We start from the raw sequence: 288,358 nt of genomic DNA on the forward strand, positions 1-288,358 counted from the left end.
ACTTCATGCATCATGGAATGCACCCCATGTTCTCAATTAAGTCTAAAATATACTGTGGGTTTAGCTGCCAGCTGTTTCTTATTTGTTGCATTTGTGTTCTTGTATTAATCTGTCTTGTCACATTATAGATAAACAAAACAGTAGCAAAGTAAATCTTTCTCTTCCTGTTTTTCCTAAATATTTATTGAAGTAGTCAGTCCCAAGAGGCTTACTTAAGTACGTTATTGTTATTATTACTTTTATAATCATGAATATTGAATTAGGCACTAATATCTGCTGTGCTCTATTAATCTCAGCAAAGTTTAAGAGGGAATGGAGCCATCCATTTCTCTTCTATGCTGCTTTTTCTTTCATATTGTGTCAGTATATACCAGATATGTGTATGTGTTTTGATACTAATAATCAACATTAACGCTAAATGGATGTCAGTGTTTTGACCCAGTCGTAAATACTTCATGCATCATGGAATGCACCCCATGTTCTCAATTAAGTCTAAAATATACTGTGGGCTTCATTTTGTGATTATAGTCCCCACCAACCTCTTGCGATTGGATGCTCCTGGTTGAACAGAAGAATGTAAGAACACTCTTTTTGGTCATATTTCTGTCAAAGAACCAAGAAATGTAGCATTATTTCAAAGAACACAACAAATGATCACAGAATTGGTAGTGCGTCTTTTCTCCCAGCTTGTCTCTTTGCATGCTCCTTGATGCTTTCCCAGTGACAAAGATGAATGAGCAGCAGGGATGAATTGTTTCCTCCTGTAGCTCAGTGTGAGTGTTTTCTCTGGCAGATAAATGTCCGAGTTACAACCATGGATGCTGAGCTGGAGTTTGCCATCCTGCCCAGCACGACTGGCAAACAGCTCTTTGACCAGGTACCCTGTGCATTACAATTAAAACAGGAGCTTCGACGTACATGTGTGTGATGGTGTTACTTATGTGTTTAGATAGTGAAGACCATCGGGCTGAGGGAAACCTGGTTCTTTGGCCTCCAGTATCAGGACAGCAAAGGCTTCTCCACCTGGCTCAAACTGAACAAGAGGGTAAGGACAATGTTTGTGTTTAACTTTACATCCCCAGACGGCATTAGTTAGTTAGAGTTGGTAATGCTACTGTGTCACTCCATTAAGGCTCATTAGCATGTATATTTCTTCATTCCGGCATCCCTCTGTTGTGTGGTTTGATCCCAGGTGACCGCGCAAGATGTGAAGAGGGACAACCCTTTGTTGATCAAGTTCAGGGCAAAGTTTTACCCTGAGGATGTCACGGAGGAACTGATCCAGGAAGCAACTCAGCGCCTCTTCTTTCTGCAGGTTGGAAGGACATTGTTTTTAAAGAGAATCCTGCTATAAAATATAACCCCAAACGATATTTGTATGCAATGAGATCGATCCAGATAAAAGGAAAGTCAAATTCGTATTCAATACTCAACTCCACAACAATAGAAATCATAACAATAGGAATCATAAGAAAATATATCATTAATGCTGTCTTGAGGTTCTATACCAGGGGTCGGCAACCTTTTTGATATGAAGTGCCATTCTAAAAAAAAAAATGTATCAGCGTGCCGACGATCGTGAATTATTAACGGGGGGGGGGGGGGGTGTTGAAGAGCTCGACGAAAACACTCGTGAAAAGTGATGTTTAAAACTCAGTTAATGGGGCTCATTCACTGGCGCTTCCACAAACAACAACCAACATAATTGTTACATTCAAATGAAGTAGCCTATATTATTCAAGTTTACATTAACTTTGGATAATAACACGGGAGAAATGAGCGGAAGCGATCTCTTTTCCTCTCTCCCCCTCTCTCTCTCTGACAGCCTGTCAGTATCTCATGCAGCTCACTGATCCAGTAATGAGTGACAGTGAAGAATAAATATATTTATAACTAGTTCCAAAGGTAGATCAAATAGCTAAGTGTGTTAGGTCTAACTCTTGTGTGTTCTGCTCCGCTCACCGGTCCGTCACAGCGGGTGGAGCTGCAGGATTTCTGCTTCACACACGTTGCATACCGCTATTTTATTGTCTTTTTCGGACACCTTAAAATACTGCCAGACTGGTGAAGCGATTTTGGCGAGCTTGTTTTGCCGCACACAGAGAAAAGTGTCATGTATGTTACGTCTCGCGATCGGCCTTTTTGAGTGGGGCTGCGTTGCGCATGGCTTCCTTCTGCAGGTAACGGGGAGACGCGCTCTGGCGGCGGTCTCGTTCAGGATCCGAAAATAAAATAAATATTTTGTACACTTATTCCACTTATTCCTAGTGTGCCACTGGTTACGGTGCCGCGTGCCATTGGTGGCACGCGTGCCAGGGGTTGCCGACCCCTGTTCTATACAGATGCAATAGGCGCGTTCACACCAAGTACTTTTCCCACAATAGTTCATGAGAACTTTAGTTCATGAGAGCTCTTTTAGTTCTGATGAACTAAAGCAGATCGCGTTCACACCAAAATGAGTTCCTGGGGGTGGATTAGGCAAATGAACCGCTGACATCACTTCTTCTTCTTCTGCTTTGGGTTTACTGGCAGGCCGCAAACAACTTCACGGCGAGTACAGTAGGTGGCGGTATGCACCTTAAAGTTGCAATCCGCCAAAAAACCGAGAGAAAAAGAAGAAGAAAAACCTCCCGCGCCCACTTGCTGTAAATGAGGCGTCTGTTTACGAAATCAAAAGTTAGCAAATCCCCATGTCATGTTCATAAAAACATTTCGTTTTAGGTCAAATAATTATTACACTGCTCTGAAACTCACTACACTAACTCCTAAGATGTTCCCTTACTATAATTAATTAAAAATATTGAACTCACAACACTGGTAATAACAAACTTAACCATTTCTCTTTCTATAAATAAATAGTGCTTGTGTTGGACGCCATTTTGAAATACAATGAAATTATCTTTTTGAAAGCCACAATAAATAAAGCTTCGCCAGTTTATAACCGATGAAACATGATGGTATCAGAATAATCACTTACATGTGATGTATAGGATGCTACACAGGTCACTGTAAAGATAAAGTGTCAGAGTAGAAATAAGCAAGCTTAGTTACATGAAATGTAAAGAAAAATGTAAGATACAGGCTCCGTTTAATCGCCATGTAGGTTCTCTTTTATTGCACACTCAAGACAATATCAATAACAGCATCACGCTGTCCCAGGTGTGTCGTATGCATGTAAATAGAAGTTAACATTTTCAATATCAAATAAAGTGTCAGTAGTATCAAAACATATATATATATATATATATAATAACAATAGATAGGCTCAGCAGCAGACACACCTTAGTGCAAAGTGAAGTGTCAGTATTAATAACAGTGGCATATATATAATCACAATAATACAAAATTAACTGTCCCAGGTGTAGGCAATTTGGGGTGAAGTGTCTTGCCCAGGGACACAACGACATGCTGACTGCAGTGGGGTTTGAACCTGTGCTCCCCTGATCCGAACACCAATGCACCACACGCCTCCCAACAAGTCATTGTACAGTTTATCAACGACGACAAGTATTTCTTTATTTTTTTATTGAAGGCCTGTTGGATTTAATCAGCTCGCTTTGCACTGCCAGAAGCCCAGCCTGAAAGGTATTTTGTTGCTCCACCTGGCGCGCCGACACCTCCACCTGGCGCGCCGCCGAGTCAGCATGGCGCTGCATCACCATGAGCAGCTGGTCGTCCGATTCCTGGGCCTTGTGTGAATGTGTTCGTCGTGCATCTCCTTGGCACGCAGGTCCTCATTCTCCTTGCTGACCATGGCACGGCAGTCCATTGCCATGATGGTGTCAAGGAAGCTGTCATCCCGTGCCCGCTTTCCTAAGCAGAAATAAGCAAGATACAAGATCAGTTTAAAGACAACATTGGACATGGTGCAGGCAGGGACAGTGTACAAAATGCAGGTGTAAAGTAGAAGATGAGATAGGATCAAATAATATCAAATAAAAAATAAATATCAAAGTGCCCTTATTTATTGTTTTGTGCTTAATGTATGCTTGAACTTTGTTTTATAGGGATTAGTGGACATCAGTTAGATGTGTAACCTTCTTTCAAGGCCAGAGTAGTTACAGTGTAAGTGGATTGACATCTAACATAACATGGCTGAGTACAATTATAACAATCAATAAAAAAAAGGAAAAATAAATATGTGCAAAAATATTAGAACATCAGTCTTTGTGGCATGCAGGTAATCAACTGTTTAAGCTTTTACCATTAACATGTAGAATGAATGTTGCAAATGACTTGAAATTATAGCAACTACAATGTATTGTTAGAGGTAGCATTATGTCCAGCTAGCATGCTAATTGCTAACGTTATATTATCGTTTTATCCCGGAGGGGAAAACTAGTTTCTAATCCAGAGAGAAACACCTCGCCTGAAACACAAGATTAGTGCCATGAGTTAGTGAAGCAAATTACAGAACATTGCACACTTATTCACAAGTCAAAACGTGTTCATAGCGGGCACGGCTGAGAATAGCTAGCTAGCTAGATGTTGTTAGCCAGCTTGGACCTATGATAGCAAGTTCTAGCATGGCTAGCTCGATCTACTGAGCAAATAAAAGTACATCTAAGACCAGTATTGTGCAGATTAAAACAGTGCAGTGCATGTATTTTATTTTACCTTCGTAGTCGTCCCGATATGACTTTGCCAGGTCTGCTAACTTTGCTGAGCCACGGAAACTGCATTCAGTAGAAGCTTCTGAATGCGGTGCTTCGCGTCCTCCGAGTAAATAGCCAGAAGCGCCGACACATCCTCATCACTCCACCGCTCCAATGATTTATTTAGTGTTGCTATAATAACTGCTTTCACAAAAGTAATCTCTTCGGGTGCGCTGCCAAAAAAAAAATCAGAGTCAAACGAGCGTGGTTGGAATTCCGCACAGCCAATCAGACGTATGAACTATTTTCTCCCACAACAGTCCCTGCTCTCTAGCAGGGACTGAAAAGCGGGTCAGATGAACTAATTTGAACTACTTTAGTTCCTGGGGCTTTTTGGTGTGAACGCAAATATATCGTAGTTCTGATGAACTATTGTGGGAAAAGTACTCCGGTGTGAACGCGCCTATGATACAAAATGAATCGCACTCAAAACAAAGTCTGCAACGTTTTAACGACCGGTGGGGGTTCCATGATGACTCACGCAGTTTCTTGTTTTCCCTCACGGAAGATCCATGAGGGAGTCCTTGCCTACAAAAAATGAATCCCGGTGCACTAAATAAACACCATAACACATAGGGTTTTTTTCTCTTTGAGTCACACCAACAATTACAACGTTGTTTACATCTTTACACAAATCCTCATAACACATAAGGGACAATGTGTTAAATCTCAATCTCAATCTTTATTTATTTATATAGCACATTTAAAACAACCTTCAGTTGACCAAAGTGCTGTACAGGCAATAACTACAATATTAAATAACACAATGGGAGTACAATAATAAAACAATAATTAAAAACATGATAAAAAGCACAATAACTAGAAACATATAAAAAACACATACAAATGTAAAAATGTAATGTTCAACTAGTATTAAACGCCAGTGCAAAGAGGTGAGTTTTTAGCTGAGATTTAAAAAGTTCAATAGACTCAGCAGTCCGGATATGTACTGGGAGGCTGTTCCACAGTCTGGGAGCTGCAACACTGAAAGCCCTGTCACCTCGGGTTTTTTTCCTGCACTGAGGAACCACCAACATATTTTGCTGAGCTGATCGCAATGCCCTAGCTCAGGGGTGCCCAACCTTTTTTTAACCGAGAGCTACTTTTTAAGTTGCCAGTCTGCCGAGATCTACCAGTCCAAATAGAGAGGCGTAGCCATTACTGACAGCCTACTACCAGGTAAATACACACTTCTACTTGTATAAAACTGACCTTTGTACGATTAATACTTCATAAAATACTGCAGATCCTTTCTCTTACCTCTTTCTAATCTACACACATACAAGTATTTAACTGAAGTTACACAACAGTGTTGTTGATACAGAGTTGGAGTTTATTCACACGTCACATACTGGTAATGTTTTCAAGAAACATTGAACAGTGCTGCCACATATGACACAGGAAAAAAAGAAAAGACACTTATATAAAAATAGTGTTGCTACAAAAGTATAAATTAGGCTTACTAATACGACAACTCAGATCTGAAGCTACACAGGAATCTGCTGCCAAAGTGCAATAAAAAAGACAAAATTAATAGAATCAAACCCTTTTTATTTTTTGCATTTTAGTAGAGCATAAAAAGAAATGCCTTTAAAATAGGATGCAAGCAACACTAGTTTCTTAACCTGAATTGATAATAGACTATAATCAATTTAAACATAACAGATCTTAATGTTTGCATTCTTATACCATTTTGTACAATAATTAGGCCTATAATGAATAAGTTCAAACAAACTAAAACTTACAGCTGATTAATAACGGTATCTAACTTGAGTTTTTATTATATCAAAAACCTGTTGAAATGCTACTGTTATTTTTACTGTCCCCAAAAAGCGCGTCAGCAGCCTCCAGGAATGCTTCTTTCACAACTTCGCCGTCTTTGAAATACTTCATGTGTTTCGCAAGAACGTGACTGACACGATAAGATGCTATGGTAGCAGCCTTGCTCTTGTTGTTGGGCTTGGTGAAAATTGACTGCTGTGCATTTAGCTGTCCTTTCAGGTCCCTCACCTTTTGGGAGCGTAGGGCAGAATTAGGAGGGAATTCCGTCTCGTAGCGTTTGTGCACTGTTTTGAAATGCCGCTCCTAAATTACCCTTCTTTGATAAAGCCACTATTGCAGATGAGACAGATGGACTTTGTATTGGAATAGATAAAAAAAAGAATCATCCTCCCACTCGGAGTGAAAATTATATATTTTGGGCTTTTTTGCTTCTGTCATAATTGTGGTCTTGTGTGTGTGCGGACTGTCACTCCTGTTGCCACGGACAACGTCAGCAAACTAGTGCCCAGTGCCACTGCCCACCAGCCACACCCCGACACATGGGGTCACGCCAATCACAAAGCTTTGATGCGTTCAAGTGCATTATTCTGGCACAGGAAGATTATGTTATAGGACATTAACGATAAAACAGAATATTGTTGTTCTATTTTTAGACACATCTCGCGATCGACCGGTCGATCACGATCGACCGGTTGGGCACCCCTGCTCTAGACAACTCAGACAGGTAATGTGGTGCCAGTCCATGCAATGATTTAAAAACAACAAGTAAGTACTTGAACTGGATCCTGTAACTGACAGGAAGCCAATGAAGATCTGCCAAAACGGGTGTGATGTGGTCATAACGTCTCTTCCCAGTAAGAAGGTGTGCAGCCGCATTTTGGACCAGCTGCAGGCGACGAATCAAACACTTATCAAGACCAATATACAGGGAGTTACAATAGTCTAAACGAGACGATATAAATAGGTGGATTAGCTGTTCAAATTCCTTACTAGGAAGATAGGCTTGTACCTTCCCCAGAAGCCGCAGCTGGAAGAAGCTTGTCTTGACAACTGAGCTTATTTGTTTGTCAAATTGAAAACAGTTGTCAACTAAGCAAGGCAATCCTAGATTCCTTATTTGCTTTTATAGGCAGGTATACCTGCAAATCATCTGCAAAGCAATGGTAAGAAATGTTATGCTTTTAAAAAATTGACCCCAGAGGTAGTAAATACAGACTGAACAAAATGGGGCCTAAGATAGAACCTTGAGGGACCCCATATGCTAGTGGGGCTGCAGCTGAAGAATACTGGCCAAGATGCACAGAAAAGGTCCTTTCTGACAGATAGGATTTAAACCATTTTAGGACATTACCTTTAATTCCAACACACAGTTTAAGGCGTGATAAAATAATTTGGTGGTCAATGGTGTCAAAAGCAGCAGACAAATCTAAAAGCACAAGCACAGCAGAATTCCCAGAATCGGCAGTTAAAATAAGATCATTAAAAACTCTTAGGAGAGCAGTTTCTGTAAAACCAGACTGAAACTTCTCTATGAGAATATGCAGTTTAAAGCAAGGTGCGACTGCAGTTGCGCTAACACTACTTTCTCTAGGACTTTAGCTTAGAAATAGGTCTAAAGTTGGAGAGAACAGAATGATCAAGGTTCTGTTTTTTTATAAGAGGCTGCACTACAGCGTGTTTAAAAAAGGCTGGAACGCAGCCTGAGGTGAGAGAGATATTTATCAAAGTTTGACGGCAGTTAAAGCTGGATTTAAAGACCGACGCCAGCCCTCCACCTCTACCGGTGGTCCGCGGGGTGCTGATGAATGAACAGTCAGGTGGTAGAAGTTCAGAAAAAGCTGTTAACTCACCAGCACGAATCCACGTCTCCGTAAAACATAAACATAAAGTCCAAATCCCGGGATTTAAAAAAGTCATTAGGCGCATTCACACCGCAGTACTTTTCCCACAAAGGTTCATCAGAACTTAGTTCATGAGAACTCTTTAGTTCTCATGAACTAAGTACAGATTGTGTTCACACCGGAATAAGTCCCTGGGGGAGGATTAGGCCAATAAAGCCGCTGACGTCACTTCTTCTTCTTCTGCTTTGGGTTTACTGGCAGGCCGCAAACAACTTCACCGCGTATACTGCTGCCCAAAGTCCCCGGTCGGAAGTCCCCGGAGTTGGGGACTGGCTTCAGTAGAAGCTGCTGGGACTCTCTGCGTTTGTGGGCTGGGCTAATGCTAATGCTAATAATGCTAATGCGAGGATAATAAAATGGCGGCTTCACAAAACGTTTTGGGAGTTTTACGGGGCGTGGTTTGCATTCCGCCCAGCCAATCAGACATAGGAACCTTTTTCTCCCACGAAAGTACCTGCTCTCTAGCAGGGATGGAAAAGGGGGTAAAAAAGGTTCTGATGAACTCATTTTAGTTCCGGCTCTTTTTGGTGTGAACGCGACATTTCGGAACTATATCGGAACTAAAGTGGGAAAAGTACTGCGGTGTGAACGCGCCTATTAAGCAGGAAAGACTTGTTAGCTAGCGATCTAGCATTGATGAGTGCCAGGCGGAGAGTAAGCTCCTCTCTTCCCGGTTTTTGAGTACAATCCAGTGGGCGAAGGTGTCTGTGATCCACGCCACCCCTGCGTATGCGCCTGGGGAAATTAGCCTGCTCCGGTAGGCTCACTGAGCGGCCATCCGGTAGACGCGGAGGAGCCATCTCTGCCTAGTCATCGGGGCAGCGTAGCATCCACTACTATTGAGGCCAGGGGCCTATCCATGTAGAGATAGCAGGTAAGCCCTGATCCTTACGGCTTCTCCGCCCCGCTTTCGTCTTGGGCGCTTCCTCTGGGGGATGGCATATACCTGGCGGCGCAGGTATGCCGGTATGCTTGAAAGAAGTGGAGGAGGAGGATTCGAGGTTGGCTCTCCTAAACATTGCTCTAATACCCCCTCCTGAAACGCTTTGATTTCCATAAGCGACTGGCGGTCGTAAACTAGTAGAGCAGAGACATTTTGACAAAAAACACAAAACAATAAAACTACTAGAACTAATAAAAGGCTAAACAGGCCTGGGAGACGTCTCGCCGTGCACACTGCTGGCGCCATCATTCCCTCTCTGGGCAGATCTGTCAGTCTTTTTTCTGTTTTAGGTCAAAGAATGCATCCTAAATGATGACATATACTGTCCACCTGAGACTGCAGTGCTCTTGGCCTCGTATGCGGTTCAGGTCAAACAAGGAGACTACAGGAAAGACTATCACGCGCCGGGATACCTTGCAAGAGAGAAGCTGCTGCCACAGAGGTGCCTATGGTTATGTTAGCCAAGGTTCATCTTAATTCCAGTTTCAGTCATTTGAATTCTAACTGGTGTGTCCTCTTTACTGATAAATCAGGGTTTTGGAGCAGCACAAGCTGAATAAGAATCAGTGGGAGGAGAGAATCCAGGTGTGGCATGAAGAGCACAAGGGATTGCTGAGGTACTGCAGTCTTACTACAACAAAAAGTTGCTAATGCATTCGCGATGACTGTTGCTCATTAATCTGCTCTGCACCACAGGGAAGACGCCATGGTGGAGTACCTCAAGATAGCCCAGGATCTGGAGATGTACGGGGTCAACTACTTTAACATCAAGAACAAGAAAGGGTCAGAGCTGTGGTTGGGAGTGGATGCCCTGGGGCTGAACATCTACGACAAAAAGGATAAGTATGTCGCACTTAAAAAATGTCCCCTGAAATGTCTTGTTGTAAATGAATGTATGCTTCCTTTGATGCTACCTTTGTATGACATTCATAATCCCCAGTGGATAAACTACTGAGTTGAATTATCCCCTGACCTTACATCTAACATTACAACAAGGTTAATCTCGGAATACATTGCCATTTAGGCGACGAGTCAGCCTCTAGGGGCAATATTTAGGGGGGTAAAAGCAAAAAAAGAGATGTATATTTGTGTATGTTTCCGGTCTATCCTCCAGATAATGGTTTCATATCACACATGGCAGGCAGTCACTTTCTCGTGGTTGTTTACAGTCTGATTTGCAATTAGAGATGCGAGAATGGAGTTGAGAGGTAACGCCTAAGGCTCATCTCTTTAGAGAAATTAGCAAATTAATGTAGATAAATAAATTAAATATGTTCCGAGACTGCATTGTGGCCAACACAATCAGCCTATTCAGCTATCCACACTGACTGTTTACCTGAATGCCCCCAAAGAACACTCAATGGACACCAGAGCACTTCCAATACCAATATCCTGTCTACTTGCCTACATATTCTACTTTGAAATGATCTGTTGAAAGAGATTACAATTAGGTTGACAGTTTTATTTGTAAAATGTCAACAATCGTAGGTCAAAAAATGTGTTACAGATATTCATGGTCCCGTGAGGATGAATCTTAATGACTTTGGAAATCACAGGACTTTTCCCTTGGTACCACAATTAGGTAGACAACTGTATTGTAATTACATTTTGCAGAGAAAGTCATGGTGCCCACAGAATGAAAAGCTCATCTACATTTACAATGATTACATACTAAACTAAAGGTGAACCAGCAGAGAGTGAATGCAAAGTCGCTGTGAGTATGTTAGGCTTCAGCTCACAGTAGTTCTGTACCTAACTACACAGAGTTGCTAGCTTGGCTGTTTTAAGCTTGTTTAAACTTTGTAAAGAACATGATAACCTCTGTTTAATATACCACAGTGGTAAACCCTGAACATATTTTACAGGATGACCCCAAAGATTGGCTTCCCCTGGAGTGAGATCAGAAATATTTCCTTCAACGACAAGAAGTTTGTCATCAAACCGATGGACAAGAAATCTCCGGTATGCAAAACATTATTATTAGTGATTTATCTGCAGCAGCTATAAATCATACGAAGCATGTTATTAAATGGAATTCAACACAGCTAACATTAGCTGGCAGACTATTTTGTGGAAATTGCAGTTTTTCCAACAAACCTTAATTTAGCATTCTTGTGCAATTTGATAGTATGTTATTTGCAAGTTAATCTTAGTTAATTTATTTATGTTTTTCGAAAGTATTAAATACGAGCTCTTTCTCCTGTACTTAAATATTTAGTACTCTTATCTTAGTATTTTTTCATGATACATTTTAAAATCTACAAGATCCTATAAGTACTTCTTCAGATATATGCCCATTCTTATCTATTCACTGTGGCTAAAAACATGAGATGCGAGAGAATCTCTTGTACTTAATGACAAAATAACCAATTTTGCAAATGCAGCTGCTACTTCGTCTTACTCACAAACATGAAATGTGCATCCCATTACAATCTGCCTGCATACACAGACTTGAGGAAATCATCCAAGAGTTTAGGAAATAAAATATAACTAAACTATCCCTTCAGGTTTTGAACCCGTTCTTGACTGTGAAACAGATGTGAGATGATAATGAAATGGAATAAATAACAGATTTTTGCATTTAAGGATTTTGTTTTCTACGTGCCTCGTCTCCGCATCAACAAACGTATCCTGGCATTGTGTATGGGGAATCATGACCTGTACATGCGTAGACGTAAACCCGACACTATCGAGGTGCAGCAGATGAAGGCCCAGGCCAGGGAGGAGAAGAACAAGAGGCAGAAGGAGAGGTAAGGAAGGGAGACATAATAATGAAGGCTTATTTTCCTCTTACAGTTTACAGTGTGTTCTCTCTGCTTTAAGAAAGAACTGTCAGGAGAGTCTTTTTTTCAGATATGTATTTATGCACAATTCTCCTGTCAGGGCTCTGCTGGAGAGTGAGAAAAAAAAGCGAGAAAATGCTGAGAAGGAAACAGAGAAGATTGCTCGTGAGACCATGGAGCTGATGGAGAGATTGAGACAGATTGAAGAGCAGACAAAGAGAGCTCAAGATGGTCTGACAACTTTCTGAATTAAAATGTTTCTCAAATTTTCTGTTAAAGAACATGAAATGAATGACTCAGGATATTTTAATCTTTGTGATTTTAGGTTGTCTACAAAGCCTATGTTACAGGAGCACGTCTGGGTATAACGATTCTTCTGCGGACGTGTGTTTTTCAGAGCTGGAGGAGCAGACTCGCAGGGCTCTTGAATTAGAGAAGGAGAGGGCAATCGCTCAGGAGGAGGCTGAGCGACTGGACAAGGAGCGCAGAGCTGCAGTGGAAGCTAAAGCAGCCCTGCTCTACCAGTCTGAACACCAGATCAAGAGCCAGGAAAGCCTGGTACTCACAAACACAAAACACACCTGCATGCTGGGTGTAAATCAATTCCAATTGTATCGAGTCATTAAAGGTCCCATGTCATGGCCATTTCTACTGATCATAATTCCATTGTTGAGGTCTACTAGAATAGATTTACATTGTTCAATATTCCAAAATCACATTGGTTTCTCATACAGCATCTCTGTATAGTATGTGTATTCACTCTCTGTCCTAAACGGCTTGTTAGGACAAGCTTGCTAAAAATAAAAATGAGGCGTTCTGGGGCAGCATAGACAGGTCTTTTCTGTGTTAGAGTTTTACTCGCTACAGGGTGTACTTTGAGGGTTTGTGACTTTGCAGACCGTTTACATGCATAAAAAGCTACATAACACACAAGGGGACGGGTAATAACCAGAAAAGCATGACATGGGACCTTTAAAAGGTGGCTTCACTCCAAATCTGCAAAAACTGAAAAACTGGTAGCTGTAAAGTAATTAACTCTGAGACCTATTTACATTATTCCCACGGTCAAGGACTCATTCAGTGATATCTACATATATTGATCACCTCTTAGATAGAAACTGGAAATGTATTGATTCCCTCAAGTGATTTACAAATTCAGTTTGAATGTGTATTTGAAATTATTCACATTTTTAGCTGATTGAACAGAAAGGAAATTAAGCAGAGCCGTGATGCTGCATAACATGATTTTGCCCGCTCAGACACACACACTTTCTCTCCGATACACACATTCAGACAGAACACGATGACCTGAGATCAGGAGCACTCTTAACTCTCTTCCCATTTGTGTGCGTGTGCCTATAGGCCACTGAGCTGGCAGAGCTTACTTCTAAGATCTCCCAGCTGGAAGACGCCAAGAAGAAAAAGGATGAGGAGGCGAATAGTTGGCAGAAAAGGGTGAGAATTAATCAAAGAACCGTGAGAGAGATAAAGGCTGAATCAAACATGAGCAAAGTGGGATGTCTGACACCTCTGAGTGTTAGGCCAGGGCGAAGAAGCAGAAGCAAGGCATCGACTGCGGACAAATATAACTGTCAACTTGCAAATTGTGATTCTTTTTATGGGTTCCACTGCATGTCACAGGTAGCAAACCTCAGACCTGTTACGCCATAGTTGGCAAAATGAAATCATTAAATGTACATTACATATCTTAATACAAATATGTAGAAATGTATTGAAGTTACGTCTGCAACATTATATGGTAATACTACAGTTTTACTTTCCTATTTTTAAGCACCAAAAGAGCCAATTACATGCAATGCTGAGAGACCACTTTAAACAATTATTCAGAGAAAAGGTGTATTCTTTCAAACTGAGACTTCTTTCAATAGTGCTTTAAGGTGCTTTAAGGTAAAGGCAAAAAGGCACGATGTCAGATGTCACCAAACACTATCCAGTTGTCTTTTTGTTCCCAATACAGAGCTTAATTTATTTCAGTGTTGTAGTCAGGGACGGATTTAGTGATTTGGGGGCCTAAGCCATCTCTTCACCCTTTTTCTAACTGGAAATGTTGGTATTGACAGTGGTAGAAGAAGAACTCTAAACTTTTTTTTCTGAAACAAAATGTACGTTTCTCAATGTCTTTTCAAGGTGGAGCTTTCGATTAATAATAATGCATTCTTTTTGTGTTGTTATATCTTGTGTGTAAATCTGATTCTGCTTCGTAACCCATAACGTTTCCATAGTCTCCATAGACATAGTCGGATAAATATAGTAATAAAATGTTTTACTTTAAAGCAAAAGAAGGCTTACACAGTGAGAAGTGTGTTTAGTTGCATTTTGTAAGTGCATTGGGAGCCTTTTGTAAGAATAATAGATCTATAGCTTCTTAGGGCCTGAGTCAGTTTTCTACCTTAAAGGGGACCTATTGTGCAAAATCCACTTTTTCATGTCTTTTATACATAAACATGTGTTCCCTCTATGTAAAGAGATTCTGAAAGTTTCAGGAAAAAAGATTCACTCACTTTTTGTCCTGATCCATTTATATAAAAACCTGTCTGAAAATGAGCTGATCAGATTTTGGCCACTTTATGATGTCATAACCAGGGGTGCACATAACTTTTTGAGTGAGTTACTCAGATGAGTACCAGGAGACAGCGTTTGGTACTCACCCCACACGAAGCGTGGTCCTCCTCAGTGTCTCCTTCACTGTCCTCTATTTACACTTCTTGCATGATAGATGATGAAGATGATGAAGATGCACCTCCCTGTCTCTTTTTAAGCCTCTGATTTGCTTTCTCCAAAACTTGTTGCCAAAACTGTGAAGTCCTTGCATTTCCTGAGGCCAAGTTGAAGGATCACATACTAAGAAATTATCACATGACTTGAAGTCGTATCTGATTTCAGATGTGGGAAGTTACTAAGTACACTTATTCAAGTACTGTACTTAAGTACAATTTTGAGATATTTGTACTTTACTTGACTTTGATCTAATTTGTAAAACTAGCTGCACCTTTATCAGCTTTGATAACACTTTAATGATCAATCATTACAAAACATATCATATATATTATTCTGAAATGGACCAATCTGCACAATGACTACTTTTACTTTTGGTACTTTAACTATATTTTGATGATAATACTTTTCTAATTTTACTTGAGTAACATTTTGAATGCAGGACTTTTATTGTAACAGAGTAACACTCTGGTACTTCTACTGTTACTCAAGTACAAGATCTGAGTACTTCTTCCACCTCTGTCTGATTTCAAACTCTTCCATATCACCCTGAGTAAGTTTGCAACTGTGTGTTTCACTCCACTTTGGTGTAAATAAAACTGCAGCAGCTTGACCACAGAGCGTGAACGTTGTGATCAGCTGATTTTGCGCAGTTCTCCAGTGTGTGCGCGGGGCACAGAATGTGCACAGGGGAGTCTCCCACTGCAGCCAGTTGGCTGAGTTTTGGCACAATTCTGTTGTTCATACCGACGTTAACCCTGTCTGTGCACACGGCGACCAACTCTGTTGTCCGGTGATCTAAGCCTCTGCCTCCTGCAAAGCTTCACAGGTCCGTCGGTTATGTCCTGCGCGGCTCGGCCAGCACCACGTTCAGTCAGTCACAGAAAGTCCGAAGATTTTTTGCAGGGAGCGAAACGGCAACGTAGCTGCTTAATGTCTTTGGGTTTTTTGACATGTCTCGTATTTTACTCCATTGAGTGTTGACAAGAAACACGTGTAGACGAAATATGTGTTTTTGTTTTGATGTACGCAAAGGCGCGTAGTGACACAAGTGACGTTACGCAATTCAGATTTTTGCCGCGCATGCGTACCTGCGTACCAGTTATGTGCACCCCTGGTCATAACAATTATTTGGCTTGTGTAACCATTAGCCAATAACCAACTAAGGTTACCCCCCCCCCCCACCTTATCACCTGAACATCTTCCTAGAGCACCATTGGGCTCTTTTTAACCAAATATCTCTCAGAGGGGCGTGGGGAGTGGCTCCTTATTTTCATCTAAAGTAACAGACAGAGAATCAGCACTTTTGAAACAGGGCTGAAACAGAGGGGATTATGGGATGCTGCAATGGGTGATCTGTTTTCTATTTGGAGCCAAACACTTCAGAGACATGTTTTGTATATATCTGAGACCTATAATATATTGATGAAAAACAGTATAATAGGGGACCTTTAATGGAAATTCTGCCCCTGGTTGTAGTACAAATCAAATTTCCTAGAATACATGCCCACGTGAATATCACATTTTGAAACAAATCTAGTGCACTTTAACATCTAAACACATCACTTCACTGCAAGTGGTCTGTTTTGACAGGCGATGGTGGTAGAAGCTGATTTGGAGCGAACCAAAGAGGAGCTGAAGACTAAACTCATGGGTGTCCAAATCCAGGATTCTGTCCAGCCTCCCATGCACGAGCACGACGAGACGGACGAGAGCAGCGCAGAGGCGAGCGCTGAGCTGACCTCTCCGGGCACGGTTCGAGATCGCAGCGAAGAGGAGCGAGTAACAGAGGCGCAGAAGAATGAGAGGCTGCAGAAAAACCTCAAGGTAAGGTTAAGCAAATTCTAATCAAATTACCTATTTAATGGATTTGCTATACTCTTACTTCCCTTCAGGGCAGAGGTCATGTTCAGATACAGATTAGCCGTCCCTTGGCTGTCTTAAAGCTTCTAAACCTGCGTTCTATTGCATTGTCTTACTGTCAGTTGGACTGCAATATCTCAATGACAATAGGATGGATTGCCATGAAATTGTGTACAGGCATTCATGGTCCCAAGAGGATGACCCCCTCTGACTTTGGTGATGTTATGACTTGTCTTCTAACGCCAGCAGCACATTAAAAGTTTACATTTATTGTGAAATAAATTATAATAAGCACACATTTTGTGTACTGACGTTCATAGTCCCCAAAATGAATGGCATACCACTTTTGTGATCCCCTGACCAAAAAGAAAATATTCTCTTTTGTCATCATGAGGTTGACAATTTGACAAAAATATCTGAAATATTTGATGGATTGCTTTTAATTCTCTGACTTTTCATCTAGCCGGTCTAAACTACTGTAGTTCTCATCGTCCTAATGTGTGAAATCCTGATTACAAAATGTCAGCATTCTAACAGACCAACTGAAGATTGTGTGCCTGATAAATATAAACTGGCAAACATCAATATGATATCATTGTCCGTGTGAGCGTGTCAGTATGCTGACAGTGTAGCATTGAGCCCTGATGTGCCTAAATGCAGCCTCACATATCTGCTGGTTTGCCAAAACAAGATATGATGTTGCATAAAGGACTCAACACAAAACTGGACTTAATAACTGTGCACAAAAGGGTGTTTCCAGACGGGGATTGAGGGGGGCACAGGGTTGAGGGAAAGGGGCAAGGCTCCTGAATAGTCTCCGAAAGAGTTTCAGGAAACAGGATCTCATTCACTCTGTTTTTGTGTTTTCCTTCAGTGCCTGAGCATCGAGCTGGCTGGAGCTGTAGACGAGAGCAAAAAGACCCCAAATGACCTGATTCATGCTGAGAATGTGAAGGCGGGTCGCGACAAATACAAGACCCTACGTCAGATACGTCAGGGCAACACCAAACAACGCATTGATGAATTTGAGTGCATGTGAGAGGGCCCGATTGAAGACAAGATAAGGATAGATTAAGAAATTGGACACATTGACAGATTTTAGAAGTAGGTCCAATATATTGCGTAGATAGAATATTAACCTGACATGACAGATCAAACATAACAGCAAATTATATTGTCCTTGATTTCAATGCTGTTTCATCTAGAAATAAGTCAGAAGTGACAACTGTTGAAAATGCATTATTAATGACATGGGAATAAAAAACACATCATGGTCCATTTCAGCGTTGCAAAACTAACATTATCTATGCTGTCATTTATGAAAAGCTCTGCTGTTGTCCTTGTCAATTGTACTACACACATTTTGAAATGCCAACTAATGAAAACTTTAATAAAATTGATTATTAAAAAACAATGGCATAAAAGCCACATCCATCTAAATGTTAAATTATGTATTCTTCATCACGTAAGTAAAATGCACAGAAACAATTTCAGTGTGTTGTTTGTGCAAAACGGAATTACACTATCAATTACTTTGCTGTGTCAAATGAGACGATCTTTTCAAAAGCTTATGAGAGAATGTGACATGCATCCCAAATCTGGATTTGTTTGCTAGTAACTAAGCGAACAACCACATGCTGTAGCCTAACTAAGAAAAGCTCTACTATAGAGCTTAACAGTGAGGTACTGTTATTGGAAATCCCATTACATTCTGAATGAAAGATTTTCATTATGAGCAATGTTGTAACCATCCAATGGTGATTACTGTTTTAACCTCAATGTCAAGTCTCAATGTAATCAGTCTATCTAATGTAAATAAACATAGAATAAAATATGATTGATTATGTGAAAATAATCTTTCTCTTGCAGTATGTTGTGCTTTGAAGGCTTATTTAATCCATTTCTTGTTCCTGACATCCTCATCCATCACATGCAGACTATTAGACCTTTCATTGACCAACGGTATATACAATTATATTTATTTTGACGTCTTTCAGAAAAGTCAGTGATTGTGCAGGATAAGTTGTATTATATCGAACAACATTCACCGTGTAAATAAGGCAACCGAATACAAACAAGCTCATGTTTAATTCCCACAACATACTGAGAAAGAGAATATTACAATTTAGAAAATCCAATTCTGAACAAACATGTCAGCTTTAGGTGAGAATGTTTCTAAAGAAGCCTGTCATGATGTGGCGATAATTTATCCTTGCTATTCTCACTCACGAGACCTAAACATGCCAGAGTTCAAAGACAAGTTACAAAGTTTTAATCGTTACTTATGGAGCGAGTTTCTGCTCTGCCCCCGAGGAAATACAACGGAGCTTTGTAAACAAAGAAAAAAGGCGATAGGAAACAAGTATCCAGCCCTGCTTTCATTCGCGGAACAGCTCGGCGGGACGTCCCTTCCCAACACCCTACGTCGACAGACCGCTGCTCTGTATTATTTCCCTTTCCGCCGACACATATGACCGGAGTCTCGCAGGGTAGGCGTTTTCTCGCCTGAAGTGCGTTGTTTTATTTTGTTTCCCAGTGTAACCAGCACACTGCTCACACAGTAGGCTACTGTCTTGACGGGAGCGGAAGATGGCCTTTCGCTCGAGCTTAGAAGAAATATCAAACTCTTTAATAAACAAGCGCGTGGACACTGCGGACACCTGTGCTTCTTGCCCAACTACCGCTGAGCTAAGTAAGGCAGTATCGGTGTCACTGGGTTTAGACTCAGTGTCCTCTCCGCTTAGCAACATGAATCAGTGCTCCGGCAGCAGCAGCAGCATATTCGCAGACTTCCACCACACCATGGAGAGTAGTAGTAGTAGAGTTCAGGAGTTACAAACGGCTCCTAATGTCAACTCAGACAGGCTTCTATTACGTGACACTGCCCTTAAAGACGACTTTGGAGAAGCGTGCCACGGCATTCAGCAGGTGAGCTGCATGGATCTGCTCACATCGGGGGACATGGACAGCGCGCAGAACAGGGCGCGTGACCCTGTGTTATCTGGGTATGTCTGCAGGGAGTCTAACCTGTTCATGAACCCGCAGGAAGAGCTGCCCGCGCCCTCTCAGGTGGAAGAGATGTTGCCTTTGATACCATACTCTGCGTACTCCGCAAATCCGAACCTACACAGGGACACTCCGGGAGCGTGGTGCGCCCGAAGCAACCGATCCGAGCCGGAGAGGGGCGGTTTAAGCGGACGTAATTTGTTGTGCAAATACTGTAACTGTGGGCCAGCATCTCTCGGATCCATGCAGGAATGCCACTGTCTCTGGTACAACAAGGAGGACAAAGGTGGCATGCGAGCAGCGATGGCACACGGCTATGGCCAAATGGAAAGTTACCAAAGTGCAATTCCTCAAGGACACGGCACTCTTTCCACTATCAAGACTGAACCATCTGTTTGGCTGGATTGCTCTGATCGCACTTTTAGGTAAGTACGTTTCAATGATTTGCTTTGACTTGGTTTTTGTTGGCATAATATCGAGAGTGCAATTATACTGAGGGCTTCATTCTGTCCACCCAAGTTCATCTTTTTTTTGTCAGAAATAAAAGGACAAATGCACCGTGAACATTGTGTAGTGACCATGCTTTAATCTGCCCAGTTGTTGCATGTTGCTTTGTTTGATTTTTAAATAAGGGTTATGAACTTGATCCTTTATTAAATCCATTGTCTATAGCTACAATCTCCTCCTGTTCTTCTTGATATTTATATATAGAGCTGCAGAGGATTTTTGGACATGGCTGCACAAATAAATAAAATCCACCCAACATTGCATTATCCTCTGCTATGCCTTATGCTGGTACCCAGTTGTGCTGCAGAGACAGCTGTGTAATCAGCATTACATTATTTGGGCTCTAACAGCCACATGTGCTCATCTCGGCCTTGGTCAAGTTGTGTTTTAGTGTTTAGCTAGACTGAATCAAAGTTGACCTTATCCCTAACTTGGACTGTGCTGTGACTAACTACATAAAATACCACTTAATATACCACTGTCACTGTAAACAAGAGATACAGCACCTGTTGCTGCATCTGGCTTTGAATAGAAGAGAATGTCCTGATTTTACTGCCCGTAAAAAAAAAATCATCGAACTTTGCTGGTTAATCACAGATGTGCCTCACTTGTTATGTAATCAATCATGGAATAGGGAAATGTTTTATAACTGGATTGGATTTAGGGAATTAGTGCCCTGAATGTCATAACAGGGAGCCATCTCTGAGACAAAACCTAGTGACCTAAATTAACTGCTAATACGCCTAGTTTGACTGTCTGCCTTTGTTCATGCTATTTGCAACTGTTAATGATGAAACCATTTAAAAAATGCAGAATCTGTGCCCACTGGTGAATCCTTTCTCTTTCATATGTTTTTTTATGTTTTATGTGTCCAGGCATGAGGATTTGTTCCCAGGTGTGTATCTGTCGGACAGGAGAGTGTGTCAGGTTTGCAGCGACGAAGCCTCAGGTTGTCACTACGGAGCCGTCACCTGCGGCAGCTGCAAAGTATTCTTCAAGAGAGCCGCTGCAGGTGGGTGCGACACCAATTTAAACATACACGAGTGCACACAAAGACACCCACAATCACTCGAGCGCTGATTTAATTTCTTACGCCCACTCGTTGGTGCATTCAGGCAGGGCACAGTGACCTTACATTATGAGGGCGAGTTATTTCATGTTATCAGTAAACACCCACATATCAGCACTATGAGTGGAAGCCGAATCATTGTTGGAAACACTCCCTCATCCCCCCGAAACTTTTCTGTACCACCAGGTAAGCAGAACCATCTGTGTGCCAGCCGGAACGACTGCACCATCGACAAGCTGCGGAGGAAAAACTGCGCCTCATGCCGTTTAAAGAGGTGCTTCATGTCAGGAATGAGCCTCAAAGGTGAGGGACTAAATATAAAATCCCAAAAGAGAGACTGAGCATGGAAAGTATGAGGGATTTTCATTTGAAAAGAGGGTCAGGGTGGTTAGATAGCTTGCATGCATTGGATCAGAGCTGACTAATCAAATGTCCCTGCTTAAATACAGTGTAACAAATTTGTTTCAGAAGAGCTTTTTCCTGGCCTTGCCCCTCTGCAGTGATAAGGAACAGAATCTGGCTTATACTCGTTTCGTCTTTTTTCCCTGATTTGCTTTTATTTATTGTGTAATAAATCAGACAAAACAACGTATAAATGGAGACTTGTTATCTCCTTTCGTCCCTGTTTTCTTCTCCTTGTCTAGGTCGTAGGCTTAAGGGAGCCGGACAGCCGAGGAGCGGAGAGGAGGAGCTTCCTCCGGCTCCCTGGGGAAACAGAGATGCCATCTTGAAGCCTGGAAGTGCAGCTGTAGCGGCTCAAAGTGAGGATAAGTGTCTCATCAACTCCACTTAACATAGTTTTACTTGTAATGTTACTTTAATACTCTTCTTCTGTATGTCTTCAGTAGCTTGCCTGGCTTCAGGGATTCCCCCAAGCGTGCGCTCCTGCCGCTCCCTGCTCAGCGTCTTGCAGGCCATCGAGCCGGCTGTGGTCAATGCCGGGCATGATCACGCACAGCCAGACAGCCCCGCGTCCTTGCTCACCAGCCTCAATGAGCTGGGGGAGAGACAGCTGGTAACTGTGGTGCGCTGGGCCAAGGCAATACCAGGTAAATCACTCTGGGCCAAGGTTGACTTGTACACGAGTCAACACCACATGTAGGTGTTTTTAGTTGGTGTGTCCAGACAGATTGTATTGTTTTAGGCTTAGCAAAACCAGCGAGGTCACGCTTTCTGAGCAAGATAGGGGGATAACACTGAGAGGTACATTCAATTTCCCAGTAATTTACATCGTCAGGAAATGTCTGATATCCGATCTTATATTTGTAATCTTGGGGCAAGGCCACGACATCACCAGATGGCAAGCCTCGCCAGGATTTGATGCACATTGAACACGTTTGATGAGCCAATCCCTTCCAAACCTGTTCATAAATAGACCACTAGAGGGGGATACGCTCATATCTATGGCAGGGTGGAAAAGGCAAACACTGTATCCACACTGCTGTGATTCTTCTTTTAATTAGTATGAAGTGTTGATATCTATTCAACTGAACTGGGTAGTGTGATTTCATGATGTGCAGTTAATAAAAAATGTGTTTTTTACAGGTTTCCGTGACATGCACGTGGATGATCAGATGTCTGTGATTCAGTTGTCATGGATGGGGGTGATGGTGTTTGCGTTGGGATGGAGGTCCTACACACTCACCAACAGCTCCCTGCTCTACTTTGCTCCAGACCTGGTGTTCAATGAGTAAGTAGTGAAGAAATACTTCAACCAAAGTTCTGATATTGTTTTCAAAGAATGGAAGTTAGAAGAAGTTTGTCATGTCGCAGTTTCTTTAGCAGACAAATAAAGTTTGTGGCGGCCCTTAACCGCTGTAGTAATCACTGTGACATTTGGCTTTGTTGGAATACGAAGAGTTTTCACTTGTCACCGTGATGGGAAAGAAAAGCCACTTAGGAATACAAGCTTCAGAGAAAGATGTATAACAAATAACACGATGAACGGCGTCTTTTTCTAAGCGAGACAGTAAACAAGTCTGTTGTGTTCCTACATTTCCCTTTGCGTCTGATTTACGTGGCCGCAGAGGGATCACCTCAGATGAATTATTCGGTTTCATCTCCACGAAACCATCAGTCCCCAAGAACTTCAGCGGTGTCGCGTTTTTTTTTTTCTTTTTTCAATTTGACAAGTTCTGATTCGCGCCGCAACCTCCTCCAGCCTTTATCAAAAAAATAATTCCTGACACCTCAACTCCTGCTTGTTGTCCTTTCTCTGTACTTTCAGCAAACTTCACGCAGAGTTTTGAAATTAAACGTTGCACTTAATAAAACAGAAGTAAATTACCACCCTGCCATTTCTTATCAGTAAATAGCTTTCCGTTTTTGAACGAGCGTGTCGCTGAGTAAAACCAGCCTCGGGCCCTCAGAGCAGCTTTCACTTCGTGCGACATTAGCAAAACACTCATTCCGCCTGCATTAGACCTCTGTCACTCTCTAGGGCTGCTTCTGAACTGCATGGAAATTGATACGCCTGCCCTTGTTGCTGACCCTCATTTTCCTCAGGCTCTACGTCGTTCCCTTTTCCATTATCCAACTCACTCATTTTATTCTCACCTCTGCTGCTTTTTCCACCTCGGTGTCAATTAATTGTCTTCCGTCTTTTCTTCCTTGTCTGACGCTCTCTTTGCCTCCTCCTTATGTCGCACCCGGTGCTCCTTCTCCTTCCTCTCACTCACATCGTCCATTTTTTGTATTCCCCCTGCAGCCAGCGGATGCAAGTGTCCAGTATGTATGAACACTGTGTGAGGATGAAGGTGCTCTCCCAAAGGTTCTGCATGCTGAAGGTCACCCAGGAGGAGTTCCTCTGCATGAAAGCCCTGGTCCTCTTCAGCATCAGTGAGTCCGCTGGGAAAAAGGAAATAATACGTTGAATGTCATGTCGAGCAAGTGAAATAAGAGTATAATTGAGTTCAGCCATTCTTCTGGGAATTGATGGGATGGATAATGTCCGTGAGATTTATTGTTGTGTTCTGGGTTTGTGGTCACAGTGCCAGTGGAGGGCCTGAAGAACCAGCGTTGTTTTGATGAACTGCGGACCTCCTACATAAAGGAGCTGGACCGCTTGGCGAGCCACCGCGGAGAGACCACCCGCACACAGAGGCTGTTCCAGCTCACTCAGCTGCTGGACTACCTCCAGTCGGTAATACACACTATTCTACACGTATATGACGAGGGAAAAGTCAACAGCCATTGCGAAATCGAACAAAATTAAAAACAGTTCAATCCCAGAATAAGAGTCAGGTTTATTGCCGTCATAAACATAGCGTGAGAAAAGTGTTATAAATAAAAGAGAAAATAGAACTATTACAAAAACGACTATAAAATATAAAGACATGTTAATAAGAAAACTACAAGAGAAGCACAACAACAATGAGACGCATTACTAAGAAACATTTCATATTTGCTCACTTAAAATATTATGACTGGTCTTTTATAGTTCTATATCTACTCTGTCGAGGTCTGGGGAAATACATAAAAATCACAAATGTAGTTCTTATACTTCAGAAGGTCATAACATTTGTTAAGAGAGCTGATGATCATGAACTAACCAAGACTGTAAATTATAAGCTTACCTGCTTTAAATGTATGGATGGACTTTCAAACTTGCACAATTAATGTATAAAGCAACAAACTGCAACATGCTTCCAGACTGCATCCAAAAGTGGTTCCAACTTAGAGTCAGTCACCAGTAACTAAGGGGAATTTGCAAGTTAAACAAATTAAAGATTGGACGAAATGCAAAACATTTTCAATAGTAATGAAAAGGAAATTCAAATTTGGGATAAACTTGAATGATTTAAACAATATAAAATAATAATAATAAGAGGATAAACAAAGCTGAAATAATACAATTGTGTAAATTAATTTTTAGTTTGGACTTTTGGGGATTATATCTAAATGTAGTTTTTTCATTTTCAGTGTATACTATTAATGATAATTGTATGATAGATGACCTTTTAGGTCAGCTTTAGTTTGTCAGTATTTGAAGAGGAATTAAATAGTTTATTTCTTATTTTCATATTGGCGTTTGAGTAGTGTGTCAAGAATGAACAAAGTGACCTAAACTACTTAAATATATAAAACCCCAAAATTAGATTAGATTAAATATACTTTTTATTGATCTCAATTTGGGAAATTTGAATTCAAAGTATAGTAGTATAGTATAGAGTATATCTATTGAATACACAATGTAAATATACAGAATTCAAGGCGTTGTACATTATGATAGGCCAGCATAACACAAACTCACAAAATGTCATATACAAGATACAATTTACAGTTAAGTTTGCAGAGTAATTACAGTTTTTAAATGACATTTAAATATATTCAAATGAAACATCAGAGTGGGATCTGGTTAAATGCTGTGACTTTAAACGTTCACCTTAATGTCATTAAGCTAGCGTCAAGGACCTCCATGAACCAGATTCAGTGTGTATCAAAGTTCAACTAACTGCGCCACTCTAAGTTTGTTGATCATTTAATTCCTCACTTACTTTATCAGCTATTATGTTTAAAATTCAAGCAGTGGTCCATTTCATTTCAGTTGCAGACAGACAGTAATGTCATCCATTTTCTCTGAACCCAGGGTAGTGGGTACACATCAGTTCGGGAACAAATCCCCAGCCTGCCACTGCACACAGGGAAAGTACTGAGTCACCCTCTGGTGGTAGCAGTGACTGATATACAATTACTGTGAGGATTAACCTCACATTTTCCATCATGCAACCCATCCTTAATCTAGTCCCAGCCAATAGAGTGGTGCAGGAATGAGTCCTAAAACCCGGAAATGAGTTAGCATTTCAGCACTTCCAGGGTTCCTCGTAGTCAATGTTTTTTTTAATTAATCAGAATTAGAAATACTTAAATAATTAGGGGGAAGCTGGTTTTTGTGACAGTTGTTCCATTATAGAATGAATAAAATAACTAATACAAATATAATGTACTATATAATAAAAGTAAGAATGTGCAATAAAAGATCAAATAAGATATATAAATTAGGTTTTAGTTAAGAATTAGGTTTTGGTTAGGTATCTGAAATAAGGTCTATGGTTAATTCAAGCTCACAAGATTTCCAGTTTTGTTCCATGATATAAAATGCGTCAGTGAATGCCTCACTCGTGAATACCTGAAGCTTTAACATGTTTAAAAATGTGCGGTTGCTAACAAGTGTCTTAAAAAGATTTCTAAATGTCATCCCACGGAATATTAGCCACCTTTAGCTTAGCAGAGGCACAGCCATGCTGCCGTGATGTAGTTTGTTTATAGCCTAACGTTAGCTTTTACTTCTGGCAGTTGGATTTTAGTGTGGAAATATCCCAGGGAGGGAGGCCTTGGCTATGATGCCTTCCGGGTCTTTCTACAAACATACATCATCTCTGCACCGCACTATGTAATGCTGTAAGACGCACGTTCAAACTAAATACAATATCAACAGGAAACAGCAGCATCAGCTGATCACGTCTGCAAATGCAAACATGACACATCATGGAAAAATAAACCTGTTTTGATATTCTTCACACCTGTAGGTGATTAGTGTGATGTTGTAAACCTCGGGTTGACTGGAATACACATTGCTCACAGTGCCAACAACATGAGAGGGAAGGAGGGAATTTTATTTGTCCAAATAAAATTCAGAGCATATTAAAGCAACCAAGGAAACTTGCACCAGTTATGACAATATAAATAGTTTTACATCTGTTTTTACTAGCACACCAGCATTGCTCTTGGTAGACGCCTTTATCACGACACAATAAACATTTAACAGACTGAAGTGTCTAAGTTAAAGTTAAAGCCTTTTATTGTCATTGTACACAGAGTATAACGAGATATAATAGGCAAGTGCCTTGAAAAGCTTAAAGTCCAGCCTGAATCATGAAGAACTGTATGCTGCATTTAGTTAAAGTAGTATTAAATGTGAAACCACAAAAGCTTTAAAGAAAAAAGAGCAGCTATAAAAGAAAAGAATGCCTTACAGAACAACATGTATCTTTCTTTGTATGTGTTTATGAACATTATACATACACTATGTCTATTAATGCTTTAGGAAACAAGAAAAAGATAAGAAACTAACAATGCATAGCAATGTTGAGAGAAATAGCAACAGTTGAATCACAACACAACAACAAACGATGTCACAAGTCAGGTTAGCCCATATTCAAATCCATATTTCAAAGGTTTAAGGTTAAAAACTTATTTTTAATTAATTCTCAAGGAGTTTTTTGTCCTACAATCCAAGTTGAGTGTTCCACAGTCTTAAACAAATAATAATAATAATAATAAGAACAAAATAAACAGCTTCATTCAAAAACCTAACAACATTCAAAATGTGTTGTGCTTTTTACTAAATTAAATGGTTCCAATGAATGCTATACAACGCTTTTATTGTTTTTGTTTTACTATAATTTGCACATCCCTCTACTTCATGTACAGAAGATGCAAAGATAAATAAAGTCATTTAAACCTGAAAGAAAGCGTCCATGGGTTTCTTAAGCGTCCATGGCTTTTTTGAAAGGAGCTATATCATTTCAAGTTATTATTATTATTATTATTAACAAAAGTATATTTGAGGTTATTATTCCTAAAACTGTAACTGCATACCTGGACTATAAACAACTCTGTTAATGGAGATATTACTACAGATTGCTGTTTGTGATGCCACCACTAGAGGGTGCACATCGACTGCTTTCCTCCTCAGTACTGTCATCATAGCTTGTAAAACTAATTGGTAATAGCAATCTAAAAAAATAAACCTTCGGTGGTTGAGGCGAGCCCAGAAACGCTGGAAAGTTTCCCCCCGAAGAAAGCCGAGCTGCGGCAGTTTGAGCCTCAAATCTTTCGCTGTGGATTTACTCTTAAAGGCTCAGCTTTGTCAGTGTCCCACTCACATCTCAGATCTCCTAATGCCTTATGAGTTGGAGGCCAGCCAGGGATTGTCTGGCAGGGCCCTTAAGGCAGAAAAAGCGGAGTTGATCAAGACCCTGCCGTTCAGACCCCTCTGCTTCCCCCTGCCTGAGGGGCTTACAGCGGCACAATGAGTGTCATCTCTTAAACCACCTCTTAAAGCTCATGGCAGGAGACAGCTTCCATGTCTTTTTCCCTTTCCCCCTTTATCTGAGGGCTTTGTTCTCTTTCAATGCTGTACACATATACGCGTCACATCTCTGTCACTAATAACCACCAGTGGAAGAAGTACTTTACTTAAGTCAAAGTAGCATTACTAGATTGTGACACATTACAAATACTCTGTCACAGGTGATGCATTCAAAATCTTACTTGAGTAAAGTTACAGAAGTATTGGAATCACAATATTCCTGAAATACTAAAAGTGCTCACTAGGCATAATGGCCGCTCTAAGATTCCTATACAATACAATCTTTTTTTTTAAATCATTTTATCTTTTACTTATTAACTTTTATACTATTGTTTATTATTTTCCCATTATTTTGAAAGAGGCTGATCATTGGAGAGTTTTTTTCTTTAAATCTTCTTGACAGTTCCTCAAATCCATTAGTCAATGTCCTCCCAGCCTTTTTAATTGTATAATAATGCATGTATCTCACTTTGACTGCAACATTTAAACATTATCTGAGGAGCTGCTGTCAAACTAATGTTTTTTATCCTTCCTTTAATATATTATTTACATTCATTTTTCCTAAATTAAATGAAGATATTCATTTATTGGTAACTTTACATACAGTATGAATTGTGATATGAATTGTGACCCTAACCCACTTAGCTGTTAAAGGGGGCGCTGGTTTCGATTAGCTTATAATCTGAATCTGTTAAGTAACTAAAGCTGCCAGATAGATTCGGTGTAGTAAAAAATGAAAGAATATATTTAAGAAAATTACATTTTATTTTTTGAAATGTAGTTAGGGTTGAAAATAAATACATTTAATTTGTTTTTTAAATATTTTATCTAAATTACCTCATGCACTAGTGCAATATCCAGTGGAGAAAGATATGTGAAAATATTGTTCTATTGAAATGTTTGTGTTGCTGCAGAGCAGTCACAGCCTACAGAAGGTATTCTACAGACTTAATTAAACCAAATCATTGTTTGGTACAGATCCTCTTTACATAAAAACAAATCACACTATGATCATTTTACTCTATATTTCTATGATAATGTTCAAAAATGATTATTCCCACTATGAATCATATTGTAATTCCAGTCAAGAATAATTGCAAATAGGGATTTATTTTCAAAAAGTGCAACCCTTAGTGGAGTATTAAAGGTCCCCTGTTATAATGTTCTTCATCAATATATTATATGTCTCAGATATATACAAATCATGTCTCTGAAGGGTTTGGCTGAAACACCAAACAGATCATTGCAGCATCCCATAATCCCCTCTGTTTCAGCCCTGTTTCCAAAGTGCTGATTCTCTGTCTGTTACTTTAGATGAAAATAAGGAGCCCCTCCCCACGCTCCTCTGAGAGATATTTGGTTACAAAGAACACACTGTGCTCTAGGAGGAGATTCAGGTGATAAGGTGGGGGGGGGTTACCTTGGTTGGTTGTTGGCTAATGGTTACACAAGCCAAAAAATCGTTATGACATCATAAAGTGGCCAGAATCTGATCGGCTCATTTTCAGACAGGTTTTTATATAAATGGATCAGGACAAAAAGTGAGTGAATCTTTTTTCCTGAAACTTTCAGAATCTCTTTACACAGAGGGGACACATGTTGATGTATAAAAGACATGAAAAAGTGGATTTTGCATAATAGGTGACCTTTAAGTAGTATAAATGCAAGTACTTGAATAAATGTACTTGATTCCACTAGTGCTAATAACCCCTCCTCTTCTTCTCAGATTGTGAGGAAGTTACACCAGTTCACCTACGATCTCTTCATCCAAGCTCAGTCCCTCCAGACGCGTGTCAACTTCCCAGAGATGATCTCCGAGATCGTGAGCGTCCATGTTCCCAAAATCCTCTCGGGCATGGTCAAACCCATCCTTTTCCACAACACAGCCTAGAGCGGTGTGGCTGAAGGGTGGGCTCGTGATTGTCCTTTATGTCACTTGAGCTTCAACCACTTCTGGGAAAAGCTTAAATGGCTAGAGAGGGTTAATAATTTCATGAGGTGTAAGCCTTTTTTTGAACCTACAGGGTGACAGTGGAGCACAGTGAAGCTAAATGAAGTGCATTCAGCACATTCTTCCAATCTTATTGCATCTATTCTGTTCTCCTACTGCCTGATATCTGTATGAAATGTCTCGTTTTTTAGCATGACTTCCTCCACACAGGCTAAACACCTGGCATGTAAGACTTCTTCTTCCTCTTCTTCTTCTGCATATATATATAACCGACAACAGGTTATGTTTAATTTCAGGAGGGGAAAACCCTGTTTTCAGAGTTCACATCATTGTAGCCTGTCTGTGTGCAGTGGTATGACATTTGGATTAGCTTTTTAACAATGAATGTTATTGTGCGCACCTGAGATGATCACATTTGATTGACAGGTAATAAACCGTCGCGGCATGCATGCTAAGAGGCAACGCTGTCTCGCCGGAGTATAAAAACATGTCTGAAAGCTGTTCGCATCCCTAGACATAATAGTCGACTAATGGTTTAGGCGGAGGCAACACACACACTCTTTTTACACCGTGAGTGACTACAACGTTTCAATTGTATATTTATGAATTTTGTGATTTTAAATAAGCTCGCACTGAAGAAAGTATTTTGACCAAATAGTTGCGAATGACTCATCAGTCAACTAACTATTGGTGACTTTGTTTTTGCTTGTTTTTAAATGTCAAACATTATCCATTTTTTTCCAAGATGGACATTTCATACTGTTGCAACTTTTCTACAGTTTTCTTAAAAAGTGTTCTTTGCAAAGTGCTCTGTTGTGAATCATCATCCAGTATCCATTGTAGCTTTTCTTCCCGCGAAACGATAAAAAGGTCCAGCCAAAAATCTGCTCATTTGTTGCAATACTTACAGCTTAATATGGAATAATAAACAACTGAAGCATGAGTGTGTGTGTTATTAATAACGAGTGCAGAGTGGGAGGAAATGCACACGGTTTGCATTACGGCACAAATCTGAGTGCATGCTAATGGTAATACACATATTCCCTGTCTGATATGTTACATTTCACTCTGATAAGCAGTAAAGTGAACAGACAGGCTTTTAGAAAACATCAGACAGACATATTTTCTGCCAGTGCATTACACACCCTCAGGATTATGGCATTCTGCACCCGGCCAGGTAATAGATCTCAGCAGGAAACTAGAACATATCATACTCAAACAAGAAAGCCTGGCAGATTTATTTCTCCCATTCATCCTAGAGGAAACAGCCATGTCTGCTGATCTGGCATCAGTAATGGCAGCCTGTGTTTTAATACCATCTAGTGGCTGCTGTGGAATCTGCAGCAGAGAACTGAGACCCAGCAGAAGCAACATCTGCTGGATCCATTCGCATTAGCTCGGTAATGTAATTGGACACGGATTTGCTCAATGTTTGAACAGGGTTACCATTAAATGGTCAGAGTCACGAGATGGGAGGTCATGGCAGTAAAGGGGAGAGTAAATAAAGAATGTGTTTCAATTAGAGGCGTAAATCGGGGTTAAATAGAGAAAACTTAAGGAGGCTCTACGGGGGAATGGAGTAAAAACAAACAAATATCAACTATTCATGTTTATTATTCATACTATGGCAATTATTATTTGATATCATTAATTGTCTATGTGGCTTTTAACATGCAAATCAGGGATTATCTTATCACATATGTTCACAATTGGTTGTTTTATTTTGTTGACATATGAGTGTCAATTTATAAAGTTGCGGTGGGAGTTTTGGATATCTCTTTTTATCACTCCATAAATCCTAGAAATACTGTCAGCAGCCATAAAAAACTATTTCCTCCATGTTTTTAGGAATAACATGTTCCATAAATCAGACTATACATAGACAAACAAAACTTTTAAAATAGAATTACGAATTAAACTGCGCATTTGGTAAACGTTCCTATGTGGAGATTTACGAGTCAAAGTATGAGAAAAAAACTATTTTGACTAAATATTGTAAAATGTCATATATTTTGCAAAACACAAAAAAACGTATTGAAATGTTTAACTAAAAAATCACCATGACATTTCCTCATTTCCCCAGTTGATATGCAATAAGATTAATTATTTTGTATAACAAGTTTTCTGATTTTTTTTTAAATAAGAAATTCAAGCATAATTTGACACTAAAATGATGCTTACATAATGCATTTAAAAATATACATTTACTTTTTTTGTGAATTTAAGAGAAATGTACAGACACAAACAAAATGTATTAAATAAAACACCTAAAAAAACATTAAAAATTGAACAGTGATGGGAAAACGATGTTTCTGCCTTGCACTAATAGATCATCTGCAAGCTAAAGCTTAATTTGATTAGAATATGAAATATATATATTTTCTTTTTAAAATTGGTTATAGAAAATGAAATCACTCAGGGAAAATCATGTTTTTTTTACATCATTAACAAATGTCTGTAGGGCTAAAGAGACGATGACATATCTCTGAGAGCTGGTTTATTTTTACATCTCATTAAAATAGCCCTGTACTGTAAAGAGCAGTCTGTCTGGGTAACCTCCACCGCCATTTTAACTCCCATTTCCTGAACAACCTCTTTCAACAAGTTATTTGTCCCTCTCATAAATTAATTGGAGCTGAACGAAGTTTGGGATTGAAAGACATGCTGAAATATCACTTAATTCTAAATATATTCCACGCCGCACATGCCCCTCTGACTCTGACCTTAAAAGGAATGGTTTCTTGTAGGTTTTTTTGCAATGATCAAAAATGTATGTGTTGATGTCGACATTTGAACTTAGCTCAGATTCCATTTGATTTCGGTGTTTTCTCCCGGTCTGCTCTGCATCAATATTACATGCCTACTCTTGCAGAACAAGGGTTTTTTCTTCTGCTGGTAACGGTAAACCACAGAAAGCACAAACACACTGGCCACAAACAACAAAAAGTTGAAATGATTTCCTGATGTGGAAGTTAAGGAAATGGAAGAAATTCAATGTGCCTTTGAATGTGAGAGTATGACAACAGAAAACAACTCAAAATGAAAACTTAAGAAACCCACATTATCCAAGCTGAAATGGAATTGAAATGTGCACAATACTTCTTTCAACCTCACCTAAAAGTCCATCAATAATGTCTTTAACACCAGGTTACTCACAGCTAGAGTGACCGGAAAACAATTAGATTGTGGAGGTGGTAAGATGACACCCCTGAATGGGTTGTTTCTGTGGCCTGTCTAATGGAGGGCGATTCCTACTCAAGCACTAGTCCATTAACAACCAATTAACTTCCTATTAATATTTTACCAGACAGGGCCCCTCTTCTTGACGTGTTTTAAGGAGCTTTTCCCAGGAGTGTTTGAACATGAGCAGCTTTTAGCGCAGCATAAAGAGGCCTGTGTAATGGGCTGAAGGAGGAGGACAGGCAACCTGATAGCACTGAGAGCATGAGGAGGGGAGAGAGGGAGAGAGGGGAGAGAGGAGAGGAGACAGACTTCTGCAGCTGGCCCGCCACCAGGCCAGGCCCCGAGCCGAGCCAGGACCCGAACACACACGGCAGGGATAGGAAATGCACGACTTTAAGGCCATGACACGAGATCAGAAACGAGTGGTTACATTTTGTTGAGCTGCAACTATCGACCAATCCATTATTGTATCAACACAACAAATATCAACAGATATTTTGAGGGCTTTTTGATTAGAAATGGCAGAAAATGCTGATTCCATTCTCTTAAATATGGAGATTTCCTGCTTTTCTGTGTTTGTGAAGAGTTATCTTTGGGTTTTGGAGTGACAAGACAGCTAATGACAGCATCTTGGACTATTTTGGGACATTTAGGATAAGATAATTAGGGAATGTCTTGGGTCACAGCAGCATGTTAACAAGGCATTGCAAAAGTGGAAATGGAAAAGAGTAGAAAATAAACAAAGATAAACAGTAAATATAAACATCTCAGAGAAAATAAAATAAATATAAAATATATGTACATATTGACAATGAAAGATATATATCTGTCGTATATACACTAGGGCCATCCAGCCTCGGACACCCCACCAGGGGAGACCCCCTCGGGGGAGCAGGAGTACAGGTTTTAACCCTTTGAGCCGCTGCTCTCTTCTATCCCTTTTATTGCATTTTTTTAATTTAATTTAATTTTTTTAACACAGACCAAACAGGGCTTTTATAAACCTTTATTGGTTTTATTACAGGAGTTTTTTAATAGGTTTTTTTTTTTTTTAAATGTACCCGAGAGCCCATGCACCACACGCTGCGCTCCTATGGAGCACTCCCCAAAACCCTAACCCTAATCATTTTCTCTATCTTACAGTACACAGTAATTAGTCTACTGTAGATCATTTCATTTTACTTTCTGTTTCATCTAAGTACATAGTTTACTTACTTACTGGATTTTAGTTGCATAATTGTATCACAATATTTTATGGCACTGTTTTACTTCCGTATTACTTTATTACTAGCTATTACTGAAGTATATTGCATGTTGCACGGTCAACGGGGCCTGGAACTAAAGATGTTCCATTGCCAACCACTACACTAACTTATATGACAACAACCTTTGACATTGTGACATTTATAAATCTAACAATGAGAAATGTTTCACCAGATTAATCGATACAGAAAAAAAAACTTTAGTTGCAGCCCCTAGCCATGTTTTGAGTGTAACTTTGTTTTTAAAAGTCCAAGGTGTTCCTGATGAGTGTTTTTTCTTCTGGATTGCAGCAGAACAGCAATTTTGCCCTGGGGCTTCAACATAAAATAAGTGTTAAAACAGGAATATCCACCTTGCTCCTGCTCTGCCCTGAGCTTTGTGCTGTGTAAGGCTGGTTTGGGTGGACATTTTAAACGAGTTCAGGGAAACTCCCTGCCTCGAGACAAAAAGAAAGCGCGAGAGGGAGAGAGGGAGAGAGGGAGGGGGAGGCAGAAAGTAAGAGAGAGAGAGGCCATTATGACTATAGCCCGAGGCTACTCCCAACGGATAAGGCATTTGTCTTCACTTGAAAGTATGATTTATTTTTCCACCAGTCAGAAGGGTTATGTTTGTCACCGCACACTGAAAGGACTTTTTGGAAATAGCAGCAGAAGCAGAAATGGAAAAAAGAAAGAAAGAAAACGTCTAATGCACGCTTCCTCGTTTCAAAGACTTCCCTTCTATGGTTACCTTGTTTGAGATCACTTTCAGTCCTTATTAACTTTAGTTAATCATACTGAACCTTGTGTCTAATTTATCAGCAGGAGTAGTGTGTGTGTGCTGATGATTAAGAGAAAGAGGGGAATGTGGGAAGGAGGGGTGGGCGGGGGAGAAAGATGTGGTTGTATCAGGTTCCCTCCACTGGGTGTAGATGTGGTCTTAGATTTCTCTCTGGGCTGCTGATTAACTGTGCGCGCGTGTGTGTGTGTGTGTGTGTGTGTGTGTGTGTGTGTGTGTGTGTGTGTGTGTGTGTGTGTGTGTGTGTGTGTGTGTGTGTGTGTGTGTGTGTGTGTGTGTGTGTGTGTGTGTGTGTGTGTGTGTGTGTGTGAGCTGGGAGTGCACCGAGGAGAGAGGAACTTCAGCTTTAATTTCCCCCAGCTCCAGATATTACACCCCCGCGCTCCCTGTTTTTATTGGAACAGAGACCAAAAAACACCAAGTGTTTATGATGCATTAAAACATGGTGGGGAACTCGAGTGTGGAATTGTAAATCTATACATTTGGCTGTGTCTCTTCGACGCAGAATTAATTCCTTTACGGAGGATTCTGTGTGTTTTACGAAGACTGATGATTGCAACGCGCCATGAAATCATATTTATACAGAGATTGGAGAGAAAATTCTCCAGCGGTCGAGGAGGGGGGAAATAGAGGGAAATCGACTGAAGCAAAAAAAAAAGGGGGAACATGGGAGGTGGGAGGAGTCATTTCAGGGGGCGAAGCACAGGAGGAAGGAATTATTCTGCATTACCCTAATGACCATTTGAGCAAACGGATGGGTGAGGAGACCACATTACATTCTATTAACCGCTCTTTTGTTGTCGGTGAACTGTTAATGATGTACAAAGGGAGCTCGGCGCTGCTCTCCTGGACAATACATGCTTCTAATTATTCTCAGGAAAATGTCGACAGCCTTTATACCTGGAGACACATTAGCCGGCTCTAATTAGAGTACATATTCTTCTAGTTTAACGCAGGTATTGCCAGCCCCCCTTCTCTGTCTCTCATGTGTTTGCCTTCATTACTTGCCTCTTCTTCTCTTCTGTGCACTCAATTTACTTCCTCTGCCTCCATCCTATTTTTCGCAGCACCACTAGCTGTGACAGTGTCTGCCCATGCTCCCGCCATCCCCCAAGTTCATTATATCAGTACACAGTGTCCATGCCCTCCGCCCCCTCGCAGCCCCTCGCAGCCCCTCGCAGCTCCTGATCCCAGCCAAACGCAATGTGACAGCGCCGCCACAGCCCTCATTTTCAGCCATCACAGGACAGATTTCCCCTTCCAGGGCTCCCGTCTGCAGCCTGATAGATGGGACCCCTGTATTTTCTCGTGCGCGTTCACGCGAGCCTGTTGTTATTTCGCGCGTGCAACTGTGTCCATTCCCTTCGGTTTAGTCTGCATGCATTTGTGTGTTAGTTGGAGCAGGCCAATGTTGGAACCTGTCAGTAGTGATTCTCCAAACAATGTGTTATGATATTATACTGACTTTGTTTCCACTCTCTCACATACTATGTTTTGAATTTGAGGCATTCTTTGCTCTGTTAGAGTGCTGCGTCTCGGTTTTTAAGTGTTTTGTGTAAGGCCTTCCATTTCTGTTTATTGGAGCAACCCTTTGGGGGGGTGTGTGTGTGTGGGGGGGTTGAGCATGTTCAGGTTCGGGGAAATGCTGCAGCACACTTTGGCTACGCTACACACACACTTTCTGATATCTTGTCTCCTCTAAATATTATACTTGCAGTTGTAGCCTCAGGCATCGGTTCTGTGTCATACTGGGAAGGTCAAAACACACACACACAGATACATCACACACACCCACATTCACATAGATTTCAAATATCTCTATCGGCCTTCAGAGATTGTGTTACGGGAAATCATGTCACGGGTCAAATGATTGAATTATTAATGGAAGTGCGGCGCATAACAATCTTCCCTTGTCTATTGTGATTCCAACGCGATATTCACAGGCCCTTCTCCACCTAACTTGATACGACCATGTTACAATCCAAATCCAATAATGCAGACTCTGCAAAAAGTATGCCCACCTCCCCCCCCCCCCTCTTCCCCTACTATTGTTTCATCAGTCGAACAGCGTCTTCAGTCTGTAGCCTTCACACCGGAGAGTATTACCCAATCTGTACAATCGTATTGATTGACGTGCCACATTTCCAAGGACAAGGCGATGCATTTTCATCAAAACAGTCATGGTAAAGTAACTCACAATCATAGGACTCTTTCACAATACACTGGTCTATGAAAAGAGTGTGTATCTTTTTCCCGACAAACCTCTAATCTCAGTTCCTTTTTCACCCTGCCAAATATGGATTTTGTTTGCGAGCATAACTGGAAATCGACCGAGCAAATCTGAAGCGCGATCATGATTCACGTTATGGAAATGAATGCCGCCGCTACCGTTAGCTTACATTTGCATATGTAAAGAGCCACACTCAGAGAGGAACAAGTATTTTAACCTTATTTAGCACACGAGAGATTTCAGTTGAAAGTAATACGTTGCTTTATGATGTTTTAAGAGGAGTTCACCACTAACCAGAGGCACTTTATTCCCTATGGGCCTGTTTCTCACAGAGCCAGTATGGAAATGCGTGTTATTGTAAAACCCCGGTGATAGATTCTTGACCTGAGAATTTCTCCGTCTGTTTTGAGAATGACCGTGGAGCAACACGGCGGGGGGAAAGACACGTTAGGTCACCGCTTTCAGCATTTTATTATCGGCCGGTGCCAGAAAACACAACTCTTTTAGACATCCTAAACATAGCACGCTGGACACATGGGGCTGACAACTTCACTTAGGAGAAGGATATCAAACGGGCTTGTTAATGCAGCTGCTGAAAACAGTCCCATTAGGAGCAGTCAGTCCTATGCTTTGTTTTCCTATCATTTGTTCTTGCCTTTTCATTGTTCCTCCATGTTGGGCATGCTGGGAAAAAAAAACAGAAAAACGAAACATGTTCTCTTGAACATTTAATGAAGACATTTCTCTTCCACTTATAGCTTGGGGTGGATATCATAGAGAATAAAACAAGAAAGGCTCAAAGAAAGTGTTGTAATGTGAGGTTTTTTTCTTAAGTTTCGTATTTCTAAACGCTGCCATGTCTAGCTTCATCAAGCTTGTTTGCGTCATTGTGCATTCTCATTACAGCTTAACAGAAGTTTCCCATCTGGAGAAGCAGAGTCCTTCTTAACGCTCCACCATTCCCCTCCTCTCCTCCCATTTCAAACCCATAGACGTTCCACAAGGCCTAAATGAGCTTGAAGACAAAAAGAGCAGTGTAGTACTCCTTTTTTCCCTTCTAATTTGCCTTTTCCCTCGTTATGCTCCATGATTTATGGGACATAGAAAACAAAAGACGACATGTGTAATTACTGCATGACTAAAGCGTAAACATGCCTTATAGGACGGGGCTACGCTCACGGCGGAGGGCTAATTGTAACTCTCCCCTTCTCCTTCAGTGCCTGAGTTATACGATAGCTCACAGTCAGACACGTGAACATGCATATGTGCTTACATGCAAGCACACACCCACGCAGATGCCCTCATGCTGTGTGTGTGTGTGTGTGTGTGTGTGTGTGTGTGTGAAGCCAGTTTCGCTTTCTTTTCTCTTAAAAATAGGGTGTTTCTGCATGTTCTTTTATTGCTTTATAGAGATACGTGAATGGTTATTGCTGCCATTCTCTCAAGCTCGTGACTGCCATATAGTAATCTCCTCTGTACTTTGTTCAGGTAAGAAACACTAAAGTAAATCTTTTTTTTAAATGCACAAACAACACTTAAGGTTTGCAGTGTGTTAACACCGCTGGCCTAGAAGTTGCCAGCCGCAGCCTTAAAGCCTCCTCCGGCAGTTAAAACCACAACACTACAACCATGAATGGCATCCCGGCCTTGGTCTACACACACATCATTCCACACATTACTCCCCTTAGCTCTCCTTTTGATGTGTCAGAGAGAGAACTAGCCACTGTTCCACTCTGTTTTTTATTGCTCACACAGCAATGTGCGAGTATATATGTGAGTGAGTGTGTGTGTGTGTGTGTGTGTGTGTGTGTGTGTGTGTGTGTGTGTGTGTGTGTGTGTGTGTGTGTGTGTGTGTGTGTGTGTGTGTGTGTGTGTGTGTGTGTGTGTGTGTGTGTGTGTGCGCGAGAGAGTGTTTGCTCTTCAAAGGCAGCAAAAGGGGGGTGCGCTACTTAAGGCCTATTAAACCTGGAGCTCTGTTCATTGTGGCCGGGAGAGAGAGCGCTGCGTGCTGAGGCAGACAAAACGGCGAAGGCATACCTTTGAACTGGAATCATGTGGGAGCTCACATTTTCACAAGTGCTGCAGTACTGAAAACAATGTTTTGGCGAGTCCCCTGATATGTGTTTTTTTTTGCTAAGGGCCAGCTAACGGAGGATCTGTTAGGGCTTTGCCCTGACGGTGTGATATTACAAGCCCACAGTACATTATCCAACATACTGTGAGTTATTAAAATATGACCATAGTGGCTCCCCGGGGCTATATAACTCACACATACACTGTCTCTGCCTCTCACGCACACACATTCTGGCGCACATTCCTGTGGCCCACATGCATGCACACTGTCCACTCCTCTCTCTCTCTCTCTCTGTGCCTCTTTATTTCAGACGCCCAGACATGAACATGCAGTTTTATTTAAAGCTCGTATCCCACAGTAAACTTCACCCACAAATCAATACTTTAATGGGGTTTCAAACCTTCATTACACCCCTCACGCCGCAGTCAGTTGCACTGCAAGGTGAGGTAAATGACTTCCGCCGTATATGTTACTCTATATCATCCAGGTACAGCAGATCAGCCGACAGGAAGCAGGAAGGATGCAAGAGAGACACACTAAACCTGATCAATGCCAAAGACTGCAGTTTATGTAAAGGGAATCTGAAAACAGAGGAATTATCATAACCTGCAGGGTGGTTTGTGCAGAGCAAGATATGCCTGGATTGATTTCCCAAACTCCAAATTTAAAAAAAGAAGCAAGCTGAGAGCGAGTCCTATGGTAGTGATAGATATGCTGGTATTGGATTCATTTATAGAGTGGGAGTTGAACTCTATTGTTGGATCATAATTCAAACAACCTGCTTCTTTCAACTATGGTAGATGAGTCTTCCCAGGAAGATGCTGCTATAGTCTGCATTAAGTGTGTTTGCATGCACGCAGGCACACACATCTTTCTGTAGATTCACACAGACTCGCACAATTTCGGTGTTTTGTGCAGTCCCCGGGGCTCAGAGCAGGACAGGAGATTTATGTTCTCTGTCGTCCAGACACGGTTCTCCCGGCTAGCTCCCCCGCTCATTAGGGCTCCAACATGGTCATACGTGTTACTCTAACAAGCAGCACAGAGCCCCCTCTAAAGCCTGATGGATTTGAGGGGTGGAGTGAGTTCCAACCCGCTGCAGGAACTCGGCGGAGACGTCACAATGCACGAAGCGCCGCAGGAACAGCAAATCTCCAACGAGGCAGGAAGAGGACTATGGAGTTGTTCAGCCATCCATCATGTTTAGCTGCATTTATTAGGCCTCTGTTTAATGATCCCCGCACAGACATGAAGATGTACTCAAATTGAAATGTTTGGTTGGCGCCGTGTTTGCGTAGGAGTGCGGTCGGGGGGGGGGGGCGCCGTTATCAGTGCCGTGATGGCAACCGAAGCGGGAGGGTATGTTTGCTAATCTCTATAGTTACCTGATATGAAATGAGTGTCATTCTCGTCCTCTGTGGGTTACAGAGACGGGAGCAAATACGAAGGCCGAATGAACAAACAGACGAGTTGTTTGTGAGCTGCTCTGCTCACGGCGTTTATCAGTTATGGTCCTAATCCGCTTGATAATGCACCCGGAGTCTGTTTTGCAACTAATGCCTGACTGATCATGTCTGTGTGTCTTCAAGTGTGTTTACAGCACAGATACGGACTGTCACGGAAATTGACAGCGATGGAAAAATGAGCTTCGCTTTGTTCGACGACCGTTTCATGTGAAAGCTCAGGCAATGAATGGTAATATCACTGCCAATGAAGCTCATTTCATCTAAGTCCGCACCTTGGGATTTAATCAAGAAATCCTGTAGCAGTTGACTTACAACTGGTGCGATCCGGCTCCCTACTACTGAGGAATACATTATAATGATTTCTGTAATGAAGACATATTGCACATACTCAGACTAAGCATCCAGGCTGTGATCAGAAGAATAACTGACCTAACCGCAGCTAATGATTTCCCACTGGCCTTGTTCGATTAGTAGGCGACAAAGTTACTCAGGGTGAAGGCTGCAAAGAAGTAACCAAACACTGGGTAAAACGGAGACGGGAGACAAGCGTTATTTACAACCAAGATAACGTGGAAGAACAAGATAAATGCACCTTTTCTGCCCCTATTTCAAGCATAGCTATCGAGAAGTGGCAAATAAAATGTCTGCAGTAGAATTTTACACACCAGTAAAGTGTAACTTAATAAAGGCAAAGGAAGGCCTATTGTATTGACTGCTTGTGCAACAACATAGTGATTCCAGAATGATGGAGGGCACCATTAAAGGCATCATTAATGAGCCATGGCGATACCTTTGTGATCAAATGGCTCCTTTCAGCAGTGTTACTTATTCTAAAAACAGTGTGAAGTGAAAACAGTGGTGAAAGCACAGCCGGCTGTACACTCCTCTCGAGTCTCTCCTGATTAATCACACCGCAATGCTTGCACGCTAGGTCATCCACCTCGGCAGCTTTTGGAAACTGCGAGGAGTTTGACGGTTCTTGGAAAGAGCCGTTTTATCATCGCACCGAGTACAGGCATTCAAAGCGCAGGACAGGTCGCTTCATTCAATCTAAAGCTGTTTGAGTTGGCAGGCCGCGTGGGTTTTTAAAAAGATATTTTGGGGTCGATCCGGAGAGGGTTTCACTTTTCTAACACAACATCCAAAGCAAACCGTTTCAATTCCAATGATACATTAGCAGGTCGGCAGAGACAGAGAGCGGTGCCATTGTAAATGAATCAGCCTTGTGGAGGAGAAACAGGAAAAAAGCATTCCTCAAATTAGACAAACCCCAGCCCCAGCTTGATGCGGGCGAGCCCTGGCTGTGATATGGCCAGCTTCCATGCCTCATACAGAGCCAAGGCAAATTTAGAGCTGATAAAGAGGGCCGGCTCTGTAACTGCTCACCTCTGTGTGCTCTGCCAATTATATTTTCAGTTGATGGACGCATTGTCTGTCACACAGAAAAGAGGGCTCCCAATGTATTGTGCATTCAGGGAAATTACAACAATTTCAAGCTGTGTCTTTGGTATTCCACATTTCCACTGCTGGTTCGCTGTCAAGCCTTCCCTCTGATCCGGGATCAGAGTGAAGGGAGACCGTGGAGCAGGCAGTCCCGATCCAAGCTGCTCTGTCTGGGGGACACCGAGCCCAGCCTGGCCACATTCACAGGGACAGTGCTGGGTTTAATTATCCCCAGCTGTGCTTCATCTCCCTCCCCAGCTGGGCTCCGTGTCCCAGTGTCCTCTGCAAGTACGCCGCATTAACACTGAAGTCAAGGTGAGACACACACTGAGGCTGCACACAGTGACTTGCAGCAGCCTCACACACACAGAATGTGCAGGCATAGATAGAGAAAGGCAATGGAGACAACGATAAGAACACCTGCACAATATAGCGGTTTAATTTAATCACCCTGCAAAACAGTATTAGCATTGTGAAGCTTGTTCAGCATTTCCTTGAGCTGACTGTCACAAAGCTGTTAATTCAAATGTGTGTTTTTATGCTTTCAATTTCAGCGTTTTTTTATGGGATTGTATTATTTTGTATTATGTTGTGATTGTGTTTCTCGTGAATGCTGTTTATTCATACAAGGGGGAAACAAAATACTTTGAACACCTTCCAGGATATTTAGCATTCCATATTAGCTTTCAATCAGAGGGTTGTCTTTGCTTAAACCTACATTTGATTTAGATCTGTCCACACAGGCATCTTTCTAAGAAAATGACTTTTAGGATATCTATTCCCACACCTAATTGTCTTGTTTAAAAACAATGTTCAATGTTCATTCATTTCTTGCATTATGTTGAACCATATACACCTGAACTCCTGAGGACACCGAGGTAATGCTGATATACTCTCTGCAGGTTTAAGCAATCTGGTGAAAGATTGCATTTTAATATAGATAAAAACAGACTCTCTTTGAATAAATACGCTCAAAACAAGACAGTCTGATCAAAGGAGCTCAAAAAATAAAAATAATTCGAAAGAATATTCTGGACGGTTGACATTTTGAATAAATAGACTCATAACATTTTGAAAAAATCCACATACCAGTTTTTTCTCGTCGTTTATTTATGTTTTATTTTTGTAGTTATTTATTGATTTGTTTTTATTTTAGATTATTTTACTTTTTTATTTATTTATTTTATTTCATTTTAGATTTATTTATTTAATGACTTATTTATTTACTCCACTTACTTATTTTATTTTATATATTTTTTTATTCTACAATATCTTTAACGGAACCTGAGACTCGGGAAAACTCACCGGAACCCAAAACAAACACAACACAACTGCATGACAACAAGGAATTGAAAAACAGTTACAAGAACGATAAAAAAAACATCACATAATAAAACATTAAAAAAATCTCCCAGTGGAACACACAGGTCTATTTAAAGGCAGTTTGCAGCTCGTTCCACTTAAACGGAGCACCGGAAACCAGTTGTACCAACATCAGCGCGTACATTAGGGAAATCTTGAGGTTAAGTAACTGGTTTGTTTACTGTAGTTACTACACTTTAACGAGATATGAGATATGCGGCAGAAATATAGACCATATGCTGTGCATGTGTGCTCATCGCCTGTATACCTCATGCATAAGGACACACACATGCGCCACACACACACACATTTACAGCCGCCTAAAACAGATGTGACGGTTGAGATAATAGAGCACCACGGTCCCATACTGCTTTTTTCGGTACGAGACAAATGCTCATGAAAGCTGTCCCTGCGTGAAGCTTTTGCATGACCACTGCTCTGGCACTTGTGATTGAATCCCAATCCGACTGGGTATGACTCAGTCCATCTGTGCGACTGTCCTTGGCCCCGCTTTAGGGTCCGGGGTAGAGGGGGCCGCCGAGTTATCACACAGAGAGGCTGTTAGGGTCATTACAACCCTCTGCTCCGATATTTCCACTTTTTTGATGGGAGCCAAATGTTGTGCTGGAATCCCCGTGTCTGTCTGTCTTTGTTCCCGTCTCTCACCATCCTGTCCGGGCCTATGCCAGCACAGCTGTGAGCGGCAGCGTGTAATAAAAGTCTAATGCGAGCAGCTGCTGGGGGTTTAAACTGTAATGAGATGGTGTGTGAGATTACCACACTTCGCTAGTCGCTGAGAGAAAGCTTGGCACCCCGACAACACCGCCCCCCCCCCCCACCCCACCCTATCACACACACCCCAATGGTACAATTACACTTTAGATATGGCTAATAGAATATCCACACAATGCCTGTAAGCAAGACGCATAATGAGCTTCAGCTTCTTCCTTTCCTTCTATCTCTTCATCTCTCACATGCCCACAGCTGCACGGAGCGTCCACCCCAAGGAGTTGCTGTAAACTGCGAGGAGCTGATGCAGGAACCAGAGACAGTGTTTCTGAAATCAAAGGCACGCCTAGTCAGAAGATTCCCACAGAGGGGGACAGCTTCTTTTTTTTGTAGGGGTCTGATCGCTGGAAACAGAGTTTTGCCTGCTTACATCAACCCTACACATAATGCAGGCCTCAAGTCATGAATAGTTGAAAGCCCTGTGTCAACTTCATTAGTCATCATGGGAGTGTTTTGTGGTACAGGATGTATGCATACCCACATGGTGCACATGCATTCAATAGCGAGGTTACAATGGGAAGGATTCTTGCTATGCAGTTGCTTTTGGCCTGCTGTGGAGCTTTTGTAATACGTCACTTTCTCATGCAAAATCTGCTCCCTCCCCTTTCTTATTGTCTTGCTTATTTCCCATTATCATCTCTTTTTGTGTTTGAGTTTCATTTGTTCTCCTACTTCATTTCTCTTCTCCCCTCAGTGCATTATGAGAGCTGTATCCCAGGCTTGAAAGGATGGATGTAAGAACATAAAAATCCTTGTTATGATTCCCTCACCTCCACCAAGGCGCTCTGTGATGAAAGTTCACGGTCTTCATGGTGTGAAGCGTCTGTACCTGTCATAGCAGTGCTGGGATAATAGGCCCAAAGGTGCCACTGGCTCATCACGGAGAGAAGGAGTTCTTCTCAATGCGTACGGCTCTTCATTACCTCATGCAGAAGGCTAAACTCTAAATTCACAACTCTGTGGTAGCAGGATATTGTGAATGTGACCCCAGGGAGCTAGGCAGTGGAATTTCAATACGCCACCCGGGTCAGTATTATTCCACACCTGAATGCAGAGCCTTCCAGACAATTAGTGGAGAATTATAGAAGGCGAGGCGTTTTGGTAATTTCCAGAGTCCTTCTCCCTTCAGCCCCATAGCCTTTGCCTTGCCAGCGAGCAGGGATATTTCACATTCTCACAGCAGGGGGGGTTTGATGCTGCTGGCAAGGGGAAAGAAAATGGATGCTCTAAGGGAACTTAAATGGGAGCAAACTCAATTGTTTCAGGTATTTAGGAGGGGATGTGAGTGAGGCTGCTCAGGCCATTCAATTTATAAACGTTATTGCTTGTCTTCGTGTCAGTCCGACGTCTGCCTCTGCCTCCGATCTATTTGCAGCACGTCTGCGTTTTGATGCAGGTACAGCCGTGAGATCTCGTGTTCTGCAAATGGCCTGTCACCGGCGCACAGTGTAACCGGTTTATCAACCCACCGCAGACAGGCCCCGTCCCATTATACATGCAAGGGATGATGAAGTCATTAAAGCAATATTTGAGTCTGGACGGTGCGGCCTTATCAGCGCACTCCACCGTCCCTTTCATTAGCCCAGCTCCTCTCGTTATCATCATCTGCCGCAGATATAGTCTGGTGCAGATAACAGTCGTCATTTTACTACAGCACCGCAGCCCCCTTTGATTAAAGTGCTCTATTAAATGACTCTCTGTTGTGACTCCACCGCTTCACAGAAGTTTGCGTGATGATGAGACGATGTGAAAGTTGAGCAGATTATTCATTCACGGACACGAGTTTATAACATCAAATTACAAAAACAGGAAAACAAACGATTGCGCTAATGCATCAGTCAGCTCGCTTCTGCTCTGCCTGTCATCTGCTTGTCATGCGATGCCACGGCGCCGCAGCTCACCGCTCAACGTGGAATGCTTATTGCCACATGAGATCTTCGTAGGATCCCAGCTCTCTCCTCCAGAAACGTGTGTTCCAGCTGTTACCACTCTATGGAGTTGTGAGGTTATAATGAGCATGGAAGCAGCTGCTTCCTCCTACAGTAGAGGGCCCCAGCCCCTCTAATCCTGATCATTAAGAAAGGGAAGGGTGTGGGGACAGACTTGTGGGCCTCAGCACCCCGGGACACGCTGCAGAGACTTGGGTTACCAGACCGTTTTATTAGTTGGACCAGTAGGTAGAGGACCTTATTGATCTGGCTGAAGTGGTAAAAAAGGATCAACTTATGCAAGACAGCTGGAGAGAAAACTACAAAGAAGTGCAGCGGTTCCCATTTTTAATCCCACATTGTCCAAACTCTGGGCAGAGGTTGAACATTCAGCAAAAAATGTGCCGTCGATTTTCCCTTTTGCCATCAGTGTGATCTTGCTTAGCTAAGATAAAGACACAGCAGCTTGGTATTTCCATACTCCCTCAGCCCTAACGCCAGCCTGCATAAACGCAATCTTACACTGAAAATATCAGATTATTAAATATTTATGTTCTGACCTTTTGCAGTAATGATTTCATGATTTAATTTTCTCCGGCTTTACCTTAAAGTGCTGAACGAATACAAAACAGATCCCAAGCACCATGAGTCACGGGGGAGGAGAAAGATGATCTATGAGAGGATGACATTTGCATTCAGCTTGTAAATATCAACAACACTCAGGCAGATTATTCATAGGTCTTGGCTTGCCCATTCTACTACTGTCTCTCAAAAAGCCCTCAGACATTGGCGGGGACACCTCTCTTCCAATTTCACTCGTAATACTTTGAGCGGAAACAGTCAAGTGAGTGAAGTTTAAAATGGACTGATATCCAATACAAAGAGTCGTAACTCGCAGACCGTGAACGCTGCGTCATTTAAATGAAATATATGCAGGCATATACCATGGAATGTACCAGTGTAAAGTTAATAGCGTTACATTTAGAATAACAAGCCTGCTCAACCTTGTCACGGTTTAGCTGACGTGGAACTGCACCCAGAGCTGCGACTCTAACAAGACTGTCTTTGAAACAATTTTATGCAGATTAGTAATATGCTAATTTGAAGCATGACCTCGCTGTTTGCCAGGGAAAATCTGTCTCCTTTTTGATCTGCATATTAATAGCCAAAGAATAGATGGAAGTTGAGACATGAAAAGGTTTAATAAAATCAGCAGGTAAAAGGCAGCCTCATAATTAATCCTGCGAGGAGGAAAGGCTTCCTCAGACAATGGCCACACCTCTAGATCATAATTGGACCCTTTATTGATATTCCACAGCCTCTCCAGCGCTTCTCCTAAAACAGCCATTAATCTTTCACAGTAAAAAAAGAAGGAGAAGGAAAGAGGTGCTTAACTTCCTGCTGTACCTCTGGCCCAACTCAGTCAGAATCATCCCCCCCTGGTGATAAATACACAAAATTACTAAACAAACTCATTTTTCAACCAGAAACACAAATGTAGGTGCAGTTCAGGGGGACAGGCCGTGGCTTTTTGTGTGATAGTCTGTCATTGCGTTTGCTCTACCTAACCTTTCCTGACACCTGGACTCAGGGACCCCCCTCTAAATGTGTAATATTCAATCTTCCTGACAGCTCCGCTAATGACCAGGAGGAACCAAAACAGAGGTAATAGGTGAGCCTCAAAATTGCTTTCAAATTATCCCTGATAATGATTCCCTTCCAAGTAATAAACTCTGCGGTGTGTGTGTGTGTGTGTGTGTGTGTGTGTGTGTGTGTGTGTGTGTGTGTGTGTGTGTGTGTGTGTGTGTGTGTGTGAGTGGCGGTGTGTTTACGTCGGGTGAATGTAGAATGGCAGGGCTAATTATCAGCACTATTAAAGGTAAGTACATCCAGCTGCATCCCGGGACAAGTCCTAATGAAGGACAGAAGACAGGCTGGACTCTTTCATCTGTCGTCTGTTGTTGGTCAATATCCACACCTCCAGACGGCTGCTATGGTTCTGCTTCTGCTCCAAACTGGCTTGAAATATTTCACACGTTATGGTGTTATTCCTGATGTGGTGAGAGCAATCCCCCTTTCTACTCCCACCGTTTACTTTGTGGGAACAACTTTGCCTCGGGAAGGTATGAATCGAAATGATAAACTTTCACTCTGCAAGAAAGTTACAGTGTTTTAGCATGATTAAACCTTTATTTTTTTTTCCTAACCCAAGATGAATAATCTTGTCAGGCACCATTTGCAGTGAATTATTAACATGCTGTAACACAACCGGTCTTAATTTGTCTTGGTAAGATCCTCAATCTATTTTTTGGGCTAGAGCTGTCAAGAAATACGTCTGAAAAAACGAATATATCCCACACATCTGTTACTGTAAGAAAAACGACATGGCTCTGCCTCATTTAGCTTATTAAATCCACATTTATTTTAAACGATATGTGCCCCCATTAATTATATTCCCCAGGCAGTCTCATGCAGGAATATGTATCTCCTTTAAAACAAAATGAATGGTAAAATAAAAAGGGATGCTTTTTTGTTGGGTCAGTATCCCAAAAAAGCAACATAAGGCAGTGTTTTTATATACATGTATATCCTCTAGTATGTTTGTATACATTTTTGAAGTTTTTTAAGCATGTTTCAGTATTTTGAAAAGTGTTTTATACATTTGAAACTCAACATATGTAAATTCACTGTCATTAAAAAGCATACACTATTATCATGTTATATAACGTGATTTTTGGTAGTTTTTGTTTTACATTGATTGTGGTTGGTATGGATTGTGCAGATTTTTGTGTGGTTTTGACTTTTCATGTCCTTGTCTTGATGAGTGTTTTCAGATTATGAAACCTCATTGACATTGTCTGCTTCAAACCGTTACAAACGGCCGTTACCGAAACGAGGGTTTTCTGATTTGTCACCTCCACGGTTAGGATTTAGTTAGGTTTCGGCATAAAATGAAAAGATTATGTTTGAGAGGCCGTGTTTATCGTCTAAATACCCCAACATTAACTGCTGGTACGACACAGGAAATGGCATGGATTTTACTAAATCACTCTGCAGTTTTATTTGGGTGAGAATCATTATTCACAAGCATGAGGTAGTAACATGTCAGGAAAATGTAAACTTAGTTATTTTTTAACAAATTACCAACATGGTGGAAACAGTTGTTGTTAGAAAGTCTCCAATTGGGTCATTCTTGATGTAATATTGAAAGTAACTTCAAGGAACATTACTGAGTCATATTTTATGCCCCAATGCAATTTTGTTTTGTATGATAGCCTTGCTGTAGATTATGCAATGTTTAGCGTGTTTGTAGAAGGTGATTCAGTAGCGAGAGAGTGAAATGCATTATAAACACACTTATCATTAAATTATGATCTGCTTTTAGGACTGTATAAGCCCACATAAATATTCATAATGCATCATAACAATTTTTGTAATGCATTATAAAGACTGCTTACTTCTTACAATGACTTATAAAGGAAGGACTTGTAAGTATCATAGTACTTCATAATTTCTATTAAAATCATCAAAATGAATTATTACATTGTTAAAAGATGCATTTTAATACATTACAACTATGGTAATTATAATGCACTGTGATCATATTCAATGAGTTGCCATCATGAAGTATTATGACATTTGCCCTTTAAGTTAAAATCATTTTTAATGTATAACAATAATTGTATTAAAACCTTATAAATATTTATGAATGTCTAAAACGGTATTAAGAAGAGGCTTTAAGCTAATTATATTGCATTATAAGTATGTGTATGAGACATTGTAGACCAGGGGTCTTACAGAAAGAGATGTTGTATTGGAAATCAATATTTAAACCATAATAGTAATAATGTACCCACCTTTGCAGGAGGACTGCAGATCTTCTTATCCAGTGTTCCTAATGCCAAACACTGCAGAAACTGGCTTACTTAATGGAGGCCACACTCCCGAATCACAGTTCAATGTATTTCAACTCACTACTCTGTGCTGCATGCCAACCTGCAATATATCATTCTCTATTTCTCCTCTAATGCCTGTACCACAGCAATTTGTACATTTCTAATCAGTGCTACTTAAATACATCACTGTCGACGTGCAGCACACCACCGACAACTTCCTTCTCTCAAATTACAACCATTGTAAGTGCTCTTAATTTTCCAGAGCTGGTGAATTATGAATGATATAAAATATTTAAAAAGCGGCATGGAGCAACAGCAGAGAGGGTTTCATAATCAGGATAAGTACTTGGTGCTCCGTATACTCAACTAAATGAGTCCAGAGCTCTGCACTGGGTAACTGTTTGACCTCAACGTGGGACATTCATTTTCCAAACATATGTTGGCTATTTCGGCAGCTCTGGACTGTGAAACTGAGACAGGAGGAGAGGGGTCTGTGGAGCATGTGAGCATGATCTAACTGGCTGTGAATACAGAGTGAGGACCAGCGGTTAGCGGTCGGGGGGGAAAAGTCAGCAAACTGGATGACATGTTTGTGTGATCTGATGCAGATTTCTCTGAGCCGCTCTGAAGAAATAACCCGAGGCCATTGGTCTATGAACTCGAAATCATTTCCAAACATGTATGAGCACACACAAAAAGAACCAAAGGTAATCATGCCACCAATCTGCACCGGGATAAACATTGGTTCACTGAAAAAAATTAAACGTTGACTTTAATTAAATATTATGTCAACAGATTTCACATAAGGTTAGTTGAAAGCTATATTATCGAGTTAAAATAAAAATATATTAGGTTCAACTTAATATTATTGATTTTAACTAACCTAATTCAGCTATGTGAAATTTGTTGACATTTAATTAAAGTCAACGGTTCAGTTTTTTTTTGTGTAAGCTATTCCAATGTGTCGGATATTTAGCAACAAGGTGACTTGGTGTCCTGCAGGCCACCTGAGAGCTAGACCTCCGCAAAGGGACACAGCAATCTATTCTCCTCAGTGCTGAGATAAACTTATTCAAGCAGAGCCGCAGTTATTTCCCCACTGCTCAACACTGCTCCCCCCTACCCCTAACCCCCAACCCCGTTTGCCTTCAAGTCTGCACCAGTTAGTAGTTTCTTCTGTGTGTGTGTGTGTCTGTGTGTCTGTGAGACTGTACGCCAGGCTAATTTCCACGGCAATGCACTGCAGTGTGCTATGAGCAATATTGATGTGCTGCATATTAGGTAGCAGAGTGAATCAGCTCTGTGTGCAGTAAATATTCTATTGTCACTTTAATGCCTCTGTCAATGGCTTTGTCCAGGCCAGGGTGTTCCTGTCCCCCGTAGCTTCCACCAGCAAAGCGTCCCACACACATCTGCACACACTTCATGAACACACACACAGACACAGGGAGACTGAAACAGAGTAAATGAGAGGAGAGTGGAGAGGAAGATGGCCAGGACACACACACACACACACACACACACACACACACACACACACACACACACACACACACACACACACACACACACACACACACACACACACACACACACACACACACACACACACACACACACACACACACACACACACACACACACACACACACACACACACACACACTTTGCCTCAGGTTTTTTTTCTTGCCGTCACAGATGATCAGGCCCAGTTTTGGCTTTAGCTCAGCTCTGACCAACCCCTGGTCCTGGAGCCAAACTGTTAAAAGACATTAAGTCAGCACAGAGACGCGCCACTGCCTCCTCTCACTGCTAACCACAGGACACTGAAAGTGTGTGTGTGCACGCATGAGTGTGTGCGATGGAAACAGGGTGACTGTGGGCTAAGATCCGCACACATGTGTATCCTAATGAGTCCTTGCATGTACTGGTGCATGTGTAGCCTTCTCCTTGGTGAGGTCAGAGAGAGGGGGGGCAGAATATTTGGAGCAGCCTTCCGGTCTCTCTTGGCGCACCACATGCCTGTCGCAGCTCACTGAGCAGACTGTGAAAAGCTTATGTAAATGACGAGCCGCTCAGATGTGAAATCAGCCCTGTATTAAATTGTTTTGTTCCACTTGTCAGAGCTGATTAGTCCAAAAGCTCTCCAAAAGCTGCACAGGTATTGTGTTGATTGTATTCATATAGAAAAAAATATCTATAGATCACCTCGGGAAAGAGCATCTGTGTAGGTAGCGGGGAGCAATTGCTTTCTGAAGTGTTATCATTAGTCAGTTATCCCATGACAGATTAGACTGGTGGGTTTTTTGAAGATGGCCCTTCATAGATGCACACTGATTGCCATCCTCCCACATATGTGTTCCCAGAAACACTCCACCTGTCTCTTCAAAGGAAGCCATTCTGGCTCCATTACAAAGACCAGATCACAGTTCGTATTGGTTTAACCTTAGAGCGCGTTCACACCAGCTCTGTTTATTCCAGTTTAACCAAACCCTGGAGCGTCTGCCCCCCTTAATGTGGTTAGTTTGGGTCTGTTTGAATGTATAACTCAAAATCAGTCCGGTCAGCAGGGTCATTTCTGTTGAAACACCATTCAAAACAATCGCAGGACGCATACCATTTTTAGAAAAGAAATGTTTTTGTTTCCTGTTTTGTTGGTTGGTTAGGGTTTAATTTATTATTAGACAATAAATTGCTTGCTAGCGCCCAACGCAGTCCCTCCATTTCACTCCAAGCAACAAGTAGACTAGTTTGCTGTTTAGATAGCTGTCAGAAGCTCTGTGGTCTCCTAGCGGCGTGGAGTGAGCATGGGGGAATTATCAAGCTAGCCGGCTAGCTAACCAGCCGCTAAATCAGTACGGTGACGTGCGGTGAGGTTCATGGCTGGTGAGGCACTGACTCTTTCAGATTCAGAATTACAAATATTATTATATTTTGACTTTATATGAAATATTCTGTTATTTTCCAAAGCTTTTTTAGTCTGATGCTTCGATTAATTTTAAACAGACCGTTCAACAAAAGGATAGCCTACCCTAAAAAAATGTAGTTTCATTTAAATATTGGATTGTTCTCTCTTAGTAAGATCCCATTTTCAATACAATTGTGGTCTTACCTTTACTTGAAGATGAAGTCCATGCGCCTATATATATTCTGGACAAAAATCTCTATTACTTTTTTGTAAAAGTCCTCCTCTTCTTGTAGTTTCCAAAGTTTCCAAAGTAGAGCGTCTACGGCGTAGAATAACAGTAGCAACAAGAACCTGTGGGCTCACGTGCGCCCCCTTCAGTGCGGCAAAAGACCTTGTGTCTTTTTACTGTGCTTTTATCTGTCACATCTAAATATGTCACACAGTGACACACATACATTACATACATTAGCTAGACTATGGAAAGTCAGCAGCAGGACGCATAGTAAAGTCTCTGTAAACATTATATTGGCGATAGCAACAGGCACGCGCCAAATGCATGCGCTCAACCTAGTTTGCGAGATATTGCGCAATCCGAGGTGAGGCTCAGCTCGTCGCTGCCTCAGCTCGCATCTCTCACCGTATAGGAACAGTAAATACGCCATTTCAGCGATTTTTACTATAAAAATAATCGAAATGATTGGAATCATACAGAAAATACATTTATAGCACAGACCAGTGGAGAAATATTAATATTTATTTCATTTTATTGTTATTTGTATTTATACTTTTCATGAAGACAGGTGAGGCACTGCCTCCTCCCCTGACCGCACGTCCCTGATCGTAATCTTACTTTGCTTCACCCATACACTCTTGTAACCATGTAGGAAAGCACATCCAAAGTTACATAGAGCAATCTGTATGACCAATAACCTTTGACATTTAGGCAACATGGTTTTTGTTTACAATTTCTGAACTAGCCAGGACCAGTTAGAACATTCAAACAGTGAATCATCCGGCATTTATTTGATTCAGGAACCCAACCTTTAGGTGTGAAGCTGCCCTTAGTCCAATTCTGTCTAAATGTCATAGACCTTGAACTGCATCCCCTCTCTCCTCTAGCTACTCTCACACGCACACACACCCCTGGGAGGCAGCACAGGTGGCATGGTATCTGCACTCCTGCTCGGATTGTGCAGGAATTAGAGTGGAGGAGAGAGGGATGTGAGAGACAGGCTAAAGGGAGGGGGGGGGGGGTGAAAAAGAGAAAGCGAGGATGCAAGTTTTGGAGATGTGTGGGCAGAGAGAAAGAGATAGAGAGAAAGGAGAGAGGGAGAGAGGCAGTGAGGAGATTGCAGCACAACGGCTGGAGGGCTCCCAGCATAAAGCAGGTCTTTGAAAAGGGCAGACAAAGAGAAAAGGTCTCGGCCAAATACCTGAAAGAATGTTGAGAGGAAAGAGGAGCGCGGCCAGAGGGAGATAAGGCAGTTAGCCGCACACTGAGCCAGCTCCTGTGTCATTGGATCAGGTTACTTCTGCCTGCTTGTGTGTGTGTGTTTGCATGCGCTCATCTGCTCGCTCGTCCATTCGAGCGCCGAGGTCGATATCGGCCTCTGCCGACATTCCGGAGTGTTCTGTCTGGGTTCATGGTCCAGTGAGGTCGCTGACAAAGCCGTGATGGGCAAGGCTGTGTGTGGCGCCTGGCGGGCGCGTCCAGGTTGGTGTGACGAGACCCTAACCCCAGCATCATGCCAGACTACATGATAAAACAGTTACAACAAAGTCTCAATATTCCTGCTAGACTCAAGAGATTCTGGTTCCCATGCGTCCCTTTTTCAGGCTCTACTCCTGGCCTTCAAAGCGTCTTAAGAGGGGAGGCTTTGAAAGTGATTTTCAAGTCTTGGCTTTATCTGTGTGTGGGAAATCACCCTCAAGCTATTTTGTAAGCTTAGCTACCTTTGAATAGAGTAACCGAGCCTTAGGATAAAGGGGATCTACTGAGCTACCGTAGCAACAAACCAAAATGAGGTGCAAACCAGCTTCCCCATCTGTTGGTGGGGAAACGACAACAACTCTGTCAGTATATTAGAAGTGGATAATGTGAGTATCGAAACAAATCTAAGCAGTTATTAGTTTTGATTGAAGGTCTGATAGCAATTAGTCCCGCTCCGGCACACAGACTGACTCCTGTCTAATGATGTCATTGACCTTGTCACCCCCCAGGAGGTCAAAGTGTCCATGTTAAACCATGCGTAATGGTTCCGTGTTTAGACTACAAGGGCCTGTCCGGCTAAATGGTGATGGATCGCTTCTTTTTGCTGCCGCTGGTGTGTGTTGCATCAGATGATACGGGTCTCAACATGATACGCAGTTGATTAAATCAATACTCCAAGGAAATGTGCGGTGGTGGGTTCCATTTCAATCCAATAACACAGAGGCTTAAGTTGTGCGTGTGTGTGCGCACGTGCCCGTACACGTATGAGCGTATACCCTTGAGGAGCGTTTGCAAAATAAAAGGACAAGGACATTTTGTTTGTTTGCAATATGCTTTTCAATTGAGGTCATCAACAGCAAATGCGCCGCCTTAAAAGAGGCATCATGATCATCTGAAGCACATGAAAGCAGAAATCTCTTCCCTATCAGCAATGACAGAATATATGATAGTGGTCATTTACTGCCCCAGGTTGCTAAATCATCAGGGAAGGATCGAAAATGACAGCCCAGCAGGCTCATGCAAAAACTGAGAGACATTTTATTCTATTTTCCCTGGCTTGTCGATTAGATTTGTTTGTGTAGAAGATGCCAGCTGCTTCTAAGGCACAGCGTCGAATGCGGCTGGTGGAGAAACGGCTGATCTTGATGTAGAATAGTGGATGTGAAAGAATTACCAGCCATATGGCCACTGCTCTCCGAGTTATGTCAGGGATTGTTAGCCGGGCAGGTGCTGCCCCGAGGCTCTGCACATTGACAAATGCATGCACGCTGTTTATCACACTGTTTTGCACGCTAACATAAACACAGCACAGCAATGCAAAGCACAGAATAAGAGACATCATTTGTGCTATTTTACTGCCTACCTGCTTTCCCTCCTTCTCTCACTTTTTCTCCCTTTCTTTCTTTCTGTCTCACCCCAGCGGTGACCCGTAGCAACCCCCAGTCTAATGACCGCCTCAGTTTGACACTCATTAAAGGTGGTCAATTAACCGAAGGGGCCCGGAGTCACTTTCATTAGGAGACTTGTAAAGGTCTATTTTAGTCTGGCTTTAAACAAAAGGGGGGAGACAAGGCGGGTGCTGGGTACCTGGTAGTAGACACAGGAGAACACTGGGGGAGGTTTTAAAACCTGCGAGAAGGAGAAAAAAAAACCTCTGGAGAGTCATTTGTTGTGTTTGTTATTTGTTTTGTTGAACTGGATTCTGTTGGTGTTTTATGGAAACAAACTCCGATGGTGGAAAACAGTGAAATTGCTGAACACAGTACAGAAAATTAGATCTCATGAGAGGGAAGATGAAAAACAGAGCCATCTGCTCTGAGGGCTGGCTCTCTAAAGACGATCTGGTCTCATTTCAATCCTTTGTATCACTCCTTTACAGTAAATCCAGGGAGAGATTTTCTACCACGGTTTAAGCTGTTGTGTGTGTGTGTGTGTGTGTGTGTGTGTGTGTGTGTGTGTGTGTGTGTGTGTGTGTGTGTGTGTGTGTGTGTGTGTGTGTGTGTGTGTGTGTGTGTGTGTGTGTGTGTGTGTGTGTGTGTGTGTGTGTGTGTACTTTAGGAAGCATGTCCATGTGTGCAAATATGGGCGAGTGTACCAGGGGAAATGTTGTTCCCATTGTGCATGCTTCCTGCTGTAACATATCTTGCAGTGTGTGTATCTGGTTTAAGGCACAAAGTGTCTCGTCGGTCCCAGGCCTCTGGAGTCATCAGCCTGTGAAGGTCAAGTCTGATTCAAAGAGAGACAAGGCAGATTGGCATGGAAATGGAATCTGCTGTCTCTGTGCCAAACGTCCAGACTGACTGACTGCCCTCAGCCTCTCATCACATCCAAGACTATCCTCTCATCGCACCGTCCACTCCTCCGCCTCCTCCTCTCGCCACCGCCGCCTCTGCATACCAATATCAGAATAACACAGAGGAGGAGTAGCACTGAGATGGGCCTGTTTAATAATCACGATGTCAAACAATGTCTGCATGAACGGGAAACACGAATCCAGCTGTTAGTTGCAGCCACGAACCATCTGCTTAAAGCAGAGCTGTCTCTTCTCGTTGCTTTCTTTTTTGTTTGGCATATGGCAGATGTACCCTGAAGCCATTTCTAAGCAGTTATTTCGTAATGAAACAAGAAATGCACTTATTCAGCGAGTGGATTCATAATCAGCCTCTGCTAAGAGATGCTGTTTAAATGTTTATTATATCTTTATGAGAGAAGCCGAGTTAGATAAGTGTTATGAGGACTAGTGTGTGTGTGTGTGTGTGTGTGTGTGTGTGTGTGTGTGTGTGTGTGTGTGTGTGTGTGTGTGTGTGTGTGTGTGTGTGTGTGTGTGTGTGTGTGTGTGTGTGTGTGTGTGTGTGTGTGTGTGTTCTGCTGTTGTATGTAATGAGCATGCGCTTTTGATATGAATGAGTGCAGTGAGGCGTGAGATGAGTATGTGCCTGCTGGTATGGAACAAGTCCTTGCACTACTTGTGTGTATATGATTTTGTGACTGGACTATGTATGTGTGTGTGTGAGTGAGGGTGGGTGAGCAAGAGAGAGAGAGAGAGAGAGGAGAAGAGAGGGGAAAGAGGGAGGGGAGTGTTCATTGGGCTGAAATGGGTCCCTGCCCTTCATGAATATTCAGTTACCCCCCGAGTTCCACTGATGTCTCACTGATGTCAGCTTGCGTGTGGGAAAAGTAGTTGCCCCAGTAACACAACTCGCCCAAAGCTGTTCCAAAAAAAAAGAAATTTGGGAATGTGTACTGTAGTTCATCCCCAAAATGCAAAGCGCTCTGGTCTGGAGCCAGTAATAAAATACAGCTGAGTGAAATCTTCTTGATCTCATGTGGCACCCTGAAAACTAGGGCAGCACTTAGGTCACATGTTTAGGTCAGTCACCCTTCACTGGGGGATTCTCTAATGCATCCTGTCAACCGCTGTGCAGCCGCAGCATCGCAGTGAACACAAAGGCATGTCTGCGTCCGTTCATGATGCCTCCTGACTGCTCCTCTCACTTTTAATTTCTCAGCTGGGTATTTGCTGTGAATTTGTCTGTTAAGCTGAAAAACTCTTCTATAAAAGCACTGTTTCGTGCTTTAAGGCAGGTGACATTGAGAGATCCTTCACTGCCACGCTGAATGAGAGATATTATTATTCTGACTATGTCATTGTCAAACAGACCTGCAGTGACACACACGCATGCGCACACACACACACACACACACACACACACACACACACACACACACACACACATACACACACTCTATCTGTCAGCATCCACCATCTCTGCCCCCACAGATGTTGCCTTAGTATTTAGGTCAGTTAGTTTGCAGATGGGTGGTCAGCAACGCTTGTATTAGCTTGGGTTTCCAGGAATTGATACAATGGGCCAGTCAGCTCTCTGCGGCCACCCTGGAGAAGCCGGAAGTACAGCTCTTTATAATCATAACGGACAGTGTCCGCTTACGGATACCAAACAGCATTAAGGTCGGACTAATGACTGGAGCTACAAGATTAAGATTGCTGTGAAAATCTATTGTACTGATGAATGCTTCTACTGTATCCAGGGAGATAAGATTTCTCATATGACTATGTAATGCTGTATGTTACTACCGCCACTGCCACTGAGAACATTATCAACAAGCATTTTCCCTTTACTGTTTGCACATATAAATACGTGCACTGCCAATGAGCAGCTATTTCATCAATAATTAAAGAATACATTTAATGCTCTTTTTATTTATTTATAATTCTATTTTGGGTTCCTATTAGAACATGTTTACATGCTTTAATCTTTAAAAACACATTTTCTTTTTTTGCATACTCTCTGTCTCAATATACCTGTATTCACCTACTTTCTGAAATGCTCAGTTTTGATGCACCTGTCTTTTTAACAGCCCCCTCCCGAAAAAGCTCAGGCTCCTCTGATTGGCAGGCGATAAAAATTGCAACGGTAGTTTCCATGTCAGATAATGGTCAGACCTGAGATGGAATCAGAATTGCAAAAATGCTTACTCATTTCATGATTCAAGACTCATTCCTTTAGCACTCTTTTGAATGACAGCAGTATGCTAAAGGCTGAATACTGATTATCTGAAAGATGCTACAGCATAATGCCATCTTTAATCATTCATAGTAATCAATATTGTCAAGTTTTGTTAATTGTTGATTTGAATTTAGTTTCAGAAGTCTCTTTGTTGCTTTGCTGAGTATTTTTAAGTATTCATGAAATACTGTCAGCTTTTGAATAAATATTTTAAGTCGATATATTCAGCTTTTCATTCAATATTTTCACGTTTTGATTTAATTTTCTTAGGTATTCTCAAACATTTCCCCTAAGGCTTTTAATTTGTATTTATATATTATTAAGTTTCATTCAATACCCTGAGCTGTTCTTCAAACATCATACCATTATATAACGTTTTTATCAAAAAGTTTACATTTTAAATTGATTTTACCCAGGATTTGAGTCAATTGACATGTCATATTTCCTGCATAGTATGCCAGTGACAGTTCATTTTATTGTAATTTGTAAATATTACAGTTATTTGTTTCTTGGATTTTGCAGGACATACCTCCAGAGTTTCCTGTCCTTCAACCACCTGTCAGTCAACCGAGGCCAAGACACAAATCCTTAAAAACAGGTTTAAAATATAGTTTCATAAACATCAGTCATGCATGAAAGAAAACAGAGGCCATTACTTGAATGTATAAATGTGTCTGTATTTGTCAGGGGTGACTTTTTTGTAGTGCTAAACATCAAGAGCAGTTTGACTGAAAGGGGGAAATGAGAGAGACAGAAGGAACCAAAGCTTCAAGGCATAATACTGTAATTGGAAAATTGTGCAAATGCGTTTTGGAGTCATGTTATATAAATGGCCAGTAGAGATAATGCCTGAGATTCGAGGCATGGCCTAATTGAGAGTAGGAGATGGAGGAGGAGAGGGGTGGCGACGCTGAGGGGGCGAATGAAGTGTGGGTTTTAAATTGGTTGAAGGAAATCTGGATGGAAATGGGATGTTTTCAAAGACGTGGGAGGGAGGGAGGCAAGGAGAGCGAGCTGGTTCTCTTTAAAGGGGAGGAGGGAAAGGAAGAAAGGGAATAATTCCCACTTTCCTCCCTGGTCTCCACACCTGTGACCCAGCAGCCAGCCGCAACAGCTATTTCTCCCACGCGTGTGTGCCTTTCTCATGTGTGTAAGTCTCTTAGGTTCCCTCCTTCCCCACATGATTGATGAGTCTCGGTTAGACCTGGATCTCTGCCATAGCCCGGGTCTGATCAGGCATGTTCTGGTCATAACAATGCCATCAATATGTGGCTGACGGCTGTATGTGTGTGTAATGAAACATAAAAATGAAGCATACCATAACCCAAGAGAGCCAAGACGTTATGGTAGAATTCCTGTTTCCTGCCCCTTTGCGGGATTAAAGAGGAACGTTGTTTAGATATAGTTTCCCGCAATTGATTGGAATTTGAATCACATTAATTAGCCCTTTCATGAGCGATCCATATGTTACTGTTTGACAAATGAACTTGCCTTTCATGGATTTTCTTCTCTCAGTTTCCGCTTCTTTGCCCCGTCTCAGGTTTCTTATTTAGTTCTAAGACGGACCAAAAATCTGCTTGATATTTGATGAGTAACGTTTGATGAGAGGCATTAGTGGGCCTGCATTATTTATGACTGGCGAGTGATGCATTAACTCATTAAATATGTATATGTACATTACATGAGAAGGAACATGTCCCATAGCATGTCATATTGATTATGGTGTGAGTTACTAGTCTCCTGCACGATCCATATGAACAAAAAAAACATTAAGTGATGGCAAACCAAAATCTCTTAAGAGCTATATTGACGAATCCCCCCCGCCCTCCTCACCCGATGCATTGTCACAGTTGAGAAGTTGCAGACTTGGCTTCAACAGATCAAGGGTAGCGTCTGCACATGCAGCAGATTTTGTGTGGGAGCGTAGTGTGTGAAATAACGTGAGGGGGAAACTAAGATGTGGTGCCAACTGACGCCGTTAAAGGGATCGTACCAGTGTTATTGAATTCTTTCCCTCATCTGGTTAGATATCACTTTTCATCTCCTGCTGACAACTTTATTTTCCATCCAAGGCTTCTTTACGAGCTTCACTGGCCACGTGTCCTCATCGGGAATTGAAGCGACTCATCTTGCAGGCAGTGATGTAGCAAACAAAATGATAAAAACTATACTTATGCATGTTGCCGATAATCTTAGAAAAAGAAAGAAAACATCAGTGCAATCTAAAATGAATTACTTAACTCAAGAATGCATTAATCTTTGCTTCCTCACGAATATATATATATATATATATATATATATATAATATATATATATATATATATATATATATATATATAATATATATGAATTTATATTATGTAATTTTTTCTCGCTGGCTTAAGAAGGAAGTTCAATTCCCACATAAAAAATGCAAGTTTGCCCTGCTTGTAGGTCTTAATGCCTCAGAGGTGACTCTATGATAGTCTCCAGTGATTTACTTATTTTCTACATTACAAAAGCTAAAAAAAACTGAACTTGACAAAAAAGCTTTCTTGGAAATTCTTTTTTCTAATTAGCATTCATGGTCATGGGTGGAAATTAGTGTAAGTTAAATTGTTCCCAAGCCACCTCAAACTGCTGGCAGCTGTTGCTTTCCCAGGCGACTTGTTTCTATATAGACATGTGAGCAACCATGTTATACAATCAGAAAAAAAGGTGGGGAAAATTACACATGCTCACATCAATTAGAAGTCAAGAGAGTGTGTTAGCCGTAGTTTAAAATGCACTGGTGACTAAATATGCAAATCAAGTAGAGTGTGAGTGCCTAAAAGCAAAAACAGTGACAGTTAAAGCTACATTATGTAACTATTTTAGCCTAAAGTGACAGCTTCAAAATCTACACTGACTGTAATAGGGAGAATGGGGCCTCTGTCAGTCCCACTTCGCGCCCTTGCACTGTGTAACTCCGGTCATACAATCCCCCAGGAGGAGAGCGTAAGAATTTATAGCGCTAAGTTGATATTTTATGGAGAAAATGTTTCAGTTTTCTCCTCGGATGGGCTCTGGACTCGCTGTGATTTACCTAGTTTGCTGATGGATAGATAGCTTAGCCTTAGCTCGTTGCTAAAGTGATGCTAACTACTGCTAACAGTAGCTGCCATTAGCTAGCTAGGGGTTAGCTCAGATAGCCGTGCTGTTAAGACAGAGAATTTGCAGCACTGGAGCAGTGTTATAGTTGGTACAGTATCTTTGGAGTGCTGGAAGGATGCTTTCAGGCCTGGGGAAGGGTTTGTTGCATGCTGGGGGGGTAGCTACGCTTGTGCCTCATTAGAAGCAAAGCAGGCCTGAAGGCAACAGAACCAGGTTAGTAATGTTAGCCAAATTGCTATGTCTCGAGCTTTCGCAGTTGCTTGATTTTTGGCCATTTAGCGGAGTTGTTGGTCATAAGTAATGGTATCGAGTACAGCTGTCCATATCTACCACAGTGGTGGTTTATTGCATTCTGAAACAAAGAGATTTGCTTTGAAAAGACAACCCTTGAATGATGTTGTAAGGAGCTAAGGATGATGCAGCAAAAATATATACAACATAGGCCTATACTGTAGCATGTTGATCTGTTGCATCAACTAGACAATTGAATATCAAGCTATATATAATTAGAATAATTATATAGATGATGCATTTATTAAAACATGAAGAGTTCAAAATGCTGCAGTTCATGCTGTAACAGTAATATTTCCTTATTTCTGTGATGTTGACTCTGTTGCAGAACAACAGTAGAGCCCTTTGGCAAATTAGAGACACAGACACACAAACAGACTCTCTCTCTCACACAGACAGACATTCACATTCACAGTGAAACATGCAGTCACACACAGAAGCTTAGTGGGGGGAAGGTTTTAATAAACCCACAGTAACGTGGATCTATGGGGGCGTCTCGGGACGGAGCCAGGAAACCAGATGAACGTACCTGCCCCAAGGCGCAGAGAGAGAATCAGTGAGGATGGGGGTGTGAGTGAGGGAGGGGGGGACAGTCAAGCCACAGGCGCATTATGTCTCTCATTGCCCTTACCTTCTCTCTCCTGCCATCAGTCTCTTCACTCGCCCACTCCGTCTCTGCTCACATCATCAGCCACACGAAGGCCATACCCACAAACACTGATGTGTTTGTCAAGAGAAAATGCCGATCACTTTAATAACATTTCATGCCATCTCTGCTTTCACCAAGGACTTGGAGATTGTTCCTCAGCCGGCTAAATGCAGACTGTAATTTCAGACAAACGCAATGGAAATGTCGACTGCAGCCAATCAGATTTAATCATGTATGAAGAAATGTAATTCTGGAGGACACCAGGGCAGAGCGGGTTGATACGGGTATTAGTTACTATGCAAAAAGGCGTGTCAATATTCCCCGAATATGAATTTATGAAGCCTGCTTGTGATTTCAATCTGACTAATGTATCAGAACAAACCCATCTGTGCAGCACTGACCCCTGAGGTGAGGGTCTAGGGGGGGGGGGGATTGTGTGTGCAGTGAGGAAGTGCAGTGAGCGTGGGCGGCTGGTTTAAGCTCCCACCAGGAACCAGGGTGGTCAGTGAGTTGGCAAATGAAATATTTTACCCACATTTGTTAAGCTTGAAGGAAACACAAAGAAGTAAGAACGAAAGAACATCTCTCCAGAACAAGTTCCATGGGAAAAATTTTATTTATCAATATGCGGTAGTTTCCAAACTGGTGGAACAGTATTTCGATTGTAGCTGGTGCCAATATGTTACGCTGAGAAGCGGCGAAAGAAGTGAATGGCAAAAAAATAAAATAACAAAACTTGACAGTTAAGATTCAAAAAAAGGGAAATAAATTCAACAGGTTCTGCTTACACATGCACATTGAAAAATAATACTGTGGCTTTGAACAATAGCAGAAATCAACCTACAGTGAGAGGCTCATACCATGAGCGACCAACATCCTTGTGCTAAATTAGGAAAGGAGGGAGAGAGCAACTTTAAAACAAAGGACCGCCTGGGAGATAATGAGTGGAGTAAAGCGGATGATTTATGGTGAGCGCAGAACGGTCACACTCTCATACGTGGCCTCTTTTCTCCTTCCTCTCTCCCCTTCGCTCTACGTCTCTCTCCGTCAAGCCCGATAGACTTATTAAAAATGAGAAAAGATTAATCTTTCTGGACCAAAATGTTTTGTTACATCTAATAATGGAGTGGAAGGTGTAGGGAACTCAAAGGCAGTGGAATAACACAGTCTTCATATGCAGAGTTAAGTGCCGTCTCCAACAGGGAAAGGGCCTTATCATCCATAGTTTAAATGACCTATCCATTTCAAAGCTACTCCGTGACAAAGCTTCAGTCCTGAACAGTTTCTCTACAGCAACTAGAATTCTGTTGAATGGCGATGTTAAAACTCTGAACACCAGTTATTTTTTTATCTTTAACACGTGTGGTAACAAAGACTTTTTTGACAATACTGGACGCTGCAAAAAAAACAGCTTGTGTCCGTTGCAATATTCAGTTTAACTCTAAAAGAAAATAAAAACATATTGCAAACAGAGACAAAAATGCAAGGATTCATACAAAACACACTTTAAAAAGACAACTATTTACAAACATCCTCCATTACAAAAATCTAATCTTAAATTCTTCTTATGAGCAGTGTTCAGGTGAAATTACATCTTAAATTGGGCTATATCCATATATTTACATTTCTCTGTTATCTCATTTATCCTTTTTTTTTTTTTCTCCCCAAAACAAATTGAATAACATTGAGTGGTTACTAGTATGAATAAAAATGAAATATGGTGGTAATTTGGTAATGACTCCCTTGGCTGGTGTAGGTGAATGGATGCGCACCGATCCGAAACAAAAATATTTGAGTTAAATGTGTTTCACAGAGGGCCGCTGAGGGCTGCATGCTGAGTTAAAACACAGGACCACAAAAGCACGAGCAGCTGTTTAGGCTGTTAACTCAGAGGTTAACGACACGCAAAAGCCACTGGAGTCTTCCCGGAGTCTTCAAGCAGGGCTGCCTTTTAACTCAGCAGTGTATATCCGTGGATGGCAACAGTATGTGGCAGCGGGTGATTGGTGTCTCTGCTGGGGAATAAACATTCACCAGGCAGCCTGACCGTTTGACTGGAGATAAACCTGGACCCGTCAGTCTCGGCCTGTCTGTGCGTGTGTGTGATTGCACATGTGCGTCAAACGTCAGCTCGAGCGTGCGTGCTGAGGAATAGCTGTCCTTATCTGCTCCCCTCTCCTCTCACACATCATTAACCGGGACTGCGGCGCTCCGTACTCTGGCAGCCACAGTTAGGAGTTCCAGTCCCCAAAAAACAAATCTGCTGGGCTGCTACACCACAGATGCATTCATACACACACACACACATGCAGAAAAACTGCAATTATAAGCAAAAATGAGCTCGTAGAAAGCATCTACATGTGCACATAGACAGGTTCCACCGCCACCTAAAGCAAGCTTCGGTTTGCACACATCCAGCCGCAGTAAATCCTGTCTCGGTGCCGCTGCCCTGGGCTGTGAGATAGCTGAGCTGCAGTGTCCTCGCCGGCTCTACACCTTGACTGAGGAACATTCTGCACAGCATTTTTATTCACGGCACAACTGGGGAGAGGATGGAAATGTATGCTAAAATACCTCTACCCACCCGTACACCATCACTACCCCCACCCCTTATCCCCATCTGCACTGCCATCTTCCTCTCAGGTTATAGCCAAGTCACAGGAACATTTTCTCCTCACTTTTCCCCGGGCTGGTGAGTGTGGGCACAGAGATGGCACATAGATTACTCACACGCTGGCGACACCACAGACTCATCTACAGATGGCAGCCAATTGGCCTCTCGCAATACTGTATCCCAATGTTCGGCCGTAGCTCGCCATCCAACTCATAGGGCGTCCTACCTATGTAGGCCAGCCAATCAGTGGCGACCACACCATCTACGCCCACCCTGCCCAGGCAGCAGCAGGCACCAATCTAACCGTTTGATGTTTACACCGGAGCATCAGAAGACAGAACAAACAAATATCAACCTGCCTGCTGTCTCGATACACATCTACCCTAAAGCTCAAAAACACCTTCGATGGGTGCCAACTGGAGCGCTGACAGGGTGGCAGGGTTTTATAAGATCTCAGGATTGTCTGTCTGTCGGCATGTCTGTCTGTCTGTCTGTTTTTGAACTTTTACGATACAGTAACTTAGTGTTCTTCCTCTAAGCCAGTAATTCTGCCCAGATACAGGACTGGTCTGGACATGCCCGGACCCACCCACACCCACACACACACACACACACACATGGAGGACACACCTTTAAATACACACAAGTAGGTCATAAATACCAGAGTAATGATAAAGCTGATATCAGACCAGCGGAGAAGGGAGTTCTTCCAGGATACACACACACATACACACCTCGACGTCAACAGTCCAGGTCAAGGTGTATTCTCGGGAAAAGATATCGGATGACTCGGTGGATGATGTGGGTGGTGGTTGTGATAAGATGGAGTTATAATGATGATCTATTCAACTCTATACATTGTGCACTTGTAGGAAAAGTCTAACAAAATACAACTGCTTTGTGAACTGAATCAGGGTTTTCAAGGAAATCCTCCATCAAAAATAGTAAGTAAGGCAAACATCAGAGGTGCGAAGGGAGAGGAAACATGTTATTTCACACACTATGTCTGATACCTGAGCTATCTGGAGAGTTTCCTGGCCCAGCATGGAGCCCTGACTACTAACACACATGCACGCAGACACAAACACACACACGTTTTATTAACGCTTGCACAGGAACTGCAGGCTGAGTGGCTTTTGGGGCCTTTGTCTGCCTGTTCCTGGCTAGTGTGCTGCCGTGGTGTGTTTAATTGGGTGTTGCACAGACTGTACTTCAGGGAACTGAGATAAGTTATATCCTGCCCGTTAAAGGGGACAGCGGACCAGGAAGCTGGAGTCCCATCTGTTGGTTCGCTCCAGCCCCGCCTCCCCCCCTTGTTGGAGCACAGTGGGGAGATATAGAAGGTAGTAAGGTGGTGAGGGGGAGGATGAGGGGCAGGTGGGGATTGTCAGACACCCCAAACAAACGGAATAAACCTTTCTCAGCAGTCAGCTCGTGACCCCATGTCAGTGCGTGTCTCTCCAGATTTGTGCAGCAGGTGGTAGAAATAACACGGGCTTGAAGAAGCATCAAGTCCCCAAAATGCAAAGGAAAGTGTTCTTCCCGAGAACATAAATCAAGCGCTCCTCTCATTCTCTCTCCCGGCTGTGTGGCTGGCTGTGCGGAGCTCGTCAGACTTTGTAGTAGATGTTGGCGGGGCTCTGCGGCGGCATCTCCTGGACGATGTAGACGGGGTGGCCATAGTCGCCGCTCACCTTCTCGTAGTGAGGGCAGTAGTTGTTCTCTGTCCGCAGCGGAATGATGATGTCACTTGGTTCCGTGCCAGCCGTGCCCCCGGGCATCTTGGGATTGGACAGCGTGCTGAGTGACAGCGCCGAGGGGCGGGGCTGCGAGTGGGCGTTTTTCCTGGAGCGCTTGCGCATCTTGATTAGCAAGATGATGAGGAGGAGGATGAGCAGGAGGAAGATGATGCAGCCGCCCCCGATGGTGGAGAACAAGGCTACTTTGGAGCTGAGGAAGCTGTCCGAGTTGCCCGAAGAACCGGACTGGTCCTGATTCATGGTGTCTAAAGAGAGAGACAAAAAGAGAGGCCTTAGGGACTGCACATAAATTACTAGGGGGGGTCAGGAAAGGTATCGTTATTTTATTTTTGCTGAAGGAAGGGCAGCCATACTTATTTTGGAGGACAACGGAAGGTTTTTTTTATTTTATTCACCCCATATTTATGACCCCCGCCAAAGAGTATTTCTTCTGGTCATTTTAGCGGTTTGTCTGTTTGTCAGCAGTATCACGGAAAAACTAATGGCCCAATTTTCATGAAACACAGTGGAACAGTGTAGCACGGGCCAAGGAAGAACCCATTACATTTTGGAGCAGATCAAAAACACAGGGTGGATACATTCTTTTTCACTTATGGAGACAGCCTTGGCGGGGTCTGGGCTCTTAGTTTTATTTCATATCTGTGAGATTTATTATATAAAAAGAGAGACCAAATAGGCACATCAAAAAAGATGGCTTCCATGTGGGCCATAAAGGTGCATTTTGACCAACGCAGAAGACTGAGGGCGGGGTGAAACTATGGCAGTGCACAAGCCCCCCGGCAGGGAGCTGTTCCATGCTCAAATATTTTGAGGCTAGAAAAACTGTTTATTTAGCAGCTTGTTTTAAAAAAAAAAGAGAGTGGCTTGGTTTTCATAATTGTGTTAAATTTGCACTAAATATATTATTCTGAGATAATGCAGTTTCTCTGTAACAGAAGGCGTAGGGAATAAGAGTCAGCACCCCTCCCCACCCCAATCATTTTCATACAGTCCCTAAGAGACTTCCGAACAATCGCAGCAGTAATATAATTTTCAGTGAGCCGGCGTTGTCATGTTCGGATCTTACTGTTCTGTGCCTAAATCAACTGTGATCATATCCCTGTTTGTTGTTTGCTGTACATGACATAACGGCCCCATTGATGTAATCTAATTGAATTAGCTTATTCAAAATAGACTCCTAATGAAATCTGCAAACATCACTCAACATGACAAAGATCTCCGCTCCGATAAGATCCAGCCTAGCCAAAATGCACAAGCCAAGATTTGTATGGAAAATGCCAAGTGAGATATGATTAAAAAAAAGGAGGAAGGCATATCTTAACATCTGATTTTATTTTATCCTTTTTGTCTAAGGGGTTCAGGATGGGGTGGGGAGGAGAAGGGGAGGGGCTTTGACTGACTCCTCTAGTGACTGAAATCCGAGAAGAAGCAAATCTGTTTTCCATGTATGTATGCAGCTGCTGCCAAAGAGCAGCACTCACCTCCTCCCACCACCTCTTTACTGTCCATGACCCCCCCCCCCCACCCCACCAACAGGCACACAAAAGCCTCATACCTCTGGAGACTACCATCCCCACTAATGACTGTGTCTCCTCACTGGGCTAACCACTCCGCACTTAACCATTTATTGAGGAGGGCATAACTGGGCCTTATCACGACCAAATGACATCACTACCGAGCTACCGATTCCACGCTTATCTATGAAATCAGAGGCGCGAGGAATTTCATAACATTCGGAGCGCTGCACGGAGAGATCCGGAGCAAGGCTGTCAGACATTTCATTCCTGAAATATCAGCCCCTCAACCGCACTGACACGTCCTTCATTCCACCCTCCACTTATTCACTTGACATAATCCCTGATCTAACAATGGTAGACAGGTAAAAGCCCGGGTATGGCGAAAAAATGACATTAGGCAATCTTTTTATAGCGCAACTAATGTCAAATAAGCAATTACTAAATGAGGGGAGCTTATCACATTGGGACAGGCTGTACTTGGGGGAAGTTTTGTGGCGTGCAAAAGTTGTGGAGTAAGTCAAAAAGTTGAGAAGTGGTCCCTTCTGTGGAAGGAAGTTATGAAAGGTGCCGGTGAAAACAGGAAACAAGGAAGGCCCAGAGCCTCCGAGGGGGCGCCAGTGACTCGTTCAATTATCTCCGCTTTAATCTTCATTTGTCTGCAATTCTAATAAGGTTTAAGAAGATATATAATAAAGGGGAATGTCTTTGAGTCTCCTTGGGCGCAGCACGTGCTTTGTGTACAGTGTGAATCAAAGTAACTTTTGGTGAGCTGTATTTGTTTCGGGCGTGTCTTCTTATCGTGTTATTGTGAGCTGCATTTTGGGAGTATCATTTCCCTCTGTATTACATTACTTTAACATCTTTCTTGCAAGTTGACCCCCAGATATCAAAGGAATGCTTGCGGCGTGAAAAAGCCATGAGAGAGAATGCTTACTTTGGGAGACTCAAACATGGTTTTTATTTTCTCTTTTCAGGCTAATTGTGATGAATTATTAGAATAAGCCTCGAGGCTGTGAATATTCTTCTTTTTACACTTCAAAAACCTTTATTTTGCTAAACTATTTGCACTCTTGAAACTAGTAGGCATTCTGTAAAGAGTCTGAAGCTGCAGTTTCGGGGTTTAATGCTGCTGTGTCACTCTGCTCACCAGAGTTTCCTGGCATCTCAGGGCCGACTCGTCCCTTGTCGGCTGGACTGGGACTGGACTCCGGGATGGCGTTGTCTGCTGGAACCTCCGGCACCTCAGGGTTCGCGTTCAGGACTGTGGGAAACCGAAAACACACAGAAACTCAGCCTTGGCGAGCTACATGCGCTGAATCACAATGACTTGTCCCTCTGCATCTGCAAGGATGGTTCTTTATTATCTTTCCATATATCTTTCATGCACAGAGAAGGCTGTCTTTGCATGCGTTGAATTTGTCTCAAAAGTGAAGATGAAAGCAGAAAAAGGAAGGACAAGTCAGCGAACGTCTGCGAAACACGCCAGTATCCCTGTCCTGTCGTAAAAAATGAGCTCACATCTACATCAGCCGCTCCTTCAGCAAACACTCAGACAGGCATTTCCAATGCTGACACATTCATGAGAGCGTATAACACACACACGCCAGTGCACACACATAAGCCCACACATATACTTACAATACACTTAGGCATGGCAGAATGAGGGTAAAGCAGTTATATATTAACTTTTTATTGTTTTACATTATTCATCACGTTAAAAGGCCATAATATGTCTTATTTATTGCTCTGGTTTTAACTCTGCCACAAAGAAGCACACTTTTGAAAAGGAGAGAATAGCAGGACGGGAAGAGTTAGGGACGAGGCGAGGAGGGGGTTGTATAAGCTCTGAGGGGAAAGCTAAGGAAACAGACAGTTTATCTATCTGTCTGTTGTGATTTTAGCACACGCACTTTGAAGTCTTTGTGCGGTAAACACCGTTGGGTCCGCGGCACGTCTTTTACGAGGGCAGGGCCGGCAGACGGGGAGCGGTTATAAACTATTACTGAAGCCGGTCAGATGGATTCCACAGCACACTATCAGATGCTGCTGCTCCATCAGGCCTTATCTGCATCTGCCCCAAGGCCCGCTCTGAGGGGGGTGTGTGTGAAATAGAGAGGAGGGCGTGTGGGGAGGCAATTTACATTTGAGTCCCTCGTGGCAACTTTGTGTGGCCGTGCATCTGTGTGTGAGAGTGGAGAGGGCCTGTCAGTCTATCTTATATTTCCACCTCAGTTTCAGCTCGAATCGGTAGGGAAATGATTCTGTGTGAGATGTCTGGAAGATATGAAAAATAATATGGAAATAAGTCAAAGAGGGACATAAATGAAGCGGAAATATCTTTCTTTGTTTCAAGAGGAACATAACCTCACTATTAACAATATCCCCTCCTCCTCTATCTTCTCCATGTCCAGACCACCGCATTGCTCCGTTCTGATTGCAGCAGTAGTGAACCTAGCCGAGAGCTGTTGTGCTCCGTCAATAATTAATGAGAAGAGACAGGAGTGAGAAGTGGGAACATTCACGTATGGCAGCGGATACACAGCGATCTGATTCATTCGCACATAGCCCCAACGCGGTGTGTCAACCCAACACTGAGCATGTGCAGGGAGCGTTCTAATGTTCTGACCCATTTCTCTGTGTGTACTGCTGACATTTCCCTTAGCTATGCAGACAGCAACTACCTCAGCACTGCCAGCCCGCCAGAAGGAGGGAGGACGAGGAGGAGGAGGGAGGACGAGGAGGAGGGGGGAGAGTGAGGGAGACAATGATGGAGCAACAGTCGAGAGAGAGACAGTTAGAGGGAGCGATGAGGCGGTGAGTCAACATATTTCTAATGAGCACGGTGACATGATGTGCTGGAGGAGAAAGAGAGCGCCGAACAGAGATGGATGTATAAAACATGGGCTCCCCCTGTGTTTCCCCTGCAATCAATTTCACTTCCTTTCCACTTTTTACATTTTTTATAAAGACAAAAGACGGAACAGGAGCTGTTTAAAGTACAATTAGATATTGACGTGTTAGGGCGCATAATTTCCCACAAACTGATGATTCATCTTGATAAAGCAGGGGAGTGTCGCTGCAAGAAAGCACAACGCAAAGAATGCAGGATGAGTCACTGAAATATAATCCATAGAGCAGAGTGCAAAGGTGCTCGAGTGGACACACAGTATGGGGACTCGCACTTGGCTGCAGGAAGTGTTGGCATTCAGCTGCAGAGGAAATGTGGCTTAAACACAATAGCATCTGAGGTCAGGGCCAAGAAGAGCCCCATTTTATTTTTTGTTAAGTGAAACAACATCAAGCGTGGCGGCAGAAGGTAGAGTCTCTAGGGCCGCAAATACTGATGTAGTATGAACAAAAAGCATAAAGAGAAAGCAACAGTTTCCACTTGTCAGAAGCTAGAAAACGTTTGATTAATTACCCAAACGTATAAATTGATAAAAGAAATTGGGGTTATTGATTTTCTGCAAACCATTTGGTCAATACATCTATTAATCCTTTAAGCAAAAAACTACTTTTCACAGGCTGCTTATTTTTACAGTTGAATGGTTAGTCTGTTCATTAGGAATCAATGCTTTCCTTTGTCAGATGGTTCACTGGTCCAATCCAATGGTTAAGAAATGAGATCCATTACTTAGGCGAAAGAAGCGATACCAAGCTGTGAAAATTCTCTGTTACAAGTTAAAGTCCTGCGTTGAAAATATTACATACTGTAGTTCAAACTATGCCTATATATTACCGGCAAAATGTTTTCTGTTTCAATGTTGTTGAAGTTTGAAAGGTAAGGGTCCTTATTGTAGAGAAATGGTCCCTGTAATTGTTTATTAGAGTTTACTTTTATTTTAACGACTGATTCAATAATGTATAAGTAGCATTTTTAGCTATATAGTTGCTCAAGGTGGAGCTAATTTTATTTTAGATATTTTTTATGTTTATGTTAAATACTGGTAAGTTTTTTAATGTGCAACTATACATTGTAATTCACAGGATAATTATATGTTTTTTTATGCAATATATTTTTTAAGTAAGTAGTAACGATAGCTGTCTGATAAATGTGAAAGGACCTGCACCTAAGTACCTAAGTACCTTACAATTGTACTTAAGGTCCGAACTCAGTAACAATCATTTGGGCTTTAAGAAATGACATTGAGCAAACTGTAGTATTTTCAATTCATGGATTTGTCAATAAACTGATCAGCATATAAATCAATATTGAAAATAATTGTCAGCGGCAGCTCTAATTCTAACTTTTCAGGGAAAAACTCACTTCGAAGTAGAACAAAGCTAAATCAAAGTTCCTGTCGTCGCTCTAATTTCCCACGTCCTTTCCTCTAATAGTTCCTGGGTTAGATGGGCATTTATCGAATCAAAGATTCCGTCACAGAAATAGATGTTTAAAGTAGTAACAGCTGGGCCAACATCGTCTTTTTCTAACAGGGTTTTTAGGACACATCGTTTGTGAGTGACAGCTTGTTCGGACCGTTTTGGGAAATGAGCGCTTGGCTCTGGCGAAGTCGAGGAACAGGATTCGAGATGAGGGGAAGTTTCCTAGAACTTTCATCGAATCAGACATTCCCTTTCAACTTTCATTAATGCGAGTTCAGGGATTTACTTTCTCTCAGTTAATAGTTTAGTGCAAAAAGGCTGTGTTGCCTGGCTTCATGCAGGCGTGTTGTCATTTAGCGATGGTGTTGCAATCCGGCACTGTCGGATGCTCAAATTGACCTACATGGAAAGATAATGCAACGCTTGTCTGTTTTTCCGTGGCGGTTGTGGGTATATTTCTCTGTATCTGCTAAATTTGTAGCGACTCAGACCTTGCTAGCATCAGCAGCTTGTTAGCTTCTCTTCTCACACCGACTGCCAGGACGCACTGCTGTCATCCAACTAGCCAACATTCAAATATCTGCACACACATTTGCAGACACACACACATTTCTCAGCAAGTTTATATCAGACTTGTTGAGAAGCATCTTTTTAGCTGCAGTTAGATCATTGTGGAGGGCAGATGTTCCTCTCAGATGGCGGTTAGTGTCTGATTCGGTCAAAACAACCCCACTGAGGATGGGGGGAATGTTTAGAGAGTAACACATCTGTGTACTGTGTCCTGTCAGATTCAGGATATAGACGTCCACATACTGAATAAAACTGTGTCTAAAAAGTGAAACGTGTGATGTGAACCAAATGTTGTGTCCAAGGATATCTAAACAAAGCCCTCTTGTTTACTTCAAGCATTTTACTCCGACTATGCACTTACATACCCTTTTCACTCTGTGATTACTTTATGGGAATCCGGTAGAAAAACAGCTGAGAAATATCAGAGGCTCTTTTACAATCTAAAGTGGTGTCATTTCTTATTTCTTTGTTATTCCTTGGTGTTCTCACTATGTGGACAACTGTGTGTGTGAATCAAAATATTTATTTAAAACTACTGCACTTGAACAATTGAGATGGGCAATATGGATACGATTATGTGTCAAAGTAAATGTAATTGTACAGCTTGATGTCGATACATTGTGTATTGTTTTACTGGGAATTCAACTGAGAAACTGGGTATAGACAGAGTAACCAGATGGCAGATTTATACTTTGCTAAATACCCGACTTAGCAGGGTACTGCATCACACTGAAGCTACAATCCTTTAAATCCAGTGCTGCGGTCTATAAGGAAGTCCTGCTTATTGATTTCCAATGTTGCCTTCAATGGCCACATACCAGCAGAGATATTACAGCAATAATTATCTTAGTATAATATATGGGAAAAGTTGTTTCACAGTATATATTTAACCATAAATCCTGACTAACTAAATAGCTGCTGATTTGAAAGAGATTTAAACTGTTATTATTTTTAATACATTTAAACCCCAATATTTAGCATTTTTAAGCAGTTTAATCACAATAATAAATGGTTTATAACGTAGCCTAATAATGTAGTTGTGTGCTTAAACAGTACTTATAACATTTTGTGACCTCAGGTCCTCCTGTGAAGCATCAGTAAGTGGACAGCTATTAAATGACAGTTATAATGATACATTATAACTATAGCAACAATATTTCTATAAAATGTTATGAATGTTAAATATTAAGATTTTGTTTTATATAAACTGTATCATTTAAAAAAAGAAACATGGTTGAGTACAATATTTGGGTTATTCATAAATACTTTTCTTTACCCTCGCAAACGCAGAACGAACTTAAGTCCTGAAGGCATGTGCCAAACTGTGTAATCATATATAATTAAATATGATTGCACCTCTGTTATTTCATGTGATCAATCATTCATCGTCTATTCATGAACCGGTTATGGATTGTTTGTGGGGGAAGTTTTAACCCTATAAAAATATACAAAAAAAGCAACTAAAATGTTCTTATATTTGCTTGCATTGACATGAAAGTGTTTTATATGTTTATAAATGCTACATAGCTTTACACAAGTGTTAAAGATCGCAGAGGTAACACTTTTTCTGAATGCATCCTTAACATGTACTATTATTTTACTGCTATATTTTAAAACGGTTGTAAACGTTAAATATTAAATATATTACTTTTACTTATGCATATTAAATGCAAATGTATGCAAAATCCCTATTAAATTATGAAACTGACGTTAACTCAAACAAACAGCATTCTTTTGCTACAGTATGCGATGATTATGTGTTTTTAAATTGGATTTTGCCTGAAAGCATTCATTTGGACACCAAAAATAAACATTTTAAGACAATTAACATATCATAAAGATGAAACACCACTAAAAGTCAATAATGGTCATATTAAAGTATTACTAAGCCTTCGGGTATTTCATTAGAAAAAAAATAACACTGTTGGCAAATGTCTTTTATCACACAACTTTGCAGTTTTTGAGAGCAGGTTGTATCGGAGGCCGGTGGCAGACAAAGTCAAGCTCGGCTCACATAGCGATAAATGGAAATGTCACACCAAAGTGAAACATTGCTTTAAGGCAGCGGCTCTGTGGTGTGTTCTACATGTGAGGTGAGCACACATTTACCTTGCCCGACTTTCATGACGATTTTCATGGCTCGACTCTTGCACGCGCCTCCCTCCCGGTTCTCCAGGCCCTCCACGGTACCGTTGGAGGTTGCTGCAGAAAAGAAGGAGATTGGGGAGAAAGAAGAGGTGGGTGAAGGACAAGGAGGGGGGGGGAGGTGATTGAGAATAAAGGAGGGCCGAAAAGCAGGAGAAGAAGGGGAGAAAGAGGAGAGAAGATGACACACTGGTTAATGAGCACGTCCATAACGCACAGAACTAATCAATATTTACGACAAGCACTGATTAGCTGTTCCAGTGATTAGCCGTTCTCACCCTCAATCAACCGCCAGCTCCTCTCACCGGTAACTCTCATTAACACAATAAAGTGAAGTCAAATGAATGGAACAACATTAGAGTCTACTGAGGGAGGGTGGGCGCCGAGGTGGAGAGGAGCAACATGGTCAGACCTGTGAGTGTGTGTGTGTTTTCTGTCTGTGCATACTTGAGCAGTGAGACATGCCAGCGAAAGTTCCAGCTTCTTGCCAAGTCCTCGAGCAGCTTACTCCCTCAGAGCCACATGTGTCATTACTTGCTGTTAGCGCTGAGAGCTAAATGCCTCCCTTAATGTTTGTGTGTCTGTGTGTGTGTGTCCATTTACACATTTGATTGTGTGTTTGTCCGCTTCCCTCCATTTGTTTTAAAGGGGACATATTGTGAAAAAATACCTTGTTTCAGTGCTAATCCTTATACATTTGGGTACCTGGAATGCAAACCACACATAATTAATTAAATAAGGACGACCCGGTGAGTTTTTTGTGGGCTGCCTCAGACAGAAAACAGGATTCAACAAGTCGTTCATTTTTGGCTCCCCTTCCTATGTCACATGCAGGACTATTAGATCATGCTACATCCCTTGCAGCACGGTAGCTTACCTAGTAGAGTGAACATCTAAATTAACTAAAGTCATCTTTTTATTAAAAGGCAAAAAAGCCCAAACTATTTTTCTCGAGCTAATCGAAGCAGACTGGGCCATTTTCACGAGGTGGACTTAAAGAGACAGGTGCTAAAATGGAGCGTTAAAAGCTAGAGGGTGAATACAGGTTTATTAAAACAGACAGAATAAGAAAAAGACAGCCTTTTTTTAATGTTGAAGCATGTAAACATATTTTAGTAGTAGCCCCGATTTAAAAAAAAGACCCTGAAAATAAGCACAATATGTACCCTTTAAAGTGTGCATACTGCTCGGACTTGTGCGAGTAGCTCAGGGTCGAGGGTTGTTTTTTCAATGTCACATTCACTTCAGGCACTGTGACACAATTGGCTGTCTATTTTGGGGCCCATGACAATGACCTAGGGAGACAGAGTGCGACTCTGACCTTAACACCAAGCGGCTAGCAGCGGCTGTGTGTGTGTGTGTGTGTGTGTGTGTGTGTGTGTGTGTGTGTGTGTGTGTGTGTGTGTGTGTGTGTGTGTGTGTGTGTGTGTGTGTGTGTGTGTGTGTGTGTGTGTGTGTGTGTGTGCGTCTGTCTGTGCGATGGCAGCTCTAATTTTGGAATTCCCCAAATGATCTCCATCTCCGCTTAGTCTGCTGTTTCAACTCACTCCCTTCCTCTGAAATGCTTTTGTTTCTCTTACTCACATTATCCATCTTGGTCTCTCTCTCTCTCTCTCTCTTTCCCTCCCTGTTTTTCCGCTCACTTCGTTTCATTTTTTATCTGCTCTATCTGACTTTACCCCTCCCCTTCCCTCCCTCTTAACTCAATGACCATCTCCCTGGGTGATTGCTTCAGATGGCACCCTCATTATGATGAGATAGTCTGGGAGAGGGTGCTTATCTAATGATGACACAATAAGAGGGAGCTTTGGACTGGGGGGGGATTTGCCAACGTCAACAAACATACCCTCCATGGCATGATTTTCTGATTGGTCCTACACACTACAAACTGTTGTTGTATCAAGCCGTGTTGAAATACGGCTCCGGAACTACGGAAAGGCTCATCTGTTTGATTCACGCCTTGTCATTCCTTAGTATTATTAACGTTGACATTTTGTTGTCCTCTGGGATTTCAGCTTTGTGCTTGGGCGAAATTGAAGAAAGCTAAATAATGAATTGCGCCAATATTATGTTACATTATCAGATCGTTCTCGGCCTCTAAATTACACGACGAACCACAACATTTTGTTAGTGTGGCTGGAGTACGTGATAACCCGCGAGAATGATTGTGATAACATTGTGACAGGAGCTCTTTGGCAAATTCTCCCAGCTTGTAGACTCAACAGGACTTTGAGTGAACCGGACACTGAAATATATACGAGGGGGCCAAGCCGAGCTGAGCGCAGCTACAGAGCGATTTTGAATTTACGTGGGACGTTAATGTGAGTGAACACTCAAGGCTAAGTGAGTCTTATGATTTATGAAAAGTCTGTGCAGGGACCATGTCTCTTGTAAGGGGGAACATTCAAAGACAGTGAGGTGAACGGGGCCCGTTTCCAGTCTTAAAGGTGCAACATTTCACAGCTTTGAATGGCCCAGACGCTGCCACAATTGCTAACCTCATCCTGCCATTTTCCACCCAATTTCTCCTTTTCTTTCAATTTTTTACGTTTCCAGGGCAAGGTTATACAAAAAAGAGCTCTTTGAAGAGCAACCTCAAAGGCGCTTGAATAATCTGACTAAGAGAGAGCGTCATGCTATGAATTTTATATCCACTCAGGGAGAGCAAATCTTCTCTGTGTTAACTTACTTCTGTCATCTAAATGAACTATTCCTTAAGGCTGGCTGAGCATTACTGATGATGGCAGGATAATAAAATGGACCTTCGAGGCTTCTGTCTATGTAAACAACCCAAAGAGAGCGTGATTTATAAAGAGATGATCACTACATATGCTGTTTGTATTCAGGCCATTTAAGACGTCATATAATTCAAGGCTTTTACTATAGCGATGGGAACTCATAATCCGATTAACCATGTCAAATATTTACCACATTTCCTCATGTGCATCCATCTTTTAAGCACTTTTCAAGATGGAAATCCACTCCTGAAACAACTGTTGAGTCCATTTAATAAATGTGCAGTGAATCTGCAGACTGTGTTTGTCCTTTTATCCCTCGTGTCATATCACTGTATTTACATTTATCATGTCAGCGTTCACTCAAAAAGATGACTGCCAGCCACGTTTCTCAAGCCCCATAACCCTTCTCCACAACAAGGACACGCTGCCATCTTTTTTTATTTAATCTGAAAGCTTCTCACTCTATCTCCTCTTTCTCTCACTCAATTTCCCTCCCTCTCTCTCGTTTCATCCCCTACGTTAATCCAAATCTGGATTTCCAGATATTAAAAGGCCGACGGTCATGTCGTGTTTTGGAAAAGAGGGAAACTGGGGAAATGGGTCTTCCTGTGTGTCTCTGTGGAGATCAAAACACAAGGGTATAAAGCAACGACAGGATGAAGAACAAAGAGACTCCCATTCTGCTGCTAATGATTTAGTGGAGCAAACCGTTTTCCATGTCAGAAGTCCAGAATACCAAAAGAACCGGTCATTGCATGAAGGAATGTTGCTTTTTTTTTTATATAAATAAAGCGGTCAGGCTCCAAAGCTGTATTTTCTGCGATGATTTAGGGCTCTTTTTGAGGGTGTGGATCGTTGGCCGCAGAGTGGGAGAACAAAAGATCTACAGCTGCTGAAGTCATAAGAGAAACCAGGTGCCAAATGTTGATGTTGGGAAATATCTACAGTACAAATGTATCAGCCAAGAAAGAAAAAGCTCATGGGAGAAAGAGCTGGCTTGCAACAAAGGCTCCTGTTCCAATACCTCACATATACCACTAGCACATGTACATGCATATATGCTTGCATATGTACGGATTTCACAAGGACGTTGGAGGGTAGAGTGGAAGGACTGCTCCCCCAGGTGCTCCGGGGAGAGGAGTGGGAGATGTGTGAGGGAAGCAGTGCAGACTGGTCGAGACGAAACAAGCGGAGGCTAAAGTTCGACGCGGCGGTCTATATTTATTCTCAGGTCTGCTAAATGAGGTCACTCAGGTGGTCCTGCTGAATACATTCCCCATCTCCATCATGAATCATCCGCTGCTTATTATTCCTGTCCAGCCCAGGTGGAGAGAAGGAGGGGGGTGGGTTGCTTTTATTCCGTGTGTGTGGATGTCAGTCCCGTGTCTATGCGCGCGTGATTTTGTGCGCAAAATCTGCCCAAAGCGCCAAACGAAGGGGGGGATTGATACAGCCCATGTGACAGACAGAGAGCAGGTTGTTTAATGAGAAAGTGGATGAGAGGTGACATTCATTGGCTACCTTTCACACACCGCCCCCCCCCGTCTACCTCCACAGCATTCAGAATTCCACTTAGCTGAGCCGAGCAGGGACTGGGTAGTCACAGTAACCACCGGCAATAATGTCTACATTTCCCCCAAAAAATAAATAAAAAGCTAAATGCATGAACAGACACAACCACATTCTGATCACTTACACTTAGCATCAAGGGGGACAACCGCCAGCACACAAAGCTTCTTCTTTTTTCATCCGTCTGAGGCAAAGCATGAAGATACACACTGTCAGGTTTGTGTATCAAACAGAGTGTCACAACAGAAAACCACTACTTCTCACATCTGCGATATTCCTATCTGGGTTTCGTTTACATTAGCACACCCGAGTCGAAGTAGGGCGAAGGAAAGGAGAGCCTATTTGCACAAAATATTTCACTCCTGAATGAGCACAGAGAGGGTTAGATTAGGTTTATGGGCCTGATTCCAGAGATAACCCTCCCCAGCAGATCTGGCATGCAAGCAAGCATGCACGTGCACACACACCCACACAAACACATAGAGTGAGGTTGGCAGACTGGAATAATACTGGGGGATCTAGATGTTTGCACTTTGAACCTTTTCTAATCCTCAGTATTAGGCCATGGCTAAAGCCTGATTATGGCAGAATGAAATGGATCTAAATAGATGTCCGAGCCCATCAAGCCTCCATTTCTTTGTCCTCGAAATAGTAATGGAAATCAGCAATCAACCTCCAACCTCTCGCTCGCTGCCTCACCCACACAGTCTCCCCATGCTCAGGTTTGGCATCGTCAAGGAAAATTAATTCAGACTTTTCATATCGTCTCACATGAATTAGGCACTCACAGCCTCGACCAACGGTTTCTTTTCAATAATAAAACCTGGCAGGCAGAATAAAATAGTGCCATCGTTGACGTCTGTGCTGCACATTCTCATGGCATTTTGCAAATCCAATATTGAATTTGAGTTAAGAATGAATGTGGTTTTGGAGCAATGTGCTTTGACACAGCTGATTTTCTCATCTGCATGTTTGACCACAGTGCTTTTTTTTCCGTTTAGGTTATTATAAAGCATCTTCATGTAGCAGCGCTAACAGCCCCACCGCGTGCTGCCTGCTCCTCGGAGCCGCACGTACAGCGAGCAGGTAGCTGCATTGGTGTCAAGGTTTAAGGTGGTTAGCGGCCCTTTGCACACAACTGTTGCTCAGCTCACTGCTTCAGTATACAGCCAGAGGGGGAGCTCCTCTCCTGTGTCCTGAGCACACACACACACACACACACACACACACACACACACACACACACACACACACACACACACACACACACACACACACACACACACACACACACACACACACACACCCACACACACACACACACCACACACACACACACACACACACACACAACACACACACACACACTACACACACACACACACACACACACCACACACACACACACACACACACACACACACACACACACACACACACACACACACACACACACACACACACACACACACACACACACACACACACACACACACACACACACACACACACCCACACACACACACACACACACACACACACACACACACACACACACACACACACACAGTGTAGCCAGAAGATCAGGCAGGACTTAAGAGCTCCTCCGGCACCAAAATTACAGGGTACCTCTAAATCCTTCCAGCAGAGAGCACTATGGGATAGCGCCGGTTGGGGGGAGGGGGGTGAGGGAGGGAGGAGAAGTGTGTGTGTGTGTGTGTGTGTGTGTGTGCGTGGGGGTGAGGTGTTTAGAGAGGGGATGGAAAGAGGAGTGCAAGGTGAGGAGGGGCCGGAGAGGAAGCGGGAGATTCCTTTTTTTTTTGAAGACGAGCGAGTGTGCGAGGCCGGGGAGGAGTGAGACGTGATCTGTCTGAAGTGTGTGTGTGTGTGTGTGTGTGTGTGTGTGTGTGTGTGTGTGTGTGTGTGTGTGTGTGTGTGTGTGTGTGTGTGTGTGTGTGTGTGTGTGTGTGTGTGTGTGTGTGTGTGTGTGTGTGTGTGTGTGTGTGTGTGTGTGTGTGTGTGTGGATGGGGAGGGTGTCTGTGCGTGCATATGCCGGTGAGGGAATATGGAAGGAGGTGATGAAGTGAGGAGTTGAGAGGAGGAGGAGAGCTCAGTTTGGAAAGAAGAAGAAGTGGGAGGTGATCTCTCTCTGTGAAGCAGAGGAAGCATATGCAAGTGTTGGATAGTGTGTGCGTGTGTGTGTGTGTGTGTGTGTGTGTGTGTGTGTGTGTATGTGTGTGCGTGTGCCAAACTTCTTCTCTCCTACCAACACTCACCATTTCTCTAACGCTCTCCCCTGAGTCTCTCAGTGTGTTTTTTGGCCTCTGTCTAACTTTGTGCATACCTTTGCCTACATGTATTTGCATTTAAGTGTGTTGGCCGATTTGGAAGGATAAATGCTTGAGAGTGAAGTTATATTTCAGCATGTAAAGGTACAAATATCAATTTTCATTTTATTGTGTGTGCGTGCTCCCTGTACATCAGTCAAGACAGTCCCAGATTACAGAGACAAAGGTCGGGCATTATGGACTTCCATGGACCAGCACCACTGGGCCAGAGCTTCTACTCATAACGGCTTTTAACCTCTGCAGAGGACCTGTCAGCAACTCCCAAAGTGTCGCTGTGTGTAAATGCGAGTGTGTGCGACTTAAAGAGACCCACAGCCAGCGGACAGAGAGAGCTTCTGCATCATTTAGCTGCGGGTGTCTGTGTGTCACCTCTCCGGTGAATCCAGCGGGGCAGAGCTTTTACACCGCTGCACTTTCCAATCTCCAACTCCCAACTCAGCACGAAAAAAAACAAAAAACTATGCGCCCCGAGTCGGCACAGACAAAAAAAAGAGGGGTGACATTGTCCTGACTGCGTGAGAACAAAGGAAAAGTATGCGCATGCGGAATTTCCACGCACAAACAAGCAGAGGTACGCACACCATGCAGGCCGTCTGTTGGATCAGTGGGAGAGAGGGCGCAGAATAACAGGAAGACCTTGGGGAGCGGAGCAAGTCATCTGTCTCAAACACGAACAGACTGAGCACACTCTAACATGACAGATGTAGACAGACTCATCTTAGAGTACATCGCATCCTGAACCTCTCTCCTGCACTGCTGCCCAACATTTTGTGTATGTGGAGGGAAGATTGTGGGGTGGGTACCCCCTACCCACCCCACAATCTTCCCTCCACATACACAAAATGTGCTTAAAATGTGCACACGCGCTTCTAAGCTGAAATAATCTGACAGGTGTGCACCGGGGGGACTTCGGATCATAGGATTCTGAATGCGGTCGATTGGCACAATAAAACAGTGTAACCTGAGGGAGGTGGACTTACAGCTTTTAATACTATAAGCTGTTGCATACAGCATTAAAGTTATGAGAAGCAACGACAGCAGCCAGAGCATCCAATGCTAATTTCATAACCGTGCTGACTGCAGAAATTCAATGTTCCTAAAATGGATTATTTTTAGATATTAGCCATTTCAACTTTAGCAGCTTTGTTCAGCTGTAATGCATTCTGTTGTGTGGAGAAGTTGCCAGAAGCCCACACAACCATCCCTAATGACAGAGTAGCTAATTGGCTGTAATGGCTCTTTTCACCAATATCATCGAGCTGCAGCCACGGAAAAACCTCAGCAGTTTTACACAAATCATGTGCAGACTCAAAAAAAAATAAAGGGGGAAAACAGCCTGGAGAAAAAGTGGCCTGCAGTAGCTCATTTCGTTTCGGATGACTAGCGCTGGAATACATCTAACAGCACAGAGCCGGCCATAAAAAGGAGAAAAGACGTTTGCGACTGTTATTTTTCTTTGTTTGTCGCTGCCGATCAATTAGAAGATTATTTTTAAAAACTAGCACAGCCCTCGTGGGCACGCACACATTAGCACCCCTGAATACACAAATCCAGCAGGTGGACAAACATGCCCCGAGAGCTACACACAAACACACACAGCCCACACACACACTTGCCTCTGAAGTAGCGTCTCAGAGAGTGCATCATTTCACTAATAGCAGCTGAAATGTTGCGTGTTCGGAGAAATAAGCAGAGGGGAAACTGGGTCAGAGAGAAAAACTGGCATTCACCTTCCTATTGGTCGGAGCTAAAGGTTAGGAGAGATGCAACACATACTGAGGCACACACACCCATGCACACACACCCATGCACACACACACACACACACACAAAAGCTAAAGGTTAATATTGTTCATGTGGGAGTTGCTGAGTTACTGTTTATCTCGTGCTTAACCAATGTATGTGTGCATAAGGCTTGCTTGTGCGCTCGTGTGTGTAGCTAACAATGAATACAAAGAGTTTACTCCACGTTACAGACACAGGGAAGTTCCACATTAGTGTTTTATTAATCCCATCATGGCCACAGTGTTTCCCTCACCACACTTATTAATGGCTCTGTTCTTAACCAACGGCCCACATCAACAGTCAGTCCGCATGACTTCTCCTACTCTCCTGTTCTTAATTTAATATAACGGATAGCAGCACCACTAGCGTCTGATCCGCCTACATGTATCTAAGCTTCTCTTAAGACGAATTCCTGCTTCTACTTCAAATTCAAAGCTGCACACCAAAGCCGTGTTCTTTTGGTATGCTCAGGGTTAAGAACAATACGGGAAGTTGTACACGAAGAAATGGGGCGTATTATCCAATTTTCACTCTCCATTAAGCATCATTTATACTGGGAGGAGTGGGGGAGAATGCTCAGAGAAATGGTGGGCAAATGAGACAAGTATCTTGACAACATTAAGAGTAACTGCCCTGGAATTAAGAAGTGGCTGCCTCAAAGAAAGGCCATATAAATCAAAATAAACTGAAATAATGAGTGCATTTTAATAAACGTGATGGATATCATAAGAGGTACTTGGAGAGCACAGACCTCCACCAAGGCTACGCAAATTGCAATGATAACAAATGTTAAAAGGTCTTTGTGTTCTAATCCAAAATGTTAATGGTTGTTTCTTGGCCCGTGATATACCCTCCCACCAAGTTTCATGAAAATTATATTTTTCTGATCCCTTAGAATGGGCAATCACATGTAAATATTGTGTAAAATTAAACCTATATAATATGCATGTTTCACTGTTATTACACCCATGTTACACATTAATACATCCCAGCTACTGTATACTACGCCATAATTACGCAGCATTACACCCATGTCACTAGGTTATTACACCCATATTTTACCCATGTTATAACCATATTACACTGTTATTACACCCATTTTTGTATCCTTGGAGACTGTATCTCCAAGGATACAGAACCTTCTTGGCATTAAAGGTCCCATGTCATGGCCATTTCTACTGATCATAATTCCATTGTTGAGGTCTACTAAAATAGATTTAAATTGTGCAATTTTCCAAACTCCCATTGGTTTCTCATACAGCATCTCTGTATAGTATGTGTATTCACTCTCTGTCCTTGTTGGAGCTCCTATTATAATGTCCTTTAAAATACCCTTGTATTAATGTTATAGCCAATTATAAATCCCAGCAGGTATGTTTTCTAAACATCCGGTACCATGCATGTTAGTGGGTGGTAATGGTATTGCCAGGTTACATGTGTGTAATCGGCTGACAGATGCACACACACAAGGTCTTAGTGAGCTTGTTCCTCAGCAGGAGGCTCATTGAAGTTTTCGTCGTGCTTCATTTGCACTGATAATCACACTTTGAACCGTGGTTCACTCGCTTAAATCCATCCACATGATAAAAGTGATCCTCTCCGGCTTTCCTCTGGCCTTTGTGGTCGTCTACAAAGGTGATATGGGACTCTGGACTCAGGAGAGGAGTCGCCCTGCTCGATCTAAGAGGTCCACGAGCCACAAATCAGCTCCTGCTCCGGCTGATAAAAGAAGCGCTGGGATGGATCGGAATGTGGTGGGTGATAGTAATGCCATGTCAAAGGCCATGAGACTCCAAAAAATCTAGACTGACTAAAGAGTTAATCTGTGAGCAAACTCCCCCCTGAGGGAAACCAGAGCTGGAACAAGTTAACGAACACTATCAGACGGAGGGCAAACTATCCTAAAAAAAAAGCCTTGCTTCCAGTGCTGGTGAAAAAAATGTGCTCCGAGTCGAGTGTGCATTATCTAAGTGTGTGTACATATGTGTAAGGCCCATCTGTGAGTGTGTGTGTGTGTGTGTGTGTGTGTGTGTGTGTGTGTGTGTGTGTGTGTGTGTGTTGTGTGTGTGGTGTGTGTGTGTGTGTGTGTGTGTGTGTGTGTGTGTGTGTGTGTGTGTGTGTGTGTGTGTGTGTGTGTGTGTGTGTGTGTGTGTGTGTGTGTGTGGAGCTATTACACTGCATCCATTCATCCTTTGTGGGCCGAGAGAGGAGCTTCATTTTACTGACCTTTTCAATCTGGCCTCCAGAAGAGAGTTATGACAACATGTGTTCCTCGGCACAATAACACTCATCAAAGATGGGACGCAAACAAACAAACAAACAATAACTCTTACCGCAGGCTCGGGCACTTCCAGTCGCAAATAGGCAAGGCGAAACAAACCCAATGAGGTATTCTAAGTAAGAGGGAACGGCACATTGATGTGCAAGGAACGGCACAGCGCGCTATGGCTCAGGTGAGAAAATTGGCCTCAGGGTAATAAAGCTGTCTGTAGATTATTTCTTCCAATTTATGAATTCATTCGATAGCCCTTAGCATGCCACACTGAGCGAGGTGACGCTTTCAAATGTCTCGTTATGTCCGAGCAACAGCCCAAAACCAAAAGATGTTCAATTTACAGTCGTATAAAACGGAGAAAGGCAGCATCTCTCGCAAAAATGAATGAATGTACGGGATTTGTTTCTTGATTAATGACTGAACTGAGGGATTTCAGAGCGTGTGAGATGGACGGAGAGAGGGAGATGTCAGAGACAGAGAGTGTACTTGTTGTTTAGCCCATGTCAGCCCATCTGTTGTCCACAAAAAGAAAATCTGCAAGCGGCAGAACAAAGACAGAGATGAAGAGCGAGAGAGAGAGGAAGAGGACAGTGTGTGTGGGCTTGCGTGTTTCCCGGTGACCGTGTGTTTGTGCGAGTGTGCATGTGTTAGCCTATAAACCCCGGGGGAATCATCCTGTACCTGCTAACATGGAGACGCCTGAACTAAGCTGACTGCAGCCAACATGGGAGTCTGGGCGGCTCTAATGCATACAGACACACACACACACACATTCAGATGCACCAGGTGGCAGACGGACAGACAGACAGATTTATAATAAATAGAGTCTGATGGAGCTGATGTGTAAAAAGCCAGAGCCCCGAGCACAGCTCCAAACCACAGCGAGGCTCCTCCGAGGGCCAGGCTGCAACACAAGACGCAGGAGAAGAAACACACTCTTCCTCCCCGCCCCTGTTATTCGCCAAAACCCCAATCAGAGAGCACGGCCGACCACAGAGAAAAATGCTGCTGATTACATCCTAATACACACAAAGCCAGCAGCTGACGCACATATACAAACACACACACACACACTGATTACATCCTCTCTGCTGCTCCTCTCTCCTCATCCCTGGTATCGGTTACACGGTGAAGCCACACTGATCGGGGATCAGTGTTTTTGGGCGCAGGGCGGTGAAGGAGTTCGGGAGCTTAACCTCTAGTCCGAGAGCGAGGAGAAGCCGGGGCTCTGGACCCCCGTGCCCTCCATGCACAAATAAACAGCTACAACACAAAAATGTCTGGCAGACTCGAAACAATTTCCTGAAGGATCTGTCACTGTGCGGGAGAGATGGGGAGAGGAGGAAGAGAGGGGGGGGGGGGGGGGGGGGGGGGGGAGGGAGTGTAAGATCTGAGGAGGAGAGAAAATAGGTGGAATGGCAAGGCGCAAGGAGAGGGAGATTAAGTTGCAGGAGAAAAAAAGGGAGAGAGGAATGGAAAGAGGGAATGAAATTGAACCTGTGGGTTTGGAACGGGAGGTAAAATTGTTCCATCACCCCAGCTTCATCAACTCGCCAAACACAACACGTATTTATTTTAAAACACGAAGCTTTCCTTTCAGGATAACGTCAATCCATCTTGGTACAAACTCTGACAACACACATGAGTTTCACAACCCAAGGGACAGCTGCAGAATATATCCTGTGCTCAGTCAAGCCAAATTCTCTTGAATGTGCATTAACAATTGCATACAGCAGCTTCTATTACGCAAAGCAAATCTGTGCAGAGAGAAGGACGTGTGAGAGAGCATTGTGCTACTTTTTTTTTTGTGAGAGCATCTATTTGCACTAGCAAGCTTATGAGTATATATATATATATATATATTTGAATTTGCTTATGTGGCTTTGTGCTTATTTATGCCTGTGTGTTTGTGCGCGCACACGCCTCTTGTGTGTTTGCTGCTCCCGTTACTGTGTTTGTGCGCCTGTGGTCGCTCTGGAATGGAACATGGACATCTTGCCACCGAGCTGAATCCACAGAAACGGGCTTGGCCCCGGCCTGCAGAGCAGTATTTAGACTCTGTATTTATGCGTTGGACAACCACAGCAATCTCTATCACCGCCTTGTGATTCATGTTTGTTAGCTTTGCTCTGCGCTGATTTGAATCCGTCAAGAAGCTCCTTTTTGATCTCCCCCAATAACCTCTAGAATTGTTCACGCCATTGGCGCTTAAGAGTTTCATCAGCCGCCCCTCGTTGTAGCTGACCAAGCATGCAGCGGTTTCCATAGCAAGGATGCGACATTAAAACTAACAACCTCTATAATTACACATCCATATTTCTCCGATGAGTTTGTGTAAACAAGCCCGGGCTCCAGCTCGGGGAGGCGGACTTCTTGGCAGGCCCCGGCTGAGGGTGCCACTGAATGGCTGTCGGAAAACAAAGCCATTTCAGAGTGTGCCTTGGAAAAGAGAAACCACTGTTCTAAAGGATGGTGGAGAGCGAGAGCGGGCTCCATCTGACAGACAGAGAGCTGTGATTTGAGCTTAGCTATTGGCCGGAGAAGAAAGACATTGAGAGTATGTGTTGTTGGCAAAGTTGAGGCCAAACAACCTCAGACATCTCGGATGGAAAGGGAAATATGCAATTCCGGAGTGTTTTAGATTATAGTCTGCCGTTGTTTTATCCTGCTCTTATGTTTTTTAACAGAGATTGTCCGAAATGGTTTACCTCACAGACAACGATGTTCATGTTCTCTCTGTCCTACATTCACTTTTCCTAATCACCGTGGACTCCTAACATGCATCTTTCCAGCAGTCTTAAAAAATGTCTGCTCTCCTTTTGCCTGAAGCTATTTTTGGGTTTTGCAAAAACCACATGATGGTTTCTGCATAGCGGACCGAATTAAAGACAACAAGGAGGCTACTTTTCGAAAAACTGAAAAAGGCTCACAGAGGGAAAAGAGTCTCTCTGCAAATGAGTTTGTGTTAAAAGAAAATCAACAGTGTTGTTGTTTGGCAGAGTTGTTTCCGTGGTCTCTAGTGGTGTGTGTGCGTTGAGAGGAGATCTAAGCTATCAGTTAACAAAAATGACTCGAACACAGACTTCCCATTGCACCTACACACACGCACGCAGAATAATGGCAGGATGGAGCGAGGGAGGACATAGTGGGAGAAGTTGCACGCAGGATAAAATATTCTAATAAGATAAGCATGGAGCACAGCCGAGGAGGGATGAGTGTCTGCATTTGAAGATGCACGGAGCGGACTAATTGAGATGAATACATGAATACATCAGCTTCATCTAGCAGCGGCGGGTTCAGGCGTAACCAATGGTAACCATTCACTTGTACAGCCACGTGAGCGGCCCTCGCTCTTAAAGAAAGTCCTCGTGTCCCCCCAGCCCACCCTCCACCCTCTCGACAACCCCCCCCCACCACCCCTCTCTCTAAACAAACTCCTCGGTAATAAACGAAAGGCAATAACCAGCGACAATAACGCTGCGCCTGCTAACCCTCTCTGAATGAAATATCCAAAGGAGAAGTAGCAGAGGCAGCCCGGATAGATTTGCAAAGCAAGCAGAAAGTCATATATTACACTGGCAGTCTAATAAACACTGTGCTATATTCCCCTCACCCTGGGGGGGGGGGGGTTAAATCTCCTTATCCCAGGCCATGCTGCTTCACCGGTGCTAACCTGACCTGTTAGCAGGGTTTACTTTGAAAATGAAAATCCGTTAAGGCTTACTGATTAGCTGCTTAAAACTCTAATCGGTAACATCAATGACAGCTACTCCAAGTCAATCCGCAACTCCCATTCTCAGAACAGTTTGCTTTAAATGGTCATTTTACTAATTGAAAAACACGACGCAGGCTGGAACAAAATGATTGCTAGCGCAGCGTTTACACTATTTAACGGTGTGAATGAGGTGGCTAAAATAGTATTATCTAGCATTATGAGGTGTAAAATGATAAACCTGATTCTTTTCAGACACTTTTTGGAGCTTTTATGAGTCATCTGGATTGATAGAAATGTTTGCCAACAACTGTTTATCATTATTTCAGGATCTGAAAAGCAATTCTTATGCTAAATTTGCGATAAATAATGCTTCCTTTGTCCACAATTGAGGCAAAAAGGAAATGTTGCAGTGTCTCTTGCTTGTAATTAAAATGTTTCAGCGAGATTTAACTGAGGGAGGCTACCAGATGTTAATAGTTATCGCTCGACAGGAAAAAAAACCCATTTAATTGCGCGTTAGAAATGTGTGACTTATTTGCATCTCTATAACCTGACAATCAAATGGTTTGTCTTTTCAAAGGCGCCGCTGTCAAATGTGACTGCCTCTTTTTTCTGTATTTGCTGAGATTTAATTATGGTAATTTTATGTTAACTCAAAAAGATGACATTTAACACTTTTTTTCTAATCAGATTACTGTTATTGCACTGCAACAAATCCAGTTATAAGGCTGTCAGTGTTCATATTTATTGGTGAGCAATCTTTCATTTGTATATTTGTGTTTGTGTGTCTCAGAGCTCACAAGCATTACTACTGAGAGTACCTGCGTGGGAGCGCACATGTGCACATATGTTGCAGCGTTTACATCCTCGCTGAAAAGTAGGGCAGGAGAGGATCTTGTGATCTCCTGCCCGATCAGGGATTTTAACCTTGACCTTTTACCCATCCAAGGGCAAATATGGGAAGAGATTGTAATGTACTGTTAAGCAGAAGAACTTGCATAGTGGCCCAGTGGAGGTGGATTCCTTAGGGAGGTATTTGGATGGAGGAGGGCATAATGTGAAGGTTGTTGAGCAAAAAATAACAGCAATACCGAAGAGAGCCTACGCAAAAGGGCCTGAATGTTAGCAATATGCCTCCTAACCTTATTACTGTCAGGTGTGAGCAACACAAACAAGAAATCCCACAGCCTAAATGTCAGATATATTCCCAGGCATTGTTTTCCAATACCACAAATGTTTAAAGAAGTCAGTAAATTAAAAAAAGTTATAACCAATGAAGCCTAAAATAGAAGTTGGAGTTACCTGCAAAGTCAAAGAAATGGAGCGTCAAAGAATGAAAAACTAAATGTGCAGTTTGCTGCGAGAGGGGCATCGTGTATTTCACTGAGGCAATCTTCTAAAGGTGAGATAGCGTGTGCCTCGCTGCGGCAGTATTCTGGTGGGGAAGTCGGTGTGTGTCAGAGTCCATGACGGTACACTGAGATGGAGAGTGACAGCTGTCAGGAGGGATCAGGCTTACCCTGCCTGCTGCGCTGGAAACCAAGGGGAGAGGAGCGCTCGACGACAGGCCGCCTCTGTTTACCGCCTCGTGGTCATACCCTTATATAGAACAGAGACTCACGGGGCCGGATAACCACCGAAAAAACACATCTCCCAGCAGTCATGGTACATTATTTCAATGAGGAGCGAATGGGAGAGAAAATGGAGGCACTGTCTGTTTATATGTGTGTTTGCTTTTCCCCTGGTTCTCTTTGTTCCTTGCTCTGTTGCTCATGTTCTCCATTATATTTATTCTCCTTAAAAGCCCCCATTCTAAAATATTTTCTGCGTCTAACCTCTAAACCTCACAAACAGCTCATATCCTGTGTTTAGACAGTGAAATACAACCAGTTTGTGCACTCATACACCAGTAGGGGGGGGATTGGGGAGGCGTGTGTATGTATGCGTGTGTGTGTATGCGTGTGTGTGCTCTTAAGGGGGTGGGGGGGGGCATGTGCTGATGGACAGCACATGCTGGTGCTGGTCTGGGGTTTAGATCAGTGCAGGGTTATCATTACTGACCCCCCTGCTGTGTTTCCGCGACCCCTCATCCGTGAATTTTGACCTCTCACCCCCCCACGACTCCTGTCAGAGCCTGAGAGACAGCGGGGCCGAGTGGACAGGGCTCCCCCCCCCCCCCCCCGCGGTGACACTGACGCATGGGGACACACATGGGAGAAAAAGCATATACACAAACACACACCATTTGTTGCTTACTTTACCCCACACCTTTTGTTGCCCTTTCCACCCCATGGAAAGAGCAGCAGTAGGGCTAGGAGTAGGAGTGGGGGAGGGGGGGTGAGGGGTGATCAAGGGAAAAGACAAACGGAGCCGGAGTGGAGACATCGGGGGTGGACAAGAAAAAAAGACAGTTGCAAGATTCAGAGGAATGTCCACTCCCTATGCATCTTCTCCTCGTCTCAAAGCATGTCCGCCACGTTCGGCCGTTAATCAGGCCAGATAAGCCAGGTCTTTATCGGTGAGCAGATTTACACCGCTCTGCTGGCCGGCTGAACCGCATTCCCAACAGAGACGGTGGGATAACGCTCTCACATCTTCAAGGCGGAGATAAGCTGGCCTAAAGGGGCCTCTACACACACACACACACACACACACACACAAACACACAAATCTACTGTACAGGAAAAGCAGGTAAAGTGTGTTCACTGCAGGTGCTCCCTGTCCCTCCTCTTTTGCTTTCTCCCTCACACACACACACACACACACACACACACCAAACATGGCCATTGTCTCAGTGATAAATGAAGTGTGACACGGTGTATGCACAGGCCGCGGTGGAATAAATAAAGCAAGGCTCTTCCTGTTGCAAAGGACAGGATTAACATAATACCGAGACAAATACTATATAAGATTACTGCTGACGCGAGAATGTTACAGTATATGAGCCTAATGATGATCCACCATCAGGCGGGATCCGGCACGGCCACTCTCCCTCGTGAAGGATTTAAAACCACCTCTTGTTATGTGAGTTCATGGAGTGAAACACTGAGGAGTATTCTCAACACAGCAAAAAAACAAGAGAGTGTGGTACAAAAGCAAATTTGACCTTAGGTAAAGTCAATGTTTCCTCTTTGATGCATCCCCACGCACATGTCACTAATAGAGTTGGTTAAAATATTTATGATGTAATCAGGACACAATATGTGGAGCAGCCCCGCTAGCAGCCGGCTAGGAAAAACTTTGAGCAGACGCCGAGAATGCCGAAGGTGTTTTCCAAAGACATGTGGGTGTAATAAAGCTCAAAGAAATATTTCTTAAAGTCCACATGACATGTTGCCACAGGAGCGGCCCCCAAATATCGTTGCTTGATAACATCACAAGCTTTATGCTTCCCCGCATTCTGGCTTTGAGGGAGACTTCGCAAATATCGCTTGAGCTGCGCCAGATCAAAAGGAGAAACATGTGCAAGATTTATTTTAGCGATAGAAAGAGGCTATTCTTTTTGTCAAGAAACATGAAGGATAAAAACATTCTGAAGCCAAAATGAAGTTAAATGATGAAAAGTTAATTAATTACGCTTCATAAGAGAAGATGAGTGATGAATCCGTTTTCTTTCCGGCTTCCGACCATGCAGATTTTCAGTAGGCTTCAAGGCAGCGTGTTGCATGTTTGGATTAAGTTTAGAGATCGTATCTCAAAGTCACGATTATCTCTGATCATTTCAATGATGAAGTGAGGAATCAATTACAGATGTGGCACAACTCCCAACTGACAAATCCAACGCAACACATGTTAGGATTTAAGGAAAACTCAAGTCATTCCAGGAAATGTAGGAAATGACTAACTGAAGTAATAATTAGATAAGGCTCGAGTCACGTCTACAATAACATTGTCTTGTGCCTTATAAACGGAGCTATAGCATGTTAGCTTCTGCAGCTTCCGAGCTAACAAGATGGAGAATCTAAGCTTTGACCCCTCACATGAAATATAAGCTTTGTTCCGGCCCACTTGTGGGTTATAAATCCTATTAAAAAGACCAAAACCAACAATGTGTTAGTCTTTCTCTTGTTACCCCCGACTTCACTACTCTGTCAATGGCGGCCCCAAGCCCTTTTGTTCCTGCCTAAGACGTAAATCTTTAAAAATCGGTCACGCAAGAAATGCAGAGCTGATCTAAACCGCCATAATGGTGGGTGGACAGACTTTATTGAGGGGATGGAAAAAGACAGAGCCGAGTGCTTCATAAAACTTGGAAAAGTGGCCCCATATGAAGAACTGTCTTTATAAAAACAGATGGGAAGATAGGGACTTAAAATGGGGAAAGTACCAGATCTAAATCCCTGATGATGAATCATTTGTAATAATTCAAAATGTGTTTGTTTACTTTTAATATAAAATGCAACCCAGAGCTTTTGGTATCTATTTGAATAAAGATTTGACGATTCACTCGTTATCTTTTTTTATTTTTTTTACTGTCATTTTCAGATATTTTTTCTATTTTATTAGCTTTAATTATTTTATAATTGTTAAAGCTTAGCGTTAATGCAATCAACATGTCACACAATATATTGCATCGATAAACACAATTAAAATGTTCAGCAAAAGTTAGAGGAAAACAAATGAATTATTATTCGTAATATTTTCATTTAATTGTTTTTCATATAGTTGTTGGACAATAATTAGCTTTATAGCTCAGAGGCATCAGCCATTTATATGAGGCTTTAACTTCTGAGGAAATGCTTGTTATTAGGATGAATGTGGTGTTGTTTTTCTGGCCTGTTTTGGGGATTTTCTAATAATTAGAATCATTATCCTTATCCATTACAGCAAGATATATCAGATGATATCACTGGGGTTGTGCCTACAACCTTTTTCCATATATTATGCATGCATCATTTTGCAGTCGTGTGCTATGGGGGTTATAGACTTTATTTAATAACAAGATACTTGCAAAAACATTTCCTTGGTGACCTGACCAACCTGACCTGACTAATGTTTGTGGTGTGGACTAAGTCCGTTTGAATTATTTAAACCTGGAAATCACTGAGACGCAGCTACTACCAAGTCCAGAGACTAACTGTTATCTCCACCGGCTTCTCCACAAACCCCTGCTGAACCTCCATCTATCGGTGACGTTCAGGCCAGGGAGGGAGAAAATAAGTAACAGAGCGTTAAAAATAATCTAGGGTTATCTATAAGAGAGTCCATAAGAGACTCTGCTGTGACTCCAGCTCCACTGACCCCTCCTGCTGATCTGAGATCATTACTGCGCGGCCGACCTCCGGTCCACAGACCGCTGAGGAGTCCCCTCCATCTGACACCCCTTATATATAATGTCTCTATAAAATAAATACTTTTAAATGTAAAACAAATACATATTGTAGTCATGTGTAAACTGTGCTCCGCTGTGTAAAATATGAACATTTTAATGTATTTTAGTTTTATCCTCAAATTAATGCTCAGGTGTAAATGAAACATTTTACAATATAGTACCAGTTTGTTGACCTTACCGTTTCTTTTCTTTAAATACAAATACTAAAAAAAGATACATTTTAATGTAAAAATAAAAATACCGGTTCATGTATATACTGTGCTCTACTGTTTGAACTATTACATTTTTATTCAAATATTGTTTTATAAATTATTGCTCAGGTGTAATTTAAACGTTTCAGTCTCAGGTTGTTTTGTGGTTACTGTTTCCCTTTTTTTCGACTTCTTCTATCTCTTCCTTTCTTTATCTACTTAGTGCAAATCCACTCCTGCTACAGAATATTTATTTATCTGCAAAACTATGATTTAAAAAGCAAGCAAGTTAGAAATAATAAATAACCCACAGACAGGCTGTCTGAAAGTCTGGAAAGGGAAGCGCACAATGTTTACACAAGACAAAATATTTAGTCTTTACTTCAGTTTATAGTTTTACCACAAATACAAAATATTAAATTACAATTGAAGCTACAAACACAATGTTGCTTATGAAACTGTTTGCAAGTGTTATCAGAAAAATGTAATCATTGTAGTCAATGTAAAAGACCTCATTGTGCAGAATGACCTCTTTTCAAGAATTACTTCTAGGACGTTTTTTTACGTCTGTAATTTCCCTGTTATTTTCTAGGAATTTTCCAGGAAATGACTATATAATGTGTTACTAATTACAGGGGAAATGGGATGTTTCCTGAAAGAAAAACTACATTATAATCCAAATAAATATTTGTTTATAAGTCATTTATCATACGAAACTTTCTCCTCCAAAGCTGTTTTTGCATTTCCAACTGACCCGCTGTAACGTGACTCGCAGAAACTCACTAGAAATGTATTGGAATTCATTAAATAGGAGGTAAAAAAAGAACACTTTTTTTCCAAATAAAGAGAACCTAATTAGATGGGGAGAAAAGTACTCGGTATTGTACTAAAGTAAGCTAGTGCTTGAGTAAATGTCAGTCAAGTGTGGTTTTGTATGCAGAACTCCCTAAATGCCACTAATACTGTACCATAAGCGAGGCACGTCACCTCCATTTGTTGCATGGAGCTGCTGCAGTGGCCATTAAAATACAGTTTTACCAGGAAACTCCCAGGTGTGACCGCGTGTAACTGAGTGTGAAGAAGATTATTACTCTTCGCTTCTGTGGTTAAATGAAGGGTAAAGAGCTAAAAAAGTGGCGATAAATCATATTTTAAGACAAACTTACAGGTGATGTAGTAGTTGACGTTCTTCTTGAACTCCAGGCCCATGTAGTTGGGGCTGAACTCCTGGAACTTGATGGTGAACTTGATGTCCTTCTCGGGCTTGTTGCAGTTGACCAGGACATTGGGATCGAGGACTGTACTGCAGGAGTCCGCCTGCTCCCTCTTCACCAGGTACAGCTTGTAGAACTCGTACTCTCTGCCATCGTCCGCTTTGGGACAGATGATGTCCAGCTTATCCCCGATGTCTGGGTATATCACAAGACCCTTACCCATCAGAAACCTGAGGGACGAAAACAAAGAAGATACGTTAGCAACACATATTTAAAAGGAAGTCTGGAAAAGCAGCCACATGATTCAACAACAGTTTATACACACTTAATACTTTGAGCTATAGGAGTTATGGGTTTAGATTTGTCTGGCGTTGGCTTTTAGGTCGTGCGTAGTTAATTTACCCCCTCTAAAACTACATGTAGCAGCTCGACATTGTTCAGCGCGAGTCGACAGAGCGTTTCACACAAATCCTCTAAAGTTTCTTTTCATACTTGGATCCGAATCAAAGCATACCAAAAGTTTGCGATGAGGGGAAACAAGATGGCCAAACACAAAATGGCTGCCGCAGAAGTGGCTACAGATAGGATTACACCCGGGGAATGCCTCTAAATCCTTTTTTCATATTTTTGGACTTCCACGTAAGACCTGTGCTTCTTGTACTTCAGAGGTCAGAGTTTCTGGAGGAAAACAAAGTGCGGGGGTCAACAGGAAGGTTAAGGCTTCCCGGTTCATCTTCCCTCCGCCATGATCCTCTACTGGAGGATTAAGATAATCCATCTGGCCTTACTGTACCTCTCCACCTCGCTCTCTGCTGCCAACTCAATCAGATCAGCTCTTGCTCTCTTTTATTCACAAAAGGTGGGGAAACAGGAGGAGACCCAGTGTGTGTGTGTAAGTGTGTGTGAACAGAGGGGGTGGAGGTTCACTGAGTACTTGCAGTGTGTTTGGGCAGTGGTGTGTATGTTTATGCCCATCTCCGTGTGTGTGTGTGTGTAAGCGTCGGTCAGCAAAATGGGCTGAGGTTGCGGTCTGATGAGGGGGGTAGGGGGGGGGGGGGGCAGATGGGCTGAATCATTGTTCTGGACTTGTTTGAGGCTTAAAATGTCAACATGGTTCAGCTCTGCTGTCCCAGTTAGCCAAGCATTAACCCAGACAGCCGGACTGACCACGGGTGTGTTTATGTACGGGTGTGTGTGTGTGTGTGTGTGTGTGTGTGTGTGTGTCTGTGTGTGTGTGTGTGTGTATTGTGGTCGCAGACAGCGAGCACAGCAGCGAGGCTATCTGCTAGATCTGCCCATGCCAGCGGATTTAAGCAGGATTTAGCCGCGCGCAATGCATTTGTTGTTCTTCCTGATCCCTCGCGTTTTAACAAGACATCAGGGGCCGGGCCTCCCTCTGTCTCTCCCTTCTTCCTCACTCCGAGTGTAATCTCACCTTATCTACAGCCCGTCATTTCATCATCACACACATCATTTCACCACTAAACAACTGGCTCTTCAGACAGGCCCGGGGAAGGGAGGACTGTGAAAGAGACTGATAGAGGAGTCTGTAAGTGTAGAAGTGGGGGGGTTATGATCTCAATCCCTCCTGCACTGATGTTAAACTCTGGCAATCGGCCAGCCATTGTAAGAAACGATCATTTAGAAGAAAGAAAGAGTCCCATTTTCTGAAAAATACCCCCCATGAAAATGAACATGATTGGATTAAGGCCTTTTCAACAATCATGGCTATTCTTCTTTGACCGGGGCATTACCAAATATATGACTTGATTCAAAAAAGAGATAAATGCAACATGTAATACGCAAAACGATCAGAAACCTGTCAATCAAACCCCACTTTTTTTCGGAGCAGTATGATGTCATTGAACATGCGCAGATAGGATCTTGTTGACGGGCTTGGGAGCGGGTGAGACGTTATTTCCACACTATTGTCTGATGCCCGTGGGGGCGAGGGGAGGGGTTGCACTAATTCAAGGGCCGATAAGAGCGAGAATGCGGGGTCTGCTTTGTCCCACCTCTCCTCACCATTGGCTGGTTTCAGCAGCAACAGTCTGCATGTGCTCACAGGCGTGTGCGTTAGCGTACATATGTTTTTCAGGCGTGTGCACGCCGCGAAACACGTGCGTGTGTCTATGAAGACACGGACACAATCAGCCTCTAATTGGATCTACAAGATGCATCAGTGAGGCATAAACAAGTTTCCATGGCAACATTAGGCTTTGTTGCTGACCACCCCCTCTACTCCCACCTTCTCTCTATTTCCCCCCAAATCTCAGCCCCCCTCTATTTCTGCTCCCCAATCTCATTCCCTCTCGCTTTATCCTCATTCACCTCCTCAACATTTCCCTCATTGGGTTTTCTCTCATCACCCTCTTCATCCTCCCCCTCTCTCATCACCCTCTTCATCCTCCCCCTCTCTCAGCACTCACAAAAACACCTACAGAAAAACAAGCGCGGGGGGAAAAGAAAGAGCGGCAAACATCACAATTACACCTTGATTTGATTCACTCCACAAGTAGCGGTTTTCTATTTTCCGTTTCTTCGTAGGGAAGAAGTTGGCAAGTTTTTCTCCAAATGTTCCATTACAAGAGAATCAAACTGACTTAAAAGCTCAGCTCTCAAATGAAACAATGAGCCTCACGCCCAACTACCCAGTTTCACAAGCCATTTATTTCTTTATCAAAGCGAGCTGCTACAATTTAGATGAATAATTAAGATTTCCAAAAATCTTAATATCTTAATATCCCTGAAGGATTTAATCACAAGCCGGCCCCTGTCATTGATTCAATTTTCCGAGCCGGCCTCCTAGTCGACGGTTAGATAGCTATCCTAAGTGAATTCTCCGCTTCTGTTTCCCAGCCTTTGTTAACTGTCTGCTATAATGAGGCTCTGGCTGCTGTGGAGGTCTGGAAGCGCCATCGCAGATGGGAAAGAAGCAACATAAAAGAAATAGGGCAGCAATTAGTGTTTAGCCCAGTTTAAAAGCCCTCCACTTGGCAAGCTGCGGCCCAGCTCCAGTCCAGGATGTGAAACTAAACTGGTGGGCTGGGACTTTGTCTCCCGTTTGTCTCTCTGTTGGCTTAATCAGCGCCACTCCGGTGCTACACACAGCCACACGCAATGGAGAGGAGGAGACGAGTGACTGAAGATTATTGTACTTTTGAGGAGGTCGAAAGGGGAAAAAAGGGGGGAAAAGGGAGGTTGAATTGCATCTTTCATTCACGTTGTCTGGAGACTTTAGAAGACCTGTTGATGAAAGGGGTTTGAGAGCACAGAGGAAGAGCTTTGCAGATACAAAACGATGTTCCTGGGAAATGACCCTGAACGTGAGAGAACCTTTATTCCCCTCATGCTAAATCTGCCTGAACCAAACACAATAAAGAGAATCATTTTCAAAACAATCAAATGAGGTTGGTTTTGTTTCATCTGGATGGCTCTACGGCGTGCTCAATCCTGTAAAGAGCTTATACAAACAGGCCTACGCTACAGCACAGCGGAGAGAGAACAGAAAACAACCAAGCGGAGGGGAAGAGAGGCGAGAGGAGAACCCCCTCCTCTCTCTTTTTACATTCCACTGGTGAATATGAGCACATGATCTCACATATGCTAAACCCCCACCACCCTAACCCCCACCACCACCACCACCTCCCACACACACACACACACACACACACACACACACACACGGATGTGAGAGCACACAAAAGCACTGTGGGGTGCATCCTGGACCTTCTAGGCCCAACTTCCCAGCCACCCCTATTCAAGCGCCCTGCCCTCGCCGACTTTCATATAAAACGCCGCCTACACTAAGGCCCACTCAAAGCCCCTTACAGAGCCTCAAACCAGCCATCCCCCCCCGAGCTCTCCACCCCCGTCCAGTCAACTTAGGCCTGTGCCCCGAACACAGCCCTGGCAGGCAGCCTCAGCCGCTGAATGAAAGGCCCGAGACACAGGAACTGTGAGAGAAAGAGGCAGAAACGGCTCATATCAACACAATGGATTTCAAATTGATTTGTTCCTCCTGAGCGGCAGCGTGAACATACCATACATGTCAATTAAAATAAGTTACCCCATGCCATGTACAAAGGGTGATCCATCTCTACCTGCCCGAATGCAGGTACCCCCTTTAATTCTTCTTCTGCTTCCCAACATCCAATTGTTCTCTCTATTCCTCTGGTTTTAAAAATGCATCATGTAAAAACAAACACCTACAATCACAACAGGTACTCTATTCCCCTCGCCATAAGCGTGGTAATTATCACGCTAGGAAAAGTGTTCCCTCACCAATTATCATTTCTCTCTTACATTATCTGCAAAAAAAAATCAGTATGGCTGCTCCCCCCCTCACCACACCTCCATTATTACAGATGACACTTCCCATACTGCATCCATATTTACATCAATATTCCACAGGCTTGCAGTTTCAATATTTTATGGCTTCTTATGAAACATTACAGTAAATCAGCCACATGACATGGTTACACTTAAGTCCGTAAAGAACACAAAGCCGCGTTATGCAAAGAGCATTGTGGAGCTCTTGTGTAACACATATAGCGGAGGGGATTTCAAGCGGATTCACTTGCCTGAGGCCGTCTGCATTTGTGTAATTATAGGGGGCAAACACATCCCGTTCCCATTCCAGTCAATCAATATTAAATAATTGTCTGCTGTGAGGGACTGTGACTTAAACCGCTTTCAGATCCATCAAGATATAGGACCGCATGCTCGCATCACAATGGGAACATTCAAACGGCAGCTTCTGAAATGGCTTCAGTCTTGATGTGTGGTTAAGATCTTCAGAGCGCTGTTGACACAGTGTGATCATTTTTATACTGGGGAGAAAGGCACGTTCAATCCAACAGTCAATGTGTTTGTACGTCTCCGAGGATTTTCACCACATCTTATCGAGTCACGTGAAATGTCGGTTATTCGTGACATTCTGATATGAAACCGGTTTGGACCGAGACGTCGCCACGGCAAGGTGATCCGGTCGTAAGTCTGCGCCCGTAGCCGCCGGCTCAACCCGAGTTTGTTGTATACATAGCTGGCTTCTGTCAGGCTGTCACAGGGGCAGATGTTCTTAAGGAGGCCTGTCTATAAACACACACACATAAACACACGCCCCGCAGTGTACACACACCGATTTCCTCACATGTCAAACACAGTAAACAAGTCGCCCCAATGCTGGTACAGGCCACACACACACACACATAGAGACACACAAATACAAGGATCCTGAAATTAAGCAAAACAAGACCCATCTGGCTCCAGAATTGTTTAGCAAAGCAGGAAGGAATTGACCCTTATTATAGAAAAGCAGGACAAACCCGCCAACGGCTAGTTGTATTGGATAAACTGGAAACTCAAGTTGCATTTAAACTCCAGTGGCCCAGACTTGGCAACAGTGACATGCTGAAAAGCTGTGTATTTTCCCTCTGTGCTGTCCCCATTAGAGGGACATAAATGAAGATGTCAGCGACAAAAAAGAGGGACAGAATATCCTGAATTCCACCCTGCAGAGAACTGCTTTGTACGTGTGAACACAGACACCCTCGCTCTCTCACAGACAAACATGCACTAGCTTCAGTTAGCTCAGTCAACAGGCTGGCATGCAGAGCAAATCACATTCAGCGTGACTCATAACAGTTGCGAGTTTCAACACACACACACACACACACACACAGAGATGAGAGTGACTGACACACAGCCCTCATGTTCACGAAACAAGCTCAGTATGCTTGCCCTCGATCGATGTCACATGAGGGGCTAGCATCACACCATCGGTGGCCGTAATGAGCTAACAAGATGACGCCCAGATGGCCTTGCAACAAGGAAGAAAGAAGTGGACGTTGTTATGAGACAAACAGGCTGAGGATCACTGTTGAGGGAGAGGAGAGTGTCAGAAGTCATTAGGGAGGAGAAAGAGCATAATCTGTTTCTTCTTATGGCCTCTGTGGTTTCTGTGGAGGACGAGCCCATCCCTCTCTAAGAGCAGGGGAGTTAAGCGAGCATGGGTGTATGCGGTCGTGATTGAACGTCATCCACGGTATCACTGACAGCGAGAAAAGGCCCAGACTGGTGCTCTCTGCTTCTCCACTTATTCATCCCCAGATCTCAGGGACTGAGCTCTTCCAGCTGGAGGGTAAGGGCGGGAGAGAAGAAGAGGCGTAGAGAGAAAAGAGAGAAAAGAGACCAAGAGAAGAGATTTGGCCGGGTCAGTTTCAGCCCGAGTTTAGCCCTCATTCTGGGGTTTGCTCTGTGACCCAAACACACACAAACCTCTTCCCAATTTCCCTAGCTCCCTGGCCACGACACAACACACACAACACACACACAGCCAGCTGCCTCCCATCACTGAGGAGCAGCCACAGATGGGCTCTGCATGCTCCGTAAAGATCTCTCCACAGGCCCAGTCTACAGTCGCTGCCAAACCCGCCTGGCCCGAAACCCACTGTATGCGTGTGTGACTGTGTTTGCAGATTTACGTGTGCCCATACATGCCTGAGTAGGTGTGTGTGTGTGTGTGTGTGTGTGTGTGTGTGTGTGTGTGTGTGTGTGTGTGTGTGTGTGTGTGTGTGTGTGTGTGTGTGTGTGTGTGTGTGTGTGTGTGTGTGTGTGTGTGTGTGTGCGTGTGTGTGTGTGTGTGGTGTGGGGCTGTAGACTGAGGAATCCCCCAGGACTAAGAGCTGCAGAGCACAGAGTCAAGAGCTGGACCGAGATGCGAGGTTGTAATCAGTGACGAGCAGAGCAGGAGGGGAGAAAGCAGAAGAACCTCCCAGACGAACAATAGCATCTCTCACACTCACCCAATTGTGTTTCACTCCCACTCGGGGGGGGAGATAGGAAAACTAGAGAGAAACGGAATCATAACCATTATCAAACCCACGCAGCTTGCACCGGGTTGTTACCCAGCAGCCATTTTCTGCTTCGTATCTCAAACCCCATCGATAAGCCCCCAGAAGAAAAAAAAAGCATTTCTCAGAAAAAACAGCCCTTTAAATGTTGCTACTCAATCAGCACTTCACATGTATTAATATAAAACAGAAGCACGCACAAACACACAGCTCCGAATTATAAATTATTTAAATTCTGTTTGGCTTGCATGGAGCCAGTCATGGTTAAATTCAATTTTCAACAATTGCCCTCCTATCTCACCATGGTTAAAAAATTACTCTGGGGATGACCGTTTTAGACTGTATAATGAAGCAAAGTGAAAAGCCCATTGAGGATGAGAGTCAGGCTACGGTCTGTAGCTAAAGTTAGCTAATTTTTCAACCTTGTGCTATGAATGAGTCGGCTCTCAGACACAGGTTTTGAGGGGGTGTTATTCGCCCTGCTCAGCAGAATTTTGGCATCAGGACATCTGGGAATCGAATCAGCGAGACTTCAGCAACAAGACATCTCTCAAACAAACCTGACACCCATTACTAATTAGTTTTTTCTACGTCAACATTTAGAGAAATATAGCCTACTTCTTGCTGTCATTTCTGTACGATAAATATGAAGCAGCCGTTTAGCTTAGCTGCTTTAAGGCTAAAAAAACAAAGTGGAAGCAGCTCGAATGGCTCTGCCGGAAGGAAACCATATCTGACCTGCACCACCCAGTAGGCTAACATTGCTATGTGTCAGTTTTACACTTTGTTTTTTTTAACAAATTAAACAAATGGGATACAACACGTGAATAAGTAAGCTTTATAAGTGCTGATAAGCAGACTTTGTTACCTTTGTACAGTGCAAGGCTGCATTTCCCACCTAATTGAAACCTTTAAGCTAAGCTAAACTAAGCTAATTGACTGCTGGCTGTAGCTTCAACTTTAGCATGCAGACTTGAGAGTGGTGTCTCATCGATCAAGAAGCAAACATTGTAGTCTATTTACAAACTGTCAAACATTTTCTAATGCAATAATATTATATAAATCATTAAAAGTATTCCCCTCTCTGCCAAACTGATTCCAGTTTAAATTTTACAGCAACATTTTAAGATCAAAGGGGAGCTGAATCGATACTTTATGAGAGCGTATGTTGTTAACAGGTGTTAATATGACACAGCTACAGAGAGTCTGGGATACTGGAAATAAACCTAAGGCTTCCCGGAAGAACAAAAGCGAGACATGGCACACAGAAAGCAAATCAATCAATCTCCGCCAGAGCACGTCTGGCTTTGACAGCACGGTTCTGAACCCAGTAGTAAAAGATAGCATGCAGCAAAGTTCAAAATACTTTCATTGTTCATCTGTCAGTGTGAGGGACAATTGCGACAGAGAGGGAGGAAAAATACCGAGACAATATTTATCTTGCGTCCCCTTCCCTCCTGACTCACGCTTTTTTTTTTAATGTATTCCTGCTACTGTCAGGAGTGCGGGGAGATGGATGGGTAGAAGAGTCCGGTAGGTGATATGTGTCGGCTACAAGCACAGTGTAGTCGCTCACACATTTCCCCTGTCTCCAATCTCAAGCAACGGCAATAATTCAGTCACCAACAAACAGGACCAGGGCTTTTTTTTGTGGCATTTCAATTGTTGTTGGATGGTTTGTGGTTTTCTACTGCATTGTTCTTGAGACTGCTTCCCTGGGAAACTGGGAAAGTCAAACAGCTGACAAGATGTCACCTCATGAACTCTCTCCTTAGTTTCACACACTCACAAACAGCCACGTCGGCGATAGGACACACACTCTCCCTTCTCAAGCATTCTCTTTTTTCTCATTATACACACACATACGATTCTAAGGATCTCTCATCAACTGCTTGTCAAGCTCAACAGCACACAGCGCTGTCTAAACAGCCTGTGTAAGCCACAGCTTCTCACATGCAACTGACTGTTGCCTTTCAAGGCTGCTGACATTTGATCGTATCATCTCAGGCATGCGAGCCCCGCGATGGCTTCTGGCCTTCCCTCCGTTCACACAAGTCACGGTGAAAACTCGCAGTACATCTGAAGGATTTCCATCGGGTGTGAACACATTCCTCTTAACTTAGTTTCTCATTTAGCCTACAGCGGCGAGAGATTGAGAGAGCGTGTGTGGCTCAATAAAAATCAACTTTAACAGTAACTTCCCTCTAGCGATACCTGTTCACTATGCATGTCCGTACCTGGGCCTCACAAATGCCTGTTGTGACTGGTCATGCGGTGCTATAAGGGGGAGCGTGTTTGACCTGAGGAATTATCCTATGTTCCAACAGGGACATATGCATGCATGAGCACACACACACGCACATTCTCGCATGTACATTGTGCACACACACATTCTTTAAAAGCCAACAGTAGCGAAACAAGAGAAGATAGGCCTCTCTGTGTGCGGCTGACAGAGTGAATTATACGGTGAGCTAAAGCACTAACTTCCTGTCTCACACAACAGCGTTGGATGGCCTTCAGATGGATTCCTCCAAATCTTGTACAAACAGAGAGTCAATAATGGGGTAATAGCCGATCATTGAGGAACAATTCACAAGTGATTTGTGGCGAAAATTAGTGTTTAGGGCACTTTGCACCACAGTCTGTCACCCAACAATAACAAGGGCACACTGCCAATCGGTTCCATTTGCTTGACAGCCGATGCATATATGTGCATATTCCTCAGCTCTGAATATGCAGCGCCATACATACCTCATCTCACGCAGGCGTCTGAGAGAAAGATGAAATTCCACCGATGAAAAGCAGATAATTCCTAGCACTAACGATTGAGGAAGCCATGAAATCAATGAGAAATTTGTGTTGTGAGAAAACGTACAAGACATTTTAATCCTTCAGCACTTTCTCTCTGATATTTATGCATGTCGCCCGCGCTTTCATTGTCATAAAGCGTGTTTAATATTTCTCAGCTGTGCGAGAGGACTGCAACACTACAGATGATTGAGTGCACTAGATTTAGTGGCTCTTTCTGTCTCGCCTTCTCTTTCTCCAGCTGTGTCCCGTACTTCAGGACCTACACGCACCACAGAGTCGACCAAGAGAGAGTGCAACAGGGAAGAGAAGAGAGGGAGAAGAGGGGGGGGGGGGGGGGGGGGGGCACTGTGCAAGCACTGAGGACATGGTGCCAACCAGAGAGGCCCACCGTGCCTCAGTCCCATCTCTCCAGCTGAGGGCTTTGATTCGCCTGATTGTCTCCAATATTGAGACACACAATAAACACAACACTTGGCCGCCATTTGCAATTCTAATCAGCCCCTCTCAACTGGCCGCGACAGCCCTCTGGGATATCACTCATCTGACTGCAAAATAATGACACAATCATCGCCATGGCTACGCTTCTATACTGCATCCCATGAGCAGGAGCACAGAGAGGATATTAATACACGGGAGTGTTTGGAGGACTAAATGAATTAGCTAGGAGATTAGCTAGATACCAGGTTAATGAATGTGCCACGCAGGCAACTTCTCCCGTAGAGCATTGTGGGAGTATTCACACCCCCTTCCCCCTAAAAATCACTAGCGGCAACAGTTCAGCTAGCAGGTCCACACCTGCTTCTGCAGGGCGTGCTGCAACAGGATTTCAATAAACCATCTTCAACAGGGAAGTCTATGTAAACTTTGGATGATTGTTTTCTTGATAAGGTAGCAAGTTGCAAAATTCCACTATCTAGTTTTGACGTGCTAAAAAGTGACGAGTATCCACCAGCACGCGGGCTGTCATATCGTTATCTGCCACAACATTCTGTTTACGTTGGACTAAGTGATGTTTTCCGGATGTTAAGAATCCTAAATCAGTGTTATTTAAGATGTTTAAGATCAGCTAAGAGATAAAAGAGGCTTTTTATCTTTAACAAACTGTCCCAAAATCATACATCTGTGAATGATAAAAGCCCATCTGTTGGCTGTTCCGGTGTTGTTTTCATTGACTTGACAACATGATGGTAATAGATGCTTGCAGATAAATGAGAGCAAAGTGACACGCAATCATCCACGTTTTAACGGCCTTGATGTATTTGCTTTAACAGTCACCCGGAAGATGAGAAAACTCACATTTATTTCAGAAAATAACAGGCACATCTTATGAAACTGGCTATTTGACTTGCAAATTCGCTCAGATGATTCATAACGGCAACCGTGCGCGTGGCCCGTGTGAGAACACGTCCGCGTCCAGTGTGTGTGTGTGTCGCCGCTTGCTGAGGCATGTGAATGACAGCCTGTCAGTGAAAGAGATGTCATTATCTGGCTGACGTCTGTATGAGTTGTGACCGGGGGCAGGGTCACATCAGTAGCGGGGGAACTGACACTCTGCGGACAGGAAACATTACTTTCAGATTTCACTCTAGAGAGGAAACACTCTTGTAACAATCCGCAATGCCACTGTTCAACCTACTTTAAAGGTTATTGCAATATGCGCGACTCTAAAAGTGTTCGAGTGCAGCTCTCTCATGACAATAGCATGAGAGGTACTTATCTGAAAACCTTTTTCTTTTTTACAAAAACAACATAGTGGGGATTTTTCTTTTCTTTGTTTAAAAGGCCTTGAAGAGAGGAGCTTGAGCAAACCTCTCCCCTCCCTGTCCTTAGCCTTTGACTCTTTCTGTGTAACAACAATACAGGGGTTTTAGTTCAGAGTCCTGCATTCTAACTGTTAGGGCACAGATAAGAGAAGCTGATGGATAGGTTTAATCAGCCAAGCCCAGGGATCAGGACCACGGGACAGATCAATCAAAGGCTGTGTGGTTTATAAAAGAAACAGCTTTTATCAGTGTCACAGGGGTCTCTCCCCAGACCTTTTTTTCTCACCGAGGGAAGCAACAAACATTACCCAAGAAAGTATCTCACAAGTGTTGAAACTAATGCGACAGAAGAATAAATGTGGTGGGAAAAAAGCGCAGTAAAAGTGAAAAAACGCACATCTGTAATCACTACACGGGGACTATTAAACTCCTAAGTCAACTCTCCGTGAAAGGCGTAAAGCTAAAATGTCCCCGGTCTCTAACACAGTAAACACCTCCTGACATAAAACTCCAACTAAACCCCTCCTGAAACATAAAAAACTTGACTGAAACCAAATCCGCCTTCAAATAAAAGAGGAACGACACAGGCAGACGAAAACAGCTCACAACCATCGACACCAAACAAACAACAGATCTCCATACAAGAAAGGAGCTAACTAGGACATGGTGTTTTTTAACACACAGCTGCCTTCTGAGTCTTAAAAGCAGCTTCTTATCAGAAGATTTGAGTGACAGGTCTATTCTCTGCGTACAATCTCGCCGCATGATTGTTAAAGACAGCTACACATGTCCCATCCAATCCAAGACAAATTAGTTGCTCTTTCTTTCCTCCCCCGAATGGGAGATCTTATCCAGGCGGACATGCTTAAGTTGTCAGTGGGGTTCTAAAAGCCATATTGAACAGCATATTGACTGATGCAATCGCGGAGACACACATCATTAGCCTCATTAACAGTGAATGTAAAAGGGGAGGACGGCCTAACTGGTGTAGCGGGAGTCTGTGTCTCCTCTGATAACACTCGCCTTTAACAAGCAGAGCGGAGGCAAGACGCGGGCTGTGGGTATTAAAAATGAAATGTGTGTGTGTGTGATATGCATGCTAATAAATAGCTTGTTGGACATGATGCTATTCTCATTCACACAGTTTGCTCTGTGATAACCGGGGCGGATTGTGGCCTCGTAAAGACACTCCATGTGTTGTTTTAGGAAGCCATTACAAACTGGGCCGTCTCCATTACAAGCGCTATCTGATCATTATTACGGCCATCTGTAAAGCACACTCAAACCTTAGCCTGCCTACCACAGCTGCACACACACACGCTACCTAGCGCTGTGATATGTGTCCCAGTGTGTGTAGGGCATAACGTGACACAGCAGCGGCTGTTCCCTTGTCACATCGTGCCTTTCGGGTCAACGTGATTTGAGTCCAGCCTACTCACACTGTTCATGCATTACTTTCATGTCTTAGCTGGAAAAAAAACGGAACCCCAACACCCGTGCAACGCAATCGCAATATTTCCAGCCAGAACTGCCCGCACCCTTCAAAGGCTCATCACAGGACGCACATCTAATGCAGAGAGAAGGCCGGTTAAAGCCTCAGCCAGACACGGGGCTTTGAAGCGACTGCTCCAGCCCCTCCAATGGGAGCCAAATCATTTCCCTTCCCTCTACCGCTCCATTGTGTGAGAGGTGCACCAGGCGGCTCTACTTGGTGGCCGCATGTGGGGCGCCTTCAAGGATCACGCCACGCCATTCCAGAGCAGGGCAACTCACAGGAAATGAGACTCTCTGACGGATGCACAGGGGCTTCTGAGGGCGATAAATATATTCATGCAGTCATGTATATTTTAAACACAAATTTGACTCAGCTAGCATAATGCACATGCATGGCTCCTTCTTTTTGGATTCTTGACATGCACGAGGTGCTACAATCATAAGTGTATAAATAAATCAGAAAATGCAGCAAACGGAGCTACTAAAAGCAGCAACACAGGCCCGGGCCCGGCATGCAGAAAAAGGGCTCGCCAAGGTTCGTCTGCAAAGGGAAAAGCTTTCATCTGGGAGACAGAAGAGGAGCAGAGAGGAGTGATGTGGCGGAGGTTCGGGGCTGTCATGTTTCTCAGTGGGGGGGGACTTGAGAGACAGATGAGAATAGCTAAAAGTAGTCAAAGTTTTTCAGTGCAGGGGGAAAATAGAAGATGAGACAGCAGTGCGGGGAGAGAGTGCCACACATTTAGATTAGCGAGCTAAAATCACAGTGTGAAATATTATATTACCCAGCCCTAAGAGGAAAAACTATCACGGGTGCTCATTAAACCGAGTCAACCCAACGCCTTCGGTCTTATTCTCTGCATAGTTCATAAAGCAGGCGGGGAGAGGTTTAGGATATTGTGTTTGCTTTAGCAGACCTTCGCTCCTATTTCCAATATCGGAGAGATGAGAGGCTTCCACGGCCAAGCACATCATGGGGGAGAATAAACACACATGTGATGGGAAACATGTGTGTGGGAGATGAAACGGCCTCCCTCATATGAGTGAGATGAAATATAGACCTGAGTCCTGCTGCGCTCCAATCAGGGCTGCGCTCCACTCGGCGTGGAGGGGAAACGGCAGACCCCCGACAGTCTCTCTCTCTCACTCAAAACACACACACACAAACACACAAGCTGCCAATATGGTCATTCTGGAGCGGATTCATGTGGAGGCCAGAGTCTGACAGTGACATCTCCATTCACTCTTGAATTCTTTTTCTCTTCCCAACATGCATGGACACGCACACACTCACACACACGCACACTCGCAGAGAGCCAGAGGCCATGGGAGGAGGAGCAGCGCCGGGGCATAAAAAAGCCTTTCTCCCTGCCGTGGGTCTCTGCGGGGTTTAGCATGGCATTATGGAAAGATTAGACTTTAGAGTGCTCTGCTATGTGATGTCATTGTTGGTTTTGCGTAGTCTGGATGGCTTGTGGAACTCGGACCTGATGGCAGGCACATTTTTCTACCAAAGAAAAATGCTGGGTTGTGATTGATTGCAGGTTCCTATTGTATCTGTCTGGTATGGCTCTATTGGAAGAAGAATTAGTCGGACAAAAAGTCATGGAAACCGCTCCACATCTGACTCCATCAATCAAGTCAGCAATCAAAATAATTCAATTAAGAGACTTAAATCCCGCTGGCTTACGAGTCCCTGCTCCAATAGCCCAGAGACAAACTCAATTTACTGACAATCCATACATGATAGCATTAACTCCACTTTAAGGCTCAAATATTTTTCCATTACTTACATTTTCTAAATATCAGGGGAAATGCGAAGGAAATAGTCGGGTTTTACTGTTTACTCAGGAAGAGGGCTATTTGAAAGTAATTGAATGAACGAGAGCAACTTAAATACACAATAAAACAGGCTGGCCAGACTTCTAAACTAATTTGCAATTTGTTTAGAAGCACTCATTGGCCAAACACAGAAACTTTAGAAAACTTTTCCTTTTTAAAGAAGTGGTAAATAGCTCGACATCAGAAATGCAGGATTGTGGAAAGACGGGGAGAGGGAGGTTGCTGAATATGTGTGTAATTGTCTTTTTCCCCCCGTTTCCGAGGTGTGAAAGGGAATGCAGGGTTGCACTGGGGTGTCCCAGGGAGAGGCGATTGAAGCGTCAGTCACAGCTGCCACACAGAGCCCCGGCGCGCAGCAAATCCCAGGACCGGCCCTCGTGGGCGGAGGGGCCGGGGCCGGGCCTGGGAGCAGCGGGAGTCCCACAGGCCTTTTCTTCAGACTCCTCTCACCAGCACAAGGGGGACCGGGATCACGCTGGGAGTTAGCTTAGAAAAGGCTGAGCCAAGACTTGGCAGAATGGGTTAACGGAGGCATGCACACACACACAAATGCTTTTTAGGGCAGTCTGTCTTGCCTGTGGGCATGGTGGGAAAAACATGAAGCAGGGGGGAAAAAGAGATAAATCAAACTTCCAGTTACATCTGAAAAGTTTAGGACACACATCTTCAGACACACACACACACATATGGTGTAATAAAGGGGCTTCTCAAACAAGATTACGGGAGAAATGAGTGGTTTTTGCTTGATGCCTGGGGAGCCTAATAGTGGTAAAGTCCCGAGGATTATAGACTGTGCCATTTCCACGCTTGCCCTAATAGTCTCCATGTCTTGCCTCTGTATGCCATAGATGGATTATGATGCTTTGTAATTAAGGTGGGGGGAGGGGGGGATGTTACAGACCGCCCATCTGCCACACTGACACACTTACAGGGGGGTTTCCCTGGGGAAATGGGGAACGCTACCACCACTATTCCATTACTTTATCATTTTATCATTCTATTATCCTACCACTCCATTCAATTACACTGTCACTCCATTAGTGTTCTCATAACAGTGAACAAAGCGATCCGTGATGATCATTGATGATATGTTCAGAGCTGCCTGGGTACGGTCATGCCTCATCCAGACTTCACTTGTAAAATAGTATGGGTTAGAAAGTAAAGCTCACTTTAGTTCCACTAAGAAGCCGCTGGTAAGTCGTTCCCATTAGAAAATAAATGTATATTATTTTAGTTGTTATTGAGTCAAAATACAATTATTTTCGGGACAGAACGTAATATTTTTTGCAGAATGTAAAAGTCTATACTTGACACTGCAAAGTTTGACAAAAAATGTCCACTAGCTTGTTTTATCAGGACTTTCTACCAGATACAAAATGCTTAATGAAAAGCTAAAAATACGGCTAAAATAACTATTCGAGTTTTTGAAATGGACCTCGAGTAAGGATTTAAGTCCATGTTTTTTTATTTCATTTTTTTTAAATATATACATTTGTAGATGTGGTTGAAAGATAAAGAGAAGCACTAACACGGGAAAACTTGGTAAGTTGACCTCGAGTTAGTACGTTTTTTTTATTTTGGAGTCTATAATACTTTTTTTAACTTTGTACCTTTTTGTCTAATCTCTTTTTTTGGAGATGAATAAAAAATCCGGAATATATATTTAGTTTATTTCTTGTAGAGCTAGTAAGTTGTCTTTGAGTTAGGATAAGATGGTCCAAAATATGTTTTGTAATTTTGTAATGCTGTTGAAAGCTTTAGAAATAAATAGTAAAACTACTAGTTAAACCAATGCATGTACTTTTAGTTAACATTATTTTTTGTCTAATATAAATTCTGCTAATTTTGTTGAAAACTCATGAGTGAATTGCTACTAACATAGTAAGTAGACCTCGACCTTAAGATTTTTTATGTTACTTTTATTTGTAGGGAAATGCGATTTAAGGCTCCTTGTCCTAAAACTTATAACAAAGTAATTAAGAATCCTGAGTAATTTATGTAATTTTGTTCTTAAGCACTAAGGCATTTGAACAGCCTATACTTCCCCTCAAACCATGACAATTTAACTTAATAATAAACATGCATTCCTAGTCCTATCACACTACTTTGGTTGTTGGGATCCCTCACCCCCTTCCCTTAAGTCCTGGCACACTAACTAAATTCAATCCTCCCTCACAAAAGTCTTTGGAGTTCCACAAACTGGGGAAACAGATCCCTCGCTGCCTGTATGCCGGTGTCAACTCATGACGTCTTAAAGAAGGTGTAGTGCAGCTGGCTGTTAAGTTTGCCTGCCCGCTGTTTGGGCCCGGGTCTGATGAGCTCTGCCTCCACGGCACAGAGGGGTTCTCTGAGAAAGAGTTAAGTCTATGAGGTCAGTCCAGAGGAGGACGTTACGAGTTCCCGAGTTGGAGCCGCGGGGGTAATGGTTTTAGAGATGGCTGTCACACAGATCCGTTCCACTGTCCAACACCGCCGCTGATCTCCACCAATCCAAGTCCGCTTGCTTTCCAATCGCTCAACTTTCTCTCCCTGTCTCCCTTTCTTCTTTTTCTCCCTCTCTTTCCCCCTCGCACTGACACATGGAAGTAATCTGGGAGCTCTACGCTGGACTGAAAGGATGTGCGGTTGAGCCCAGGGCTGCATTTCAACGCTCTACATTAGCTTCCTTTCCTCTCCTGTTTAATCCCCTTATTTTCAACTGCTCTTATGTAAAAGAACTAAGATGGCAAACAAAAGGCAGACTTTTCCCCGCTTTTGCTCAACTTTTCTCTTCCCCCCACCCCCCCTCCGCTTCCTGTAACTCTACATTTTTTGCTCCATTCAGCCGAGGAGCAGGCGAGAATGAAATGCAAAGCGCCTGTGCCTCTGCTTGGCAGAGCTGGAGCTGATGGGAACTTCCTGGTTGCTGCCAGCCAGGCCTGCAGCTAATGAAGCCGGCTCGCTAACAGCCTGTGAGGCAGCCTCTGTTCAGCCACTCCACACTCGTCCACCGCTCGGCCCTCAACACTTTCACAGGGGGCACACTGGCACGCTTCTAACACTTCCTTAATGCTCCTCTGTGGCTGGACAAAGAACAATGGCACACCGACACGCACTCTCAAGCACTCATTCACTTCCATGAGCTTATACTTGTCCCTTTCATAGTGTCCTTTAATTGTAGCATGAACACAAAAGTCGAGTCACAACAAACACAACTTTTATTAAACTCATAATGACTTGCTATATAATTCGCATTTTGCAATTTGCTAAATAATTGGATTTGAAATTACCCCAACAGATAAAGACCGCATAATCCGAGACTTTGTGTTTGTTTTGGCCCACTTCAATTATACTAAACAATTATGCTGAGTAGCACAAAGTTTCAACGAGTTTGTGAAACTTTTCTGTGAGTCATCACAGCAGACAACCTAAGCCCATTTCTGTCTTGACTGTGAGAGTCTAGCCAACTGTGGTTCCAAAGATTAAGATGCATTTAAGATGATGTCTGATCAACCTGTTTACATCATTGATTTATTTGTCTGTTACTTTATGGATTTAATGATTGGTACTTTAGTCTAGACAATCACATGACAATCTCATGGTGACAACCACATTTTAATTTAAAAGCATATCAAATAGAAAAGTGGAGAATTGTGTCATTATGAGACGCTATGCAGTGAATATATGTTTCTCTCTTTGTATTACGCTTTCTGGCTGCAGTTGTATAAACTGTGTTGTTGCACCAAGGTGATGAAGTACATCTTGGTCTGTCAGGTTTATTAATCCCCTGGATAAACCTGAAAAACCATCATGTGTGGTAGGATTAGCATAAGTGGTTTCGCTGTACAACTGAGTTTCTAGAAATAATAATAAATCACAGTATATTGATTATGTGATGCAGTAATAAAAACATTTGATCGATACCGCCTCCCACTGATTGACTGTCAGAGCTGATTGTTTTTTATCGAATAACTCGTAAACTGACTCATCTTTTCTGCTCTTTCTCCAACTGACTCATTGCATTCAGCTGTTGTTACAGTTGTGAATCAGTCCCTATAGTATGTCTTGAGAGAAAACCAACTGGGACTCATGAGCACCAGTTGGGATCTCATACATGCACATGTTAAAAAAAAAAGCTAAAAATGAGTTACAAATGCTTTCAAAGCCGGGGAACAAAACCAGGTTTCATGTGCACGCCTGGTCTAATATAAAGAAATAAACGCATCAATAACACTATGAAAAAAAAGCTGAATGATCAGTTTTCAATGATGTGGAAGCCAAACCACCAGTGGATAAAGTGAGTCCATGTGGAGTAAACACCATGATGGAAAAACTGTTTTTTAAATTGTTTTCCTGAAATAACCTAAATAGCAGAAACCCCTTTTCTGTACCCAGGTGCATCCCGAAAAGATAACCAAACGAAGAATCCGTGGTTCCACACCGCTGAAACAACAGACATGTGGACACAGAAGTGTATGCACGTAAAAGCAAACGCAGCTGTCCTCAGAGTGAGACACAGGGAGCCTTCACTGCACCACGGGCCAGTTGCTTTCCAGAAGTATTTCTCATTGGTCAGCCCTCTCTCTTTCTCTCTGAGTGGGGCTCAGGCTCTGAGTCCTCTCTGTGTGTAATGAGATCTTTATCAGAGGGAAACACGATCAGAGTCTAAAGGGGGAGAGAGGGGGGCGACTCGGGGAAGCAGGGAGAGAGAAGGTGTATCGCAAGGGGTAAAGGGGGCATGCGGGGAAGAAACAAAAACAGGCCTCTGACCCTCTCGGCAGTGACCCATACTGAAGAACCAAAATCCTGTTTCGGCTCTAGTCCCTAAGTTTCATCCCACTCCTGTTCGACAGGTTGTGGCAGTTTGCATTTGTTGTTTTAGCAACTCCTGCTGAAACCCTTATTATATTTCAATGTCAGCTCAGTGGAGCATTTCCCAAACACCACTTTGAGGGAGTCAACGGTTCCCCGTGTACGAGAACGAGCCCTTAACAAATGTGCTTTGATAACATCTTGTTCTAAAAACAAAGATGTGGCAGACGTTTGTTTTTTCCTAATTACCTCACAGGAAAAACTACTTTTTCCCCCCTCCCAATTATCTTATCGGAAACAGCTAATTACGAAAACTAAACTTTAATGAGGCCTTCTGTGTACCTATTCTATTAACAGCAGGCAAATAAAATAGTGTTGGAGAAATTGATTTAACATCTTGCCACCTCGTGCTTTTCAAAGTTGTTCTCCGTGTTGAGAAAATGTTCTCATTTGGGGGTAAAAATAAACATGTTTTCTTAATATCACGGTGGTAATCAAATCCAGTTTAATCATCTTCAAACTCCCTGAGCCTTTAAACCGTGCGAGCACATTATAAACCGAAAGCAGCCGACTGTTAAACTGCGAGCTGGGGTCAGCGGACAGCAAAATAAGATGAGTAAGTAAAGGCCTGCAGCAACAGAGGCTTTAGCTGACTTTTATCCACACAAGCGCCTCTTTCCCTGTTTTGCTGTTTTGAGGGCTTCAAACTCAACACGGGCTAAAATGAAAAAACGGTTTCAAAAAGCCTCGCCGAAAAGTGAGGAGTTCAAAACCAGTGCAGCAGACTCCTGGCCGGCCCGTGGCTGTTTCCTCTCGGTATCTTTTCAGATGTGGGCAAAGTGTGTGTTTTTTTTTTTTACGCTAGTCTCCCATCATCATTTTGTTTATCTATTGAGCTGCTTGCAAACAGGCGGTGGTAGCTACAGGTCATGAGGTAAATATTAGCTAAGGAGGGTTAGAGGACGGGCAGGAACCACTCATAGCAACCTTGTTGGATTATCATTAAATTGGCATCACTGCAGAATTCCTCAGCACACTGTGAACGGTACTGTGTGTGTGTGTAGTATGCCGGTATATTGCTAGGTTCAGCCAAACCGATGGGACGTGATCAGTCATAACAAAGTGACATTTTCGGGGCGTAATCCCACTCAGCTAAATGAGAACTAATCCGATTTGCTCTGATCAAATGTTAGGCACTTTTCTTTTACGGGCCGAGGACGTTGACACATCCAGCCTTCTTTTGCTTGGCTGCTCCTCCACCCTCACCCCCTTCCTGCATAACCCTCTTGCCATTTTTACTCATCCGGCTTCAAATTAAATATCAAAAAGGTCTGGTACATCCTGCAGCAAAACTAAAACTCAGGCATGTTTCTTCTTCTTCTTCTTCGTTTCCTTTGCAGACGGCACTACATTGATGATGTATGTTGCCTGTTCTGGCACGCTGGGAGGAAATCAATTAAGCAAACCCCAGTTATTGATAATGCAGGCGCGGGAGTGATAGCATCCTCACATGGAAATCCATAACAGCAGGAAGGCTCAAAGGGACCCGCACATAAGTCTGCACTCACATATAAAGACAAACACACACTCACACCGTGGCCCAAAACCTGCTGGGTTCCTATACTTTGTCTCATAACTCATGGCCTGTGGGGAGGCACTGGTATTGTTATATATGGTGTGTGTATGTGGCACAGTGTGCAGGAGAGGGCCAGATTAATTTATTAGCTGAGGCAGCAGAGCTCCCCAAAGTGAGAACAGGAAGTAAGACGTCGTAAATCTAGATAAGTCACCAGATAGTGTACTGTACATTTCTATACACTCTGGGTTATCACCATGGAGTCATATAGGTTGAGACAGAGGGGTGGCGTTTAAAACAACAAACAGTGAAGACAGATGCTGATTGCTGTACAACTATTCCATTTTTTATTGCCTATCAGACGCCGCTGCTGACAGATACATTTCAGAAGAAAAACAGGTTTGTCTTTTGTTATTGCGAAAGCCTGCACACAGCAAGATAATTGTCTTTTGTTTTCTAAGCGCAGAGCAGCAGGGTAATTAGGTTGAGGGAACACTTTGCAGAGTGCATTATTGTTCCACTGCAAACTTTATTAAATATTAGGCCTGGCGTGGGTTTTTTATTTATTTTTTGTACAAGTTGAGGAACAGATGGAGTAATGATCTTCCCAAAAAAAACTGAGTGGTAACCTTCTAAGCTATTCCCTGCAGGTGACATCATCAATCAATAAATGTCTCCCCAATTTATTTTCATCCGTCCAGCCATGCCTGACACAAAATGTGGGTTTTGGTCCATGTGGAATAAGTGTGTGTCTGATGAAGCTCATTGTTCCACTACATCTGCAGCCATACTCAAATAAAAGCTGATGGGCCGTAGTCTTGCCATTAGGATCAGGCCACACACACATATACACACACTCCACTGAACCTGGCAGCAATATTCATACCCACTGACTGCACAACTAGCTCCTATGACATCTGACATTTGGGGGATAAATCATGGATTCACTTGAATGGGTAAGTTCTAGTTATAAGCTGGTCGAGCTACTCTGCATTTCCCCTTGGTGCAGCGAGCTCAAATGAAGGTCAGCTCCCCGGCTCCTCATACAGAAAAACAGGGGAGGTTTTATTTCTCCCCTTCCTTTTTTTAAGTTTATTTTCCCCTTATGTATGCTTTCCAACATCATGCAAATGTGGGAGTCAAGTCTAAGTGGGTGATAATTGTTACCAGAGTGTATTTTATTATCAGCAGTCTGGGCTCACTCTGCTTGTTTTGATGGGAATAATATGAATCTGGCTTCAGCTGCTTTGCTTTTGAGAAACTTGCCCTTTTTTTTTTAAGTGTGGAGAAATTAGGTTGGATCAAAGCCAAGACAGTTTAGAAAAATTACATTCCTTTCAAGCATTTCTTCCTCTGATATCTGAAACCATTATCACACATTTTTGTGGGAATTTGAAAAACTTTTGGAGGCCCTCACAAGAAGGAACCCATGGTCAAGAAAACTGGACTACACCTTGACACACGTGGCATTCTTTCCTTGACTTTTTTTTATTATTCAAGTATTATCCACTTAGCTGATTATATAAATTACGAGAAATTGCAGGGCAGAAGTGGACAAACTCTCACCACACTGAGAGTCATAACTCAAGTATACAAGCAGACTTTGCCCTCCGTTTGTTAATAAACACCAGCATGTAATATTGCCATAAATTACTATAATTAACCATGTATCATTGTGTTTTAAGTAAGGCCTACTGTACACTGTATAAGCCTGCACCTTGTGCGTTTCTTTGGTGTTCGGAAATCCCCCACTGAGAAATAAATCAGCAGAAAACCGAGCGGCGCAGGAATGACAATTACAGGAAAAAAATTGCATTGTGTTCGTTTTTTCATAATTGCAAGAGAACATTTAACAGCTTTCACACAATTGCAACTTTTCACAGTTAGTCCTCCATTACGCGCACACCCAGACACTTTGGCATGTTTGTACAAAATAAAACAGGAGACTTACCTGGAATTCTGCGAGCTCCAAATGATAGTGTCCATCGATTTGGCTGAAGGTAGCGCCGACCTGCACATTAAAATAAAGATCCAGAGGTAATACTTCCAACACCCGAGTCCCGCCATTCTGATCTGAATACAGCGACAAGACAGTGAGCCGATAACCCGGAGCGTCGGACGAAGCGCGTTATCTGCGGGGAGGTGAGCTACGATCAGTCGGGAGCATGTGAGGTCGATATCAGATACATGTCCTTCTGTCAGACCTTTTTGTTAAAACCTGCTCCAGATCTGATGTCCTTGACTGAACTATCCGCCGGTTCTTGGTCGGATCTAGGGGGGAAGAAGCAGTGTCCTGCTTGACCTGTGGCTGAGACAAAAAGAGTCGACCTTCTTAGAGAGAGATCTGACGTGCAGTGCAGTTTTTTTTAGAGGGACACAATTGGGGGCGATGCGGCTGCCGAGGAAGCGTCTTTGTCAAAGCTCCCCTGAATGTCCCTGTACCTGTCGCTGGATATAGCCTACAGATGGCCACATTCATCCATCAGTCACAACTCCGCAGCACGCTGGGAATCCCGAGGTCCACTTCATTCCAGTGTTGTCTTTCACTCCTCCGCCTCCTGCTGCCCTTTGCTATTCTTCTCCAAAAGGAATTGAGTTTCTATTGTAAATATTCCTCGCGGCTCTCAGCGGCGTTCCCGTGTTGCGCTCCCAGCAGGGTCGCCTCTTCTAGTCCGACTGGGACATGCTGCGCGGCCGGTGCGTGAATAAAAACTGTACGTCTCCCGGGTTGTCTGCGTACACAAAAAGTGCCGAGGGAAGGTCAGACCTGCTCACCGGACAAGCTCCGTGGCTGTAAATCCGCTCGGCAACAATTCCATGCCGGTGTATTGTTTTTTTAACCGTGTAAAACACTCTGTGCACTCCGCTAAGTGCAGCAGCTCGAGCTCAACTGTAACCCGAGCCGTAGAGCCGCGCGGAGGGTACAGCCCACTGAGCGAGCCGCAGCCAATCAGAGCGCTCTGTCCGAACTAGGAAGCGAAGGCATTTATGGGGACGTGGAGGAGGAGAAGGGAGGGGAGGGGAGTCTGTTATTGGGTTGACCCCCACTTCTCAATCCCCCCTCACCACCACCACCACCTCAGCCCGGGCCATCGACCCAAATTGAAATGGACTTTGTAGTTATTCGTCATACTGAAGGCTTTGGTAGGCGTGATATGCTGTGGGTTAAAGTGTCAGCAGGAGAACAAAACTTTGGCCCCTTTAAAACCGGGACCTGCTCGTCCCCGGGGATCAGGGATTAAACATTTATGCCATAACACTCCTATAATACAGGCCTATCAAAATCTCGCCAGAGGGAATTGTAATTATGTCAGAGAGCGGTAGTGAATTTCTAATATTTTCTCTCCATAACGAGGCTATCATTTCAGTGTAAACCTCTCTATATTTAGTTTTCCTCCGCAAGAATCTATAGAATTTACTGTATAGGATTACAGTATCTGCTATTTGGCTGCCTTCTTTACTCTTCTTTGAAAGCAATGATGATTAATGGTCTCTTTGGATCTCTTTCTAGTCGTCCCCTTTTGGGATAATGAACTGCATGAGAACTTAGTCTCTAGTGTCAATAGACAATAGACGGTCGGTAGCCTATAGTCATTGGGCCATTCATTCATTGAGGAAGAAATGCTTGACATATAATTGATCATGTCCATGTCTGTGCCCCCTTTGTGTGTGTGTGTGTGTGTGAGAGAGAGAGAGAGAGAGAGAGAGAGAGAGAGAGAGAGAGAGAGAGAGAGAGAGAGAGAGAGAGAGAGAGAGAGAGAGAGAGAGAGAGAGAGAGAGAGAGAGAGAGAGAGAGAGAAAAAAAAGAGTTTTTCTTAATTTAAGTGCATTTATCCAATCAATGCCGCCCCCTAATGGTTGTGATGAAATCGATTCCAAGGAATACAGGAGTGTGGACTTCAATATAATTGGAAAGGAGAGATAAGAGACATTTAAAGACATGGTTTATGGTTCCTGAAATTATTTTTTATTACATCCCGTTGTGCCCTGACAGCCCATAAATCTTTGCGAAACAATGAGCTCAACATCAGCTTCAAACCCCAAATGATTATGCAGTCTGTGAGTATTTATATTTCTGTGTGCTTGAGGATACCATGGCTGCATCAGAGTATGCATTTCTGGCTCACCTACTTCCAAGGTGCATGGAAAACAGAGGAAAAGTCTGCAGAGGTCATTTCGTCTTTCTTTACACTACTAAGTGTTGCTGGAGTTCTGCCATTGCTGCATCCTCAGCAGCCTGGCTGAGACCATCAGAGTGTTGTCATAGTAACAACAAACAGAGGCCAGTTGCCACAGAGCTGGTATGTCCCGTCTGGGATAACTGATACCTCAACGGCCAATCAGACAGTCACATAAAGATACCTGATCTGCTGCGAGCCAATGAGACGCCTCCTGTGCAAAAACTTTGACGAGGGCCACAGCTGCGGCCTAGGATGAGTAGCCAATAGGAATATGTTTCCAGGACGATAGTGGTGGACATACCACGCTGTTGTTGTAAGAGTGTGATCAAACCACAGCCTGGAAGCAGTAGAATGAAAAACACATTATAAGCCAAGTACAATACAATACAGACATGTGCCTTGAGAAGCGATCAGAACTAATATTTTAAAAGTACATGTGGCAGAAGAACGGCGCATCATAATGAGTAGAGGATTATGGGGGATATGTAGGAGTATTGGACTGTCCACGTTATTCTACATAAACAGAAAAGCCTTATGCAACGTGACACAAAGTGAGGTTCCGTAAGGATAAATGACTCAGAGTGTATTGAGCGTAGCTTTCACATTCAGTCTGACACACCGTAGGCAATTAGATCTTTTCCCCTCCTCTTACAGTCACCTATAAAATAGTGGCATTTCCAAGGAATGAGGTCATCATGTTAATGTGTATAGGTGCTCGTGATTAGTGCTTCTATAAATAGCGTGAATGTACTTTCATATCACTGAAGCTCATACACAGACGCTCTTCAGACCCTCCCATTGGAGTCAGCAAGTTAAGATTACTTTTATTGTTCATAGTCACACTTCCTCCTATAGGGGAAGGGGGGGGGGTGCATGTATGTAACATGGTTCATGGCTATCCATCCAATAGTTGTTAAAACATTTAATGAAGTTGACATTTTAATATTAATATCACTTTCAATGGTGGTACTAGATCAAAAGTCACCACAATCGGTAAGGATTTATCCTCTACATGAATATGTCTGCAAAAGTGTTGGCCAATCTACCTGTTGTAGTAGATCTTGGCATATTGAACAATTAAATGTGAAGGCATTACCAAAGTCCGCCAGGAACCATGACAATCCCAAGCAAATATCATAACAATCCATCTATTAGTTATCAAGTGATGTCATGCCAACTTCCTGTGGGAGTTTGTGGAAAGACAAGGCGTTGACCAAAGTCAATTGGATTCATACTCTGGGGATCATGAATGTCTGTACCATATGTTGTGTCAATCCAGCCTACTAAAGTTGAGATGTTTCACAAAGTATGAACAGGAAATCCCCAAATTCAGATGAATTCATCCTTTGGAACCATGACTATGTATACCAAATTGCATGTCAACCCAACCAGTAGTTGTCCAGAAATGTCACTAAAAAGTAAATATGTCAACCTCATGGGGGCGTGATCGGAAAGACAAGGGGTTCACCAAAGTCAGATGAATTCATCCTCTTGGAACCATGACTATGTATACCAACATTTTACCAATACATCAAATATTTGTTGAGATATTTCATAAAAGGGAAGAAAAAGTCAACCTCACGGGATTCTAATGTAAAACAAGGGATCAACAAATTCAGTTGGATTCATCCTCTGGGAACCATGAAGATCTTTACCAAATTCCATGGCAATCCAACCAATAGTTGAAATGTTTTAGTCTAGTCAAAAAAGTGGACTGACAGACTGTCGTGGTGCTAGCACGGCTTGACATATTCATTTTATAATGATATATAAAGAGAGGAACGCAGGAAATCTTCTCATGAAGAGAGAACATGTTGTCTTTTCTGAATGAATGATTAAAAGCAAAATGGTTTCACTTGAATATTCTCTTCATCGTCTTCTGATTTGTTTCAGATCTAAAATGGAGGGCAGTAAGGCAGAAGAGGGTGTATCTTTTGTCTTCCGCTCTCTTAGACTCCAAGATGAACCCTGCTGCAGAGGACAAAGATCCTTCCCAATCTGCTATTTACACTTCGCAAACACTGAAACCATGACATCATCATTCCGGGGTAAAGCCGCTGCGGTCCTGCAGTCGACCCAGCAACCTCACAGTGAAAATAAATCACACTTAAAGTGGCCTCCGATTGCTTTTAATCTGCCCTTAATGAAGTCTGGCACATTTCCCTCTGGTGTGGCTCCATGACACGGCCGTGATCTACGGGCCAAGCCGGAGACCCGAGGGCTGCGGCCTCTCTGGAGCTGTGGGACATGTGGCTTAGGCCGGGGCTATGGATCCAGGTATGAGCGGAGCCCCTTTGGCATGTAAGGGGTCGAGTGGTTAACCCTCGTTATCTGGAGAGGACTAGGAACATGTGAGTCGGACGTTCCAGCTGTAATCAATATCAAGCAGCCATTAACCAGTGAGACAACACGTCTTCTCAAAGCCACACACATAAGCACTTAGCAGCATGTTTCCCGTCCGTCTCACGCACTGTAAAGCATTCACTAAAGGAAACACTAGGGCATAGACGCAAACAACATGGAAATACTCCAAACACCGGGCTTGTTATAATAGTGGGAAAAGTCTGTTAATGTAAACAGACTATTTTCGGAGTGCGACACATGAAAAGTTGTCGTGTGAGCTATTCCTGCTGCTTTGATTCAACTGTAAGAGCAGCGAGGCCGAAACACAACAGCTGGGGCATCCTCAGACTTGCATTTCCTGTTTGCGGCATACGCTTGATTGCTGTCCAGACGTCTTCCTCCTCTTTCTTTCCCCCTTCTCTTGCTTCACTCCACCTCCTCTCCTTTTTCCATCTCAGCCATCATGACTGACAGGGTTGCACTGATTACAGACAAATAACAATCTGCGCTAAACATGTCCTCTGCAATTTAACATCCCAGCAGGAGATGTAAGCAAAACCTCATCTCTTCTCCTCTCCTCTCATATCAGTAATTAGGTCTGATAACAAGCCACGACAATGGATGTTTCGTGTAGCCGTCTTTGTCTACATATAAACATCTGGGGATCTTGATAACAATCGTGATTAGAAGCCGGTTCTGATCCTCCTATCTTAACTCGCCACAGTTCCCTGCATTATACCTTTTTTAGCCTCTCGGATGAGATTAGAATTGAAAAAGAGAAATTGTTCTTTGATGCTTAATATCAAAAGAACTCTGCGCTCAACAATTCCCCCTTGAAAGTTAGGCCATGCAGACACACAAACACACACACAGAGACACACACCTTATTAACTGGCTGTGATTATTTGTTAGCGTAAACTGCATTCTGTAGGCCTGTGGCCCGGAGGGTTTAGAAAACAGCTAAATTGATGGAGAGAATATGCCAAATGCTGGCCTGGGGGGGATGTTCTGTCCATTCTAATAGAATTACAAGCCTCTGATAGATGAGTCTTTTCTCCAAGGCTACTTGTCTGTCAAACATTAGGTCACACTCAGCTTCCAGACTGGAAGGGGAAGAGGGGGAGAAAGCAGCTAGAGAAGAAGAGGAGGGGGGATAGCAGGGGGCTCAGGGCATGGAGAAGAAAACGTCTGGAGAGGTGCCTCACTCCCTGCCAAGAAAATGAGGGCAACAAAAGTGAAAAAGGGGTTAGAGGAGAGAGGGAAAGGAATGAGAGAAAGAGAGAGGGTGGGAGCCGGTTGAAAGAGAGTGAAAATGAGTGCGGGTGGGGGTTAAAGAAAGAGGAGAGAGTGAGGAGGCTACAAAAGAGTGCATTCGAATCCGCTCTAATTAAGGCCTGCATGATGGACAGGACCTGCGGACGTGCCTTCTTTTCTTTTCGAGTGTGTGTGAGGGGACGGTGTGATGGTGGGAGGGGCCGGGCCTCTAGTAGAGATGTCTACTGCCAGCAGTCTGAATGGGACAAAGACCTGAATAGAAACTTCAAAGCGACCTCTGTGAGCTCACCCCCCCCACCCCTCCTTCTTCACAGTCTCTTGGCTGTATGATGGTCAACAAGCTCCTGTTCAAGTGGTGTGTGTGTGTGTGTGTGTGTGTGTGTGTGTGTGTGTGTGTGTGTGTGTGTGTGTGTGTGTGTGTGTGTTTGTGTTTGTGTGTGTGTGTGTTCTCACGGCATGTGTGATTCTGTTTTCCAGGCTGTTATTTTCTGACTGCTACATGCATTTCTTGGCAGCTATGCGTGTAGTGTGGATTTCAAACGGTGTCTATCTGCCCGCGCATGTTTTGTCCCGTGTGTGGGGATGTGTGTGTTTGCTAGAAGAGCAGAGTGCAGGATGCAGATATAATTGGAGCAGAGGATCTGACTCATTGCTCTCTCCCTTTTGAACCGAGCACTGGCGGCTGGGATTGGATCTGAAACAAGTAGCCCACAGAGCTGACGTGCTGAAGAAATTATTGTTGCTAAATTACACGGAGGGATTCGGCGTCTAATTCCATCCCAATGTCCTTACTGATTTTGGCCCACGCTTTATGATCTTGTGGCTTGCGTCATCTAATTCTGTTTGGCTCCAGTTCAGGGGCTTCTAATGATCTTCCACTTATCACCCCTCTCTCTACAGTAGATACTCCTCAAAGTGGCTCTCTCAGCAAAGCAACAGCCTCACACGACTCCACCGAGTTGGAATTCGTCCTGGGGCCCCTGAGAAAAACAGGAAGGCCCGGGGTGATGGCCAGGGCAGCCGAACAGATAAGATTTGTGTGTGTTTTGTGAGGTTCGGCATCTGTGTGACCGTGTGTGTGTGTGTGTGTGTGTGTGTGTGTGTGTGTGTTGGAGCCCCTCACCAAGGTATCTGTCCTGCCTGAGCCCACTTCGCATCAGTCAAGAGCCAGGTCAGGCTGCAAAGCCCCCCCCGGGATCAACGTGTCACTGTAGCCACTCTGTGTCGCTGACATGTCCTCGGTGACATCATCACTCGGGGACACTGAACAGATGATTAATCTCTCTTCAATGCTCAGCTGAAGAGCCATTTAGAGCCCACCTCTAATCAGAAGAAAGTGGCCCCAACTATCTCATCAGCGCTGCCTTTCTTCCCGCTGGCAGGTGCTGTGTAACCGCAGCTTTGATCATATATTTATATTTTAAGAGGTAATACGTAAGCTCTTCATGCAGCCCCATACCTCATAATGCCTGTGGAGAAAACACCCTGTGAATGTGATTTTATTTCCTGTTGCTGTCACCTGTTTCCTGGGAAATTACGTTTTATATACCAACCATAGAAAATCACATTGAGATAACCTTATCTGCAGATAGAATGCTATCTGTCATCCTGCTTATGTCATGAGCATGAGTGTGTGCAGCTATAAATAAAGAGGCCATAAAAATCCTGGAGGAGGTCCGTAGTGTGTAATGCCCCCCCCCCGACACACACACACACACACACACACACACACACACACGCATAAAGCTGTAAGTATGACACGCCTTTAAAACAAAATAATCACAGCTAATGTACAAGCGTGTGCTCATGCGCCCACAGGACAACGAGGAAACATTGCACCCCAGCACGCACTGTTACACAAACACACCTTTGGCAACATGAGATATATACAGTGAGAAACACACTTTAAACCAAGGGAGGAAAACCTAAATCTGAGGGTGTCCTTGTTAGTAAGAAGCAGAGGGTACACGAGGGCTCTCAGCCGCATCATCAAAGCCTCAGCAATTACTCCCATGCTCCCACACTCTGGCATAAATCTGCTCTTATCTCGGCTCGCTTCAGGATCAGGGAATATCAGCTCCAGCATCTGCTCCATCTACAAACTCAGCCACTAAAAGCACAACAAAGTGGCTCTGCAGGCATAAATAAAGGCAGGAGGGGCACCGGAAAAAGAAAAAAGAAGAGAAACAGAGAATGAAAGATACAGACGGAGACATAGGGGTGTGTGTGTGTGTGTGTGTATGTGTGTGTTCTGGCTTGTCTTATTTGCCTGGAGCATTGGGGCTCGCTCACACTGTGATCTGTCAATCAGCCGGTCAGAAGGGAAACTTTCCTATAAGTGATTTCCAAGCTCGGCTCCGGAGGAATTCTTCACGGGAAATTAAGACATATGGAGTGGAGGCAGGTCACCAGCCCGGGTTTGGGGGTAAAAGGTCAGAGTTGAGGGTTTAGTGGTCAGGGGCAGATATGAAGTTAAGACCGGCATGTCATATTTATTGGTGGGGTTAAGATAATCATCGACTGTTTGTCAAACGGAACCTATGAACTCGGGATTAAGGCCCCCGAAGGACACATTTTTAGCATTATTAACTTAGACAAGGACAACTCCGCAGATTTTCCAGGTCAGACTAAAGTTCTGCAGCTGGATGCAGTGGCGGCGGTGACGGATGAACAGGTCTTCCAACTATTTTTAGGAGGATGTTTATTTTGCTCACGGCCGGACTGAAGCAACATCTTTCATCCTGACCTCTTTATCGCAGCTGTGACCCTGACCTCCCTCCTCCTCCTGCCATTCTGTCTCCTGTACCTCCCTTATGCATTTCCTCCTTCCTCTCTAGGCCTTCCACTCCTTCTTCGCCCTGAGCCAACCACTCCCTGCTATACAAATACTCCTCGTACCAACCTGATACATTTTTCCTGCGATGTACAATATAGATACCACTCCAATTTACAACCATTTGGAAGGCTTTTAAATTAAACGTGCAGCTAAAAGCCCTCAAACGTTCTAGCCGTGAATCAGAGACAAAATGTTTCAAGTAAATTAGTTATGAGGAAATACCTCAGTTCCAGGTGCTGTGGAGGGGCCAGGGGTGAGAGGTGACGGGTCACACACCACCCCTCAGGGTTCCCTGACCTCACATGACTGATGAATAGTGTGCTAACAAGAAACAGCTCTCTCTCACCGAGTCTGCACTCTCTCTTCTTGTCTTTTGTTCTCCTCTCTGGGATGAGGTCTGGCAGCAGCAGAGTAGGAATACTTCTACCTGCTGAACCTTTAAAGTACCCCGCCATCTGTCAACCCCCTCGGATTTATAAGTATCATCATATCACATTCAAACTAGGCACTGTCGCACTCTTACATAACCTAACCCCTATCTACTAGCGCATGCAATACTTAAGAATAGATTGAATAAATTATCATTGGGTGAGGTGTTAAATCTTGGCTGGCTATTGAAGCGCTCTCTTTTCTAATGAGGCTGCACTACCTCATCTCTGGCTCGCAGGGAAAGCTAATAATCACAGGCACAAGCATGGGCCGCCAAACACATGCAGACACACCCAGTACACCCCCCGCATGCATGCACAAATGGACATTGGAGGCACACTTAACACGTGCACACGCACCCCGGCCATTTGCACAGTCATATCATAGAGCCAATTAAGGGGATGAGTCTTATTAGCAGAGGTGTCCGAGGCCTCGTAAATCACCGGGGTTTCCTGGCAGGGGCTTGTGACATGCAGAGCTCTCCCTCATCTTTATTAGACCTGTCTCATCACGCCCTTATAAGACACTCATCCAAACTTTACAGAGACTCATGATTTAGCAGAGCTGGCTCGGCATAGACATGCGTTCAGTCATCTGCGCGGGTCACCTTTGAATAAGCTTCAAAGGATTAGAAAATGGAGGAATTGTAAGCCTTCTGTGGCACAGTCAGTCGGTTGTAGAATTTTTTACTTATCTAAAATACAAGTGTTGAAATACTTTGTTACAAGTAAAAGTCCTACATTCAAAATGTTCCATAAGTACAGTATAGTGTTAGCGGTATTAGCATCAGATTACATTGAACATACTAAAACGTAAAGTACTCCTCATGACCTCAGACTGCAATATATATTATGTCGTTGGATTATAATGATCAATGCATTCATGTATTTATCTCCTAAATGCTGCAGATGGAAAAGGAAGAGCTTATCTTTGTACTTAAATGCTGCTGGGGAGGTCGACATTTCACCAAGGGATGAATGATGTAATTAAGTTATAGAGTCAATGATTTATACTGAGCTATAATGATCAATGCTAAATGATTTGTTGGTTTAAATATGTATCATTCATCTGAATCTCTATCTTCAGAGGCTAAAGGTATCAACTGAATGTAGTGGAACATAGTGTATGAACAGAAGAACTTGTATTATTGCAAACAAACAACAATGGGGGCAGAATTGGCAAGGGACTCCAATTTCTTTTCTGGATTTACAATTGTACAGTTTGTGTCTGTACGTTTGTGTCATCTTGTGAAGATGACAGGAAAATGTGATACAAATTTGGTCACAAAGAAAATGTAGTTGAATAAAAATCACAATATCAAACTGGGAGTTAAAGTGGAGTGGATGTAAAGTATCAGGGAATGGAAATACTTAAATGAAGTACCTTAAAATTGTACTTGAGAGAATCTACTTATAGCGCTACTCGGCACAGTGCTAGCTCACACACAGGCTCAAAGAGCTTCCCTCTAATTGAAAACCATCATTATTTCCACTGGGACAAGTGAAAGGGGCTTCACTACAATGATGTGAGGTGAGGAGAGAAGGTGTCGAGAATCAGATTTCATGGTAACCCCGGGTAAATATCACCCTGCTCCCAACTGACATCTCTCCTTGTTTTCCTGCCTCGCGGGGCCCAATGAATCGCCAGACCACCTGCAGCTCTGCTGATGACAGATTCCCTCCACACACTGGACCATCCCAGCCCTCAGTGTCAAAGGGGCACTAATCCTCCTGCTTCTGTCCTATAAACACAATAGGCCTGTCACTCGTTCACTCATTCAGCATACCTTTAGCTGTTCTGCCCGTGTGTCAATACGGGGAACACCGACGGAACGAGGACAGTAGTTCCCACGCCGCTCTATTCATAGCTTTCCACAGGAATCTCTGACCTGTTCTGGCCTGTCTCATGAAACCTGCTCCTCATAATGAACGCCATTGATACCTTTTTTCATTTCACATTCACCTTGACATCTCCATTACGGCCCACAGAGCGTCATCCTCTTAATGCAGGAGATTATTTCCCCATTTATTTGGATACCAGACATCTTTATTGGGTGCTTGGCGTATTGGAAGCCGTTTACATTTTTTATTTCATTTTCTTGATATCAGATAGCAGTGTATACCAGTAGTTGGCTCTAACCCTAACCCTAACCCTAACCCTAGTTGGACAGTTGGTTAAACAAGCTTGTTATTCTGTCTCGGTAGTTGAACAAAAACTGGTACTAGTCAATCTTTTTCAGCAACCACTTTTGTCAAGCTAAATAAGCCTTACTAGTGACGGCAGGCGCCGCACCAGTGGCACCAAAGTCCAAACGCACCCACTAGTTTCAAAGTCTTAAAAATTAGCTAGAGTTGCTAACCTCTTAACTTGTGTAATATGGATTCAGCTCACTAGTCAACTCGTGGCCTACATTTTGCTAAACTAGTGCTGTCGAAAGTGAACATTTCACCTTAACTAGTTAAATATTTGAACAGTGTGTATAAATAGTTAACTAGTAAAGTCAGAAGACAATACTAGTCGGCAAGTGAGCATTTTGGCTTACACATCGAGGCTATACTAGAGGAGAAAATTGCCTTCTGATAAATACTCTTACGGCTTGCTCCTACAGCCACATTGTTGGAGTTGGCACAGAAATGTCAGGCATGGGGTTTACTGCACCATGAGGCAATGCTAGAAAATGAGTCTGGACATTTGAGCGTCAGTGGCCTGGAATTCTTACTGTTTGCGTGCCTCCGTTGGCCTAATCTGAGGCAGGTCCTGCTAAAAGATTTTCCAGGGTCAGCTGCCTCCAAGCTGAGGAGATTACCACCAATGCTCTCATTTACGATTAATCCGTGGAATTAAAATGCTGTGTTTATCTTCTTTCAGAGTACTGTAAAAAAAAAGTCTAGCCTTCCATGTGCTGCAGCTCTGAGAGTTAGAATCAATTAAATGAAAGAGCGGTTGTGATGAATATAGATTCCATGAAGTATTTGTCAGATCTTGTTAGTTTCCCCAGTGATATCTGCACATGCGTGTGTGGATCATGAGTCCCAGACCCTCCTTGACCCTCTTTGAGGTCTCAACACCAGCTCAACTGATAGGGCCTGTGGAGGCCCTTGGGTTATCAGGAGTAAATATAAGCCAGGAGCCCTGTGGCTCTGATTTAAACTGAGCAGCCCTGACCCCAGAAACACAAGTTCACCTAACTCAGAGCTAGAAGATACACTGCTGTCGGAACAACGGATGCACAAAGATATCCGCATGTCATCGGTCGAAAGAGGCTTCAAATTAAATTTGGATCAGACCAAAATAAACATTTCTGCTAACACGGACGACTGATTCAATTATGCGCATGTGAAACGAGCTATTGCCTAAGCAGGTAAACAAGTAAAAAAACATCTATGCAGTGGTTCATTTTCGTCCAGAAAAGATTCTGACTTAAAGGGTGCAGGCTTCTCAGCCTTGCTTTTCGGAATTAAAAAATAGAGCCACTTTTTTTTTTACTAAGAACTGAAGCTGCTTATTTTTTTAGCACTTTGGCAAAATGCATTAAAGGGTTGTTAGTTCAAATGAAGTGCAGGCAGATTTTGCCTAGTTTTAACTTTTTTCTACAAAGCCAAATAATGGGCTCCAATTCATTCACTTTACATTATTGAGTTGAAGCCACAATCTGTAAAGCATATGTTCTCATTTGGTGTCAGCATGATGATGTTAATTCCACTAAAGGAGGGGCCTGGTGTTATGTGGAAGAACATATGTGCATGTATCAATATTGGCCAAAAATGTGTTGAAAAATGTCAGCATGTTGTAAAAAATCAAATATGGTGCATTCCAAAGTGAGAACAAATCATACTTTAGAGAGAAAAGTAGACATACAAGTAAAGAAGTGTGAGATTTGGACATAAAGAAGGTCCTCATAAAACAGGTTTGACAATATGACAACTGCTTTACACTAAATCAAAAATGTCTATTTGGTCTTTCTTTACAAACACCTCTAACAGCCACGTTACAAAAAAAGCTGACGGCTCACGAGACAATTGCAGAGGTAAGAGCTTTCCTTATATTATTATAATATTGGACATGTGACGGCCAGACTGACGCAGTGATAGATGGACCTCTTCATGTATCACACACATGGAGTTGAATGGGTCTCGCTGTTATCGGCCCGCATTGATCTGAGCCCCTCTTTATTAATCATGCACTTAACACAGAAGTCTCTGTTGCTTTCATCCTTTCTCCTGCTACCTTGTGTCCTCACTTTTATCATTACAGCAACTCTTTGTTTCTGCAGAACAAGACATTACCCTCGCTGCAATGGGCCCCCTTTGATAGTCGACACAAATGTAAAAGGCTGTCATATGCACTGAGATGTGTGCGTTGGAGAAGCAGAGTGCCTGATCATTAATATTCATAACCTTTTCTGCAACGAGAAAAAAGATACATGCATTACACAAAGTGACACCATGTACACTATAGCACTGACACTGGAGTTCAGATGTAGGCCTAGGTCTATACTGCCCCCTTGTGGTGAAAAAGTGAAATGCCACCCGAAAGACATATTATGCAAAAAATAACGAGACATGTGCAATCTGGATTGCTCCCAGAATAAGTGGTCATTGTGGCCAAAAGTCAATAGTACCACAGATGAAATGTGTTGATTTTTATTCAAAAGTTACTGTCTCCAGACAAGTACAAATCAGAAACAGAGTGACTGAAAGAGGATGGGATAATAGACAACAACTTAGAGTGTAGGCAAGAGTGCAGAAAAAAAAACGGGAAAAAAAAAAAAACACAGAAATGGCCAAAAAGGAAGGAAAAAAATTAAATTTTGTATATATACACATGATCTAATAAGAATAATTATTACCAATGTAGTGGTAAGTAACAAACAATAAACAGTACTTTTTCCTTAAAAGAATTTTCTTTTTTACTTACATAAAATAATTAGGCAAAACACATATAGGCTGTTCATCTACTTTATCACATTACACCTGACCGCCTCATGTTTCGTGTCCTAAGAAGCCAATTATCCACCTTTAAACACGACCGATCCTCTGACATGGAAGATTACTGTGAGAGAAGGTGACCTTCACAAGCATGTTTAAGGCTTAAGCATGGAATGACTACAAAATAAAAACCTCAGTAGACAAAACATTTCATTAAAACTTGTGTGACAAATATATGTCAAAATCTAAGCTTTGTCTAGCTGCCACAGCGCTGCTGAATAACTCTCCTCTTCAGTATTGTCTTAATGACTACCTTTCACTTTGAAATCATTTAAGTGTTTTGTGACAGGACCGTTTAATGTTGAGAAAAACCTTAAAGCTGAATTTCACAAGTCTTATCATTAGTTTTATCCAAACTAATTTACATGTAGGAAAAAAAGGTAGAAACCCCCGAAGACATTATCAAGACAAAAAAAAGAAAAAACATAAAAATACAAATTTAAAAATCTTCCTTGACGCATGGCTTCACATGCTTTCATTTTTTTTCCTTTTTTTTTTTTTTTAGTTTTACTTACATTTCTCAAACTTTGTGACTGAAGGTTGAAAATAAGAAAAACCAAAAGCACATATATAAAATCAGCACCGATTCATATATAACTTTTATTTAAAATGTAGAGATACCCATTTCAACATTATGCTGCTGGATTTTAAAGAGAAGAAACAAAAAAAAAAGGTGTATTTCTTTGAGTGAGCTGCTATCTGCCAGAGCCCACACAGTGGCACTACTGGGAGAAAAATCTGCTCTTTGTTTGGGGGGGGGGGGGGGGGGGGGGGCACATTTCTCTAGTAGATGCAGGGTTACGGAGTGGTCCAAATCTTGGGGTAAGCTCTGGGACTTACTGCTTAACAGTGTGGGGAATCTTCACAGCATAAAGGGACTGATTCTACGTGACACCGCACCGTCTTAACCACCAGTGGTTACAGGACCGAGGAGAGGCCCAACAACAGGGACAAGGAAGTGATGGAGGGAGGGAAAAGAAATAAGGAGCACAGAAACATAAAGACCTCCATCCACCTGGCTAACACAGTACGAGCAAGCTACTACAGTCTGTTTATAAATTACTACTTCACACCTGGTAACTTACTACAATTGTAAAAAGGGTTAGACATGAACAAAAAATGTATCTTAAGTTAAACACACCAATTCATCCCCGTTTTAAAAAAAAGGAAAGGATAAAAAAAAAGAAAGAAGCTATTATGGATTTTTCTTCAGACACGTCTCATTTCTAAATAGGTTTGGAAGTGGCCTGTTACACTATCTCTGAACAGGAAGAGCTTACCCAAGATTATAAAAGTAAATATTTGAAACAATGTCCTCTCTGAGCAAGCAACACTGAGTGTGGGTCGTCGTTGGTCCACGTGGAGAACAAGCCAGATTTCTTTTTTTTGTAGTTTTGGATTTTTCTTACAGAAAACACTTTTGTTTTCACATCTAAAATTCTCTTTAAATACAAAGCGCCTCTTCTGTTATCCCAGCGTCAAAATCATCTGGAGATTAGCTTAAAACATGGACACCCCGAGGACCTAAAGGAGAAGGGGAAAGCATTAATAACCAGTTCAAGTCAAACAGATTTAAGAAATCAGTAGGCATAAGACATGTAGGTACTAAGAAAACAGTATGGTATGATTTACTACTTTTAGACTAAGTATGCAAATTAAGGAAATACAGGAGTTGCATTTGGCATGTTTTATATAACAGAAGTAAATGAGTTTCACAACTTTAAAAATAGGAATACTTTGGTCGTACTAAACCAAACTGGTTGGGTCATCTAATTATTTATTTTTTTAAAGGTCAAAAATTCAACTAAACAAATGTAACAAATGTGATTCTTGAAGCCAGCCACCAACAAAAAGTAAGTGTAGCAATAGCAGGCTGTTTTTAGTGCTGTTGATATCACAATGCACGGAGTCAAATGACTTTCTGACTTCCTATAGTTTGCTCACGCATTAGATTCATACATTTAACTGATCAAATGTTTCTTTATCAATTATGCCATACATTTGAATAAGCTAGTAAGCTAATGTGTTTTATTTGGCTCTGCATGCATGTTATGACTGAACATTATTCCATTTATTATGTTTTGTACACATCTAAGCTAGACAAAAGATTCAGATTCTTCCAAGCCCAGCAATGAAGCACATTGTGATCAAATAGCACAGCCTGATCATTTGTCAAATCTTTTAGAATTCAAATTCAAATCAGGGAAAAAAGGATCTGAGACAGAGTTCTTGTGAGCAGGTTGTGAGCAGCGCTGAAAGCAGCTAAGTGTTCTGCGTGTTGGTTCCTCTCTCAGAAAAAGCATAATAGAACCAGACGGCTCGGTGTTTGGTGAAAAGAAAACAGTGTTTCTGCTGCTTTTTGTGACTATGAAATAACTCAAAAGTTGACATAAAACAGACACATTTTCTAAGTGCTACAGCGAGGCAGAGTGGGAGCGTTTCAGTGTGAGAACGAGCGCTGAGGCTTCCTGAGGCTGGAACATGCTGGAACAGGAATCTAATGCCTGCAGTGCATTCTGAATTAAATGAAAGATTGGCGTGTTTACACAGGCTAAATGTTGGCTTTGCAACCAATGAGAGATGTTGTGTTTGGCGGCGGAGCGTGCAGGCTGGTCAGCGGGACTTGTCTAAATGTTTTGCACCGCCTCATTCAGCACCCCCCCCCAAACACAACGTGCCCTGAAGTGGTCTGGGTAATGGGACTGTTTGCAAGACATCCATTCTCCATTTCCTCACATACAGTTGAACTCATTTTAGTGTGATTATGAGTTGTCTCTTACTATTCCTCACAAGCTCCTCCAGCTGGCCGTTACACAAACACACCTGCAGGCTCTGTTAGCACGCTGTTTATATATATTTATAACTGGGACCTAAGATAGAGAGAAGATGCAACCTACCGATTCATCCATGATAGAGGCAGGGTCAAAGTAGTCTGGCTTGAGCTCAGATCTTTCACGGCGGTTCTTCGAGGGCGGCTGGAAGAGAGAAAATGTGTTTAAGTAGAGCTGGGAAATGAATACAATATCGATATGGTGATATGAGACTAGATATGGTCTAAGATTTGAGATTGTAATTGCAGAATTGTCGTCTTTGTCTTGTTTTAAAAGGGTGAAACAGTAACAGTCAAATGATGTGTTTTATTGTAAGCCGTTTTATTATTGGCCTTTACCCACTTAGTCATAAAATCCACATTACTGATGATATTTGATTAAGAGTCAAAGGTCAACCATCAAATATTGCAATACCTACAGAGCTATTTGATAGAAAATATCGTAATATATGATATTAGTCATATCGCCAAGCCCTTGTTAAAATATTCCACAAACTCTTCCTGCTCCATCTGCTTTAGTAGCCAGCCCAACGTTGTGATAATATGGATTTCAGCAAACCTACTGTATTATAAATAAAAGAGGATAAATCATTTCAGCAGATATTTGCAGCGTTGTCCTCATACAGCTCAATTCTGAAAGATGTGCAGCGTGAGGAGTGCAAAACTAGGGCAATTTCCTGGTTGATTCAACATGACATCTGGATTATTGAGACAGAAAGCAGCACAAGGGAAGAATCCAAATGGACCTTTCTCTGGGATAACATTTGGTTCTCACTCATCATACAGCGTGCTTTTGCGTTGTTAGGGTAACCGGTGAAATAAATGCGTCATGTTGCGCTTACAAGTCGGAGGCACTGTCTGCCGTCTTTCATCTTTTAAAACAAACAGACACATCCTTCAACAGCCAACAATTCCCTTTGATGATCTCCTGTCTCCATGCTCATTTTGATGTTACATGCTAACAAGCGGCTTGTTATGGATTTTTGCATGGAAAACAAATCAGTGTTTTCTAAGAATAGCTGCCATGTAGGCAGAGAATGCAAACAAAACCAGTAACCAAGTGTAATTAAATCTGAATATATTCTGGGCTGAGCCATGGCAAAGCTAACGTAGTTAGCTGAGTGCTAATAAAAATCAAGCTGAATGGAAAAACTGAGGGAGGGGGCTGACACATTCTGGAAACTATGTGGCCATAAAACAAAAGATCTTGATCGGTGGTCTTCGAGTTCAACATTCAAAAGAAAATGATAAACAAGAGACGATGAGAAGTCAAATCTCATGGAATGAATGCGTTTCCCTGGGCGATCCGAACCACACGGCTTTCTAACGGCAGTTAAAGTTTCTCGTGTGTCTCCACATGAGGTCTTTGGCCGGCCACTTGTGAGCTGGCGCCAGCTTCAGGATAGCATGCCATCCACTAACGAGGCTTTCTGGGACTTTTTAAGGGCTTTTGGAGATTTTTGAGGTTTTGAAAACGATTGTCTTCAGAATATCTCAGAATTGAAATCAGATTTCAACTGTTTGAAAATATATCTAGTAATGCGACTGCAAAAATAATCAGACCGTGATGATTCTCCAGATGTAACATCTGGCCTTAACGTCCGGGGACCAGATGTTACATTTGTACCAACAACAGCAGCTAATGTTGCCTCCTAATGGCCGTTTGACTAAGTGTCTGAAGAATACAGAAACATTCCTGTTTGTTGAATCTGATCTCCAGAGATCCAAGAAGTCAACAGGGTGTTAGTAATGAAAAGCCATTTAGAAAGGGGAAACAGAATCTAAGTGTATCACTGCTGCTGTAGAGAGGACTTTAGAGCATTCGGCTTCATTTGTTTGAATTGTTGAGCTTCACAGGGTCTGCTTTCTTTGTTATTTATTCAATATTATCATTTATCTTGAGTGAGCTGGTACATTTGATCATACTGTTGTGTCCTTTATGTGCATCTCTTGCCTGTACTAACTAAAAGAGTGCCCCCACTAAAAGAACACCGCCTTTTTATTTAGGTACAAATGAATAAACACTTTGAGTTAAATGCGCCTCTTACCAGATCAATGTCCATGGTGTCAAAGTCCATGCCTTCGTTGAGGTCATCCATGCGGCCCTCTGATGACATCATCACGTCCTCCACGATCGGCTCTTCGTCTTCCTCCATCAGCCCAGTGCCACGACGACTGCAAAAACAAACAGTTGTTCAATTATGGAAACGTAACTTCAATGAGATGTTCACACTATGTGCAGGTGTGTGTGTGTGTGTCTTACATGGCGTGCTGCAGATTGGTCCTGAGCTTGGCGTAGTTCATGGCTCTTTCCTGCTGCTGGCGTGCTTCTTCCTGTTGTCTCTGAGCCAGCATCCACGTCACCTGGGAACTACACGCACAAAGGTTTTTACTCCACATGTGTTTGGTAATTACACTGGAGATACTACAATGATGTCAGACTGAAATACCTGGCCTGGCTCCTATGAAAAGTCAGGTCGGATAAATTAACTAATCAGTCACTGTCCCGGCAGGAGCAACACTTGGCAGGATGTTGAGTACAAGCATCTTGCAGCCGTTTACTCTCAGAAATGAACAATCCTAATGAAGTTTGGCTACATGTTCCAGTCCGTTGATCCCATTCGTAGAGAAGTGATCAACTGAACTGTATGATGGGCCTGGCCTAGATACATTTATAGAAACCTCTGGTAGGAGGCGTCAGGGTTCAAGGACAACACATTAAAAAAAAAAAACACAGTTCGTGAAATTCCGGGGCAGAACAGAACATTGGGGAAAGAAAAGGGTTTTTCTGTGGATTTCAAAGTGTAAGAATATTCCGTGCCACATTTATTTGTGAAAAGTTTGATGTTTTTAACAGTGGAACTGAAAGATCGATTTCAATATTCCTATTCATAAATGCACCCTGAGGACATTTGGAAAGAGTGAACACTTGTCATGAATCTGAACTTTTATAAGTCCAAACAACTTTTATGTTGACCGGTTATTCATTTTTCACTGAAAAAATATCATATATCATAAATATTGTTAATTTATCAAAAGGAGAATCCAATTGTAACTGAGAACAATTTCAGTGCTGCACTTAAGTGTATTTAGAATATTTATGCGCAAAACCAGTTTTACTAAAACGTTTTTTTTCTTTAGTGAAGTAGTTTTAATACAAGTACACATTTGTATGTAACTTAGATTATTTTAATGAACCAGTAGCCCCTTGTTACTGTGACATCACCCCTCAGGAATGCGGCGCTGACAAACACTCACTTGTAGTCCAGGGGGGTTTGGTGCTGCGGCGTCTGTTGATGGTGCTGCGGTAGTTGATGGGGCTGCGGCTGGTCCTGGGGGAGGGGGTACACTCCCATGAAGCTGTCATCACGCCCTCTCTTAGGGTCTCGCATGGCAGTTGAAGTGAGGTGGGGGGACGGCAACATGATGGGGGTCTGCATGCTCTGCTGCCACGGCTCGCTGCTGCTGGTCTCCTCTGCAGGGGAAGGTCAGAGTGTGAGACTGGCTGCACAAAACTCACACTTGTTCTATTATACTGCTTTCAAGGGCCAAGATTCCTCCCAAGTTCTTTATACTGAACTTCAAATCAAAGTTAGCAAGTTAAGGATTGTTATTTAATATCGTTACACAAAGACAGGGATCTTCATCATTTGTCCTTTTTCTATAGCTACAACTTTTACAAGCAATTCAATTTTAAAGTCCTAATGCCTATATAATTTTAATATTATTTTCTGTAGCAGTCCCAGTCATATATTTTCTCAAATTTGAAATGATATTGTTCCTAGTACCATATCCTATGCCAGGGTTAGGCTAAGTGTGATACCAAGAACATGACCGTAATACTGGTGAACTGATATACTAAAGGCCCTGCTTTTCATCATTCAACAAGAAATAGCATTTTGAATAATCCCCTCATCCAAACTTTCCAATAACATTTATTTGTATTATTTTATCTCCTTATTTGAATCATTTGCTTTAGTTAGACGTAGGCCTACATGTGGCAGTCTTGTTCTAAGCTATAGGCTATTGTTAATAATTAATGTCATGGTTTACAGATGTCGGTCTGAACTTTTGTATTCAAAGTGGGTTTAAATTGACTTAAAAAAAAAAAAACCCACTTAATTTTGTTACATTTCTCCCACGTAAACAGACTCAAACTGGGATTGTATATGATGCAAGCAGATAACTGATCATGAGAACATCCTTGGTCGTCAGTAAACCTTCAGCGAACACAGAGACAGGAGCCGAGTCCTCTGACTCTCTCCCACCATCTGCTGTTTAATCTCCTCCGCATCAGATCGCCGGGCATCTGGGTTAATCTGGGCTCCAGGCCTGCTGCTGTAACATCACTGATGGGCTGGGCTCTAATGTATATGGTTCACATGAACACCTGTTTGAGTGTTTGTGCATTGGTAGAGAGTGGTGATGTTTATAGATTAACAAAAATGCGTCAAGTTTGAAGCTTTACACAATGTATGTATCCGTCTGCCATGACTGATCTGAAACCTGTTTTTGAAACCCCTATTACGCTACTATTAATATTTTTAATTAATTTTACTTGATGTGATCTTTATTTTATTATTTTCTATTTATTGCTTTTTTTATTCTTGTGTTTATATAAATATGTGGTCCTTTTTATTGGATAGTTTAGTTTAATGTCTTATGTTTGTATATTTTACTTAACTTTATTATTGCATATTTAAAGGTGGGGTAGGTAAGTTTGAGAAACCGGCTCGAGATACACTTTTTGTTATATTCCATGGAATGCTCTTAACATCCCGATAGCAATGAATATCTTAAGTGCTTTGACAAAAAATCCATAAAAAAATGTAATCTGTGGAAGCCGTAGTACTGTAAAAAGCACGACCAATCATTTTAGCCAGCCCGGCTAAAATAACTGGATGGCCTACCTGCCTGTCAGCCTTCCATCTGTGCACAAATTTATCTCGTGCCCTCATTGGTCTTGTGCGCGTTCGTGTGTGTTGGAGGAGGGGCTCTGTAAGGAAGTGGCAGATTTGTTCCGGCTGTGTATTTTCAAATTCTAGCGCACTCGAGCTGGTTTCTCCAAAATTACCTACCCCACCTTTAAATAAACTTTTAATTTTTATTAATTTTTTTTAAATGTGTCTTTTATTTATTTCATGCAAAAAAAGGATCAACATTCACAGAAAGAAAATGTTCCCCAGGGATAAATAAAGTAGTTTGATTCTGATTCATGATTCTACGTAGTAAAAAAGACACCCCAGTTATTAGCCCCCTCCTTAATGATTGTGTAGGTTCCTTAGTGGGGGATACCTTCTGGCAGCTTCCTCTTGGCTGCTGAGGTTCCAGCTGTAACAGCCGGGGGTTTAATCTTCTTGGAGCGGACCGAGGACCCTCTGCTCGAGTAGCCGCTCATCACCGACATGGTGTCGTCATCGCCGCCGGCCTGCAGGGAGTTCCTGTAGGAGATGAGGGGCAGCCAGCAGTCCTCCCGCTGCAGCGCCATCTGGAACGTCATGAAGCGCTCCAGGTACATGTGGCTGAGGAGAAGCAGAAAACAAGATGAAGAAACTCGTGCATCTTTGCAGACAACCAGGTGCACATTCCAACTGGGGGGAAAAGAGCCGCATTGCACGCATCAAGAGACACCAGTTGCACCAGTTGCCACAAACACCTGTTACACTGAAGACCCCCGACTGTCGGCTCGGCAGGGAAACACTTACACAGTCCTCTTGTCTTGTCTCATGAGCTTGGAGGAGAACTCGCTGAGGATGTCTAAGAAAGACAAGTTGAGAGGCGGGCCTCCCTCTCCCTGGGTGCTTGGATCCTTAAACGCAAACTCGATACCGTCCCTGAGACGCAGAGACAGGGAGAAAGAAAAGAAACACTGTGAGCAAAAGGTGTGGCTTCATGGGCATAAAACATTTAATTCCGACGGTGTAGTGTCATATAGGAAAATGAAGTCTAACAGATGGAAAATGTCATAACATATTCATTTAGTATTTTTGAACCATGGTCATGTTGTGCTAGTTTAAAACATTAAGTCCAGCAGCGTGAGTTAATAAATGACTTTTAAGAGTTGAGTTTAAGAAGCTTCTCTCAGTACCTTTTATCAACAGATTGAGTGAACGTTTGGAATACATATAATAAATACTTAATGTGATTCTTTTGGAATGATTTTGCACCTGCGATATGAATCATGGTATTTGAGAGATTGATCATTATTGAATCATAGTTCTCATTGAAAAAAAATGTTCGCTCACTTTTTCGGAACAAATCCAACAGATTTGAAGAATGTTCTTCAGCCGTGTTAGTTCCTTAAAGCCCTACATAACTGTCTGTTCTTCTCACAATCAGAACTAAGTGACACATTCAATCATAATGTGTTCACACTGCTATAATGTAATGCAGCGCTACATACACTTTGTACAGTTTCGTATCTTAAATACTAGACGGAAACAAAGCACTGTTTAGCCTGTCTGTCATTTCTTTAACGCCTGTCGCACATCTGGCATATCCCGTTACATAGTGCGTCCATGTGTTGCACAAGTGTAGGGGACGCAAAAGCTACCATAACAAATGTGCATACATGAGATTTCCTGGAACCTGGCTGAGATTATCCCGTTATAATCCACATGAGAAATGAATTGTGATGACGCTGGTGTGTTTACAAATGTGGAGGACTGTGAGCCTTTAATACACTCGTTTGCTGCTGAAAGGAAACAATATGTACTTCTTAAAAGGTCAAATGTGTCATTGCAACAGATAGCCTTTAAACACGCTGGTGGGAATGACATGATGTAGCCACAGAAGTTAGCGTTGTTACAAACTGAGAGGCCCACATTTTGCTAGACACGGAACACATTGTGCTGCTCTGGATTAAGTATGCAACAGAGGAGTTGTGCGTTTGTGGATCTGTTTCTCTGCTGTGCGCTTGATGTTTTTAAGAGTTGGGAAAACATGTACGGGTTATTGGGAAAGGCAAAAGTGCAACATTATATCACTTAGGGCAATCATGAATCCAGAGGAAAGAACAACATGGCAAGCAGAAGCACGGTCATTTGTCTAACGTGACAGTTCCCAGATGCCAAGCCAACAAATGTAACAGGAGTGGAACGAAGCCTTACTTGTGAAGCATAGCGATAGCGTCCCTGGTTTTCACTTGGTCGAGACCGAAGGTTAGAGAAAAGCGCCGAGCCAACTCTTTGATTCCGCAGAATAAAGAGGAGGAACGGTCGAACCCGTGGCCCAGCTCAGACAGCATCTCATGGAACAGCTAGAGGAAGGAGACGAGGGGGAAAACATAAGACTAACCATCTCTTACAAGTAGGACGAAACAATAAAAAAAGTGACTGAAAGAATGAACAAGGGAGCAAAAGTGTGGTGACTGACCTGCTGCAGACTGATGATGAGCGTCTTGGCACACTGAATCTTGTCGATTTGCCGAGTCTTACTCATAGTCTCCTTGATGATGTCTCCATAATCATTGTAATACTGTAAAGAACGGAGAAAACATTACTCAGACATTAAGATGTATCCCTGTAGACGAAAGGATTGATACGTGTAATGATAAGACAGACAATGTACCATCTGCTGCATGTGTACAGTTCATTATTGGCCATTACCCTCATGTACTGTTTGAAGATGTCCGCTCCCGTCTTCATGTCTACCACGCAGAAGATGATGAGTTTACAGTAGGCAGCGAGGAGGTTTCTCCTCTTGTGCAGAGCTTCAATCTTTAGTGCCTCATCGTCCTGTTGCCCGTCTGAGATGATTGGAGAAGAAAAGGGGAAATTACAAGCTGCCGATTTGCAATAAGTGCATGTGTCCACATAGCGTCTTTATCTAGCAGAAAGGCGCTCGGAAGAGGATCGTTTCACCACTGTAGTATGACCCACCTATTTCTGCTACTCTATATTTTGTACATTGTTTTTCTACCATTACGATGAACCTGGGAATGCTTGCTCTTACGGACCGTCCACACAGCAGCGTTAAAAAAATCTTGAAACGCTTCTGCCCATTCACTTTGAATGGGGTGACGTCATTTGCCTCACTTTTCGCCGAACTGCATTGTGGGCAGGCGAGCGGAGATTTTCAGGATTCAAAGTTGAACAATGTTCAACTTTTGAGGCTGAGGTGGAAGCGTCAGCCAATCAAATCCCGTGTACGCAAATCTGACCGTTCAAGCTCTAGCCAATCAAACGGCGTGTAAGCTGGGAGTGACATACCGCAGTTCATTTCCTCATATTCCAAAACATGGAGGAGAAATTAGCGGTAGGGAATCACCCGGTGCTTTATGACCAGTCTCTATTTACCTACCGGGATATAAACCGGAGGAGCCAGGCATGTTTGGGGAGTTTATATCCAGTTTACTTCAAACTTTTTTGCTTCGTATGTCGGGGGCGGGAGATTCATGTGATTGGTTGTTGGTGCCTTGCTCGCAAAAAATCCCCAAGCTTCAGATACGCCAACCTCCAAGATTTTTTTAACGCTGCTGTGTGGACGGTCCGTTACACTTCATATGAATGAGCTTCAGCGTTCAGTCTGACAGACGTAGAGCGAGGAGGACAATCCTCGTGCGGCAATAAAAGTACAAAACTCCCCGGCAACAACATCCAAGGTCCGCCCGGCCGAAATACTCCCGCAAATGTGCTTTTCCATCTCTGTTATGATAAACAAACTGGCCACAAGCTACTGCTCCAGTTTTTAATAGTGATGTCACCAAATCTTTTCTCAAAAATGTTAAACTATTTCTAACTGCCAGGGCTTGGAGCAGGCACACAAAAACAGCAATGGTCTCAGAAAAAAAAGACACTGGCTGTAAACCGTTTTATCAAGAATCTGCGAAAAAGATGCAACAATTGAAAAAGACCCTGGCGCTCAGAAAGAGGCACTAATGGCGCATTTCCACTACACGGTCGGCCTCGGCCACACTCGGTACGGCTTGGCCGCGTTGGGCCTTAACAGGGCCGACTCACTTCATGCTGCGCTTCCATTACAGTTTAGGAACTGGGTAGTAACGCAGTGTAGGCGGAGCCGTGACGTCATCTTCAATGAGAAATCCAGAAACACAACACAGCCGTTAGCTGTGAGCACTCAGAGCTCACAGCTCCTTATATATGTTCAGAAACTCGACAAAAGTTAAACAAGTACACACCACAGACTGCCTGTGTCATGGTGAATACAGTCGCTGCTTAATTTATGTCTGTATAGGCCGTTGTTGTGAGTGTGGACGGTCGGGGCATATACTGCGTTAGCTTAGCCAATCTCCATCTAGAAAAACACGAATTTTAAAAGGTTTTTCGCCTGCCGTCTGTCTGCAGACTTGACAAAGCATTAATTCATGGTTTTTACTAACCGGTATCAGTATGTTGTTACTTCGGCATCATTTTGAAACGTGTATTACAATTAAATCACGGTCAAATATGTCCATCTTGTTGTAGTTCTAGCCCTCTTGCCAGCGCTCCTCTCTCTAGTTTAGCATACTCAGCCCGACTCAGCCCTGTTTGTTGGCCCCGATAGAACCACAATTTTCTAGGGCCAGAAAAGAGGGGAAAAAGTGGCCCCGCGCCGTGCCGCGCCGGAACGAGGCCTAGTGGAAGCACAACCAAAAAAGGGGACGGCACGACACGGCACGCTTAAAGCGAGCTACGCGCTGCAATGGAAATGCGCCATTAGTGGACCCTTACTTGCTGTCCTTGCTTTGGGAGCAGAGCAGAAAGTAAATGAGCTGCCTGAACTGGTCATTTGCATTTGTACCTGTGCTGTTTGTTTCATCGTCCTGGTCTATGAAGACATGGTTCAGGATGAAGGAGAGCAGCTCCACCTGCAGCGAGTCCTCGGGGGAATAGACCAGAGGCTCCAGGTGTTCCCTGCCTCCGGACACCATCTGGTGGCTGAAGATGAGTAGGAGATCACACAGGATGGTGAATGCCTGTAGGAGGGAGGAAGGAGACAGAAAAAGATACAAAAGGTCAGTGTGGACGAGAGCAGTGCAAAATCACGTGTTGCAAGTGATGTTCCGGAGAAAATGATACAGGGCTTTCTTTTGGGAATTTTATATTATACATCAGTTGTGAGGCGCACATGTTTGCAACAACTGCTGCTACACATGTCAATGTCATATGCACGTGTTAGTGTGTGTCACCTGTTCTTTGACGGCTGTGTTGACATTGGTGAGGTAGCGCTGACACATCATACAGAACGCCCTCATCTGCTTCCTCAGGGTCATCATGTCGTCCTGATTTTTTTATAGAAAAGACAGATTTAATTTGTGTTAACATTGATCTTTCAAGTTCTCTTCCGTGCAGAATGGGGCTATGAAGTTTGTCTTTTAGACCTCACCTTTTTGGAGTTGCCCTCAGAGGACTTGGCCAGGTTCCACAGGATCACATAGTGGGTACACTGCAGAGAGTGGATGACTATCTGCTCACCAGAAGAGAAGAAAATCAATCACAGATGAGTTAGCTTCATTACTTTTCTCAAAATGTGACCATTTTATGAGCGTTCACTTTGCGCATGTTTACTAACCTGCTCGGGCATGTCTCCATTCTCTATGCCTGTGTTGAGAAGCTTGAAGTTGCTGGTGAACAGGTCCCACCCCGACAAGTCATGTGCGCTGCAACAGGTTAGAGGAAAACTCCGTCAGTTTCAGACTCATGTAGACACACATGTACATTATTGGTATGTCTTTAGCACAGGAGATTGGAGAGGGCATGAGGACAAGGTACTCAAATTAAAATGAATTTCTTACTTGTGGAAAGCTGTGATCCTCTTTATAGTTGACAAAACCTGATAAGCATCATCTTCATCAGCCTCTTCACCCTGGAAAGAGACATTTGGGAACCGTGTTAAATTGTTATAATTAGGGATGCTCCGATCGATCGGTCACCGATCGAGATCTGCCGATACTCACTCTCTACCGATCGATCGGTGCTCTCTAAACATGCCGATCGCGAGAGCCGATCGCATGACGCAAAATACATGACACTTTTCTCTGTGCGCGGCAAAACAAGCTCGCCAAAATGGCTTCACCGGTCTGGCAGTATTTTAAGGTGTCTGAAAAAGACAGTAAAATAGCGGTATGCAACGTGTGTGTGAAGCAGAAATCCTGCAGCTCCACCCGCTGTGACGGACCGGTGAGCGGAGCAGAACACACATTAAGAGTTAGACCTAACACACTTAGCTATTTTATCTACCTCTGGAACAAGCTAAACTAGTTATAAATATGTTTATTCTTCACTGTCGGCCTCACACATTACTGGATCAGCGAGCTGCATGAGACGATACTGACGGGCTGTCAGGAGAGGGAGAGCGGGGGAGAGAGCGGGGGAGAGAGAGGGGGAGAGAGAGGGGGAGAGAGAGGGGGAGAGAGCGCTTGCTCATTTCTCCCGTGTTATTATCCAAAGTGAATGTAAACTTGAATAATATACATAATTTGAATGTAATAATTAAGTTGATTGTTGTTTGTGGAAGCTCCAGTGAATGAGCCCCATTAACTGAGTTTTAAACATCACTTTAAATGGAAGATTTAAAGTGATGTTTAAATCTTTCATTTAGGCCCCGCCCACTCGATCGGATCGGCAGATACTGATTCCGGCGATCGGCGATCGGCCCCAAAATTGGCGATCGGAGCATCCCTAGTTATAATTTACTCATCTGGTAAAAAGACTGAGCCTCCCAGTGCGGATACAAATACGACTTTTCAGATCAAATGTAAATGTTGATTTGACATGATTGACACACAATTTAGTACGTTTTTCAAATGTACAGGATCCCATCCCTGCAGGTTATGTTGTTCAGTAAGAAAAGCCAACCACAAACACATTGCATCATAACTTTTGAAATGAATAGTCACCAAAGTCTTGGACTAAAAGTCTTATTGCAGGTAAATCAAAGTTGACATTTTCAGCTGAAATATAACAATAAGGAATAACATGGTGTTGAATTTATGATGTGGTTAAGTAGATAAGTGTTAGAGGGTCAGGCCCATTTGACCAGAAGAGTGATGAGTAAAATCATGCGTGTTTTAAGAACACGTGCGTCCCGTCACTCCTACCTCTTGTAGGAAGTCCTCCAGTAGCCGGTTGAACTTGTCCACCAGCTCATCCAGCAGCTGGGAGCGGGCGATGTCCACCTTGTTGAAGATGGTGAACTCCTCGTTGCAGAGGGCGTGGTAAGTCTTGGAGCAGACCTCCAACACTTCAGTGTCTGTGTGCTTCTCCACAATCTCCCTGATCTGACGCAGCAGGGACTCCAGGTGCTGCGTTAAGAGACGTATCATGTGTTATTGCAGTCAATGAGGAAGAAAAACGGCTTCATAATGAAATAAACAAACCCAATTTTCTCTTATTTAACTAGTGTTTTCTGTCTTACCTTTTCTAGACGTCCTGTGGTGTAAATGTCTAGGTCAAAGTACTGAGGCAGCTGCAGGAGGTTAGTTATCTTCTCTGAATCCATGGCGTACTGTGGGACAAACAGTCAATGTTATATTTCCTAACAGATGAACACAGAGGCAGAACACTTGTTGAGAACACAGAGTGGCTGTATCCTACCTTGGCCAGCAGAGGGGGCAAAGCCACAGCAAACAGCTCCGTCATTCTGGTCCTGTCATCCAGCTGAGTCTTCTTCTCTTTAGCCGTCATCACCTGATTACATGCAGAGAGTTAGAGCTTGTTCTGCACATCTAACAAAAAGGTCTAACTTTCTGTATAGTTTACTTTTCAAAAGAGGCTATTTGCGGTTAGTTAGGGTTAAGTTGATGCCGTGTGCAAATGTCACATTCATGGAGATGTATGTAGCTCCAGTTCAAAAGAAGAATGTTTGCGCAACAGGTTTTAAATGTGTCTGAGATATCTTAACTGTTTAAAAAAAAAAGTCTTAAAATGATTTATCCTGCTCGGTGAATAAGTGGTTTAGCTTTCAAATACATATTTAAAAAGGACCAAAAGGCTTCTAAAGTTATATCCCTTAAGAAACAAAAAGTTTATTTTTTAGAACTTTAACGTCTCATTTATATTAGATGGTAAAAAATAAAGTGAATGGTATAATATCCTGCCAGATTTGGTAACTACAGTCCTTAAGGAAATGGCTACACATGAACTGTCTACAGGCAATACCAAGCAGAATGGCGGGAAAACATTTAGCAGGCTCTCATCACAAATGTGTAAACACGAGCATTAAACATTGTCATACATTCCCCAATATCAACCAACAACTCCCAAACCTGTTAACACGCTCCAACAAATGCAATCTACCATTTGTAGAAAACAATGATTTTATCTTTAAAAATGCCTTAAACACAGCTGTCAGACAAAGCAAGAAGAAGGAGGCAAAGATGAAATGCTGTACTATCACTTATGATGGTTGAAGACTTATTTAAAAATACATTTACTGTGCAAGTGAGGTGGACATGTTTAAAGTGCCTTTAGAGTTAGCGCTGATCCATCTCTAAAGTTGACTAATTGATCAATGTTCAACACAATGGCTGTTATTACAGTAAGGCCTTTGCGAAGAAAGACCTGAATTATCATTTGAGCATACTTTGAAAATGTGTGAGCCGCTCTTACCCTCTTCCCTGTTCCTCTTCCAACAGGTGGGTGGCATTCAGCCGCCTGGCGTACAGTGCACAGCATGATTTCTATCAGGGCCGTCTCTTGTCTCTCCGTGAGAGCTGCAAGAAGTGACATAAAACAATCAGAATGATCCGTTTGTGCTCAGAAGCGTAACACAAGCGACGTTGGTTTGAATTAGAAACCGGTGCCTCACCTTCCTCCCCCGGCAGTGGGTCATCCAGCAGTAAGCTGATCATACACTCCCAGTCCTTCAGTAGCTCTGGACCGCACTCCCACAGAGAGTCCACCAGGTAGGCCGCATGCTCGTGGAGCTGGGGGGGGGGGGAAATGTTCACTCAAATGAAGGACACTGGAAGGAAAGACTTTAGCCCATGTGTGAGAGTAAATATCCAAACAGCGCGATGACATACCTCGCTCTCCAGGAAGAAGAAGACAGTGGTCTTGATGAGGTTGGCGTTGGGGCTTTGTCTGCCTCTCCTCTTGGGGGCACCTTCCTCCTCTGGTTCTCGCTGGCTGAACAATCTGTGAGAACATTAAAGCATGAGTTGGCGAACACACAAAAGCAATCCCCGGAGAATCCTCCAACTGCACGTGGCACAATGCAAACACACAAGCTAAACTGAGGACTGACTGACTTGTTAAATGACCTAAGCATTAAAACAAGTTGTCCGGGTGAACTTAGAAAAACTCAGTGATGCAAAAGCTACAAAGTTTTTAATTTCATTAGGTGTGAATCTTTACTGGCCTTGGATAAATCTCAACGTATCACAGCCCTCAATTCCTGTTTACTGTATTTAGATATTTACTCCATAAATGCTCTTGTCCTTAAATGACCATTAAGCGGATGTAAACCACTTGCTCTTTCTCCTCCTTTCCCAAGTTGCCTCTAAAATAATTCCCCGAATGCTTCTCCGTTCTGTTCAGTGAGAAGTTGGATTTAAGTCGGACATACTTCTTAAAGAGGAACTCTCCAGCTGCGATGGCGACGGGCCTGTGTGCGGAGTAGACCAAGTGATACACACTCTCACAGTCCTCAGGAGTCAGCACTTCATCTGTACTACTGCAGGGGCAAATAAGAAAGTAAGCATTAGTAACCAAGTAGTTATCAGTGTGCACTTGAACGCAAATACTATGCTCTATTTATTTATTTATGGAAATAATATTACACAGACAACCAAGAACACAGGCACTTACTTCAACACTAGAGTGAGCAGCTTAATCGCTTGTACTGCAACGTCGTACTCTTTGTCAAGAGTCATGGAGACAATGCGGTCCTGTGCAGAGAGAAATCAATGAAAGATGAAATCATTTATTTTGCAACTGATTAGTAGGTGAAATTCTGTCAGTGCAGAGTCCAAAGAGCATGTGTATACGTTTGAAACAATAAGGCTGTTGTGAGGGAAGTGTCCAGCAGGTGGTGCTGACCTTGAAGCGGCTGGTGAAGAGCTCCAGTCTGGCGTTGAGCTCTCTGTTGTAGTAGAGACCCTGCAGAGCTGTCAGACACTTCAGACGTACCTCGCCTTGCTGCACAAGAGAATTTCAAAAACAGTCATTTAAGTTCAGAGAATACTTTTCCTTCTTGTGTTTACAAAAAATAAACCTTGAAAACATAACTCGCCGTTTCCTTTTGATTTCCAATTAGAGAATCAATGGCAGTGTAACAGCAGGCATTCATTGTGTGTTCTGGATTTCTGTTGCTACACTTAGTTAACAATTGAGTCATTGATTGGGCCTTTAACATCCATGCACACCCACACAGGTGCTTTCACTTATTCTGCCCGAGTAGACATCTGCTCAGTTTGACGTTCAGCTACACTGGGAATTATGTGGCACCACAGAGCTCCCTGTAATACCAAAGTAATCAAATGTAGGCTACACCTACAGATTCAACTAAAGTAAGAGAAGGAGGGCTTTAAATTAAGGCTGCACATTTATCGATTTATTTTTGGTGATATTGCAAAGCGATGAGATTTAAGCGATTAGAAGGATCAATAAAAAAATATTATTTCAGAATTCTCGTGATCATAAAAGAAAAATACATATATTAAATGGTGTGATTTTTAAAAGAGGATTTGGAGCAAAATATATTTTGTTGAGTTTGTAGAATGCGATTTCTAGGCCGGATAATACTACAGCTCCACAAAAATGTATTCAAAATGTTATTTTAACAATTTTTCTGCATTATAACATTGTGCTTCCTGCTATTTGAATATTGCACTGATCCATGTTGCAATTTTTATAAAATGTAGTTTAATTGTGCAGCCATAACTCACATTATTACTTGTTTCACACAGTCGTCAAAAGGTATGATGAGTAAAGTAATAACTTCATGCTGGACCATGTGTGTGTTAGAAGAACCTTAAGAAAAAGAGCTAAAGAAATGTTGACCCACCTTATCGTGCATCGTCCATCCCACATACTTCAGATAGCTGTCGTTGAGGAAGGCATCGCTATAGAGTTTCATCCACACTCCGATCTCTTCTATACAGATCGCCCTGATTTCTGCTATCGCATCACTGGAAAGCATCACATAAATCTTTGTTTAACAGGATACGATAATACAGTCTCGCTAAATGCTTTAAAAACCAGAATCAACTTAATCGTGTTTTTGAATAATAGATGAGCATTATGGGAAGCCATACCGATATCGGTGAACGAACACTCCTTTGAATATGGCGTTCATCATGTTTTCAATCTCATCCTGATTTTCTTGGAGCTGAAATGGAGAGCAGAACAAAAGACATTGGTCACACATGAAGCCTTAATGCACAGAATGCTACAGTAAGAGGTGAATGAGAGGCATCGTAAACATAACAGACGAGCGTGTTTGCCAAGTGAACCAGCATGCTGCGGTGTGGCTGCATTGTGAACCAACAGATGGATGCCCGGTGGGACCTGCTGTTATACAACGGGAATAAAACAGACAATCCCTGCTGAATTACACTAACACAGTCACTGCGGCTCCGTCACCTACAGAGGTGTTGCAGTTCTAAAAATGGAACAGGTTTATGGACGGGCTGGAGTAATCCACAATTATTTACTCTTATATCCATTAGTGTCATTTGTAAGCTCGGTTGCAGGGGCCTTACCTACATGGTTTGACTACATGTCAGGCAGGGTGATGTGAATCAGCAGATGGGGCAATGTTTCATTTGGATTTCTATTATCGTTTCTTGTTCAATTTTGGCTTAAACATTAGTCATAAATTAAGTACAAAAAAAAGCAGTGGGTCTGACTGATGTTTTGACTCCTACCTCTCTTAACAGCCACTTTCCATGATTATTAAAACGAGGTACTTCGAAATGACAAATTAACTGATGTAGTGGGGTTTTAGGTCACCTTGGTTTTTTACTAGAAATGCGAAAAGAATAACTGTCCGGTTAAGCCAACTGCTCTGACTTAAATTGTCTATCTGGGAAAAGACGAACTAAGGAAAAAGTGGTTAAAAAAGGCATTATATAAAAAGGTAATTTAATTGGAAAGCAGACTTCGGCCTACATGGGAATAAAGACAATGAAAATGCAATTTCTTTCCGACATCACTGGCTGAATATCTTTTGAATGGCAGAAGTTTATCTTTGTACTCTAGAGCGAGGGGGAAATAATAATAATAATCGTAGCTCTGCTGTGTTATTACTATAGCTCTGTATCCATCAAAACACACTGTTTTCCACTATTCTGTACAAGGAAGGATTTTACATTACATAAACAAAGAGCATACATATCACAGTGAGCGCACACTACATACAAATTGGTCTGTTGACTTCCTGCCAAAGTTGCCACTAAATCACAGCTCAAAATCACCCACATCTGGCGGGAATGTGCTGATCCAATTAGAATTTGAATAATCTGATGTGTGTTGAAATGCGAAAGGCATGGGCTCAGGTATTTTTAAACAAAGGGGGCAAGTTGCCATGCGGCCACCCTCACCTCTTTGCGTTTCTGCAGGAGCAGCTCCAGCCTGTCGTTAGCTCTTTTGGCCACGATCTTATTCCTCTCCGCCTCGTACTGGCGCTGAGTGTTGTCCATGTTGATGCTCAGGTTCAGAGCTACATTCACCAGGGCTGTCATCAGCTTCATGGCTGCCAACAAACAAACAAGTAACATCAAGACCCAGGCAAAACCAATGCAGAACAACGATAACCCTTTAATGTATTATTACGTCAAAGCTTACTAAAGCATGTGTGTGAGTTTCCCTGCCTAGATACTTTGTTTATGCTTTCATAGACGCACAACACAAACTAACCCGTGGGGGGAAATGTGATCTGTAGGTAAGAAAAGAAACTGAAAAATGGGACTTTCAAATATTACTTTTAGTTTCTTTAACTCTTTAATTTATTAGGGGGAGGGGCCAAACTTTTCCCTTAGAAGACCAAAACTAAAAAAGTAATGATGAGACACAGGCCGAAAGCAAACACCTTTAAATACTTTCTTGAATGTTCTTCAAATCCTACATATTTGAAGAACATCCTTTTAAAAATCAAACCTTATGTGCAGCCCTCAAAAATGTAATCTTTGATGAGAATACGCTTGAAATGATACGAGGCAAAAACTAAGAGGCTTAAGGGTACAAGTTGGTCCACACCTCTCATAGACGTCGTAAAAAAGTATCAACATACAGGGAACCATCTGAAATAGCTCTGCAGTAACTAAGCTGCTCCAACAGGGCAGCCAAGACCAGCGTCAACACCATGGGCGTAGGAAGCATCCTCAATGTGGGTGGGACAATTTGACAGGGGGGTCCGGGGGCACTTTTTTTTTTTAAATGCATCAATCTGCTGAACTTTGAGAGCAAAATTAGTGACTAAATCTATGGATCCATCTCTCAAAACACCCTTGTGAAACAGAACTGTAAACAGATTTACTTTTTCTTTATGCATATTTTACAAATCACTCCCCTTTTAAAACGGTATTCTCGTGTTACTGTCCTATAGTACGAGTTGGAATTATTTCATACCCGTTATTCTCTTATTTTGTATAATGATCATATAAAAAGGTGTGCCTTGGAAATACTTGTTTACATAAATGATTACCAAACCGTTTGAGACCCACTACTTAGACTAAAGTGAACTATCTAAACACTCAGAGTCCTTTTCCTCACTGAGCTGTAGTTATCAGCCTCTCAGTCTGACAGGAGGACTTTCCCTCCACCTCTTTAATAACAGCGCCTTATATCCAGGTGCTAGTGGAGCACGCTTGTGAACTGTTAGCGCCGGAGCCTCGCAGCGGGGAAACTGTGGCGCGCATCATTTTACAACTACAGACACAGCTACACAAAAAACGCAGCATGTGTACGGCTCTGAGAATCTGCCTTGGTACAAAGTAGCAGTGAAAACATGGTACGGAGTTTCATTGATTTGGGCATTCTCACAATAAGCAAGTGGAATGGATTTGATAATGAAGCACTGACACAGTGCTCTACAGAGAGCGGCCAGTGGATAGACCGATTCACGGACTTTCCGCATAGTAAAAGTGGGGGGGGGTCTAAACTAATCATTTTAAAAGGTGGGGGGGGACTTGTCCCACCCTCATATAATGGCTGCGACGCCCATGGTCAACACCATAACAAAAAAAGCATGCAACAGTTGTACACCGCCATGAGAATAGAGACATTTTCCCACACAGAACATTACTTGAATGTTTTCTGGTCGCACCCACACATGCTCAATTACAACTATTGTTTAAAGAATGTATAATAGAGTTGCATAAATCATTTTGGCAGCATGTTCTGCATGCCTCTGGTTATAGTAGAGCCCATTATTTGCATCCTCCGGGGCCTTTGGCAATTTATTATAGCAGGTAAATCCACCTACGCTGCCTGGTATTTGTAAACAAGCACTGCTCATGATAAAGGTGTCAGGTACTCTGCTCTCACAGGGGGAACGCAACTCAAAGGGAGTTTAATCAGGCAAAACAAGTTCAAACACCCATGTTCAATAAGCGTTTAGGGCATTTATCTAGGGCTTGGAAAAAGATCACTTATTGTGAATATTTTTGACAATTGCATTTTTATTTGCTATATTAGTGGGGCACTATTAGCATTATCCTTGAAAATGATATTAGATCAAGCATGCTGTGATTTTGTATTAAGTCTGTAGAATACCCTGGAACCTCTCTTCAGCACACAATACTTTATTCAGAATTTAAAAACGTACTACTATTTCCTAATTACACAAGTCCATATTGCAATGTCTATCACATTTGGATTATTTGAACAGCCATCATTTTCTAATTTGTTATATTGACTATCACCTAATACAAATATAAAGAAAAAAAGCTTTTCTGATTAGACAAAAACACAGTGCTCCATGATCCCTCCCAACTGGCTGCTGCTCCCAGACACATTGCTACTCTGTTTACGTATAGAACATGCCAATTACTGCCATTCAGCGGTACCTCAACCACACACAGAAATACAGACTCCGCTCCTCCTACCTGCCAGTGTTGAGGTGTGTCTGAAGGCTCGGACTTGGGAGTCTGATAGTCCGGTGAGGAGGGAGATGACTGTGTCCATCATGTACTCATCATAGATGATACTGTATTGACACTGGCGCACGAGCACCGAAATGAATTCACAAAAGCTTGACTTGAACTTTTTCCACTGGGGTCCTGCTATGGTTAGAGGGTAGTCACCGCTGTCCTACAGAGGCCACAGAGGGAAGGACGTCAGTAAATGCAAAGAGAAAAAAACGACTACAATGTGTAGTTATAACTGTCCTGTAAGAAATGTAGCAAATCATATTTTATTAATGTAATATATAACCTGAAATGACCTGTAAGATATTGTAATGATTTAACTGGAAAAAGTGTAGTTACCTCATCAAATTCTTCTGTCATTCGTCGGATGATCTCAGAGTTCTGCATGTTTCGAAACATTTCTCCGCTAACCACACCTAATTAAAACAGAAGAGTTAGACAGAAAATGTTTTACTTTACGTTCAAGAATACCAACTTAAGGAGAGTGGTTCTGGTTCTTAATGCATCTAAAAAGGACCAATGAGAGGGGGATAACGTAAATAGATACACACGTACCTTTACATCCTGAGCACTGGATAAAGAAATTAATGAGATCTAGTAGCGCAACATCTCTGTCAGTTTTGTAGGACTCAATCCAATCATCAACGACAGACTGCAGGAAAAATAAAGGGTACAGCAAGAGACCATTAGTTAGAATGAGTTTGTTCGTGTGAATGGAGGAACAGATTTGTTTTATTGTGGCGATCTCAAATAGAATGCCATTCCTACCTGCATAGCACTCCTGCCCAGCCGCACCACCTCAAACAGCATCATGTTCTCCATGCCATTCTCTTGGTGGTGGCCATTTAACCGGCCCGCTCCCTTCCCTCCTTTGCCTTTCTCCCCTGCTGCTTTCTTCCCTTTCCTTCCACCCTGGAACAATATAGAAGACAAAAAGGAGTTATGAAGTGTGAGAATCATTATAGAGAAGAACATTTTTTATATACACTTGTCACATATTGGGTCAAAACTATGTTGATTGCCAAGTAAAATGCTGTGTTAGGCTGACAAATGTAGCAACTCACTTGCTCAGTCGGGCACAAACAAGAGATGCCCCTATTGATTGTTCTCGCTTCAGTAAAAAAATATGCAACCAGGAGAATGTTATTTATATTTTTGGACAATAGCATAGCAAAGTTCTGTTAAATAACAGAGGTAACAGCTTAAACTTACAGAGGTTGCATTGACTTACATTATATTGTGTTTAAGCTCTTTTTAGCAAAAAAATGTATTTGTTGAAGGTAAATGATAATGTTATCATGTTGTGCTTCAATGTAATCTGTGAAAAGGTTTGGCAACACATTTGTATAACAGATGTAATCACAGCAATATAAAATAGACAGAGTGAATTATGACCCGTTTAACTACCAAAACTTTAAGCAGCTTACTGTACATGATAAAAATTACAAATGCCAAGATTGACTTGTAATCAAAGCAGATCTTCAAAATAAATCACAATAATTGATACCAATAACCACAATAAATGACAATAACAAAGTAGAACGACAATATCTCCAACTAATAGTCAGATGTGCTTTCTATACCTTTCCTTTGGCTGGGGTCGCACTCCTTCCATCGAGTTCCTCAGAGAAGTCTGTGTCTGAAGAGAATCGGGTATCTGTATCCCTGGGAGACAAGCACATATTAGATTTGAAATTCACATCATCAACCTCAACCTAAATCAGAGCAAATTAAAAGTGGAAGCAAGAACTTACTGGTGAGTATAGGTGAACTCTGATGGTATTTCTGGTGCTGCTATCATTTCTGTAACATCTTCTGGATAACTTCAACTTATGACTGGCTTTATATCCTCAGAAAATAAAAAGACAGGAGAGGGTGCATGTGACCTAGAAAATGAAAGAGAGAAATTGAGTGAGCTACATATGCAGACGTATTCCTCGTTTGGACACAGCAGAAACAATAAATGCTACAAAAGCACATGTATGTTCAAATAAATCACATGCTCTGTAGTGAGCAAATGTTTCTTTGATTACATTCAGAGAGAAAAACGGTTTCACATGGTAACAGTGGGCGGACACTGATGCTGCTGTCACGCTAAGCTGTGTAGCCATTGGCTCCCTCGCTTTCTCTCTCCCTTGCTTTAGAGCCAACGTCACGCAAGGAATATTGGAGCGTCTTCCTCAATGGCCAAATATGGCACTGCCCTATCCGCCCCATACATATCTCTACCAATCAAACGACGGTATCAACATCAACAAGATACTGCAGGCCACAGAAAAACTATTGCATGCTTGAGATGTGTAAATTAGGGGCAAATACATCAATGGGGAGGGTAGATGTAACTTTTAAAAATCGGATTTTTAATTCGACAGACATTTAGGACACGTGTAAAAGCCTCTGTAAGAATGGGGGAAGACAATAAAACTACCCCAGGGAAAACTATTCACTCCTGAAAAGGACTTTTAACTCCACCCATGATATACCCGCTCGGGGTGCAATAGGTTCATCTTATGATCCGAAAAAACACGCAGTGATGATGACATACAAGTGTCACTCGTATTCATAAATTATACTAAAATGTATGAGTAGTGAGAAGCCTTCCGATAAATGGTCTGTGGTAATTAAGATGTAACGTTCGTCATGGTATTATCACTAACAATATCCCAAACGTTGTGGCCCACATGACGAATTCGCGAACGTACCAACATTTTTTGTTAATGAATATATAATGATCGACGTAGAAATCTTCACAACACAGTCAACGTAGACACATGCAACATGATCAATATGTATAAAGTAGTTGGGACTTGGCGAGTTCTAAGTTCATTGTTATATTTGTTGATTTGAAAACCTGTTACAGTGCATATCTCCTCGGTAGTGAGAGGATAATGCATGACAAGACGACGGGATTCTATGGGTGTAGACTGAAAAAGTGGCGCCAAATTAGTCGGTGTATCTCATAAACTTGTTACTGCGGAGCGAGACTAAACGAGTATACCTCGATTTACTGAAACACACAATAGTGTAGACTCCTGCAAGTCAACTATGCCATTAACCACCGGCTCTGTTCCCTCCAACAACGCCGACACGGCTGCGCTCTTCGTCGGCGCCTGTCAAAAATTGACACCGGTGCTCTGCTAATGCTAGCGCCACTAGCTGAGCAACCGAGGATTTCGGCGTTTTCCCCCCAGCGTCAGCCAATCGAAATTTGATCAAATAAGCATGCACTGGTCCGTATGAGCGAACTGTGAATTACTGAACACAAAGGGCTACGAATGAACCGTGCATTTTCGTTGGTTATCGAGAACGTCAGCGTTTTCTAGCTCTATCGTACTTGGTCCATAATAACAAAACAACGCAAGCCCTACTGTACTAGCGCATGCTAATGCTGGCTAGTACACAATAACGCTAGTCACCAATGTTTGGGAGAACAAAACCAGCCTTAGTTCTACACACAACTCGTATTCAGTGCTTATCCGAAGATAAAGCAAATCATGCCAATACATATGCTGCAATTTAGGAGTTGATATTAACTACCACTCGTTAGCTATGCTAACAGCTACGGCTAACGTTACCTAAAAAAACATCACGTCCTTGCGTCCTCCATCTTGCCTCGGGAGTTCCAGTACCGTATTGCATAAGCAACAAACACTTTGTTTACAAATATATAAAGTGCAAGTAAGTTGCCTGAAACAACAAAACGTTTATTTTGGGTACGAACTACACACTTTGCGTCGCTGTGCCGAAAACCCAGTTCGTTAGCTTGCTAACAACCAGCCATGTACCGCGAGCTAGCGAAGCGACTTGGTTCAGGCAGGCGTCCGCGCTCAGGGCTCAGCTAGAGCTACACGGCTAGCAAAATACAAATCAACTAACTTCCAGATAGCACTCCGCCATTTTACAGCTAACTTACCTTGTTGTGCAATATAGTCCCAGCAGAATCTTAACTTTTAATATTGTTGGACAGCTTCCGTCTGAATCCCACTGAAATTCTGTAAAAAGAGTTTAAAAGTCGCGGTCAGAGGCGGTTTCGGACGTTCTCTCACCCCGCTTGCTCCGTAGTTCGGTTTGTTGTTTCGACGACCTGGGAGGAGGATATCCTGGTGCAGAGCTACCACCTAGCGGCCGAGGGACTCGCTTTTAGATACACCGAGGATGAGCTGACATCTAGCGGTCACTGAGGCTCACTACATCCTACGACTGTGCTTTGTCCTCTCTTACAAGCTGCTGGGGAAACGCAAATAGAAACCAAATGTAGTCATGAAGTCGAAAGTATTTCGGTAAAATACTGACCTAAAATAGAGTTTATTACCACCATAGTTCAGTATTTTATATAATACCTCAGTCAAATTAGCTAATTTAAATCCCTCTTGCGACACATGGATATTAACTAATCCATATAATGCTCCGGCGGCGATCTGCACCCTATGTAAAATATTCAGATTAACCAATTTGATATTGCCTGCAAGCTGCTCTCATAACCCAATTATTTTAACTATCAACATCTGAAGACTATTTGAGCTCTCTTTGAATATTAATAACTTCAGGAGCTTTATGCAAAAGTCACAAACTGTTATAGTTCATTAAAAATGTAACGTCTCCTTCTGGACATTTCAAGATACTGGTACTCAAAAGTTATACAAACCTTTATGTGGGTAAAGTTGCATTGGTGTCCTCTGTGACTAGTAGAAGTAAGACAACTCAAAGCAAGAAAAACATTTCCAAGTCCAAACATTCAGATTTATTCACTCTTGATGACCAAATAGATTGCATGATGGAACGGTTAATACAACTCACTGATTAATTGTCGGCCCCTAATTAGAGTTGATTGTGTCAGTTATAAATGAAAGGGCAGTTAGGGATCGACATTTATATATTTCAGCAAAGAGCCAGACAAAATAGACAAGTGGGACACATAAGGGGTATAAAACACAATGAGATGACTTCTCATGTATAGCTCAATTACCCTGTGGAAAATGTCCTAAAAGAAAACACAAAACAAGACACGAGTACATCAACCAAGAGAAAGGCACCTCTGGCAAGAAAGAAGGTTGCATTGCTAATAATTATTCTTTAGTGTGTATTTACAAGTTTCTATTATCTATAAAATCAACATCAACTATTTATAATAAACCATCTCAGTATTAACAGCTATTTAACATCTCAGTGATTGTGAAGACTCATTATTTTATTCTCATACTCAAACAAACAACATGGTCTTTAAATATGTCACAGGGCATCTACATTATTTATTAAAATACAATATAGAGATTGTGCGAAAGCAGCATTAATGTTTGGCAAGAGATTGTGATTCCCTTAGGCGATGTAGGTCTTGAGCTTCTGTGTTATGGCCCCACAGCAGATTGGACACTTGATGAGCGTCTCTGAACACTGCTTACAGGTGGCCAGATGACCACATGGAATGAAGACAATACAGATATCTCTGTCCATACATATTTTGCACTGTTTTTCCCTCTGCAGCTTCCGTAGTTTCTCCAGTGGGTCCTCATCTGGAAGAAAGGGGGGGGGGGGGGGGGATTTATATTAATATGAAATGACTGTTACACAGGCTTTGTTACATGTAGTCAGTATCAGTATTTTAATATTAGCATTTATATACAGGATTCATATTTAATTAATGCTAATACACCAATGTATAATATACTGTGTGAGATACATGTTACATCTTGTATTACAATGTGCACATTTTTACTTTGACTTTACTTTTAAATTAATACATTTACATTTATTTGATTGGACATTTTCATTTAACTACCTATGTTTGTATAAATACCTCTATTCTTTTTATTTTATATCTTATTATTGCACTTTTCTACCCTGACATTTTACGTTTGCAAAACATTTTTATATTGTTAATCTTTTATTTTATTTCTTTTTTAAATGGAGCAACTATCACAAAACCACATTTTTCCCGGGACAAAAAAATATGTATTCTGATTCTGATTATAATATGAAGCTGGTTTAGCATTCAGAGTGTACAGTACCTTGACTCTGTGACGAGGCAGCATCACTCATTGCTGTGTCATTGAAACAATCATCCATTAGAGCTTCCAGGGTGGAGTAGCCTGAGCCAGTCGTACTGATTTTCTCCAGGATGGTCTTTTCCACCACACTGGGCTCCAGACCCGCCTCTATGGCCTTCTGAGCCATGTCAGACCGCAGCACCTCTGAAAACAAAGAGGACACATTAGTATATATATATATTACTACTTGTTCCAATCAGTCTCTTTATTTAATTAGTCGTGTCCTGTACATGAGAAGTTTTCTATAGTTATTCAATTAGAAAAGGGGGAAATGTTCATATTTACCATTCCCATGACCAGAAAACCCATTCTGATGACTTGAAGTCTGGAAACAAACATGGTGATAGGGTCAGGTTAAGGCAAGCAGCACATCAAGTGACATCACTACAGGCAACAACAGATTTGATTTGCTTATCATTGTCCAGAGACCAATTAACATTACAGCATTATTATTTAAGTATGTTTAGTATTTCATGTTTTTCAATTCGTCCAACACAAATCTACATTCCCTTAATGTGCAGAACTTTATACATTTACGAGCACATATGCACATGGATGTAGTTATTGGTTGCTGTAATTGTTCCTCATGCCCAAATTGGCTGGAAAGACATCCGATCTTAAGCAGGTTAAATGTTAGAGATGGGTGACAACATCTGTCTTGTTTAACAATGCATTATAGAGCTAAACTGAAGCCAAGAAGTTGCTGGTTTTCTTAAAGGTCCCCTATTATACTGTTTCTCATCAACATATTATAGGTCTCAGATATATACAAAACATGTCTCTGAAGTGTTTGGCTAATGGTTAAACAAGCCAAAAGAAAATCGTTATGACATCATAAAGTGGCCAAAATCTGATCAGCTCATTTTCAGACAGGTTTTTATATAAATGGATCAGAACAAAAAGTGAGCGAATCTTTTTTCCTGAAACTTCCAGAATCTCTTTACACAGAGGGGACACATGTTTATGTATAAAAGACATGTAAAAGTGGATTTTGCACAATAGGTGACCTTTAAGTATATAATTCCTTCCTGAGGCAGAATAGTAAAACAAAGTCATCATTTAATTCTTATAGACTAATTCCACAAGATATCAACAACACTTGATTTGTCTAATTCAGATTGATCCTGCTTCAAAAGTACATTGCTCTAGAACAAAGTTGTATCCTGAAGGCTGCTTAAAGATATTTTTCCATTTCAGCCATATGGGATTTAAGTTTTTTTTAATACAAAGCAGTGCCACTATGAGTAATAATAATATACCCGTTCATCCTCCTAACACACTGCTGTCATAGCATTACTTTAGCTGGGTCTATCATGAGCATGTGCCACATCCAAACACATGGTCAGATTTTCTGGCCAATAAGCAAATCATTGGCCGGAAACTTGGGTGTGTTTCACTCAACTCTGATTAAGGAAATCCGGGTCATGTTTACACAAGGTTTACAAATCTGATTAGTTGGGAAAGTCAACAATAACGAGGGGTTACGTATGGTAACCCTTGTTATATAAACACAGGCGGAGCCCTCTACTGGACTCTATGGGTACTTCCCCTTGATCCTATCATGCAAGCATTCATCCACTGAGACTTTCTAGACGTAGCCGGCCCCGGGGCTGGCCTACCTGAAAGCGCGTGCATCTCACCGTATAAAAGGACGCCTCGCCTCCTGACTGTCATCCTACACTTCTCTTCAGCAAGCAGCATAGGACAGACAGGGCCCCTGAGTAGAGGGCTCCACCTGTGTTTATATAACAAGGGTTACCATACGTAACCCCTCGTTATATCTCTCACAGGCTCCGCCCTCTACTGGACTCTATGGGTACAGTGGGCGGAGCCCCGATGTATACACGCGCTGTCGTCCCACAACAACACTGTTCCATCTCACTGTTTCTGACCGGCTTTCTGGTTAGCAGCCGCTGCGCCTCACTCACCTCTCCCTCGGTCGTAAGCGTGGAGAAAAATGAGGCTGCGGCTGACAGAGCACACCCTGACGCGCTTACCCCGCGGAGGTGTGCTATGACGTGGAGGTCCCTCCTCACCAGTCCTGCGTTGCCCCAGCAAGCACAGATGATGAAAAGGAGCCAGACATGTCCAAGAGATAAAACTTTATGAAGGGGCCTGGCGTTGACCAAGACGCCGCCGTGCATATGTCCTCCACACTCACGCCATTAAATAAAGCTGTTGACACAGCCATGTCTCGTGTAGAGTGCGCAGGGACCCCCGTGGGGAAGGCTCTCCCCGCCTGTCCGTAGGCATGTGTAATGCACTCGCAGAGCCAGCCTGCCAGGCGTTTCTTGGACAGGGCTTTCCCGATCACCGCGCCCCCGAAGCACACAAACAGCTGTTCAGTGCATCTAAGGGCAGCCGGGGGCTCCACATAACACGCTAGCGCACGCACCGGGCAGAGGAGGTGTAATTTTGCCTCCCTCGCCCCACTATGGCGTGGAAGATTAAAGCCCCCCAACTGAATAGCCCTCGACCTGAACGCACTCCTTAGGCTCTTGGGCACAAAAGAGGGGTTCGGTCTGAGTGTCGCCCCGCTCTAGTCACCCCGGATCATTAAACAACTCGGGTGCACCGATAGAGCGGTTAACTCGGACACTCTTTTGGCTGACGTTAAGGCAAGCAGCAATGCTGTCTTCCACAACAGTGCTTTTAGGGAGGAGAGCTCCAGAGGCTGAAATGGTTCTGTGACCAGAGCCTCGAGCACCAGGGGCAGGTCCCACTGCGGGGCGGAGGCGCGCACTACTGGGCGCAGCCTCCTGACCCCCCGTAAAAACTGTAACATTAGTGGCTGAGAAAAGGCTGACCTGCCGCCAAATCCCTCATGGCAGGACGAGATGGCTGCTGCATACACTTTCACTGTGGAATGAGCAAGCCCTCTGTCCACCAGTAACTGTAAGTACGACAAAATCCCAATTTAGATCCCAATTCACAAGATAGGGGCTCTATTTTCCGCTCCGCACACCATCGCTGGAATCCAAGCCACTTCAGCCTGGCTGACAGGCTGTGGTGGATCCCACTCTAGCTGCCTGGATAGACTGAATAACACTATCAGACAATCCACCCTGTCTTAGCCTGTCCCACACACATTTGCTGAACGTGCGTGGGGATAGGGAGTAGCCGAACGGTAGTCTGTTGTACTCGTAGGCTATCCCCTGGAAGGCAAAACGCAAATACTTTGTGTTTCGGAGCAATCTCGACATGAAAGTAAGCGTCCTTCAGGTCGATGGTTGTGAACCAATCGCCTGGCTGCACCAGTCCCAGTAACTGTTTTATAGTTAACATCCGGAATTTTCTGCGTGCAATGTGGAGATTTAGACTGCGAAGATCCAGAATGGGCCTGAATTCTCCTGTCTTCTTGGGAACCAGGAAGTACAGGGAATAATGCCCCCCCCCTCTCTGTCTTGCGTGCGCACAGCAGATACTGCCTGTTTTTGCACCAAGGCCTGAACCTCTGCTGAGAGAAAATCTATCTCCCCTCGGGATGATAGCTTTGCCTCTCTTATGCCTGTGAACGGAGGAGGGATGCTGCAAAACTGGAGTGAAACAGTCTCAGCGTCCTGTCCATCCACTCCGTTAACACGCAGCTGCGCTTCCATTCCCCATAACACTGTGTTAGAGGATGTGCAATCAGCTGTGGGGCCCCAGCGATAAAGCTGTGGTACTCTCTGGCGACCCGTCCCGCCGCAAAACTCCCCGCGAAGGGAAGCTCTGCCCATGGGGGGTCGACACAGAAAGGGCCGACTCTCTACTGAGGGCCTTGAACGAGAGCGCGCGCCCCGCCATGATGCTTTCACCCAAACAGTGAAATGCATAAAACTAGGGCTGATCAATATATCGTGTCGTGACGATAATCGCGATATGCGCGATATTCACATCGCAGGACGTGCGATTTTTTAATAATTGTATTTTTTATTTTTTTAGGACGTGCGATATTAAGTAGGCAAATTAACTCAAACACGTCATGTTACAATTCTTTTTGCTGCTTGCTACAAAAGAAAAACTCGCGCGGCTCATGTCAGGGGTACTTGAGTGAGTGACATGCAGGCTCTGCATGCACAGCAAACCACCAATCACAATCAAATCTCCAAAGCAAACGGACCCGGTGATTAAAGGTAAAAACACTGAATAAAGTAGTTTCATGTGTTTCTCCAGGGCAGTTTGGCGCTGCTAACCGAGCTAGCTCAGCTTGTTGCTCTGATAACTTAAGATCCAGACGTCCGTGACTAAAATCCTTCATCCGGTTAAATATAGTTAGAAAAATACCAAATGTATAGCATTAAAGTTAAAGAAAGTATTTTCTTCATTCCTGTATTTTTACATATCGCAATATATATCGGAGGGGTAAAAAATATCGCAATGTCAGTTTTTTTCAATATCGTGCAGCCCTACATCAAACGGAGTTTTTAAACTCGGCGTTAACTGTTTTCTAACCCTGCTACGCCGGCAATAATGTCCCTGTACCCGCATAGCGCGGTTTATCACTCTCACCCGCGCATGTGCACTAGCTGCCTCCTTTACTGGAGTTACAACCTGGGCAGCGAGTGGGGAATCTGTACGGTCAACATTACGTGGCTGTGTGGGTGTGTGGAAAGAAAAGACACTCAGACTGGAATACAAGTTATCTCTTTTATTTTCATTTGAAAAAGACGAGCTTGTTACCGTGGGGTCAAACAGGGAGGAGGCGGGATTCGCCCTCGCGTCCTGGCCGGAAAAATCACCTCTCCCCGCCGGGACGCTTCCTCCCGCCACCAGTCAACTCCTGGAAGACGGAGCCCCCCACCCAGTACCCCTTCGCTGCGCCAGGAGCTCTGGGGGCTCTGTACCGGCGCCTCGCTCTCCGCCTTACCACCTTGCGGAGAGGCCTGAGGGCGAGCCAGCGGCAGCATGCGGCTGAACTGCGCCCTCTCTCCCTCCAGGCGACTGAAGCGCTGGGTGACCGAGGATATCGATCCGAAGAGCCCTTCCGTGGCAACGGAGGCCCCAAGGAGATCGTCTCGGTCTGTCTTGGCAAGTGCTGTCAGACCTAGTAACACGTGACGCGACGCCACGGTGGTCAGGGACATCACACGTCCGGCTGCGGTAGCCATACCGTGGACCAGATTATTCATCTGGCCCACGCAGTGGTCCGAGTAATCACGCCTGCTGAGGGGTAATCAGCAACACTCCCAACTAGGCCTGTCGCGATAATCAATAAATGACTTATCGTACGATAAATAAAAATGGACTCGATAACTTTCCTGAGCTCGATAAATTGCCGTTTACATGCGTGTTTGTTTACATAAGGATGTGACCAGCATTTTAGCCCGGCGCGCTGTGAGGGGCGGGGCTCACACACACAGACCATGACACAGCCAGGTCAGGACACTCCGCGTGCAGCAGTATAGCAGCCAAATTAATAATATAGAGACAAGCAGGAGACAACGTGTGACTTACTCGAGGGGAATTTGAAGTTAAATGGAAGTGGTTGCAAAATCTAATACTACATCTCCGGTGTGGGAATATTTTGGATTTAAGCCAAATCAACGAGGCGATCCTACGGACTTGAATGAGCGGGCGGTGTGTCGCATTTGTTTTAAAAAGGTAGCAACAAAAGTTAGCAATACGACCAACCTTAAACAGCACCTGAAACACAACCACCCCATTCCGTGTTCCCAGCTGGGAGCAAACACGGCAGCTGGAGATGGAGAGCCCCCACCTTCCCGACAGTTTACAATCAAAGATGCATTTGCCCGACAATGCAAACATGTTGGTGTTCCTTGCTCGAAATCTTTGAAATACAGATTTGGATATGGCCTGTTGTATGGACAGTGGACTGTACACTTGACTGTTGTTTTAAGCAGGTTTTTTTTGCTTGTGAGACAATGTGTGCTCATGAATGTTCAATAAAAAGTTCTGTTTGAAAGGATGTACTTGAATTATTATTATATATAATCATTATGTCAGTGGTCTAAAATGGTCTTACAACGGTGCCGACAATATTATCGTTTATCGCAATTTCCAGGAAAATGTATCGTCCAACAAAATTAATTATCATGACAGGCCTACTCCCAACACACCTAGATTACTGGCTGCCACCGCCGCCATCTGCGCCCCGAGCCTGAATATCTTATCCAGATACTCAAGCATCTCGCGGTCACGCGGCAGCGGCCTTCTCCCCTCTGCCCACCCGTCTGCCTGCAGAAGCAGATGGGCCGCCAGGCTTTCATCCAGTGGGGGCACACCGGGACACTCTGTGTCCGAGTGGCCCTGCACTCTGAGGATTCCAGCCCATGTCGCCACCGGAGCCTTTGTTCTCAGTGGCTGTCGCCACGTGGCCTCCACACACCGCCAGATGTCTGGCAGGGGGGGTGAAATGAAGGCCGGCTGCGCCGGACGGGCCGGGCCATAGAAGCCCTGACGTAGGCGGCTCACCGGCAGCGGTGGAGGGAGCCTGCACGCTCCGCCGCCATAGTCATCACCGCCGGGAAGTCCTGTCGCGCAGACCTGTGCTGCTGGCCTTCCTGACGGTCGCCGGAAACCTCAGACGACGAGGTGTCGCCATCGTCGTCCCTCCCCCCTCTCGGCTGGTATGGCGAACACGAAGGGCACTCCTTCCTCGAGGTCCTCCATCTCCACCACGTCGAGCTCTGGGTCCTCCACCGGCGAGACGTAGCAGTCCTCAAACTGCGTCAGCCGCTGATGGCGGCTGGGGCGAGGAATTCGCCGGCAGGTGCTGCAGACCGCAAGCGGGCCCAGGTTGGCCGCCGTGTGGTCGGACCCCAGGCACTCAATGCACTGACGGTGGGGGTCGGCGCCTTCTATGGCGCCCGGACACAAAGAACAGGGGCGCTGATCCACCAATGGTGAGTCCATTTTCTTCGTATTTGATTTGTATCCGTCTCTCTTCACTCAGTTGTGTCTCACTGCCTTGCTGAAGAGAAAGGGATGCGCGCGCAAAAAGTCTTCCGTTCACATGCATTCGTTTCATTTAACGTGTCTGTTCACACGAGACCGCTGGAAACGCTGTAGCACATATGCCGGGACTGTAAATGGCGCTGTACTTCCACACGAGACCGCTCGAAAGCGCTGGACACGCTGTAGTACATATGCCGGGACTGTAAGTGGCGCTGTAACTTCCGCCACAAAATACACCAAAAGCAGCGAAGAAGCATGGTTGCCATGGCTGCCCTTCTGTTTATGCCCCGCGGTGGATTTAGCAACATGTAGTTCATGTAATTCTCCATGTCCACTTGTTGCTGATGGTTGTGGTAGAGGAGCTGTAGATGTTGCACTAACATCTGTAGCATGGTCGAGCTGTAGATGTTGTACTAACATCTGTAGCATGGTCAGTAGCAGTAGCACTAGCAGTAGCTACTGACAGTAGCTACTGACCATGCTACAGCAGTGAGCAGCAGAGGTGGGGAGAGGCGGGGCTATGGCTTCATCTATCGGGAAATGATCGTATAGAGGCGATTACACGGAGCCGTTTGACCCCCCCAGAGCGTTCCGTTTGCAAATCTATCCACCTTGGGACCCGTTATCGTTTGTGGGGTCCGTTTCTATCGTTTTGTTACGGCCTCGTGTAAATAAAAGGGCTATACGCAAGAGAAACTATGCGGATACAACCCGTTTCGTTCTCGTGTAAAGGGGGTCTCAGTGGATGAATGATTGCATGATAGGATCAAGGGGAAGTACCCATAGAGTCCAGTAGAGGGCGGAGCCTGTGAGAGATATAACTTGAGGAAAAGTAAATGCACTGAATGCTTACAGCTCGATTTCGTCGAGGGTCTTGGAGCTGGATGTTGTTAACAAACTCTTGTCCTTTTTCTGCTAACAGGAAGCTGCATCTGTTTAAAAAAAATCAGAAAAAGTTGTGTTAGAACTAAATCTACTATACATTTTAGGAATTAGAAGAGGGACCATCATGGTTGGTTACCCAGGGTAGTGTTTGGCATGTTCTTCCCAAGGGTCTTCCTCAGGTTGCCATCCTTTCAAACCTCCATCACAGCGGAAACACAGGACCATGTCTCTTACACCTGCAAGGACACAAACAATTAAATCTTTTGTGCAATTATACCCCAAACAATTATTAAACATCAGATATGTTTTTTTTTACATCTCCGTCATGGGTCTGTGGGTACATGTGTGTGTTAAGGGATGGGGGGCTGGGCAGTGGGCTGTACTACGAGGCAGGATTTGGGGTTAGCGAGGTAACTTCAGGGTAAACTACGACGCTGGTTACATTTTTACCGGGGTAGACTTTCATGGTAACTAATGCTGAACACCTAACCTGCATTGGAGTAGGTTATGTTTGAGACAAGAGATCTACTCGAGTAAAAGCACGGTTTACTGACCAATCAGAGCTCTGTGTGCAAAGTTTAAAGCTATGAAGTCGTTTTCCAATCCAAAACCAACACTGTTCAAGGTTTAAACTGCTAAATGCAGGAAAGACAGCCCGCAATAAATCACAGAATGTGCGCTTGTAGCCGGACTGAGAAACCCTGGGTTGACTTACTTAGCTCATAACCAGTGTCATAGGACCGCTTAACGGGATAGCGATTGTTAGGGTAAGTTAAGCCAGATAACACAAAGAAATCCAGGGTATGCTGAACTGTCTTCTCAGTAAAGGCCTCAGGTTTTTTGTGTGTTTGGCAAGCATTGATATGATTGTGTCAGTGGGGATGAAGTATTAGTTTATAGTAGGGGTGGGGGAAATAATCGATACCGCATAGCATCGCGATACTTTGCGTGCCGATATTGTAACGATACACGGACGCCAAGTATCGATATTTTATTAATATAAACTATTCATATTGGAAATCCAAATTAAAGTTTTTGGGAACAATTGCTTTTTCAATCCACTAGAATGATGCTGAGCCATGGGTAAAGTCAGTGGGATTGGCAGGAAGTAAGTCAAAACAAAGATGGAGTCGGCAGAGAAAGAAATCAGAAATGTGCCGGTCGCGTTTAAATTGTATCGCAATACGTTTAAATCGTATCGCAATACTTAGCATATCGTAGAATCGCAATACTATTGTATCGTGGCTTAAGTGTCGCAATAATATTGTATCGTGGAGAGCCTGGTGATTCCCACCTCTAGTTTATAGTATATATAATTGAAGAGTTTTTTTGAATAAATACAAATTGTGTAACATGTGGAAATATTGAAAGTATGGGTATTCAAACCCTTACTCACTCAGTCCAAATTAAATGATACATTTATAAAACAAAACAAAGCATAATGCTCAGAGAAAAGTCTTCATCACTGCTCTACCTTTGCTGTAGAAGCCAGCTCTGGCCAGCCTCTCGGGGTCAATAGGGTGCTGGACAGCCGCGAAGCTAGCAAGCCTCTCTTCATAACTCCCCATCTGGGCTCGAACGTTTGCCTGTTGTCTACTCCCGCACTCCTCCTCCACCGTCCCCCCCGCTAATGGGACGTTGCCAACATCATTGCCGTGGATGAACGAGCAATCGGGGAAATGTTTGGCGTGTTCTCCCCAGGCGGTGTCTCCCGCTCCCCAGCCCCCCAGCATGTTGTTGCAGCAGAAACACTGCACGTGGTCGACTTCCCCTAGGTAATAGAGGCCGGCTTGGGCCAGGTCTTGGGGTCTCACTGGAGCAGTAGAGGGCCAGGCAGAGAAGGTCCGAAGCCGGGCCTCCTCGCTCCTCATGTGAGGGACCATCGGGTAGGTGCTCTCATCGACTACCTCGCCACTTCTCAACGAAACTCCATGTCTTCTGCTTCTTCGTTGTAGGTGGAACCGTTAGTCAGGCTGGTATCAAAACTTGCGTTGAAATTGGTGCGGTGGATGCAGCTCAGAAACCTGCATGATGGGGAAACCTGAAATAAAAATTCTAATTATTTATTGTGATATGCACAATAGGTAAAGCACAGTATTGTCAATGAAAATCTCAATGCCAATAGCTCCTACAACAAGGCAACAAACAATACGCTAATTATATTAGACATATAATACATTATTATAATGGAAATGTATTACACATGACCTAAACAAATTAATTAAAAAAACAGTGAAAGAGACAAAATGGTGCAAGTAAGTGCCAGGAATAATAAAAGTATAATAATAACAAAACAATAAAAAGAGAATGTTCAGTTTAATACTGTACAGTAGAAACCTTTTTGGTGATGTTTTACCTTTACTGTGTCAATGTGTTACAATGGAAACATAAAGTGTTGAGAGTAACATTTTCCAATGGTTTCCTGGATGAATTTTTTGCTGTGTGAATAAAGAACACAGACATTGTTGTGTGTTGTTCGCATAATTAAATGCTACAGTTAACTTTGTTATCTGTGGATCTGAGAATATAAGGGATTAGTATGAATTAGAACAGGATGAAAACCTAAAAGTTAAACCATGTTAGTTTTTTCATTATGATTACCTCTATATGCCTCTCCACAGGCGTGTCTCCCCTGCACCAGTTCTCCACGGTCATCCCGCAGCTGAAACATTGGACACGGTCAGCGTAGCCGGTGAAGTAGAAGCCGGCGCGGGCCAGTCTATCTGCGGACACCTGCTGGGCCAGGCTGGAGCCGCGGAATGAGTCCAGGCGAATGTTTATCTGGGAGAAATCAGCCATGTGATCTGTCTCCAAATCGCTGTCTTGTCTGAGATCACACATGATGGAACCAGGGAGGAAACTGCTGAAACTTGGTGGACCAAATGTCTACACATGAAATAGAAGAAAAAAAGATACGACAGGTATTAAAGTACATTTTGTCCAGCAAAAGGGTCAGTTAATATCAGAGAAAGCTTGCTACACGTTTAGCACTAACTTAGTAAAGGTAAACAAAGTAGCTATGAGCTAACAGACTATAATTTACCCAAAGCTTCAAAAAAGTATTTCGAAATCAATCAGTTTGGTGGTTTAATTGGGACTGTCTCCTCTTAGTTGATGAATCATTTGTTTTGGTCTTAGTTCAATAAGATTTCTTTATTTTGTAATATATTTTAGTTTGCTGAATTGACTTACTTTCAAGAAAGCAGATATCTGGTAAACAAAGATTTAAAGCGTTTTGAAAGATTATTTTCTTTTGCCCCTGCCTTTTATTAAAATAACTATTCATATCTTACATTGTAACATTTATTCTTGTACTTTATACCTCTGTTATTCTAATTCAGCTCATTTGAATATGTATTCACCTGGATTTTTAATTACTTTCTTTAAAACTTGTAAAAATGACATTTTATAATGTGTTTCTTTTTGCCTTTTTTAAATGCTATCAATGTTTTTTTGTAAAGCCTTTAAATTGCCCTGTTGTTCAAATGTTATTTATAAATAAACTTGTCTTGCCTTTGTTGAGAAACTCATTCAAAACAGACCTTTCCAAAAAACGAATCCATGAATTGATCAAATGTTAGTCAATTTCTTGAACGTATTTCTGGGCCTACTCTCTATCAGCACAACCAGGCACATGGAGGGCCCAGCCTGTCCTCCTACAAAAAACGACCATATAGGCCGATTGTTCAAGCCCTTATTACGACCCAGAGACACGTTTTAAAGTGTATGTTGTTTCTTACACGACCACTAGAGGTGCTCTAGTGGTCGTGGAAGAAACAACATGCTCCCGGCCCGTTCATTGCAAACGCTCCGGAGGGACGTTTATTCACAAATAACCCTCTCTGGAAAATCCTAAATTGTGGAATAGTTTGGCCATTAAAATGCTTTTTGATTTGATTTCTGGCGAGAAGTGTATATTGTACTCTTAGAATCCACGTCCAGTCGATGTGTAGGATCTATAGTTTGATAGATATTACGAAGATGATGAGGTCTCGCCAGGATAACGTGTATATGGGGCAGCATCCATGTAAAGTTAGCGTGGGTGAAAACAGTTTTTCCGGTCTCGAAGATTTCATAATAAAACCGGATATATTCCCCTCACTGTCAAATGATTACACAGTGATATCTGCATTACTCATCCACTAAAAAACATCAGTTTATCCTTGTTAATTACACAATATTGATTGGTTTAAAGGGCCCATGTCATGCTTTTCCGGTTATTACCCGTCCCCTTGTGTGTTATGAAGGTTTTTATGCATGTAAACGGTGTGCAGAGTCAAAACCCTCAAAGTACACCCTGTAGCGAGTAAAACTCTAACACAGAAAATACCTCCCCAAAACGCCTCGTTGGAGATACGTCACTGCCCATTTGAGTCTTCCATTTAGTTCCGGGTACGGCATGATGTCATGCGGTACCCGGAACGAAATGGACCAATCCCGAAGAGCTATGGCCACACCCAGCGGCGCTGGCCGCACCCTCTGCCAGCCTAACATTTACTGTTGGAAGCTCTGGTTCAGTTCACAATCGATCCAATCATGCCAATGCCAAGGCCCTGTTTCCTGAAATGTGAGGAGAAATCTGAGCTGTTTCTCCTACCGACGGAAGAACCACGACGAAGTCAGTGGTTGAAATTTATTTTTAACACTGTTCCTTCAGAGGTTCGAAGAACGTTACTGTTTTGCAAATATGGCAGTAGCCATCGATCATCTTAAGATAAGATATACTTTATTGATCCCAAGTTGGGAAATGTTTTTGTTACAGCAGCATACTACTTTGTTCTACTCCACTACAATTCAGAGGTTAACCTGGTATTTTTACTCCTCTACATTTATTTTAGTTACTTTGCAGATTCTGATTAATGATGTGAAATATAAACAACCCTTAAATCAGACTTTAGTTACATCTGAGTCAAATTCAGGGAAGGTGATTGTCAAGTGCCAAAATAAACTATGCAATATATTGGACGTTAAGTTTCATATTTATAACCCCAACGTTTTTTTCTTATTCAAAAGAAGACCTTAACTTAAAGTATTCTTTAATGTTTAAATAAAGCCTTATTAGTTTGTCTGTTTTGCACATCCTCCTATTAATATCTTTGGACGTCCTGCACTAAACTGTTTTATTGTAGAGATCACTACAGTATCTTCTTGATATTTTCTATTCAATATTTCTATCATGCCTTCTACTTTCCCCCTATTTTGTATGTAGGCTACTCTTAATATTTAAATGTTTTCATCAAATAAAACTTATTCAACAACAAAATTCAATAACGTGCTTTAACCACTAGGCGGTGCGGGTTCAAAAACCAGTGGTGTAGTTAATAAAACATAATAATATCAAACATATGACTATTAACTTTATTGTGAAATTAAAACAGAACGGTAAAGGAAAATACAGTTTCAGTCTCTCGATTTGAAGCTTATGCATTGTACCATGAACGTGTATAGACCTGTAACAGTCAACTGCATGAGGAGTTGGAAAGGTAGTTTAGTAAATAATATCTTTAAAAACTACAAAAAAATCCCTTTCTATCAGCTGTGCACCGTTATGGTGTAAATATAACCTATCTACCAATTGGATCAAATATAAAAGTCAGCCGAATTAGTATTGATACTGCAAGGAGACGTATTGTGTGAAAAGAAATGGAAGATGTTGTTTAATTGCTAATATATTTATGATCCACGTCACGTATTCAGTTTTGGTGACATTTCTTACAGTTTGTCAAAAGGTCTTCTGATCAGGGCTCTATAAATAAATATCTACGGCAGATATGTAATATTTAATGCAGCCGAACCGTGTATTACAATGCCGTTATGTGATGACTTCCAAAGAGAAAAGCAAGAACACTCGGAATAAAGTATTATTTTATTCTTTTTAAATGTTTTCGGATTTCACATTGCATAAACAGCATATCCCAACGTGCATTGCGGCTAAACAATCCAATCACCGAGCTGAGGATCTTTCCTACGTCTGTTTCCGGTATTGTTCCTGTAAAAACATTCCCAGTTAAACAAAAACAAATCGCTAAATAAAAAGATAAAACACTGGCATGTAATTTACGTTAGAATAAATAGAATGGTTTTGAATAATAGATGAGAGTAAAATCTACATCACTTTACAGCCCCGCCCACTTTTGGGGAAACCAACGCTGTCATTTGAACGGCGATCAAGCCTGAAGCCACAGAGCTCTTCTTTTACTGTCCTTTCTTCTTAGAGGAAGTACAGAAAAAAAAACGTAACTCTGGATTTGTTTTAATGTTTGAGGTGCAATAAACGACACAGCAGCTTTTTGGCATGTTAAAACTATTATTTTCTGCCTCGCTCATGAGAGTAATTAGATAAGTAATTAGATAAGTAGACGTATTAGATAAAAGTGACTAAAAGTATCAGTATTACGCAGGTGTGGCATCCATGAAAGTAGACTAAGGTACAGGCAAGCCCGCCTTAACCTGCCATCAGGCCCTGGGGCTGATAGGTTTTGTTGGCCCCCTATTTAAACAACAAATCAAAGTCATTTATAGCCTCGGCAGGCTCAGTGAACGCACTTCTCCACTCTGCTCTACGCGCGCCTGGTCCTCATGGTTGCAACACATCATGACACTGATACACACCTCAATTTATGCATATTTCACACAGGGGTGGAACTTTAAAGTTGTTCCTCCACATTTTTCACATAACCCATGAATGCCATTAGAATACAGCATAGGTATGAAGAATAACTTCTGTAGTGTAAAATATGTTTGTTTGTTTTTTTACCATCAGCTGTGTATTAGAAGCTTTGGTCTCAAAATGGAAAGCAGTATCACATCTTGATAACACGACTTACCTTCTGGCCACATTATATCATTGCTGAATAAGGCGCTATTGATCTACTGCTATCTTTAAGATTGTACTATATTTGTTTCAATGATGGGAGCCGCTTCTGATCTTTGAACTTTGCAACACGTCTGCATTTAAAAAAAAAAGACGCAATCACCAGATCAATAGCAACGTTTTGGGATGCATTTTGAATTTGATATAGTAAGACAAAAGGGGATTTTGTCTGAGGCATTTTTTATCTGAATCTGCAAGTTGATGGTGTCAGTGTGAAACCTACTAGGTGGAAACCCTGACTCAGAAATCCACGTACTTTTACCTCTGATGGCCAGACCATAATGACTGATCTAGCAAACTCCAGAAAGGTCTCGCAGCTAGAAGCGTTACAATAGCTTCACAACCGTCCCATAGTCTCTGCCAGGTAAACACAGACTAAAGCAAACTGCTGCTCGCATCTGACAGCTGACACCATGCTAACACTACGAACACTGCGTTCAGTTGTCAGACCAATAAAGCAATATACTGCCCTAAAAGTACGCATATCATCATTAACGTGTAGAAACAGTGGATTTGGACTTTGGCCTGTTCTGTCGAGCTGTAATGTTGGGTTTATAAAAGCAGATATAATCTAACCTAATGCTAGCTACAAACATTAGCTAGCTACGTTAGCTTGTCTAGTCTACATAACGTGCGGTCAAAAGTTACTTGATAAACTATCGCTGCAAAACTTAAATTATTACCTTAAAAGTTCAAAGTCAGTTCTTGTCTTCAATTTCATCCAGTCTCTGGTGTGACCACCGACTAAATGGGAACGCAATTAAAGAGAACTGTTTATTGACGCGCCCTCGATTCCAGGAAGTGAAAGCAACTCATGCGCAGTTTGGGCACCTCTCCGCGCGCATCCCTGCTGACTACTGACGTATTGAGAAGATAGGATTTTTTTGCGGGGGATAAAATGAAACTTGTTAGCATGGGGGAAAGCACCAGTTTAACGGTTAAACGTAACGTATGGGATTTCTGTGGTTGTCCATTTTCCCCTCAAGACATTGAGAAACTCCAACTGTCTCATTATTTTGACTTACATATTCATTATTTTGACTCACTATCTCACTACTTTGAATAAGTATCTAAAAAAAACTAAAACATGCATTTGCAAAATTGTTGTGAATATTGTTTATGGAAAATGTTCATAACCTTCATGTCCAACAGTAGGCTATTGTATCAAAATTGCTTCACACATCAATGGTCTCCCACTAGTTATACTGCAACATTTATTTTGAAAAAAAAAATGCTTTTGAATAATTTAGTTGAATTTCTCTAAGCACACCACTTAATACTTGTATGGTGTGCTATTGGTTATACCACAACACTTACTTTAAAGAAATATGCTTTTGAATCATTTTGGTGATTTTTTATTTTTGGAAATATTCAACAACTCTAATGTTATACAGTGATGTGCTACCAAAATTACTTCATACATGAATGGTCTCCTGTTGGCTATATTACACCAACAAGTTTTGGTTCTCTCAATTATTTTTCAGCCATACAAGGCAGCTGTTTTCATCAGGAAAAAGTTCTAAAAATCGTGAACTTCTCAGCATCAGACAGACAGAGTTAGCAACTAGCTGAAGCATTTAACAGCTAAAGAGCATGATATTTCACTCAGGAGTTGGCCAGAAACACATATTGAATGTTTTTGCTGGATTTAATGAGCGCATGTACAACAGATAAACACATCCTCAACTATTTTAACAGGCCTGAAAACATATTTTAATTGGTCATTTAAATCAAACTTAAAAAGAAATATATCATAAGAAAATGCCGCCTTGTTGCACAGGATACTGTTTTTGATCAGACATCTAAGTTCAGAGCAGTTTCAGTGCCCCATCAAAGGGTCTGAAAACAATGAAGTACAGTCCAACTTTTCTCCCTTACACCAGCTCATCTTCGACCTGTTAGACATCTGACTGTCACTCCAGGGATGACAGACTGGGAGGAGATTTCTAATGATGTAACTTGTGATGGTGGGGATCAGAGCAGGAGTGAGACATGGGGTCATTAAATGAATCATCCCTCAACAATCCGGCGCAGAACGTTGCCCAGGCCGCCCTTGGCTAGCTGTAGCGGGGTCTTCTCCTCCTTGTTCTCAATGTAGATGCTGGCCCCATGCTCCACCAGCACCTTGGCTGCTTCCACACGCTCCTCCTCGCACGCCAGATGGCTAGGAGAAAAAAGCAGAATTATAAATACAAAGATGCTTTTCCTTTTTTTTAATTTAAATTGTGATTGCACTACATGCTAAATTCTAATCACCTTCATTATATTAGGCCAAAGGTGAACATATCTAAGACAAAAATTCACACATCGGGATTACTGTAATTCTCTAAAGATAAGTGAGAAAACATTATTTAAATGTAGTTGAATTTACACTTTAGGGCAGGGTTTTCTTTTAACATTTTAGAGTTTGCATACCCCCTTAATAATCAGGCAATCATCGTTCATACATTGTTTGCAAATATAGGGGAAGATGCACCGTGTGTTGCCATGTGTTTTAATGTTTGGGGTTTAAACACTTCTGCCTTGTCAATCAATCAATCAATGTTTATTTATACAGCCCAATATCACAAATGTTACATTTGTCTCAGTGGACTTCACAGTTTGTACAGAATATCAGTATGACAATACGACACCCTCTGTCCTTAGACCCTCACATCGTACAAGGAAAAACTTCCGGAGAAAACCCACAGTTTAAAGGGGAAAATGGGAGAAACCTCAGGGAGAGCAACAGAGGAGGGATCCCTCTCCCAGGACGGACAGATGTGCAATAGATGCCGTGTGTAAATTGAAAAGATAATACATTTGCAACATAGGTTGTTTACAACCTTGTGATTGTGTTAGCCCTAAAGTTAAGCAAGTGTGATGTGAATGGTTAAATTAGTAGAGCTAAATGAAGGGGTGGTTGTGTGGATGTATTACAATAACACTCAATAAAATATATTCTAAAGCAAATGATATCCCCAGTTTAAAATACTACATGTTTTTTTCCACCCCCAGAAATATCTCCAAAACCCCAGGTTGAGAACGACTGCTTTAAGGGCTGGTAGTTCTAAACTATAGCCTACAGTATTTGAAAGCCCCAATGTAGTATAAGTCAAATACGTATCCACACGTACAGTGGTGTGTTGCCCTGTGAGTCCTGGATGTTGGTGGAGGCGCTCTGTTTGAGCAGCAGCTGGATGAGGTGGTGGTTGCCCTTGGCAGACGCTCTGTGAAGGGGAGTGGACTCGTATCTGTCGCTGATATTGGGGTCTGCTCCGCTTTCCAACAACAGCTGGGCGATCTATAAAGAGAGGAAAGATTTGGTAGTAACACATCAGTGAAAGTATCCTAACACTGACTTCCCATTTATATGAAAAACACATCTTCAGATCCTGTTGTGTAGGTTTCAAAATGGCATGCCACAGGTAAAATGTCGAACTCCATGTTAATGCATTGTAGGCATCTTGTGTTACTGTGACTTGCTGCATGTTTTTGTCCCCTGCAGGGGTAAACGATGTACACCAACATATTTGTTCCCAATTCAATACTAAATACAAAAAAAAAGACAAGTGTATTTAGGGTTATACATTACAACTTTTCTTTAGAAAAATGGAAGCATTCTCGGGAATGCTGTTCTGAAATAATGTTAATTTATACGAGTTCTTTAATGTGTTTTTTTTTTTTACACAATCAAAGAGGAGTTTATTCAATCCTCGTTCAGCAATGAGGTCATAGTTAGTTGTGGTGTTGCACTCGATTGCATTATATGGAAGGATTTTCTAATATTCTGCCCCAGTCCTAAGAAATACACATTAAAGATATTTCTCAATAAAAATGTAGCCTGATCGTGCTGTTGTTCTCAAATATTACTAAATGCAAAAAGAAGTTGATAGCAATGATATCATGCATCATATGTATTATCCAAGTTATCATTCTACCCCCAACAGCAAAGTAAACAAATATTATTATATTATATGATATAATGTGGCCAGAAGGTAAGTCCTTTTATCAAGATGTGATACTGCTTTCCATTTTCAGACCAAATCTTCTAATACACAGCTGATGGTAAAAAAACAAACAAACATATTTGACACTACAGAAGTTATTCTTCATACCTATGCTGTATTCTAATGGAATTCATGGGTTATGTGAAAAATGTGGAGAGGAACAACTTTAAAGTTCCACCCCTGTGTGAAATATGCATATATATAGCATCATGAAAACAGTTAATACAAGTTTAGGATTACAAGCATGTAGAATAGTCTTCTTCATGAGATCGGAGTATCAGTCAAAGTAACTGCAACCTGGAAGCCTTACCTCATATCTGTCTTTGGAGGCGGCATAGTGCAGAGCTGTGCATCCATTTTGGTTCACTGAATTCAGCTGAGCTCCTTTGGATATTAAAGCCTTCACTATGTCCTCTCTGCCTGCTGACGCTGCGATGTGAAGAGGGGTCCACAAAGCCTGGGAAGCAAAACATCACATGCTGTCAATCCATAACACAAAGTGAATTGGATCATCTTTAGATTACACAATATTATGTCTGTTGAATCACATTCTACAACATGGCATTCGGATTTATACATATTTTGTACTTTATTTGACATCTTATAGACATTTAAAATGTACAAACTACAAGATTACAAACGTGTTATATACAATCTTTAACTAACTTTATAGACTAACATTATGAGCTAATGCAAAATAGCTAAACTACAAAATTAAACACTATTGAATGTAGGTTAAGATATCCAGCAGTAGTAAACAAAGTATTACAAATGAGTGCCACTTTTACCAGCTCTGATAGACAGATTAAAGCATCAATAATCATAATGCAGTTATTTAATATGCATGATTCTGAAATGGGCGATTAGGAGAACTTTAGATTTTGGTAGTTTGAGTATTTGCCAATATGTGTTCATTTTAAGTAGGCTTTTACTTTTACAGGACTTTTACTCTATTTGTTTACTTGTGTGTATTTTTGAAAATATTGGTTTTGCTATTTAAACTATTTAAGTACTTCTTCCACAACTGTAAAAAAAATAATTCTACTACATTTTCTTTACATGGTTATTATAAATGCAACGTCTCTAAAAGCAAGAGGGTTGAAAGAGACACATTTAAGTTATTCATTATTATCGAATATGTATCAAGTTGGGTGGTTGCTGTAGTATAAGGACAATAGTATATAATACTAACTGCTATGCACTACATTAGAGGACAAAAATACTGCAACCAAACATTTGTAAACATTTAGTTGTAGAAGTGTCATGCCTACATCATCTTGCAGATTCACGTCCACTCCCAGGTCCAGCAGAAACTCCACAATGTTGATGTGTCCAGCTGAACAAGCCCAGTGCAGAGCGGTTCTACAGTCCTGAAACCACAGGACACGGTGGGTGAATCCCTAGAATGCTTAAAAGATGTGAACAATTTCCCTTGACTTGTGTCTTTATTTTAAAACATTCATTCTTACCTGGTCCGTTTTGCAGGCAAGCGTTTTATCTGCCAGGATGCACTCTTTTAATTGTTCAAACTCCCCCGTGAAAGCTAAATGACAGACCTTTACATTTGATACAGTGCTCTCCATTGTTAAAAATAATTCAAGATATAAACAATGTACACAGTAGTTAGCAAAGTGGGGTTGTTTCAGGTTGTTTGAACCGAGCAGCCGTGACTCAGGAAACTATGAACTCTACTTCCGCTCTTCCGTTATATTCCCACTTCAAAGTAAAATACTATCAGCGGCATCACCCGACGTTGAGGCTGAATTCGTATGTGGTTCTATTATTAATTCGATTATTATTACATTTTTATCACTTTTCAAATATAATCTGTGTAACACGGTATTCATAGTCTTGAAAACACGCTATCAGAGGCCCTCATTGCATATAAAACACACACACACGTTTTATTTTGGTAGGTATAGTTAGTGCCCAGAGGAAGTCATTCATGCGTCAAAATGGCAGCGTTGGATGCTAAATCCAAATGAACAAGAAAATAAACGCTATCTTAATTGACGCTTACATTATTTTTCACTATACTATTTGATAATAGTTAATACATCCAGAGTTGTTCCGCTCCATATAACTCTAAAATGGCTAGCCCGCTGCTGGTAAGTTTGAAACTTGTGCTACACTTTATGCTGAAAGGAACTAGCTAACGCATTGTTTTGCTAGCTAGTAGGTAACGTCAATTTACAATGTGCGACTTTTAAAATGCATTGACCGTCTCACACACCTTGTCATGTTTGTTTATTTTAAACCTTTTGCAATCAGCTTTCAATAAGTGATTTTTCACTCTAGGATTTCAGGACCCATGTCGACCAGTCATGCCGATATTCAGAAGAATTTGTCAACATTTATTACGACTGCATGGATAAGAAAAGAAGGGTGAGTGATGGTCTTGTTTTGTTGTCTGAAATGGGAAACACAAATACTCCAGTTATTGTAAATCATTTGTCTGAGGTCATTTAAGCTTGACCAATACATCGACATGGGAAGATCATTCGGTGAATTATAAGATTGTGTCCATTGTAGGCCACCATAGTGAGTGCGCAACCCAGTGACGTGTTTGGGGTTATGGTCACTGTTAGCGATGCCATGATCTTAGGGCAGGAATACCGTGAACATAGTTTAACGTGACAGAGGAATACATACACACGTACACCATCAGCTGTGCTTCAATCGGAAGTGACACGTTTTATTGCGCATGTCCCTTTTATCACGGGAATACAGGAAGTGATTAGTATAAGAGTACTAAATAAACAGAATTCATAATTCAACACCCCCACTTACTCTTATACTGCACAATTTCTCAACATGAATTCAAATGTAAACACCTTATACACCTGCACAATAACACAGTGTTTGAAACTTCTGGGGTTATTTACATTCCAAACAAATACTTTACAAATTTCTCACTTTTGACCTTTGTTGCAGGCTTAGTGAAAATATCAGCAACCATATCAGCTGTAGGGCAATAGTCAATGGTTATCATGTTATCACTCAGTACAGTTCGAACAAAATGATACTTGACATCCACATGTTTACATCGTTGACGACATACTGGGTTCTTGGATAGAGCAATTGCACCCTGGTTATCTTCAAAGATTTTCACAGGAGTATATTGACCCTCACTATCCATGCTCTCTATTAGCAGCACAAGATACAAACTCTCTTGTGCTGTGGCAGCCAGTGCCATGTACTCTGCCTCACATGTCGACAAAGCTACCGTTTGCTGTTTCTTTGATCTCCAAGTAATAACAGGCCCATTGCTAGTTAGACTAAAACAGTACCCTGTTATACTCCGTCTGTCATTTTGGTCTGTTGCCCAATCCGCATCACAGTATGCAACAAGTTTCAGTTTTTCATCTTGTTGTTTAAAACATAGCTCCTGATTAATTGTGCCCTTTAAGTACCTCAATACATGTTTAGCAGTTAACCAGTGTTGTTCTTTTGGCTCTGAAAAATGCTGTGACAGTTTACTGACTATCCAACTTAGATCAGGCCGTGTAGATGTCATTAAATATATTAAGCTGCCTACCACTTCACGATATTGTGTTGCATCAACAGCTTCACCATCATCATCAAAGTTGTGTTTCTGTTCACATGGGGTGGACCTTGGCTTACAGTCATTCATACCAAACTTTTCCAGTATTTTTGTAATGAATTTCTTTTGACCCATCTTTATTTCTCCTTTTTCCTGAGTAAAGTCAATGCCTAGGAAATGTTTAAGTTTCCCAAGATCCTTCATTTTAAATTTTGTGCTCAACATTTCTTTCACAGTATTAATTGTGTGAATATCATTAGCTGCGATAACTAAGTCATCCACCCAAATAATCAGAATGATCCTCTCATTTTCTCTTCCTTTACTGTAGACACAGTGATCAGCTGGGTTTTGTGCAAAACCGTTCTCACAGAGATGATCATGCAACATTTTATTCCAGTTTCTTCCAGATTGTTTTAACCCATACAGTGATTTATTCAGCTTGCAGACTAGCTTTTCATCTGTGTCTGACTTGACCTCAAAACCTTCAGGTTGCTGTACATAGAGCTCACAATCAATTGGAGCGTGTAAATATGCAGTTTTAACATCCATCTGATGTAGGTGTAAGTCATGTTGAGCTGCCAATTGCATCAAGCTTCGTACTGATGTCATGTTTGCAGTCGGGGAAAATGTCTCCTTATAGTCTATTCCTGCCACTTGACTATATCCCTTTGCAACATATCTGGCTTTATATATCTCAGTCTTTTCTGTGTTTTCTTTGATTGTATAGACCCATCTACCCCCCACTGCATTTTTGCCCTCTGGTAGTGTGGTCAATGTGAATGTGTCATTTTCCTTAAGAGAATTCATTTCCTCCTGCATAGCATCAGTCCAGAGTTTTGACTCTGCTGAATTCATGGCCTCTTTAAAGGTGTTTGGTACATTACACATTACTCTGTAGCAGTAGTCAATATTTACATACTTCTGGTCGTCACACTGTACTTTACATTCATAGTCCTCTAAATACTGAGGTCTCCTCCTTTCTCTTTGGGGATAGCTTCTATTTTGACCTTCTGCTCCCTTTCCTGTCTGAGTGTTTGTGTCATCTGTCTCAGTTCGAGCCTCCTGTGTCTCTTTTGGACACGAGTCAGTCCCCTGGGTTTCTGGCTTGGTGGATACAAACCTTTTCTCATAAAAATCGTCATCACTTGCCTCAAAATCAGTCTGTGTATGTCGCTCGACTATACTTTTTGTGACAAACTTCACTTGCCTGTGTTTTCGAACACTACCAGTGTCTGGGTTGTAGACTAGGTATGCTGGGCTGTTTTTATCATACCCTACAAAAATACCCTTCTCACACCTCGAGTCTAACTTTTTCTTTTCCTGCTTGTATGCATAGCATACAGATCCAAATATATTCATTTTCGAGAGGTTCGGCTTACGTCCTGTCAGCATATAATAAGGTGTCTGTCCTACACGTCTGTTGTAACATCTGTTACGTATTACAGCTGCAGTCATGACGGCATATGTCCATAGCTTCTTTGGTAAATTGCTCTCAAGAAGCATGCATCTTGCCATTTCAAAAAGTGTTCTCCAGTTTCTCTCAGCTGTCCCATTTTGATGGGGTGAGTAAGGTGCTGAAGTTTCATGTCGTATTGCATGTTGTCTAAGGAGCGATTGAAAGTTTGTCCCGGTGAATTCTGTACCGTTATCAGACCTTATACATTTGATTTTACCATAAGGTGCGACATCAGCAATGAATTTCTCTGTGGCTTTGAAAGTATCACTTTTAGCTTTTACGAAATACACAAATACTGCCCCTGAAAAGTCATCTGTAAAAGCCAATGTGTATCTGAATCCCTCCTTAGCCTCTGGCTCAATGGGACCTGCTAAATCAGTGTGCACAAGATTGAGCGCTGCTTTAGCTCTTGCATCTGGTTGTCTGTTCCTACTCTGAGCAAATTTACCTCGAGTACACACTTCACAGTTAAGGTTAGATTTATCAATCCCACCCTTAATTTTCATCCCCTCAGTGACTTTTTCCAGTTGTGACACATCATCATAGTTACAGTGACCAAGTATTTCATGCCATGTTTGAATGTCATAACATCCATAACATGCATCGTCCTCAGCTTCACAGTCCACAGTGTTTAAAAAATAAAGTCTATCATATTCCTTGATGTCAAATATTTTACCTCTCTGGTGAATCAGCTGGTTACAACCCTGACGAAAGTTCACTGATGCTCCGTTGGCTGTCGCTGCTTTAACAGAGAAAATGTCTTGTGGAAAGTCTCATCGAACCTTTTAAACTTGTCGATGTTCGTTATTATGTGTGACGTTGCTCCGGTGTCGACCATCAGCCCTTTATGTGTAACTCCGGTTACTGGACTGTCACGTACTTTAAAAACAAATGAGTGGTCCTCAACGTCAGTTGCTTGTTTAGCATTGTCTCTCTCTTTGCGTCTGCAGTTTGCATCTATATGTGTGGAATTTTTGCAAAAACTGCACCACTGTCTCTGGTCTTTGCTGTTGCTGCTACTCGCACTTCGACACTCACGAGCCCGGTGTCCTTTCTGACCGCAGTTGTAGCAGGTGATATTGGGGCCATCTCTCCACTTCACCCAGCCACTCGCTTTCATAATATTATCAGATTCCTCACTCAAGTTGGCATTGTATTTTTCTGTGCTTTCATAGCTCCTCAACTTTGTTTTGAACTCACCAAAAGTTAGCTTCTCATCCCCTTGTGTAATGTGGATGGCAAACGGCCTAAAACAGATTGGCAGTCCCTTTAAAATCATGGCTATCAGCAGCCCGTCGCTAAGAGTCTCTTCAGCATTTCTCAGTGCTGTAATTGCCGTTTCGGCACGAATAATATAGTCAGTGACGCTCTCATTAGCGGCTTTCTGCAGCGACGTTAGTTCAGTGTAGAGGCTGATCACCCGTGGTTTCCCTTTCCCAGCGTAGTGGTCCCTCAGTATTTGTAACGCTTTTCTTCCGTTGTCCGCTGCTTCTCTCATGATCAGTGAAAGGCTTTTATCGTCCAGTACCTGGATCAATTCCGCATAGGCTTCTTCGTTTTTCTCATCATCAGCCTCATCCTCTACACCTGGCTCCTCTAGGATGGCAGCCTTCAATCCTAGCAGTCGCAGGTGACCCAAAAACTTTGTCTCCCATAACTCGTAGTTCTTCTCATCTCCGTCGAAACACAAACGGTTCCACCGGCTTCCATGGTCCCTCCTGGGCCCATAACCTGTTAGCGATGCCATGATCTTAGGGCAGGAATACCGTGAACATAGTTTAACGTGACAGAGGAATACATACACACGTACACCATCAGCTGTGCTTCAATCGGAAGTGACACGTTTTATTGCGCATGTCCCTTTTATCACGGGAATACAGGAAGTGATTAGTATAAGAGTACTAAATAAACAGAATTCATATATTACATTTCATAATTCAACAGTCACTTTGTGTGTTCAATGTACATATACACTACCAGTCAAAAGTTTGGACACACCTTCTCATTCGAAGTTTTGTATTTATTTTAATTGTTTCTACATTGTAGATTTATACTGAAGACATCAAAACTTTAAAAGAACACATTTGGAATTATCTAGTTAACAAAAAAGTGTAAAAAAATCCAGAATATGATTTATATTTTGCTGGCTACTGCAGACATACATTCCAGGTGACGACCTCATGAAGCTGACAAGCCAAGAGTGTGCAAAGCTGTCATCAAGGCAAAACGGGGCTACTTTGAAGAATATAAAATAAAAATCATATTCTGGATTTCTTAACACTTTTTTGTTAACTAGATAATTCCATATGTGTTCTTTCATAGTTTTGATGTCTTCAGTATTAATATACAAAGTAGAAACAAATTAAAATAAACAAAAACCATTAAATGAGAAGGTGTGTCCAAACTTTTGACTGGTACTGTACATGTATGTAAAGAAGTAAAACTTTTACAACATGGATATCATAGACTAGAGATATCGGTATTTGGGAATATATCAGATACTGAAGGCTCATCTCAATTGAATATTTCACCTCCTCCTTTCCCTCACTCGCGTCCCTTCCTTGCGTCTTAGCTCCGCCTCCGTAAGATGCGAGCGAGAGACACGAGGAGGAGACGCGAGGACAGAGGAGTCCTCAGGTATTAATTGGGTTGTCCTCGTTCACTCAAACTTTTAAACAACGTCTGTTAATGATGACATGTGCACAGCTGTATCCCCTCTCATCGGGCTTAACTGAATAACCCTTTAGAACAGGCCCATTTGTTGTTAAATATTTATTTAAATGAATGAATCTTTCTCTTGTTAGTCAAGGAATTCAATGTATGATGGTTGGTCCTGCTTTTGTGTTCCGTTTTGGTGTAAATGTAGCCTACATTTAAATAAAAATATAATTATAGTAATGAGAAAGCGCTGAAAATGTGTGTCCTGTAGATCCCCACATTCACCACAAACCCACATTCAGGACTGAATTTTAAATAATTTAACTACTGAATATTTTAACACAAAACTATAAAATAATTGTTATTTATCAAGTTCTAGCCATTTATGAAATATCTTTCTTAATAGCTATGTTTTAGTGACGTTCAAGATCATTAAACATTACTTAAATTGTTAGTATAACCGTAAGAAATGAATTGCACATAATAATTCCCACGGAGCTGTGAGCTTATATGTATGTGATGCTTTTCCACTCATTCTTCCAGTTCTCCGTTTTCCTGTGTTGAAATCGACCAGCTGTGAATGTGGGGACGGGGCTTTTATACGCGAGTAGTGAAAACACTTCCGCGTAGTCTGCTCTCGTGTATCCTCCCTTTCGTCTCCTCTGGAAGCCTCCTCCCTCACCCCTCCTCGACTCCTCCGTGAAGGCTTCTCAATTCTCTAATTTCCCCTCCTCGACTCCCCTCCTCGACTCCTATCCTCGTGTCTTAGTCCCGCCCACAGGAGATGCGAGCGGAGGAGTCGAGGAGGGGAACCGAGGAGAGAGGAGGGGAAGCAGCAGGTGTTTAGAGAAATGAGAAATCCTTTCCTCTGAGCGGTCATTTTAAAGAGACGTCCATTAAGGATGACAGGTGGCACAGCACTCTGTCTGATGGACAGATGTGTTCATGACGATTTATATATTTACTTTGAATTCATTCACAGTGCGGTATAATTAAGCAATAGCTCACGACAGGCCGTGGAATATGCTCAGTATATCACAGCTAAGGGGCGTGGTTCGGCCCGACGCGAAGGAGGGTTTCTGCCCCGTTACTTCTCCGCTGTTTTCTTGTCCCAGTTTAAAAAGCGGCAGTTTGCTTTTCAGCCCAACTGTATACAGTTTTTCTCAGACGCGGAGGGATACTGACTTGTTGTGAAAAGTAACTACAATTCTACCCGTGGTATACGCTCAGTATATCACGGCTAAGAACCAATCAGATTGCTTGATTTGACTTGTCCGTTTTATAATGAGACAATAACAGGCTACAGATGCGGACATATACACACACATATATATTTATATAAATACAATTTCAGAATCAAACAAGTATGAGAGCACTCTCATAATAACGTAACACAATCAGGGACTGGATATATCCCCCCGCCTCTCTGGTCGCTGAAATGGAGAATTGAAATTACGGGCCAAAAGTTTTATTTACAAGTATTAAAAGTAAGCATAGGACACCAAACCAACTGAGACCTGTCTGTCTGCCGCATCTACGCACTGTAGCCTACAACACGCACCTACACACTGTACAACACACACACCTCCACACTGTACCACACACACAGCTACACACTGTACAACACACACCTACAGCTCCTAAAGCATATAATATATATCAGGCTACAGCCGTTGTGTATTTTATTATGTGAAGCACTAAATGGTTTTAGAAAAATATCGACTCTTTGTTTGTAGATATCTACTAAACTAAAGCAAATAAAGAGAGTAATGTAGGCCTGTTATACTGAGTGATATTATACACACTGCTCTGCTTTCTGCACGGACCTCACAGCTGTTCTCACTGTAAACATCGCGTCGCGATGAAAGCAGTTAATAAAATAATATCCAGGGGATGCATGCAGAGCTGTCATTGGCTGAGATAAGTCCGGCCGTGCGTCACGACTCTTTGAAACATCATTGTTGCCGGAAATACATCCGCGGAGGAGCCGTGGAGGAACCATCAGTGTATCCTCGATTATAGCTCCTCCAGAGAGCCTCCTCGATGCTCGAGGAGTAGAGGGGAAATTAGAGAATTGAGAAGCCTTCTGTGTGCATTTCAGCAATTGGGACGTCCTTCAACATGGCGTGTCTTGATCGATTTCTGGGTCAAGTCCCGGAGGAGGGGGATAGAGGAGTCGAGCAGGGATATTGAGATGAACCTTGAATTGCAGCCTCAAATTGTAAAAGATGCGTTTGGGATCAATAATATTCGCTATTACATAGTTTGGTCACCAGAGAGCAGTAAAAACCATAAAATGTCCAATTTAACCCATCAAATTAAATGTTATTTTCTGAGACAAATAGCTGATATATTTTACGATTTATAAAAATGTTTTCCCCCGTATATCAATAAAAGTATCGGCCTGCTCAATCCAGTATTGGTCTGGGTGTAGATCAAGCTATTTGCTGCTTTCCCTTGATTTTTGTGATCTTGTTAATGTTTTTTTCATGGACTGTCTCAGAACTTGACCCGGCTCTACCTGGACAAGGCGACCTTGGTGTGGAATGGGAATGCTGTGTCTGGAAACGATGCTCTGGCGGATTTCTTCGATTCATTGCCTTCAAGCGAGTTCCAAGTTCAAACACTGGATTGTCAGCCAGTTCACGGTTAGTTTCGTATTAGTTAGTTACTATATAAAAACAACTTCTATTGATGATCCTCTAATGAAGAGGGGGATTCCAAGTTTGAAGCAGATCATTCAAATGCCATGGTTGGTATAACTTCAACCATGTGATGTTATTCCATTGAAGGTGCACTAATCCAGGATCAATCTACCCTTTCTTCACAGAACAAGCAACCCAGGGTCAGACTACACTGCTCGTGGTGACTGGTGGAACTGTCAAATTTGAAGGGAACAAACAGCGTTTCTTTAACCAGAACTTTCTTTTGACAGCTCAGGCAACACCCAACAATGACCAGCCTGTTTGGAAGATTGCTAGTGACTGTTTCCGGTTTCAAGACTGGAGCAGCTGAGGCTCGCCCCATCAAAACAATCAACATTAATGTAGATGCTTTTTGTTTATATCTCTTTTTGTAATAAAATGTCATACACCACAAAATATGCAAAAAAAACGTTTATTCTTGAACAAGGCATGTGATCATAATAATGGAGTAATAAATACAAACAGGATCACCAAACTGTGTAGAGACTGTCAGTGTCTGTGTCCATAACATATTTTAATGATGCAAATACAATTACACGACAACACTTGGAAAAATACATAGAAAACACTCCTATATTTAAATGAACAGACTCCACTTCGGATAACCTTCTGATACCAAATTGTACATTAACTGAGGTAAAAGACACACAGTATTATAGACACTTCCTGACTAGCTAATGCTAATAAGCATGTTAGCAGTTGGTTTGGAGACAATTATGCCTGCTCTTAAATAAATAAGGTGCCCACAAGAATTTCAACAAAAGGGCTTTGTATACAAGTAACCCATTATTTGACAATTCATATATTAAAGCATTTGCTTCCTGAGTCATTTGTGTTCACACATGTAGGTCTTACTTATTGAATAAGTTGACACAAATCAAATAAATAAAACATTGGTCAGGAAAAAAAATAGTTGATAAGCAGACATGATCACATGTATGGTTTATGTATGATCCATGTCAGAGTATCTCTGGGTGGGAATATATTTCCTCAAGTAAACATAACATGGCAGTTAAACCATTTTTGTAACAAAGCACAAACCTATTTGTTTTAATAATTTAGCTGACACTTCTGCGTGACTACACGAGTACTGCAGAGTGAAGGCACAGTAACATCAGTACTCCAATTTTACAAAACAGGAAAAAAAAGCCTCCGTGATAACAGTTGTTCATATTTTCAAACGAAAGTAACAAAAAAGCATCAGCAACATATAAAGGACAGTGGTATGTTTTTTTTAAATAAATCAGCTACAACCAGTGCCAGCGGATTTAAGTGAATGGCAGTTAAGTGCTGTAACGGTTTCAGACCCTTTTCATGGCATACGAGTTGCAAGTTGTGTGTATTTCTTTTGACAATCAAAACTCATGTACACGAGAATAGAAAGCGGCACACATGGATCGACTACTCTCTACAGCTTTTCTTTTCAAGACATATTCAAGGTCGACGCCAGTGGTACAGACAGCATTAAAAATCATATCGGGTACCGGGAAGATTATTTACATTGTTATAGTTACACTGGAGACTCTTAGGTGGAATTTAGCAGTTATTTGCCTCCGTACATTCTCTCTATGTGATGGAGATAGTGGTTCTTCAGCTCTTTCCTCTTCAGCTTGAAAGCATCTGTGACCAGGCCCGTCTCGGGGGTCCATGGCTCTGGACTCAGGTGAACCTTCACTGGAATCTCAAATCGCTGAAGTTTTACTGAATGGATAAAAGACGAAGAGAACAGTTCATCTCACATACATTCTTCACAGTATAGTGAAATCTATAATGCTATTTTATTATTATTATTATTTTTTAACTTCTTACTCTTGATACTGTTCCAATTTCTAAATAAATGTTTTTTTTTGCTTATTTCTGCGAGAAATTTATTAAATTAGGTAATTATTTTGTATTAATGGAAATGAGCATTGAAACAATAACACATTTTTTATAATATATAGTTTTGGCTCAATAAAAACATTTTAAATATAGGGATAAGGACAGAATGAGAATTGTGCATTTAGTAAAGATAATCTCTACAGCTTTTTCACACCGTTATAAAAACACATGATCAGTTCTTACTGTTAGCAGCAACCTCCTTGATCTCCCTCAGAACCTCTCTCTCCATGTCGGGGTGAGTGCAGATCTCCTCCCATTTTCCCACAATGCCTTTCTTCCTGGCCAGTTCTGTCATCCTCTTCTGGTCGGGAACCACGAAGCTGATCACGTAGTTTTGCTCACTGAGATAACAATAGAAAATGAAAGTTGATAAGCTGAAACCATTAAAATAGTTGAAGTAGTCTTCTAAGTGGCAGACAAGTTACAAAGCTAAGTGTTTACTAGTTAGGGAATCAGAATCCCTTTATTCGTAGGGGATAAAGATAAAGAAAGCAGAACTTTGAAGTGAAAGTACTGAATGGTGGTTGAAAGGCTGATAACAGAAAGTATTGTAAATGTCAGATGAAGCGTAGGCGGTACAGTTGAAGTGGAAGTCCTGAACAAACGTTATGTTAAAGGTGAGGAACTGAAAGATTTCAGTGGACCTGCAGGCTCAGATGTGAATACTGAAATCAGCTGGGGTAAAGTGTGTGTAAACAGTGGAAGTTGTTAGACTTAAGGGCTGATGTTTTAGTTTATTCATTGTTTTTCAGAGATGAAGACATGAACAGGTGTGACGTGTTATATGTAGTGTAAGCATGTGTTCCAATGATGGCTAAAAAATGCAATATTATCTGCATTACTGTTTTTCATCAAACTATTTGTTTTTGTCTTTTTTGTCAGGAAATTAAAATGATACAACAAGTTGAAATATGAATGTTGTGTATTTAAAACCCCCACTCACTCCGTTAAAAAAAAAAGTTGAAAATAATCGTAAAAAAGGTAGAATGAAAAAGGAAAGGAGTGGAGTCCTTAAATAATATTAAAAAGATCATGTTTTAATGGGGAGATGATGAAGTAATGATGCTGCAATAACCACATTTGGTGTCCAGAGTAATGACACAAAGCACACTAAATCTAAGGACTGTAAGATGTGAATATAACACATTTCACAGTCTGAGTTTAGGTATGCACTGTAGGTCATTGGTTACAGTTAGTAAAGACTAGCTTTCTTTACAGTGCATATGCATCACATGATAAACAAACTCCCTGTAGTATGATAGTTATACACAGTTATATATTTGCAAACTAATGCATGCTGATAACTACTGCTGTGGATTTGCATACAAGATTTGAGTGAGATAAAAAGTGAACAAACACTATTGTTTCAACTGCAGCTGTGCAAAGGGCATGTTAGCAAAAGCACACATGAAACATGAAAACACATCATTAGGAATTTGTGGCCAGGGGTGTAAAGTTACTAAGTACATTTAATCAAGTACTGTCCTTACAGTAAGTATACTTTTGAGGTACTTGTACTTTACTTGAGTATTTCAATTTTATGCTACTTTGTACTTCTACTCAACACAATTCAGAGGTCAATATTGTACTTTAACTCCACTAAATGTATTTAATACCTTTAGTTACTTTGCAGATATATATTAATGATAAACAATAGGATCAACCCTTAAAAGTTACTTTAGATACACCTGGAGTAAAATCACAATTAGTTGAAATTAGTTTCACCTTTACCAGCTTTGATAAACACATCAACAATTATAACCAAAACATATAATACTTTATTATTCTGAATCGGCATAATGAGTACTTTTACTTTAAGTATATTTTGATGCCAATACTTTTGTACTTTTACTTGAGTAACATTTTGAATGCAGGACTTTTACTTCTAACAGAGTATTCCTACACTCTGGTACTTCTACTTTGACTCAAGTACAAGACCCGAGTACTTCTTCCACCTGTTGGTAGCTTCATAAATGTCAGCTATACATGTTGTTGAGACACCGTCTTGTTGTCGCTTGTAGTTTAGAGCAGAACACGTTACAATGTGAAAGAGTGGTTCCAGCTCACTGACATTTATCACATAGAGGTGAGACATCTGAGAAGAAACTATGAAGTTTGTCTTTGAAAAGATGCCATCTGTGAACAGTTGTTGTTTAACCTCCTACTCAACAGGAGACACTGATCTAGTTCCTCTGGTTTAACCGTGGGAAATCTGAGTGGAAGCATTTCACTTAAAGGAGAGGTGTCATGCTTTTCCGGTTATTACCCGTCCCCTTGTGTGTTATGAAGGTTTTTATGCATCCAAACGGTGTGCAGAGTCAAAACCCTCAAAGTACACCCTGTAGCGAGTAAAACTCTAACACAGAAAATACCTCCCCAAAACGCCTCGTTGGAGATACGTCACTGTCCATTTGATTCTTCCGGGTACGGCATGATGTCATGCCGTACCCGGAACAAAATGGACCAATCCGGGAGAGCTATGGCCACACCCAGCGGCGCTGGCCGCGCCGGCCGCGCCCTCTGCCAGCCTAACATTTACTGTTGGAAGCTCTGGTTCAGTTCACAATCGATCCAGTCATGCCAATGCCAAGGACCTGTTTCCTGAAATGTGAGGGGAAATCTGAGCTGTTTCTCCTACCGACGGAAGAACCACGACGAAGTCAGTGGTTGAAATTTCTTTTTAACACTGTTCCTTCAGAGGTTCGAAGAACGTTACTGTGTGCGCGGCATTTCACAGACGAAAGCTTCCAAAACATTGCCCAGTTTGAGGCCGGATATGCACAGCATTTGAAACTGAAGGACGATGCTATTCCTAGTTTGTTTGGACCGTTTGGAGCAGGGGAAGATTCGGGTACACAACCTGTAAGTTTGCATTGTTATTTGTGTATTTATCAAACAAGGTATCTACCACGACTGTTTAAATGTGTAAACGTGTTTCGGACTGCTAAGCCATTGACACAGTGCTAACTGGGCTAACTAAGTTGCTAGCGTTTCCATATATCAACTCGAATATCAGCAGATGGCCTTACATGTATCTCATAGCAGGAGAATGTCTGCATTCACACACGAAATACTCATAGACAGTATACTCCGGGTGATTTACCGTACGGTCAGTACATTATAGTTGGCGTTCCTGGCGTGTATGCTACCAAGCTACCGTTCATAGCGTGTATGCTACATAGCTAAACAACAAGGCTACCTAGAGCTAGACATGCTAGGGAAAACATTGTTTTCATGCCAGCTACAATGAATGACCGAACGTAGCAGACTACCCGTATAAGATTGCAATTGTAAACATGTTCTTGCTAGCCTAGACTAGCTGTTGTTCATAGTAGATTGGCATATTACACTGAACAACTAGCAAACGTAGGTTAGCATATTAGCTGGCAAGCTAACTGTGTTGATTAGATAGATAGATTAGATAGATACACACTCCTACCACAACTACTACTAACGAATCTAAAACAACTAAGTTTCTCTAATATTTTGTGATTTGCATTTGATCCAGCCAGATCAGGAAACTCCTGGCGTATCTGGCGGACAACACACACACGGGATGACCCACTCTGATGCCTCGTCCTAAAAAGCCCCGGCAGCCGCTTACAAAGCTGCGATAGGCAAGATGCCGAAAACGCCTATAAGGGGAGGAATGGATGATATACAGTGTATATATGTATATTTACGCATGTTCATTTTGTACATTTCTAAAAATAAAGTTTGATGGAAATACTTAGTAGGCCTATCCTTTCTTCCCTGAATTATTTGCTCCTATAACATATCATTCATATATAGCAAACCATGATTTGATTTCTCATCAAACAGTAGTAGTTTATTACAGGTAAAAATAACTTACTCTTCTATAACAACAGTTGTAGGTACAGTTCGGTTAGTTAGCGTATAAAATATACGGCTGTACCGACGCCATTATAAGACTGTTGTTCCGCTGAGAGCGAGCCGGAAAAAGCACTGTTAGACATGGGCGGAGCCTCTCTGGTGGTTGACTAATCAGAACAGAGTGGCCGAGCTGACCAATCGGAGCACACTAGGCTCACAGGGAGGGGGGGGCAATAGCTCCAACGAGCCGTTTAGTGGAGAGAGTGAATACTGCTGAATACACATACTTTACAGAGATGCTGTATGCGAAACCAATGTGAGTTTGGAAAATTGCACAGTATAAATCTATTTTAGTATACCTCAACAATGGAATTATGATCAGTGGAAATGGCCATGACACCTCTCCTTTAATGCCTAAACGGTAAGATCAGGTCGGGTCATTGATTTGATACTAGGAGTGGTGCAGGAAGCAGGAAGTTAGCATTGCACCTGTTCCCTCGCCAAAAAGCAAATGGGGTTTTCCCATTGGATTTTTTAGTTTAGCTGAAAATAAGCTCTGTGGCAAACAAAAGTTTATGATGATTACAATTACAATGACATTTTCCATTTAAACACCACTTGTATAAATGTTGAAGCGGAAATAGCTAAGCGTAGAAATCGTAAGAACTAAGAAGTTAACGTTAGGCAAACTACACAAACAAACATCACAGTCACATGACTTCACGTCACCACCGCTAAGCTAAAGGTGGCTAATGTTCGGCATCATGACGTTTAGTATTCTCATTTAGACACTTGTTAGCACCCACAGTTTGTATGACACATGGAAGCTTCAGTCATTCACATTAGGGGGATTTACTGACGGAAAATGTTGTAGAACAAAATATTAAAATATGTTAAGCTTGTTATAAAACAAACCTTTTTTCAGGCTCCCAACTAAGGGATTGCTCGAGTAAAAACACATTTTCTGGTCTTAGGACATTCCTGCATCACTCTATTGAATGGCCAATTCCGTATTGTAAAACAAAACAAAAAAAATCGAAGAGTTACTTCTAAATAACATTTCATATTGATAAAAGAATAATTGAAATCCTATTTCCTGTAACTCACCTGTTGGCGTAAGCACAGATGTTTTCTATGATGGAGCAGTTCTTCAGAGCGGACTCGACCTTCCCCAGAGACACGTACTCGCCCGCCTGCAGTTTGACCAAGTCCTTCTTGCGATCTAAATGAGAATTAAAAAGAAACTGGTTACAATAGTGCTCTGTTAATAAAGCACAAACAGTCTGCCTGTCAGGAGTTATACAGCCACATTGGGTGTAGATCCAAGCCAGGAAATTAAGTATGTGGTGAGCCCATTACCAACGCAATCAGATGACAGCCTTTGGACAGAATTATACACACCCACTATCTGTAGACAGCCGTCTGGGTAAACCTCTCCAACATCGCCGGTGCAGAACCATCTCTGACCCCTTTCATCTGCGAAAAAGTCCTGATCGTTGCTTTCGTTCCTGTAGTAACCCATGGTTACATTGGGGCCACCGATAAGGATCTCCCCTCTAGGGTTCGGCTTGTCGTCCTTGGTGTAGCCACCTGAGACAAAGTGTTCCAATGTAATTACCTTGGTGTTCAAAATACATCCTGTTCCATGGTGTAATTACAGCTTGTGCTAACAGGTTAAAGAGTGGGACAGAAAGATAAGACTAGGGTGCACTAACGGAGTAACAAGAGTTAGGAATTGGTGTTTAATATGTTTGTTTTCAACACGTACCCTCAGCCCAGTCCCTGAGTCTGACCTCACAGCAAATAACAGGAGCTCCAACGCGACCGGTGCTGATGTCCGCAACTGTAGGACAAAGACAACATTTTAATATCATATCCATTCATTCTCATCTTTACAATACAATACAAAGGGGCTTTATTGGCATGACCACATGTTAAACATAGTATTGCCAAAGCATTCCGCGCAAGGCGTTATAACGGAACAAAAACAAGAAAGAAACACTAAACATGTCAACAATACATGTGGCACAACAGCAAAACACACTGTATATGCCAACATGCAAATAATAATAAAATAAAAATCGATATATTCATTCTCATCGTTACACTCTCTTCCTGCACTAAAGGGTCTTACCCTCTGTGATGGTGCCTGCTCCACAGGTCTCGGTGAGGCCGTAGCCCTGACCCACCGGACAACAGAAACAAATGTTCATGAACCTCTGCGTGGCCGAGGAGAGGGGGGCGCCTCCGGACAGCATCATCCTCACCCGGCCTCCCAGAAGTTTCTTCACTTTGCGGAACAGCAGGCTGCAGAGACAAGAGGACTGTGTGTTAAAAGTTGAACACCACATTTGTATAAAGGGCATTAAAAGGGGTCATGGTGGTTTCTTACGCATTGCAGAGTGGTGCGTCATAGCCCCTCTTGATCTGCTCCAGTTTATATCTGTAGCCCAGAGTAAACAGCGTCTTCTGGATCAGACTCATTTCCTGCACTTTGCTCATCACATTCTTGTTGATGCGATCCATGATTTCCTTTTAAGGAGAAATAGATAAAAAGGTAAATGTATACATTTGATGACGAATAGGTTAAACAGGTATGTATACAAAATAAAGCAGGTTTCTTACCGGCACAGCTGCCATCAGCGTGGGTTTGAGCACTGCGCTGTCTCCTTTACTTCCTCTCTTTATCTTCGTGGACTAGAGGGAACAAAAGGCACCGATTACCTCAGACAGCAACAATGATTAAACTAATGGCAACAATGTATTAGGGACCGCGCCCCAGTTTAATAAAAGGAAATAATACTTTATTCTGACTGGTTAATTACAGTCATTACTTCATAGCAGACTACTGCTATGCATAACAGACCGTTGCCATGGACACCGTTCTGATCTCCTAAACCTGAGCATGGACTTTCTTTATGCATAACAGACCGTTGCCATGGACACCGTTCTGATCTCCTAAACCTGAGCATGGACTTTCTTTTTTAGCAGGAGCAATAAAATCTCTTTTAATCAATATAAACCCTTCATCACTCAAATCAACTCTAAATATATAAACTCACTTTTAAATACATAAAAACACTTTTAAACCAATACAATATTTTTAAATCTTAATTTTTACTCAAATTTGGATTTCTTATTAAAATAAATCTGTTTTTGAATCATTAATCTATTAAAAAACACTAAAATAATTTTTAAATCAACATTCTCTTTCAAATATTTGGTCTAACATAGTGGAATGATATTTGATTGACTGTAACTTAAGACCCCTGCTCACTCTGCTGACTCTGCTGGACTACATGTTCACAATAATAACCAGCTTGTTGTACATTACCCTTACATAAAGCCTGAGAAATAGAACATAACATGGTGTCGGTGCTGTATAGTACCTGGTTGGACAGTGTCTGTGGGGAGGAGTAGCCGATCCGACAGCCGTATGTGACACAGGAGATTTCAGCGGTCATTTCCAGAACATGAGCCAGGGGCAAGTAGGCGATGTAAGTGTCTTTAGGCCTGCAGAGACACAGGGCGAGGAAGTGAAGGTTAGTGTCAAGCTACAACAGGTTTTCTCTTTCTCTTTCCAATGATCACACTCAGCGTCTTTGAGTGCTGATCCTCGTTTCATAGCATTCAACTCTAGATAGCTGGGGGGCAACTATTCTATTCCTGGAAGTCTGTCCCAGCACAAGTTTATACGGAAAAAACAATTATCTTGTCATTTAGATGTTGTTATGGTTGGAAAATACAAAAGAGGACTGAAGAAATCTGCTATTGAGTAAGAGCTGTGAAAATTGGGTGAATTAAACCATGAATGATAAAAGAGACTGTAAGCCGTGTGCGTGCAGCTTTTTAAGAGTACAATTAAATCAAATTTGAAGTCACCTAAAAACAAAAACTACAAAATTCCTGAAGCCTTTTCCATCAGGGCAGTCCCTTCTTAGTCAATAAGTAAAACTAATACGCCGTTTATGTCTGAGTTAACTAAGATTTCTAAAGTCGATTAGTCATATTATTTGTGTTTTTTCCTTCTGAATGACATGTTCACATGTATATATGCACTTTATTTGACCAGCTGTTCATGTTAACTTTACTTGTATGTTTTGGCCTTCATTAATTAATGCTTAGTTAGCTCAAGTCAACAAACAAATGTGTAGAGGGGATTGTTTCATTTACAAAACTAAAGTATTTGTTGGTTCACATGAGATATCGTGCAGGACCACCAGGTACTGTTTTATCCCACAGGCCATGAAACAGTTCAACTCGGAGCTCTGTGAAGTGTCATCACTTAGGTATGTTTATAGCACACACCTCTGTTTATACTCCACATATTTATATATTATTACAAGATACAGTATCTAATTTAAGATTCTGTTTGATCTCATTCTATTTCACATGTATTTTGTACTTATTCCTAAAGATGTGCTTATTGTGATTACTTTGACTGATATTGATGTGATTTTCGTTATCGTAGGGATTGTTTATTTTTGAGTCATTATTCTCATTATCATTAAAAAGATAATGTGGTGATTGTTTTTAAGAGCATCTCTACAAAACAACTATATTTTATTAAGATAAGAGATAAGATAAGACTTTATTTATCCCGAAGGAAATTGTTGTGCCAGAGTTACAAAGATATAATAAACACAGCAGCATAATAATACAACTGTACACTAACAGTGCAGTCAAAAGCGCTAATTAAATAAACTACAAGAAACATAGACAGTCAAATTATTAATATAAAAAAAACTGTACAGTGAGTATTGAATAGTGCGAAAAAATGTAGTGGCAGATACGCAATTGCACGTTCTTATTGCACATTATTTTTAATATTGCACATGTTATATAGCAGAGATGATTTGCACATAGTGGTGGTGTGGAAGTTCTCATCTCTCTTTACTGAAGGGTGTTATAGAGTTGGATGGCAACTGGGAGGAAAGATCTCTAATCTCTGCAGAACCACAATACTTTATCAGGACAATATTTATACATACTGTGCCTGTGACAAATATTTATTTCGTTATATATATATATATTGCGAATTGTTCAGTCCTGACACTAGATAAGACCAAAACTCACCCGAGTCCAGGGATGCGCTCACACTGGCCCGTCATGCCTGCGATGAGGTTGCTGTGGACGATCATCACTCCTTTGGGTCTGCCTGTGGAGCCGCTGGTGTACATCACCACGGCCAGGTCAGAGGGCTGGGGCTTCACTATCTCACTCCCAACTGCGAGACAGACAAACAGTTATTGTCTCTTACAGTGTGTAAGAGGCCTTTCACCCCTGACTTGCAGGGAGAACCAAGGTGAGTCAGACGGATACGTACTGTTCTCCGGCAGCGCGCCCAGCTCTCGTACGGCCTGCATGCTGTGGATGGACAGGCCGTCTGAGAAGCCTTCTGTGCTCACTTTCTTCTGGTCCACGTAGATCACGTGCTTCAGTTTTGGGATCAGAGGAAGCACATTCTGGACAGAAAGAGAGGACACGGCAGCTATTAGGACAGGATGTCAAATTACATGATTTCCTTTAACAAATAGGAATGTTTCCTAGCTCCTTATTTGCTGACTGTTCTTTATAATGGCCAGAAACCACATCTCCAAAATATATAAAAGATAAATCGACTGGAACTAACAAAAATGTTAATAGAGACAGGAATCCAAAAGAGATCCGTCCCTTGATATTATTTAAATAATTTCCCTTAAGTCTGGATTCTGTTTGTATCTATTTGTTAAGTTCATATTTACACACATTCCTTTGTTTCCCGGTTTTGTTTTCATTACCTTTCTCACTCATCAATTTTGAACAAATCCAAATTGTGTTTACTTAATAAAAAATGGTTTCCATAGTGAATTAACATATATAATAAAAGCTACACCAGCTTCAAAGTGCATCTGGTTGGTTTAAAAAATATTTTAATGATTTATTTCACCCCTAATTTATTAAGCTGTTTTACCACGTCTTCTCTTTGTAAAGCACTTTATACTTTGCTATACAATTCTTCTATACAATGTAAGAAGTTATTATATTATAATTAGGATCATTAATTCTCTCAACAGATGTTGGTACATCCGTTAATGCGGATGCTGATATTACAACATATATTTTAGGTTCCACATCCCATTACATTTGAGCTATTAAAGGTGGGGTAGGTAATTTTGGATAAACCAGCTTGAGTGCGCTGGAATTTGAAAATACACAGCTGGAAAAAATCTGCCACTTCCTTACAGAGCCCCTCCTCCAACACACACGAACTCGCACATGACCAATGAGGGCACAAGATAAGTTTGTGCACAGATGGAAGGCTGACAGGCAGGTAGGCCATCCAGTTATTTTAGCCGGGCCGGCTAAAATGATTGGTCGTACTTTTTACCGTACTACGGCTTCCACAGATGACATTTTTTTATGGATTTTTTGTCAAAGCACTTAAGATATGCATTGCTATTGGGATGTTAAGAGCATTCCATGGAATATAACAAAAAGTGTATCTAGAGCCGGTTTCTCAAACTTACCTACCCCACCTTTAAGAGTGTCATATGATTATGATTACTGGGATTAGTAATAAAGATAGACAAGCTGTTTCCTGACTATTCACTTCTTCTCCTCTTCTGCCGTTAGGGATTAACTCACTTTCAGTTTGGTCTGGAGCAGTTCTGAACTGGTAACTAGATGTGTAACTTCGGTCTCGTTCAGACCGAAAGCAATTGCCTCCTCTCCCAGTGTGGAATAGAAGGTCACCACTGTTGTGAAAACAAAACACACAGTGAGTGGAAACATTTAATCAGCAGTTATAACATCCTGCACTGTACCATATGATGTGTTTTATACTTACAGGGGAAGTTGCGCCTGAAGCATGCCTGGGCGGTGATCATCCACTCGGCTCTTGTTTCACAAAATATTGCGATACTGCTTTTGGGCTGCTGCCCCAGGGCTGCCAGCCCACTCCCAAACTCACTGACTATAGAGTCCACCTCGTTGTAGGAGAGCCATTTGTAATCCCCCAGGATCAGCTAAGAAAGGGAAGAGTCAGATGTAACTTTAGACATCTTTGTCCTCGCAAGCATCCTTCATCAATAATTTAAAAAGTAATATAATGAGAATCCTCACCTTTTTAAATACTTTTCCGCTGGGTTGAATCTCATTCTCTTCACTCAGAAGGTCTCTGGTGCCGAGGCAGTGCTCTGTTCCAAAGCGCTGCACAGCGTGATACATCAGCTTATCCAGTGTGTCCTTGCCGGGGAAGTCCTCCCTGGCCAAGGACTCAAATTGATCCACGGAGCGGTACGGTCCCTCGGCACAGCCTGAAGTGGAGCGGGCTTTCACCCTCTTCGACAGAGCTTTTTTCTCGCCGGCACTGGTGATGTAGTACCAGGGAAGAAAGGACACGACGGAGTACAGCCATACCAGAAAGTGGACTGGAAAAAGGAGGACAGTTTGAAGGGTGGAGTCTGCCTGGAGACCCATACTGGTCTCTGGGAGAGTGCGTGTGGAAGGGGACTATGGAGCAGCCGTGGTCAGGCTGGTTGTGAAAAGTGTGCTGGTCCCAGAAATTATTTTAATGTGTTGGACTGGAAGCCTCAGAAAGAGAAATGCCCTCTAGAGTAAACACTTTTGTCCCACAATTGTAGTATGAAAATGTTTGGTCCACTCTCCCTACGATGTCGCACCTAAAGATGGAATACAGCAGAAAAGAAAAACTTTTAAAAGAAAATTCATTTTAAGCACATATGAGATAATAACATTTAACAGGGTTCATACACCTTTTGCCAAACTCTGATTTAAGCCCTTTTAAAACAATTCAAGCTTTCTCAGCATGTAAGCCATGGTAAATTCCATATGTATATACTATATCCTGATTAAGATAATTCTTTTCACATTTAAAATCAGATGAAAACAATTATCCAGCATTTAACAGAAGGTTGACAATTACATTTCCAAACACTCTGTTAAAAATCCAAACACTTTCCAACTATGAGGACACTCAATTTCAAGTGTTCAAACCCACTTTCAGCCATGTGACGACAGCTGTCTGCAAGAGGAAGTTGGTAACCAAAGACAGTCTGGTGGCATACTTCTCAGAAACAAAATACAGAAGCTTGGCGAAACCATTATTCGCGAATCAAAGATTTAATCTAATTACTTAAGGTTATCTACCATCTGAAAGCCATTCAAACCAATCCCTTGATAAGCTACTCTTTACACGCAATATGATTGCGTTATGTTGACTAAGAATACACTCTGTCCTCATCCTAGACTCACCTTGTTCGGTCTGTACCAGACAGCTTCTGTATGTCTGTCAGACTCCAAGGCACAATGTGATTCATCCTTAGAGGGTGTGTTTCATTACAATATCCCTCCCTTAGTAGTGTTCTCACTGTCTTCCTTATACCAACACAGGGTAAGTTATCAGATACGTCATGAATGGGGAAGTTGGGTAAGGAGAGTGCCCAATGTCCGATGACTACACCACTGTGAGTTTTGCCTGAAAGCAGTGAGCCGCGGACAACCAATGACAATACTCTTGAAGCTCACCCCACGCAGTGGCCAGTGTAAGGTCACTTTAGGTCAAGCTGAGCTCGCTAATAACCTTTCAGTGGAGGGTACGGAGCGTAAACTGACAAAACTAGTGTATGTTTTAGTCTTTTTACTAGTTTCAGAGGGATGGGGATGCAACTAAGTATGGCACTTTAAACTGGTTTCCAACATCAGAGCAACTAAATAAAAAAGGAATACAACCAAAGAGTGTAATGAAGTGTAGTTTACATCTATCACGTTTAACCTACTTTAATATTACAAATTCGATATTGAAAGCTATGACTTTCACAACATTTTACAGGAAAATGACTCAGCTACATTACCCAAACCTAAATCTTCCTCGATGCTGTAACCTGTCCCAGCATTTTCCTGAAGACTTGCTTTACACATGGCGTGATTCACATTTGAGTGAATCATAGCTCTAATCTACGTCACACATGTGTGTGTATGTAAACAAAATCTGGATGCACTCCAGAGGATAAATAAAGAGTGGGGTGCTGTGTTCGCATGCCACAGCGTGTGCGTGTGCCTTCACAGCCAAGCAGATTGTAATTCACAGCAGTAAAAAAACTAGTTTAAAACGATTAAACATTCCTCAGTAATAACAGTATGAAGCAGACACTCCCAGGGTATAAAGAACATTGTGTTCAGCTACCAGTCGTTCCTGTTTTTGTTTAGCATCGGGATGGAACATTAGTTGGTCTTATTTGCAAATACAGCGTTATGGCTGGAGCGATGCAAATATTGTGGCACGCGGGTCCCTTATTAAAGAGGCATGGTGTGTTAAACCCAGCCTATGTTACACGGTATCAAAAAAGAGGTGGAATATTTTTGAATCAAACCAACATTATGAATGTGTTATTTCCATGGCAACGTAGCCATTTAGAACAAATATTATGAATATTAATTATATACATTGCGATGTCTTACAATGAAATTGTAAGTTTTTACAGAACGTCATGTTCAAAAACCTCTTGAATGAACAAAAAGCGATATGTAAAATAAACCTATAAAAAAGGAACCTATCAGAAATGTCTTTCCTCAAAATAACCCAATTCAATGTATCTATTGATACGTCATTTAGCGGGTTATTTGACAATGGGTGAGGAGCGACGCAGATGATGACAAAAGCCTCCACACGCTACACAGCATCATTGAGTAACCGTTGGCACGTTGATTAACGTTAGCTACAGAGGATGTAGCTTAAACCAATTCAAAAATGCCCACACAAATTAGCCCGAACATAATTCTACAAACAGATATTAGGCAGTAATGAGATTACAGCAGTCAGCCAGAGAGTGATACCCTGCTTATCTGGCAGGCTGGAGGCTTTCTTACCTTCAGAGGAGAAGAAAACCGGGTCAGTCGTGTCTCTACCAGAAATGACCGAGAGTTACCTTTTCTGAAGAGCTAGAAACCCGGAACTACTACGTCATCTGATTCCATATTTCTGGACCAATCAGCAGCCGATGCAGATTTGCCCGGATAGGAAAAAAGTGCTGCTCTGTTCCTCGGATGTTCTGCCCGTCACGTAGTTGTGTCAATAATGTTATGGTATTTCTTCACTTTATACACCCATGAATTACATGCCCCCTCTTTTGTTTTTGATTAAAATATAGCAAAACACTGTAAAGAGAGGTATATATATATTTCAGTAGGTCATATAAAAATATATATAATTTGAACACCTTAATAATAACTTAAGACATAAAAAACGTCGAACATAGTCTCGACTAGTCTCAGTGAAGTGAAGTGCACTGGAGAATCCAAATAGTTATTCTCTGAAATAAACGCATTTTCGTTCACATCAGAGATCTTCACATTACACGGTGTAAGTTACATATTGCGACATTTGTATCTCCAAAACCTTTCACGAAATGCAAGCGAATTGACAGACTTAGGCATTTTACCTTTTTTAAAACCAATATTATTTATATTATTTAGTACGTTCATTAGAAACTGTTGTTTTTAGCCTCTTTATAATTGTACAACAACACATAGTGGCCCAGTATACTGCAATATGTATGCATAAAACCAGCTTCATCTCGATGTCGCCCTCAAGCGGTGGAAAATGAGAATAACTTATTCGTGGGGAACCTGAAACAAATTGAAAATGTAAATGTCAATTGCAAAGTAGTTTTTATTTTATAGCACAACAGAATTGTCCCAACTAAACATTAACAACTAAAAGAAGCGGGATTTTAAAATAACAAACTGTCTCCCTAATTTCCTATATACTGGGAGCCTTGTGTACCTTATGTGGAGTTATTACAAGTTGTGTGTTACGTAATTGTGTTGTCTTAATTTTGTGTCAAACATATTTTTTAACAACAAAACATTTTAAATGCATTGCAGTGGACCTGTAGGAGGCAGTGTTGTCGAGTAGACGGGTGAGGTGGAGGTGCGCTTGTTTTGTTAACCAGAGACGCCCTTTATAGTTGAACCCGCTGTGAAAATGATGCAATTTCAATATTCACAATATAATATGCACCCAAAATAAACGGCTGAACATAATTATTTTGAAGTGTATGCGGCGAATGAGTGACAGTGTTTACATTTTTTCACTTCAATGTTACCACCGCCGCCCTCACGGACTGTCTCTTTATAGAAAAACGTTCGCACCCAAAGCCGTTGCACCACCACGTGTCTCATGGCTGTTGCACAAAACATCACGAGTGGCTGCTTCAGCTGTGTGTGTTACAAATACTGCACATGGTAGCGTTTGGTAGCTGCTTGTAGTGACGGACACCACCGGGCCCCATACTCTGAACTTTTTGGAATTCTTTGTTTACAAGTTAAAGCACAACGTTTACTTTCATTTCTGCAAGTTGTAAAACAATTACAACTTTGAAGTCAGCGTTCAAGGCTGTGCGCGAGCGTTATATAGCGAGTTTGAGGACTTTGACAAACAGTTGTAACTTGTCCCACTCCGCCTGCAGCAGCCACGCAGAAGCTATCATGTCGACCGGCTCAAATGAAGTTAAAAGCTGCCCCATCCCCACCAGGGTGCTCACCCTGAAGGACTGGTCCCAGCTACCCGACCTTTACAGCCAGACACCCGGGGGCACCCTGTTCTCCACCACGCCTGGAGGTAAGACTCGCGGGGTGCAAGGCTTTCTCTCGAGGGTTCACCCAGGCTACTGTTGTTTTCGGAAATTAGTTTTCACCACGGAACTTTCCAGAAAAAGTTAGCTAAAAAAAAGTGTGTGAATTCGTGCAAATAGACACAACCCAACGACAAGAAGCTGCAAACAGTACAAGAGTGATTGAAACGCGTGTCAAAGTGATTGTCTAACTATAATTTACCAATGACAGGATATAAGTTGTATACAAATGTCGCGTAGCTCACATTCTGCACGGTGACAGTTGGCTGCAGCTCTCATGTTGTCAACAAGCTAACTGTCATTTGAGGACTTTTTGCAATGCTTTTTGATGGAAATGCACATACACTTAGTGTTGAGCTAAAGAGTTTTTTTTATATAATAACGTTTTAAACTGCTATAATAATAATAATAATAATAATACATGACATTTATATAGCGATTTTCCTGGTGGTCAAAGCGCTTTACAAGCAAGTAAATACAATGTAAAATACTACACAATAACAGATATGTCTAGTATGTTTTTCTAATGGCAGCTTGAACCTTGACATGACAAAAACAAACACGCATTGAGGGCTGAACAGTCACTTCTTGCTGGATCGAAAACACACACGTAAGTCTAAAGACAACATAGCTGTCTAACCCATGACTTGTGATTTAAAGAGGGTGTGTTTGTGTTCAGTGATTGGCCCCTGCCATGGTGGAGGAGGTGGAGGCCGTCCTATCCCCTCTGCTGTCTGCTTTGCATTTCAGGAACTGTAGAGAACATTCTGTACAAGAGGAGGCGGTGGAAGGGGAGGGGCAAAGGAAATGTCTAATACATGGGGACTATGACAAGTGTAAATAAATACCGTTTCAATGTGTGCCCAACATTGATCACTATGGTAAACATTGCACAACAACTTGCAACTCAGTTTTGACTTGTTCCTCTTTATGTGCAACACATGTCCCTATAGTGGGGTCCTGCCATGTGTTGCTAGCCCGGACCCTCTTTTACATAACCCACTCTAAAGCTTTAAATGCATTGCTAGCCTATAGCTTGCATTCCAGCCCTCTTTCCTCGCCCCAGTTCTCCCTCCGCTTTCCTTTGTCCTGGAAGAGCTGCTCACCACAGTTATTACATAACTTGTTTTTCCTCGTGTCGAGGTTGAGCTAGTTCAAACTCTAATAAAGAAGCAGCAGTCCCCTCCTTGACTCGAGTCACATCCTGGTCAAAGTTATCACAACACACCATTTATGAGGCTGTTTTTTTTCGTTTGGCCCGAGTTCAAGTGGTGACACGCATGAGAGTTGCAGCACTGTTTGTGTGGAGATTAATACGTGGCACAGCTGTGAGGAAAAACTTGAAAAGCAGTTCCTGGATGCAGACCTAAACATATCGCATCTGCCAATCGAGTTTCCCCAGTTAAAGGACAAACATGTGGTTTTAATCTCAAGGCCTCTCCCTTGAAAGAGAGAAGGTTTTGTACTCTGATTTCCTAGAACTCATAGCAGCCCTCCCCTCTGCACCGCAAACAGAATCCTACTGAAACCCCCTCCTGTAGAGGATACTGATACAACACTCCCCAGATGTACACCATGCCATGATACACTTGTAAGAATAATCATAAATTAGATACTCCAGCAGTTGGTATGTTTTATATTTGTTTACCCCAGGACAAATACAATATTTTCTTTCTTTTATTCTCTCATAAACACAGGTACACGCATCATCTACGACAGGAAGTTCTTAATGGATTGTCGAAACTCTCCTATCGCCCGGACCCCCCCATGCTGTCTGCCCCAGATCCCCGGGGTAACAGTACCTGCTTCACACCCCATGGGGAAACTGCAGGATCTCAAAGAGGAGGAGGAAGAGGAAGAGAAAGACATTGCAGGTAAACTATTTAGCGCTTGCTTTTTATGAGTGGACTTAACCAGTAAACAAACACACAGTTCAGTCCATGTCTATATATCTTTAATTCATTTGTGGTTTTATGAAATAATTAATATGAAAGAGGTGAACAACACATATCAATTTCCCGATGCATAGAAGGATTTTACAGATGTGTTGGGCTGCAGGAATTGGGGCAAAAATAAATAATTGCGGTTATTACGATTTAAAAGCGATTGTTCATTTTTGCGTCATTATTGAAAAATATATTAAAATGATCAAGAGGCTCGTCACCAGACATACGTTTGGTTCAGTCTGTAGTAGGGCTGCTCGAGTATGGCAAAAATCATAATCACGATTATTTTTGGTCAATATTGATATCACGATTATTAAATACAATTATTCATTGACTTTGAAAACATCAATTTATTGAACTTTAAAAAAACAATCATTTGAACAGTATGTTTTTAACAGTTGATTACCCTGAACTTTAAGTATAATTCAACTGAAAAACCAATAAAAAAAACAAAAATTATACATTTATATCTACATTTAAATAAATAATATCAAAATACCAATAAAGATCAACAAATATTTTTGGAGCGCACTTCCACAACCTACTAAACATATATAAATATGATAACTAATGTCACTCACAACCTGTAATGTTTAATTATACTGCTACACGCAGTACTCTTAATTTGGTAACCCCTTATCCGGAAACAGGAAGTAGCTAAGAGGCTCCGGCTTGACGAGTTAGTAAAAGTTGACTGTACGCTAGAGACCGGAGGATAAAGACACAGCAACTAAAGCTTCCCTTGTAACGTGTTTATATGGATTTATTAAACAGACTGCAAGTCACAACACAACCTGGCTGAGAGGGCTTTTAGGGAGGGGTGAAAGCGCACGCGTGGGCAGGATGTATAACGCAAGACAAATTGAGAGCATCATTGCGAAAGGGAATGCAGCAAAATAATCGTTTTATTTCGATTACGCTGTTTTCGTAATCGTTGCAAGCCATAATCGAGATTAAAATACGATTAATTGCACAGCCCTAGTTGACATACAAGATATCGTCGCACAACTACTTTGGCAAGACAAGGAAAAGCAGCAAAAGCAACCTATGACCGCACCTGCTCCACCAGCACCACAACCCGACTGGTCCATATGGCCAGGAGCACCATACGCCCAGCAACCATATTACCGCGCACCTAGAGGAGGAGGGCCAAGAGGCGGATACAGAGGCAGAGGTTCCCCCAGGAACCAGAACTGCTATAACTGCGGTGCCCAAGATCACTGGTCCAAGGAGTAGGGCTGCTCGATTATGGCAAAAATCATAATCACGATTTATTTTTGGTCAATATTGATATCACGATTATTAAATACGATTATTAATTGACTTTGAAAACATCCATTTATTGAACTTTAAAAAAAAAAATAACAATAATTTGAACAGTATGTTTTTAACAGTTGATTACCCTGAACTTTAAGTATAATTCAACTGAAAAACCAATAAAAAAAACATATATTATACATTTATATCTACATTTAAATAAATAATATAAAAATAACAAATACCAATAAAGATCAACAAATATTTTGGAGCGCACTTCCACAACCTACTAAACATATATAAATATGATAGCTAATGTCACTCAAAACCTGTAATGTTTAATTATACTGCTACACGCAGTACTCTTATTTTGGTAACCCCTTATCCGGAAACAGGAAGTAGCTAAGAGGCTCCGGCTTGACGAGTTAGTAAAAGTTGACTGTACGCTAGAGACCGGAGAATAAAGACACGGCAACTAAAGCTTCCCTTGTAACGTGTTTATATGGATTTATTAAACAGACTGCAAGTCACAACACAACCTGGCTGAGAGGGCTTTTAGGGAGGGGCGAAAGCGCACGCGCGGGCAGGATGTATAACGCAAGACAAATTGAGAGCATCTTTGCGAAAGGGAATGCAGCAAAATAGTCGTCTTATTTCGATTACGCTGTTTTCGTAATCGTTGCAAGCCAAAATCGTAATCGAGATTAAAATACGATTAATTGCACAGCCCTAGTCTATAGGCTGGGATATCTCTGCAGCTCCACAGTACTTAATTCATAATAATATATAAACATGTATTTAGCATTCAACAAATATTGTGCTTCCTGTGATTTGAATATAGATCCATAGTGCAACTAAGATAGAATTTCAATGAACTGTGCAGCCCTGTTTTCAGGAACTTGCTAAGTTTTTTCTTGTAGATACTAACTGAATGTTATGTCGTCATGAGTATCAAACATGTACTGCAGTTAGGTGCAGCATGTGTCCCAGCAATATCATGGCTGCATTTGCTTGCAGCACAACTGTGTTGAAGGTCGGGGCAGGAGTGCTCAGTCATTATCGCCACGGCCCACGTGTTAGTTCAGTCTTTCAGGGAATTCGACTCCATCGGTATTACCATGCTTTGGAAACTAGGCTAGTGACTTATTACGCAATAATCACAAAACGCAGCTATCACCATCAGATATCCTTTAGTTGTCCCACTTTGGATACATTTACTTTGTTACAGCAAAGAAACAGAGCAGATAAAATGCATAAATAAAAGGGTAGACTAACATAATAAAAGGCAAGCACATGTTAATAAACCCAAACACTTAAGAACACTTAAGAACAAGGTAAACAAATGACAGTAACAACACATTTAAAGTGAACAAATAAAAGAATTGTAGTGCCAGTCATAAGTTGAAATGCAAATAAAGTGTCTATTGCACAACATTCTTGTTTCAGTCTGAAGATGCTAAGCAACAGTCTGTAATATCAATAATAGGAAAAATAATATATATATTTAAGAACGTTTCTCTACATTTTAGGGTCCTACTGTCAGTTGTTAATTTGTTGGTGAGGGGTGACGATATTACTGTATATTTAGTAAATGTGTTTTTTTCCTGGTTGTGTGAGAGGACACCTCATTTCGGCAGTGTTTACCAAAGGTTCGGGTTCATGAGCAAGTTGAGACGGATATTTATATTTGAGGAGAATACATCAAACTGTCACCCTCCATTCCTCGTGTCAACCAGAGACCACAGGGATTAGATTTGACCCTTGCCTATTGTGTTCCCTCTCTTGGTTGGTAAACAAACAGGACACGTAGTCTGGATTCCCAGCTGCACCCATTCAGTCCACTGTTGTTTTGTTTATCTCACCAGTTATGAAAGCATCGATAAGGTCTGTACTTTGTCGTCTTCTCTCCAGGTCCGTTAAGGCGTGGCTGTGCTTTGGCTGTGAACACATGTTAACTGTCAGCTGATTGTCAAATACCTCCCTAACCGTTTCTCCTCTTCCTTCTCCTCCACAGATGACAACCAGTTTGAGATGGACATCTGAGCTCCATTATTACCTCCTGTGGAGAGTTATTAGTTAAAACACCTCCAAGGTCATTAATGACTGTCATGCATTACATATAAAGCTTTTTTTCACCTTTTTTTAAACGCCTTTGTGAGGAACCAAAAAGAAAAGTTCAACTATAGGGTGTTTTGAACCCTAAAAAAAGCAAAGAAATGCTATTTAACGGGCTGATTGGTTGCTCACTCACCTCAGAGCTGCAGCAGGATTGAATAAAATCCATTTTGATTTCACTTTTTTTAAATCTTTTGTAAATAACATTGTACAATGTAGCCTATTTTTTAAGTTGGGGGAATATGAGATGATTACATTAAGAGATGTAGAGTTTTTCACTGCAGGCATCAGTTTTTTTGTTGTATTTCTCCCAAACGGATGGCTTACTTTCTTTGTGATGGGCAAGCAAGTGTCTCCTAATATCGGGGGGGTCAGGGCCTACTGAAAATCAGCTCTACTCTGTATTGTACAGAGGAAAAGCTGAAATGTGAATAATTTCAACTAAAGGCTATTCAGACCTGTCAAACTGCTTGTGTGGGTTATTTTTATTAAATGTATATTGTCCTGTGAATCTATTATGTAAACTGAATAAAAAATGTATATTATGTAACGGCCCTTTTTTTCACACATTTTTTACTTAATTTTAAGTTTAAATGTTTTTCCCGAACTGGCCCTTGAAGCTCAATGCTTTTATTTTATAACAGCACACTGAGTCAATCTGTGGTCTGTTAAGGTCTGCCTATATTTCAATAAGAGCTTGTCTTGTGTAATGGAAAAACATGTGGCCCCAGAAACGTGTTGAGAGTTAACCAGTTGCATAAGGCCTCACATATAGAATGGTATGTTTTTGTGCACTGGAGTCAACTCCCCTCACTTAGCCCCTCTGTCATGGATTGGTTAAGTAGTTAAGCCTCAGGCTAAGTTATTAGCATTTAAGTCAAACATAAGTATAATCTTTGTTGCTTGAGATGCCACAGTCTGAAATATCTAAAGAAATAGGTCTGATGACTAATTAACCACAAATGATTCTTATACGGGATGATGCAATATGCCAGTATCAACTATAACTGAAATAAATATTGATATTTAAAGAATACTAATATGATTATACTGACCATGTGATTTTCTTTTGTTCATCAGTTCATACTGATGCCTAGATGTCAAATTATTATATTTTGTGATTTAGTAGTTATGTTTACATACTCCACCTACCTATGAGTTTTTAACCTTGAATATTTATTGAGTTTTAGTTGTATACAACCCTGAGTACTGCACCCATATGTTGAGTCACAAACAAAAAGAAATAAATGTACTGATAACATTCATACCATTTTCTGGATCAAACACATTCTTAATTCTTTTGGCAACAATAATCATGTAGTGAAAATCTGATATAGCAACAATCCACATTATAAACGTTGCTGTAGATGCGCTGAGGTGAGCCAAGAGCACACTTTTCATATGTAGTTCCTTGACAGATGTTTCAGTCACCCTGGAAACAAATGTAAAACTTATATAGTCATGATACCTTCGTACAGTATTAGAATCAAAGTGCACCATTAGCATACAGTGCTGAGAGGCTGAAGGCTATCTCCAGACCCCTGAACTGTTATGTATTCATCCTCTTGACCAGGGTCAGGGCTTGGTGCGTCTGTTTGTTTTCAGACGCTGATTTGTAGATTAGGCCGTCTGACTGTAGGAGATGGCCTTTAGGAATTAGGTCAACTGCAGCTCCAAAGGCCAGGCATATTGAAACCACTCTGCAATGTGAGGAGGGGGGGGACACACCTGCTGGTTTTCAACAAGGCAGTTATCTCAGATATTTAATCGTGAATTAGTACGTGTTAACTTGAGTAAAATAATTGGCATCAATATTTGTTTCAACACTGGTGACCCCAACACTTGGAAAGCTATTGCTGATGTCAAGGTAAATACAAATAAGCAGGTCTCTATGCGTCATATGTAGGTTAGTAATGTAGGTCTGCTCAGCTGGTCAGATCCCACGGCCTTGCACTCGTCTGGCTTCAACCTTGCATTCCATCAACGTTAACTACCGACTTTAGGGCGGGAAGCTCAGAATTACATGATTTCACTCATTATCTCGGAGCAGGGTCAAACATGTGCTCAGTATTTGACTAACCACATTTCATCAAATAAGATCTCACAATGTAAACTGGCTGTCCTCCAAATGTTACTGTGCCCTAAATCAAATTCTGGACCCAGACAGACCAGGTGATAAGATAGCCTTTTGCACAAAGTCAGGGTTATACGTTATCACTTGGCTGCCTTTCTAAAATGTGCATATTTCCTTTCGGGCATAGGGGGTTATTTTATATTGGAAATGATAATCCAGTGTTTTGGTTGGCGCTAAGAGAGAAGAGGGTATGAGTCTTTTGTTCCACATGCACACAAACCGGTACACCTATATGTTATTATGCCATGTGGCCTACTATCCTGCGATGGGCACCAATGTGCATTTGGTTTGTCAGTTTTGGGAGCACAGCCAATTGTTGGTGGCTTTATCATGCTTGCAGCTACATCACATAAATACCTTTTATAAGTAGCATCTGAAGACCAGGGTGGAGTTTAGTTTAGTTTTCTGGTCAAACGGTTAGATAGAACGACTGCAGTGATGTTTTGACCCTGTATGGACTATTTCACTCTGGCAGAAAGTGTGTTAGTGGGACAGTGATTCAATTCTTTAAGCATCAGTTTTGGGTTTGATACCTCCACCCTTAGGCAGCCCTAACTATTCCTTGAAGTGAGCCTTTTTTTTAGCGGAACCTTTGGATACTACTTCGATTTAGTGCTTAGGGTAATTCCAGCTCTGTGTGTTAAGCAGCTGATGTCTGGGCTCCACTTTGTTACAGCCCTGCAGATTTATGTACAACATAACAAGAAACTGAGAAACAAACATGGAGGTCAGTAATCAGTCATGTATGGGTGTGTGGAAATGTGCAGCTAACACAACCAAAACAGCAGATGTGTCCAAAAAAAGAGCTCTGGGGAAGGCAGTGACCTTAAACGGTATATTCTGAAACCCCCCACGCGCAGGTGTGGCTCATCTGAGAACTGAGAACTCGATATAGCTATATATTTTGTATTGTATTATGAATGGACCTGGGGCTGTCTCATTATCAGATTTTCATTACATGATTATTGTGGACACAAAATTCACAACTATAATATTATTTGGATAGAATGCAAGACAAAAAAACAGCCACCAAGGACAGAAAACAGAGACCCCTAGTGGAGTAGAGGGGACGTCTCCCCCTCCCCCACGGGAAGAACAGAGCTATATCAACATACAATAAGCAACTACATGGCATACATCTTAAAGAATAATGTTTCATTTAATAATTCATGTGTTAACAGTAAATGTTCTCGTATTGGTTTCTCATACTCTGAGTTAAGAATGTCCACCTCTGCAGCCCTTACATACACCAAAGTTTCCAGTCCATTTATATTTATATTTAAATATTTTACAGAGGAGTTTGTTCGAATACCATTCATAGGCATAGCCTGTATACATTACATTTGAAACCAAAAAACACAAATATTTTTGTTTACGACAGGATTTGCTTATATGTAGTGACACAAAAATATTTTCTCCCTTTAAAAACCTTTCAATTTTATATGTCAACAAATGTAAATAGAATTGTGAACATGACGTCATCCATTGCTCGGATTTCAGTTTTTGTAATGTGGGCGAGTTAGCACATATTTAATAAATTTCAGAAAACTTGTATTTCACATTAAAAAAATCTGAATGTAAGTAATCAACTGGTCGGGTTTCATGGTGATATCTATAAGTAACAATTTCACACTGTAGTGTCTCCCCTATGTTTTTTTCACTTTGGACAAAACCTACCAATGTCTTCATGCAAAATATGCATTTATTTTCCATTTGCACGATATCATGGTGAAAACATGGCCACTTAAATATGAAGTAAACCTCATGTCAACTATGATCTCATGGCATGCAGTAGCTGGCCCTTGGTTATTTGTTAATAATTACAAACTGATAACTGGGATTACGTCAAGCAACCTTTTCCACTGCTGTAATCTGTTGCTCAGTGGGAGAAATTCACTGGCATGTTTATCACTGGACATGTGACAGTGACACATAAACCTGTCAGTAAGTCATTGCACAAGGTATCCATCACCGAGCAAGGGCAAAAGAGTGTGTCAAAATGCGAGTGACAAGACTTATTCTGCTGTTTAGAAATGCGATCAACTCTACATGACAACATAATGTCATATATTTCAGTAGTAAATAAAGTCATAATAAAAAAAAATTATGTAATTGCATCACACATCGCATTTAATCCAAATTGTGACAAAAAGTGTGTAAATGTGTCATAATGTCTTTATTTTTTCTGATTTAAAATGCTTCATCTTGGCTTGTAGAGAACATGTTTAATGTTTGTTTGCCATTCATTCAGTTGTTTTTCCTTCGCATCAACCTTGTAGCAATGTAAACAACCCTCCTCCACTTTCCCTCTGAGTTTCAATGAACTCTGGTGATCTTGCTCCATTGCCCTTTCCAAAACTATTTCCCCTCTCCATCTCCTCCCCCTTGCCCCGAAAGAGGGTTGGGTAGAGTCCGGCTCTATTTCTGTCAGCTGCTCCTGCTGGAGCCCTTGGTAAAGGCTCGGGCTGTATCGTCGGGGCAACCATGAAAACAGACACTCGGACACACGCCAAATCTATAACATGACAGAACAGGGACCTAGATTTGGAACACACATACAAACCAACATCTACTTAAACATTTATATTAAAGGCCCACAGTTGCTTTTTTTGAGTATATTGTATTTATTTCCTAAAGTTGTTTCACTCTATTAACTGCTTGTGTCTCAGATTAATTTTCACTTTGTTGGATTACAAGTAGGCTATATTTCATCACTGGTTTAATCCGTTGAATTCCTCTATTAAGATTTTCACAAAGGGACTATTTACATTTTTCAAAGTGAAGATAAAGACAACAAACTATTTTCCTCATAGCTTACAGCTAAGTCTACAATGAAAGCAAACCTTGCTTTCTATACATCATTTCTATTGACAAGCAATACTGTATGGCTCACACAAAGCTCATGATTCCTCTGCTATTTATCAAAGAATCACATGTGGATGGAATAAGTATTCAGATCTTTAATTAAGTAAAAGAAAAAAAGAATAACAAGTCTAAAAATACTAGATGGTGTGTAAAAGTCCTTAATTCCAACTGTTACTTAAATTAAAGTACAGAAATATTTTCTTTACAAGTATCAATGGTAAAGGTATTTCTTCTCCTTTCACAATGTTATTATTATACTTTTAGGGGTTGTAGTTTTAACAAAGGCTACCACTGGAGTTTAGTTGGGTAGTACTGCAACATATTTAATCATTTACATTTTTTACTTAAAATTAACCAATAACTTAAATTGTCAAATGAATGTAGTGAAGTAACAAGTACAATATTTGCCTCTGAGTCGTAGTTAAGTATAAATTACCTATCATGGAAATACCAATATGTACAAGTTTGTCAAAATGTTACTTAAGAACAGTACTTGAGTAAATGTACTTAATTAATTTCCACAAGTATGCCTTCCAAACAGTCTCAGTCTTTGGACAGCTGCTGCCAGACTATTGCTTAACATGTCTCCTTCCACCAATATGTTTTCCATGCATGACTTTGTACTGGCATTATTACATTACATTACATTGCATTTAGCTGATGCTTTTATCCAAAGCGACTTACAATAAGTGCATTCGACCAAGAAGTAAATATAGCTTAGCCTGCATATGTCAAAGGTCAGGTCCTTGTTTTCTCTGGGAGCATCACTAATCTCCAACTCTGTCTGTTGTTATAGGCCACCATGTTGTACAAACTTCATTGCGCAAGCTCCTATCACATGTTGCTACACTGTGAGGTATCACCTTGCGGACAGGGAGCGTTTACTTTTAGGTCTCACTGTCAGTGGCAGCTGTCAGGCTGGCTGGCTGCCGGCATGCTTTTATTTTCATACAGTACTCATGTAGTGTCATGTCTGATGGAGGAACTGAGATGATGTTTCACAACCCTAACCCCCCTCGAAGAGGAATGCATGGGTGTGTTTATCAGCAGCCATGGTTAAAGATACTTTACAGATTATTAATATATATCTTAACAGAAAACAAACAATACTTCGCTATAGATTAACTACCAAACGGTAAATGTGCATACCTTACACTGCTTTTATACATCTTGCAACATTCTCTTGCACCATTTTATTTCTATTCTGTTATTTCTTGCTCTATTTTGTATTGGTTTAACAGTTTTATGTCCTGTATATATTCATGTTGCATTGTTGGAGGAGCATGGGACTTTTGGGGAGTTTTCCATTGCCATATCTACACTGTAGCTACTGTGCATATGACAATAAAGCCTTGAATCTTGAATACATTTTTTACACTGACAATGAATACATATGCGTGTATTTGCAAGTGTTCTTCATTCTTTGCTGTGAGCTTTCTTGTTGCTGCCCACCTAAAGTCCTTTACACACCAAACTGACACCAAAGAACACCAGAGAACACGTCCCGACGGAACGTCGCCTCACGTCGCCTCTCACGTCGCCTCACGTCGCCTCTCACGTCGCCTCACGTCGCCTCACGTCTCCTCACGTCGCCTCACGTCTCCTCACATCTCCTGCGTCTCCTGCGTCTTGGCCATGTTTCGCACTGGAACACACCGCAAAGACTTCAGCCGACAGCCAAGTTGCACGTACGAACTGCGCATGCGTGAGTGGCAATAACTCTCCTTACCAGCAGGCGTCGGTAGTGTGTATTCGTCATTCAAAAGAGGCAACAACCGGAAGACAGACTGCGTGATACACCACACCGAGAGAAGAAGAACAGACTGCGTGATATAAACAAACAACAAATAGCGTGTGTGTTCCATTTTCACTCTACAGCGAGAAGCTCATGGGGCTTTCCCGAACCTGTGTCGAGAGCTGGAGTTAAAGGGCCCATGTCATGCTTTTCCGGTTATTACCCGTCCCCTTGTGTGTTATGAAGGTTTTTATGCATGTAAACAGTGTGTAGAGTCAAAACCCTCAAAGTACACCCTGTAGCGAGTAAAACTCTAACACAGAAAATACCTCCCCAAAACGCCTCGTTGGAGATACGTCACTGCCCATTTGAGTCTTCCATTTAGTTCCGGGTACGGCATGATGTCATGCGGTACCCGGAACGAAATGGACCAATCCCGAAGAGCTATGGCCACACCCAGCGGCGCTGGCCGCACCCTCTGCCAGCCTAACATTTACTGTTGGAAGCTCTGGTTCAGTTCACAATCGATCCAGTCATGCCAATGCCAAGGACCTGTTTCCTGAAATGTGAGGGGAAATCTGAGCTGTTTGTCCTACCGACGGAAGAACCACGACGAAGTCAGTGGTTGAAATTTCTGTTTAACACTGTTCCTTCAGAGGTTCGAAGAACGTTACTGTGTGCGCGGCATTTCACAGACGAAAGCTTCCAAAACATTGCCCAGTTTGAGGCCGGATATGCACAGCATTTGAAACTGAAGGACGATGCTATTCCTAGTTTGTTTGGACCGTTTGGAGCAGGGGAAGATTCGGGTACACAACCTGTAAGTTTGCATTGTTATTTGTGTATTTATCAAACAAGGTATCTACCACGACTGTTTAAATGTGTAAACGTGTGTCGGACTGCTAGCGTTTCCATATATCAACTCTAATATCAGCAGATGGCCTTACATACATGTATCTCATAGCAGGAGAATGTCTGCATTCACACACGAAATACTCATAGACAGTATACTCCGGGTGATTTACCGTACGGTCAGTACATTACAGTTGGCTTTCCTCTGAGCTATGCTGATAGCATGTATAGCTAACGAGGCTAGCTATACATGCTAGCGGGAAACATTGTATTCATGCCAGTTACAATGAATGACCGAACGTAGCAGACTACCCGTATAAGATTGCAATTATAAACACGTTATTGCTAGCCTAATATGAACCACTAACTTTTGTTCATAGTAGTTTTATTACACTACATTATAGTTGCCGTTCCTCCGAGCTACCGTTCATATCGTGTTTGCTACCAAGGTAAACAAGAAAGCTAGGTTAGCATATTAGAAAAAAAAGCACTGTTAGACATGGGCGGAGCCTCTCTGGTAGTTGACTAATCAGAACAGAGTGGCCGAGCTGACCAATCGGAGCACACTAGGCTCACAGGGAGGGGGGGGGCAAGAGCTCCAACGATTCGTTTAGTGGAGAGAGTGAATACTGCTGAATACACATACTTTACAGAGATGCTGTATGCGAAACCAATGTGAGTTTGGAAAATTGCACAGTATAAATCTATTTTAGTATACCTCAACAATGTAATTATGATCAGTGGAAATGGCCATGACATGGGCCCTTTAAATGAAATCTCAGATTTGCCTTCTTAACGGCCTGTCCACATGGCGGCGTGCGTTGTCGCTTGCCGGCGGGGGGTGCTGAAACTCGACCAACAACCAATCACATGAATCTCCCGCCCCGGACACACAAGCACGCGGTTTGATTGGATAGAGCTTGTACTGGCATATGATTCGATTGGCTGACGCTTCCGCCGAAGCTTCAAAAGTTGAACATTGCTCAACTTTCGTCGCGAGCAATGCGAGCAAATCTACGCTTCGCTCCCACAATGCAGTTCGGGGAAACGTGACGTCACCCCATTCAAAGTGAATGGGCAGAAGCATTGAAGCTTCAAAGCACGCCGCCGTGTGGACGGGCCGTAATAGTTTGTTTGGGTCCCTCACTTCCGTTTCGCTTCTCATGCACTGATTCGCTAGCTGAACAGCCAATCAGAGTGATTTCTTTGGCCGACGGCCTTTGGCCGACAGCCTCCCGATTCAACATGTCGAATCGGTGGCGGAAGGTGTCGGCACGGCCGAAAAGACACGACGGTGCAGTACACACCAAGACACACCAATCTGAGCAGGGCGACACAACACTCATCGACGGCCCGACATCTATCGACATCTATCGACATCTATCGACGCCGAAAATCGGCTTGGTGTGTAAGGACCTTAAGAGGCTTTAAGGCCCAGACACACCGGGCTGATTTAGTCCGTCGATAGATGTCCGGCCGTCGATGAGCGTCGTGTCGCCCTACTCAGATTGGTGTGTCCCGTATCGTGTCTTTTCGGCCGTGCCGACACCTTTTTGGCCGAAAACCTGTTCAGCTAGCGAATCAGTGCATGAGAAGCGAAACGGAAGTGAGGGACCCAAACAAACGATTAAGAAGGCACACACAGACGGCTATTCTTTTTCATTTTCATCTCAGCTGGACGCAAGAGTTTATTTTTCATCATAGCGATCTGGAATGAAGAAACCGAAGACCAACGCACACGCTATTTGTTGTTTGTTTATATCACGCAGTCTGTTCTTCTTCTCTCGGTGTATCACCCAGTCTGTCTTCCGGTTGTTGCCTCTTTTGAATGACGAATACACACTACCACCGCCTGCTGGTAAGGAGAGTTATTGCCACTCACGCATGCGCAGTTCGTACGTGCTACTTGGCCGTCGGCTGAAGTCTTTGCGGTGTGTTCCAGTGCGACTGTTGGCCAAGACGCAGGAGACGTGAGGCGACACAACAGTCGTGTTCTGTCGGGACGTGTTCTTTGGTGTCAGTTTGGTGTGTCTGGGCCTTTACACACCAAGCCGATTTCCGCCGTTGATAGATGCCGATAGATGTCGGGCCGTCGATGAGCGTCGTGTCGCCCTACTCAGATTGGTGTGTCTTGGTGTGTCCCGCACCGTTGTGTCTTTTCGGCCGTGCCGACACCTTCCGCCGCCGATTTGACATGTTTAATCGGGAGGCTGTCGGCTAAAGGCCGTCGGCCAAAGAAATCACTCTGATTGGCTATTCAGCTTAGCGAATCAGTGCATGAGAAGTGAAACGGAAGTGAGGGACCCAAACAAACTATTAAAGGAGAGGTGTCATGCTTTTCCGGTTATTACCCATCCCCTTGTGTGTTATGAAGGTTTTTATGCATGTAAACGGTGTGCAGAGTCAAAACCCTCAAAGTACACCCTATAGCGAGTACAACTCTAACACAGAAAATACCTCCCCAAAACGCCTCGTTGGAGATACGTCATTGTCCATTTGATTCTCCCGGAACGAAATGGACCAATCCGTGGAGCCGTTACGTTACGTCCGCGGAGCCGTTACGTTAAGCCCCTGCTGATTGGTCCAAATTGACCAATCCACGGACTTCCTCACACACACATCTGTGTGCAGGGAGCAGGCAGCTCAGCTGATTTCTCCTCCCTGGCTGCAGGCTGATAACAGACAGTTGGGATCGCGGCGAAATTCTCTCTGCAGACCCATTCTCACAGCGTTTATCAACCTTTTTCTTACTCAATATCAAGCCACACTTATTGTTTTTACTTCGGATGTGAGTTTGTGTGTGCTCAGGATGAGTTTGGCTGTGTTTCGCTATGTATCCTAAACAAGGAAACAACACCTCCACGGAGCTCAGCGCGATTCACAACGTCCCGACCAATCAGAGCACACTGTGCTCACAGGGAGGGTGGGGGCTGGAGCTTTTGGAGCTACAACGAGCCGTTAAAGGCAGAGAGTGAAATTCAGTGAATACAAGTAGTTTACAGAGATGCTGTATGAGAAACCAATGTGAGTTTGGAAAAATGCACAGTATAAATCTATTTTAGTATACCTCAACAATGGAATTATGATCAGTGGAAATGGCCATGACACCTCTCCTTTAAGAAGGCAAATCTGAGATTTCATTTAACTCCAGCTCTCGACACAGGATCGGGAAAGCCCCATGAGCTTCTCACTGTAGAGTGAAAATGGAACGCACACGCTATTTGTTGTTTGTTTATATCACGCAGTCTGTTCTTCTTCTCTCGGTGTGGTGTATCACGCAGTCTGTCTTCCGGTTGTTGCCTCTTTTGAATGATGAATACACACTACCACCGCCTGCTGGTAAGGAGAGTTATTGCCACTCACTCATGCGCAGTTCGTACGTGCAACTTGGCCGTTGGCTGAAGTCTTTGCGGTGTGTTCCAGTGCGAAACATGGCCAAGACGCAGGAGACGTGAGGCGACGTTCCGTCGGGACGTGTTCTTTGGTGTTCTTTGGTGTCAGTTTGGTGTGTAAGGACCTTTAAAATGCAGAGACACACATGTGCAGAGAGGCCCCAGAGCCTCATAAAAAGAAACAGAGCAAACTAATTCATATTGACGCCCTGCACTAATTATAATTACACATACATGCTATTTGACCCTGTGACCTAGTCCTAGATAATTGTCAAACACTTAATTAGTTTAAAAGCATCTCATCCCCATGTTGTCAGCTTTCCTTTAAATGAAAGTGTTACGCCATGTTGTTGTGCCATTGTTATTTGAATACATTTCAGTGCTGCATTGTATTGGATGGCCTTCATCTGAGTGGCATGCTTATAATTATTTTCCCTACCAAAAAAACAAAATAGATATTGGTATATATTATCCTACATTAAAGGTAGGGTAGGTAAGACTGGAGAAACCAGCTCGAGTGCGCTAGAATTTTAAAGTAGGCAGCCGAAAAAAATCTGCGCCTTCCTTCAGACTTCCTTACAGAGCCCCTCCTCCAACACACACGAACGCGCACATGACCAATGAGGGCACGAGATAAGTTTGTGCAAGAGATGGAATGCTGACAGCAGTGGCGGCCGGTCCATAGGGGCGCTAGGGGCGCCGCCCCACCTCTTCCCATATTGAAAAAAAAAAAAAAAAAAAAAATTAAAATTAAAATTAAAAAAAAAATATATGTTTAAAAAGATATATATGTTTTTATTTTTATTTTTAATGAACAAGGTAAATATTATATAATTGGTATCAGTAAAATGTATAATCTACAATAAAATCTCGTTTAAAATTGTGTTACGATGTCTAAAGTTACTGATAAGTCACATGTTTCCTGCCTGGCCTTGCCCATGCACCTTCTCTCGTCTGGGCGCTAAGAGAGGAGCCTTCAACCAGTGCAGCAGCAGCCACCAGCAGCTGACTGTTGCTATCTGTAACGTGTAAACTATGCCGCGAAAATATAATTTCAGCCAATCAGCGTCGTCAAAGATGACGGTCACCGGGCGCCAATGTCAGCGCCCAGTGCAGTCTGTGAGTAGTTTGGACAGTGACTCGTATCCGGTTGACGCAGTAGTTGATGAGGATGGCTTCGTGTGCAGGTGGAGTCTCCGGACCTCGGTCCCCGCCTAATTCTGTTCAAGAGCTAATCTCCAATCCTTTCGAAAGGAGAAGTTTGGCAGATAAATTGTTGCTTAAAGACCTTGCACCGGACCAACCCGATTTGAATATATCGCAGCAATCTCGTGAAAAAGACAACATTTATACACGAGGCTTCACAAGTAGCTGGTACACAAGAAAGGCTTGGCTAGCTGGATGCAAACAGGTAAATGCTGTCTTTTGTTTCCCATGCTTGGATATCACTTTATATGTAGAGAGGAGGTTTCCCATGGTTGTTAGAAGTTTATTAATAAGTGGGCATTTATCACAGAAGTGATTGTTCTGTCTCCACGTTTGTTGCATTGTCTGTGATGTATTTTCCAACGGTTATAGCTCCTGTTCTGTCCCAGCAACACTACACGGTTTGCAGCTCCACCACATTTTTGGTTTATCTTCGGTGTCGCTTAAAATCTGCTTCCCATCGGACTAAAACCTCCACGTAATCTGAAGACAGATACTTGAAGTTATTTAAACCTTTTGCAAACTTTATGTTCTTTCTTGCTCTAGCCTTGCCAGTTACATTGTACATAACACATATATTATCATTATGCTAACTGGTTGTTCGTGTTAGACGATGTAGCTTTTTCATTTCTGAGTTATTGCTATATGTAAATAAGCCTGTTTGTAAATAATCCTCAGAGAAACAAAGAAAAAACACAATTTATGACATTTTGTGCTGTGGTTATTTTTTTTAAATTGCATTTATTCACAGTTCAGTTTGAAATGCTGTAGTGACTTGTATTGAACCACTTAAATATTTATAATTAATGCTACTGAAAAGATGCTATTAATTTTATATCTCACATGCAGTTCACTGTAAAGCTACTTGGTGAAGGTGTTGGTTCATAAAACATGAACAGTTTTAAGAAAGAAAAAAACAGACCAGTTCTGAGAACACAAATTCCTGGTAAAGTAGTAGATGTTCAGGTTGATAAATAATATTTTCCACACTGAAGATTATGGAAGTATTGATCAGTCTTCTCATATTTTTAAGCCTCGATTTCTCCTTTCCCCCCCCCCCCTCTAACATCACCAGAAGTCATCATTTAAGGGGTCATTTCTCGAAAAAAAATTACGGGGGGAAACCCCCCGGACCCCCCGGGTAGGTCACTTACGGTACGTCAAGAGCCCCACCAAAAAAAAAGACCACCGGCCGCCACTGGCTGACAGGCAGGTAGGCCATCCAGTTATTTTAGCCGGGCCGGCTAAAATAATTGGTCGTGCTTTTTACAGCGCCACGGCTTCCACAGATGAAATGTTTTAATGTATTTATTGTCAAAGCATTTAATGTATGAATTGCTATCGGGATGTTAAGAGCATTCCTTGGAAAATAACAAAAAGTGTTTCTGAAGTGAATTACCTACCCTACCTTTAACAACACCCCATTTTAACAACATAATGCAACAGCAACTTCAGAGAATAGACTGAGACTAGTCTGACATCTGCTGGGGAAAAATAGTACTGCTTCATCTTAGAGAAACAGGTGCATGTGATGAATTAAGGTGGTTGGATAAAAAAACTCCACAACACTTGTTAATATTTAATATTTATATATATTTAATATTAATATTTATATTGTATTATAATTTATATTGTATTATAATATATGTATGTAGATTCCAATTTTCCATAAGCTCATTCAAATCAGAAATTAAATTCCAAGGACGTAAGCCTCTTGATAACTAATGAAAGATTAACGTTTATAAGTCACCCTTCTTGACTAACCTTAGTTATTTCGTCATTGTCTGGGTGATGGAGGCCTGATTTAATCTTTTATCAAGTCACACGATCAGGAGTCATCGCTTTTCCCTGACGTCCCACTGGTCATCGCTCTCTGTTCTGATTGGCCAATACGAGCAGCGACTGTGCTGCTGTGTGACAAACAGCGACCCTGACCAATCCCCTCCTTTAATTGCCCACGATCACTCCTCCGTGCCGTACCCTTCAAATGACGTCACGTCCAGCAAACGCGATACGCATTGAGTTTGGAGACAAGAGAAGAGCGGGTTGCTCATTGCGGTAAAAAAAAAATTGTAGTAGTAAACTCTGGAGACAGAAGAAGGGTTATTTCTACAAAGAGACTGCTGCTTTTTACACCAAACCGGGATACTATTCATTCAAAGGTAGGTGGTGCACACTTGTCCTTTACGTTATTTCGGTTGGTTTATGAGCCTAGTCATCATGAACTTAGGGGGCTGTGTAAAGTGGGTTGTGGCCTGCAGGTTCCACTTCTATTCGGCCTTTGTTAGCAGCCTATAATGTTTCTTAGACATTATAATGATATCCCAGTTTAATTTCGGAGTGAAATATACAAAAACGACTACAATACTGATGTAAATAGGCACCATATTTAAAAACAACAAAGGCTACCATGGTAATATTAAGCTAATTACAAACTAGCGTAATAGCGAATCTCAAAATGGTGTAAGACAGTAGTCTATTTAGCATGCAACACATCTTTGGTTACCAAATGATATATTTATCAGGTTTTTTGTGACTTGGCTCAGGCCATATGTTAGCCTGCGTTGTCGTTTGTGTGAGATATTTGTGGTTGTGGTCCTAATTGGGTCCAGTGGGGCTGTCTTCATGCTCACATTCAGCCTCTTGGTCTTGTGATGTCTGGATGTGGAGAAAGTAAACACAGGCTGCCAGGCTGCAGGGCTGTAGCATGGCCTGTGTGAGCAGTCTCAATTAAATAAAGCTATTTTTGTAGAGAACTAGGCCAAAATAGACTTTCTAAACCATATTTCTAGGAATAACATTAATTTAATGTGTAAACTAAGCCCTTGTACTGGATATATTACCTTAAGATGCCATTTTACCCTAGAGATTCCACTTGTGTGTGTGAAATGCCAAACAGTTTTTGCTATGTTTGCTACTGCATTTTATATGCAACCCCGTGTTGTACATGGAGAATAATTGATACGGTTGACAGGGTCATTTTCATGTTACAACACATTTCCTGTTCAAACTTTTACATGAAAAAAGGGAACTAGTTAATACATGAAAGATCTCCCAGGATCCTTTTTTGATCATTTCTATTTACTGTAGCTAATATCAGTTTCCCTAAAGAAACCTGTCAAGGCTGGTTTAAGGGTGTTTTGGACCCTCTAGCTGATCAGGTTTGCTGGTTAAGATGGAAATAGCTGTTTCCAGTAGTCCTAAACAGGAATTAGATGTTAATTTGATCAGACAACTTGTTTTGTATTAATTTGATTAAGATTAATTAATTCTAGTTTGCACGTAAATTATTTTAAAGTGTAAATTGTTCAATCCTGCCACACACAGATGTTAGTGAACCGACTACGCCTATTTACTCCTTTATCAATAAAAACAATGCCATTGTCTGAGGGATTTAATGGATTCAGAGACGTCTCAGGTGCACTGTCTGTGTGTGTGTATGAACGTGATATAATCATCATGATACTGCTGTGGAAACATACCCTGAGCTCACTCACCTATTTGTACAGTCAAACGGGGTAAAACAAATCAGTAACATGCAAAGGAACACACACTTGACACAATGTGCAAATCTTTCTAGGAGCGACTTCTCCTGTAAATCACTTCTCATGTAGACTTTAATCTGATGCATAAGAGTGGAGCAGTTGTATACAGGTACAATAAAGCCAAGGAGTCCTACAATGTGAACTTTGACACTGCCAACATCCTTATTGGTGTCAGATTACAGGCACCAAGGTCCCCTTTTGAAAAGGCCCTTTCTCAGCCTTTAGCCAGTAATGCAACACTCTCGAGTCTCAAACAATCCACAAGGTGGATCAAAGATTACCAGAGAGACAGAGATCTGATAATTGTGTTATTTTACTGCCTCCTCGCTGCCTTAAGGTACAACAAAAACAAACCATCAGGGATCACTCTGTTCCTCTGGGAGCATGGTAACCATAGTAACAGAGGTCTTTCCATCTGTCAGCAGCTCTAAGAACATTCAGGTCATGAGAAGTCATCCATCTTTGAAACGCACTGCGAAGAGATGCTTATTGCCGAGGTTACATCAGGATCATTGTGACAGAGTACAACAGTAACAGTTGTATTTCCTTTGTTTCCCCGTTGTTATATTTCATCTCACTCCACCTGTGCTAAAGAGCAATGTAACCTTTCATTAGGTACCCAAGAAACATCCTCAAACCTTATTATATTATACACCTTACTATTTTTCTAAATTAGGTAATTAAAAATGAGACAAAACAATAGCTTTACTTCAAACCTTATAAATAGAATATTGTTTTTGACGATACAGGCTTTTTAACAGTAATGTTTATGTAATTTTGTTGACACAGGATGGCTTTGTTTTAAGCAAAGAATTGAATGATGATGGAGAAGCTTAGCAGGAGGGATTTTCAGTGCTATTTAGATGTTTATAGTGTACACACAACATGACAGGGGAATCCTGGAAGGTTACCAGCGATGCAGTTTTCCATCTGGCCTCTTTTCTCCTTGTTGTGGCTGTTCTACATGAGCAAACCCAGCGATGAAGGCTAGCATGAGGCTGGGGATGGGCCTGGATCTGCTTTATCGGAAGCCATTAATGGCAGGTTGGAAAATGCTAACCTCCTCTTGAGGTTTAGAGTGGAGCAATTAACCTTTAATGCTGATAACAAACATATATTGTAGTTTCCAAACCGCCGTGCTATTAAAACACTTCCTGGATATTAAGCAACGCCATTGCAATATTTAATCTCCATTGTGATGTTCCTGTAACACGGAAATGACTAATGTTGATTATTTGTCACATTACATATTTGTTTTTCTGAGTAAAGAGTGACTATCAAGGCGATTGGCCACTGCGTTATCTTGCCTTTTTCCCATTGTTCATTTGCTTAGCCTCACCCTGCCTCACACAGTGAAGCTGACTCCTCCATTTGTAAAGTGTGTGTGTGTGTGTGTGTGTGACCAGTAAGAAAATGGTGCTACTCTGTAGTAGGGTGGACGCTGGTTGAAATTGACTATTGACTCCCTCAACTAGCAACAACAAATCTGCTGTGCTTGAATTTCCTGCGTGGCTGTGGAGAGCATAGTTGTTTGTTTGTGTGAGACAGCACAGAAGGAGATATTTTTAAGGGAATTAGGGAAAAATCTGTGCAATGTACTTTCCTGTTCTGGCAAACAGTTGCATCAGTTGTGTGTTGTTCTCTGAAACCAGGACTCAGAGGAGTTCATTGTCTAATGTGACTCAGGAGGCTGACCACACACACACACACACACACACACACTCTCATACACTCACATTTCTCTGCGGTCCATACAAAACCACACATTATTCTGATAGTTTAATTAAGGCGCATTCTCATAAATTGAACAATAATTGCAAACTATGTCGATAGATTGGTGATTGAGCTTCACCGTAATAACCACAACATATGCATACTTTTATTGTTGTAGTGTGGGAATTCAGTATGTATAGGTATCCAGTTTTATTAAACTATACATGAAAGTATGTATTTCCAGCTTTGTTATACACTAATATATATAAGGGTTGTTTTAATTATGTATAGTCTGTATTGTGCATTACTTTTACAATATATCCTCATATAGGTCTGCATGTTGCATAAAAGCAGAAAAACATTCCCTACTGATTTATTTATTTATTGTTAATTCCTCCCTTATTATTACTGCCTAACTATTTTATCATTTTCCAAATATATATATTTTTATTTAAAGGGGACCTATCATGCAAAATGCACTTTTGTACGTCTTTTATACATGAATATGTGTCCCCGGTGTTCCAGGGAACTCACCAAGTGTCAGAAAACACAACCCTCTCTATTTTCCTCCATACCCAAATCTCTAAAAAAGGGGCTGCAACGGATCTGATAAAAACTGATCCAGATTTGAACACGTTACTGACGTCAGGACAGTGGCGCTACGGCTATTGGGCCAACTCCACCAATCAGGAGGAGACAACCACGGCCATTGCCGTTCGAAAGCGCTGGAGACGCTGTAGTACATATGCCAGGCCAGTAGATGGTGCTGTTCTCACAGAATCTGCCCTTGCTAAAACAGATCTAAAAAATGTCAAATTGAGCGAAATGAGGCATGGCTAAAATGCATGATGTGTTTGGTATTTTGAAAAAAAAAAAGTATAAATATGCCTTATAGGTATGGTCCTACACTATATTATTCAAATATAGCATGATAGGTCCACTTTAAGCAATTGCTATTAGACAATTACTATTATGCCTATTTTTACTCTTGTTTGTTATGCATCATGTCAGGTTATGTACAGCGACTTGTTTTTCAGTATTTGTCCCCCGTTCCTTTTTTTTTGTACCACCTCAATAGTCACAGTGTGTTGTTTTTGCACTCTATATATATATATATATATATATATATATATATATATATATATATATATATATATTTTTTTTAAAGCAGATAAACCTGTTTCAAATTCTTATATCTGTCTTTTTTGTTCTTAGGATTGTATTACTTGTATTCTTCCCATTTGTGAATACTGAGTACACACCTCCTTTTTCCATTGTTTTCACCATCTCTCTTCTATTTCCTTGTCATTGAGGTGATCGTTCAGCTAAAGGATGAATTTTGAGCAGCCCCCTCCGTACCCAGGCAATGGCCCCTCTGCTCCAGGCTACCCGGTCCAGGGCCCGCCTCCACATGGCTACCCTAACCAGGGTTACCCTCCACAGGGATACCCAGTGAACATGGAGCAGCCCAATCCAGCTTACCCCAACTACCCTGCGGGACCAATGGGCCCTGGAGGCCCCGGAGGCCCTTATCAAGACCCCGGACAGCCTCCTTATGGGTACGCTGGACAACCGCAACCACAGTTTGGCTGGCAGGGGGGACCCCCTGGACCAATGTATGGGGAGGCTCCCAAAAACACAGGTGAGTGGTAACACACAAAGGAGATGAATGCATATGTATTAGTAATATATATCAATAATGGTGTCAGAGCAGTGTGGGTGGAGTGCCACTGAGGAGAAGTGCTTTCCTGTAGTTCATGCAGGGCCGCCCCTCCCTACACGCAGATCACGCAGACTGCGTGGGGCCTCATCTTGCGGAGAGGGCCTCATCTTTTTTGTGATCAAATTTTTATTGATGTTAATACACAACATGTACAACCACAACATTTGTTTTTAAATGAAATGACTGAAAGTACACAAGAGAAACAAAATTAGATAAAGGTAATTACTTACAAAAAAATACAAAATGCAGAATACAGAAAACGCATGTAAGCTAAAAATAATAACAAGACAATGAAAATAAAATAAAACAAACCCTACCCTCCCTCCCAGACATATAAACACACACACACAGACAAGAGAGGGCCTCATCTTATGCGCAAATGCGGCGCAATTATGCGCTCCACAGTTTCCCCGCTGCGAGGCTCCAGTGCTAACAGTTCACCAGCGTGCTCCACTAGCATCCACCCACCCAGGAAATTGATCATAACATTTGACCATTTTGGAATTGTTCTAATTACAATCTCTCAAAACCATTACATGAAAAGGATAGTGTTTTTTGTTTTTTTAAGGTGGGGTTGTGTGAGGTTTTAAAAGTCAGTGTATTTACCGTCAGTAGATTGCAGTCTGCACTCCCCCAGATTGAAGAAGCAGACCGGAGTACCAACACAAGCTAAACAATCTAGTGCTGTCGAGGGGGGGCAGCAGCAAAACATATTTCTAGTCACCCAGAAAATATATTTTTGAGTGTGCACTTTATTTTGAATACCTTCACTACTTCACCTTGCCGTCTGAAAGCCATTTTAGAAAAGAAACTAAAGCCGCTATGTATCCATCTGTGCTCTTATCAAAGACTCTTTTGACAAAACTTTCATTTTACCTCGATCGGTTTGCTATTTTGTGACTTCAGTGAATCGAAACTAACCCTTAAAAACACAAGTCACACAAGAAAAAAACGAAGCAATCAAGGCAGCGGTAGCCCAACAACTCCTGTTTTCTGCAAAGTTAAATGACTGTTTTTGTCAAAGGAGTCTGGTGGCTGTCTGCCGGTCACAATTTTGTACAGCGGCAGCCCAATATGTCTTGAAATTGCAAATGCAGAAAAATATATGTGCGTCGCTAAAATGTAAAACAATTATAAGCAGAACATGTTCAAAACTCAGAGGCTCCAAACCAACAAATGTTTGACTGTTCTGCTTAAAATAAAACGTCATTATTATGTATTTTATTATTTATTTATCTGTTTATTCCACACATGGCAGTTATTTTAAAACCAAACATGTACCCTTTTTTTGTAGCCCATGGTGGAAAGGAGCAGGGAGAAGAACATCTTATTTTACCTGCCCCTACTTTAAAAAATAAAAATAAAATAAAATAACAATACACATGTAAAATAAAAAGCAATGTTCTGTCAATCACAGTTGCTTACAAATACTTACAGAAACATAAAACCAGAACACAATCAAAAGTCATCTTCATACTGTCTGAATTATCAAAATAATTGACCATTTATTTTCTGCCTTTTTGACTGATTAATACAAATGAATGTTTAATTGACTGGGACTGAAAAACCGGTCACCATGTAGAGTAAGAGCAACTAAGGATTTCAAAAGTGTGAAGGCTTAAGATAAAAGGTGTGTGTGTGTAGGCATCAACGCCTCACAACTGAGCATCCAGAATCGAGCAAGCTGTGAAACAAAAAGGCACACATGTCATGGTAAAATATTCCAAATGAATATCCAAAGCGGAGAACCCGGTTAACACTGTTATCTATTAAACACGAGCAGCGAGGTGTTACTGCTCCAGATAAGCCTCCTCTTTCTGATCAAAGGACTGCGCGCTGCTATCCAGATTCTGGCTTTGCGTTGCCTGGATTGACATTCATTATTAAATATTGGCCAATCATTAACCAGTCATATCATTATCAGGGTTCAGTGTGATAAGTGGTCAGCTAGCCTTACTTAATCTCTGGTAGTCGGTCGCCTTGGTAACCTGTCATGAGACCTGGCTGTTAAAGTCTGGATGAGTGTTACCCTCCACATGAATGATTAATCACAAAAACCAGGAAGGGGGGGGTGTTTTTGTCCCTGTTGGTTGACTATTTGTGTGTAGGTGGAGCAGATGGTAAACTTCACATAAGAGTAACACAGCCTCATGACTTATTTAGCTGTATTGACTGAAGGAGATTTAAAACCAATGTGGATTAATGGGAAATGCGTCGTTGGCAGAGTAGAGGCGTGGAGTTCAGGAAGCTCTCATTTCATTAGTCTAATGATACCTCAAAGCACTGCTGAAGTTACTCAACCGTCACGGCGTCTGATCATGGCTGCTATGGCATTACCATGGCGATGTGCCTCCCGTGATGAACGTAATTAGAGGAGAATCATAGCCATGGTTACACTCGAGCTCACCGCTGAAGACTTGACGGTGAATTATCTCAGTGTTTTTCTACGATTTGAATCACTAATTGCTTTCTTTGAATTGTCTCTCCCTCCTTCCCTCCATCCCCTTTTTTATATTCCCACCCTGCTTCTCTCCCCATCTCTCTTTCTCTCTCCAGTGTACGTGGTGGAGGACAGGAGAAGAGACAACTCTGGCTCGGACTCGTGCCTGACGGCCTGCTGGACAGCTCTGTGTTGCTGCTGTCTCTTCGACATGCTGACATAACTACTCTCCAATTCCTGTTCACCCCCTCGCCCCCCATTTCTGTGCCTCGAACCCCATCACCCTTTCCCAATCCTCCCCCTCTTTATCTGCCTTAAACCTCGCACTTCCTCAAAACCAACCCTCCGTTTCCTCTACAAGTCTTTTATCCTCGTCTATAAATAAAAGCCTCGATTTCAATATGGAAGTCTCTGTCCGGAGCCGCTTACTCGGCGTGAATCCCTCAGCACTGAATAACTCACTGACCCTGTGCTGGCGCTGCTCTGTAGCAGTTTGTAACTGAGCTAACCTGAGAGGCAGGCTCTGTAATCTAACACCAACACACCAGGAATATATATACACACACACACACCCCAACAAACGCATACATAAGCTGTGTCTCAATTTGAATACTTATTTGAATACACTGCATGTCATACACTGTGAACAATAGACTGGGTAATGTTCTCCTAAAATGCACAGGGCTGCTGTGGCCTCATGGAAAGTTGAAGATAGCCACTGTTAGCTAGTTAGCTAGCCGACATAGACGTAAGTGGTGGCAATCACTACAAACTGCTCAATTAGCCCAATAAAATGAATGGTGGCTTCTTTTAAACAATGGTATAGTGGTAAGTTTATTTGTATAGTGCTGTGTTTACTGGAGCATTCCCAAATGGTCACTCCTTTCCATTACGAAGCCAAGATGGCGGTCGATGAGGATAAGAAGTGTCCAGTGTTCCACACAACTTCTTGACTGTTATGATTACACCATCCTGGTATTCATAATGCACTGCATGTTTCGTACTTTGCAAAGGAACCCACTTACACACTCAAAACTGCTAGTGTAAGTACAGAAGTACGCATATTGAGACACAGCATTACAGTATACTTAAATCTCAGGCTAATCTAGTGTGAGGCTCTTTGGCACTTTATGATGATTACCTCTGTAAGATACTCCTGCCTGCCCTGTCAACCATCCCTTAACTCCCCTTCTGCTAGTTCCCAACGCCAAGGGCAACTCCTTACACTGCCCCCCCTCCCCCAACCCCACCCAAAGGCCACCACCAACACCCCGGCTGTTAATGAGCCACAGGGCGCTCTTAAGAAGCTGATGCTTGAGATGTATCCCTTTCATTTGCACAGAAGCTGTTTTCGCCGACGTATGTCTTCAGGTGGAATCATGACGATAAATGGAATGCATTTTTTTTAAAAGATGACAGTGATTTATGTTTGATTACTGTCAGCAGTCGATGGCCGCAATGTTTTTTTTTTCTCATTGTGATCTTGATATGAAAAATGATTCCAATGTTATTTTTATTACATACCTTGGAGATAAAACTGGAAAATGAAAATAAAAAAAAGAAGAAAATGTGATTTCTTACAAGAAACCAAATGATCTGTCAGATGCCTTTTTGCTTTGGATGACTTGCATTAAAATAATTTGTTCCCATGAAATAGCTAGTTTTGTTGTTTGTGTATATGTGATGGATTGCGATGTGTGTGTGGGGGAGGTTACAGGAGAGCAGGGAGCATAGATCTATATACTGTAGCCAACGGGGCCAGGCCGGATCCATTCGACTATTTATAACCCAGCTGCTGGTGCAGGATGTTGAGGGCACATGGTTGCCTGCCTGACACATTACCAGTATGTTTCACACTTGAAAAAATAGGAACTGCAGGGGCAGGTTCACACACAACTGAGCAGGGAATCTATAGGATGTTTCATGGCTTCCTGATACACAACCCAAAGGCAGTTGTGGAAAGTTTAGAATTGACTTAAGCAAACATTTTATGCTACTTTTTACATGTATCTGACAGGGGAGGGGTCATTCTGAATAATGCATACTTTTAAGACCATTTCCTTTGCTGATACAAAGCTAGGATATCAAAACTGTGAGTGAACCAACACTCAAAATCAAACTATGCGCTGTAAAACAACAAAAGGTCGTACACTCAAGACAGCCGTAATATTGCCGTTTTTCATAATTCTATGTGGGTATCCCTACAAGCAAATCATTCCACAGATATTGAAGCTATTTTAAATTTAAGCAATGCTGTAGACTTGTTTTTTGGTGCCTTACCCAGATCTGTGCATGTTCCATGGAGGACATTTTTGACTCGCCACAGTAGGAAAAGCACAGGTGTAAATAATGACAGTGACGATGGCCGAATTTGATTTCAGCTTCCTGGTATCGTGCATGCTGGCTCCCTATCACTGGAGCACTTGAATAGGAGCTGTCGTTAGTGTTATTAGTAACACCTGGGCTTTCCCTACTGTGACAAGCCATGTCTGCTGTGAGTGTCTCTGAGCTCGTTATGCATTGTCAGCTGTGAGACCTTTTTATACACAGGTGTGTGCCCCAAAATCACGTCCAATCAGTTTTATTTACCACAGGTGTACTCCAATCAACCGTCTCAAAGATTAGCAAGAGAAATGGGAGGCTACATTTCAAGTGCCATTGCAAAAAGGTCTGTCATTTTATGTTAATTTGGTATTTTCTTTTAATTACCAAAGCTAAAACATTATCTAAATACTCTGTTTGTCATTTGGGGTAGTTGAGTGTAGATTGATTATTTTATTAAATATTTAGCGTAGTGGTATAACATTACAAAATGTAAAAAAGGGGGATATAAATACATTCTAAAGGCGCTGTAGTCATGTATTCAATTTTCATGATAATATATTGATTATTACAGACAATTTAACCTGTTTTAACACAGTTGAGGGAGAATGAGGCATTTAAAATTCAATAGAGTGGAGGAAAATTATCCCAGGGAAAAACATTTATCCGTAAGCACTTAACAGGCGTAATTGAAATGGCTTCATAAATGGCACATCCTAATCGAAGAACAGTCAGTGTAAAGAAAGATATTGGCCCCTAAGCATGTGTGTTTGGAAATGTAAGCAGTATGTCTGAAGAAAGGAAAGCGGTAGTTGTGCGTGGGCAGGCCTTTCGTCTACTAATGAGTGTATTTATTATTTATTTGAAACAAGAATATATGGAGCAAAAACATACCTGTTGAGGCACAATCTGCTTGTTTTCATGAAAGGAGCTTTCCCATTACACCAGTGCACCTATGTTAATGTGAGCTGTTGGAAGTCTGGTGGAATTACGGCTGTGAAAAAGAACATCAATCATCTTCAAACACAAAACAAGATGAAAGTGAACTACACGCTGCTCAGTTGAAGTAAACAATTATGTTTTATTGATAAGGTTCTCAGAAGAGTCTCGTTCAGTGAATGTATAAGAATCATCCTTTGATAATACTGATTTGGTACATTATGACATCCAGCACGAGTCTCTTCACAGTGAGAGGGATCCATTACTGCTACTGCTGTTGGGATCTAGGACAGATTAACCTCTGCTTTCCAAACCAAAAAACAGTCAAAAACAACAAACTTGGGTTCGATATTGTAGATATGGAATATTAGAGTGCCACAAAACTCTAGAGTAGTAAGACTAGCTAAAGATTTTGCACATTACAAGCCACTTCCTCTTAGAAATATAAAACTTGATATTCTGGACAATATTCTACTGTGCTGCATAAAGGTAGGTCTATACACTGTACATCGAAATATAGCTCGAAAAAACAGATTTCACAGTTTTAAAGACTTTATTTAAAGTATAAACCGCTTCTTTTTTTTTAAACACTTTATTACATAAATTATTCTTTTTGAGAGTGACTATTATTTGCCCCCGGCAGCAAACTGAAATTAATACAAAAACAAAATTTCTTACATATTTTACAAAAGAAAATAAACTCATCCATTAATGTTCATTTGGAATAGAACTGGTGACTCATTCATGATTGTCATATAGTACTAAGAATAAATAAATAAAAAAGAATAAAATAAATACTAACTTAGCATGTTTTTTCCGGACTCTGTGAGTGGTGTGTTTGATCATTCTGTACAGAAGTGCCTTGGTGAAAGTCTCACAATTCTACCGCGACTGAAACGTACAAAACTACGGCATCTACGATATACGCAACATCCTGAAATTTAGTGAAGTCGGACACATATGTAGTAATATGATTCTTCACCCCATTTTAAAATAAACAATGCTGTGTGATACCACTGTCCACAAATATAGCCATCACTTATTTTACTTTGTTTTTTTAAAAAGTGTTTTCGAGTCCATTAACAGCTTGGTTTTGTTGAAGGATGCCGTTAGCTTGTGTGTTGCTTGGTTGGATGTGCGCTGACTCAGCAGCAGAGGACTGGTCCGTGGTGGACGATGGGAGGCCTGAGACAGGGAGACGACTCATAGTATTGGACGACCTTTAACATTTCCTTTGTGTGTCGCGGTTTATGACGTCTTCCTTTGATGTGTAGTTGTAATGGCTGAACTCTGGAGTGGCCTTGTCTCCACTTTGGTCCCTTTGCGTTCAGTGTCTATTAGAGACAGAAAAGCGTTCGCCGCAGAATCCAGCGCAGTACAACTCCACCGCGTGCTCAGTAGCTGTCATGGCCGCCGCTCTCAGTGTGACCCAGAAAATATGGGCGAAAATATCACTATCTTTTTTAAAAAGGGGAATCTTCTTATTCATTAAGCAACGGTTCTCAAAGTTCTTCAGTGCTTTTTCAGTTGTTCAAAGTTTTTTTTCCAAAAAAACAACAAAAAAACATTTGACTAAACTTTAAATGTTTTGCCTGTGGCAGTAAAATCAACAATAATATCTTTCATTCTTTTCAAAAGTCCCTGCAGCGTTCCATAGTAACCCCTTTTGTTGGTTAATTCTCTGTGGGTTTCGAGAGGAGAGGGGTCCGAGGAGGCTGGGTAGGAAAAAGGAGCAGGATCTAGAGAAGTGAAAGGTGGGAGAGAGAGGGAGAGTCTGATGGGCTGTTACCTCTTGCCCATCTCGTTCTGTCTGAGGAACTGGATGTTGTTGCTGCTGTCAGCCAGTTCTGGGTACTGCTCCACAGGCAGTACATAGTATCCATCGTAGCCCTGTACTCTGCCCGTTGTTAGGAGCTGCTGTCTCTCCCCCTCCGTCCAGAGGCGACTGCCCCCCTTCCCGTCCCTGGCCCTCTGCTGCTCCTTGGCCCAGGCCCCAGCCAGGGCTCTCAGCCTGGCCAGCTCCAACAGTCTTACCTTCTCTTCGTCCACCACGTCCGCAGCAAGCCCGTACCGAACACTCAGTACTAACGAGGGAACGGCGAACTCCACAGTCACGCCTCTCCTCGACCGGCCGCTCACCGTCACATTGATGCCGCTCTCCAGTGACTTCCGCCCGTTAGTTAGCCCCAAAGCTAACAGGTCACTGTCCGCAGAGCCAACCTTCACAAAGTAGTGGCAGTCCTTGGCGTCCTGGGTGTAGTGGGTGCCTTCCAGGTACTGAGCGCCATTGAGCACCACAGCCACTTTACGGCTGTCGTCACTGGCCAGAGCGGACACGCCGGCCACCACCCGGCCTTCCTTCAGAGCCATCATCACCCCTCGGCCTATTATTGGGGTGCTGGTGCCGAACCAGTGACCCGGCTTGTCCTTGCGTCTTCTCCGTTCCTTGTTGAGGAGACGACCCTCCAGGGCCATGAAAGCCTGGTTGTGACGCTCTGCTGCCTGCTGCACACCCGTGATGAGCTACAAGAGAAACAAGAAGAGTGTTTTTGACTTATCTGTGTTGACATAAACATCTGAGCCACTATCACAGGGTTAATATTGGCTTTGATTCTGTCGATGCGCTCCCTACCTGTCCGTTCTCACAGTGCTGGGTGGCCTGCAGCTCGTAGGGCGGCTCCACAAAGTAGAGTGAGTGTCGGGGGAACCCAGGGATTATGTTGCTGAGCTGGAAGCCAAACATCACCAGCCAGCTCTTCACATCTAAGGCAGACAGGAGGGGAATTAATTAAGTGAAACACACTAGCAAATGAATCATTTTTCCTCATAAAAAAGTGAAAGTGTGTTTTGCTTGCGTGACTCACCTGGTGTTATGCAGAGCTATCAGCTATTTTACTATCTGCAATACATTCTACTTGCATATTGTTTCAGCAATAATCTGTTTCTCCTGCACTCTAGAGATATCAGAGACAATGTCAGGACATACCGTAACAAGCTAAATTGAGCTTGTTCTGGAGATGTGATTGAATTACGGATCTGCTGTCTGAACATTACACTGTGGGTTCCATCTGACTATTCTGCTGTATACTCAAAGCCCTGAGAGGCAAGTTTAATAAAATATATGATGGTAATGAATTTTCAAGGTCTGATCTCAAATGTTATCTTTTATTTAGAGTTTATGACATAAGAACAGGTGGAATAATCTTTCTTATTTCCTATTCTTTAAAAAAAAAAATTTCTTCTGTAATACCCATTTTGGCCACAGGAGTGCAACAGTACCCCAGGTTGTAAATGAGACTCAAAGCAGAGTTTATGTTCGAAACAAAAGGAACATGTATTATGTGTTAGTAATAGTATGTCATATCACATTATTGTCTTGTATTTCTTTTGGCTGCAAATCTATTTTCATCATCATATAACTTGTGATAAATATCATTCAGAAAAAATAAGTTTTTATTTTGTTCTCCCCCTATTATTATGTCATAAGCACAGGAGAGAAAAGAATGTCAAATGGATCACTATTTCAGAAATCAGTTTCTAGATACCATGGGGAAATTCATACAACATAATTCGACATTTGCGCATTAAAAACATATGAATCCTTTACCTGTGACATAATTTTTGACATCCAGCATGTCACTGAGGGGGTTGTTGTTCTTGAACATGTACAAATTGAACGGAGCGGGATCCTTCCCTATCTTGGGCCAGATGCTGTAGTCGGGCGAGGTCCAGCGCCCGGCCAACACGTCATAGTCCCGCTGGGTGAAGTGGACCAGCTTAGTCAGAGAGTCGTAGAGACCGCCGTGGAAACCCACCACCAGCTGGAACTCCGGGTTCGAATCCAGGTACACTTCTCCGTAGGCTGTGTACTGCACCTGGGTGACACAAGTGGAGAACATTTGCAATGCACATTAGTTTTAACACCTCATTTAATTTTCGAAGCCGTAAAAGAATGTGAGATTTTGTAAATTACCTGTTTGATCATTTGCCCATTGCTGCTGAAGACAGCCAGCGGTGTGCCAGTGTTGTCAGAAGCTATGTAGTATTCCTCTCCACTGCTCACCTCCATGGCAAACAAATGTCCCTGATCACGAGAAAGTCATAAAATTGAGGGTACGATTTTTTACTTTAAAATGAAACCTATAAGTATTCAGGTTTCCCGAGAAAAGATTATCAATATATGCAGATTAGTCGGAATATAAAGAAGGGATATGTACCTGCAGGTCATAGTAGAGTGATGAGATCTCCGAGCTGGAGTGGTTGAAGATGTGTGTGACCCTGGTGGGGTGGTTGAGGTTAGCATAGAAGAACTGCAGGTGCTGCCCCAGGCTGTTCCTGGTGGACACCCTGCGACCCAGCCCATCGTAGTGATACACCACGCTCCAGCCACCGGGGCCCCGATTGTAGGCCCTCAGCAGCTGACCTTTGGAGTTGTAGTCAAAGACGTCTGAGCCGCGCTGGCTGAGGTAGCCGTCTTCATCCACGCGGTACTGGACGTCTCCCAGGCGCGTGATGCGGTCTCGGAGGTCGTAGCGGAGCGGCAGGATGCGGGCGCTGTTCCCGGGGTTCAGCAGATGGAGGTTACCGTTCAGGTCGTAGCTGTAGCGCCAGGTGGACCAGTCATTCACCTGGAGAAAACAAGGGAGTTGAGTTTTGGTCTATTGGAATCATGGCCTGACAGGTTAGAGTGGTCTTAATTCAACATTAACAGCCTTAATTCTGGTGCTTCACTAGGGAATCAAGATTCAACATCAGATACTTTAATAAGTCGATAATAAACTGTGTATTTGTTATTTAAGATTAGGAGTTGGATGATAAAAACATGTAACTCAGTGGTATATATATACCATTTGTATAGCCTTTTTAGAAGGGGGGGTGCTGTTTTTAAACTTGACAATTGAATATAATAATCTTTCGAAGTTCATGTATTTGCAAAAATCTGTGACATATCTCAGATTTTGAAATTAAATAAACACATGTACTTCTTAGCATTTAGAGTACAGAAAATATTTACAATTTAGTGGATATGTTTCTCACAAAAAGCAGGTAAACAAAATGGCATTTCAATGTCTAATTCTGATAATAAAAACATTCTGTAGTTATAAGGAAGGAACAGTTTTGTGTTGTTTCATTTTTGACTCAGAACCTTTTATCCTCAGAACACTTTTATAAAGTGCAGGCAGGGTGAAGATGCTAAAGATAAGACAGTGCTTAAAAAAATCTATATCAAAGAGTACAAACTCTCTCCAAACAAAATATTCACCTTGACGCCGCTGAGCTGTCCGTCTCCATCATAATCATAGCGGTACTGAGTGGTGTTGGCGTAGGGCCCGATTTTGAGTTCTCTCTTCACCACCCGCCCCATGCTGTCGTACTGCACCGTCATCCAGTACATCAGCGAGCGGAAGATCTCGTACTGGACCTCCTTGATGCGACCGTGGGTGTCGAAATGCTTGCTCAGCGTCATAACGGCAGTGGTGATGATTTGATTAATGTCGTAGTAAATGACCCCAAACTTTCCAAAGTGCTCCACCTGAAAGGTTTAGAGAAAAGATGAGTCAGTGGCTGCCAAGAAATGCACATCCACAGACAAATGTGTTTTTTAAATACATTTTTTTGTACATCATTGCTCAAAACTAATGAAAAGTAGACTAGAGGAACATTTTGGCACCTTTCCAGAGATCTCGTCGTATCGGTATAGGTCAACAGGAAGTGGCGTCTCACTGATGACTGGCTTCATGCTGGCGATGCGGAAGCTGTTGTCGTGGTAGGTGTAGTCGAACCTGGCGTTGACCATTCCCTCCTCGCTGAAGCGGTAGATCTGCTTGTCGATGAGCGGGCCCATTTTGCGATAACGGATGGTGCAAGAGAAGCCCCCGCTCTGCAGGTTGACCATCTTCAGCACGCCGGCCGTCTCGTCGTAGCCGAAGGTGACGGCAGTGCTGTCGTACACGATCTCGGACAGCTTGGCCAGCTTGCCGTACTTGTAGAGGACGCGGCGGCCGGTGCCCATGAAGTGCGTGGCCTGAGGTCGGCCGTCCTCACTGAAGTCGTGGATGATGGAGGCATTGCTCTCTGGAGGGTTGTAGGTATTGCGGATGTAGCCCACTGACACGTGTGTGAACATGGTGTGGCGGGCCACGCTGGGCATGGTGACCGCTGTGACACGACCCGAGGCGTCAAACTCAAAGACGTACTGTCTCTGGCTCTGCAGCAGCAGCACCATGGACTGGGAGCAGAGAGGGAGGGAAAATCCGAATTAATATAATAGCATTATCAATGGATGACTTGCCTCCTGTGAAATAGCACCGGCAGTAATTTGCTTTCAACTGACACATTTGAAACTTCATAACCATGAAAATGATGTATTACTCCACTATATTCTGCAATTCAAATTGCTATTCATTAAATGTTACTTGTTAGACATTACATATCACTTGTTTGACGCTTTTATCCAAAGCGTCTTACATACTCAATGCTGTGGACAATCCACACAGGAGCAATTTGGGGTGAAGTGTCTTGCCCAGGGACACAACGACATGCTGACTGCAGTGGGGTTTGAACATGTGCTCCCCTGATCCAAACACCAACGCACTATTCCACTGCGCCACACACCTATTCCTCCTTGCCTTGATTTGATACCTAGATGACAATGTGAAAAACGTACTTTGTCAAGGTAGCTGTAGCTCCACACCTTCCCATCTACGAAGGAGCGAGACAGGATGCGTCCCTGGGGGTCAAACTCGGTCTTCTCGCTCATGCTCCCCCTCTGCAGCCCGACCAGCTGTCCAGTGGTAGAATAGGACACATTGACCACCGCCAGGCTGCTGCTGGGCAACCACATGGCTGGCCGGCCCTGAGCGTCGTACATGATGCGCAGCGTGAACTTCCGGTGGTCGTCGTAAATCTTCTCTGTGCGCGTGTTGCGGTCAAAGTCAATAGATAGAAGATTGCGACCATGAGCCTAAAGAAAAAGGGGGAAAGGAGAGGTTTATTTCATCTTCAATGTCATTATTATATCTAACAGGGGTGCGGTGACTCAAAGACAACTCACTCTGAGCTTCCTCCCGAACACGGTGACCCTGCCCTTGGTCTGCTCCTTGCGCAGACGCCATTCAATGGAGTTGAGGCCGTTGTCAGTGGGCAGGGTGATGTTCCTGCGGCCAATCGTAGGGCTGACGGAGCCTGCCAGGAGGTGGGGCTCGGTGTGAAAGCTGATGCCCATACCATTGGCGTACATCACTCTCAGGGTCCCATTGTTGCACAGCTGGTAGCTGTTCCTCACCTGGTCTGTAGGGGGAGAGAAACAGGTATAAGGGAGGCAAGGACAGAAGCCACTAGGAAGACCAGATGATCTTGGTCTACATGTTGTAAGAATTCAGTTATTAATACAAGAAAATACAATTAAAAGGATAGTTTGGATGTTTGAGGTGGGGTTACATGATATACTTATGTCAGTATAGTAGATGGCAGTCAGCATGCTCCCAGTAAAAAGTCTGAGAGGAGTTAAGGCATGGAAGCTAAGAAATGTACTGCAGCGATGTAGGAGGCAGACAAATGTATTTTAGCCACCTAAAGAAATGGCCAACGTAGAAAAATATAAAAAGTCGTAAGAGTACACTTTATTAAGAGAATTTTCACCACTTTACCTTGCCTCCTCAAAGCTCTTTCCATCAGGGAACTGAAGCCATTACATCCATCTATGTTCTAGCTAAAGCCACCAAAATCTATAGAAATAAACAGTCATTCTACCTTGAAGAATTAAAGTCTCTGGTCTACTGCTGTTAAGAGTTTATTTTTGTTATTGTGTGAATTTGATGATTGGGAAATAATCAAAGTCTCACAATTGCACAAACTATCCCCTGCAGTCGTCCATAGCAATACATTGGTAAGCTTCCGTGCCATAACTCCTGCCTCCACAGTACCTCATACAACCCCATTTTAAAACAGTGAACTGAACTATCCCATTAAAAAAACTTTTAAAGTGTAACATTTCTGGATGTATTTGCCTTCTGCCGGAAAAATCAAGTTAACTAGAGAAGGAAAAGTACAATCTTAAGCCGAGAAGCTCGTGTCTGTAAGACCCAAATGATGTCTATAAAATATTTATGGACCTGATTCCTCTTTGTACAAACTCCAAAGTAATCTGAATGAAAATAGTCAGGCTGAACTGACTCTATCTATAATCTGCCCATCTTTACAGTTTAATGACTCACTCGCAAACACAAGAATGGAAACAGATAAGCCCATGCCCAATGCTGAGGCAAAATGTTTCCTCAGATGTCTGAAAACAGGCATCCCGATCACACGATGCGATTGAAACGAGATAAAATTGTTTTTCCGCTCAGAAATATCTGGCAGATGCGGAAAGAAGGCTTTTTTCCCCTTATAATTTCATTTACAAAAGGTTAAGGGATCAGATAGTGTCTGCATTTGAAGCCCCTTTATAAATGACAGTAATCCATAAGGCCAATTTGTAATAAAGCTCCAGGCACATTTTTAACAATGCCTCAAACAGACAAGTGAAGCTTTTTCCATTGACTTGGCAGCAACGGCCTTTAGATAAATCTTCTTTGCTCTCTCTGTCTGAACGACCTCGTAATAAAACAGAAGCAAGGGAGAGGGGGGGGGGGGGGGGGGAGAGGGAGAGAAACGAGAGCTGGAGGGCCGGCGAGAATTCACTGTGCATGAGTTAATGAAGAGAGCGAGGAAGAGAGGGAGATGGTTAAGTGAGTATGTCAGCAGAGAGCCGTGCTGAAACCCACACAGTGCGGTGGAAGCTTTAAATGACTTACAGCTCTGCGAACAACTCTCCCCCTTTTCCTTCCGCAACGCAGGTGGGTTTTGCTGAAAACATCTACAACTTATTCTCTCCGAGGCCTTCACACTTTCACAGTCTGCATACTCACACTTCTGTCACGCCACTGGTCAAGGAACAATTCTTCTCCTTCTTCTCCTTCCTCTTTAAAGAACCAAATAAGCTCAGGGATCATGGGGGGGAAAAAGTAGAGGGCTGTGTTTTTAAGTTCTATGCATGTGCGAGAGAGGAGGAAGCTTGAGGGATGAGGAGGCTTCACTCCGTGTGAGTTAATTCATTTTTTTTCTTTCTGTGATGATATTCAAAAGCAGGATGATCCCAGCTGGGATTAGCAGCTATATATTGGTAATTTCACTCCATGACAGGTAGGGAGAAGAGGGTTGGATGTGGAAAGGAATGGAAAATCATTTCCTGGAGCCGGCTCACAGCGGAGTGAAAATTACAAGACTTTCAATTAGAGTCGGCAGGCCGGCGCATATTCACCATCACAGAGGGCGGCTATGTTTTGAATACTGAGATGAAGTAGCTTTAAAGTCTGCCAAAGCTCAGACTACATAAAAACAGACCCACTTTATCGGCTGCTCTATAATTAATTAATATCATAAATATTGATTGATTTATATTGCCCTGTGTTGATGACTAGAGGCAAGCATTTGTCCACCTTCGTGCCACATCCTCTGCAAGTGTTTAAAAATTCATGAGCGGCTCGTTTGTCCACTGCACGTCCTGTTTGTGCGGCTGAGCGAGTCTCCCTACCTTGGACCACGGTGTACGAGGCTTCGACGGAGGACAGGTTGGTGATGACGGTGACATCGTCGTCTCTGCTGGAGCTCTCGATGTCGATGTTGATGGAGCGCTCGATCTCACGGTGGAGGCTCGTCACCATGCCCGTGGGGTACGTGACGTTGGTCAGGCGGCCCTCGCTGTCGTACCTGGGGGACGGGAGCAGAGCGGTGAGGGGAGGACGACATGTATCGGAGGACAAAACTGAAGGATACTGCCACAGAAAACACACTTGATTTAGAAATTCAAAACTCCATGTCAAGGCTTTGTATCTTTCATTTTCATACCACCTGATGTTGTAAATATTTGTCCTTCACATGTTTTGGACACACTCAAATGCACTCACAAACTCAAAAAGTAAAATTTAGTTCTGAAACTATCATTTTCTTTGACCAATTCATTCATATTTGATAGATTAATTGATTAATCGTTTGATCTATTGAATCAATGTGATGTCTTTTAATGTTTAGATTTGTCAGTCTAACACCAAAGATGTTCACTTTTATATAATTTAACACAGAGTAAAGCACTAAACCTCAATGTTTAAAAGGCTGAATACAGCATGTTCTGTAATTTTTGCATTAAGCCAACGAAAACTCCTGATCAAAATAGCAAATATAATCTTTATGTAAATGTATCATTTGGTTATTTAACTAATCGTTGCAGCTCTAAAACCTTTACAAGTCATCCTTAGAGGAACTGGCTGCAGTTGTAAAAGTTAACTCCGGGGGGCAGCAGCACGCTGTGTGAGTTGTCAGAGGAATAATTGGGAATGCAGTAGAACATGGCGAACATAAAACCTGTGAACTCATTAATTTTGCATTTCAGGCTTGTAGGAAAAGTGGTGGACACTCTCCCAAACACTCACTGGTAAAATGTGGTCCATCCAGTCTCATCAGCTTTGGTAGCCAGGAGGCCCGTGTTGCCACTGTAGCCCATCAGAGCCACTTCCTGGCCCATGGCTGACACGCTCCGCAGCCCTCCGGTGGGGTCCAGTCCCAGCGTCACCACCTGATTCTCTGGGAGCAGCACCAGTCGGAGCAGGCCGGCCCCCCCTCCCTGGCTCTGGCCGTCCCTCCTCACCTTCACTGTGTTGTTGCAGTTATCCACCAGTGTGGCCAGCTCTCCGTCAGGGCCATAGGTGAAGTTGTAAAGTGGCTCACCAGTCACTAAGCTGATTGTCTGGATGTGAAGCCCCTCCCCGTTGAAGACATACAGCTCCTGTTCCCTTGGCGATGCGACCTCATACTGCGCAGCTCCTCCGAATCCAACGCTGGAGACGGCGGGGCCCGGCCTGTTGGCTCGCACGCCCCTGATGCGAATGTTGTTGAGGTCGGCGATGAAAAGGGTCCCGTCAGGGGACACGGCCAAGGATGTAGGCGAGTTCAAGCCGGCATCTGGGGCGTAGCCGTCATCGCCGTAGAAACAGTTGCAGTTGACATCATTCTTGCAGTCGCAGTCGGAGGCGACGCCAGCCAGGAGAGAGATTTCTCCATTGGTGCTCACCTAGGAAAAAAAATGACAGAAAAATGCAATTACAAAAAAACAAAAGTCAACACGCAATGAAAGAAAATGTCTCACCAAAAGCGCAACTCATTTTGTGTTGTCAAAACAGAGGGATGTAGTGTCTAGATCTGAAACAATCTCAGAATGCCTTAAAAAAATAGAAACACCCACGCAGCCCGACCAGCTGTGCTGTCAGTTTTTGCTTGCCAACAAAATACGCCCAACACATTCATTCTAAAACAACAACAGGGCTGAAACAACTGTGTACAGCATTTCTCCATCTCATACCTGTCTAACTCTGTTGATCTTTTTCTCATCCGTCTCGGCGATGTACAGGATGCCGGTGTGGGACAGGGCGATGGCGGTGGCGCTCTCCAGGGCCGCGTGTATGGCCAGCTTACTGAGGCTGTAGTCGATACCCGGCACTTGGCAATGCATGGGCCGACCTGCGATGATGCTCACCTGTGGGCAAGGACAGAAAATCGATGATCAAACTGATAATAATACCCCAAATATAAAGAAGTGCGCAGCCTTTTCTCTCTAAAAGACTTGCGGTTAAACTTCCCATAATGAATTCCAGAAAGTATAATATTCCAAGAGCTAATTAATCAGTAATGTTACCGCCAGTGTGAAACTTTGAAAACCATGTTTTAACTTTTACTTCTAAATTGGCTTGAGAAAAGCCTAATTGGGACTAAATCCTGTCACAGCCACCCTAAGGGTCTTGCCGGGGCAATGGAGCCTTGTGGTACAGACCTGGTGGTTCTCAGTGATGCGTAGGACAACATTGTTTTCTAGGATATAGAGAGAGTTGTCCATGGGGTTCACTGCAAGGTCCGTGGGCCACTCGAGACGCACCTAATGAGTAGAAAGAAAAGTTAACCGTGAGATAATATATATGCTGAAGGAGGCGTTTTGAAAGGACGCCAAGGTTCGCACAAGTCTCTTCTTCATTTTTGTAAGTGACTGCAGTCTTCACTCTCTTCTGATCCATTCATTTATCCACAGTCTCTTTAATCCCCCCCTAAATCAGTCCCTCCCTGACCTCCTGGCGCGTGTCCACACAAGCTCAGCACTCACTGGGCCGTTAGATCATCATCCATCACACCATCACCCCGAGTGTCTCCTGCACTTCCCTCTTATGACCGGCGTACCTGGCTGACGTCCATGCTGGAGTCACAGCTCAGCGGCCGCACGGCAGTCAGATCGTTGGCCCCCAGCAAAGTGGAGATGATGCCGTTCTGATCCACCTTCCGGATCATGGTGGCATCCACGAAGTACATCAGCCCGTTTTTATCCACAGCAATACCTGTCAACGCAGAGATGAACACTGTGAGTGACGATTCATAACTCAAACGCTGCGGGGCAACCCAAAGACATTTTAAGTCAATTAAACCGCACTCTTTCCAACGGCTGGAAACGGATGGCAGCCCTGACAGCCCAATTGCTCAATGCTTCATTGGATGACACTGAAACAAGTGATGTGAGGGGCATTGAACTGTTAGAGAAGTGTTAGTTTTGGGATGAGTCATCGGGATGCGGAGCCAAGCTCATGCTCCTCCCAGAGGGCGAATGTAGACTGCAAGCAGATTCTTTAGAAAAAGCAAGTGATCTGTTGCACTCTATTTCCTTCCTTGGTTTCTCCTTCCTGCTTTCTTTTTTTGTTCTTGCCCCCCCACCTTTTCTACCTTTGTCTCTTCTCTTTCTCATCATTTACCTATGGTGCTGTGTCAGCCTCGTCGGCCTAACAGGCAGCAGGCATTCAAGACAGGTGTGTTTGTTCGAGGCAACTGTGCCCCGAAATAACTCCTAGACGCAACGAGATACACAACAACAGATGGAGGATACAGGGAAGGGCAGAGTGTAAATGAGAGAAGGATGGAGAAGGATAAGGCAGAGAGAGGGCAAGCTGATGCGTGCTTTCTGACTTTGCCTACGACAGGTAAGAGTGAATCAGGGTCTCATTGTCTTCCTTCATAAACACTCACACACACTGTATATATATATATATATATATATACGTACTATCATCTGAAGTCCTACATACACACACTGGTGTCAGAGGCAGGAAATGTGATAGAGTGACACCCTTGACAGTTTGGTGTCACAATGTTCTGTGATCCATAAAAATAATTCCATTAATAAATTCAACGTTAACCTGGTTTATAACCTCCTTCTGTGTCTGCCCTGCTTTAGTTGAGTCACAAGAAGGGCACATAGTGAAAAAAAGGCTATTTTTAACATGGCATTTTAAGAATTCACCTGAATGCAACAATTTATGATACCTTAATCATGGATCTGTAATCATAACCAGATATATATGTAATTGGCTCCCTACCTAGAGCTGCAACTAAAGACTAGTTTCCTCATAAATTCAATAAAAGTCAATTAAATGTCACAACTTTCCTCCACAGGGTGACCAATTTAAATGTCTTATTAGGTCCAAAAAACACATTAAAAAAAGCAAAAATAAATTATATTTATCATGTAATAAAACTGAGAAAAATCTGCACACTAACATTTTAAAAGCAGGAATTGGATAAAGAAAACATTTTTGCCTGATAATTGACTGAAACGATTATTCAATCATTAACATAATTAATTCCTTAGAGTTTTTGCCAGTGGCTCACCTTTGGGGCTCATAAGTGTAGCTTCAGTGGCTTTGCCTCCATCCCCGCAGCGCTCATCAAAAGGCAGACACTGCTCCCCGGTCCCAGCAACCACCTCTGCATTGTCCGACAGCAGGCGGCCTCCCGTTAATGAGCGCACGCGGTAAATTCTGCGCGAGTTAGTGTCCGAGATGAACAAAGCCCCAGATACTGGATCCACTGCCAGGAAGTACTTATGGGTCGGGTTGTTACTAAAGGCGACATGAAAAGAAAACGTGATCAGTGAAAAGCTTGATTTTATATGAAGCTCTTTTTCATTGTTAACTTTTCTTTTATAGTTGTAAGGATCTTACCTGTGTCTGAAATCTTTGTTCCTTTGAGGAAGGAAGCGAGACAAAAGCACAACAAAAACACATTTTAATTCACACAGTCTGCGGAGAGCAACCTACAGAGAGCAATACAAAGCTGGCTGTGGTGTGAACAACAGCATTTAGCCATGGGTAAAAACACCCTGGAGAAAATCTAGTACATTTCCATCCCCAGTGTCTCACTTTACTTTTTTTATAGAGGATGCAATCCTACATGTTCAATGTACTGAAAATATCTATTTTCTCCCTCTGCGTCACCTGTCATCTTACTTTAATCTAACCAGCCCATCCATCTAAAAACGTGTAAGCTTTCTAATGATTATACCTTAATTCCAGGATGCCAGTTGTGTTCATAGATGGGTAGACCCTTCGCACAAAGTTGAGATCCCCGACATATATGCTACCATCGGTGCCCATTGCCAAGGCGACCGGTGCCAGCAGCTTGTTGCCGTCTGCTAGGCCGTTACAGCTGGGGCAGGAGATACTACGCCTCCGTCCGTTTCCCATGACGCTGAGGACCACCGGGGGCTGCTCGGTCACGAAGATGTTCTCACCACTTCCCTTGTGAAGGATGCCTGGACAGGGCAGAGGGTGGAGAGATTCAGGATCATCATTTCAATTAGATGATCTGTGGTAACACTCAGAGTTAGAGCAATAGAAGCTGTATCTCATATCTCAACATTTAGAGGGAGTGCCAATAAATTATGTAAAGGCAGTAATGGTCCCCGAAGGATGATATCTAATAACTTTGATGGTCCCCTGAACTTTAATCTCAAATTGCCTTTAGGTTGGCATTTGTGTGAGCAGATAAAATGTCTCAAACTATTGGATGGATTCCTATTAAATTTGGTGCAGACTTTATGTCCTCCTTTAATAACTTCAGTTTTTCGTCTAGCGCTATCATTAGGTCTAACTTTGTATTCGTCAAATACCAAACTAACGAAATTCCCACCATGTTCTGTATTCTTTTCCTCAAGTGCAAGCTAAACTACGATGGTAAACATTAAACTTTCCAAATATCAGCCAGTTAGCATTGTTATTGTGAGCATGTTAGCATGCTGATGTTAGCTTGAATAGCTGCTAGCGTGGCTGTAGGCTCTTTATAGCCAAATACATATATTTTCTTGAGGCTCACAAGCAGCTGATATTGTATATTTTTGGTTTAACATTAGCCCTTTTGATAGCCAAAGTAAAACAGTGTGCAATTCACCTTTTTCAGAAAAAACATAATTTGACTGTAGAGCTGGCTAGCATAAGGTAAAGAGGAAGGCTTGGCTTCATTTCCCCCACTTCTAAAAATACCACCAATGGTTCTCCAGTTGTGTCCATTCCATTAGTGAATTGATTGTCACAGCAGGTGAACATTGGTGCATCAGCCCATTGATATTGCCCTGCTTTTTAGTATTACTGCTCAGAGTGTAGATAATGGTATGTTAGATGATGCAACAAGAATGACTCACCCTCGCCTAGAAATCAGTTTCTGGAAAACGTACATTATCTCTGCTCCCCCACCCTCTTCCACTTCCTTACCCCCTGCCTTTGTTTCAGTAGCTTTCGCTAATTGGTTGGTGACGGCCGGGCACATGTTTACTAAATTGGGCTGGCTTGGATGAGGGTTTCAAACTAGGTGAGACAACTCAAGCATTTCCTGTGAAAATCCACACCGACAGGTAAAAAGAGGCTCTTGGCAATTGCATGTGAACCACAGGAAGCAAACAGACTTACCTCCTCCCCAAGACAATAGCACGTTTAGTGAGATATACAGTACTGTAAACATGTTCAACACGGGGGAATGACTACAAATACATGTGAAGTAAAGCGTGGAAAAATATGTCCTTTGCTTATTAGTGAGGGAATATACGGGCGTGTGTGAACGTACCACTGCGTGTGTTGAGTATATGATGCTTGTCGAGTGACCAGCCGCCCAGACTGGTGGGATCCAGTTCGTAGCCTTGCAGAAGGGCTGTCCTCTTCTCCCAGAGGATGAGATTGGCACAGGACTCGTATTCGTAGCCCACAGACACTACATGTAGGAGAGGATACAGGTGAGAGGAATAGATGAAAAAAGAGGTGAGTATCAGAGAATGCATACAAATGAACAACCCAGTCTCACGGCATTTCGTGTTATACTCACGAAATTAATTGAATCTATTGATTCGTGTTCACCAACACGATTTTCGCATTTTTTTCGTGTCACACAGGACGATTTTAAAAGCAATGTATTTCTATTGGTAGTATGTTTCGTGCCTGCACCACGTCTTTTTGTCCGGTCGGGTCTTGGAATAGCAGAAGCTGTGTGGTTCATGAAAACATTTTCTTACTCAATATCTTACCCTAAGCCTAACCCTATCCCTTTTATTTTAAATTGTATAATGTCTGAGTTTTTTCGCCATCAGTGAGGCAAAGAAATGGGGCTCAGAGCCTCAGAATACTGAAATCTGTATTTTTTGTCATCTTTTTTTCCTTCTAATTAGTTATTATTTGGTGCAGGCACGAAACATACTACCAATATAAATACATTGCTTCTAAAATCGTTCTGTGTCAGAATACTGAAATCTGTATTTTTAAATCCGTTTTTCCTTCTAATTTGTTCTTATTTACATTGCTTTTAAAATGGCGAAATCGTGTTGGTGAACACGAATCAATAGATTAATTTCGTGACTATAACACGAAATGCCGTGAGACTGTGTTGAAATGAAACAGGAAGCGAGGATGTGCAAAACTTGATCAATTAGAGCATATCCTCCTAAGGTAATTTAAGTTGTGAGTTGACGTGTGATACACAGAGAAGCTAGTTAGCACCTGTACCGAAACCTGCACTCGCACCTAACTAACACTCTCACAAGCTGCTAAATCAATTAAAAACCTTGTTAATTGGTCAGATTAGCCGCGTGGGCCTTTAAATGTGCAGGCCGCACCGTTTGCCAAGAAGTGAACCCTGATGCACATGACCGAGCCTCAGCTGATTTGGCTAAGTGTACAAAAAAAGGGACATTTGTTATGATGACAAGTTAAGACAAGTTTTTTGCGCATACGTACGTTTATTGTACTGTATGTGTTCATGCATGTGTTCGTTGTTATGTTTAAACTTGTTAAAACGAAATGTGTGTTAACACATCAACTCCCACCTGAGTTACAGTGAGAAATCCTTTGCCAGCACATTTTCAGCTTTACTGCAAACAATAATGTATTATACCTGCATCTGTATCCAAGCTTAGCAAGACATAACTTTATCGTAAACATTGTATTTGATTCGAGAGCTTTGAGAAATGTCAAATTTACAGCTACTCTAGAGAACTATGGGATCTTTGAGTGAATGTAATTTCCCAAACAGTGTGTCCCTGTTGATTTTACTCCACACTGAGGTCCCAGATGTCCACTGCATCTGTGGCCTGACAGCGGTGTTTGGCTGACAGCATCTGTGAGCGACTGTGACAGCAGAATGTAATAGCACCGAGGCTCCCCTGGACCCATGCTAGAAGCTCCAGCAGCTAACTGCTAACTCACCCTGATGGCTAATAACCCTTCACCACAGTTACGGCTGGCTGAATGAACCAATCGTGGCTTCAATGAAAAATAGACGTATGAGAAAAAACAAAAGGCACTTAACTGTGACTACTTCCTAATGGATGGAGGCCGGGTTTCTGGCGTATTAACCCTCCTACAGGCTCCCTAATTAGCCCTCTCTCTCCCTTTGTCATAGCCAGTGCTGGCTTACTGGTAAAGTTTCTAGTCAACTGGAAAAGAAAAAAAACACTTATAACTGCTTCTCTTCTGTCCACCCCTTAACACTCACGGATGGATCACTGAACAGATCTCGGCATCATGTACAGGCAAAAAAAGTGTCAGGCCCAACCCTTTAAAAAAAGACACATATCAACAATAGAACCAAAATGACCTAATAGTAACATTACAATTATCTCAGAGACACAAAAGGGTTTCAAAGTCTTAAACCACAAAGAAACCAAAGCAACTACAAAGAGACACAAAATGACCGCAAAGAGACTTAACAACTAAGATGTGCAAAATGACAAAAAAGGGGTATAACAACTACAAACAAAAAACTACAAAAAGACAAAGAAAATAATTTAATTTGAATACAAAATTAACACAAACACAGATAAAGTAAAATGAGATCCAAACATTTTTCATAGGGACACAAGTTGATTACAAAGCTACACAAATACACAAAGGGGCTTAAAGAAACTACAAAGACACAAAAGTTATTTGTAACATGTACGAAGAGAAACAAAACAAGTGTCTAAACAGCTTTAAAGTGGGTGGTGGGACCTTTTGTATATCTGTGGACAGAGCCCATTTGTCTCATAATCTGCCAATGCTTCCACTCACCAACAGCTTGAGATAGCCCGTAGACCCTCTGCCCATATGCGTCGGTCTTATCCCAAATGTAGGTGTAGGCCAAATTGGGCGAGGCATGGAACCACTTCTGGAAAAGATGGCCCTCCACTGCTACCATGAGGTGAACCTTCAGCAGGCCCATGGACACCACCGCTGGGGTCATGGTCACCTTGAGCAGGGAGCGGTAACCCTGAGTCCTGGAGCTTAGGTAGCACAGCTTTAGACTCGAGCCGGGCACCTCGATCAGCTCATGCAGCACCTGGAAGACAAAGAGAGAAGATGACAGGGGAGGGGGATTAGGCGGGATTAGAGAGAGAGGGAGTAATGGGGGTCACGCTTCCACTGACGGCTGAAGGACAAAAAAGGGGAAAAAACAATGGAAGAAATAAAGAAAAAGAGAAAGAGGGGAATAAATGGAGGGGGGGGGGGAAGCTATGGAAGTGAAAGAGAAAGAGAGGAGATAGAAAAGAGAGTGGGAAGAGAGTGAGGGAACCAGAAGGGAGATTAGCCGGCTGCCAGAGGTCAGTGGTACTGCACCTGTGTCTCCGGTATGATGGGTTTCTCCCCTGGCTTGGAGCTGAAGAAGGAGGAGAGAGGGGATGCAATCACAAGAGGGTCAGGCCTGACGAAGCCGCTCAGGTCACAGCCCGGGATCGTGTTCTCTTCTGTCTTAAGCACCAGAGTGTCCATAGCATAAAACTGGCTCCAGGGCAGCCACACGGTGCGCTCCTGGCTCAGGAAGGGGGCGCGCTCGAACCGCAGAGTCAGTGACGCACCACCGTTAGCTATCAGGTCAAACCTGGAGAGGTTTAAAAGAGGATGGGAATGAGGTACAGATGGGGACGTGTTGTGGTGGACGAACATTGGACTGTCAGTGTTTCTAGTAAAGGCTAAACTCCACTGCTTTAATTTAACAACAAAACAAAAGAATTGTACAAAAAACTTTAGCTACACATATAGAAAGACAGTCTAGACAACAGTTAAAGGTTTGAAATATAAATAGCACTCAAGAACACTGGTCTCATTGTGTAACAGATTGTATTATATGCTCTTTAACCTCTTGTCTCCAAATGATGATTAACAGCTGTAGGGTAATGATTAGAATAGGAAAAAAAAGGTTGTAAATGGCCAGAGCTTTTTAAGTGTGTGGACTCGCTGCTGCCTCCAACCACTGCAAGGAAATAACACTCATCAGAACTAAACAAGGTCAGACAGGGACATGAGAACATGTGCATTCAAGTCATAAGTCTCTGAAACTGGTTAGTAACTGCCCCTGAAATGCAAATGTAATTAAATGTTACAAAAGTTCAGATGTTTCAGCGGCAGCTCGGCCTAAGTGGAAGAAAATGCTGCAAGGAAAGCGTAGGTAAGAGGAGGAGACCTGAGACAGGAAACACAGAAATTGTACATTTAATGAATAGGGGTCAGCTTAAAGCACCAAAGAAACACATTTTCAAATAACGTGTTACGGGTGCCAGCCAGACTTTAAATTCAATAAAACTTGTAGGGGAATATTGGACAGAAAAGTTACATTTTAAAGCAGCATAAAACTCCCCTGAAAGTGGAGTTCCTGCAGGAGAAAGGGAGAAACATGTCAGGTGAGTTAACCAAATGTGGTCAGAAGGTGGATATTAAAGCAAAGAGCTGCGGTACTTAAAAATCCAATTTCAAGGTTGCTTTTCAGTTTTGCTTTAAAAGTTTCTTTGACGGTCTGTCATTCACTTTCACATATTAAAACATGTTTATTTAAAGTGAAACTTCTGCTGTTATAAAACCTGAGATAATGCCTTATTAATTATAAATAATAACGTTTTTTTCCCAGCAATTATTCTGACTGGTTCACAATATTGTATTATTTATAGTGTTTTTTATATTTCTTGAACATTTTACCCATTGTTTTCATTCAATTTTCCTTTCCGTTATGATTCTTATTAATATATTTTCACTTAGGATATTGAGTTTTGACTCCCAGTTGTGTTGTTCTTGTAAATACATTTCCTCTTCTCTTACTCAAAATCCCCTTTCTTTGCTGTATCTAATTATCTATTGCTGTAACAGCCAAGATTCCTCAAGGGGTCGTTATTGTTTTCTAATCTAATCTAATCTAATCAAATCTAATCTAATCTAATAATAACGCCTATGTGGTGAGGTAGATTCAGCAAGGAGCGCTGGGTAGCTGTTGTACATACATTCCATCCTGCCGTGTCAGCGTGTATCCGTAGTGGGGATAGTTGACAAAAGACACGTTCACCCCCACCAGAGGGGTTCCATCTGTAGTCAACACCTGACCCCGGATCAGAGATGCCAAACTGGAAGGAGACAGAAGAGACAGAGTGAGAGAGCGATAGTCAGCCCAATCTTCCTAACCATCCATCATCTGGTTTGATTAATCTCACCATCTTTCAATCATCCAATTTGCCCATTCATTGCTCCGGTCTTCCACCCCTCATTAATTAGAAACAATCAGCAAACTCCGCCATCTAGATTAGCTCTTGTCAATCATGTATACAAAACATGACAATGTGGGATGTGTGTGTATGTTTGCGTGTGACTGTGTGCCTTGGAGAACTGCCACATATAGAATAACATATAACTTCACTTTGATGAGCTTTCCTTTGAAACATCTGATGTAGGCGTGTGTAAATGTGTGCAGACAAGAATCAGCCCCATGGACAGCGCTTCACAGCTCTGCTAAATCTGCGGGGAGATCTTGGCTCGGCCCTGCTTTGGCTCTGGGATTTGATAGGACCTTGGCGGGCTCTGTGAACCATTCTAAAGTCTATTTGATATTTACGTCATTGGATCTAAAGTTGTGCTATTTTTCACCGCATGCATTTACTCGTATAAATGTCAGACCTTCGCGGAGCATCAAAGCGGCAATATTCTCTAACATGCAATCTCACAGGCATAGATCCCTTTAACATGATTGGCCAGCATGAACATGACATACATACATGTTCCTAGTGCGTACATCAAATATATGTCCACCTTTCTAGCTAAATATAGCACCATGAATCCTAACGTGGTTTCCTTGCCATACCTCGAGTTGAAAGGGTTTTCCCCAGGGAGGATATGGGTGCTGTCCCGTCCCACGAGCATCTTGACGCGGTCGTAGAAGGAGCGGACGCGTGGCTGGGACAGGGGGTTCTGCTGGATGACCAGGAGGGGGTCCCGGGAGCCGCGGCACAGCGGGCTGTTCTGACAGGGACTCTGGATGCAGCAGTCTGGGTCCATGCAGTCTGTGAGTCCATCTGGGAGAGCAGTAACGAGGTTGTGGTGTGAGAATAGCAAGGAATGCAAAAAAAGCTACTGCCAACTTTTTCCATTCCTGATTTAATATTTTGATAATCTTTGATTCTTTCGTAAAAGGAAAGATTGTTATTGGCATTCATAGTGAGAGCTCTTCTCATTAGCTCTCTATCTTAATTGAATGTTCTTGTCTATCTTGTTTATTTCTTTCACAAGCAAGAGATAAAGGGCAGTTCCTCCCACCTGTAGCTACATTAAAACAACATGGCGTTTCGCTTGTTGTGCTCAAAGTTCGGAAAGATACATGTGTTACTCTAGATAAGAGCTTGTTCTAAGCAGTTTTATGTAGTACTATTTTCTTTCTCCTAAACTACACCTGCTTACGAGTGAGCACAAGTCCATGAGTATATTTATGCTGCCTTGTACACAATGATATGAGTTACTGCAGAGTCTGGGCAAAACATCATCCTTTTCAATTGATCCTATAAGACATTTGAGAGAAATTGGCATAAAAAACATATTAATTACTGAGTTATGGACAAAAATGTGTTTTGTGAGGTCACAGTGACCTTGACCTTTGAAAAACAAAGTCGTATCAGGTCATCCATCAGTTTAATTGGACGTTTGTGGCATGTTTGAAGACATTTTCTCAAGGCTTTCCTCAAATATTGAGTTGGTGGTATGGACGCTATGAGGCATAAAATAGTTCCGACATGAAACCGCTCACAAAATCTGTGGATTATGTGGAGCAACAAGGTCAGAATTTCTGGGAAAAGACATAGCTGTTCTTGAAGTTATTTATTTGGCACTTTTTATCTAGTTGCATTATATTTGAGGGAAGGCAGCCATCTCCAAGGCTGATATTGCCAACAGTTGGCAACTCACACTAAAGAAATCTACATTGATAAATATCTCTCCAGGCTATATATGTATTTTGGGTCAAATTGTCCCTTTAAGTGATGCCTGCACTCAACACTTTCATCTCAAATGTTCTCCTGCTCCCCCCATATTCACCTCCTTCGTTGTCCTTGTTGTCGGCGCAGGAGGTCTCCATGGCAACACTGCATCCTGGGCCCCTCCAGCCTGTCTGGCATTCACAGTGCCAACTCTGCTGTCCCATGGTGCACTGGCCGTTCCCGTTACACAAGTTAGGACAGCCGTCTGCGAGGAGAGGACAGGCGGATAGCGGGGGAGGGAGGTAAGAAGGGAGGAGAAGGGGGGAGGGAGGGAGGGAGGGGTGGTGGGTAAGAAGCAGGGTGATGCTTGTTTGTTTTATCACTGATGATGCACAGACGAGCACACATTCGTACAAACACACAGGCGCTCTCATGTGGTTATGATAGACCAATGAGTCTCACTCAATTCAATAAGCACGTGGTAGCATATTGTAAATATCGATTGTTCAAAAAATCTATTAAATTCAGCACGTTCGATTTTTATGCACATCCCATCCGCATGTCTCTGCGCCCTTTGGGATGGCAGCTAATGTGTGTCTGTGTGTGTGTGTGTGTGGAAAGAACTCTTGATTCACTTACTTGATGGAGCCCCACACCATCATCACACTCTCTCTCTTACTTATGATTCAGTGTAGGTAATGGGATTCTGATGGCCTGAGAGTAATGCTTTCTCATGAGAGAATGGGATTATGTTTGATAGGGTGTGTGTGTGTGTGTGTGTGTGTGTGTGTGTGTGTGTGTGGGTGTGTGTGTGTGTGTGTGTGTGTGTGTGTGTGTGTGTGTATATATGTGTGTGTGTGTGTGTGTGTGTGTGCGTGTGTGTGTGTGTGTGTGTGTGTGTGTGCATATATGTGTGTCTGTGCCGTGGCAGTCTATGAACTAATAAACCTTCACATTAGATTATGCAAAAAGCTCTACCAGAATCTGAGGCCCTGGAGCCAAGAAAGTTCTGTAACTAGCATAGCAAGGCCACCCACAACTCCAGAGCGACTTTAAGGCGAGGAAAAGCAGACATTTTAAGGGCATCTGGATAGGGAAATTTGCAATTATAGAAGACAGTGCCATCTTGAGAAATTACTATCTGGTAGCTCCTGGTTGGTTGAAATGGTGATTTTTTCTTTTTCAAAGAATAGCTTGACATTTTGAGGAATATGCTAATTCGTTTTTGCAAAGTGTAACGTGAGTTTAGCTTAGAATAAAGGCTAGAAGCAGCTAGCTTGGCTCTGTCTAAAGGGCACGCAATTCACCTCACAGCTCCAATGAAGTGTGTAGATCTTCTTTTGCTTAGCTGTCTAAAAAGGTGTTAAAAAACTTAAATGTTATGGTTTTACTGGGAGTAAGAATGTGAGGGACTACATCCTAGCTAGGAGCAGTGACCTTGTTATATTTGTCAAATGCAACCAGCAGAGATTTTAAGAGGTTTTTGTGCCCGGTCAAGACTATGTCCCAAACACTAACTTACTGTTCACATTTTCTCATTTTTACAGTTAAGACAGGGCCAAGCTAGCTGTTTACACTTGTTTCCAGTCTTTAAGCTAAGCTAACTGGCTACTGGATCCAGCTAAATACTGAATTTACAGATATGACAGTAGTATTAACCTTCTGAGGTAACTCTATGAAGGAAGGCACAAGTGTATATTTCTTTAAGACAACTCCTATATCTAATCTTGATCTAAATAAGGTGTCCTTGGATTTTCACGGTGTTCATCACACTTGGCGGGTGTTTTGTTTACGTCTTAAGGAAGTGTAGTGCGAGCTCATTTAGTAGTAATGCATTATATAGTCACTGTGTAGTGTATAGAGAAGGACATCCTATACCGTTAAACCGCTGAAAGGCATGCTGGGTACAGATTTCTGTAGCTCTCTGTAGATTATTAGAGTTCATTCAGACATGTAAAGACAGAGAGACAGGCACTTTTCTGAGGGACCATCATTCTACGAAATTGGGTCCTTTTATTCTCTAAATACCAAGAGATAAGAACTTTTGTTTATAAAAGCTCAGTGTGACATTTTTATTTTTTATAATTTGCATTCACGCTGAGACACTGTTGCACATCGATGTCTTTAAAAAAAAAAACCTTTAACCCTGGCCTTACAATTTTCCCATTTTGCTTTAAATTCAAAACTTTTAGCATTCACCAAGTCTGTGTGTTTGCCACATTATAATCAGGGAGAGTCGGGGGAAAAAAGGCAAAATGACACAATGACAACGTTTTCTCCAGCAGCACAAAGAGCCTCTAACAAACTTGTCACACTGATTTCCTCCTCAATAAATGAAGGAGCAGGATGCGACACTCTTAAGTCTACCCACGGGATATGGAGGCAAAGGCAGGGTTGACTGATAAAACAATACGTGCATGCACGCAAAGGCACTTACTAAAAAACACAAACACACACACTCACACACCCAGCACGACGCACCCTAGAGATATGACCTGACATTTCCCACTCAGTAGTAGTGTGCTGACACAGAGTGAGGAAGGACAAAATAACCCAGCGAGAGATTATGAATATGAAATGCTTTTCATTGAGTCCTGCTCAATAGATTAATGAACATATTTTCACTCAAGTTGCTCTGTAGGATTTTGCCCTCTAACAAATCGCTGCATCAATAAAGCCATGCATTATGAATACAAATAGTGCAATCTAAACCGTGGCAGCGGCTAAATTAACAGGCATTTCACCCCGATTGGCATTTTATCATACGTCTCAAGCACCAGGCGATGAGGGAAAGTCAACAGAGGACTTTGAGAAAGACGCCATCTTGTTTGAACTCCTAAGAAAAAGGGAGGAGGGGGGGCGGAGAAGCTTAACCACGTTTTTCAGCTCAACAAGAGGAATCAAATCAAAGGTTTTAATCTTTAATTATGACCATTTTCTGCACCAGGGGACTGCTCACAACGCTGTATTAACAGTCAGGCTGGAATAGATTGTCCCCAAGTATTGAGCTCGGGGAACAAAGGCAGTTAGCAGTGATTGCCTGTTAAATGGAGTTGCCATTTAAAGCAACCAAATACTTATGAAGCACCCGGACAGGACAATCTATAGCGGGCATTGATCGGCCTGACACAAGACTCCTCTCTCCTTAATGCCAGGGCACAGTCGATACCCGCTCATGCTAACTAGAATAAAGTGGGATTTCAGAAACTATTAACTCCACCCTCCTCACTAATGTAGTTGGACTCTGATAAAATCCCCTTTTAAAAAGGAGAAGAAATTGCCTTGGGTTATGGGTCAGCACACACACTCTGGTGCGGTGTGTGTCGGGGTGTATGACAGGATAAAGAAAGATACCGCTGCAACGCTGCGAGGGAGGAGAGAGATAGAATGAGAACTTATAGCATGAAAGAAGACTTTGAGCTGAAAGTTCCAACATATTTTCAAATTCCCCGTGTTTCCAGCTCCTCTAAAGGTCATAAAGTAAAGGTCACAGCCACAAATCCAGCTGCCTAAAGATGGACCAGATAACACCGCACTTCCTCGGATAAACCTCCACTCATCCACTCCTCCGGTTCCTAATGAGCTACCTTGGAAATGATATTGATTACTTTACCCCTCTGCTTCCCTTTGGCTCCATGCGTTCTTCTTTACTCTCCCTCTCTTGTCTTGCTCCCTCTTTAACCCTGCGATTTACCTTTTCTCTGGGCTGGCTCTTCATAAAACAATGAGACCTATTCCATTAAGTGTAGAGGGTGAGAGGACACTCTCAACGGTGCTCGGGGGACCTGTACTGTCAGGCAATCTGTGCCGCTCTGTGTAACCCGACAGAAGTTCACCTGCGAGGCTATCTATTAAGCATTCCTGCCGTGCATTTGGGACAACTTACCCTAGACATGCACCTTTCTCTGTTTGGGTTCATGTTTAACCTTACCCATGATTCTGTGTATCTTTATGCGATCTTACTTAACTGTTTTCTTTATCTGGGCTTACATTGGAGGGTATGAGTTTAATGAAAGGATAGAGAATCTGGAATAGCGCGCTGAGTCACGCTCACACAATCAAACACATACATACTCACAGAAAAGAAATGTATAAACCGCTCCACCATTGCTGGGAATGTTGCCACAGATACCCAGATGTAAACACACACTTTTTTGACACCATATTAAGGCCTTGCATCAGTGGCCTATGAAATTTGCCAATTACCTCAAAAGTTCTTTACGGCTTTTACCGTTTTCCCCTCATGTGAAGCAGCTGTGTTTACGCGAAACATGACTAGAATACCTGAGCAGAGTTATGTGTTTGTGTTTCAACATTGGAAAATCTAGAGCTCACACACACACACACGCATGCACATCCACACACTCACAGCACAGCCCCTCAATATTGCTGATACCACACTAGGCTCTACGGTACCCCACAACACATCTAGGCTCAATGACAGCTGGCCCCCGCTGCAGTGCACTGCTGTAAGGGGGGGGGGGTGCGCTGCAGCGGGGAGTCGTCATTGAGGCTGGCACCCTCATCTACAGACAGTTATCACCACAGAGTCTACAGAGCCAAGCCAGGCCGAAACCCACAAATGCAGCAGCTAGCTTCTACCACCACAGGCTAAGAAACAAAACACCAGAGTCAGATACGGTACCTGCTTTGTCTACCATGCTCCCATGGTCTGCAGTGGGAGAAAACATGCAAAAGGTAAGAGATGGGGAGAGTATTTCTTTTTCAATAAATGCAAGCAACATCATGCAGAGCTGAAATGAACAACAAGCAACCTGAGATAAGCTAACACCGACAGTGTCTGGTGCTAGTGAAGTGTACTTTGCGCCAAGCTGGAGCCTGACAACTCTTTCATCTTGGGCTGATGCTGCAGTCAAAGCTGCCCTACTTTCTGATGGGGGAACGGGGAGATCATAAACTGCTATTCCCCTGTGCGTATATATGTGTTGGCGTGCGTGCACGTTTACATGTGCTGCAGTGCGGTGTTTGTTTGTGTGTGTATCACATTGCACTCACAGTGTTTGTGGTGACAGGGAGACTTTGTGTCTCAAAGCAATGTGGGTGAATCAAAGGAATCTGGCACTCATCCATCCGAAGTGACAGTGATGTCAGAATGAGACGAGGTGATTGACTGACATTAAAAGACACTCGCACATACTGGCACCACTGTGCGCATGCACACACAAAATGCATTGGAGATATTTTTGGATCACAGTGAGGTGAAGAGTTTTATCTTTCATCAGTTACTTTGGTGTTACAAAGGCCAAATAAACTGACACTCCTGGGTTGTGCAGTTGAGAGGAAACCCATAAGCGCCTAAATCTTGCTATTTTGTAAACCTACCACCCCCACTTTTATGGTGTTTGCGCCTCTCCTCTCTGTTCGCCCACCTCCTATGTCACTCATCTTCTTAAAATGTCCCCTTTTGCCTGTACTTTTCCAGTTTCCTTTAAACAAAGTGTAAAGGAGCTGCCAGTTTGTTCTGACTGGGTTTTCTGTGCCCACACACACACCTCCAGTTGACACACACATTTGGGCGCTTACCTATGGTGCAGTGCTCTCCGTTCCAGCCCTGGTGACACTGGCACTTGCCGTCCTTGCAGGTTCCGTGTTTGATGCAGACCGGGTTGCACACACGCTGGTCGCAGCTCGCGCCCGTCCAGCCCTCCTCACAGCGACAAGCTCCGCCCATACACACTCCGTGGGTGCCACAGTCCACTGAGCACACCTCTGAAGGAAGAGAGGAAGATCTGGGTCACAAACATTGTTGCGGGAGTCTAAATATTAGGAGATTGGGGAAGAGGAGCCGAGTTCATGTAAATTAATACATAAATACTTTTCGTGTTAGCTTATTTAGCACTGCAGTAACAACACGCACTCAAACCATTCTGCATTTTGTTATTGTATGTTGAAATGTATAGATTACTCTATGATTATATATATATAGCTAATTGTTGGTAATATATGTGTATAAAAGTGCCCAAAGCAGCAAAAAAAGCCACAACAATCAAACCTACGTACACTCCACAAAAATACAATGCTAGACCTTCAATTTAAATCAGTGATCATATGTTTGTGTACACCGCATTTATTTCCAAGTTTCTTTCCATTACAGTCACAGTTTGGGGGATGTAGATGTTGCAGGGAGCGACGGTGCATGTTTATAGATGTGAGACAACCCCGCCCATGTGCTCAGGACCCCCGATGTGCGGGGAAATGTAGTACGTACAGATGTTTTGATGCACACTTGCTGAGAGATCCTGCAGCGAGGAACAATGTTGTCTTTATTAAAGCTAAGCATTTATTTCTCTCGTAAAAAAAGACTCCATCTGTGTTTGCGATCCTGACAAAGAGAAGCCAGACAGGGTGGGGGATGCTGTCTGTCTTACAGCAGCTCAACAGCTTTGTTTTATTGAGAAAAAGAATCGTAAAAGTTGAATATTTCATTATAAAAGGCATTTTATAAGCAATGTCTTTTTAGTTTTTCTAGGGAATTATGAGCCTCATGCACAGGAAGTGACTGCAGATGAGCTCCATTTTCCTCTTGTCCCCGACACAGACTTTATTAACTCAATTTATATATAAAAAGAAAATATGGAACTGTTTATATACTCGAAGGTCGAAGAGCAATTGCAATCAAACAAATAGTTTAGCGGGAAGCAAGACAGTGTGCTGGAGTTCTTCTCATTGTCACAGTCAGGTGTGCAGAGATCTTTTCAAATGACCTCCATTAGTCTAACATCACTTCATTTGCTCCCAGGGCAATTCAGAGTCAATGTCAAAGTTATAATAAAAAATAATAATCTATAATCTCATAATAGTTTGGCTCCAGAGAGCATATTTTACTACAGTCCAATCAGACCTCCAGCTAATGTATAGCCTGATGACCTGCTGTGTTGTTTAAAGTACAATTACAATTGTGGATTCGTATTAGCTGCTCTGTGTGTGTGTGTGTGTGTGTGTGTGTGTGTGTGTGTGTGTGTGTGTGTGTGTGTGTGTGTGTGTGTGTGTGTGTGTGTGTGTGTGTGTGTGTGTGTGTGTGTGTGTGTGTGTGTGTGTGTGTGTGTGTGTGTGTGTGTGTGTGTGTGTGTGTGTGTGTGTGTGTGTGTGTGTGGGGGGGGGGCTTGGTGCGGGGGTGTGTTACATGTTTGCTGGTGTTGTATGTGGGTGGTTATTCTTTAGTTTTTTTCCCCTTTTGTTGTAGCTTTTTTTTCTTGCACTCACATTCTTTTATACAATGTTGTGACTTTCATGTGACGCCCATTGTAATGGAATGTGCTTTATGTAGCTTGAATTGCCCATCATGCATTCTGAATGCTACCCTGATAATCATAAAAAGCTGTCATAACCATACTGGCCCTGACGATGATGATTGTACTTAGCATTGACACTAAAGTCCCACTAGTCACATTTTGTTCCTGTTAGCTCAATTTGCAACAGTTGCTCCAACCCATTTCTGAGCAAGTTGTATTGTTTGTGGTTTTGTACATTTCATCCAGACAAAACCATATCAGCCTTGAGTAAAAAGCTAAACTAATTAGCCATATATCCTAGGGGACCACACAACATGTTGGCAAAATGGGAAGTCAGAATCAGTTTTCGCTTAACTGTGACGCCCAGACTCTTCTTTTTTTACTCTGCTCTACTGCAGTCCTACTTACCCACAGAGCAGTCGGGTCCCATCCAGTTAGGGTCACAGCTGCAGAGCCCGGTGTCCGGTAGGAAGGCCCCGTGTCCGTGGCACTGGTCTGGGCATTGGGCCCTGGGCAGCTCGCAGTGAAGCCCCCCCCAGCCCGGCTTACAGTGGCACTCCCCATTAACACAGATGCCATTGTTGGAACATGTCGGATCCAGGCAATCCACTGCATCACGCCACACATACACCCATGTGAAAAAACAAACAGGGGAAAACAAAATAAACAAAAAGCAACACAGTCTAGACAAGTCACATCAGAGACATACATTTAATATGTTTTAACTTTTGACAAAGGACATACTTTCAGTCTTTGTGTACACAAAATGATAATAAAACAAAAGAGAACGCTATCAGACATATTGCTAAGGCAATTAAAGTGACCAATAATGAATAGCTGAGGCTATAATTGGGGCATGTCAGCAAATGTGTTCCACTCTGAAAGTGCAGCGAGGCTCGCCGACACATTATTCGGTGTGAGCGCTCGCATGCGTGCATGAGCGTGCGCGTGCATTAGTGTGTATGCGTGAATGCGCTAATACATAGGGGAGAATCTGACACTGTCAGTCTGCCAGGTTGACAGGCAGCTCTGAGTCCGAGCAGTGAGTGAAAACCAATTTGACAAATTACCTCCTCCCGGCAAAGAGCCCACCCATCCCTCTCCGTCCCGGTCGCTCCCACTTTTCTCTCCCTCTTTCTCTCTCCTCATCCTCTTTGTCTGACACCCCTCTCACCCCTCCTCCTCCTCAGGCATGATTAACCCCTATGCACACACACGCATAAAATCACGCGCTCGCACATAACCTCGGCCCTCCGTTTCTGTTTGCCTGGCAGAAACGGCAGATCACAGTTATCGATTTTCATGTCGCTGGCACTCCAGGTAAATTGTTTGAGGGACTCTGTTGTGATGAATATCAGATTTGAGACCAGGGGAGAAAAAATGTGATGGGAGGGAGAGGGAGAGAAAAAAAGGAAACGCAGGAGAAAATGCTGACCTTGTTCTCCGGCCCCTGTGTCTGGACTTTTTTCTATCCCTCACTTTCACTTTCTTCTCACTTTTCTCACTGTCTTTTATTTCCCTCTCCTGATCTTCACCCTCGGCACACTGCGCTCTATATTCTCCCTCCTTTCCGATTCTCTCTCTTTCTTCATACATATTCACCTCTCACTGCTGCCCTGACTCCCCTTCCGTCTCTCATCCCTCTCCTTTACTCTCTCACGCTTTCTATCTTTCTTACGACCCAGAATGTGGCGGCCTGATCCTTCTTAACTAGGATCAATAGAAGCAATTTCATCCCTTAATAATATCTCTGATGTGTTTGGCTGTGGTATCATACTTCATCTGTATATATGGAGAGAAAGCACACTCAGTCAGATTAGAGACTATGCTATGATGAGCTGTCTAACTGGAGTAAGAAGGATGTGTGAGGTGTGTTTGTTGTGATGCTCCCAACATCCATGTTTCATGAAAAAACTGAGGTACAATCATACATCCCTGAGGAACACCAAATCTATTAACGCTCACCCTGGGAACAGCTCTGTCCTTTGTAGCCGATGGAACACACACAGTTGCCGTCGGTGCAGGAGCCGTGGCCGCTGCAGAGGGGATCGATGCACTGCGTGAAGGGGACGTCACACTCGGGGCCCTTCCAGCCGCTGTAACACACACAGGAGCCCTTGTCGTATTGACCGTTGCCGCTGCATAGCACCGGGCACGCCGCTGGAGAAACGGAGAATGTGGAGGGGGGAGAGACAGAAAAATAAGAAATTAGAAGACTTTTAAGAGAATGTCTTACACACACCCATCCGCGTATAACCCCACCAACATTTCCCAGTGCAGGAGGGTGAATAGAGTGGTTAAAGGGCCTCACAGTGGCGATGACATGAAGAGTAATTACAGGCAGAGGTAACTAAACTATTCATCAAAGCTGTCTATCCCAGGTGAGCGCCGAGCCAGTGAGACGTTAGCTAAGGGGGGGGAGCTGCCATTCATCATCAGTCATCTTGTCTGGGCTCCACCAAAGGCCACGCGCAATCTTACCGCTCCTAATCCTCTCTGCTCGCTGCGTAGAGCCTACATGTGCCTGTTCGTCTAATTAGACGGTGGGGAAAACGGCATATATCCTTTTTTTACGACGGAAGAAACACATTTGTGAAAAGCTAATACCTTTGGAGCAGTCCATGCCGTGGAATCCTGGGAAGCAGTGGCACACGCCAGAATTACACTCTCCGTTACCATGGCAATTGCGCGGGCACTCTTGCACTGAATCTGTGAAGGAGACAAAATGAGATGGAGAGGGAGAAGAGGGAAAGGGTAAGAGAGGAGTCTGATGGCAAGTATCAAAGCATTCGATTTGATACTTGGCACCATTCATTCTTTAAGACGCTGCAAATGGAGTCACACAGATTCCTTGCATTCCTTTTTCACTGAATTGTTCATAGTGTGAGGAGTATGCATTTTGAATCAGACACGTCATTACCCATCCATTATTTCTCTCCATGCTGAATCAGAAAATACACTTCTTCACCCCTGCCACTTTTTGTTTGTTTACTCTCCGGACCCACCAAGGTCATTAATACTTTATCCAGATGTGGTTGTTCGGCAGATTTTAGTGTGTTTCTGGCTCTGTGCATACATGACTTCAGTGCTCTTTCTACCTTTTAGTGCCTCCCAACCCACTTACCAGGAGAGAGCAGTTTGGAAGGGAGAAACAGGGTCGATGCTAATGATAAGGAGGCATTTTGGACTTTCATCCCTTCCTCCTTCGCTCTAGTTCCGCTCCTCTTACACAAAGCATGACTCAGCCTATCCGCACTGCCTTCCTCTCCAACACTTCCTCCTTCTTTCTCTGTACTCAGCCTTTCCCCCCCTCCCCCAAAAATCCCCACGTCTCCCTCTTACCCTAATGCCACCCTCTCTCTCACTCTCCTCTTCAGCCCCTCCTTCACTCCACTCCACTCCTATCTGGTTTTGCCCCCACCATTATGTCTCTCCTCCAGCTCCCCCCTCTCCCTACTCACTCTAATTCTGCCCTTGCCGCCTCTCCCTGTCTCCTCTTCCGCTGAAAGCACTACCGGCAGATATTGACAGTGAAGGATTCTTTCACTCGGCTTGACTCTTCCTATCCACCCCGCCCCCCCCCCCCCCCTCGGTATCACACTCATGCCTCCAGCTCAATTGAAATTATTTGGGGCGCTGTTTCAAGCTCTTAAAAAACATCCCATTTACAGGTTTATTTGGATACATCCTTATCCGTTTCACACAAGCACAACACCACAACACATTCTACACTCTCTGCTATATTAGCTTTTGTTTTTGAATGCATACTGTCAATTTGTGCTACTACATTTTGGCAAAAACAAATCTTTAGACTCACTAAGCGGTCCTGCCTGCTTTACAATGTTGCTATAGTTGTGTTGCTAGTGGCAACATTGTGCACATGCTGTTGTGAGTGTTTTTGCCCCCTGTGAAGGTGCAAAGTCCATATCCCTGTTAAAGGGGAACCATTGTTCCATATCAAATGTAGGTTGATTTGGTTTTGAGGGTGGTTTTCTCAATTTGAATATTTTAAGGGTCATGTTAAGATGGTTACCCTCAATTTGTGATATGCAAGATTGTTATAGTTACAAATTGACCTTTGAAAGGTATGGATTAGTATTGGTTATACAAATTGCGAACACAACCCTCCAGAAAGTTTCTAATTTAAAAAAATTCTTGCTAACCTAAATATCCGATCATTTCTCAAGTACACAACATTGTTGTTGAAACGCAGTGGATACTCAATTTGACATTTTACCTACTATGAATATAATAATAATGTGATTTTGAACATAGCCTATGATCTCACTAGCAGCAGTTGACTTAAATTGTGGGTACTGTAGCAACTATGTTTTGATGACAAAAATGTGTGGAATAAAACAAACACAACACCAATACTGCAGCAGGTTTCTCTTAACAAAGATAGGGTGCATTGTGAGTCCAACAAATGTAACTGCAGGAGTGCAATGCTAAACTGCTGGAGTGCTCTTAAATCAGTGTCACTGTAACAAATAGCTTCATCTCTCTCTACGCTTTCCATCTCCCAAATGCTGCTGCTTAATCTCATTTCAGCTCCCAACCTGCCTCACCCTCCTTCCCCTCTTATTCTCCCTCCGCCCACAACTTCAAACTCACCCATGATGTTTGTGCTGAAGGAAACCGTCTCTCTCTCCCGGCCGTCATTGTAGAAGGCCAGGTGCCAGGCGCCGGTGTCCAGGTACTGGACAAACACCGCCTCGTTGAGGACCACCGTCTGGATGCTCCTCCTCTCCCGCGGAGACTCCACCACGCTCCACTTCTCCTTCCCGTCCAGACGCTCCATATAGTCATACTGCAGCAGAGAGAAAGACAGAGAACGTGAGGAGGTGAGAATACCATTATGAACCCTGTGATTCAACTATGTGCTGCCGTGGCACTTTTCAGACTTTGAAAAATGGCCAATTGTTATATGTGCAGGGAGATTAAAAGATGGGGGAAGTAAATGTGGTTAGAAATGTCCCCAGGACGCATGAAGAAGGCCACAGAGAGACTGTCTTTCTCACTGAAAGTTTTTTTTTTTAAAACTGCTGCCACAACTTCACGGCCTTCACCAGTTTAAGTCAGGTCAGACAGTGAAACGCTTATTCAGACGCAATTATCCCAAGCTACAAATCAAATCTAGTGTTAATTGAGTAGTCTCTAATTAATACGAGGCAGTAAAAGTTACATTACTGCGAAATCTAATTAAGTGTAAATCTTAAACTAAATGAGTTCTTTCAAATGACTATTATAATGAATCACAAATTAATTTAACATGTCCCATGACACAGGCAAGTTTTTTTTTCTAATGCATTCTCCGTTTTGGGTGATCAATACGAATATAATGTGCTCCCTAATGAGTAGAATTATAATTCTTTGATTGCTTTAGATAACCCTGAAGGTGTAGAAGCTTTGGTGGACGTTTTTTTACCTGTGCGTGTGAGGGAGGCAGGCCCTTGCGGATGTACACTCCGAAGAGGGCATCCTTTCCGAGGGAGATGTTGAACTTGAGGAATTGGGGTTGGCTGAGGTGGAGCAGAGACCTCCAAAACACGCCCGGTGGGACTTCCTGGGTCACTCGCCTCCCGACCTCGATGGTGCCCGTGTCTATACTGCTGTTCCGGCCTGCCCACGAACCTGGAGCGAGGGGAAAAGAAACTGCATAATCTGTGATTATAGGCATCGATTGTCAGAGTCAATAGTTAATCATCACATTTAACTGAAAATGAGCTGCTATAAAAATGCATGGCCATCGAATGGTAGAAGACGAGCCCCATTAGCTTTTGCAAACTGTGCGCACAAAGTTTATGTAAAAAAAACGGAGCGCTGTGATCTGTGGCGGCGCGGATGCAAAACGCTGCCTTTGTGTCAAACGTTGTAAGATCGTAGAGTTTGTTTTTCTGGGCTAAAATGAGAGCGGGCCGATAGAACTGCAGAGCAGAGCTTTCCAAGCATCCGCGGAGAGAAACACACAGCAATCCAGCAATCAGGTCAGTCATCTAAGAGCAGAGCGCTGAGGCCCAGACAGTGTATGTGTGAGTGTGTGTGTGTGCGGAATAGCGAGGAAATAAAAGTAACAACAAGAAGAACAACAGCAGCATCTGGCCTAGACGGCTGGGGAACACAACACAACAGTCCTCTCATTAATACAGAATACAGACACAGAGCAGCAGCCCACACATACCTATAGTACACGTTCTGTGTGTGTGTGTGTGTTACAGAGTGAGATCGAGCTACTGAAAGAAGAATAGATGGAAAACCGCATGGGGGCTTTAAAGAGAGAAGGGGGGGGGTGTGCAGTTGGTGTTTTACCTCGCTTCTGACTGAGACGATAAACCTAGCTCAATGCAACTCTGGTTAAACAGAAACACACTGATAGCACAGATAGTACCGCGTCTTGAATTATGAAAATCCTTTAGTTGGTGAGCGCTGATTTATATTTTTTCTTGTGCTTTAAAAAGAATCTGTGAGTCTGTCCTTCAGCTCTTTCTACTACAGTGTCTGCGGCCCTCAGCCCTGAGCCAATTTGTGAGGACATGAATCTTTAAAAATTGAACAAAAATACAAAGCATTATTTAAGGAGTGTGTACTGCATTTCTTACGGACTATTTTCGTTGGCGGGTTAATACGCATTTGGCATGTTAGTGAGTATTTACTGCATTTCTTGGGGACTATTTTCAGTGGTGGATTAATACGCATTTGGAATTACTTCCTGTCTGCCTTCTTCTGTACATTTATCTGACGTCCAGCGCCCCGTCTTTTAACCTCTTTTCCTTTCTCTTTCTTGATCCTCCTTAGCAACGGTCATTATAGTCCTTGACAGCGGTCTGTACTACGGTATTAACAACGCGTCACATGTTCTGAATTGACCAATCAGAATAGTATACAACTAAGCTGTGTAATAAGTGAGTATTAACATCAGTAGAATTCTGTATGTGCAATGGAGTCAAACACTAAATGTTTATTGTAATAAAAGAGTGTGTTTTCATAGTTTTTTGAATTTATGGCACAAAATAAAAAGCTTTATCGTTTTTAAGTAGTTCATCCCTCCGTTTTGGTCTTTCCTTAAAGATCACCTATTATGCAAAATCCACTTTTTCATGACTCTTATACATAAACATGTGTCCCCTCTGTGTAAAGAGATTCTGAAAGTTTCAGGAAAAAAGATTCGCTCACTTTTTGTCCTGATCCATTTATATAAAAACCTGTCTGAAAATGAGCTGATCAGATTCTGGCCACTTTGTGATGTCATAACGATGTTTTGTCTTGTGTAACCATTAGCCAACAACCAACCAAGGTAACCCCCCCCCACCTTATCACCTGAATCTCCTCCTAGAGCACAGTGTGTTCTTTTTAACCAAATATCTCTCAGAGGGGCGTGGGGAGTGGCTCCTTATTTTCATCTGAAGTAACAGACAGAGAATCAGCACTTTTGAAACAGGGCTGAAACAGAGGGGATTATGGGATGCTGCAATGGGTGATCTGTTTGGTATTTCAGCCAAACACTTCAGAGACATGTTTTGTATATATCCGAGACATATAATATATTGATGAAAAACAGTATAATAGGGGACCTTTAAGGTTTTTTGATAACATATCACCACCTATTTCCAATCGAAGCAGTAATGTCGTCCAGAGTTTTGCCAACTCTACATATAGCGTGTTGATTCTTATGTGGGGTGTGTCTGTGTGTGTGCTGCAGTTCATACCTCTGCCTCCAGAGGGCAGCGTGGCCACATCGCTGTTGACAGGCAGGCCAGCTCCCAGTCCGTTGTTTAACACAGGGCCGTCGGAGGGCTTCAGCTGCCATGTCAGACCCAGCACGTTGATGGCTGCACACAAAGGCATGGAGAGAAGAGGAGACTGTGAGGACATACGACTTGAACGGTGGATTGTCTACGAGCCTGGCACAACAAAAAGCCTCACTTGAAGGCTCATCAAGCCAAATAAATACAAGAGGGTGAACCATTAAGTCATTTAAATGGCAGCTTTTACAGAACGCCACTTTGATTCTCGTGTTAATGCGTATCAATCAAACGACACTTTGGCAGGTAACCTACAGCACACAAATGGAGTCTTACAAAACTCACAATTAAAAACCATAGGGATTTTCTTTACCTCAACCACTCACAAATCTTCTTTCAACCTGACAGCCTCTCCTTGCTTTTATTTATGCCGCCTCGCAGAGAGCAAGTGACAGATTGCTCTCTGAAGAGATGGCTCTCTGACTCTCCTTTTCCCTTCTCTTCTCTCTTTTGTCCTCTGTTCTGTAATTGTGTGGTACTGGTGGTATAAAACGACTCCAGTGTGTTCGATCCTCACTTTGTCAGCTCTCTCCCTCCTAAGTCTGCTGTCAAGCGTGCCCTCCCCCGAAAAACAAGCATAAAACAACAACAAAAAAGTCTATAACTGTACACGAAAGTTTTTGTTTGGTGTAGACATATGTGTGTCTAAGGGTTGTAAAGGATTGGTTTAATCCATCAGATTTTCTCATATGTGAATACTTGAAATATTTTACAGGCACCTGCAGCGTTGCATACACACATGAATACTGTGATGTGAGCTTTGAGGATGCACACGGCGTGGATTTGTGATGGTGTGCGATGTATTATGTAGGTGTGATTGCGTTCCTCTCAGCGCTGGCCCCTGAGCCCTATAACACCTGAGCCCTATAACACCTGCACTGAAGCCTGAGAATCAATTTCCCTCTTGTCAAATTCCATCTCCACATGCCCACTTTCTGCATACACAGGGACGAGCGTATACAAGTTGCGAGAGAAAGAAAGAGAGACGCGGCTTTAGGAACTGCTGCCGGGGCAGACTCATTCTCACCCCGGTGTCCCATCTCTCTTCCTACTCTCTGTTTCTTTTTTTTTTTATGTTTCCTCTCTTTCCCTATTCCTCCCCTCCCTCGCTCCCGGTCAAAAGAAAGCGCTGACACCTCGGCTGCTGCTCGGCTGCTGCTCGGCCTCCACTGTCAGCTCTTTTTTTATTTTTCATGGGGGGGCTGGAGTGCAGAACAAGAGAGACGGAGGCGAGAGAAGAAGAGCAACCACACCGTCCTCCCCCCCCACACCCCCCTTCCCTGTCTCTTCTCTCTTCCATCCACCTCTTGCCCTCTCCTCTCTCATCACGCTGACCTTCATTCCTCTCCCTCTTTTCCTATTAATCCCCCCCTTTTTTCTTCTTCTTCTCTTCTTATCTTCGCCTGTCCTTCCTTGTAGATAACGCAGACACGCATCCGCGCACACATTCAGGCACACGGAGAGATGGTATCACGGGAAGCAGTCGATGGAAAGATTACCTGTTGAGTCGGCAGGAGACAGTGAGCAATAGTGAGTCTATTGTGACGGCGCTCTCAATCTAGGTCATCCCCAAGAAGGCATCAGACGGCCCTATAGAAAGCGCATTGTGTATGTTTGCCCACTGTGTGTGTGAGGGGTCGCTGCACATCTGTGGTTCTCCTAGTTCTTTTCTGCTGTGGGTGGTGGTGGAAAGTCGACCAACAGATGGCACTCTTACTCCTCGGCGACAGGAGCTCAAAAGCTTTGTCAACAGGTTTTCTTTGCAGCAGCACAAAGAGCAGGAGAGACAGAAAGAGAAAGAAGACAGAGACAGACTCTTGTTTTCATTTACAAGCTCCATCCCTCTTATTAACAGCACTTCTTACTTAGTTAGGGTGTCATTTTAGCCGAAACCCAAATGCTGAAATTGATGCATTTGGCTTTGTGTTGCCATCATTTTAAGCATTTTCTTTTCGGGTCATAATTGCCGTAATTACTGTTTTGGAGCTGCATTGGAAGGCTTTATTAAATGCCATGCTGATAATGCCTATCTGAATTGAATTCGACTGACTGACATCAAGAGAAGCTCCTCTTTGATCTCTCATATTCGTCACGAGTAAACACACATGTACACTCAACACGGAGAGATCACAGGGAAACAGGTTTAACAAGCAAACGAGTCGGATTAAAAATAGATCTGTTGCTTCGAGAGGTTTTTTATGTAATCTCGATGCATAATTCAGAGAGGCAAAGTGCTTGCCAGTATCATCTGCAAAAGACAGCATGTGAAACAGCAGCACACGTGATCCTGTGACAAAAACAAACTGATGGATAGGCTGGGGACAAGAGACGATAAGAAGGACGAGGTGGTGGTGGTGGTGGTGGCCAGGCTCAGAGACGGGGGTTAGGAGGTCTTTAGGAACCTCGACAGAGAGGAGGAGACAGGAACAGAGAGAATACTGGAGGACAGCGAGAACTGAGGGAATATTAAAGAACATAAAAAATCCCCTGAAGATTTAAAAAAAAGAACTCCAGATGATGCTGCAGAGAGGAGAGGAGGAGATGAATAAAGGCCCCTACGGATGGGAAAAAGGGGGGAAGACGAGAAGAAGATGGCAAGTGGAGAGGAAAGATTTAAGGGATGAGTGGCCCTGTATTCGTTGACTGGTAAGAAAAGATGGCCGTGATTCATCCTCTGACAGTAAGTGCTTCTCAGTGCGGGGCAATCAGACAGAAATACAATGTGTAGGCTACGTGTGTTTGGGGAAATATTTATATGCCTCAGAGTTTAAAGGGAGCAAATGGATTTCTGCCTGAGAGTGGCAGAGATGGAGGAAAGGTGACTTTGTAGACAGAGAGTGTCCCCAGACTGGAAGATATTGTATCATCATCATTCTGTTCCCTGGAACATGTTTCAAACTCCTTTCCTCTCTCTGTGCGTTGTCATGTCTCTCCCGTCCCTGTCTCATCTCAACCATATCATTGCCTATTTAAAAGGCAGCATCTCCCATTCAAGCAATTGCACTGCTCCTAATTGCACCAAAGCCAAAGTGGCCCTCTTGCATGTATTTCTTGCAATGTGACTACAATTACACACACACACACACACACACACACACACACACACACACACACACACACACACACACACAAGAGAGAGACTGCAGGCAACACACTTCTCTTTGCCGTCTCCCCTGGCCGTCCTGGTAAATGCATATTAACTGTTCTAATTCGCCACTAAATTAACAACTCTGACCTCAATTAGGGCGGTAATTGTAGCTGAGGCCAGCCCCCCATCCTCGGCCCCCGCTGCTAATTGGTTTAGGAAGCCCTTTTTCCCCCTGCTTTTTCTAAACACCTCCCCAATTCCAAGGCCCCTCATTTGGTCCAGAATAAACACAAAAAGAAGCCACCTTAAAAAAAAACGCACCGTCGCTTTTTCTTTTTTAACCGCCTCGCTCTTTATCTCTGCGGCAAACGGGTGCAGTGCTAATACGGAGGGAGAGGAAGAAAAAAAGCAGCCTCTGGTTTCTCGATATCCAGCAGCCATTTGGGATATTTCTTAGACTTTACCACACAATAGCCACTTATGTAGTCTATGAATAAAGCAGCTTTCTCTCTCAGCTAAGTTTTGAAGGCGCTCGGCCGCTCGCTGAGATCATTTAGAGTCTCCGACGGAGGGACGGGGGCGGCGGTTGGCTGCTGCCCTCGGGGGTCATAGACACTGAGAGAGACAATTTGTCTGCTACTGAGTGTATCTGGGTATACATGCTTATAGCTTGGTATTAACAACAAGTGCACACGCACGCACACACACACACACACACACACACACACACACACACACACACACACACACACACACACACACACACACACACACACACACACACACACACACACACACACACACACACACACACACAAACACTGCTGCAACCCCCGACGGGACCTCCTCACCCAGCTGATGCAACTGAACTGTAATTGACTGCAACACAAAAGGTTATGTGAGTTTCTTTTCCTCGCCACCTGCAAAGCAGTGTCTACCGGAGAGAGACGGCAGCTCACTCAATCACACGGCAGAAATGGCTTCCTTATTGGCACTGAAATATTGAGACGGCTCGGCGCAGATGTAGCTGTGCGTGCGCGCGCGTGTGCGTGTGATGGGCTAAATGAAAAGAGATGTGAATCTGAGTGATGTCCTCCTTTTTCTGAATCCTCATTTCCTCTTCAGATATCTCAACCCTGACCCCTCCCCGCGCCTTCTCTTCTCCACATCAACCCACTCTGCGGCGTCTCATCCCTCCCTATACCTCGGTCCTTTCCCTCTCATCGATCTGTATTAGAAACAGGATATGAGGAACTATGCTATCTTATCGCAGATCACAGAGTGAGAGGGAATGAGTGAGGGAGAAAGACGGAAGGAGAGGGACTGAAAGAAAATGGGAGACAGAGAAACAGGGCCGCGATTTTCTTTCTCTTTGCATTCATCCATCTCCTGTTTCCAACACAGAACCAGCGGAGCACCATGGGCCTAATTGGACTAACGATTGGGCCCAGATAAGACCCGCGCTAATGAATAAATGAATGAGGAAATAAATGAATGAAATGAGCCCGTGCAGGCTAATGCATGCGATACGAAACAATCAGAAACAACCGCAGCTGGAAGTACTCAGATCCTTTACTTAAGGAAAAGTAGGAATACTATTCTTTTAATATACTCAATTACAAGTGAAAGTCGATTTAAAAAATGCTACTTACAAAGTAAAATGACTCAGTTTGTAAAATGTCTCTTTTCACGGTATTCTACTGTTCATTTATTATAGTTCTGTTTGTATCACCTGTAAATACATTTTCATCAGGACTGCACGATATCGAAGATTATTTCGACTGATATTGCAATTGCAACATGATCCACGATATTGGAGGGATTGAAGATTTTTTTTATTCATTTACTTTGCTCTGAATTTCTTCTAGAATATTTGTAGCAACCAAATATGTTTTATTCAGTCAGCAAAATATTATTTGTAGGCCGGGATGGATCTATAACATTTCATACAAAATGATACTTTAACACATGTTTTGCCTTTAACAACGTTTTTGCTTCCAGCTATTTGAATATTGCACTTTGATAAAATGTAGATAAATTGTGCAGCCTGGTCCGACAGATCTTAAATAATGGGTAGATTAGTAGTACAGTATTGTATCCTATCACATATCATGTGTTTTACAGTATATGTACAAAGTAACTATGAGTCTTAAATAAACGTAGTAAAGAAAAAATTGCAATATTTGCCTCCCAAAAGTAGTTGAGTAGATGTATCATACAATTAAAATGGCCAAATATGCTAAAAGTCTATCAAAATAATACGTTGTTGCATTCCACCACTAGCATCAACGTCAGTGAGGCTGCTAAATCTGGATCCATTCACATAAATCCTCTAAAGCACATGCAGAAACTCCAGCGACACCAACAGAAAGTCAAAGGGTGAACACTGATGTCCCGTCTGAACAAGTGTACACCCTGCCTTGCATCACCTGGCCGGGGAAAATGACCCATTTATCCCTTCGGTGCAGATGGTTTAGCACCTTGTGCCTGGTTCCCTGCCCTTTCCCCGGCCCTGCAGCATGCGGTAAGTTCCTCACCTCTGAGGGTCCGACAGGCCCTGCTGCTACATACACACGCTCCCCGTCTGATCCTCGTGCCCAGGTCCCTGCATTCACCATATGCCCCTCACCTCATCAACCCCCCCCACACTGGCATGAGCGACACATCCTGACCTCTAGCTGTTCCACCTTTGGATCAGCAGACGGAAAGCCACATGCAGAGGGAGAGGGGACTCAGGGGTCAAGGAGCTAGTAGCCACTTTGTGAGACCTTCACATAGTCAAGGGTTCACTTTTTTGTTATTTCAAAAGATGTGATAACAAAAATAGGAAATATATTTTTTTAACAAAAGAAACCCCCTCAATTATCTATAAGCAGAAGCATGAACCAAGGATAGCAAGATTAATCTGAGTCCATTGAGGATTATTACAATTGGAAAATACATATTTCTGCTTTAAAGTATATGACTTTTGTAATTTTATGGTTTCATCTTTAATAAAAGTGAAGCAATAAGAATGGGTTTCAGTTCTTTAGAAATACTAAAGTGGAACAATCCAAGAAGGAACATCGCTCATCAAATGTAATAAGGAAATCTGTTAAAAATTCATTAAAAGAATAATGTTAAAAAACTTTTGACACATAATTAGCAAAGTGTTAAGACTTTCTCTCGATGATTCTCTTCATGTTCTTTTTCAGGAAGCATGTAGCATGGCAGAGGGAGACTCTCCATGGGGTCGCCAAGATAAATCTGACAAGTTGTGAGATGATTCAATATGTAAGAGAGAAGATAAAAAGATCACATTCATCATAAAAACATATGAATCTTAGATTAGTGTCAGAACATTTCACCTCTAACAAACTCCTCAATGTAAAGGAATATCACATAACATGTGAGCAGTGTTCCTGTTTGCTTTAAAGGGCCAAACATTTATAAATTAGTTTCAAAAGTAAACAAAATACAAATTATGAAACTTTGACACTTCAGCAAAAGTGTCTTTTTCCAGAGGCATGTACTAAGGCAGTGGGCTCAGACTCCCTATGGTGTCACAAATAATCTGACAGGTTGTGAGATGATTAAAAAGGTAGAAGAAAGTCACATTTCTGCCTCAAAAAGAGTACGATTTCCTGAGCTGAGCTACTTTATGCTTTATTAATGTGAAATAAAGAACAGTTTCAACTTTAGAGACTATTCAAATAAAGGGAACATTACACTTTTGATCAAAAGGTATGAAAGTCTTGGATAAATAGCCTCTGATCATAAGTTGCTAGACATCATTACACCAAAAGGCGGCCAAAAAGGAGATTCAAAAATGATTACAATTTTGAAACTCTGGCATATTCTAATAATAATAATGATAATAATGGGTTTCATTTATAATGCACTTCATATTTGAGTTCTAATCCCAAAGTGCTAAGTGCTTCTCCCACTTTTTCTCTTTATTTTCTTTAACTCAAAGCCTAAATCTGGACAGTGGCTCCATAATCCATGTTGGGTCCCATAAGAAGTTGCATTATGAGGGTTATTGGTTGATTAATAACAAAGGGATTAGGACTACAAATCACATTTCTGCCTCAAAATCCCATGAATTGTCTCTGCCTATATATATTCTTCCTTGTAACATGAATTTTCTCACTAAAAGCTGTTGAAATCCAAATTGTTAACAGGAAGCACTGATCTGCTTCAAAGGGTCAACATGAGTTTGGCACCACTTCATTAAGCTGTCAATGCAGCAAGAAGACATTATGTGTTGTAACATGTGATAATCAGTGTCTTTCTGTGTCAAACAATGATTTAATTTGGAGGCATGGCGACATCAAATCTGTTGGGAAATAGCTTGGTCCTGTTTTTATAATCAACCTGATATGATCAGTGTCTCAGGTGTTTTCAAAATGGCTCCCCTTTTTGATTGTTACAGCCCAGGGCTTTTCATATGAAGGTGTGTTGTTCCACTTTTGATGCCTGGCAAAACTCCATGTTGAAATGTTGAGTCTGTGATGAAGCCAGTGTTGAAAATTAGCGGCAATTCAACATTGTATTATTATTATTTACATTTTTCATGCACCTGTGTACATAACATAACAGAAATGGCGTTAAAAAATGTGTTATATAAAAAGAAAACGAAATCTCTCCTGAAATTCCACCATCTTTAAGCCAGCTTTTAAATGGTTACTTTGGCAGTGCAGCCACCCTACCTCCTGATTGATGACAGAAATATGCAAATCATTACCCAAAATGCAACCCCCCTTCTGTTGGAGTAATGCCTCGTATATGCTGGCCGAGCTATGTGTCTTTGCACGGTCATTAACATGTTATTATGTAAGGCAGCAGTGATATGAATGCACTGAAGTGAGACACTCATACGCGGGAAGTATGGCCAGTAAGCGATTGTGATCAGTCTGGGGTACAGAGAGACAGCCATGATGGATGGAAAGTGGCCGGCTTAGAGGCATGAAGGTCACACTCGATGACAGTATGTGTGTGTGTGTGTGTGTGGATCTGTTTAATCAATACACAGGGGAGCTGGAGTCAGACTAAAAATACATTGTGTGTGTGTGTGTGTGTGTGCACGTGCATGTGTGCTCTCATTCATCAGTGGTGACAATACCATGTGGAGTATGCCAAATTCAGCCATCACACACACACACACACATTCGCACCAAACACCCGTGAAAAGGTGACACTGGCGCCCGCGAGCCACTTTACTCATTGCATTCAAGGACACACCTGTGTGTGTGTGTGTGTGTGTGTGTGTGTGAATACAGTCCACCTGGACTCTGACATGCCCTCGATCCTTCATCTATGCATCTAACCAGCCTTTTTCCTCTCCTTGCAAACCGCGCTGCATCTCTTTGTCTGTCAGTTTTTCCCTCTTTCTGTACATCTCCTGTCCTCCGAGTCTTCTCTTTTCCTCCGTTCCTCCTGCAGACATCCCCCTGTCCTCTCTCTGTCCTCTCTCTGTCAGCCTCCCTCTGCTCTCCGCTCGCTGTGATCAATTAGGAGACATTAGTCCCACGGTTATTCCAGGTGACAGAACCTCGGGAGGCCACGCTCTCCTTCATCCTATCCTTCTGCCTCCTCTCACTTTCTCCTCCTTGTCACTCCTGCTCCACCTTCCCCGTCTTTGTTCTCCCTGCAGTGAAAACTCCAGACCTCCCTTCTCTATTTCCCCCCTCCCTTATACTCCCCTTCTCTAATCCCCTTCGGCGCCAACAGTGACATACCAGGTCTCCTCCGTCTCTCAAGTCATCTATCCTCCTCTTCCTCTCCACTTTGTGGCGGCTTCATGCTGACAGTGACGCATCTCCCTCTTTCCCCTCTGCCCTCTCTGCTCCAACTCCATTCCACCCTCTTTCTTCCCTTCCTCTATCTCGCTCTCTCCAGGTTTCCGTTCACAATGTCGGACCTCTTCCCTCCTGTATGCCAACTGTTCACCTGTATCCTAGCAACCACCTCTCCTTTGGCTTCGGTGCTCCATGCGGAGCAAGCAAACAGGACGCCGGGGGAATGAAGAACAAGCACTCTCGTTTATCCTCCTCCCTCCATCCGTTTCAGTCATTCCTTCACACGTAAAGACGCCTCCGCTGGCGTACGGAGCTTTAACTGAAAATGTGACTCTCTGTCCTCCAGACACATAAACTCGCTCTAACTCACATTTATGTACTCAAATGCCCACGTTTATTCCATCTTGTGGATCTATGCGTATGTTATCTGAATACGTTTCAAAGAGATATTATCTACCGTGTTTCTGAAGCACGCTGAGCCCAGCCTTCGTAAAAGCAACTCAGTGTGCATGCATACGTGTTTCCGTAGAATGTCGAGCAATTGTTGAAAAGCTTTATTTATGGTATTGAGAAGAAAGAGAAAAGGAATTTGTTTGAAGGCCCGCACACCCTCACAGCTTTGCAATCAGAGGCACACATTGTCGCACACACATCCTGTAGGTAGCCCTGAGAGAAGGAGTATTCCTACACACACGCGCACAAAGAAGAAAAATGCTGCTCAGGCACATGTGTCCTGGTGTAATTTATGAGCGGGCTCCTGGGCGGACGCCTCGGAGGGGTCCTCTTCACGCTGCATGGCTCTGGGTGCTCTGCGCAATCCCCCCAGTGATTGCCGGGTTCTCTCACACACACTCACACACAAACAATGTAGTACAAAATCCCCCTTATGAGCAGTGAACTCTTCCGACCGAAACTCGCTGCACGATTAACGCTACAAAGAGCTAGGTAAACACTAGGGTTTCAGGCTTGGCAGCACTGCTACAGCTCTGTTCAGCACAGACAAAACACCAGAGCAAAACATTTCCTTACAGCAGCTGAAAAAGGGGGCCACACAGTTAGCAAAAGTAAAAAACGTAATAACAATAAAGTATCATTTGCGGTGCTCATCTAACCGAATTATAGCCACTTGCACAATTAAGTTTGGTGGTAAAGCACTGATGTCTGGCATATAATAAAACAGTAAATACACAGAGTGGAG

The 288,358-nt window shown here is 42.5% G+C and overlaps 11 protein-coding genes across 17 annotated transcripts in view; 5 read left to right on the plus strand and 6 right to left on the minus strand.

Annotated features, from left to right (window-relative positions):
• The first annotated feature begins 814 nt into the window (after positions 1–814).
• Positions 815–18,151, plus strand: LOC117475163 (moesin-like). Its single transcript, XM_034121310.1, has 13 exons — positions 815–877; positions 950–1,045; positions 1,193–1,315; positions 9,572–9,723; positions 9,815–9,898; positions 9,978–10,124; positions 11,147–11,243; positions 11,868–12,031; positions 12,165–12,295; positions 12,462–12,622; positions 13,427–13,519; positions 16,394–16,627; positions 17,538–18,151. Exons 1-13 carry the CDS (start codon positions 815–817, stop codon positions 17,700–17,702), a joined length of 1,710 nt encoding a protein of 569 aa, XP_033977201.1. The 3' UTR covers positions 17,703–18,151.
• A 1,101-nt stretch (positions 18,152–19,252) lies between these two features.
• On the plus strand, positions 19,253–31,232 carry LOC117475150 (androgen receptor-like). Of its 2 annotated transcripts, none has more exons than XM_034121291.1 (9): positions 19,253–20,094; positions 21,052–21,188; positions 21,432–21,548; positions 21,890–22,006; positions 22,091–22,294; positions 22,791–22,935; positions 23,953–24,083; positions 24,236–24,387; positions 30,065–31,232. In XM_034121291.1, exons 1-9 carry the CDS (start codon positions 19,253–19,255, stop codon positions 30,227–30,229), a joined length of 2,010 nt encoding a protein of 669 aa, XP_033977182.1. In that variant the 3' UTR covers positions 30,230–31,232. The 2 variants fall into 2 exon arrangements, with proteins under 2 accessions (XP_033977182.1, XP_033977183.1); XM_034121292.1 differs by having other exon boundaries at positions 22,094–22,294; positions 30,065–30,229.
• Positions 31,233–64,512: 33,280 nt separating this feature from the next.
• On the minus strand, positions 64,513–122,032 carry efnb1 (ephrin-B1). The gene is made up of 5 exons (XM_034121196.1): positions 121,100–122,032; positions 97,973–98,250; positions 76,817–76,909; positions 70,959–71,072; positions 64,513–68,539 (listed from the first exon to the last, which is right to left on the minus strand). The coding sequence occupies exons 1-5, from the start codon at positions 121,213–121,215 to the stop codon at positions 68,145–68,147; spliced, it is 996 nt and encodes a 331-aa protein (XP_033977087.1). The 5' UTR covers positions 121,216–122,032; the 3' UTR covers positions 64,513–68,144.
• A 12,791-nt stretch (positions 122,033–134,823) lies between these two features.
• On the minus strand, positions 134,824–162,154 carry stag2b (stromal antigen 2b). Of its 2 annotated transcripts, XM_034121018.1 has the most exons (34): positions 161,976–162,154; positions 159,817–159,948; positions 159,646–159,727; positions 158,831–158,974; positions 158,618–158,714; positions 158,402–158,478; positions 158,021–158,225; positions 155,516–155,667; positions 154,229–154,302; positions 153,979–154,102; positions 153,012–153,110; positions 152,781–152,860; positions 152,539–152,646; positions 151,997–152,108; positions 151,780–151,897; positions 151,581–151,684; positions 150,567–150,659; positions 150,388–150,477; positions 150,071–150,274; positions 148,766–148,836; positions 148,543–148,630; positions 148,357–148,437; positions 148,160–148,252; positions 147,772–147,946; positions 145,638–145,777; positions 145,405–145,506; positions 145,140–145,288; positions 143,736–143,864; positions 143,326–143,552; positions 141,289–141,505; positions 140,294–140,401; positions 140,079–140,205; positions 138,098–138,175; positions 136,701–136,724 (listed from the first exon to the last, which is right to left on the minus strand). In XM_034121018.1, the coding sequence occupies exons 2-34, from the start codon at positions 159,861–159,863 to the stop codon at positions 136,701–136,703; spliced, it is 3,819 nt and encodes a 1,272-aa protein (XP_033976909.1). In that variant the 5' UTR covers positions 159,864–159,948; positions 161,976–162,154. The 2 variants fall into 2 exon arrangements, with proteins under 2 accessions (XP_033976908.1, XP_033976909.1); XM_034121017.1 differs by lacking the exon at positions 161,976–162,154 and having other exon boundaries at positions 134,824–136,724; positions 159,817–159,863.
• A 626-nt stretch (positions 162,155–162,780) lies between these two features.
• On the minus strand, positions 162,781–179,579 carry xiap (X-linked inhibitor of apoptosis). Its single transcript, XM_034121019.1, is given in 9 exon segments — positions 162,781–163,572; positions 164,068–164,250; positions 164,392–164,431; positions 171,857–171,935; positions 172,025–172,124; positions 173,363–173,809; positions 173,812–173,929; positions 174,490–174,774; positions 179,446–179,579. Coding segments are annotated over 8 exon segments (1,401 nt in total). The 5' UTR covers positions 174,730–174,774; positions 179,446–179,579; the 3' UTR covers positions 162,781–163,378.
• Positions 179,580–180,101: 522 nt separating this feature from the next.
• On the minus strand, positions 180,102–184,445 carry psmd10 (proteasome 26S subunit, non-ATPase 10). The gene is made up of 5 exons (XM_034121299.1): positions 184,221–184,445; positions 184,023–184,121; positions 183,062–183,208; positions 181,879–182,045; positions 180,102–180,926 (listed from the first exon to the last, which is right to left on the minus strand). Exons 1-5 carry the CDS (start codon positions 184,332–184,334, stop codon positions 180,773–180,775), a joined length of 681 nt encoding a protein of 226 aa, XP_033977190.1. The 5' UTR covers positions 184,335–184,445; the 3' UTR covers positions 180,102–180,772.
• Positions 184,446–184,678: 233 nt separating this feature from the next.
• On the plus strand, positions 184,679–193,683 carry nxt2 (nuclear transport factor 2-like export factor 2). Its single transcript, XM_034121300.1, has 4 exons — positions 184,679–184,859; positions 185,050–185,136; positions 192,913–193,057; positions 193,240–193,683. The coding sequence occupies exons 1-4, from the start codon at positions 184,842–184,844 to the stop codon at positions 193,422–193,424; spliced, it is 435 nt and encodes a 144-aa protein (XP_033977191.1). The 5' UTR covers positions 184,679–184,841; the 3' UTR covers positions 193,425–193,683.
• On the minus strand, positions 193,511–208,847 carry acsl4a (acyl-CoA synthetase long chain family member 4a). 3 transcript variants are annotated; one of them, XM_034121296.1, is made up of 15 exons: positions 208,700–208,847; positions 205,934–206,493; positions 205,659–205,836; positions 205,457–205,566; positions 204,156–204,294; positions 203,906–204,056; positions 202,219–202,342; positions 201,455–201,526; positions 201,222–201,361; positions 200,964–201,136; positions 200,598–200,672; positions 200,231–200,419; positions 199,937–200,051; positions 195,179–195,336; positions 193,511–194,815 (listed from the first exon to the last, which is right to left on the minus strand). In XM_034121296.1, the coding sequence occupies exons 2-15, from the start codon at positions 206,288–206,290 to the stop codon at positions 194,658–194,660; spliced, it is 2,139 nt and encodes a 712-aa protein (XP_033977187.1). In that variant the 5' UTR covers positions 206,291–206,493; positions 208,700–208,847; the 3' UTR covers positions 193,511–194,657. The 3 variants fall into 3 exon arrangements, with proteins under 3 accessions (XP_033977187.1, XP_033977189.1, XP_033977188.1); XM_034121298.1 differs by lacking the exon at positions 208,700–208,847 and adding an exon at positions 207,086–207,150; XM_034121297.1 differs by lacking the exon at positions 208,700–208,847 and adding an exon at positions 206,832–206,965.
• A 1,185-nt stretch (positions 208,848–210,032) lies between these two features.
• eif4ebp3l (eukaryotic translation initiation factor 4E binding protein 3, like) lies at positions 210,033–216,249 on the plus strand. Its single transcript, XM_034121301.1, has 3 exons — positions 210,033–210,452; positions 212,163–212,339; positions 215,683–216,249. The coding sequence occupies exons 1-3, from the start codon at positions 210,320–210,322 to the stop codon at positions 215,709–215,711; spliced, it is 339 nt and encodes a 112-aa protein (XP_033977192.1). The 5' UTR covers positions 210,033–210,319; the 3' UTR covers positions 215,712–216,249.
• A 13,718-nt stretch (positions 216,250–229,967) lies between these two features.
• zgc:165573 (cysteine-rich and transmembrane domain-containing protein 1) lies at positions 229,968–239,042 on the plus strand. Of its 2 annotated transcripts, none has more exons than XM_034121303.1 (3): positions 229,968–230,129; positions 234,539–234,867; positions 237,505–239,042. In XM_034121303.1, the coding sequence occupies exons 2-3, from the start codon at positions 234,558–234,560 to the stop codon at positions 237,609–237,611; spliced, it is 417 nt and encodes a 138-aa protein (XP_033977194.1). In that variant the 5' UTR covers positions 229,968–230,129; positions 234,539–234,557; the 3' UTR covers positions 237,612–239,042. The 2 variants fall into 2 exon arrangements, with proteins under 2 accessions (XP_033977194.1, XP_033977193.1); XM_034121302.1 differs by having other exon boundaries at positions 229,971–230,129; positions 234,551–234,867.
• A 1,729-nt stretch (positions 239,043–240,771) lies between these two features.
• The window catches only part of tenm2 (teneurin transmembrane protein 2), a 161,735-nt gene continuing 114,148 nt past the window's right edge, over positions 240,772–288,358 (minus strand). The window contains exons 6-36 of one of the 2 annotated variants that reach the window (XM_034121461.1): positions 278,197–278,319; positions 275,919–276,124; positions 275,105–275,300; positions 273,098–273,199; positions 272,456–272,650; positions 270,899–271,099; positions 268,782–268,967; positions 267,883–267,909; positions 263,356–263,502; positions 262,133–262,343; positions 261,282–261,401; positions 259,630–259,891; positions 259,084–259,351; positions 256,613–256,756; positions 255,059–255,308; positions 254,719–254,739; positions 254,387–254,616; positions 252,911–253,065; positions 252,513–252,614; positions 252,045–252,218; positions 251,119–251,756; positions 250,224–250,399; positions 247,704–247,939; positions 247,317–247,613; positions 246,321–246,878; positions 245,913–246,182; positions 244,867–245,277; positions 244,623–244,733; positions 244,257–244,524; positions 243,282–243,412; positions 240,772–243,172 (exon numbers count right to left, since the gene is read on the minus strand). In XM_034121461.1, coding sequence (XP_033977352.1) covers positions 242,435–243,172; positions 243,282–243,412; positions 244,257–244,524; positions 244,623–244,733; positions 244,867–245,277; positions 245,913–246,182; positions 246,321–246,878; positions 247,317–247,613; positions 247,704–247,939; positions 250,224–250,399; positions 251,119–251,756; positions 252,045–252,218; positions 252,513–252,614; positions 252,911–253,065; positions 254,387–254,616; positions 254,719–254,739; positions 255,059–255,308; positions 256,613–256,756; positions 259,084–259,351; positions 259,630–259,891; positions 261,282–261,401; positions 262,133–262,343; positions 263,356–263,502; positions 267,883–267,909; positions 268,782–268,967; positions 270,899–271,099; positions 272,456–272,650; positions 273,098–273,199; positions 275,105–275,300; positions 275,919–276,124; positions 278,197–278,319 — 7,154 coding nt within the window. In that variant the 3' untranslated portion in view covers positions 240,772–242,434. The remainder of the gene's footprint in view (positions 243,173–243,281; positions 243,413–244,256; positions 244,525–244,622; positions 244,734–244,866; positions 245,278–245,912; positions 246,183–246,320; positions 246,879–247,316; positions 247,614–247,703; positions 247,940–250,223; positions 250,400–251,118; positions 251,757–252,044; positions 252,219–252,512; positions 252,615–252,910; positions 253,066–254,386; positions 254,617–254,718; positions 254,740–255,058; positions 255,309–256,612; positions 256,757–259,083; positions 259,352–259,629; positions 259,892–261,281; positions 261,402–262,132; positions 262,344–263,355; positions 263,503–267,882; positions 267,910–268,781; positions 268,968–270,898; positions 271,100–272,455; positions 272,651–273,097; positions 273,200–275,104; positions 275,301–275,918; positions 276,125–278,196; positions 278,320–288,358) is intronic. The other variant, XM_034121462.1, reaches the window with a different exon arrangement.

This window comes from Trematomus bernacchii, unplaced genomic scaffold (genome assembly GCF_902827165.1).
Source record: "Trematomus bernacchii unplaced genomic scaffold, fTreBer1.1, whole genome shotgun sequence".
NCBI lineage: Eukaryota > Metazoa > Chordata > Actinopteri > Perciformes > Nototheniidae > Trematomus > Trematomus bernacchii.

Coding starts and splice junctions, on each gene's coding strand:
- LOC117475163 (XM_034121310.1), top strand. CDS start 815: ATGGATGCTGAGCTGGAGTTTGCCATCCTGCCCAGCACGACTGGCAAA. Junction 1,046..1,192: donor GGCTCAAACTGAACAAGAGG/GTAAGGACAATG, acceptor GTTTGATCCCAG/GTGACCGCGCAAGATGTGAA. Junction 11,244..11,867: donor CGATGGACAAGAAATCTCCG/GTATGCAAAACA, acceptor TTTGCATTTAAG/GATTTTGTTTTCTACGTGCC.
- LOC117475150 (XM_034121291.1), top strand. CDS start 19,253: ATGGCCTTTCGCTCGAGCTTAGAAGAAATATCAAACTCTTTAATAAAC. Junction 22,007..22,090: donor TGCAGCTGTAGCGGCTCAAA/GTGAGGATAAGT, acceptor GTATGTCTTCAG/TAGCTTGCCTGGCTTCAGGG. Junction 22,295..22,790: donor CTGGGCCAAGGCAATACCAG/GTAAATCACTCT, acceptor TGTTTTTTACAG/GTTTCCGTGACATGCACGTG.
- efnb1 (XM_034121196.1), bottom strand. CDS start 121,215: ATGGCGGGACTCGGGTGTTGGAAGTATTACCTCTGGATCTTTATTTTA. Junction 98,251..121,099: donor TGGAGCTCGCAGAATTCCAG/GTAAGTCTCCTG, acceptor TTCGTCCCTCAG/GTTTCTGATGGGTAAGGGTC. Junction 71,073..76,816: donor CGTCATGAAAGTCGGGCAAG/GTAAATGTGTGC, acceptor GGTTTCCCACAG/TCCTGAACGCGAACCCTGAG.
- stag2b (XM_034121017.1), bottom strand. CDS start 159,863: ATGATAGCAGCACCAGAAATACCATCAGAGTTCACCTATACTCACCA. Junction 153,111..153,978: donor GATGGACGATGCACGATAAG/GTGGGTCAACAT, acceptor TCTCTTGTGCAG/CAAGGCGAGGTACGTCTGAA. Junction 145,778..147,771: donor CGATGAAACAAACAGCACAG/GTACAAATGCAA, acceptor CAATCATCTCAG/ACGGGCAACAGGACGATGAG.
- psmd10 (XM_034121299.1), bottom strand. CDS start 184,334: ATGGAGAGCACTGTATCAAATGTAAAGGTCTGTCATTTAGCTTTCACG. Junction 184,122..184,220: donor TTGCCTGCAAAACGGACCAG/GTAAGAATGAAT, acceptor CTGTGGTTTCAG/GACTGTAGAACCGCTCTGCA. Junction 183,209..184,022: donor ACGTGAATCTGCAAGATGAT/GTAGGCATGACA, acceptor TTTGCTTCCCAG/GCTTTGTGGACCCCTCTTCA.
- nxt2 (XM_034121300.1), top strand. Junction 185,137..192,912: donor GCATGGATAAGAAAAGAAGG/GTGAGTGATGGT, acceptor GGACTGTCTCAG/AACTTGACCCGGCTCTACCT. Junction 193,058..193,239: donor GGATTGTCAGCCAGTTCACG/GTTAGTTTCGTA, acceptor CTTTCTTCACAG/AACAAGCAACCCAGGGTCAG.
- acsl4a (XM_034121296.1), bottom strand. CDS start 206,290: ATGGGTCTCCAGGCAGACTCCACCCTTCAAACTGTCCTCCTTTTTCCA. Junction 201,137..201,221: donor GACGCACCACTCTGCAATGC/GTAAGAAACCAC, acceptor TTGTCTCTGCAG/CCTGCTGTTCCGCAAAGTGA. Junction 200,420..200,597: donor ACTCAGGGACTGGGCTGAGG/GTACGTGTTGAA, acceptor ACTTTGTCTCAG/GTGGCTACACCAAGGACGAC.
- eif4ebp3l (XM_034121301.1), top strand. CDS start 210,320: ATGTCGACCGGCTCAAATGAAGTTAAAAGCTGCCCCATCCCCACCAGG. Junction 210,453..212,162: donor GTTCTCCACCACGCCTGGAG/GTAAGACTCGCG, acceptor TCATAAACACAG/GTACACGCATCATCTACGAC. Junction 212,340..215,682: donor GGAAGAGAAAGACATTGCAG/GTAAACTATTTA, acceptor TCTCCTCCACAG/ATGACAACCAGTTTGAGATG.
- zgc:165573 (XM_034121303.1), top strand. CDS start 234,558: ATGAATTTTGAGCAGCCCCCTCCGTACCCAGGCAATGGCCCCTCTGCT. Junction 234,868..237,504: donor GGAGGCTCCCAAAAACACAG/GTGAGTGGTAAC, acceptor TTCTCTCTCCAG/TGTACGTGGTGGAGGACAGG.